The sequence below is a fragment of the Chiloscyllium punctatum genome, chromosome 25 (genome assembly GCF_047496795.1).
Source record: "Chiloscyllium punctatum isolate Juve2018m chromosome 25, sChiPun1.3, whole genome shotgun sequence".
NCBI lineage: Eukaryota > Metazoa > Chordata > Chondrichthyes > Orectolobiformes > Hemiscylliidae > Chiloscyllium > Chiloscyllium punctatum.
Window position 1 is genome coordinate 59,951,865 of NC_092763.1, and position 288,358 is coordinate 60,240,222.

Below are 288,358 nucleotides of genomic sequence, written 5' to 3' on the forward strand. Positions count from 1 at the left end.
TAATGTTGATTGACCGCTGGGCTCCCGCCCCTCCCTCGCGGCTACGTGCCGGACGTGACTCCGCAGCTCCCATGCAGTCGCGAAAGACCACGTGGTTCAGGCTTAGCTGGTGGGCAGGGCCCGAATGATAGGCGGACGAGCTCACCATTCATCAAACGGAGCGGCCCGTCAATCTGCGCCTATCCGTTCGGCAGCAGCCAATCGTGTAGGGAGACCCACCTTGGGGGGCGGGATTTGGTTAAACCGGCTCGTGTCATCTCTGGAAAAAACCGTCCATTTCTCTTGAGGTCATTGAGGTGAAGTTGCTGAGATAGGGTATCCTGATATTTTAAAGCAAGAAAAAGTATATTAGTATTTTTAAAAATAAGGAAAGATGTCTCTGTCTAATAAACTGACCTTGGATAAGGTGGACGTGAAGAATCAGAGAGTAGTGATGAGGTGAGTTTAGTGTAGGAGGCCTCAGTGGCATTTCAGACTTACTGGCCCCACTTTTAATTGTAAAACGCTGCTAATTACATATTATTTATAATTGAGAATCATATTTTTAATGGACAATCGTCACTGCACTATTAGTTGAACGTTTCAGTGTGTGCTAGCTCAAGTTTGTAGTATGATGAAAATGCAAAATTCCATTAATGACGATTGATTTACAACAAGTGTAAAGGTTCAAGTTAATTCGTTCTTGTGAATTTCTAAATGTAATCCAGTCGTCTCCAGCGTTGCTGATGTTTTTAATTTTTAAATTCCGCACATATTGCTTTCCTCTGTGTATGTTACCTGTAAATTATTAATGGAATTGTGTCAAGCAGCCTCACGTTGGGTAACGTGCTGAATTTTATGAATTGCAGCCTTTTTGGGGAGGGCATGATAAATTTCGCATCTTCGTTTTGCTTCTACCTGAGATCAGGATAAAGATAGCTAAAATAATCAAATCATATGTGATATATACAATTTCAATCATTGAGTTGTTGCTAGTGGAACACGCATTTAAGCTCGCGGACCAAGCATACTCCATAATTAGCTGCGTCCGTATTTCGGAAGAGAACACATAAAAGTGATATTTTTGGGAGCTAGTTTTAATTAGTTGCAGTTATGAGATGGTGCATCCTGTTCATCAAATTAATCTAGACCTGTTTCAATTTCATTATTTCTCACTTTTTTTAACTAGTTGCTATAAGAAGCTATCAGAAATTGACATGCTCCCTGTGAAAGTATGAGAGTCTAAAAGTACAAGCCTAAAGATATCACTGCTACTACCGTTTGCTAAATTGAGGAGCAAGAGAATACTTTATCTGGATGACCTTTAATATTCACTGTCAGAGCACAGATGTCAGTGCATTTCCACATTAGAAGTAAATGGTTAAAGGAGAGATCTCCACAAACTAAATTAAGATTATTTCTTCCCTTTTGTGCTCAAGGGTGTTTGGTGAAAATTGCATAATCTTAAAAAAAACTGCTCTGAAAGATGGCTTCTAATATTGTACAGGGTTTAAAGCACATTTTGCAGGCAGTACATAGCTCATTCCAGACTGCATTGCAGTTTTTTCCCTAATTATCCTAGTCTCCTTGTTTGACATTCTGATTTTTTTTTGAAAGAAAATCATACCTAGTTTTGTGTTGTTTGCACAGGATGATGACTTTTGCAATATTTTCTCTTGTTTGATATCAGAGATGTAATGAGGGCTTAATTAAGCAGCTCCTCATCAATATATTGGTTAGAATCCATGCCTGTTGTAGAAGACTGGAGTTCAATTTTCAATGATGTGGAATATTTGAGTTGGACTGTGCACAGGTTAGGATGTACTTTAGGGCCATCTTATGGCAAAGTGGTAGTGTCCCTACTCCTGAACCAGGAGGCCTGGCTTCAAGTCCCACATGCTCCAGAGTTGTGCAATAACGTCTCTGAACAGGTTGATTTGGAATAAGAAAGGTAGAGGTCTTAATTTTGAGCCATATCCTGCCAGTGAAAACAATAGCATGTTGACCTCTCTAATTGTTGATTTGTCTTAATTTGATAGTCCAAGACAGATTAACAGTTATTTTTGACTGAGTCTTTAACTAAAATGTATACCAGATTGCAACTGTAAATCAGAATTACAGCATATTACTCCTTTAAAATTTTCTGGTGCCATTCAACCTGCAGTGTGGCAAATTGAAATGAGGACTTAGGAGCAGGATGTATTCCTGAAGTTATAGCATCTTGCATGTGGCTATCAATAACTGACTGCAGTCAGAGCATGAGTTCTTGGGCTGATCAAGATCTTAAATACGAGCTTCAAAGCATGTTTCTTTTTGGAGGGAAGAAAGATTTGCTATGTTCTTGATTTGTGTAATTGAGAATACCTTTAGAATATTCTGAAAGAATAATTAATTAACCTGTAGATGTTAGGTGAGCCACTGGCATTTTGCCTATGATTTATCTGCAAGTACGACTCTGCCCAGAATTTGTGTGAGCCTTAATTATGGTAACATGGGTTTACATCTTTTGTGGTTTAAGCTAATTCATACATGTTAGTCTTTTAATTTGAAAGACAAATCTGGACATTGCGTGTAGGAACGGCAGAGTGAGTGTGCATGTGAGTGTGTTGGTGTGGGTACTCACACTGGACTCCTTTGTCTGTAAATTCTGTGATCGTGATCTTATTCTTCTCAACTGCTTGATGAAAGCAAGTGCTTCCAAATAAACCTGTTAGACTATAACCTGGTGTTGTCATTTTTAATTTTGTCCACTCCAGTCCAACCCCGGCTCCTCTAGCTCATATCCTTAGATTCTCTTCACTATGAATTGAATTGCCTCAGTTTTAATAACTAATGCCAAAGGAAATTTTAAACCAATAGTCATACTGCAGTCATGTGTACCTTTTATTAATCCTCCTGTTTGAGTCATTTTTGTTGGTTGTTTCCATTATGTTGTACGCTCAGAAGCAGAATGTGTGATGAGTAATCTGAAGACCATGATTAAGTAATGAAATGTGGAGTAGGTGACATTTTACATTGTGAGAGGGGTTTTTCAGGATGAATATTCAAGATCATTCTTTAAAATGGATGGTGATTTAGGCACTGACCCTGCAAGGTTCCTCCAGCAATGCATGTACTAAATTAATATTAAATTTCCATTAAATAATGAACATTCAGATGAAGGGTAATGTGAAATATATTTGTCAGCATGACTTAGTTGGCTGGAGTCTTGTCTCGGAGTCAGAAGATTGTGGAGTTCAAAGCCCACTTTTGGACTTGAGTACTAAAATCAAGGCTGACACTCCATTTTAAAGCTGAAGGAATGCTGCATTACCAGATAGTCATAGAGATGTACAGCATGGAAGCAGATCCTTCGGTCCAACTCTTCCATGCCTACCAGATATCCCAACCTAATCTAATCCCATTTGCCAGCACTTGGTCCGTATCCCTCTAAACCCTTCCTATTCATATACCCATCCTGATGCCTTTTAAATGTTGCAGTTGTACCAGCCTCCACCACTTCCTCTGGCAGCTCATTCCATACACGCGCCACCTTTTGCATGAAAAAGTTGCCCCATATGTGTCTCTTATCTTTTCCCCTCTCACCCTAAACCTATGCCCTCTAGTTCTGGACTCCCCCCACCCCAGGGAATAGACTTTGTCTATTTATCCTATCCATGCCTCTCATGATTTTATAAACCTTTGAGGTCACCTCTCAGCCTTCGCCGCTCCAGGGAAAACAGCCCCAGCCTATTCAGCCTCTTCTATAGCTCAAACCCTCCAACCCTGGAAACATGCTTGTAAATCTTTTCTGAACTCTTCAAAGTTTCGCAACATCCTTCTGACAGGAAGGAGACAGAATTGCATGCAAAATGAATGTATTTCAAGATGTCATCATCTATTTCCTCTCATTCTATATCTTCCATGTCCTTCTCCACAATAATCACTAGTGCAAAATATTCATTGTGATATCTTTCAGAAAAAGTATTCAACTGAGGATTAATCAGCCCTTTAGGTGAGAGTAAATCATCTGTACTATTGTGCTGATGAGCAGGGAGCACTGGTCAATAGTTCTTCTTCACTCAACATTAAAATACAGTTTGGTTATTATTACTTTGCTGTTTGTATGTGTGTGTTGAGTGCACATTGGCTTCCATGGTTTGGTGTATTAAATAGTGATCATGCTTCGATGTTTGTCATTGAGTATAAAGTACTTTGACATTTCTAGTGGTTGTGATAGGTTTCCCGATCATTGCAGTAAATAGTACAGCAATTGAAGAATCAAATTAGAAATTTGATGACAGGAAGATGTCTGGTGACTGTACAGGACTCCCTTAGTTATTGGTGTTCCAGTTTGAAAATCAGTACCTTGCAGTTATTGAAAGACACGTTTGATTGCTGTTGCCACAGGTCAGGTTTGTATCATCCTGGACATAAAAAGACAGTTAGTGTTAAGTAATGAAACTGTTATACCAATTACAATGTTGGAATTTTTTTTGCCTAAAATTATTTAGCAAGGGCACCTCTTAGCCTTGTGTACATAAGCACCTGCAATAGATATTGAAAATCATTGAAAATTACATATAAACTAAGAAAAATATGCTTACATAGTGCTTTTCCATACTTGTATGTTTGGAAAACTCCTAGAATATAAATGCAATACTTTTGAAATGAAAAGACCTTCAGAAATAGGAACAGGAATAGGCTGTTTGGCTCTTTGAGCCTGTTCCACCATTCAGAGGAATGTCAGATCAGCTGTAATCTTTACGTCCATTTTGCTGCCTTTTTGTCTCCTATCAGTCTTAAATGCCAACCCTCTATTTTGAAACTATGCCCTCCTATGTGTTTCAATGAGGTCACTGTTCATCTAAACCCCAGTGAGCAGAGTCCCAACCTGTTTAGCTTTTTGCTCAAGGACATTCCCTCCAAACCATAGATCATAATGAGCATTCTCTGAACTCCCTCTATATCTTCCTTAAATAAGGGAGCCAAAACTCTGTTTTTGAGATGTGGTCTTACTAGCATTGTGTACAATTGCAGTAAGATCTCCCCACAGTCATATTTCAATTCCCTTGAAATAAGGGCTGCCATTCTGTTAGCTTTCATGATTACCTGCTGTGCATGTCTGCTAGGTTTAAATTTTGTGTGCATGTCCCTTTTGTGTTGTGGATTTTGGTTGTTTTTCTCCATTGAAGTAATACTGTGCTGTTTTGTTTTCCCTTCCAAAGTGAACAACTTCACGTTTTCCCACATTATGCTCCATTTGTCAACTTTTTGCCCTTTTACTTAACCTACCAAATCTCTCCATAAACTGTGTGTATTCCTTTTCCAATTTGTGTTTTCATGTAATTTTGTGTTGTCTGCAAGTTTGGCTACAGTACATTTCGCTTCCTTCCTTCAAGTCCTCCATATCTGTTTTAAACAGTTGCACTAATTGCTGTGGAACATCACTGGTTACAAGTTGCCAACCTGAAAACGAATCCTTATCATCACTTGCTGTTTTCTGTCCATGAGCCAATTCTCTATCCATGCCAATACAGTACCTCCAACATCATGGGCTCTTTATCCTATGGCATAGCTTTTTGTGAGGTACCTTGTCAAACACCTTCTGGATATCCAAGTCCACAACATCTCCATGTTTCCCTTTATTCAGTCTGAGACTGAAAAACTTAAAATTGTCAGACTATTTACCTTTCATGAAGCCATAATGTCTTGTTTGATTCAATTATGATTCTCCAGATGTTAGATATTATTATAGGAAACATGGAATTAAGTGTGGAGTGGAATGGAATATCCTTCAGGTTGAAAAGTCATTGGCCATTTTTGACAGATCATTCATTAAGTTGGGCTGAGTTTGTATAGCTGATGGTTTATAGCAGATATTTTCAAATAGAGTTGGGGATCAGACTTACTGATCTTACAAATTGAGATTTTGATATGACTTCCTAGACTCTAGATTTAACAACTGGCATTTGTTCTGATCAGCTGCAGTGTTTTAAAAAAAGTTGTGATTTTGCTTATCTGCTTTCCATCTCACTCTTGATTTCTTTCCTCATCTTTGTATGATAATATACAGTCTTGTTTCATGAATTGTGGGTTACCTCTATTACCTCATTCTCTTTAGGTTGAGTGCTCTTCCAGAGTGTAACATATTCTATAATTGTACAACTAAATAAATCCTTTTGTTCTGGAATTAGGTTTGCTTGTTGAGCTGGAAGGTTCATCTTCAGACATTTCGTCATTGTAGTAGGTGGGTTTCTTTGGGTTGGTGATGTAATTTCCTGTTCTTTTTCTCAGGGCATCATGGTAGCCCACAAGCCCACCAACACACTGAAACAGCAGCTAATGAGCTTGAAAGTCCTATACAGACAACAAGCAAAACTAATGTCATTTACAAAATACTGTGCAAGTACTGTAACAAACTACATTGGACAAACAGGCTTAAAACTAGCCACCAGGATACATGAATATCAATTAGCCACAAAACGACATGACCCCCTCTCACCAGTATCCTTACATACAGATGAGGAGGAACACCACTTCGGGGACAACACATCCGTCCTTGGACAAGCCAAACAGTGACATGCATGAGAATTCCGAGAAGCATGGCATTCCAACTGGAACTCCAATCCACAAACATGTTGACTTGGATCCGATTTACCACCCCCTGAGGAAAAAGAACAGGAAATGATGTCGCCAACCCAAAGAAACTCAAACATATAAATAGAAAACAGTGCTTTGTCCTGAGGCTCGCTACATATGTTTCCTCGTATGATGATGAAACTTCTGAAAATGAAGTTTGCAGCTCAGCGAGCAAACCTACATCCAGAACCTCAACCTGAGCTACAAATCTTCTCAAAACTCGCGCAATCCTTTCATTTCAGAGTTCTTAGATTCACATTTTTTTCCAGTAATTAGGACAATTTTAAAATCCTGTTTTACCAAACGTGCTGCCATCAGTTTATTTGTCTTTAATAACCAGTGATTTAAAGATAAAATAATGTCTAGCATAGATGTTGACTATTTGGAGGCTGTTTGATTGTGCAACCATTTATGGCCCAGACTGATCTAGCCTTTGTCCATAGTCCATGCATGCTTTTGCTAGTAGGGATCACTTGCATTTATTAAATTGAGATGTGGGCATCATTATCAACACTTATTGATTTCATAATTAAAGGGAGAGTGAGGCAAACCTAGGTGACAAGGCAAGTCAGGGACAGCATAAAAGCAGAAGAGAAAGCCTAAAATGTGGCAAAGGGCAGTGGGAAGTCAGAGGTTTGGGAAGCCATAAAGACTAACAGAGGACAATGAGAAAAGAACTAAGGAGGGAGAAGATTAAATATGAGCTTATGCTAGCCAATAATATAAAAGAAGATTATAGAAGTTTATTTAGATGACTAAAGGGAAGCAAATAAGACCGTTGGAAAATGACAGTAGAGCAGTAGTAGTGGGAACAAAGAAATGGCTCAGATTTCATAAGTAATATCCCCAACATTCAATGGGGGTTGTGGGGGCAGAAGGAGTATTGTGGCCATCACCAAGGAGAAGGTGCTAGAAAAACTGAATGGCCTGAAGTTGGGGAAATTACTTGGACCAGATGGACTACGCTGCAGAATTCTGAAGGACATAGCTGAAGAGATAGTGGAGGCATTAGTGATGATCTTTCAGGAATTGCTAGAATCAGGGATGGTCCCAGAGGACTGGAAAATAGCTCATGTAACCACCACCACCACCACCCCCCCCCCCCCCCTCCCCCTCCCCCATTTTAAGGAGGAGGGAGGCAAAAAACAGAAAATTACAGGCCGACTAGCCTGACCCTGATTGTTTGTAAGATTTTGGAGTCTATTGTGAAGGATGAGTTTTCTCAATACTTGGAAGCATATAGGGCAAAGTTAGCATTGTTTCATCAAGGGGAGGTCATGCCTTACAAATCTGCTAGAAGTAACGAGCAGGTTAGACCAAGGAGAGCCAATGGATGTAATCTACTTGGGCTTTCAGAGGCCTTTGACAAAGTGCCGCACAGGAGGCCTCTGAGTAAGACAAGAACTCATGGTGTTAGAGGCAAGTTGCTAGCATGGACAGAAGCTTAGTTGTCTGGCAGAAAGCAGAGACTGGGGATAAAAGGACCCTTCTCAGGATGGCAGCTAGTGACAAGTAGTAGTCCACAAGGGACAATGGGACCTCAGCTTTTCACTTTATACATAAACGATCTAGTTGAAGGAACTGAGGACTTTCTGGCTAAGTTTGCAGATGGTACAGAGATAGAGGGACAGGTAGTATTGAGGAGGCAGGGAGGCTGCTGAAGGATTTAGACATGTTGGGAGAATGGGCAAAGAAGCAGATAGAATACAACATGGGAAATTATGAGGTCATGCACTTTTGTAAGAAGAATAGAGGCATGGACTATTTTCTAAATTGGGAGGAAAATTCAGAAATCTGAAGTGCAAAGGGACTTGGGAGTCCTCGTTCAGGATTCTCTTCAGGAAAAATTGTAGGTTGAGTTGGAAGGCAAATACAACATGATGGCATTTATTTTTGAGAGGACTAGAATATGAAAGCAGGAATGAACTTGTAAGGCTTTGTAGAGCTCTGGTCAGACCACATTTGAAGTATTGTGAGCAATTTTGGGCCCCATACCTCAGGAGGAATGTGTCCCTGGAGCGGGTTCAGAGGTTCACGTGAATAATCCCAGGAATGAAAGGCTTGGCACATGAGGAATGTTTGAGGACTCTGGGTTTATACTCCATGGAGTTTAGAACAATGAGGGGGGATCTAATTGGGCGTACAGAATACTGAATAGTCTGGACAGAGTGGTTGTTGAGAAGAGGTTTCCATAGGTAGGAGAGACAAGGACCTGATGGCACAGCCTAGGAGTAAAGGTAAGACCCTTTAGAACGGAGGGAAGGAGAAACTTCTTCAGCCAGAGAGTGTTGAATCTATGGAATTCATTGCTGTAGAAGGCTGTGGAGGCCAGGTCATTGAGTTTATTTAAGACTGAGATAGATAGATAGGTTCTTCATTGTGGGCGGCACGGTGGCACAGTGGTTAGCACTGCTGCCTCACAGCGCCAGAGACCCGGGTTCAATTCCCGCCTCAGGCGACTGACTGTGTGGAGTTTGCACGTTCTCCCCGTGTCTGCGTGGGTTTCCTCCGGGTGCTCCGGTTTCCTCCCACACTCCAAAAGATGTGCATGTCAGGTGAATTGTCCATGCTAAATTGCCCGTAGTGTTCGGTAAGGGGTAGATGTAGGGGTATGGGTGGGTTACGCTTCGGCGGGGCGGTGTGGACTTGTTGGGCCGAAGGGCCTGTTTCCACACTGTAAGTAATCTAATCTAATCTAATCTAAAGGGGAGAAAGTGGGAGAATGGGTTTGAGAAACTTATCAGCCATGATTGAATGGCAGAGGAGACTTTGGGCCGAATGTATGCTGCTAGAAAAGCACAACAGGTCAGGCAGCATCTGAGGAGCAGGAAATTCTCCTGCTCCTCAGATGTTGCCTGACCTTTTGCTCTTCCAGCACAACACTCTCGACTCTGATGTCCAGCATCTGCTGTCCTCACTTCCTCCTCCTTGATTGGCCGAATGACCTAATTTCTACTCCTATGTCTTATGGACTAATTTTAAATGCTGTTATGTATGTGCACACCACTATGATATACACAGCATTTCACCACACATCTTTACTCTGACCCACCTATTCAAAATGATTAATTCCTTGGTGATATTCCTGAACCTGAAACTTTATTATTTTATTATTACTGTCTTACAGGGTGGACTTCAATGTACCAATGAAGAATAATCAGATCACTAACAATCAAAGGTAATCAGTACTTTGATTCGCAGCTACCTATTTATTTTATATGTGATGTAGCTTAAAACTGAGGTTGGGATGTTCAAATTCAATGTATGGTTAACAAAAATTATTTGGATTGTTATGTTAAAGCCTGTATCAAAAATGAACATACTTTTTTTGTCTCTTGCCTTGATGGTTTCTGAGGAAGGGTCACTGGACTCAAAACGTTAACTCTGATTTCTATTCACAGATACTGCCAGACCTGCTGAGCTTTTCCAGCAACTTCTGTTTTTGTTTCTGATTTACAGCATCCGCAGTTCTTTTGGTTTTTATACATTGGTGCCTCTTTTTTCGCCCCATGAAGGCAGTGACCATTCTCTGAAATCTTCTTTATATGAATGTTTTATATGCACGAGAACAAACGTTGTATTTTGATAGGCTGACCTATTATTAGGAACAGTGGGATGTACCTTGATCCCAATCTCATTTGATACCCGCTTGTGCATCCTTTGAACAGGTGACAAAATGTTGGTAATGATCTTCCAGGAATCAATCGTATATGCCAAAGAAATGTAATGTAGATAAAGGTTGATGCAGAGGTTAGCTGCGACATTGTGGTGTCTTGACGTTGATTGTGGTGGTGTTTTTTTTTCTAGCAGCATGTTATTTGGGAGTATAATTGTGGGCTATATTGTGGTATGTAATACTGATTTATTGAAGCAATGCATAAGATAAGACACGCTTGCGTACTCAACATTTGAAGTTGAGGAAGGTTATGATACATTTGAGATATTTGACTTTTTTTAGGTTATCATCTATCTGGAGATCAAATATTCTTTGAACTTTGCCATGCTTTAACATCTGAAAACAAAATACAATTTATGGCCAACCAATACCTTTTGGAAATATTTTTTGCAGAACCAAGTTTTGGAGGGAGGAGAAACAGAAATGTGATTCTGTGAAGTTAAAAAAAAAAGTTCTAAGATATTTGATTCATTTTACAGGATTAAAGCTGCAATTCCAAGTATTCTGCATTGTTTAAACAGTGGAGCCAAGTCAGTGGTGCTCATGAGCCACTTGGGAAGGCCTGATGGCATCCCTATGCCTGAGAAGTTCTCACTGGCACCAGTTGCAGAGGAATTGAAGAAACTTATGGGAAGGTAAAATTGAAACCAAAAAACTGTATTCAAAGTTTGTGAGAAGATTTGTAGCTCGGGTGCTCGTTGTTGTGGTATTGTTCGCCGAGCTGGGAATATGTGTTGCAGACGCAGTGTTGATGTCCCCTGTCTAGGTGACATCCTCAGTGCTTGGGAACCTCCTGTGAAGCGCTTCTGTGATCTTTCCTCCGGCATTTGAAGTGGTTTGAATCTGCCGCTTCCGGTTGTCAGTTCCAGCTGTCCGCTGCAGTGGTCGGTATATAGGGTCCAGGTCGATGTGCTTATTGATTGAATCTGTGGATGAGTGCCATGCCTCTAGGAAGTCCCTGGCTGTTCTCTGTTTGGCTTTCGTATAATAGTAGTGTTGTCCCAGTCGAATTCATGTTGCTTGTCATCTGCATGGATCTGCATCCATGAACACCAACTAGCCATGAAACCACACAATCAGCTATCCTTAGTAGCCACACACGCAGATGACAAGCAACATGAATTCGACTGGGACAACACTACTATTATACGACAAGCCAAACAGAGAACAGCCAGGGAATTCCTAGAGGCTTGGCACTCATCCACAGATTCAGTCAATAAACACATCGACCTGGACCCAATATACCGACCACTGCAGCGGACAGCTGGAACTGACATTCGGAAGCGGCAGATTCAAACCACTTCAAATGCCGGAGGAAAGATCACAGAAGCGCTTCACAGGAGGTTCCCAAGCACTGAGGATGTCACCTAGACAGGGGATGAAACGTCTGTAACACAAATTCCCAGCACGGCGAACAGAACCACAACAAGAAACTGTATTATCTATATGCGTAACTTGCTTCAAGAAACCCTTTTTTTTTTAAAAAATAAAATATTCAAAGGGATGCAAGGGAGATAAGCTGGTGCTTTCAACAGGTTTACATAGTCTCTGAAAGTTGTGTTTGAGCTGCTTAACATAATGCTTTTTTTTGTTGAGATGAGAATGAGGAAATTTATGAAGTAAGATTTGTTTGAAAAGTGCAATACTATACCTCTAAGATTCTTGAGCACTGTGGTGCAGAATAACTTTTAATGTGTTGTAAATGAAAATTGCTTGTGTGATGTATACTTCTGAAACATAAGGGGTGGGTTGGAGCTGGTAACAAAATTTAAAGCCAAATGCCTTTGGATAAAAAATTGCTTGTGCCATTAAAATAGTTAACGCTTGCAATTCAACTCCACAGAACTTAATTCTTAACTTGGTGATGGTACAGGTGTTCAGTAAGGTAGTTCAGTCTTTTGACCATTTACATTTATGCCTATTATTTAGTAACAATATTTAAAAAACATTTTCAAAAAATGTTAACTTGTGTAGGTTACTTTCAAAATTTTTTATTTTTGATTTACAAATAGGAATATTATCTTCCTGAAAAATTGTGTTGGATCTGAAGTTGAAGAGGCATGCGCTAACCCGGCTAATGGAAGTGTGATTCTTCTGGAAAATCTGCGCTTTCATGTTGAAGAGGAGGGCAAGGGGAAAGATGCGTCTGGGAATAAGGTGAGATTTCATACAGGTAACAAAGATATTTGGAAGTCCCAAGAATTTATGAAGCAGATATAATTCGATTGGAGATAAAAAGTCATTTCAGATGAGTTAGTGATCATCTAATGTTGAAGCCAGCTAACCTGGAAATTTTATAGTTCTAGGAAACAAATATAAACTGGAACTTGTCATTGTTTTCTCTTAGAGTCTTTGCATGTTGTGTGATTTGTGAGTACACTTGTAGCAACAGGATGTTGAAATAGGGGAGATTTCATAGAATTACACTGTACAGAAAAGGCACTTAAGCCTATTGAGTCCTCACTAACAAAACCTACACTAATCGGACTTTCTAGCGCTTGGGTCAGAGGCCAGAATGTTATGATTTTTTTTCAATTAATCATATTTTTTAAAACAGGTTGAGGTTCCCTGTGTCAACTACGCTCCCAAGGTTTTTTAAAAAGTGCAAAAATTAAGAAGTGCTTTCATCCCTTTCCCACCACATCCTCTCCGCAGCTCATATGTTCTTAGTCAAAGCCTTAGTTAAAGTATAGCTTTGAAATAACTTAAAGGAATGATGCAGCTGGATACTAATTTTATTAGGAACAGGCCCAGAATTAGAATCTTTAATACATGGGAAATAATGACAGATTTGCTATTCAAGTTTCATAAATCAAGAACACATAGGTGTGGAGCAGGTTTGACCTGGCATCTAGTGGTATTGAGACTAGGAGCTGAGCACAAGAATATATAGAGATAATGCCATCACTAATACTTCAGTGAAAAATGATAACAAGGATATTAAATGTTCATACTGCATCCACTTCAATTGTGTATGTGGTTTTAAAAGGAATAGGCAGTCTGTGTCTTGATATTGTGTTGAAATACTAGTATTGAACAGTATGACTGGTAGTTGCAGTATTATGAAGTGATGAGTTGAAAGTATTGCTTTACTAATGTATCTTAAAGCACTAATTTCTCTATATTGGTACCAGTATATTTAATGTGCTGCAAGACAATCACAATTTAAATGATTGAACAAAATTGTGTCATTTGTTGAGTTCATGATTTTTTGGGAACTGCATTCATTCAGTTACTTAAAGTCGTAGAGATGGAAATAGACCCTTCAGTCCAACCCATCCATGCCGACCAGATATCCCAACCCAATCTAGTCCCACCGACCAGCACCCGGCCCATATCCCTCCAAACCTTTCCTATTCATTTACCCAAATAAATGTCTCTTAAATGTCGCAATTGTACCAGCCTCCACCACTTCCTCTGGCAGCTCATTCCATACACGTACCATCCTGTGTGTGAAAAGGTTGCCTTGTAGATCTCTCCTTTTTTTTTATATATCTTAACCCCTCTTGCCCTAAACCTATGCCCTCTAGTTCTGCACTCCCTGACCCTCGGGAAAAGACTTTGCCTATTTGCCCTATCCTTATAATTTTGTAAACATCTGTAAGGTCACCCCTCAGCCTCCAACGCTCCAGGGAAAACAGCCCCAGTCTGTTCAGCCTCTCCCTATAGCTCAAATCCTCCAACCCTGGCAACATCCTTGTAAATCTTTTCTGAACCCTTTCAAGTTTCACAACATCCTTCCGATAGGAAGGAGACCAGAATTGCACACGATATTCCATTTCTAACTAATGCCCTATACAGCCACAGCATGACCTCCCAACTCCTGTACTTAATATTCTGACCAATAAAGGAAAGCATACCAAACTCCTCCTTCGCTATCGTATCTACCTGCGACTCCACTTTCAAGGAGCTATGAACCTGCACTCCAAGGTCTCTTTGTTCAGCAGCACTCCCTAGGACCTTACCATTCAGTGTATAAATCCTGCTAAGATTTGCTTTCCCAAAATGCAGCACTTCGCATTTATCTGAATTGAACTCCATCTGCCGCTTCTCGGCCCATTGGCTCATCTGGTCAAGATCCTGTTGGAATGAGGTAACCCTCTTTGCTGTTCAATACACCTCCAATTTTGGTGTCATCTGCAAACTTACTAACTGTACCTCTTATGCTTGCATCCAAATCATTTATGTAAATGACAAAAAGTAGAGGACCCAGCATTGATCCTTGTGGTACTCCACTGGTCACAGGCCTCCAGTCTGAAAAACAACCCTCCACCACTACCGTCTGTCTTCTACCTTTTGAGCCAGTTCTGTATCCAAATGGCTAGTTCTTCTTGTATTCCATGAGATCTAACCTTGCTAATCAGTTTCCCATAGGGAACCTTGTTGAACGCCTTACTGAAGTCCTCATAGATCACATCTACCGCTCTGCCTTCATCAATCCTCTTTGTTACTTCCTCAAAAAACTCCATCAAGTTTGTGAGACATGATTTCCCACGAACAAAGCCATGTTGACTATCCCTAATTAGTCCTTGCCTTTCCAAATACATGTACATCCTGTCCCTCAGGATTCCCTCCAACAACTTGCCCACCACCGACATCAGGCTCACTGGTCTATAGTTCTCTGGCTTGTCCTTACCACCCTTCTTAAACAGTGGTACCACGTTAGCCAGTCTTCTGGCACCTCACCTGTGACTATTGGTGATACAAATATCTCAGCAAGATGGCCAGCAATCACTACTCTAGTTTCCCACAGAGTTCTAGGGTACACCTGATCAGGTCCTGAGGATTTATCCACCTTTACCCGTTTCAAGACATCCAGCACTTCCTCCTCTGTAATATGGACATTTTGCAAGATGTCACCATCTATTTCCCTACAGTCTATATCTTCCATATCCTTTTCCACAGTAAATATTGATGCAAAATACTCATTTAGTATCTCCCCCATTTTCTGCAGCTCCACACACAGGTTGCCTTGCTGATCTTTGAGGGGCACTATTCTCTCCCTGGTTACCCTTTTGTCTTTTAATATATTTGTAAAAACCTTTTGGATTCTCCTTAATTCTATTTGCCAAAGCTATCTCATGTCCCCTTTTTTGCCCTACTGATTTCCCTTTTAAATACTCTTAAATCCTTTTATACTCTTCTAAGGATTCACTTGATCTATCCTGTCTATACCTTACGTATGCTTCCTTTTTCTTAAACAAACCCTCAATTTCTTTAGTCATCCAGTATTCCCTATATCTACCAGCCTTCCCTTTCACCCTGACAGGAATATACTTTCTCTGGATTCTTGTTATCTCATTTCTGAAGGTTTCCCATTTTCCAGCCGTCCTTTTACCTGCGAACATCTGCCCCCAATCAGCTTTTGAAAGTTCTTGCCTAATACTGTCAAAATTGGCCTTTCTTCAATTTAGAACTTCAAATTTTAGACCTGGTCTATCCTTTTCCATCATTATTTTAAATCTAATAGAATTATGGTCGCTGGCCCCAAAATGCTCCCCCGCTGTCACCTCAGTCACTTGCCCTGCCTTATTTCCCAAGAGTAGGTCAAGTTCTGCACCTTCTCTAGTAGGTACATCCATATACGGAATCAGAAAATTGTCTTGTGCACTCTTAACAAATTCCTCTCCATCTAAACCCTTAACACTATGGCAGTCCCAGTCAATGTTTGGAAATCCCCTACCGTAACCACCCTATTATTCTTACAGACAGCTGAGATCTCCTTACAACTTTGTTTCTCAATTTCCCTCTTGACTATTAGTGGGTCTATAATACAATCCCAATAAGGTGATCATCCCTTTTTTTATTTCTCAGTTCCACCCAAATAACTTCCCTGGATGTATTTCCAGGAGTATCCTCCCTCAGCACAGCTGTAATGCTATCCCTTATCAAAAATTTAGGTGCAATCCGTCCTCCTTGTACAGGTCACTTCTACCCAAAAGAGATTCCAATGATCCAAAAATGTGAAACCTTCTCCCATATACCAGCTCCTCAGCCATGCATTCATCTGCTCTATCCTCCTATTCCTGCCCTCACTAGCTCGTGGCACTGGGAGTAATCCAGATATTACTACTCTTGAGGACCTCCTTTTTAAATTCCCGCCTAACACTCTGTAATCTCCCTTCAGAATCTCAATCTTTTCCCTTCCTATGTTGTTGGTTCCAATGTGGACAGTGACCTCTTGCTGGTCCCTTTTCTCCTGTGAGAACATTCTGCACCAGTATCCTTGATCCTGGCACCAGGGAAGCAACACACCGTTCTGCTTTTTCGCTGTTGGCCAGAGAAACGTCTGTACCGCAGACTAGAGAACCGCCTAACACAAATGATCTCTTGGAACCCAACGTACCCCTCATCGCATTAGAGCCAGTCTCAATACCAGAAACTTGGCTGTTTGTGCTATGTTCCCCTGAGAATCCATCACCCCCTACATTTTCCAAAACTGCATACCTGTTTGAAATAGGTATATCCACAAAAGACTCCTGCATTAGCTGCCTTCATCTCTTACCTTTCCTGGAGTTAATCCATCTATGTGACTGTATCTGAGACTTTCTCCCCTTTCTATAACTGCCATCCATCACATATTGTTGCTGTTGCAAATTCCTCATTGCTTCTAACTGTCTGTCCAACAGATCCATTTGATCTGATAAGATTCACATCCAACAGCACTTATGGCAGACATAATCTGCAGTAACCCTTAAACTCTCTTTAAATTCCCACATCTGTCAAGAAGTACATATCACTCTATTAAAGGCCATTTTTGCACCTTCACAATCTACAGACCCAGAAATTAACACAGTCTTATTCCTTTATAAACACTGCCCCAGGTTAAATTAATAGTTATGGCTTATATTTTAAGTTTAATCAAGAGACATTTCTCCAAAAACACATAATCAAGAAAGAACCCACTCTGCTCACTACTGCAGAATCTCTGTAGACCACACTTAAAACAACAATTAACTTGTCTGATTCTGTGCTGTGAACTATTATTAACTCTGCTGTGTACCTTATTGAAAATGTATTTGTCAAGTGTCTTGTTTTTGAAGATTATTCCTATGAAGTTTCATTTTTATTGAAGGGTTTTGTGGCTAGTATTTAAACCTTTGGTTGGCACGGTGGATCGATGGTTAGCACTGCTGCCTCACAGTGCCAGGGACCCAGGTTTGATTGCAGCCTCTAGTGACTGTGCAAACTCCACAGGCATTCACCCTGCGTCTGCGTGGGTTTCCTCTTGGTGTTCCGGCTTCCTCCCATAGTCCAAAGATGTGCGGGTTAGGTGAATTGCTGTGCTAAATTTGGCTATAGTGTTCAGGGATGTGTAGGCTAGGTGCATTAGTCAGCAGAAATGTAGAGTAGTAGGGTAGGACAATGGGTCTGGATGGGATACTCGGTGTGGACTTTTTGGGCCAAATGACCTGTTTCCACACTGTAGGGATTCTATGAATCATAATGTCTGAATGTCAGAAGTCGCAATTACAGAATGATGACTTAATCCTTAAGGTCAAGTTGTATCCTGACTCTTTGTAGCTCAAGAAGGTCACAGCAATCCAAGTTTAATGGGTCTCTTGTACTGAAATCAACCCAGATACAGTAATACTAGTTGCTCTCAGTTATGCTGACCTTTACAGACTGACATTGGAGACTCCTTGAACTCAAGAATATATGGGCTGCAAAGTCAACTGGATTTTGGTGGTGACTTAATTTTAGTACACGTATAGTCTAAGAATAACTATAGTAAATATGGGGTATTCTTTTTGCAGACTCAGCATTATTCCCATCTGTATGTGTGCACAATTCCGTTTATAAGTATTCTGCAATTTAAAAAAAAAAGCTGGGTGTCAAGTTTACGTTAACAGCTTGGGCATCTGGGCATGATTTGGGCCGACTATTAAAAGGAATGGCTACTGTTTAAGATCTTCAATATAATGGTGAACTGCAGTGAATTGAACCCTAGTAGATTTAGTAGAAACATATCTATAAAGGATTAACACAGTTGATTTATTCACTAATGCTGTCATGTAACACCGGTGCCATATGGACTGCTTTTGCTTTTGATCCAATTGGAGCTTTATTCATGTTAGACCATGGTTCCATACAGTTGCTGAATCTCCAATATGTTTTTAATGCTCAAGATTGATTAGATAATTGACTGGAAATGCTACAGCAATATTATAGCTGAGCCTCATTTCCACCAAAAGCTACTAAGTAATGCTTAGGAATGTGAGACCAGGCTAAAATTTTATTCTCTTTGTCTTTTCCCATTCCTAGATCACTGAAGTTAATTGTCACACGCCTATTGCTTCATATTTCTAGTATCTGAGGTATAGCTAAAAGTGAACTTTTAATTAAAAGATAATCATGATCTATTGTCATGATCCAGAAAGTTCATTGGAAAAAAAAAGTCTGACCAGTTATATTGACCTATTAGCACATTCAATAAGTGTTCATTTCTATCAATTACTATCATCATCCTTCATAAATTAAATGATTTTGCTTCAGCCCACACACCTAATTAAAACTTGATATTTTATGTAGATCAACTAGTTTTAGTAATGGACATCAGTGTTGCACTGAGAAGAAAGTAGAACATCTAAGATTTACATTTGAGTGCCAGAAAAATGCACTTTAAATGAATTAGATTTGAGTTTGCCCCAGTGCTGTCCTACTGTGAAATAGCTATTTTCTGGAATTGGTAATGTGAATATTTGTGTAAGGTATTGAAAGCTTGGAGGAACTTTTCACAGGCACTCCAGAAAGATAACGTGCAATGTTTTTTTTTTGTCTTCTCTAAGTAAATAGTTGCATGTTGGTAATTCACCACCTTTATATGTATTTTCACACATTTTATAAATGTTTGGTGTGTGTGTGTGTGTGTGTGTGTGTGTGTGTGTGTGTGTGTGTGTGTGTGTGTGTGTGCGCGCGTGCGCGCACGCACGCACTTGGACACACTTCAGATTTTTCTCACTCTCAACTGGAACTTATAAATTGTAAGCCTGTGATACTTTGTAATCTGAAATACACTCGTCACAAAGGAGCAATTTGTTGGCATTAAATGTAGAAAAATTGATTGCAAAAAATTATTAACTGTAAGTGAGGAACAGTTTACTTCAAATTTGATTTGAAAATGAAGGAAAGTTGTAAAAAATACACTGAACTAGTCTTTTTTCCAAAAATTGTTTATATGTATATGTGTGTAATCCTTTTCAGATAAAAGCGAATGATGAAAAGGTCAAGTCTTTCCGAGCTTCACTGTCCAAGTTGGGTGATGTGTATGTCAATGATGCTTTTGGAACAGCACACAGAGCTCACAGGTGAGTTGTTTTTATCACTTAAATTCATGGCCAAGAGAAGGATTCAGGTGAATATGTTTCAAGTTGTAATTGGCATAGAAACCTAATATATTTTTATGCTGAAGTAGGAACGTGACAAATGTTACCATGCACTGTTAAAAAGCTTCAAGATGTTATGGATAGGTTAGTGGAATGGGCTAATGGGGGGATGTAATTTTTTTGGTTAAGTATAAAATAATACGGTTTGATAAACTGATTGGGAGCATGCATCCAATGGAAGAGTACTTGATAGTATGGATGATTATGAATAAGTAGAAACTCAAGTACATAATTACCTGTAAATGTTGATGAATAAATATATTTTTAAAAAAGCATTGAAATTTTATGTTGAAATACAAGAACAAGTACATCAGAAAGATTTGTAAAATAACCAGAACCCAAGTAATGCTTTTGGTCTAAGTTCTTCATCAGTTGATAGACCCAAACTTAACCTGAAACCTTTGTAAATGAGATGACCAAATATTAATTTATTTGACTTATTCCTCTGATCAAGTACTATTTGTTTTTATATTTTTGTTAGCTCCATGGTTGGTGTAAATTTGTCAAAGAAAGCAGCTGGCTTCTTGATGAAGAAAGAGCTTGAGTATTTTGCCAAAGCTCTAGAAACCCCTGAAAGACCATTCCTTGCCATTCTGGGTGGGTAAGTGTCAAATCATTCAGTGTTTGTTTATTCACTCACGGGATGTGGGCATCTCTGGCTAGGTCAGCATTTATTGCCCAGAGGGCTGTAGAGAGTCAGCGGCATCGTTGTGGGTCTAAAGTAACGTTTTAGCCAGACCAGATAAGGATGGCAAATTTCCTTATATGAGTGAATTTTTTTCAACAATTGACAATGGTTTCATGATCATCATTCAACCCTTACTTCCAGATTCTTTATTGAATTCAAATTCCATCATCTGCCACGGTGGGATTTGAACACAGGTTCTCAGGACATTAGCATCTAGTATGGTATTGCTTGCTTAGTTTTGTAAGAACTATTAGAACTATCCTGTTGCATGTGATTTTTATGGCAAATACGTAATCCTGAAATAAAATTGACAAACTTTGTGTTAGGTTACACTAATCAGAGCCAGACGTCTACACTAATGAGTCCTAAGGAGTACTGCTGAACAAAAAGACCTTGGAGTACAGGTTCATAGTTCCTTGAAAGTAGAGTCGCAGATAGATGCTTTCCTTTATTGGTCAGAGTATTGAGTATAGGAGTTGGGAGGTCTTGTTTTGGCTGTATCATGCAATCCTGGTCTCCTTGCTAACAGAAGGATGTTGTGAAACTTGAAAGGGTTCAGAAAAGAATCAGGTTTGGAGGGTTTCAGCTATAGGGAGAGGCTGAATAGGCTGGGGCTGTTTTCCCTGGAGCGTCAGAGGCTGAGGGGTTACCTTATAGAGGTTTATCAAATCCTGAGAGGCATGGATAGAATAAAGAGACGAGGTTTTAGTTCCTGAGGTGGAAGGGGGGGTGTCCAGAACTAGAGGGCATAGGTTTAGTGTGAGAGGGGTAAGATATAAAAGAGACCTAAGGAGCAACATTTTCAAATAGAGGGTAGTGCATGTATGGAATTAGTTGCCAGAGGAAGTGGTCGAGGCTGGTGCAATTGCAACATTTAAAAGGCATCTGGATGGGTATATGATTAGGAAGGGTTTGGAGGGATATGGGGCGGTACTGGCAGGTGGGACTAGATTAGGTTAGGATATCTGGTCGGCATGGACGAGTTGTACTGAAGGGTCTGTTTCTGTGCTGTACATCTCTATAACTCTCTAGGAGACAGAGATATTTAATGCTATAAGTCATCTTCAGGACAGAGTGAAGCACCAAAGATTGTTGGGATTTGGTTTGTCTGATAAAGTGACCAACTGTCGTGGGCCATTGTAGTTTGAATATCATTGCCATTTCATGCAATTTACATAAGTACTCTATAAGGAACCCCTATAATTTATAGAACTACCTTTATTCAGATTCTGCAATGTTAATTCTGTAACACAATACTTTGAGATTAGAAATACAATACAATGGCTGAGATTAGAAACATTGTGTGGCAAGGAAATAATACAATGTAAAAACAGAAAGCTTGTATAAAAGAGACAAAAACAAACTGCAGAGCTGGAACTCAAAGTAGTTTCAAAAGAGTCTGGAAGAGCACAGCAAGCCAAACAATATCAGGAGGTGGAGTTCTTCAGGAATTGTTTCAAATTTCCTACATAGGATAGTATTTTTACACTAGCTTCATTTGCACCTGTATTAGAAGAAGAATAGTGTCTTTTATCTGAGCAGTTGTTACAATAACTAGCTGAGAGGTTTGTTTTTAACGACCTCTTTCTTTGACCAAACTGTAGTACCCCATAGTCACTGCAGCTGACGGAGTAACTTTAATTACTTCAGAAACTGAATTGTGCTCAATTATTGGACTCTTTAAAGGCTATCTTGTCTGTTTAGCATAATATTGAGAACAATAAAACTGTGTATGTTGAGAATTGAACTTGAGGTTGAGACGTCTTTAACAAAGCCTGCAAGTCAGTTTAATGTGCATTTTATAAAAAAAGGCCATAGTATTAAATTGTACATTCTTGACTCCAATCCATTAAATTTGCCCTGATGGAAGATTTTTTGTTAACAAGATATGAATCAATTGTGGGAGTTTGCTATTCCAGTCTCTTGATCTGCTCCATCATTCTTCTGTCAGCTGGTAATGATCAGTACTTGTTCAATTTGTACAGCAGTTTGATGAAAGACATGAAATTGTGTAGCCTTAAAAGCTGCTTCTTCTGCTGTTCAGGGCTAAAGTTCAAGACAAGATTCAGCTCATCAGTAACTTGCTAGATAAGGTGAATGAAATGATTATCGGAGGTGGCATGGCCTTTACATTCCTGAAAGTCCTCAATAAGATGGAGGTATGTGCATTAACAGAATTGCATCATCATACTTCCCCTTTGCTAAGTTAATCAACAGATTTTATTTTCCTATTGCAATACAGAATTTCTGTTTAAAGCATTGCATAAGAAAACATTGTTGTAGCAATTATTACACCATTTTAAATTTTCAAATTATATTCCCTTGCCAGAATATTTGCTTTTTCTCTAGTAACATTAGAGACAGAGGTACAGTTCGGAACCAGATTCTTTTGGTCTAACTCATCTACACCGACCAGATATCCTAAATTAATCTAGTCCCATTTGCCCACACTTGGCCCATATCCCTCTAAACCTTTTCTATTCGTATACCCAAAGTGATGTCTTTTAAATGTTGTAATTATACCAGCCTCCTCCACTTCCTCTGGCAGCTCATTCCATACATGCACCACCCTTTGTATGAAAAATTTGCCCCTCAGTTTTCTTTCAAATGTTGCCTTAAACTTATGCACTCTTGTTTCTGGACTCCCTCACCCCAGAGAAAAGACCGTGCCTATTTCCCCTATCTATGACCCTCATGATTTTATTAACCTCTAAGGTCACCCCTAAGCCTCTGATGCCTCATGAAAACACCCCTAGCCTATTCAGTCTCTCCCTATAGCTCAAGCCCTTAACCTTGGCAACATCCTTGTAAGTCTTTTCTGAACCGTTTCAAGTTTCACAATATCCTTCCTATAGGAGGGAGACCAGAATCTCTCTCAATATTCTAAAAGTGGCCTAACCAACATCTTGTGCAGCTGCAATAGGAGCTCCCAAATTCCTATACTCACCGCTCTGACCAACCTTTTGAGCCTTTATACATTATATTTGCTCCTTTCTTCAACTTGGTCCTTGCTGCTCAGTCTCTGAATTGTAGTTTTTTTCCCTGCCCTCTGGCTGAGACCCAGGATTGTACTGATACTCTTGAACACTAGAATATATGCATCCATGAGACATAGCATACACCAGACAGAATTTGCACTTTATCCTCTTTCGTGTTCATGTGCAGGTTATTGTCTTGGTTTTTTTTTTAGGGCATTTTCTTTTGTTGTTTTGCCTTTTACTGCTCTATTAATGTAATTGTCTCTATAATATTGATTGTCCAAAACCGGATTTGATTTGAGAGCAGGCACTATGGGGGAGTAGAAGGTTTATGTATGATATGAAATGCATTCCTTCTGTTCTTCTTTGTCACAAATGTAGGATGCACATATATACCAACATTTTCTGACTTTCCAGAGTTTTTTTTCATAAAGCAGTTGTTTTAAGTATAGTCCTGGTATTGCTGCATGAGTTAGGACTCTTGTTTAAAAAAAAAGGACGCTCAATAAAACACAGTTGCTGTACTATGTCAATTCAACATTCTTTCTCAAGGATTTTCCCTCCCTCATTGATGCTCTGTAAAAACGAAAATGAAATAAGAAATCCTTTTATTGAGTTTGAGTCTCCCTAAGGAGGTTTCAGGCCAATTCACTTTCAACAATCTGTTCTGAATAATCTGCTCACATTTTGACTGCTGTAAGTAATTACATCACAACAACAAAGATGATCTACAAAATCTATCTAAATTCCCTCTAATCGGCAGAGATAATAAGTCATAATTTTGAAATTGTGCCAAATATTCTGAGATCTTTGATTTAATTAATCATGATAAATATCTCAATGCCCACAGCGATAAGGGAACATTGTATAATGCTTTCTGGATATTTATAAATATTATATAATTTTTACACTTTCAGATTGGTACTTCCCTCTACGATGAAGAAGGCTCTAAAATAGTCAACGATTTGATGGCCAAGGCTAAGAAGAACGGTGTGATCATCACACTGCCTGAAGATTTTGTGATCGCAGATAAATTTGATGAAAATGCCAATACTGGAGCAGCCACAGTGGCTGCAGGAATTCCAGCAAATTGGATGGTAAGTTAGCGATATGGTTTAATTTTAACACTTTTTTTTTTAGTTTTAATAATGTGTTTTATGTCCTGTAACTTTCAAAGTATCTGAGTCAAAAGGTTTCTTTTTGAACTCTAATCCCTATTATCGTGGAAATTTAGCAGCTAACTTGCCAAGACCAGTCTTAGAAATTGCAAATTTAGTAAGTAAACAAATCTGATCAACTTTAGTTATGTTGCTTAAGACTTTCATGCTAATTGAGACAAGCCATGTGAAGGGGATGGAATATTTTGCCATTTCAAGTGCCCCACCCCATAATTGAGACAGTTGCAGAAGAAAAATACTCTTCTCCATCGTCAAACAGGCCTTTGTTCTAAAAGTATTCATTCTGTACCGGTGACATTTTTATTTCCTGTATCGGTTCATCATTATAGTGTCATAGAGTCCTATAGCACCGAGACAGGCCCTTCGGTCCAAACTGGTCCGTGCTGACAAAAAAACTGCAACAGTGCAATGGCCAGGAAACGAACCCAGGTCAACTGGCAGCTATGCTCACCACTATAACCCCATTATAGTCTCTTACTGGATATTGACTCCAAATTAAAAGCCATTTTGTAATGTGAATCTGTATCCAATAAGAACTGGCTTGAAAACACTTAAGTTCACTTCATATCTGACAACTGCATATAACAGAAAAACACAATTTTGACTCATCAGCCTTTTCAGCATATGAAACCAAATCTCATGTGAGTTAACATGTACAGCTCTAAGAAACAAGTTAGTGTTTTGCAAATTTGTAAATATCAAGATTTGTGTGGAGCAACTTGAATGTTCTAAATATTTCACCTTTACCAAGTTCATATCTGCTACATTTGGTTGTACTCTTTCTTACTATTCTGTATAACAATGACCTTAAGGTATTAAACACCTTTATCAATATCTTATTTGTTAGAAATGTCAAATTTTATTTCCCCAAATCAGATTTTGATGTATGTTTAATTATTTTTATCCTCAAGGGTCTTGATTGTGGTCCTGAGAGTGTTAAGAAGTTTGTTGCTGCTGTGGGCAGGGCCAAGCTGATTGTGTGGAATGGTCCTGTTGGCGTTTTTGAGTGGGACAAGTTTGCCAATGGCACCAAGGCAGTTATGGACAAGGTTGTGGAAGTTACCCAGAAAGGCTGTATCACTATTATTGGTAAGTATGGAGTGACACTTGGAAAATTCCTTTTTTTTAGATGGGAAAAGCCCTGCCAGTTTGTAGTCTTCATGGGTGAAGGTGGGCTTTATTGTTAATCGTAGAACTTGGTGTTGAGGTTTTCATGTAATCCAGTTTCACATTTTTTGTAATTAGAACATAGAACAGTACAGCACAGAACAGGCCCTTCAGCCCATGATGTTGTGCTGACCACTGATCCTCATGTATGCACCCTCAAATTTCTGTGACCATATGCATGTCCAGTAGTCTCTTAAATGTCCCCAGTGACCTTGCTTCCACAACTGCTGCTGGCAACGCATTCCATGCTCTCTCAGCTCTCTGTGTAAAGAACCCACTTCTGACATCCCCTCTATTCTTTCCTCCAACCAGCTTAAAACTATGACCCCTCGTGTTAGTCATTTCTGCCCTGGGAAATAGTCTCTGGCTATCGACTCTATCTATGTCTAATCCATTATCTTGTATACCTCAATTAGGTCCCCTCTCCTCCTCCTTTTCTCCAATGAAAAAAGTCCGAGCTCAGTCAACCTCTCTCTTCATAAGATAAGCCCTTCAGTCCAGGCAGTATCCTGGTAAACCTCCTCTGAACCCTCTCCAAAGCATCCACATCTTTCCTATAATAGGGCAACCAGAACTGGATGCAGTATTCCAAGTGCGGTCTAACCAAAGTTTTAGAGAGCTGCAACAAGATCTCAAGATTCTTAAACTCAATCCCCCTGTTAATGAAAGCCAAAAATATAACTTTTTTTGTTGAAGCTGGACTTCTTAATTCCCTATGAAGTGTAAGTTTAGGGGTACTCTGAAAAAGCTTCTTAAACATTTGCACTGATTTATATAAAGTATTCTCCTTTTAGATGTGGCTCATGGTTTAATGAGTACAAAAATGACTTTGAGGTTGGTCATGAAAATCAATTTGGGTACAAAATGTATTTCAATTTCCCTTCCCTTTTGGAGAGTGTGAGAGAAGCTTTACAATGAAAAGTATCTTTTTTTTAATAGCACCATTGGATGAGGGCATTGCTGGCCAAGCCAGCATTTATTGCCCATCCGTAATTGCCCAAAGGGCAATTAAGAGTCGACCACATTGCTGTGGATATGGAGTCAAATGTACACCAGACGAGGGAAGGATGGTAGTTTCCTTCTGAAAGAACATTAGTGAACAAGATGGGTTTGTCTGACAATTGAAAATGGATTCATGGTCATTATTAGACTCTAAATACCAGATTTTTAAAATTGATTTTTCAAATCCTTTGTCTGCCATTGCAGGATTCAAACCCACGTCCCTAGAACATTACCTGGGTCTCTGCATTAACAGTTCAGTGATAATACCACGAGGTGATCTCCCCTCCTGCCTTGCCATTGAAAGCTATGGGTACTATGTTGTGTGGTCTAGGTCCTAATATTTGCAAGCTATAAATGCAGTTGCACTGCTCTTGTCCTCACTTAACATCCACATATTTGCCTTCCACAGTGGTAATAGGTAACAATTAGCTTTGGAAATAATAATTTTTATTATTCTTTACTTCGCCAAAAACCAAATGTCTAAGGCCGGCGATACACAAACATAAACATGGCCACAGTACCAGAGACACTCAGTGACTAATTCCTCCTTCCCAGCTCCCAAAGCGATCAAAACACGTCCAACACCGCCCCCCAACCTTGTCCAACACTGCCTCCTGCCTGGCCCCTACCCTAACCCCATCTAGCACTGCCCCCGCTCCTTCCTTAGGGCAGCCAGACTGGACACCAACAATAAGACTGCTGCTGCAACTGCCTTTGTGGGATAAGTCTCCAAATAGCACGCGCACACAGATACAGCCATACACACAACTTTTAACTACTGAACAGGACAATGTTGGAGAGATTATCTGGGGATGGGGTTTAGGGTACACCTCTCCGTAGAATTCCAGGGAAAGTGTGGGGGGAGAGAGAGAGAGCGCAGGAGGTCAGTCATTTGGAGACGGTGCCTGTTTAATCACTAAACAAAAGACGCGATGACTGTTGGAAACATGTCTTTGCTGCAATGTTTCTATTGGGACCTCGAGATCTCTTTCAGATAATCTGATTTTCGGATAATCGAGGTTCCTCTGTAACTGTCACCACAATAATTTATTATTGAGGTCGGACATACTTTCTATAAGTGAAGCTGTTTTTCTTTAAAGTTATAAATATACCATGACCAGAGTCAATTGAATACTAAATGTTAGACTACTTTTTCCATGTTTACCTCTGTCCAACAAATTATTATAATTGGGCTCTACCCAAAGTTCTATCAATAGCAAGTGCTCCCTTCCAACCTGGCATCTCCTGTCACAAAGCTAGTCCCTTTTTTTTCTAAAAGCTGCTCTTTGGCTCAAGGAGATTCTTTGTCCTTGATTTTTATCAGAGGGCTAATAAACCGGGCCGGGCTCCGATCAGTCTGGTTTGTTACAGAGATTGAAATGATTTTGAAGCCTTTTGTTTATACGAAAACAGATGAGAATTACTGCCCAAGTGGTCATGTTTTAGAAGTGACCTGGATAAAGAAAGGGGAGTGGTCAGCTCTCTGAGCTGAGTAGTTTTAGTTCAGTCTTGAACTGGTTGGAAGTTCAACAGGGAGCTCTGTGGAAACTCATTCTCTTTTTTCTGTCCTTCAACTTCAATCTATAAGCCTGTGTTCCATTTATACTGGTTTTTAAAGGGAGTTTGCTTATTGGGACTGTTGTGTATATTCGGATTAAGTCTACTTGGATAGGCTGAGTTCTTTGTTCTTTGTGTTTCATTGTGTAATTTTGTGAATAAAGGATTGTCTATTTTAAAATCTAGCTAACTTCAATCTGGGCAATCTTCACTGTACGCTTACCGAAACAAATTGCAAAGTTATGGTTTGTGCTGCCTGCTTAAGAATGTTTTGAGTGGTCTGTCTAGTCCATAACACTCCTTTCACAGCCTCAAACCCTCTTGTCATCCCTTGTTTCTCACCACCTTGACATGAGAACCCAGCATTTCCCTTGTTTTTTGGTAAATACTGTACATGTTTTAATAACTTTTATGCTGGAAAAACAAAGTTACTGAAAGTACATATTTTAATCACAGTAAGCACAGAAGACATAGGAACAGATTTAGGCAATTTTTGCCCATTGAGTCTGCTCCATCATTCAGTTAGATCATGGCTGGTCTGATAATCTTTGAGGCTTATATATTTTTAATGCCTGTACTGATTAAAAATGTGTCTCAGCCATGAATATTCTTGATGACCCAGCTCTTTTTGGTAAAGAATATCATTAATCCACTACCCTCCTAGAAGAAATTTTTCCACATCGCTTTCCTAAATGGCTGACACTTTGTTCTGAGCTTATGCCCTCTGGTCCTAGACTCTCCTGTAAGGGGAAATAACCATTCTACATCTACTTGTAAACCCCCTAAGAATCTTATGTTTCAATAAGGTCTCCTCACATTCCTCTAAACTCCAATGAGTACAGTTCCAACCTACTCCATTCATCCTCATAAGAAAATCACTCCATACCTGGGAATAACCTAGAAACCTTCTCTGGATTGCTTCCAGTACCAGTATATCTTTCCTTAGATAAAGGGGTCTAAACCTTTTTGCAATATTCTAGGTGTGGTCTGACTAATTCCTTGTGTAGTTATAGGATGACTTCAACATGTTTATTCTCTAATCACCCCAAGACATTCTATGCTTGCATGAGGAACAAGTGCCTGGAGTTGGAGGAGGTTGGGGAGGTCCTTATTGAATACTTTGCTTCAGTGAGAGGGACTTTGTCATTTGTGAGGACAGGGTGAAACAGGTTGATATTAAGGAGGATGTGCTGGAAATTTTGAAAACATGAAGATAGGTAAGTTGCCTGGCCCAGATGGGATACACCCAAGGTTACTACAGGAAGTGAGGGAAGGGATTGCTGCATCTCTCCACTGTCCACTGGAGTAGTACCAGATGATTGGCACATGGCAAATGTTATTCCCTTGTTCAAAAAAGGGAATAGGAATAACCCTGGAAATTCTTGCTTTGGTGGTGAGCAAATTTATTGGAGAGGATTCTGAGAGACAGGATATATTTTGGAAAAGCATAGCCTGATTAGAGATTAGTCAGCATGGCTTTTTTGTGGGGCACATCATGCCTCACAAACCTTATTGAATTCTTTGAGGATGTGACAAAACATACACCACATCCATTGCTATACCTTCAGTATGTGCGTATGATAAGGTTCCCTATGGTAGGCTCATTCAGAAAGTAAGGAGGCATGGGATACAGAGAAAATTGGCTGTCTGGATAGAGAATTGGCTGGCCCTTGGAAGGCAGGGTGGTAGCAGATGGAAAATATTTAGCCTGGAGCTCAGTGACCAATGGTGTTCCCCGGGATCTGTTCTGGGACCTCTGCTCTTTGTAATTTTTATAAATGACTTGGATGAGGAAGCGGAAAGGTGGGTTCGTAAGTTTGCCAATGACATGAAGATTGGTGAAGTTGTGGATAGTGTGGAGGGCTGTTGTAGGGTGCAGTGAGATGTTTAAAGGATGCAGAGCTGGTTTGAGAAGTGGCAGATGGAGTTCAATCTGGAAAAGTGTGAAGTGATTGATTTTTGAAAGGTTGAATTTGAATGCAGATTACAGGGTTAAAGGTAGGATTCTTGGCAGTGTGGATGAACAATGCAATCTTTGGGTCCATGTCCATAGATGCCTCAAGTTTCCACCCCGGTTGATAGGGTTGTTAAGAGAGCATGCTGTGTTGGCTTTCATGAACAGGGGAATTGAGTTTTAAGAGCCATGGGGTAATGCTACAGTTCTATAAGGCCCTGGTTAGACCACACTTGGAATATTGTGTCCATTTCTGGTTGCCTCATTAGAGGAACCATGTGGAAACTTTAGAGAGGGTGCTGAGGAAATTTACCAGGATGCTGCTTGGACTGGAGGGCATGTCTTATGAAGAAAGGTTGAGGGAGCTAGGGCTTTTCTCATTGGTGAAAAGGATGAGAGGTGATTTGATAGGGATGTACAAGATGATGAGAGGCATAGAGTGGATAGCCAGAGACTTTTTCCCATGGCGGAAGTGGCTATCATGAGGGGGCATAATTTTAAGGTGATTGGAAGAAGGTTTAGGGGACATGTCAGAGGTTGGTTCTTTATGCAGAATGGTTGGTGCGTGGAATGCACTGCCAGCAGTGGTGGTAGTGTAAAGATAGATTAGGGACATTAAAGTGACTTTTGGATAGATAGACTCATGGGTGATAGTAGAATGAAGAGTATGTAAGTTAGTTTGATCTTAGAGTAGGTTAAAATGTCGGCTCAACATGGAGGGCCAGTCCATTTGCATTCCTTATTACCTGCTGAGCTTGGTTACCAGTATTTTATGTTTTGTGAATAAGGACTCCGAAATCTCTCTGTACTGTAGCTTTTTGCAATCTTTCTCCACTTAAATAGTATTCAGCTTCTTTACTCTTCCAGGAAAAATGCATGATCTCATTTTCCCATATTATATTCCATTTACCAAGTTTTTGCCCTTTCATTCAACCCTTTAATTCTGTTCCAGCCTCATCACATGCCTTCCCACCTTCTTTTGTCATTTGGAGATAGTATATTTATCAAAGTCATTATTGTGACCCAGCAGTGATCATGTGGCACCACACTAGTGTTGTTGTCCTTAAAGTGTCTCCTTTATTCTAACTCTGTTGTCTATTAGTTAACCAGTTTTCTATCTATGGTAATATACAACCTTCAACACCATGGGCTCGTATCTTATTAATTAGCCAAATGTGTGGTACCCTATCAAATGCCTTCTCGAAAATCACATAAATTGCATCCACTGCTTCCCCTTTATCTATTGCTTGTTATCACTTGAAAGAATTCAAATAAGTATGTCAGGCATGATTTCTCCTTTTGTGAAGTCATGCTGACTCTATTTGATTTTTATTATGCATTTTATATATTTTGTTTACAACCTTTAAAATAGAACATTTTCCCAATACACACTTGTTACATTGGCACTTTTTCAATCTTCCAGCACTTTTCCAGAATTTTAAGGGTTCGTTGTTATAGATAATTTGCTTGATTATCATTTGGTTTCTAAAACTTCCCAAATCAGATTGTAAGTTTGCTCGCTGAGCTGGAAGGTTTCTTTTCGGATGTTGCATCACCATGCTAGGTAACATCAATTCACGGAAGGCTCACTGATGCTGATGTTACATCCTGGTTTTCATTTTTGTCTTGGTATCTTAAGGTGTGTGATATCATTCCCGGTTCTTTTTCTAAGAGGTTGGTAAATGAGTGCCAGGTCTCCAGGAATTCCCTTGCGTGTCTGTTTAGCCTGTTACCTAGCATGGTGACGAAACCTCTGAAAACAAACCTTTTAGCTCAGCAAGCAAACGTACAACGTGAACGTCAAATCTACTCAAAAATGGCAAACACTTGCCAAATAGAGTCATAGAGATGTACAGTACGGAAACAGACCTTTCGGCCCAACTTGTCCATGCCGACCAGGTATCCCAATCCAATCTAGTCCTACTTCCCAGCATCCGGCCCATATCCCTCCAAACCCTTCCTGTTTATATACCCCTACAGATTTAAACTTTGCAACTGTACTAGCCTCTACCACTTCCTCTGGCAGCTCATTCCATACACGCACCACTCTGTGTGAAAATGTTGCATATTTGGTCTCACATCTTTCACCCTCTCGCCCTAAACCTATGTCCTCTAGTTCTGGATTCCCCCACCTCCGGAAAAAGACTTTGTCTATTTACCCTATTCATGCCCCTCATGATTTTATAAACCTCAATAAGGTCACCCCTCAGCCTCTGACGCTCCAGGGAAAACAGCCCTAGCTTATTCAACTTTTCCCAATAGCTCAAATCCCCCAACCCTGGAAAACATCCTTTTAAATCTTTTCTGAACCCTTTTGAGTTTCACAATATCATTCTGATATGAAGGAGACCAGAATTGCAAGCAATGTTCCAACAGTGGCCTAACCAATGTCCTGTACAGCCGCAACATGACTTCCCAACTCCTGTATTCAATACTCTGACCAATGAAGGAAAACATACCAAATGCTGCCTTCACGATCCTATCTACCTGCGACTCTACTTTCAAGGAGCTATGAACCTGCACTCCAAGGTCTCTTTGTTCAGTAACATACCCTAGGACCTTACTAGTAAGTGTATAAGTCCTACTAAGATTTGTTTTCCTAAAATGCAGCACTTTGCAACCTCTGGTTTACTCTTCATCTTTATTGCATGTTGCTTTCAATTTGATGCTGGCCTTCACTTCCTTGGTTACCATGTTCAGCTTATCCCTTTCTTAGAATCTTTCTTCCTCACTGGGATATACCTTTGTTTTGAGTCATTTAAATATTTTCTTCAACATCTGTCATTGTTCATCAGCTATTTTTTTTTCTGTTACACTCTTGCCCAGTTTACTTCCCCCAACTCTGCCTTCATTTCTTTCTAATGACCCTTGTTTAAATTTAGTAAGGTTGTTTCAGACCCATTTCTCACTCAAACTGAATGCTAAATTCTACCACGTTATGGTTACTTTATCAGAGGACCTTTTTTACTTTGACATTGCTTATAAAAACCTTCCTAACCGATCCAAAATAACCTGATACCTGGTTAGAACCATAACCTATTGTTTTTGTCATGAATTCTTCCTTGTGACTCCCTCTGCCAATTTAGTTTTTATCAATCTACATGAAGCTTCAAGTCATTGATATATTGGCTTTTCAATATATTTTGACTTATTCTGTCCTACAGTATAGCTCCTGTTAAGGGACCGATAGACAGTTTTCACCAGTATCATCTTTCTATTGTTATTTCATGTCTCCACTTATTTGGATTTTACATTTTCCAATCCAAGATCCATTTCTTGCAATTGTACTTATTCTGTCCCATACTAACAAAGCTACCCCATTATTCTTTCCTTCCTAAATAAAAACAGTACTGGAGAATCTCAACAGGTCTAACAGAGTCTGAAGAAGAGCCGTACTGATCTTAAAATTTTAACTTTTTTTTTAACTACTTTTTTTTAATCATGTTTTAGGTGGTGGAGATACAGCCACTTGCTGTGCCAAGTGGAACACTGAAGACAAAGTCAGCCATGTTAGCACTGGAGGTGGAGCCAGTTTAGAACTGCTTGAAGGTGAGCCTCAGATTTTGGGGTCTTCTACTTTCTTTCGGTGTAACCATTAAGAACTGAGAAAATGTTATTTTGTTTAATGTTCAGTGAAGGAACCTAAGCATAAATGCTGGTTCATGCAATAGTGGGACTGATTTATGAGGAGAGGTTCTCAGTTAGGATTATATTTGCTGGGGTTTGGAAGAATGAGTGGGTGATCTCATTTTAAAAAAAACTACCGAATTCCAGCAGATCTAGATAGGCTGGATACATGAAGGATGTTCCCTACAGGAAGGAATCCATTCCAAGGATACAGGGTAAAGTTTTAGGATTGAGATGAGGAAAAATGTCTTCACCCAGTGAGTGGTGAGCCTGTGGAATTCTGTCACAAAGTGATTGATGCCAAAACATTGAGTGTTTCAAGGAGGGGTTGGAAATAGCACTTTGGGTTAAAGGTGTCAAAGGATATGTGGGCAAACCAAGAACAGGCTATAGAGTTGGATGACCAGCCATGACCATAACTGCATGGTGGAGCAGCTTGAAGGGCTGAATGGCCTACTCTTCTTTTCTATGTTTGTGTTTCATAGGTTTTATTGTGTGGTTATAGTTGGTTAACATTTTCCTTTAAACTCAGCCCCATGTTATTCACAAGGTTAAATTGGGACAAATAGACATATGAACATTTGTTCATTAAATTACAGCCAAATATTCCAGTACTCCCATGCTAGTTACTGAGCTCTCCTCTATCAGTTAAGATCTTGCATTGGTTGATACATGAGCAGCCCCGTGAGACTTATTGATTTTCTGCGATTTTCATGGCTTCTGCTCAGTGCCACATAAACAAATCTTGCAAGGCCCACACTTCCTGTCACATAAAGAAATAAAATGCATTTTTATTTGCTCGTCCTTGCAATTAAAACTCTCAGGTCTCTGAAACCGATCCTTTTCTTGAAATTTTTGTAAAAACTGTGCAATGGGCTTTTGAAACACAAGCTTTACTGAGCCAAAAATCAACACTATTATCAGCATCGGTGTTGAAAGCTTTAAATCTTTTGCAGTTTTGAAAATTTTAATCCATATTAGGTATGTAAAAAGATTCTGTTCATAAATTTACATTTGAATAGTTCTGCAAAACTGAGACATGTGAGGAAGAGCCAAGCCTTCCGCTAACATTCTTTTCCAAGAAATGGAAGATAGTGCTACAGATGACAAAAGGTTGTAAAATATGCTGCTGGCAACCTACCTGACACACTTCCTCATGCAAGCCCCATCCTATTTTTGTTTTCTGTTTCTAGGTAAAGTTCTCCCAGGAGTAGATGCTCTCAGCAACATCTAAGGACAAAACAAGAAGTTGGGTTCCCTTGCACACATGCCTCAAGGATTTCACTCTTATGCTTTAGAATATTCAAAAGTAATTGTTTCAATAATGTAGATCATTGTAAATGATGAAAATTAGCTTGTTGCTGTCTTGTTTTATGTATATGTAATGTAGTCCTAAAGTAGTTTGTTCAGTTTTGTCCAATTTTTATGTAATCAATTGTCCACTTATAATGTTGAAACGGCTTTACAAGCAATTATTGTCTTTCATGGACTGTAGAGCACTGATGCACCAAAGTAAGTTTACAATTCTGTTTTCACTGGAAATGGACTGTAATGACTGCTGAATAAATAAATGTGCACATGTCCTGGCTTTTTATTGAGAAATGGTGATCAGGTGGATTGGAATTTAAGGTTCTGAATTAGGGGGAAAACACCATTGTAATAAGAGAAAATCTGGACAAAATGAATTGGGAGCAGATCCTTGAGGGAAAGTTCACATCAGAGCAGTGAAAGTCATTCTAAAGGGTAATAGTGGGTATGCAGGCCAACATTGCTATAAAAGCAAAGGATGAGATCGCCAAGTGCAGATGATTCTGAATGTCAGGAAATGTATAGGATTGATTGGGAAAGCAAAGGAAGCTTATGGCACATACTGAGGCTTCCAAACAGTGGATGCACTGGAGGAATATGGAAAGTGCAGGATGTTATTTAAAAAAAGAAAATAGGAGAGCTTAGAATGGACATGAAGAATCACTGGCGGATGACATTAAGGATAATTCAAAGGTATTTTATAAGTATATTGGGGTAAGGGAATAACCAGATAGAGAACAATCCTCTTTCGGGACTAAAGTGGCAATCAGTGTGTGGAGCTGAAATTCACAGCGGAGGCTTTACGTGAGTGCTTTGTATCTATATTCACTGTAGAGAAGGATGATGCAGGTGTATAATTCGGGGAAGGGGACTATAATAAATTTGAACAAATTAGCAGAGTCGGAGGAAACATCAGTGGTTTCAGCAGGCTTGAAAATCGATAAATACCAAGGCCCAGATGAGATCTATCCCAGGCTTCTATGTGGGGCAAAGGATGAGGTTGCAGAGTCTTTTTTTAAAATCCTCTCTGGCCATAGGAGGAGTGCCAGAGCTCTGAAGGACAACTAATGAAACATTATTCAAGATGATAGGGATAAACCAGTAAACTATTGACCTTTTGAGTCTAACATCAGTGGTGGGGAAACTTGGAAATAACTCTGAGGGATTGAATTAATCTCCGCTTGGAGAGGCAGAGATTAATCAAGGATAGTCAGCGGGGCTTTGGGAGGATTTTTTCAAGGGGGTAACTAGGTGGAAGATAGTGCAGTTGATGTTATCCATATGGGCTTCAATATGGATTTTGACAAGGTCTCCCATGGCAAACTGGTTAATAGCCCATGGGGCCCAGGGCAATTTGCCAAATTGATTCAAAATTGGCTTAATGGTAGGAAGCAGAGGGTGATGGTTGGGGGTGTTTGTGGCTGGATCTGTTTTGGGGGCTTTGCTGTTTGTAGTATTTATAAATGATTTAGACTTGAAAGTCGGAGGGTTAATTAGTAAGTTTATGATTGATATGAAAATTGGTGGGGTGGTAAATTGGTTAGCCTTAGATTACAAGAGGATACAGATGGGCTAATAAATGGCAGATGGAATTCAATCTAGATAAATGTGAGGTGATGAACTTGAGCAGGACAAATGAGGCAAGGAAATACGTGGTGAATAATAGGATCCTGGGAAACAGAGTTCAGAGATACCTTGGTGTGCATGTTCCCCCAGCCCTTTAAGTTAGCAGGACATGTAGATAAAGTGGTTAAGATTAGATTACTTACAGTGTGGAAACAGGCCACTCAGCCCAACAAGTCCACACCGACCCTCCGAAGAGCAATCCACCCAGACCCATTCCCCTACATCTGACACTACGGGCAATTTAGCATAACCAATTCACCTAACCTGCACATCTTTGGACTGCGGGAGGAAACCGGAACACCCGGAGGAAACCCACGCAGACACGGGGAGAATGTGCAAACTCCACACAGACAGTTGCCCAACACAGGAATTGAACCCACGTCTCCAGCGCTGTGAGGCAGCAGTGCTAACCACTGTGCCATCGACCCAGCTTAAGAAGGCAAATAGAATGCTTGCCTTTATTTGTTGAGATATAGAGTTTAAGATCTGGGAGGTTATGCTGGAACTGCATTAAAATTTGGTTAGGTCACAGCTAGATATTGTGTGCAGTTCTGAGATACACATTCCGAGGGATGTGATTGTACTGGATAGATTGAAGAGTTGCGCGGAGAAATGGCAGATTGAGTTCGATCTGGGCAAACGCAGGGTGATGCATTTTAGAAGATCCAATTCAAGAGCGAACTATACGGTAAATGGAAAAGCCCTGGAGAAAATTGATGTACAGAAAGATCTGGGTGTTCAGGTCCATTGTACCCTGAAGGTGGCAACACACGTCAATAGAGTGGTCAAGGCGGCAATATGGCATGCTTTCCCTCATTGGACGTGGTATTGAGTACAAGAGATGGCAGGTCATTTTACAGATGTATAGCACTTTGGTTCAACCACCTTTGGAATACTATGTACAGTTCTGGTTGCCACATTACCAAAAGGATGCAGATGCTTTGGAGAGAGTGCAGAGGAGATTCACCAGGATGTTTCCTGGGATGCAGGGTGCTAGCTATGAAGAGAGGTTGAGTAGATTAGGATTATTTTCATTAGAAAGACTGAGGTTGAGAGGGGATCTGATGGGGGTCTACAAAATCATGAGAGGTATAGACAATGGATAGCAAGAAGCTTTTTCACAGAGTGGGGGATTTGATTACTAGAGGTCACAAAGTCTAGGTGAGAAGTGATAAGTTTAAGGGAAATATGCATGGAAGGTTCTTTATGTAGAAGGTAGTGGGTGCCTGGAATGCATTGCCAGCAGGAATGGTGGAGGTAGGCATGATAGTGTCATTTAGGATGTATCAAGACAGAGACCTGAATGGGCAGGGAGCAGAGGCATGCAGATCCTTGGAAAATAGTCAACAGGTTTAGATAGAGGATCTGGATTGACGCAGGCGTGGAAGGGCAAAGGACCTGTTCCTGTGCTGTAATTTTCTTTGTTCTGAGAGTGCAAAGGAGATTTATCTGGATGTTATCTGGGTAACGTTTAGTTAAGAATTCAGGTGTGTAGTTTTCCTTGGAGCGGAGGACATTGAGGGGTGTTGTGGTTGAGCTGCTTAACATTGAGGGGAGTGGGCTGGATAGATAAGAAATTTTCCCCTTGGTAGGGGATAGATTTAAGGTTGGGGGTAGGAGGTTTAGAGGGGATAAGAGGAAATGTTTTTTAAAGCTGGGGGGCAAGGATAAATGACTGGAACTTATTACCTGTTTGTGGTAGAGGCAGAAACACTTCACATTTAAGTATTTTATTTGCACACTTGTGATGCCAAGGCATATGAGGCTATGAACCTTGTGCTGGAAAATATTTGTTTTTGACTGGCACAAACTTGATGGGTCAAATAGCCTTTTTCTGATTTGTAGACAAGTAGATAAGGTGGTTAAGAAGGCATGTGGGATACTTGCCTTAATTAGTCAACTTCTGTGCTCTGTACTCAATACCTTATGATGGAACTTATATAATGTTAGGCCACTGTTGGAGTGCTTTGTGCAATTCTAGAATTCAAATTTTTGGGAGGATATGATTGTATTAGAGGGGGTGCAGAGGAGATCACCAGAATGTTCTCTGGGTTGGAGTGTTTCAGTTATGATGAGAGACCAGATAGGCTAGAGTTCTTTTCTTTAGAGCAGAGAAGGCTGAGGGAAGACCTGATTGAAGTCTACAAAGTTTTGAGAGGTATTGATGGGGAGACTCTTAGAGGGGTGAATAATCAGAGACACGGATTTAATCTAAGTAGCAGGATGTTGGGAGATTGGAAAAATGTATTTTTTAAACCCAGTGATTGGTAGGTATCTGGAAATCACTGAAAATATGATCTGACCACTTGAAATATTATAGCATGTAAGGTTATGGGCCAAGTGTTGTAAAATTGGATTAAAATAAGATAGATGCTTGGTGACTGGCTTGGATTTGATGGGCCAAAAGACCTCTTTCCATGTTGTAAAAATTCTATGATGCAGTTGAGTAAGAGAGACAACAAAATCCTGATATGTAATTAATTTCCACAAACACCTGAACCAGACTTCTTTTTTTTGCAAAAATTAGAATTGACGGACAATAAAAAATGAGGTCCATCTAAGTATGACGTTTAATGCAGCGCCGCACATCTGCACCTCAACCCCACTGGAACCATATGATTTCATGAGAGAAGTAGAAAAAAAATTCTTTTCAGACCCAAAAACAGTTTTTCAAAACTAGACCATGGCTAATTGAACGGGGAAGAATTGGAATATTTCTCTCAAGACCCACCTTTAAATGGTCAAAACTAGTTCATTGAACCCATTCTTTTTCTAATTAATGTTGAGATTATCTTGCCCCAAAAACAGATCTAGCTCTAGCTTGAAATGATCTGGTAAATTGCTCATCACTAATGAGCAGGCAGTTCACTATTCTATCAGAAGAGAAAACCTACAAACATTTAACCCTAGTTTTACACTTGTATATCTTGTTAAAATAATCTGTCCTAAATGATTCTGTTAGACAAATATTATGATGTTCAAATAGTTTTTTGGTAATACAGAATTTGAGTACTGCTGGAAAAAAAAGTACTCAAAAGTTTTTTCCTCTTGCATTCATCAGGACATTTTGCAAGAATGCAAATTCAAGTTGAAATCAACATGTTACTGCTAGAGAGGAGAGTTCAGATTGGTTGGCAAATGCACACTAGTTAGAACATTGCCATAGAGAATGCATCCTTTAATGTTAATTGTCAGTTCTGATGCATTCATCATCATTGGTGGTCCTTCGTAGATGAGGATGTCTCTTTTTCCATTCAGGATGAGTCCGTAAGTGGCTGTATAGACGGATGCAGCACTTGGAGCAGGTGGTGAGTGGAGCATTGAGGTGACAGTGGGCTCCTTTCACTGTGTTCGCCTGGCTTCCTTTTTTTCCTGATGGCAGGTGTCCAAGTTCTGGATACCTTCCCACATGCACCTCTACTATGGACGGTCTTGGACCAATGTTTCCCAGGTGTCTGTGGGAGTACTGCACTTCATCAGTGAAGTCTTGAGGGTAACACTGGAGTGCTTTCTTTGTCCACCTGAGGCTCGCCTGTCATTTCAAAGCTGGGAGGAGAGCACCTGCTCGTCTCTTGTTGATCATGCGGATGATGTGCCCAGCCCATCATAACCAATAAAGGATGGTCAGTGCCTCAATGTTGGGGTGTTGGCCTGATTGAGGACACTGGTTCTTTCCATCAGATTTACAAGATCTTGTGCAGGCAGCGTTGATGGTACTGCTCCAGTGCCTTTAGGTGTCTGCAGTAGACAGTCCACGTCTCAGCCATATAGGAGTGCGGGAACTACCACAGGTCTGTAAACTACAGACATATTCACAGTGCATAGGAAAGGGTGCATCCTTGTGACAGATTACTTCTGTAAATTTCCCATTCTATGGTGACTTGGCAACACAGTCAATGTAACTAATGCTGACACAATAACCACCACTATTATTTATTCGGTATCCCAGGGTAGATAGCATCTGATGACAGTTTGCAGTTCACTGGCAAACCATTTAAAGACACGTACTAAGTGGGAAATGACCATATCACATCACCCCACATTCAAATGGTCCAGCAGTATGTGTGGAACTTCCTGTCAAATCAATGATCATCCAAAAAGCAAGGAAACAAGATTTTCACATTGGTGAAGTACACCCAGTAGAACATACGCTTGGAAGGCAAGTACCATGCAACTTTGCCAAGTACCCAATTGTCTAACCATTCCATGATACAATATTTTTCTTCGAAGACAGAGGAGAATGAAAGAGATACATGATGAGTGAACAGGTAGCAAAATACCACAGTTGCACACTATACAGAGAATGAGTTAAAAATACAAATACTTGAATGTAGCAATGGTTTCAATCATGCAGCCAGCCCAGATGATTTGATGTCATTACTGATCATGGTGTTACTTTGAGAAGGACCATATGCCAGCTCAGACCAATGTATAACACTCAAATAATGTATGATGAGAATGAGGAAGAATATTCTGATGATCATGTCTGTGCAGTGATATTGAGTGACAGTAAACAGCAAAATGGCAACCAAGTTGTCAAGCAAGTAAAACAGAGAACAACATGTACATCTCCACATGGATATACGATCACCAGATCAGCATAAATTGTCAAACCTTCAAAGCATTATATTGAATTCTGGATTGTTAATTTTGTAAACATTGTTTCTATCTGTTTGCATAATTATAAAATTGAGAAACATGTCTGTACAACTCTATGTCTTTTTGACATAACCTTTATGTTTGGAAAAAGAGGGGTGTTGTATTAGGTTTTACAGGTAGCATGTTTTAATATACCTTTTAAGAGAAACGATCTTGATTCATCACTGTATCATAGCATGTGAACTGTGGGTATAAATGTCTTGGACTCTACCATAACTCTGGTTTCCAGCATCTGCAGTCCTCACTTTAGTCTACTGTAACTTGGACTACCTGAAGCATAAGGCACTGATGGAAGCATGCTACTCATTGTAACCAGAGTTATAATTAAAGTTTGTTGAATCTTTCACTATCACATTATCTATATACTAGTTTCTAATGTTGTGAAGGATGATATTGCTGTGTCAGGTAAGGATGCTATGCTGGTGGCAAAACAGACATCATTTTGTGCCCCACCAATGCTGGCATTGGCTAACTCCCAATTGTCTCCCTTTGATATTCAATGGTTTTATTCAATAGAATAGCTATCACTGAACCACCAACATTGTCCAAAAACGTAACTAGACCAGCCACATAAATATTTTAAAATGGGTCAGAGACTGGGTACGTTGCAATGAATGGCTCACATTATTCCCCACCATCTGCAATGCACAAATCAGGTTCTCCAGTTGGAGTGTATGTTTAGCACAAATTAGTCCCATTTGATCAAAACATCACCCTCTTGCTTAAATAAAGGAGGGAAGGTGTTGGCCTCGTGGTATTATTGCTGGACAGTTAATTCAGAGAACCAGATAACGTTGACAGGACCTGGGTTTTAATCTGACCATGGCAAATCGTGAAACTTGAATTTGATAAATATCTGGAATTAAGAACCTAATGATGACCATGAATCGGTGGTTTGAAAAACCCACCTGGTTCTCTAATGTCCTTTAGGGAAGGAAGCTGCCATCCTTACCTGGTCGAGCCAACCTGTGGCTCCAGATCCACAGCAATGTGGTTGACTCTTAACTGTACATTGGGCAATTAGAGATGGGCAGTAAATGCTGCTGAGCCAGTGATGCTGTCATTCTGTGAATGAATAAAAGGAAAAAAATCTATCTTCTACATTATTGGTATATCCTGGCTATGATGTGTGCCACTTACTGTATGCACTCCAACCATTCATCCAGACTATTATGGCAAGATTTCCTAAATCAGCTAGAGAGGCAAAGGAAGCTGGTGAAAGAATTCCCTCTCGAGTTTGCCTCTTAAGTTGTACCTCATTTTCAATTGGTCATACAGTCCAGTTCCTTCATTTTTAGGGCAAAATCCTAGAATGCACAGTCTAATTGCATACAGAGAACTCATTCATCACAAAGAACACAGCAATTATATACACATAACCCCCCCCCCCCCCCCCCAGTATCAACAGGAGGTGACCAAGGATGGACAATAAATGTTGGTTTCAGAGGTAACACTAAAGGAATTTAAAGGTGGAATATGTTTTTGCATTATGAATTTATTTGGATCAAACCGAAATAAAACATGTGCTGGAAAAAAATTCAGCATGTCCAACAGCATCTGTACAGATGGAATTCTAGTCCAATATGATTTCTCTTCTGAACCATGTTTGTATTCGACTCCAAATGTTAACTCTGTTTCCACAGATGCTGATAAAACCTCATACCCCACACTCTATTTCAGATCTTTAGCAATAAACAGTATCTTACTTTTCTCTAAAGGGGGGGGGGGGAGTTTAAATTCATGAACGTTGATTTAAAGCGTCAAATAAGCACGTTATTCGAGTCGGTTTGTTTTTAAAGGTGCGTAAAATATTGTTTTTTTTCCCTCAATGTTACCTGTTTGCACACCCCACCCTTCCCCCGCCACCGTTCGCTTAACAAACTCAAGCGCCTCAGCAGGTGCCGCGCGAAGCCTCTTGGAAGTTGTAGTCCGAGTCCGCAGCTCCTGATAGGAGAGCAGGGCAATCTACTGCAATCAGTTGACTACAATTCCCGAGCTGCATCGAGGCCCCAAGCGTATGCGTAGGGAAAACAAGCGGGGCCGGCAGGTGGAAGACGCTGGAGAAAGGTTTCTCTCTTTTTTTTCCTCCTCTCACCTGGTTTTGGAAATGGCAGTGAAAAAGAGCGGAGCATGGAAAGGGTTGCAGCAAATTTTATCTGTAAGTCCTTTAATTTTTGAAAAAGGTTAAATTGCTTCGTAAGATGATTTAAAATGCACCTAACGTTTGGTGAGGAATTGCACCTCTACTGGCCAGATACCCTGTAACAAAGAGCGGACTTCAACTAAATTGCATGTGGACAGAAAACTATTAACTTGCAATACATAAAATATATTTTAAAAATCTTGACAGTGTGTCAGTGTTGTAAACTATAAGTACATTCGGTTTCATGCCTTCTCTCTGATTTCCAAATTAAGTTGTGAAGTAACACTTAAAATTATCCTTTATTTCACTACTACACGTCTGACGTTGCAAGTCACCGCTCCTATTTCTCCCCGTCTGATGCTAAAATATTCACCTTGTCTATTCACCACCTTAAGTGGACTTCAGCTCTTTTAAAGCATAGCAGACTGTGCTGAATTCAGCACCACCGCCCACTCAATTGTCTCCAATTTTTCTTGAGAGTTTTGCACCCGCCTCCAAAGATAACACTAGCAAAATTCAAATTCTTAACCAGGTTTTGACTTTCAAGTTAACATGGCGCAACAAAACCTACACGATTCTTTATAAACTGGATCTTCATCTAATTTGTAAACCTGCATGTGTTTATGGAAAACTGCTACAACGTCAGAAAGTAAACCCTATTACACGTTTGATTTTGAAAATATTGCAGTAGGATGTGCATACAACTACAAAGTTTCATTTTATGATCCCAGAAGAGATCATAAAGTTCTGTTGCCATGTGGTGAGGGATGACTAACTGACACATTTGAGGCAGACAAAGGTGTGCAGTAGGAGACTTAGTGAGGAATGATAGCAGTTCTCATAGTTTTGAACAATAACAATACTAACAATTTAGAGCAGTAATACAATCTGCAATAAACGTACAACTCATTTCAAATTAACGTGGTAAACATGGGTAACATATACTGTGAATACTCACTGTGACCATCAAATACCATCAAGACAGATCCCATGGATTTCTCACTAACTCTTCATGATGCAACTCACACAGTAGATTGTCATCCTTGTGAAGTTTAATAACATTTGACAATGCTTCACTTTGCTGATCTGGACTTGGAGCATCCTTCCAACAGCCACTCCATTTTAAACTGGCTCAATGACTCCTGTTCTGGGTGATTACCATTCTGTCCTGTGTCAAAGTTCCCTTGAATCTGAAAACTCCAACTCCCCATGCAGGGAGTCTACCCTCCAGTACAGCTAAAATTTAGCACTTGGAACATGGAGTCTATTGTTTGTCTCCTTTACGTACTTACTGACGTTTTTCATTTGGAGCAAGAGTTCAGAGGAGACAGTCAATGTTCCTGAGAGGTCCTTTAAGTATCTTGCAATAGGTCCCTTCCATATCGCTGGCCAGGGTTGAATGTTGCCATGTATCTATACTTGGAAGTGACTGTATCATAGATGTTACCAGTCACAGATTGTTGACCTGCTTAATACAAAATAAAGGTTGCAGCGAGAGGATGTCATCACAGCTACCTCTTGGAAGATAGAAACTTTCACCATAATGAGCATTTCTTTGCAATGGTTTTAAAAATATACAAAATTCATAAACTTCTAACAAATAGCTTATTACAGGCTATACAAATAACCCTTTAACTAACATACTTCAACATAGCATAACAACAAAGCATTTTAGATTTCACCTTTTTACTTAAGATAACATTATGTGTGGTGACATACACTTTTCACTGTACTCCTGTACTTCAGTACACGTGACAATAAAATGTAAATCAAGTCGAAAGCAAGAACATGGAACAAATAGGATTAGCAGGATATAACATTGTACAATTAAATTATTTTGCAAGAATATACTTTATTCACAAAAAAACTTCATGTACATACAGTTACTAAAGCAGTTCAAATCTCTACAGTTTTTGCAAATGGTGAGGAAAATAAACATTGGGGTTTGATTTTTTTTTATTATTAGTTACAACTAATCCAAAAGAATTTTTTTAAATACGCAAGGTACTAGGAACTATTTACATGTGTCTGAGGCATCGGGAGAATCCAATAACTGAATGGACCACTGTTGTACTTTGGCACAAGGTATGGTGGTCTTTCCCTACTGTGCCTTGGTGACAGCTGCCCCAAACTTTGGTGCATCTTTCCCCACATAGTCCTGGTGCATCTTTCCCCTGAAATGTGCCAGTCTGCAATATGAGTTGGGGTTGACACTTTGCACAGGAAGATGAGCAAGTTTCGAGCAGACCACAGGCTGTCTTTCACTGAGTTGATGGTCTTACAGGCACAGTTATAGCGTCATAGAGTCACAGAGATGTACAGCATGGAAACAGACCCTTCGGTCCAATCTGTCCATGCCGACCAGATATCCCAATCCAAACTAGTTCCATCTGCCAGCACCCAGCCCATATCCCTCCAAACCCTTCCTATTCATATACCCATCCAAATGCCTCTTAAATGTTACAATTGTGCCAGCTTCCACCACTTCCTCTGGCAGCTCATTCCATACGTACAACCCTCTGTGTGAAAAAGTTGCCCCTTAGGTCTCTTTTATATCTTTCCCCTCTCACCCTAAACCTATGCCCTCTAGCTCTGGACTCCCTGATCCCAGGGAAAAGACTTTGCCTATTTACCCTATCCATGCCTCTCATAATTTTGTAAACCTCTGTAAAGTTGCCCCTCAGCCTCCAACGCTCCAGGGAAAACAGCCCCAGCCTGTCCAGCCTCTCCCTATAGCTCCAATCCTCCAACCCTGGCAACATCCTTGTAAATCTTTTCTGAACCATTTCAAGTTTCACAACATCTTTCTGATAGGAAGGAGACCAGAACTGCATGCAATATTCCAACAGTAGCCTAACAAACGTCCCAGGCAACAGACTGTAGAGCACAGAATCCTGTGTCATGGAACTGTTTGGGACGAACCTCAACAAAAACCACTGTATCTCTCTCCAGACTTTCTTTACATTGGATCATTCCAGAAGGAGATGTGCGACAGCCTCGACCCTCTCGCAGTTGCTTTGAGGGCAGCATGCGGTGGTGCAGAGTTTGGGCATTATTAAGGACCTTTCAGGTAGCTGCCTTCTTACCACCAGCCAAACTCTGTCTTCGTGCTTGTTGGAAAGTTCTGGTGAGGAGACATTCTGCCAAATGGCTTTAACAGTCTGCTGAGGAAACCACCCGACAAGATAAACTTTTGTTGAAGGGTCTTGGGCTGACCACTTCCTGATGGACTTGTGGTCAAAGATATTTGTATCACAACTTTTTCCGTGAGGGTCAGGCCATATGGGATGGGCCAACTACTTGGAGCGTTCTGTGGCAACAAGACCAAACGTATCCTTTGTAACACTGGGAATCTCTGAATGTAGTGACATGAGGTGTTTGCGTACCAAGGATTTATGCTGTCCCTTCAGACCTGGTCCATCTTCAACTTCCAAATGAAGTAGAAGGTGGCTTGAGTGACTGTAGTGCTGCATTTTTGGGGAATAGGCCAGATCTGTACGACATAGAGCAACACTGAGAGGAAGTCGCACCTGATGACCAGGCCTTTACTCGCTGTGGAGAGGCAGTAGTTCTCTCATCTGCCCAGTTTCTGCCTTGTAAGACATTAGAGTTACAATAATTTAGTGTTAATATTATTATGTTGTTGAACTCTGCAAATAAGATTTCAGTTCAGTCCACAGCTTGAGTGTCACTTTTTTTTGTGCAAAGGTGCCATCCCATTCATAAATCAGTTTTCCAAACTTGGTGATAAAATTACATTTTGTGCCAATAAGGTAAAGTTCACTCTTCCAGCAATTCCTCTTTGTCTTGAATAAAGCCCCTTTGGTTTTTCTTTTGAGAATGTTATTGAGATGCTTTTTGTGTTCCCTTGAAAATGTTCTTTTTCAGATCTGATACCTGGACACTTTTGAGATCTTTCACTTTTGCCCATTTCACATCTGCTTTGTTTAATTCTTTCCATGGGTTCCGTTTTCTGAACAGTATAAAAGAAAGTGATATAATTAGAGGATTTCACTATTCTAATTTGTAAATCTGCACCACTTATAATCACTCCTACATACAATGGTTTTCTGGGAATGAATTAAGGAAAGGGAAAAGTGTTTGGCTGAAAGAACCACTTAATTTGTAAAAATGTGATTCTTGAAGAAATCAGTGTTGTAGTGCACTTGATAAAATTCTGAATTGCATATCTGATATTGTGCTTAGTGAAGGTTTTATGGTGAAGTGGGCAGCCTCTGGACCACAACCCTCAGGTTTGAGTCTCGATCCAGGATTTAATGTCTGTGTTCATAACTGGATCAAATGGGTTGACTTTCAAATTCTAAATCTGGTCAAAACAGCAGGTGGAAGAGTGTGTGTGTGTGTGTGTGTGTGTGTGTGTGTGTGTGTGTGTGTGTGTGTGTCTCCTGGTCAATCAGGCTTGATATAGAATGGTGTTCCTTAAGCTGTAGCCTCTGGCAACTTGTTCCAGGCAAAACTAGTCATGCAAACAGACAAAAGCATGTGCTTTCTCTGCCTTGTGCTACCAGACATGGCAGCATTAACTGTTACAACCCTTAAAGTAGTTGGTACTCAATAATCATAAGTTGGCATGTAAGGTTCAATCAAAAAGTGTGACGCTGGAAAAGCACAGCCGATCAGGCAGCATCTGAGGAGCTGGAGAGTCAACGTTTTGAGCATGAGCTCTTCATCAGGAATGTGGGGGTGCCCAAGGGGCCTGAGAGATAAATGGGAGGGGGGTGGGGCTTGGGGGCGGAGGGAACTAGGAATGTGAAAGGTAGATGAAGGTGGGGGGTGATGGTGATAGAGTGGAGTGGATAGGTGGGAAAAAAGATGAACGGGCCAAGAGGATGATGCCGAGTTGGAGGGTTGGATCTGTGATAAGGTGGAGGGGAGATTTGGAAACTAGTGAAGTCGACATTGATGCCATTGGAGGGTCCCAAGACAGAAGATGAGGTGTTCTTCCTCCAGTCATCAGCTGCTTGGATTCAGCGGTGGAGGTGGCTCAGGTGTTGCATGTCCTTGGCAGAGTGGGAGGGGGAGTTGAAGTGGTCGGCCACAGGGTGGCGGGCTTGTTTAGTGTGTGTATCCCAGAGATGTTCTTTGAAACGTTCTGCAAGTTGGCGTCCTATCTCCCCAATGTAGGGGAGAGCACATCAAGAGCCAATGGACACAGTAGATGAGGTGTTTGGATGTGCAGAAAAATCTCAGTTGGATGTTGAAGGATCCTTTGGGGGCCTTGGATGGATGTGAGGGGGCAAGTATGGGTGCAGGTTTTACATCTTTTGCGGTGGCAGGGGAAGGTGTCGAGAGTGGAGGGTGGGGTGGTGGGGTGTGTGGACCTAAGGGAGTCGTGGAGGGAATGGTCGCTGCAGAAAGCTGAAAGGAGTGGCGAGGGAAATTTATTTTTGGTGGCGGGGTCTGATTGTAGGTAGCGGAAATGGCAAAGCATGATGCATTATATCTGGAGATTGGTGAGGTAGAAGGTGAGGACCAGGGAGGATCTATCCTTGTTGTGGTTGGAGGGGTGGGGTATACGGGCAGAGGTGTGGGAAGTGGAGGAGATGCACAGGAGGGCATTATTGACCACGTTGGAGAGGAAATTGTGGTCCATTCAAGTAGGAGACCATCTGGGATGTTCTAGAGTGGAATTGATCTTCCTGACAGCGAATGTGGCAGAGGTGGAGGAATTGGGAGTAAGGGATATTATTTTTACAGAAGGGGGTGGTGGGAAGACGTGTAGTCCAGGTAGCTGTGGGAGTCGCTGGTTTTGAAGTAGATGTCTGTGTTGAGTCAGTCATCAGAAATGGTGATGGAGAAGTCCAAGAAGGGGAAGAAGGTGTTCAAGATGGTCCAGATGATCTTGAGGTTGGTGTTGACCTATTCAACCTTCTCATGGGAGCACAAGCTGGCACCGACACAGTCATTGTAGTGGAGTCAAAAATACAGAATGGTGCTGGTGTAACTGCAGAAGTTGGACTGTTCCATATACCCAATGAAGAGGCAGGTATAACTGGGGCCCATGCGGGTGCCTGTGGCTACCCTTTTGGTGTGAAGGAAATGGGAGGATTCAAAGGAAAAATTGTTGAAGGTGAGGACTACGTTCAGCCAATCGAATGAGTGTCAGTGGAAGGGTACTGGTTGGGTCAGCGGCGAGGAAGAAATGGAGGGCTTTGAGACCTTCGTCATAGCAGATGAACGTGTGCAGGGATTGGATGTCCATGGTGAAGATGAGGCATTGGGGGCCTGTGAATTGAAAGTCACGGTGGAGGTGGAGAGCATGGCTGGTGTATGTGGGGAGATTCTGGACCAAGGAGTATAGGATGGTTTCGAGGTATGTGGCGATACATTTGGTGGGGCAGGAGCAGGCGGAGACAATGGGTTGACCAGGGCTTTCAGGTTTGTAAATTTTGGGTAAGAGGTAAAATCGGGTGGTGCAGCGTTCCCGAACTATGAGGTTGGAGGCTGTTGGTGGGAGATCCCCTGAGGTGATGAGGTTGTGGATGGTCTGAGAGATGATTAGTTTGATAGGAGGTGAGGTCATGGTCAAGGGGGCAGTAGGAGGAGGTATTCATGAGTTGGCGTCAGGCTTCAGTGATGTATAGGTTGGTGCACCAAACTACCACTGCCCCCGCCCCCTTGTCTGCTGGTTTGATAGTGAGGTTAGGATTGGAGTGGAGGAAGTGGAGGGCTGTGCGTTGCGAGGGTTAGGTTGAATACTGAATTCACCAAATAGAATCAAGCATGCTTCATTTGTTGCTATGTGCCATATAATGCTTATTATGCATTCTAATGTTTTACCATTTGAACTACTCTGAAGGTTCCCCAATGGCTGGTGAATTAAAGTTCAGTCCATTGTAGTATGTAGATATCACGGTGTTCTGGCTCAACATCTAGACTATGTTTAGCTCTATGATGTTGGTTGGGTAGTTGTGGGATCTTGACTTGCTTGAAGGGGAGCTAATTTCCACAGTTTCTGTTTCTACTTTGTATCCAGTGAGCTTCTGAAGAAGAGTTACGGGACTCACCATCTCCAATAAGAGACAACTTAATCACCCCCCTTGGCATTACAATGTTAAGTTCTGTTTTCTCTGGAGATGCTGTCAGACCTGCTGAGTTTCTCCAGCAATTTATGTTTTTGTTTCTTTAAGAGCGTTTTTATAAAGTAATCCACTATGATGATAGTAATTGTTAAATTGCACATGCATTTTAATTTTTATTTGCAAATATATATTTGTTTTATTCATGGATCTAGTAGTCCCTTTGCCTTCTATGCTGGATTATTGAAGCTGAAACTATCTAAAGTGGCAGAATTGCAAATCTATTCCATAATGAGATTTCTGCCTCTGAGCAGCCAAATTTTGGAAAAGAGTTAACGTTGATTGTTAAAGATCACTGGTTTTTGTTTCTTCCTTTCAGTGAGGTGAGATGAGTGGATGCTCTTCTTGATGTGAACATGCAATCGTTGATAGAATGGTGTCCCTCTGACGTGGCCAATTGGTTGAATCGAGCTGGCTTTCGACAATATGCACAGAAATTTTTAGGTATTGAGAAACTGTATTCTTTAGAATGTTTATGTAATAGTTGTGCTTCTTAAATAAAATGACTCTGTATTTTCTTTGGAACAAAATTTAAATGAATTTGGGTATGCCTTTGTGGGAGTCAAATTCTTTGGCACCTGCCACCTAGTTTCCTGAATAATCTCATGTTATAAATAGGCCTTTCAAAAAAATCAGTCTCTCTCTCCTTTTGTTTTGTTTGCACGTTATTGCCACTCAGACATAAGGTCAGAAGTGGAGATGTTCACTAATGGTTTCACGATGTTCAGCATCATTTGTAACTCCTCTGATACTAAAACAGCCCATATCCAAATGCAACAAAACCTGGGTAATATCCAAGCTTAGGCTGAACAGGGGCAGGCAACATTCATGCTGCACAAATACCAGGCAATGGCCACCTCCAATAAGACACGACTTAATCACCTCCCTCCCCCCCGGCATTACAATCACTGGATCTCCCACTATCAATGTTCTGGGGCTACCATTGAGCAGAAACTGAACTGGAGTTGCCAGTGGTTACAAGAGCTCATCAAGAGGCTAGGAATATTGCAGTGAGTAACTTTCCTCCTGACTGTCCAAAGCTTGACCACTACCTGTAAGGCAAAAGTCAGAAATATGATGGAATATTCATCACTTATCTGGACAAGTGCAGTTCCAGCAACACTCATGAAGCTTGACACCATCCAGGACACAGCCTGCTTGAATGAAACCATATCCACAAATATTCAGTCACTGCACCACTGACATTCAGTAGCAGCATTGTGTACTACCTAAAATATGCACTGCAGAAATTCACCAAAGATCCTTAGACTGCACCTTCCAAACCAACAACCCATTCCATCTAGAAGGACAAGGTCAGCAGATGCATGGGAACACAACCACCTGTAAGTTCCCTCCAAGCCACTCATCTTCCTGACTTGGAAATATATTGCTGTTCTTTCACTGTTGCTGGGTCAAAATCCTGGAATTCCCTCCCTGATGGTTTACCAACAGCACATGGATGGCAGCAGTTCAAAAAGGCAGGTCACCAATACCTTCTGAAGGGCAGCTAGGGATTGGCAATAGAAATGCTGGCCCAGCCAGTGACACCCACATCCCATAAATGAATGTAAAAAAAGGATTCCAGATAAACAATTCTGCACCATTAACTTGTAAGTCTTCTAGTTGAAACTCTAACCAACTTCTAAAACTCCATTTCTATTTCTTATAAGAACAGACACAAAAAATGGTCACTGTCCACAGGGATTGCTGAAATAAGCCTTTTGCTAATTGGAATGCTGCTTCTAGGTCTCCCTCTCCAGATATGTTCACTTGTTTGCAGGAGTCACAGGGTGACTGGTTCACACTCTTAAAAGGTCCATGACTAATCAGTTAAAAGTCACAGCTAACAGAAGCTGGAAAGGGAAATAAACTGGCTATCTTCAGGCTAGAGATGCTTTTAACAGCAGAGAGAAACACAGCTTCTTCAGAGATTGGATTGTTTCTGACAAAATATTCACGTCAGCAAGCTGTCCAGCTACCTGGGAATCAAACACATAGTTGTTGGCAGAAGATTTCCGGCACGCTATGCCAGTTTGTCATGACAATGATGAATGTCAGGTTACTTGCTTTAAAATGTGCAGCATTCCTTCAGTATTCTTGGGTTTAAAAACATTTCTTTTCCCATTTCAGACTATAATCAAAAATACAGTAAACTAAAAAGATATGTTCTTTACAACATAGTTTAACAAAGTTTACGCAACTGTGAGAATACCACTTTGCTGTACTCACTTCTAATTAACACCAAGGTTTGATGCTGTTAAGGCCTTGGTCATGAAAGATTTGTAACCTCCTGTCAATGTGAAATCCTGGACTTGCTCCCTGCTTTAATTGATTCCCACCTGTATCACCTGCAATGTGCACTGTTACATTTCCATCAGACAGTTTTGTGACGCAGTGATAATGTTACTACCTCCAAGCCAGGAGGCTGGGTTCAAGTACCATCTGTTCTGGAGCTATGTAATAACATTTCTGAGTCGGTCGATTAGAAAATAGGTGCATCTCTATCGTAGTAGTGCCCCTACCCCAGTATATTACCCTCTTGTACGCTTTTGTATTCAACATGTGAAATCAAATTCTTATCAAAGATGGTATTAATACACTTTAATGCTAATTAAGCAATATTCAGATTTATTTTTTAGTTAATTATCAGATTTTGCTATTTGCAAATATACTTGATCATGGTTGATAGATTATGACAAAAAATACTGCTTGACCAGCAGAGGGTGGTACAGATCTTGTGAATCTATATGTGCTGCTGGTGCAACAGTTCTATGCCAATTATCCAAGGTTATTCATTGTATTAAATGGCCATTTGAGGTTTCTGTTGTACAAGAGTGTGAGGAACTTCAAGGGTTGGACTGCAAAGGTACTTTCTCATATAAAAGAAAATTCATTTTTTAAAGATTATCTGCATAGATGTCCTGGTGGAATATTGACAGGTAGAGACTTCTGGGATCAAGTGAATCCCTGCAGGGGTAGAAGGGCAGCAGGAGTATACTTAAGAGGAAAATCAGGAGGGCCAAAAGGGGACATGAAAGCTTTGGCAAATAAAGTTAAGGAGAATCCAAAGAGATTCTTATAAGTACATGAATGGCAAAAGACTAAATAGGAGAGAGAATACATCCTCTTGAGGATCAACATGGCTGTGTTTGGAAACTCTAGAATAATGAGGTACTAAACAGTTATTGTGTCAGTATTTACTGTGGAGAAGGACATGGAAGATAGGGAACTTGGAGAAATAAGTAGTAATATCTTGAAAGAGTTCACATTACAGAAGAGGAGGTTCTGGAGGTCTTAAAATGCATAAAAGTAGATAACTCCCCAGGACTTGAACTGGTAATTGAGTTTTTTTGAAGAGGTGACAAAGAAGGTTGTTGAAGGCAGAACAGTAGATGTTGTAAAATGGTTTTCAGCAAGGTGTTTGACTGATTAGTACAATTAGATCACAATGGTTGTGAGGGAGCCAGCCAATTGGATATAAAATGGACTTGAAGGCAGGAGGCAGAGGATGGTGGTCAAGGATGTTTTTTGGACTGGAGGCCTGTGCCCAGCACTGTGCCAAAGCATTGGTACTTGGGGCACTGCTTTTTGTCATTTATATAAATGATTTGGATTTAAATACAAGAAGTATGAATGGTAAGTTTACAGATGACAACAAAATAGTGGTGCAGCGGACAGTCAAGATTATCTCCGAGTAAAACAGGACCTTGATCAGATAGGCTGAGAAGTGGCAGATGGAATTTAATTTAGATAAATGTGAGGGCAGGACTTATACATTTAATGGTAGGACCCTGGGTAGTGTTGCCAAACAAAGAGACCTATGGGTACAGGTGCATAGTTCCTTGAAAGTGGAATCGCAGGTGGACAGGGTGGAGAAGAAAGCATTTGGCACGCTTGCATTCAGTGGTCTGTGCATTGATGGGATGTCTTGTTGCAGCTATACAGGACATTGGTGAGGCCCCTTTTAGAGTATCATGCACAGTTCTGATTGCCCTTTTATATGAAAGATGTTGTTAAACTTTGAGAGGGTGCCGAAAATATTTACAAGGATGTTGCCAGGACTGGAGGGCTTGAATTATCGGAAGAGCTTGAACAGACAGGGGCTTTTTTCCCCGGAGCATAGAGGCTGAGGGGTGACCTTTGAGAGGTTTATATAATCATGAGGAACATGGATCGGATAAATAGCCAAGATTCCGGAATAGTGATCCTACAGGAAGGATAGAAAGGGAGGCAAGAGAGGAGAGTGAGTAGTGTCCCTAGGATGGGGAGTTCAAAACTAGACAGCATACGATTAATGTGAGGGGGGAAAACTTTAAAAAGGGCCTGAGGGGTAACTTTTACACACAGCGGGGGGTGTGCGAATGGAATGAGCTTCCAGAGGAAGTGGTGGAGGCAAATACAATTACAATGTTTAAAAGGTATCTGGATGGGTATTTGAATAGGAAGAGTTTAGAGGGATATGGGCCAAATGCTGGAAAATAGGAATAGGTCGGATTGGGATGTCTGGTCGGTGTGGATGAATTGGACCAAAGGGTCTGTTTCTGTGTTGTATGACTCTGTGATTCTGTGGATGTGAGTGTTGCTGGCTGGCCTGCATTTATTGCCCTTGAAAGTAATGGTGAGCTGCCTCTTGAACTGCTGCAATCTGTGCTGTTGGTAGACCCTCATTGTAGTTGGAGAGATAATTTCAGGATTTTGACTCAGCGAACTGAAGGAATGGCAATATATTTCCAAGTCAGGATGATGAGTGGCTTGGAGGGTACCTTGCAGGTAGCGGTGTTCCCATGTATCTGCTACCCATGTCACTATGCCAAAGGTGACACGATAGCTAGCACTGCTGCCTCACAGCGCCAGCGACTTGGGTTCGATTCCAGTCTCAGGCGACTGTCTGTGTGGAGTTTGTACATTCTCCAGAGGGTTACTCTTCAGAGGGTCAGTGTGGACTTGATGGGCTGAAGGACCAGTTTCCACACTGTAGAGATTCTATGATTCTTTCTAGATGGAAGGTGTGAAAGGTGTGTCTAGAACCTTTGGTGAACTTCTGTGCATCTTGTACATAATACACACTGCTGCTAAGTATTAGTGAATTAAATTAAATGAATTCAAGGTGTTTTTTTTGGATGAATATGAAATAGTTTAAAAATACTCTATTTTTCTGCATGAATAGTTGTTTTGAAAATTTAAAACTGTCATTGCTGGCTAATGGAGAAATTAGCTCCAGCCTAAATTGTGGAATAGGAGCAATTCTCAGGAGCTGTAACTGATGTTGCAGAGCTCTCAACTAAGAAACTGTCACCGTGCAACCTGAGAACACTGAAGAAAGATATTTGCTTCCTGAAAGAACTGTTCATTTAGTCCCATTCTTAATAGAATTACTATGAATGCAGCATAATAAGAGACGGTATGTACCCATGAGAAAGGATTTGCCTGTTGACTCTTGTAGATTATTGAACAAATCTACACCTGGCCAAGAGAATATATAACAAAATGTTTTGAACTTGCAATATACTGTGCTTTCTCACCATTTCAAATAAGAACTTTAAAATATAAAATGATTATAAATTTCCAGAATACATGATCACTAAACCAACATCAGCAATACTTGAAAATTTAACAGATTGGTGGCTTATTTGTTTCTGCTGGAATCACAACCAGAACACGCAGATCAATATTTCTGGAGAAATTTACCTATTAATTGTTTCTCAACACTCTTATGTATTTTAACAAACATATCATTTGATGAAGAGTAATGAGAAGGACGACTTAATCATAGAATCCCTGGAGTGTGGAAACAGGCCCAAGTCCACACTGTTCCTCTGAAGAGTATCCCACCCAGATCCGTTCCTGTACCCTATTACTCTACATTTCCTGTAACTAATGCACATAACTTACACATCCCTGGCACACTATGGGCAATTTAACATAATCAATTCACTTAACCCGCACATCTTTGGACTGTGGGAAGATACCAAAACACCAGAGGAAACCCACACAGACATGGGGAGAATGTGCAAACTCCACACAGTTGCCCGAGATTGGAATCGAAACTGGGTTCCTGACACTGTGAGGCAGCAGTGCTAACCACTGAGCTACCGTGCCGCCCTCTTCTCTCTTTCTTTCTATGTACTTCCAATTAATGTTTCTGGCCTTTTTCATTTTGTCCACTTAATGTTGGGTCTGTGACATCAATTGATTTATCTTAATCAAAAACCAAATTTGAATGACAAGAAGTTTCCTTAGCTCTCCCTTTGCCCGGGTTCCTCTTTCAAGCAAATGATCTTGGTGATGCAAATGGCATTTCAAGTTTTCATTCAATATGTGAATAAGTCTTTTATTTCCAACAATTCCAATCATATGCTTTTCCTTATCGCCTCAGTTTTTCACCATAACTGGTACTTAACGGTTTAAGATTAATACATAGTGTCTCCTATCCCATTTTCACTGTTTTGCTTTTTCTTACTTCGCTATCAATATCAAACTTAATCAAGTCCAAGGAGTGGTTTAAACACTAACTCACAGAGTGACCTGTTACAGACTCTGGGGTTATTCTGTAGAACAGTAGATTGACCTGTGTCAAAGAGCAAGATGGAAATTATTGACTAACTTATCATTTAGCAAATACTCCTGCAAAGACCTTTTAAATAATTTGTACACTTTTCTGAAGCACCATTCAATGCTGAGTGCTATGGTAATACCAGAGCCTATTTGACTCCAGTCTTAATCTTCTGAAGGAAATATAGACCATTTTCAGACACCAGTTTCTCAAAGCCTCAATAGATTTGGCATGTATAGTTGGCCATGGACTCCATATTTATTTATTTATTTATTTGCTCTTGCAATCAACAAAAACAAAGTACAGTTTCCCTTCCACTTAAAAATAAATAAAAAGAACAACATGTACTCATTCCCACAACTTTCTTGTTTATAACCATGTTATTTCTAATCAAGCCAACTCCTTTTAGTTTTTGCTTCCAACTGTGCATAAGGCACTGGCCTAGCCTGGCACACTGGCTGTTCATTGTCCTTTATCTTGACTTTTTGGTCTTGTGATGCCTAATTTTATCATTGGGTTCTCCTTTCTTAAAGACCACTTTGTGCTCTTTTAACCCTTCCTTGATGTCAGATTTACTGTTTCTGATTCCTGCTGTAAACAACTATATTTTCTGTAACCAATTTGTTCCCACCAGCAAGACTTAGTCCCTCTCACTACCACTATATCCATGCCAAGTAATTACAAGTATCACTATATTCTCCTCTAAAACTAATTTTGGAATAGTTTTTAGAACAATTCTTCAGTTTTACACTAGCTTTACAAAAGGAAATATGACTTGAAGAATTCTAATACTCTCTTTTTGAGGTAACAGACACTTTTATAGCTGGATTTACAGTGAAAGTAAGGTGTGAATCTCTGACTTTTACTTCTGTTTTGGGTGATGTGTTTGTTCTTTTTACTTCATCTTCGATGTATTATTTTTCTTTCACTCTGACTATAACTCTTGATCTTTCTGCTTGGTTAACATCAATTTCTATTTGAGAATTTTCAGGCTCCTGAACCAGCTTTCCTGGGTGAGACTGGAGAATTAGTACAAATGGGAGCATTACTGTTTCCTCAACTCCTGAATGCCGTCCAGATATAATTGACTTTCCCATAGGCATGACATTTTGTTTGTGAATGTGGAAGTTTTAAATACTTAGTGGCTTTCATGCAGTAGTATCCAAATTTCTAACTGACACAGTGAACGTAGACTGGACCTCGTTAAAATTTAGTGGATGTCGTGCAAACTTAGGAATAGGTCTCCTTTGCAATAATGCGACTCTGTCTTCCTTTTTTATGGCTGTTCTCTTAGTACAGGACTCCTCTGCAACAAATCTATCTCTTAAGGTCAATTTCTAAATTTGCTGCATATTCAAAGTGGCAAGCATTCTTCAATTCAGTAACATCACCTATAATAGTCTTTGTTGGCAATGTCTTCCTTTCATGGAATGCAGTTCTCCATGTCATAAGACGAAAGCCAGTGTGAGTCCAGAATCATATCATAGTGTCCCTACTGTGTGAAAACAGGCCATTTAGCCCAACAAGTCCACACCCTTGACATTCAAACCTGTTCTCCTACCTATTACTCTACATTTCTCCTGACTAATACACGTAACCTACACACCTTGGAACACTATGGGCAATTTAGACTAACCAATTCACCTAACCTGCACACCTTTGGACTGTGGGAGGAAACTAGAACACCTGTTGGAAACCCATGCAGACACTGGGAGAATGTGCAAACTCCACACAGTCAATTGTCTGAGGCTGGAATCGAACTTGAGTCCCTGGTGCAGTGAGGCAGCAGTGCTAACCACTGAGCCACCAATCTCAATTAATTTCAGAATCTTCCCTAGTAATGGGGTTTCGCACCACCACAAAATCATTCAGCCTTCGCATAGTAAAGAAAGCATTCCTTTTATCATCAGCTCCTGTTTCATTCGCTTTCAACCAAATGTGTATCATTTGTTTTAAATTATTTGTGTTCTTTTGGTTATGGTTGAATTTCCCATTGTTCCCAAATATACATTCATGAAATACGATTTTTATCAGTTATGTATACAGACTCATTGTGTACCTGAACATGATATGCACATGGAACAATCTTCAAACTTCCTCAAAATCAACTTTAGAAATTCCAAAAATGTGTTACAATGTTATTCCATCTGTAGTTTCCAAAATGGAATGTAAAAAAAATTCTATCCTTGTTGCTACCATTCTCTTGTGTATTACATTGAGAAAGAACTAACATGGACTCTCAGCAGGCAGCCATTATTAAACTAACTTTATTTACACCTCACAGACAGAGCAGGCAGCCGGGTTGGCAGTATAACAGCATGCTCAGATCTTACAATATACTACAAGATGCAAGGTGCAAGCTGTTTCTGTATTGGGTTTATTGAAGTTCAAGAACATTTGGCTCCTAATGTGCAGTTTATAAAAAATAGAATCCTTCTTTAGTCTTGGTGAAATTGGCATGTTACTGTGGGGTTGCCGTTGGCTGTGCAAATTGACATGAGTTGGCAGCTCCAGTAACCCACTAATCCTGATATAATGACCATTTTTATTTGCCTGTTCTTCATTATCGTTGGTAATTAAGAATCGGGGATCATTCCGCAGTATTAAACAGTTTGTTATCTTTGGCACTTAAGTGTACAATACTAAAATAACCTTATGGAAATTCTAGGGAATGTGATTGATTGGTTTGCTGAGTGCAAAACTTGCTGGGAAGTCTTCAAGTTAATCACTTTTAAATTACATTTTATGAACACCCTTTTTTTTTGCCAAACCCTTCCTAACTGTTGGGAGTGGTAAGCATGAGAAATTGAAAAAATATGTTTATGCCATCAACAGTGTTGCTCATTCCGAAAGAACTCCCATCTAAACTTATATTTTAAAAAATGGCATTAGGCTTACTAGTGTTGAGAGTTAAAAATAAACAATTGATGTGGTAGGAAGAGATGACCGTCCTGTTTGTTCCCTAAACCCCCTCTCCAAATTGTTTTAGAATCTTTTAAGAACCCAGCCCCACTGAATGAAAACAGACTTCATAATGCTCCCAAATTGTTTTGCTGCTGATGCCAAATTAGTTAAACAACTTGGCTTAGCTAATATAGCCCATGGAGTACATTTTCTGCCTACTAATAACAATTGTACAACAAATATTTTCCTATCCCTAATGCATTATACCTGATTGGTAGTGCAAAATTGCTGAGGAACTGGCAAGTGTAATCTGTCAGTAATCTGTCTTTAAGGAAACCTCAGTTCAACGTGTCTTTTTTTTTATTCTTGTAAACATTATAATTATGCAATGGCGTAGTTTCAGGAGTATAGGCTACCATTTTATAAATGGTCATATTGTCTGCAAACTGACATGGTGAATGCCAACACGCTGATAAGCTATTGGGAGCATGTGATCTACATGCAATTTCCAATGGAAGAGATGTTAATAGAAAAAGATCATGGGCTGAATCTTACTTGTTTTGGCAAAGTCTAAGTTGCACTGAGTTTTTTTAAGGCATTTCTGCAAGTTTTCTTGTTATATCTTACAAAACTTTCCTCATTAATTACCTTCCCCGTCCGTATGGTGTCTATCCAGTCTGATACTCACCCTAACTTCTGATGTGCTGATCACAGAACAACTCCTGACTGAAATGTAATAGATAAGCATTAACAATTTAATGTTTCTACCCCGGAAACCTCGTGGCATGAGAGCCACAAAGGCACTTTGCCCAAGACATCTAGCCAGTGTGGCTGTCACTGCCTTATACATACAACCCCATTCTCTTAATCTTTGTTGCTGTTTAACCACCACACCACACTTTATCTGTCCACAGCTACATCCAGTCTGAACACCCTCTTTAGGTCAGCACTACCCTGTCCCACTGTGCATTGTTAATCCTGTTTCTCATTTCTTGTCTGTATGCGATGTTCTACCACTGGACAATCAGACAACTGCAAGTGTGAACTTTTATTTATAGACAGAAAAAATGAATATACACAAAACCAGTAGAGGCTGAAGTTCACCCTGACAGTCCAAACCAGATTTTGGCTTCTTGACCAATGAATATTTTATAGTCCATAATGGTCTGCTACACTAAGCTCTCACCTATTGGAAGAAGATGTCCATGAAGTTTTGTTGTTTTTGTTACATGCAGCTGAACTTTGCCATGGTCAATGGCACCTTCCTCCTCCCACTGTCCTTGTCCTCCTCCTCCTCCTCAGAAGACTGTTCCTCAGCATTTAGCACATTCTAATTGTGCAGAATGTTAAGATGACAGAGCACATAGTATCTGACCTGTACAGGAGGGCTCCCTAAGAGTTGTCCAAGTAGAGGAATCCAATCTTCAGTGGCCCTGTACTCTGTTCTATAATAGTCCTGGTCATGAGTGGCAATAAACATACACTCCACATCAGTCAGGATGTTGCCTAATGGTGTTATGAACCATGGTCGTAGTGGGTGGTCCTTGTCCCTCAATTATCAGTTTTGTAAAACACATGGACACTCAAATGCACCACGTACGTGCGAGTGCTTCATGATGTAGACATTGTCACAGTTGCAAGGATGGCGGACATGCAACGTAGGGAAGTGTTATTGGTGATTACAGATTAATCAAATGTAACCCCTTCCTGTTGATAAGTTGCAGTGTTGTGAAATGGCTGTCTCAGAGATATGTGTATGCTGTCGATGGCATCCTGCAACTTGTAGCCCAGCTTCGTTGCAGAATCCTGTTGCCTGGGTTGAAGAATCGGCCGTGTCATGGGGGAGCAAAATGTATAGGTGTGATCTTGCACAGATGACATTGGTCACTGCCCTAAAGCAAGTGTGGGTGCATGACTCAGAGATCCCACACAGAATACCCACACTTCCTGGAAGGAATCACACATAGGAATTCAAAGCAGCAGTCAACTTCACAGCCTTTGGGAGAGGATGACCCTCCATACTAATAACCCTGTGATCTCACACCAGCAGCTGGCAAGATTCTGACATGGTATCCCAGGACATATGAAGCCTGCACTGCACTATGCTTTGCTCATCCCTGGAATCAGCAATGCAACTCTTTAGGCCTCCTGTACACCCTGCACCTCTTGAAGGGCCTGTGGCTGTGACCTCTCCAGAGCTGAGTGTTCCTCATCCTTTGCTCTGGTCTTCTGCTGCTCTACGTTTTGTAGTTGGCTCTAATTTTCCTGCATCTGTCTTCACCTTCTTAGATAGGCAGCCACTGTGATCAACATGCCACCAGTAGGAGGCACAGACTATCAATGGAAATGACTTCAAATGGGAACTGAAGGTCTGAAAGAGTCTCTGGGGTCTCAGAACAGTCATCGGTAGCATACCATGTAGATACATGCTGAGCACACTTCACCATGGAGTCAGGCATGTTGTACCCTTCTAACAAGGGACATATCTCCATCATTCATCCATACTCAAATTCAGCATGTGCAGCAACTTGGTGAAGGCCTGCTCTGGCTGAGGGACTACCACATGTCATCAAGAATGTCACCAAATGGCCATGCCTGCCACCCAGTTTTTGACCAGGGCCGTTTGGTTGAATGAACATGCATCTTTGCCACGCAGAGAGCTCGTTCATTCTGTACAATTGACATCTCCTTGAGTCATTCACTAAGATGTCCCCCACTCCACCCATACATATCAGGACTGATGAGCACTTTGTCCATGTGTCTGCACAAAGGAGCATTTAACTACAGCAGGACTCTTAGCCTTTGGCTTTTGCTAAAGCACCAACGCAGTAACAAGCATGGCATAACAAGGAATGGATGCTGTGAGCATGCAGGTCAAAGGAGTAATTGATCAGTCCTGAGATACAGCCTGGTCTAGTCTATTAGATGGGTGCATGCCCTTGTGTGCAAACTGTTCCTTGCTGCTGCTTGCAGCCTTTCAATACCAATTGCTGGTGCACCATTCAGTGTGAATCTGTACTTCCTAAGCTGCCTCAGTGTACAGGAGAGGTGCATGTGATGGCTGTGAGGAGTTGAACATTAAACAGTCAGCTAACACAACCATCACTTCATAACATGGCATTATTAAACCCATGCATCTACCAGCTCTGTCGGATGACTTTCTTTCTGACAGTTTCTGATGCCTTCTGTTTCTAGAACTCTGCTCTTACTAATGTTTGAATCAACCAGGGCTTCTTCTGCCCTGACTGTTCTAAAGACTGCTTAACTATACTGTTGGTGTTACAGACCTCTTCTCTCTGAAAGACCTTTTCATTGAAAGACGCCTCACTCAGTGATATTCTAGGTGGTTTTGTTTTTGTAAAATAACTTTTCTTACACTCTGTCTCCCTGTGTTCTAGAATACTTTGTTGCATGACAACACCCAAATTTTTTCTCTTTTGTACCCTTCTCTACAGCACTGAATTAGTTACCATAGTGTTTTTTGAAGAACCTCATTGAACTGCATGTAAACAAAATTTCAGAAAGCCTAATGCCACTCATAGAACTCAGAAATATTAAAATTCTGTCCCCCTGAAAGCATACAACATAGAAGAACAAATCTAACATAAAGTTGTACATGGTTCTGTTCATTTTTATTCATAAAGTTTTGAAATAATATTATGATCCCAGCTGATGTCATTCCTTGACAAGTCAGATTCCTGAATATGGTTGGGTATGTAGCATCCTCTTTTTTGACTTGGTGGGCAATCACTGAAACATAGGCATAGAAAATGGCAGATTTTCATTTGAGAATAAGTCAACATAAATCCCAAAGTATGTAAGTCTTGAACACAGGTTGAAAGATCTTATAAAACATGCAAAACAAAGTTTCATCTGTTCTCTAACACCGTCACCTCACTGTGATTCAAATGCAGACAAGTTACACATGTACATTTAAAAAAAAAGGTTTGGCTCAACTAGTTCTCCCCAATTCTGTCCTATTGAATTGTGAAGTAATTTTACATGAATATCCACAAAACTGAAAGTTTAGACTTTGTCACTTGTAATAATCTGTGGATTTCTAACTCCTGCTTTGGAAGTTTCACAAACAAAATTTTTATACAAAAGTAACTGTGTTTTCCTTGAACTTCCTTGTGTCCCTTTCTAGGAGAGAAACTATATTTGTTCCTGACCTTAGACCTCCTACTAAACTGCCCTAAATGCTTTCAAACTCTTCTTTCCTTTCTAAGCTAAAGTTAATCTTTAATTATTTAAATCAAAAGCAATTTAATGCATTTCAATGCCTACTCCCTTTTACAAAGTCAGTAATCATGAGACACCAGGTTATAGTCCTACAGCTTTATTCAAAATGATAAGCTTTTGGAGCCCTTGCTCCTTTTCTGCCTGAGCAAGGAACAGGGGCTCCGAAAGCTTGTGGTTTTGAATAAAGCTGTTGGATATAACCTGGTGTCTCAGGATTTTTGACTTTGTCTATTCCAGTCCAAAACTGGCACCTCCACTGCTTACAAAGCCCACAGTACAATCATCGATGAACACACTGCAGGGTTTGCAGTCACTTGCTGTCTCTCTCCTATTGTTTTAAGTCACAGTTTCAGAAGGGATTTTTGAACTCATTATTTAAACTTTTCCAAAAGTCTTCGACATCCATGTGCCACTGGGTTGATATCCAAACTTAAAAAATGATATTATGAATAAAAATCAGACTACTTTCAATTTATCCACCCCCTAAGAAAATTTGTGTTTTTTTGAGAAGGGTTTTCATTTCTCAACAAAAATTCTTCTGAGCACCATTTCAGTATTATATACGATGAGAAAATTGAGATTAAACACAATGAGTTTTGCTGTAGCCATATTTTACATTAGTCCATGTGAATCACAGCACTCTGTTTCCTTCATATATGCTGTCGTACCACTTATTTTTCCAGGCGCATGGACAGTTTTAGAGTTGGATGGTTGGAGGATTAAACACTTTTCAAAAAAAAAGCCATAAAATTCTTGTCCTGAAATTTGTCAAAATAAAATGAATGGACTATGGTGTATACGTATAGGCAGCTTCTACATTTGTAGGTAATACAAATTTCAAATTGATGTAGAGCCAACCCACAATTCTTTCTCCAACATCAAATATTTTTGTTGCAATCCATTTAGATAATTCAAAAAATAATTGACAGCAATGTTTTTCCCCATTTTGCCACCTTTTAATATGGCACCCACACCAATGTCACTGGCACCAAAAGCTACTTTGATTGGTTTTGCATAATTTGGTGCTGGTGAAACTGATGTGGTTGTTAGCACAATTTTCAATTTGTCAAAGGAGCCACTGCAGTGCTGTGGTTTGGAACAAACCTCTGATAAAATCCACTCTGTCAATGTATTGCAAAATTTAGGTCCATGGAAATCCAAAATGATATGTACTTTCGCTTCTAGAAGTGCTAGTTGGCCTTACACTAGTTTGACTTAAGTAAGTTACTTTTGCTTTGGCAAATTCATTTTTAGCCTGATTTGTGAGCAATTAGCTCTTTTAACTGATCAAACAATTGATTAAGTGGTGTAAATGTTCTCTCCAGGTTTTGCTGAATATAATCAAATCATCGATGTAAACCATGACGCTATGTAGTCCTTCAATTACTTTCAATTGTTGTAATGTTGCTGATGCATTTTCCATTCCAAATGGCATGATTTTGCATTGATAAAGTCCACCTCGTGTTTCAAACACTGATATTTTTCTGGCTCGAACAGACAATAGAACTTGACAACATCCTTTTAGCAAACTGACTTTGTCAATGAATCATGGTGTCCAGTTTTTTTTCAATGCAGTCCTCTAATCTTGGTTTAGGATAGGAATCTGTTTTGTTTCTGCATTGACATTGTAGTAATCAATACAGAATCTTTGTGATGTGTGTGGTTTGGAGCCATCACAGCAGGTGAGTGCTAGCTAGCAAGGCATGGTTCAATTATACCATTGTCAATCATGAACTTAATCCCTTTGCTGATTTCAGCTAATTTTTCTGGATTGAGTCTGTAAGGGTATTGTTTTATAGGTAATGTCCCCTTCCCACATTAACGTCATTAAGTTGGAATTGAGTATTCATTGTTTAGGAAGGACAGAATGTGGAATAGCATTGTTAGTAAAGAAGAAATCAGTGCAAATATTGAGGAGGATATTGGCTCAAAATGTATAATGTGGAATCTATATGAGTGGATGTAAGGAACACCAAGGAGCAGAAACTATTGTACCGTAGTGGAGATGTAAGGGAAGGTATTAAACAAGAAATCAGAGATGCATGCAATAAGAATATGACTATAATTATGGGTGACTTTAATTTGGATTGGAGAAACTAAAGCAGCAATGATATTGTGAAGGAGAATTTCACGGTAAGTGTATGTGAAGTTATGAGAGACTTTCAGAATCAGCCAGAGACAGTCTATTCTAGTCCAGGTACTGTACACTGAGAGAGGATTCTTGTGAAGAATCCCTTGGGGAAGAGTGATCACTAGATGATAGAATTCTTCATTGAGATGGTGAGTAAATATTTCAAATCTGTAACTAGGGTGCTAATCTAAATAAAGGGAAATACAAGGGTATGAGGTGTGGATTGGCAAGGATAGTTTGACAGTGAGTAGGCAATGGGTCATATTTAAAGTACGTGTGCATGTATTACAACAATTATTCATTCCTGTCTTGTGCCAAAATAAAAAGAAAGATGGCTCAAACACGGCATACAAAAAAAATTAAGGATTGTTTTAAATGCAAAGAGATGAATAAAATTGCCGGCAAAGCAGCAAGGCTAAAGATTAGGAGCATTTTTGAACTCAGCAAAAGGGATCAAAAAGTTTGATCAAGAAGGGTAAAATAACAGTATGAGAGTAAGATTGCAGGGAAACTAGTGTAAGGGTGGAATTGAGGGAAAATAACATTAGTAAGAACATGGTGCTGGGGAAATTAATGGAGTCAAAGGCTGACAAGTCAACAGAACCTGATAATTTGCATCTCAGAGCATTAAAGGAAATGGTGCTAAAAATATTGGTTGCATTGGTGGTCATCTTCCAAAATTTTATAGACTCTGGAACAATTCCTACAGATTGGAGGATGGCAAATGTAACCCCACTAATTTAACAGGGGGGAAGAAAACACCAAGAATTACAGACTAGTTAGCCTAATACCAATATTGGGGAAAATGTTGGATCTATTATAATTGATGTGTTAACAATCCTTTGGAAAACATGAGTAGGACTGGCATGGGTTTATGAAGCAAACTTGACAAATCTACTGGACAAGCAAGCTTGACAAATCTACTGACGTTTTTGTTTTGAGGCTGTGACTAGTAGAATGAGTAAGGGATATTTCTTGACACAAGGAGTGGAATTCATGACTGGATACATTCAAGAAAGAGAAGGATGGGTTTTTAGATTTTAAAAGCATCAAGGCATATGGGGAGAAAGTGGGAATATGACATTGAAATAGAGGATCAGTCATAGTCATCTTGAATAATGAAGCAGGCCAAAAATGGCCTCCAGTGTTTTGGAGAGCTAAAAATTTTTTTCCTGACCTATTCATATAAATTGATACAAGTCTGTAATAGCCTCTGGAAATCACTTCAGTAGTTTTCTGGAAGATAAAATATCATACTATCTAAACTATTAAGTAATTCTGCATTATCTAATCTGATATCTAGAGGATCAAGTGTTGAATTTTCAATTTTTCATTCTCTAATTTTTCTGATGTTTTCTGACTTTAGAAGATGAAAGGGAATCTTACTGAAGCACACAAAATTCTCATAGGGCTCAGCAAACTGGTTGCAAGAATGATGTTTCCCTGGCCAGGAGGCCATTGCCTCAGGATAGGGCGTGGTAGGTCATTTCTGACTGCTTGAGAAATTTCTGCACTCATTGTGGTGAACTTGTGGAATTCTCTACTAAAGGCTGTGCAGGCCATGTACTGAATACATTCAAGAAAGAAATTAATTTCTGGAAATTAGTGTTTGGGGGATGGCAAGCGAGCAGGAGTATAGTGCTAAGATATGATTGTGGCTGTTGCACTGCTGAATGGTGGAGCAGTTTTGATGGGCTGATGGCTTACTCCTGCTCCTGTTCTCAATGCTCCTTTGTTTTGTTTCACTCCCTGTTTCTTTCAGTTGGTGAGGCTAGTATTTTTGGATCAGCCGGATAATTTCTCAAATTAAAATCAATTCCATCCGCATCTGCGGCGATTTGTTTCACCAGTCCAATTACAACTTTTAACATTTATTAAGTCACTCTTTAATCCCACGCTGTATAATTGGACTAGTTTGTAACCACAGTGTAAATCTCCATTAATATTCTTTCATTAATCCTTCTGGAAGGCACATGATATCATCAGTTAGCATTTATGACTGGCTTGTTCTAGTCTATGTCTGTATCATTATTGATTTTCCTACTTGATTTAAGACATAAGAAAATCCTTTTGAGATTAAATAATCAGAACCTCCAGTGTCATAGAGATGTACAGCACAGAAAAAGACCCTTTGTCCCAACTTGTCCATGTCGACCAGATATGCCAACTTAATCTAGTCCCACCTGCCAGCACCCTGCCCATGTCCCTCCAAACCCTTCCTGCTCATATACCCATCCAGATGCCTTTTAAATGTTGCAATTGTACTAGCAATATTCAAAGTCATCTTAAATATTCATCCAGTATTAAACTTACCACAGCACTAGTGTGTTATTTTCAGCATCTTATTACATAGAACATTACAGCGCAGTACAGGCCCTTTGGCCTTCGATGTTGCGCTGACCTGTGGAACCAATCTGAAGCCCATCTGCCCTGCGCTATTCCATTCTCACCCATATGCCTGTCCAATGACCATTTAAATGCTCTTAAAGTTGGCGAGTCTACTATTGTTGCAGGCAGTGTATGCCACGCCCCTACTGCTCACTGAGTTAAGAAACTATTTCTGACATCTGTCCTATATCTATCACTCCTCAATTTAAAGCTATGTCCCCTCATTTTAGCCTTCGCCATTGGAGGAAAAAGGCTCTCACTATCCAACTTATCTAACCTTCTGATTGTCTTATTTGTCTCAATTAAGTCACCTCTCAACCATATTCCCTTTATGAAAACAGCCTCCAATCCCTCAGCCTTTCCTTGTAAGACCTTTCCTCCATACCAGGCAGCATCCTAGTAAATCTCCTCTGAACTCTTTCCAAAGCTTCCCCATCCTTCCTATTATGCGGTGACCAGAACTGTACACGATACTCCAAATGTGGCCGCATCAGACTTTTGTACAGCTGCAGCATGATTTCATGGATCCGAAACTCAGTCCCTCTACCAATAAAAGCTAACACACCGCATGCCTTATTAACAAGCCAATCAACTTACGTGGCAACTTTCAAGGATCTATGTACCTGGACACTGAGATCTCTCTGCTCATCTACACTATCAAGAATCTTCCCATTAGCCCAGTACTCTGCATTCCTGTTCCTCCTTCTAAAGTGAATCACCTCTCACTTTTCCGCATTGAACTCCATTTGCCACCTCTCAGCCCAGCTCTACAGCTTATCTATGTTTCTCTGTAATCAACAACGTCCTTCATCACTATCCACAACTCGACTGACCTTCATGTCATCTACAAATTTACTAACCCATCCTTCTATGCCCTCATCCAGGTCATTTATAAAAATAACAAGCAGTAGTGGACTCAAAACAGATCCTTGCGGTACCCCACAAGTAACTGACCACTAGGATAAATATTCCCCATCAACCATCGCCCTCTGTCTTCTTTCAGCTAGCCAATTTCCGATCCAAACTGCTAAATCGCCCTCAATCCCATGCCTCTGTATTTTGTGCGATAGCCTACCGTGGGGAACCCTATCAAATGCCTTATTTATTGTTTCTTCAAAAGAAAAAAAATCCTCTCAATTCAATAACCTGAAATTCTGCAAGAGCCTCTACTTGTTATAATCCTAGCTGATGGTACTACTGAAAAAGTCGGATCCCAGAATGAAATCTAGCTTGATTAAGTATTTCTTAAATGTATTATTATAGTCATTAACTGAAACATAGACATACAAGGCTGAAGATTTTCTACAACAATAAAATAAGACAAAATAAATCAGGCTATCTACATATGGAACACAATTTGTAATATCTTAAATTGCCCAGCAAACAAAGCCTTGGGGAATAGATGAGACTATCATTTAGCAATGATTCAAATCTAGAGGAATTACCCTCCTCTATCAAATCTTTAGGTCTAACTTAATTTTAAATCTGGAATTAAGAGTCTTAAAATGATCATGAATCAGTTGTTGATTGTCAGGAAAACTCTATCTGGGTCACTGGTGGCAGTTTCCTTCACTAAATGACATGTTTGCCTTTTCTGGCCTATATATGACTCCAGACTCTCAGAAATGTGAATACTGTGGACTTGTTGGGCCAAAGGGCCTATTTCCACACTGTAGGGATTCTATGATTCTGTGATTTATAAATTGTCCTCTTGGCAATTAGGGATGGGCAGTAAATGTGGCCGAGCCATTGACACCTTCATCCCATGGATGAAAAAAACGTAACTGTTTTGCACAAATTCTGCCTGTGAAAAACGACAAAACTGAAAGTTTCGACTTTCACAGTCTTGTCATAACCTGCAGATTTTGAACCAAACACTCCTGGTCTGAAAGTTTCACAAGCCAAGCCTTTGAACCACAGTAATTGTGCTTTCCTTGAACTGTCCTGTACTCTTTAGGAGAGAACCTATATTTGTTTTAGTCAGGCCTCCTCCAAAACTGTCTAAAAATGTTTTTTTCCATCATTTAAAGTCAGACCTTGATTGTTCTAAACCAACATCACCCTAATGTCTTTCAGTGCACCTCTGTCTGTTGTGAACCCTGCAGTATAAACAATTTTTCATTAAAATTCCAGAAGATTACAGTTCTCTCTCTTGATACATACTGGATTAGGTCATGGCTCCAGAAGGGCTCTCTGACCTTGATATATTTTTAAAAGCTTCCCCAAATCTAACCAACACCCACTAGTTTGAAATCTAAACTCAAATTGATATTAACATAGATAAAAAATGTGCATCTTTTATCATTGTAATAATTTGTCGTGAGCCACACAGAACATACTAAAAGATAACCCACTCAAGAAACAATCTGGATGATACTGATTTTTTTTTAATCACACTTACCTTAGTATGAGGGTTCTATGGATAATTTTTAATATTGCTGTCCAAGTAGAAGTCTCCTTGTCCTAATTGTCTTGGAATTTTCTTGGGTTGCATAAACGAGAAGATACTTCCAAAATTTTCAGCACGCCTAACTTATTTAATGTGAAACTTCTCAAATGAAAGAAAGAATCTTCATGATTACATGAAAGGTGTTGGGAGATCAAAACCAGCTGAAGAACCCAGCAAAGCGATCAATAAAAATGACTGCCTGGTCTGCAACGGGAGGCCACCATTTAGGGTGGTCCCTGGCAATCAGGGTTGGTGTGAAAGATTGCCATCAAGACGGGTTGAGAAAGAGACCACAGTCAGAGAGAGAGAGAAAAAAGGAGTCTGCAAAGAGTGTTGGGAAAGGCTGTAAAAGGTTCGGGATCCAGCAGACCCCCTTCTTGGCAGGTTCCCTTTCGCTGGAAAACAAACGTGGCTGCAATGAATTTTGTATTGTGTTCATTCACAGTTGCACTGTGGGAACCGTATATTAAACATTATTTAACTGTTTTGCTTCTCCACAGCATGACAGTTTAACAAATGATAACCACTGCTGTAAGCGAAGGGCAGTTTGTAGTGCCTTGTTTGAGTGTTAAAGTCCAGCTTTCCTATTTATTGTGCGTTAGGGGGAGAAATAGTAATGTTGATGCCTTTGAATTATAAATGTGGTCCAATAAAATTTTAATCAGTTTATTCAAGCCTTTTGGGTCACATTTTAATGAGATTTCAATGGAAACTGATGGAGAAGCCTTAGGCTGTCCCTGTTTATACTGCAATAATTTTGAAACACAGTCCTGTTGTGAGAAGACCCAGGTCCCAGCAATAAATCTCTTCAGCTGCTGATCCGTCTCACTGTGCAGATGCTGCATTTGCAACCGAAACAAATTATTATCCTGATTAGTCTGAACATGGGTCTCATGGGAAGGTTTGGGTAGAACTTGTTCCGAAATAAATATTGCATATTGAAATCAGATTGGCACTCAAAATGCCCCAGTGAATTTGTTTTTAAATAAGTAAATGCGCAATACCTGAAAAGTACAAGCTGAGTTAATAGCTTCATCCAAATGTAGATTCAGCACGTTGTCGCGTAATGTCTATGTTAAGCTATTCATGGAGGACATTCTGTATTGAATTGATCAACTTGGATACCTTGGGCACAAAAATAGGCAAGTCATGAGGATGACACCAAGAGTTTGCAGAGGAAAATAGGTTAAGTTAGTGAGAAAATAACTTAGCAGTTGGAATATAATTTAGGGAAATGTGAGGTTATGTATTTTGGCAGGAATGATTGAGGAGCAAAATATTATTCAAACGGAGAAATGCTACATGATGCTTTGGAGCAAAAAAGTATTTGGGAGTCCTCATCCATGAATCATAAAAAGCTAGCATCCAAGTTTGATGTATTAATAGGGAAATGGCAAATAGAATGTTGGCCTTTTGTTTAAAGGGTATAGAATAAATGTAGGGAGATTTTGTTAAAAGTATACAAAACATTAATCAGACCACAGCTGGCATACTGTGAATAATTTTGAGACTGTTCTCTAAGGAAAGATATAGTTGCATTGGATTCCGTCCAGAGAAGGTTTCCTAGGCTGATACCAGATATGGAGGCACTGTCTTATGAGGAGAGGTCGAGGAAATGAGGTCTATACTTGTTGGAATGTGGAAGAATGAGTGCTGACCTTATGAAACATACAAGAATCTTAGGGTACTTGACAGGTTAGATATGGAAGCATTGTTTCCCTTTGTGGGAGAGCTTAGGACTAGACGGCATATTGTCAGAATAAGAGTTACACATTTAAGACCCATGAGGAGGAATTTCTTCACGTGAAAGTTAATGAATCTGTGGAATCCTTTCCTGTTGAGGGCCATTGAGCCTGGTGTCATTAAGTATTCAAGCCTGAGATAGTCAGAATTTTAATCAGTAAGGGAATCGGGTTATGTGGAAAAGGCAATAAATTAGAGTTGAAGATCAATAAATCAACCATTATTCTCATTGAATGGGGGAGCTGGCTTGATGGCACAAATAGCCTACCCCTGCTCCTACATCTTACAGTGGTTCTGAAGGAGAGGCATATCAGACTCAAAACTCTTTCTCTCTCCAAAGATGCCTCCAGACCTCCTGAATGTCTCCAACATTTTCTCTTTTTATTTCAGATTTCCACAGTATTTTGCTTTTTATTAGCTATGGTAGCTAAGGAAATCATTTTCTGAACAAATTACTGTGACTTAATAAAGATTCATTTTAATTGTTTTTTTAGTTTGTACTTTTTAATTAGGACAAGTCAAATCGAATTTTAAGATCTCGTAGGAGTTTCATTTAGCATTACTTGGGAGATCTATGCGTGATATGTATAACTCCCTGACTATGAATATACATGCACTGGATGATAAAGGTTTCCATCTCCCTCTAGACATTGGCTGCACTATTTATGATTTGACTGCTCAATGTAACTCACTGTTGTACCATTTTTATTGCAAATTTGGATATATTTGCAGTGTACAATGGTGTAATTCATGGTATTTGTCACAAACATTATGCTTTCTCTGGGGTAGGGTAAGGCTAGCCAATATGAGGGATTTTTTCTTTAATCTAAACTAACATCTGGAAAAAATAAATTTAGATTTCTTTGTTTTGAATTTTTAATTGATTACTGCAATTTTGTTCCACAGATGCAATGACAGTATTTATTTTAACTTGCCAATTTCACTTTATGCTCTTAAATCTGTGTACATCACACCTCTTTAATGTCTAGCACCAGTTATCACCCTCAATCCTCCTTAATCACCCATCTCAGGACGAAATACTAGCACATGAAACTTAATGCGAATGAGTGTGAAATTGTTCATTTTGGAAGGAAGCAAAATCATGGGCAATATAGAAGTTCCAATTCCAAAAAGGGTGCAGGAATAGTGATGTGCAGGTCAATTTAGACAAATTGTTGAGGGTATCTGGGCAGGTTTAGGAAATGGTTAAAATGATATACTGGATCCTGGGCTTGATGAAAAGAGGTGGCAGTCATCAATCTGGAATGGCACAGTAGTGGAAGATGACAGTGGAGCTGAGAAGTTGCATTATATGATGGCCTTTGTTTTGTTCTAAGACCTCTTCTCAACTAGCTGAGCTTTGGGTTTCTACTCACTTCTTCCAGTGCCCTTCCAAATAGTCTTCAGAGGCCGCAGCTATCAGCAAAATTCTCCCAGTGATCAGTACAATATCCATAATCTTCATATGTCACTTGCAGGTAGGCTTGTAGTGGAGATACAGGCATCCAGTATATTTGTGACCCATTGCCAGTTCACCATACAAGAAGATCTATCAGTAAACAACTGCCATCCATCTGATAAATCAGGCAATGCAGGCATTGTTGGCTTTGCAATGAGTGTATGCTGTAGAGTTGGCTCATTCAGGATCTGTAGGGTGGTAATGATGTCCTGCCACGACATGCCTGGACACACTGACACAGTGAAGGTTGAAGCTGTTCAGACTCTTCACCTGCCTAAATATGTTTTATCCAGCACCTGCTATTGTAGAGGAGTGTACTTGGAATGTATGAATAGTTAACTTGCAATCCTATTCACTCTTACTCAGCTTGACGTAACAGCTACAGCCTTTTCAATATATGTATTAATTCCAGCATCAAATAATAGAATGCTTAGATATATGAAGCTATCAATAATCTCTAGCGGCATATTGTCAGTGCTGATAAATGGTGGCAAAGCAACATCCTGTACCATGATATTTGCCTTCCTGGAGTTCATTTTACAAGCATGAGAGAATTTATTGATTTGCCACTGAAAATGTTGCTTGTTAAAATATTCTATTGTGGCATCATGACATACAGCCACTGTATGGGGAGTACTTGGCGCACCTTTGTCTTGAAGCTTGGCTGAGCAAGCCTGAACAGCTTTCTGCTAACTCTGGTATGTAGGCAGACACCCTTTGACTTGACCTGAAGGCATTTGACAGCAGCAAAGAGAAAACAGGATGCCAAAGAGTGTCTGTGCCAGATTGCAGATATGTTTGTCCTCACTGCAGATCCCAGGGAGTTTTGATATTGCACTGGCAAAGCTGACTTTAACCATCACTTTGCTTTGAAAAGAGATGGTCACATTAAGTAGTTTCTGTAGACAGCCAAACTTCTCAAGTAGTGTGAAATACTGAAAACAACAAATGCTAGAGATCACAGCGAGTCAGACAGCATGCACAGAGAGAGAGCAAGTCCAGATGCCTTTTCTTTGCAGTCTGATGAAAAGTCATATAGACCTGTAGCATTAGCTCGCTTCCTCTCCATGGATGCTGTCTGACTCACTGTGATCACCAGCATTTGTATTTTTCAGTACAACTTACAGCATCTGCAATAATTTGCTGCAAGCTTAAATACACTGCCTCTGTTTACATGGTTCAATGCTTGGAGAAATCAATACTCAATGGAAAGAGAATGGATACAGAGGTCTTCTTTGTTCAAGGCATTTCTCTTGCGGCCATCGAACTGCAAGGTCATGCTAAATAATTTCCTAGCTGGGATTAGGGTAGATATGCTCAGCCAGGATTTGAAGTTTGACAAGGGCTACACTGACAAATACTTCTCCCATGATGCTTGGCGGACAGGTTCCTGAATAGCTGTTGTAATCTCTGCAATGCCCTTGAGCTTGTACAATGTTAGAATTTTTGCTTGCTGTATGTCAGATGGTGCTAATGCCTGATTATTGATGTTTCTAGGCCAGTGGTGAGTTGAGGGGGAGGGGGGGTCGGTGTTGAAGAGTGGAACAAGCTGAGTTGCTCTTGCAGAGACTCAGTTTAGTTTCAAAGGGCTGAATTATATCCTTCTGTGCTATAACTATATATATGATCCACTGTATATGGCTTATGTATGCTATATGGTTCATTGATGTCCTTTTAAGGAAGGAAATCTGCCATCCTCAACTGGTCTGGCCTACATGTGACTTCAGATTCACATCAAATGTAGTTGACAATCAACTGCTGTCTGAAATGACTGTTCCATTCAAGGGCAGCTGGGGGTAGGAAATAAATGCTAGCCACATCCCATGTCCCACAAGTGAATAAAAAATACTTATTCATTTTTATATGCCTGATACTTAAGATGGAAGTTAAGCCATTGGGTTTTGATTTTGAAACTTTGAACCTTTGCAGAGAATTGTATTTAACATTTTTAGTCAACTTTTTTTTCTGTTTATCGTCCAAATTACTTTTATCTATAGTGATTACTGTTAAACTGCATGCTGGTCCTTAATAATTTACAAGCCACAAATGGGAAGGAAGCTGAATGAACAGAAGAGTGAAATGAAAATTGAAGCACTCTGCTCGAAGGACCAGTGGGCGGCACGGTGGCACAGTGGTTAGCACTGCTGCCTAACGGCACCAGAGACCGGGTTCAATTCCCACCTCAGGTAATTGTCTGTGTGGAGTTTGCACATTCTCCCCGTGTCTGCGTGGGTTTCCTCCGGGTGCTCCGGTTTCCTCCCGCAGTCCAAAGATGTGCAGGTTAGGTGAATTGGCCATGCTAAATTGCCCATAGTAAATGAATGGGTTTGGGTAGGTTGCTCTTCAGAAGGTTGGTGTGGACTTGTTGGGCCAAAGGGCCTGTTTCCACACTGTAAGTAATGTAATCTAATCATATCTGCTGATATTCAGGGAGGAAAGTACTATTTTCAAATTAAATTATCCTACCCTCCTGCCCAGCTCACCCACCAAACTCTAGGAGGGAGGGAGGGAGACTTAATTATCTACTACCCAGAAGGCTTGGTAGTATCATTGCTGATTGAGGTGGCGAAAGGACACAGTTGCTTGACTGAGGAAGGTGGTGAGGGAACGTTTGTCTTGACCACACAGTCAACAATCTGCCTGTTGCAGATGTATCATTCCAGGACTATATTCATATGAGTGACAAAGACAACACCATCTTTTTGTATTTGGGATGTCGTCCATTGTGTTTTGTTGCACTATCATCATGTTAAAAGAGGTTGTTTCAAACAGATCTAGCAATTCAAAACTGGACATTCATGAGGCACTGTTGGCTATTAGCAGTTGGAATGTATTAAATTACAGTCCATAATTTCATGATGTGGCATATCCTCCATTCCTCCATTACCATCAACATGGTTCAAAAAGAATGCTTGAGTGCATTAGGCGTGCTTTAAAATGAGGTTTTGACCCAAGGAAGCTACAACAGAGGATAACTTGCATGTCAAGCAGTAGAAGCAGCATGCAATTGACAGAATTAATGTTGGCACAGCAATGGACTAGGTCCAAGTTCTGCAGTCCTGCCACACCCAGGTTAATTAATTAATTAACAAGAAAAAGGTCTGGAGATATCTCCATCTAAAACAATATAGGATCCCAGCACATCAGTGGAAAAGAGAAGGCTGAAGTACTTGTAATCATCTTCAACCAGAACTGCAAATGAATGATCCATCTCCTACTCCTCCTGAGGTCCCAGCATCACAAATGCTAGTTTTTAGCCAATTTTATTCACTTCATGTGCATACGCTGACAGCACTATAAACTGCAAGTACTGAGGACATGCTCCAAAATGAACTATTTTCCTTGCAAAGCTGTTCCATTACAGCAAAACACTGGCATCCATCCAGTGATGTGTAACATTATTCAGGTATGCTCTATCAACAATGGGAAGACAAATCCAACCCAGTCAATGGGCAGTTTATCAGTCTGCTTTCAGTCATCAGCAAAGTGTTAGAAGGGGTCATTTAAGGTGCTAACAACTGACGCAGCTTAACAGTAGTCTAGATTAGAGTGGTGCTGGAAAAGCATAGCAGGTCAGGCAGCATCCGAGGAGTAGGAAAATGGAAGTCTGGGGCAACAGCCTTTCATCAGGAATGAAGGCTGGGAGCCTCCGGGGTGGAGAGATAAATGGGAGGGCTAGTAGCCTGCTCAGTGACACTCCATTTTGTTGCAACGAGGTCCACACGAGCCATATTACAATCTTGGTACATAGACAGACAGAAGAGCTGTACTCTAAGGTGAATTAAGAATGATTGCCATTGACATCAAGGGTTTAGATCAGAGTGGTACTGGAAAAGCACAGCAGGTCAGGCAGCATCCGAGGAGCAGGATACTGCCTGACCTGCTGTACTTTTCCAATACCACTCTGATCTAAACTCTGGTTACCAGCATCTGCAGCCCTCACTTTTGCGTAATTGACATCAAGGCCACAGCCGACTAAGTGTAACACCAAGGATCACTAGAAAAACTTGATCCAGTCAGAATCTGAGGAACATTCTCTGCTGTTTGGAGTATGCGTAGTATAAAGGAAGATGGTTGTGGTTGTTCGAGGTCAGTCATTTCAGCCCCGGATATCTCTGCAAGAGTTCCTTAAGGTGGTAGTATTCTCGATCTAATCATCAGCTGCTTCAGTGAATGAGCATTCTTTAATAATAATGTCATATGTAAGGATGGTAACTGATAATCGCACAATGTTTGTTACCTTTGCAATTCCTCAGATATTGATGCTGCTGTGTCCAAATGCCATAAGACCGGGACAATATTAGTCTTTGGTTGATAAGTGCAAGTAATATGAATGCTACCTAAGTACCAGGAAGTTACATTTTCAAACAAGAGAAGTGTCACCATCTTTCCAAAATGTTCATTGGCATTAGTGTCACTGAATCTCACAGTATGAATATTATTATTGACCAGAAACTTAATTAGACTAGCCATATAAATACTGTGGCTCCAAGAGCGGGCCAGAGACTGGAAACTCTTCATTGAGTACCTCACCTCCTGTCTCATCAAAGCTTGTCCACTATTTGTAGGCATCAATCGGGAGTGTGCTGCAATATAATCAACTTGCCTGCATGAGTGCGGGTCTAAAATCAGTCAAATTGCTCAACGCCATCCAGATCAATGCTGTCAGCTTAATTTACACCTAATCAACCAGCTTCAGCAATCATTTCCTTCAGCACTGATATACAGTAGCAGCAATATATACCAGCTGTAAGATACACTGCAACAAGTCATGGTTGCTTTGACAGTACCTTCCAAATCTGTGACCTCTACCACCCAAAAGGACAAGGGTGTTAGGTGCATAGCAAGACCACCATCTGCAAGCTCACCTCTAATCCACCCTGGAACTACATCACTGTTACTTTGCTGTTCCTGGGTCAAAATTCAGGAACTACTTTCTGGGTGTGCTGCAACAGTTCAGAGGCAGCTCACCTCAACCTTCTTGAGGCCAGTTCACAAATGGGAATAAATATTAGTCCGGCCAGCAAAACTCACACCCTATGAATAGTTAAAAAAAAAATTGGAGTAGGAGTCCTAAAATAGTGATGCCTGTGAGGAGGGCTGAGATGTAGTGATTTACATTCAAAGACGAGCGGAGGACAGATGCTTCACTGTGCCTCTGGCCCATACTACTTGGTGAAAATGGTTGTTATTTATTTGATTTCCTTTCCTATTGGTTGCAGGGTCTGTCACATCTTGTAGCTAGTAACCTGAAAAGCGTGATTTCAAAATAAAATAATTAGGGAAAAATATGCTTGTATTTAAAAACGTAGGACTGTGTTCCTTTGTCAAATGTTTGGCTTGTGAAACTTTCAACCATTTTGATGTTCTGTTTTCAGAAAATGCTGTAAGTGGTCAAATGCTTGCTCAATTGGATGATGCCCTTTTAGGTAAGAAAATACTTGAATTAATATCATGATGAAGTACAAATGTTGTTTGGTGTTACATGATTGCAGACTCTGCAAGGGAATGTGCGAAGTACACAAAACTGAAATAAACATTAGTCATGTTGTTTCTCTTCACAGTCTTTACTACTGTTAAACTGGTGTACATTCACGTTGGGGTAGATATGGATTATCGCGTCCAGTTGAGGAAATTGGTATCGGTTCCCCTCTTTACAACTTCATCATTTGGCTGCAACAAAAATTTAATTATTTTCCCCATGCAGTAATACGTTTCTGCAAATAAAATGTAGCTAACTAACTTACCAGAAATATTAAGGAGCCAATGTGCAAGGTTTTCTTGAGTGAACGAGTAGTTTTATAAATTTCGATCTCCCAAGAAAAATGAAGACAAGGATATCAAGTGTGCATTTGCACAAACAAAAGTGTGATATTAAAAAAGGGGTAGTGTCCAATACAAAAGAGAAGATAAAAAGATATGCAGCTTAAAGTCCTTTGGGTATACTGCAGTGTAAGAGGTAACCTGAGACCAGGTTAGTTAGCTGTATCCTAGAACAGCAGAGTCTGAGAATCTTTGAATTGTCAATGTTCAGATGTTTCTCTAATTTGTTGTCAGTTGCTTTGTGCTTTCGAAGAAAAATCAAAGAGAGAGCTTCTTCCAGTTCTGCTGTTACAAATGCATCTCCGGTGCTCTACCAGAACAGTTCTTTGAAGTACAGATCACTTGTATATTCCAGTGTTTACGGTTACTATTCCAAGCTGGAAAATTGAAGGCATGTCTTTCCTGTCCGATATGTGAGACCTGTTATATAGGTGTTAGTTTAAGATAAGTTCTTCTCACCTGCTTAGTTTCAGGCTGTGTTGTTAAAAAGGATTAATTTTGCTGTAGGCAATTTTAGTTATATCATTTCAGTTTCATGGGGTTTTGCTTGTGTCACAAAGCTAGTCCTTTTTTCCTAAAAGCTAATCCTTGGTTCAAGGATATTCTGTCCTTGATTTTTTTCAGAGGGATAATAAACCAGGCCGGGCTCCGATTAGTCTGGTTTAGTACAGAGATTAAAGGGTATTGAGAGATCTTTTTGTTTATATGTAATGAGATGAGACTTCAGGCTAAAGTGGTCATGTTTTAGAAATAGACAATGTGAGGCTGCAGTTGCTGGAGATCAGAGTTGAGAGTGTGGTGCTGGAAAAGTACAGCAGGTCGGGCAGGTTCCAAGAAGCAGGAGAATCGATGTTCGGGCATAAGCCCTTAATCAGGAATGGAGAAGCCCTTCCTGTTAAAGGGCTTATGCCCGAAATGTCGATTCTCCTGCTCTTCGAATGCTGCCTGACCTGCTGTGGTTTTCCAGCACTGCACCCTCGACCATGTTTTAGAAGTGACCTGCATAAAGGGGAGTGGTCAGCTCTCTAGCTAGCTGAGCAGTTTAGTTCAGTCCAGAACTGGTTGGGAGTGTGGAAACTGTCTCTCCTCCTGCTCTTCTAACTTCAATCTGTAAGCATGTGACCTTTTTTTGTACTGTGTTTTAAAGGGGATTTGCTTGTTGGACTGTTGCATATATTTGGAACAGCATACTTAAGTCTAGTTTTGATAGACTGAGTTCTGTAAGGGTTCTTTATTCTGTTATTTGTGTTTCATTGTGTAATTTCTTTTTTGAATAAATTTTTTGTCTGTTTTAAACTTGGTAGTCAACCTCGCTAACTTAATCCAGGTAATTTTCACTGTACATTTACTGAAACAAATTGCAAAGTTATGGTCTGGGTTGCCTGCTTAAGAATGTTTTGCGTGGTCTGGCTTAGTCCATAACAGATTGGGGGCTCTTTGCGTGATTTTAAACAGCGAGTGGTAGGTGTTAGTGTCTTTATTTCTGGTGTTGGTTTGGTTGGGTAGACAAAGCTTGAGATAATGGCTCTTTCAGGCAAAAGTTTTCTGGATGTGGATGCGGTGACTTTGCAAAACGTGAATAAGACCAAGCTGCAGGAATTAGCAGAGAAGCTGGAATTGGAACTGCCTGCTTCTGTGATGAAAGGAGGGATAATTACAGCAGTAGCTCAGCATTTCAATTGCTGGAGAAACCATCAGAATCTATAGACATGGCAAGAATTTAAGTGTATATGAAATAGCTTGAGTTAGAGACAAGAGATAAGGAAAGGGCAGTGGAGTTGAAACAGTTTGAGTTACAATTTAAAGCAGAAGAGAGAGAAACAGAGAACTGGGAAAGAAAAAGAAAGAGCTTTTGAACTTCAAAAACTGACACTTAAAAAGGGAAGTCAGCTTAAAAGGCAGGAGATAAAGGCTGCAGGTAACCTTAGCGAAGAAATAGTGCAAACTCATGTGGAAGAGCAGCGAGTTAAAGCAGCAAGGTTAGCAGCTGAAGTGGCTGATGATTCTGAGCTGGTCCATAAAACACTGTTTGGCTTCCAGAATCAATTTCAGTCCATGAGGGATAGAAACTGGGGCAAAGAGAAATTCTCAAGTGGAAAGGGAAAGCTAGATCTCACTGATGATCATAAGGAGAATTTACCACAGGGTAAAAAGGAAACCCTTGAGGGAAACTAAGATGTTAAAAAGCTCCAGTATTTTCATTGTAATAAAGTGGGCCACACAAAATCACTGTGTTGGTGGGCTAGGAGAAAGCCAGATGTAGGAAAACCGCACAAGCCTGGGAGTTTTGTTGGACTAGTAACAAAAAGCACAAGGGAAGTTAGACCACTGCCTCAGAGTGTACAAGATGATCAGAGGTTGGTTAAGGAGCAAATGCCAGATCTGCTTAAAAAATATACATGCAAGAGTAAAGTTTATTCACATAGGCCAGGAATAGCAGATAAAGAGGTTAGAATATTAAGGGACACAGGATCCTCTCAGCCTGTGATGCTGAAGGATGAGGAGATATGTACTCCTGAGGGACTATTGCCAAAAAAGGTACTGGTAACAGGAATTCATGGTGAGACAAAAGTGCTCAGTTATGTAAAGTGAGGCTAGAATGTCCAGAGAAGAGTGGAGAACTTGTGGTAGGAGTACTGAACAAACTCTCAGCTCCTGGAAGACAATCTTTCCTTGCAAATGATATAGCTGATTCACCGGTAGATGTGCTGCCTACCCTAGTTGAAAAGCCAGTGGAGACTCGAGCAACTCAATAAATGCTGGGCGTTTATGCAGGGATCTTCACTGATTGTGTGGTCACAAGATCACAGAGGTACAAGCTGAAGCAAGAGAGATCAAAAGGCATAGATAAGGAAGCTGAAATAGCTTTATCAGAGACTTTTTTTTTATCAGATGAGTGGGACAGAGCAGGAGCAAATAGATAAACATGCAAATATCTTTAGCTCTGCCAGGCTGATTGAGTTACAGCAGAAAGATGAGAACTTAAAACAGTTATTTCAAAAGGCACAATCAGAGAAGGAGAGTGAATGCATCCCTGTGTGTTGTTACGTAACAAATGATGTCTTAATGAGAAAATGGAGACCATCAGACATTCAAGCAGATGAGAAATGGGCAGAAGTTCATCAACTTGTTTTGCCAGTAGGGTATAGAAAGGAGGTGCTGCAAGTGGAGCATGAGCTACCACTTGGAGGACATTTAGGGGTGAAGAAAACACAGTCTAAAATATAAAGACATTTTTACTGGGATGGACTACACAAAAGATATGGTTGAATTTTGCCAGATGTGTCACACATTTCAGCTAATCGGAAAACCACAAGCAGTAATAAAGCCTGCACCTTTAATACCTATTACAGCATTTGAGAAACCTTTCACAAGAGTCTTGATTAATTGCGTCGGTCCCCTACCTCAAAAAAAGGTGGCAATGAATATTTATTAACAATAATGGATGTATCGACTAGATTTCCAGAGGCAATCCCATTACACAATATCACAGCTAATAAGTTTACAGAAGAATTACTGAAAGTTTTTTTTTACTAGAAATAGAGATCCAGCCAGATTAAGGATCAAACTTCATATCTAAACTATTCAAAGAGATTATGGATAACTTGGGAATAAAGCAATTCAAATCTACTGCACACCATCCAGAATCACAGGAAGCATGAGAGAGAAGGCATAAAACACTAAAGAGGACTTATGGTCAGGATTATCCAGGTGATTGGGATAAGGGAATTCCATATGTACTTTTTGCGATCAGATGCATCAAATCAATCAACCGATTTCAGTTGATTTGAATTAATTTTTGGGCATTAAGTAAGAGGACCAAATCAAGAGGAAATTGAGTGAGCTGAACCACTCGATAGTGATTCGAAACAGGAAGAAATCTGAGTGTTCCATGTGAATATGCTCAAAAGGTATTTTGATAGGGAAGGAAAGCAAGAGGAGAAGGTGTTACTGATTACAGCACAGAGAGAAGAACCAAGTTCAGAGGATTCTGAATTGGACATTCCTCAAATCAAATTGGACAATGAGGAAGTTGTCAAAAATTGGGATAAATTATTGAGTTACCTTTCACGAGAAAATCAAAATGACCTGAAAGAGTTATTTCTATAACATGGGGAGATCTGCGGAAATAAACTGGGAAGTACCAACCTAATTGTGCATGATGTATACAGGAAATGCTGTTCCGATTAAGCAACATCCTTATAGGCCTAACCCTCTAAGGTTGGCACAGGTTCAGAAGGAGATAGAACGCATGCACCAAGATGGCATAATCAAAGTGAGTTACAGTGACTGGAGCTCACCCATAGTCATGGTTCCAAAGCCAGATGGTACCCAATTATTATGCGTAGACTATTGCACAGTCAGTGCCGTTAAAAAGACTGATGCATATCCATTTCCATTGGTTGAAAAGGTGGGACAAGCAACTTACATTTCTAAGGTGGTCGTGCTCAGAGGCTACTGGCAGGTAACTCTATCAGAGAGAGCAAAGGCAATTTCGGCTTTCGTAACGCCAAATGGATTATATCAGTTCAAAGTCATGACATTTGGTATGAAAAATGCTCCAGCCACATTTCAGAGACTAACTAATAAGGTCATTGTCGATTACCCAACTGTGTTGTTTACATTGATTACCTGGTGATTTTTAGTCACTCATGGAAGGAACATTTACAACATGTATTGGACATGTTCGATTGACTTCGGAAGGCAGGCTTGGTGGTGAACCTAGCTAAAAGTGAATTTGCCAAAGCCAAAGTCACCTTCCTGGGCCATGTTGTTGGACACGGACAAATGGCCCTATGAGATGCAAAAACAAAAGTAATTGGGAAATTTCCCATACCATCAACAAAAAGAGCAGTACTACGGTTCCTGGCACTGAGTAGATTTTATTGGAAATTTGTGCCGAATTTTAGCAGCATGGCTGCTCCATTAACTGAATTGTTAAAAAAAGGGCAAGAAGTTTCAGTGGACAGCAGACTGTCAAAAGGCATTTGACAGCCTAAAAACTGTGTTAACCACTGCCCCAGTATTAGTCACATCTTTTTACATGAAGCCTTTCAAGGTGGCTATCGAGGCCAGTGATGTGGGGGTCAGTGCGGTCCTCCTGCAGGAGTATGATGAGGGAATAGCAAGACCCACCGGGTATTTTTTCAGGAAGTTGAACGTTCATCAACAAAACATTCAATGGTAGAGAAAGAGACTTTGAGCTTGGTGTTGACATTACAACATTTCAGTGTTTATATTATCAGCAACACATCTGAGACAATCGTATACACTAATCATAATCCATTGACATTTGTGGAAAAGTTCAAGGACAAAAATGCCAGACTGTTTAGATTGAGCTTGTTATTGCAGCCGTTCAATTTGACAATTGTGCATGTGAAAGGTTATGAAAATATGTTTGCCAATGCATTATCGAGGCTTGAATGAGATGCAGAGGTGTTCATTGGTGGGTATGCCATGGCCTGAATTCGCATGTGGTTGTGCATGTTTGCATGTGTATAATTTGGTATCTGGTATACGTGTGCTTTAGACGACTAACTAGCTTGTATTTGAAGGGTTTTAAAAATGAAGCCATCTTTTGATATTGAAGGTTCATTTTTTATAAGGCGGGAGGTGTCACAAAGCTGTTTTTTTCCCTAAAAGCTGTTCCTTTTCTCAAGGATACTGTGTCCTTGGATTTTTTTTTAAAGAGGGATTGTAAACAGACCGGGCTCCGAGATGGCTAGTTTGGTACAGAGATGATAAAGGATTTTGAGATGCCGTTTGATAATAATGTAAGCAGATGAGTCTTCAGGCCAAAGTGGTCATGTTTTAGAAGTGAGCTTTATAATGAAAGGGGAGTGACCTGTTCTTGAAACTGAAGTTAAGTTAGAGTCAGTTCAGCAGTGGACTTTGTGAAGAAAAGCTGCTAAACTGTCTCTCCTTCTGCCCTTCTAACTTCAAACTATAGCCTTTGTTTCATTTTTACTGTGTTTCAGGGGGTTTGCTTATTGGGACTGTTATGTATATTTGGAACTGCATAATTAAGTCCAGCTTGATTAGACTGAGTTCTTTAGGGGTTCTTTATTCTGTTCTTCGTGTTTCATTGGGTAATAAATATTGTGAATAAATTTTTGACTGTTTTAAAACCTGGTAGTCAATCTAGCTAACTTACTCCAGGTAATTTTCACTGTACACTTACCGAAACAAGTTGCAAAGTTATGGTCTGGGCTGCCTGCTTAAGAATGTTTTGAGTGATCTGGCCTAGTCCATAACAAAGGGATAGAGAGAGGTTGTGTGATTGGATAAAAAAATTTGGCAAATGGAGTTTAATGTAGGAAAATGGAAAGGTATGCACTTTGATAGAAAGAATCAAAAGGCAAATTATTATTAAATGGAGAAAAGACCGAAAAAAATGTAATGGTCTCGTGCAGGTAACACAAAAAATTAGTGTGCAGATTTAGCAGATAACTTAGAAGCTAAATGGAATTTAGGCCTTTATTGCTAGTTTGAAAATAGCGAAAGCTTGTTACAAGTATATAGGATGTTGATGAGCCTACACATGGAGTACTGTGTACAGTTTTGGTCCACTTATGTGGAGAGTGTGTTGCTGGAAAAGCACAGCAGGTCAGGCAGCATCAGAGGAGCAGGAGAATCAACGTTTTGGGCATAAGCCCTTCATCAGGAAGGGTCCACGTATGTAAGCAAGGATGTACTGACATTGGAGGCAATTCAAAAGAGATTCACTGGGCTATTTCCTGATGGGAGAATTGACCTAAAGGGGCTTGGCAAGGTAGATATTAAAACGATGCTTTCGCTAGTGGCAGCATCTTGAAATCTGGGACAGTGTTACAGATTAAGGGAACGTTCATTCAGAGTTGAGATGCAAAGGAGAATAGTGAATGTCTGGAAGTCTCTATTGCAGAGAAGTGTGGTGGCTAGATTACTGAAAATACTTAAAAAGGAGATAGATGTTTGGAAATATTAAGCTTGAGGGCTCTGAGAAGCTGGCATGAAGGAGCTATTGAGGCCTGGGGCAATTAGCCTTGATCCTATCAAATGGAAGAGTAAGCCTGAGGGGACAAATATCCTGCTCCTGATCCCATTTCTTGTGCTTTTAAATGTGACTGGAGTCTTACATGAACAGAACTCTCAACCATAATTCTCTCTATGCTGCACTTGTGTGATTGCTGCGATGTTCTATGCATGGAATCGACATTGATCATGGCATTGACTTCCAATTCCAGAAGTTGCTGCCATGCATGGGCCTGAATTACTGGTGCAGCTGATTAAAAAAAATTAGAAGGAATGCTATCCGTATAATGGCCTAGCAAGTCATTGGAGAAGATCCACGAACACCTCACAGCAACTAGGAATGTGTGATAAATGTTTGTCTGGCTAGTGTTTTGTGTTACAATCTTGAGTATATCATGACAAGACAAAATAACAAAGATGGGCACTATCTGAAAGACAGGGTTCATACTCATTGAACAGAGGTGCTTTCGTGGCCTAGACACATCCACAGGATTAAAGACTGTATACCAAAGACTTTCTGTACATGTAGGTAGATGAAGCCACACAGCTAACAGGATGCCCAATTCTTCCCATTAAGGATGCATGCATGTGTGACATTAAGACCCGAAGTATTGATCATTACATCTGGTAGTCACTAACTGACGATGGCAGAAACTGGCAACACCTTCTGTTGGTTGGTGTGCACCAATATCAAAAACAAGCAACAGTGGCACTTACAGGTTTCATAGGCAGAATCTGCCTCTCAAGGATTGGCCTCTTTCAGCCATCAGCAGAAGTGTGTCATGTGAAGACTTCTCATCTGAAATGGTTAGTTAGCTGTGTGTTAATAATCTTTTATGGATGGATTCTGGAACCTAGCAATGTTACATCCAAAAACAGAATTAAAAAACATAAGGCTATGGTTGTAACTATGGGAATTAGAATATCTGGAGAATTGCTGAGTAACTTTTATGGATGAACGCCACCACCTTCAAATTCCCCTCCAAGCCCCTCACCATCTTGACTTGGAAGTATATTGCCGTTCCTTCACTGCTGTTGGGTCAACATCCTAGAATTTGTTCCCTGATGGCATTGAGAGTCAACTCACAGGTGGACTGCAGTGTTTTAAGAAGGCAGCTCACCTCCACATTCTCAAGGGCAACTAGGGATGGGCAAAAACACTGGCTATCCAGTAATGCCCAAAAATGAATAAATAAAAATTTAAAATTTTGTTGGCAGGTCATCTATTTTCATACACTAATTCAATGAATTGCTAGTCAGGAAGTTAGTGAATTCAGTTGATGTTAAATTGCTCAAAGTTTGTTCAGGATTTATTTACTGGATGGAAATTACCTGCTTAATTATTCAGCTTTCATTTATAGGCCAGCAACTGATACATTATTTCACAGTGCATTTTCCCAGCCAGGAAGGCTTCGGGTCACTGGCCTTAAATAATTTCTTAAAAATAAAATGAAAGAACGACGGATGCTGGAAATCAGAAACAAAAACAGAAATTGCTGTAAAGTCTAAGCAGGTCTGGCAGTATCTGTGGAGAGAAATCAGAGCTAACGTTGAGGGTCCAGTGACCCTTCTTCAGAAAACCTTTAGGTGACTGGACCCACAATATTAACTCTGCTTTCTCTCCACAACTGCTGCCAGACCTGCTGAGACTTTCTAGAATATTTTTAATGTTTAATTTCTTGTTTGTATGGAGCAAGTTGTGAATATGTAGTTATTTCTGTATTGCTACTGATGCCAGCAATAGAAGCCAAGATACACAAAAACCATTTTCAGTCTGAAGATGTTGTGTATAATATAAATTGTCATCACTAGGAGCTATTCATATGAATTCTCAGGCTTTTTATTTTGCTTGACCTTTTTCAAAGACATGCATTGCAGGGTGTTATGGAAATAAAAAAAATCCTTTACAATGTGGGCAGATAAATAAAATCATCTGTCTCTGAACAGTTGAAAGTCAAAGGAATCGTGAAGGAAGCTGCCTAAGCTGGAAGACTGATTATTACATTATGGTCTGCTTTTCTAACTAATCAGAATGCATCTGCTTCTGTCCAAAATGAGGGTGAATCCAGAATTGATGTGACTCGGTATAAATACCTCCTGGGTATTTATCCATGGGACAGGAAAGTCACCCTTACTGTATGTTGGGGAAAAAAAATTGTAATAATTTCCCCAGGAATAATTCTTGGGTTATCCTAATGCTTTTGTCCATATAATAAGTATTGCAGAGCGCAACCTGCTGCTCTTGGACATTGAGAGATGAGATGGGTCAAGTTTGTACCTCCAAATAGAGCACTTTTTTTAAAAAAAACTAGCCAAACAGATCAGTTTGTTTTTTAAAAAAGTACAAACTGTTGTATCCTCAACACAATTTCTTGCTCTCAAAACACCACGGATCACTTTTTTTATTTTGAAGATGTTTGTACTCTTTTGGGTTGTGTTTACTTGGTCACTGGTGTCAGATGTTGACGATGTAAAAATCTGGCCATGGATTGATCTGATTAACTCTGGTCTTTGTTCTTTCAGACTCCTAATCAGCTAAGTAAACCCTTTGACAGCTTCTGACCAAGCCATTCTCTTTGTTCCATCCAGACAATTGAATGTGGAATGAGGTAGAATTATAAAAGTCGAGTTCCAAATGTAATTTTAGAGTGAAATAAACACAGAGAAGATGAGACCGAAATATAAGGTCAAATTCAAAGTAAAAACTGGAAAAGAAGCATTATAGCAAGACTGGTCTTCCAAGAGTTTTATTTAAAATGTATTTTAATTTTTTTAGATTCAGATTAATAGCTCAGCAAAAAAAACATTCCTGACATTAGAGCAGTGTTATTATTATAATAGTATTTGATTCAGTGAGCTAAAAAGTTATATTGAAAGCACCTGCCCAAGGAGATGAGCATTGCCAGAACTCTGAATAATTTGAAGAATACTATTCTCTCCGGTTTAATACTGATTCAGCCTATATTGCTCGAAATGTCTGCTTCTCCATGTACATATTGCAGTGTTGGCTTGGTTCCAGATGGCATAACTTAACTGCTGCTTGAAGACATGATTTACAAAAAACAATGAGTATTTCAGCTGTGTCTGAAGCACTGCTCAATGTCATACACCAGGGAAAAAAAGAATAACAATGAACAGGAATGTATTTCACAAAAAGGAAATTTACTACATTCAAACATTTTTAAACTTGTTTTCTTGTACTGTATATAGAATGACATTGTGCATGTTTCTTCAACAGATTCCTCTTGTCAACAGCAAAACGTCCAGGGACATTATTTAGTATGGAGAAAGATGCAAATGTCTCACCTAGATGTCTAGTGTAACTCAATTGATACATACTCACTGCTGAGTCAAATACTGGTGGATTTTAGACATGCACTCCAGAACTTGGGCACAAAATCTAAGATGACTTCAGGGCAGTACAGAGAGGTGGATCACAAGGTGTACTATCTGTTGTCTGAACTCCAGAAATTCCCAGAATCATTCATGCACCATACCTCCCTAAACTATTTCCGTTTTAAGATAAGTAAATTTGCCAAAGTCCTAGCCAACTGTGTGCTTATTTCAGAGAGTTGTTTAAACTGAGGGTCATAATACCTCAGGCAAACGTTGAGATTGAGAAGGATAGACGTTCATGGCAACTTCAGACACTTATGGGAATTTAACCCACGCTGCTGGCATCACTTTGTATTGCAAGCATGCTGTCCAGCCAACTAAGCTAACCAACCCCCAACCAGTACAGCTGCAATGTAATATATAAAAAGAGAAAATTGCTCAGGTATGTCCTGTCCATAGAAAGGAGGACAAATTCAATTTGGCTGACTACTACCCAATTGATCTACTTTTACTTCAAGGCAATATGGTGGAAGGCATTGTTTACATTGTGCTGCTTAGCAAAAACCAGCTTCACTCTCATTCTGATATTGTCTAAATATACAAAAACATTGAGCTTGAGCGGCAAGACTAACTAACCTTGAAATCAAGGCAGCGTTTTGTGGAATGTGGTATCAAGCACCCATAGCAAAATTGAAGTCCATAGGAATTGACTGGTGGGGAATGGGTGAAGAAGGAAACACTCCACTGGTTGGAATCATACTAAGCAAATGAAAATAATTGTGCATGTTAGGGACCAATTATTAGATTACTTACAGTGTGGAAACAGGCCCTTCAGCCCAACAAGTCCACACCGACCTGCCAAAGCGCAACCCACCCAGACCCATGCCCTTACATTTACCCCTTCACCTAACACTACAGGCAATTTAGCATAGCCAATTCACCTAACCTGCACATTTTTGGATTGTGGGAGGAAACCCATGCAGACACTGGGACAATGTGCAAACTCCACACAGAGTCGCCTGAGGTGGGAAGTGCTAACCGCTGTGCCACCGTGCCACCCAATTCATCTCAGCTACAGGACATTGCAGGACCTTTCGTGGTTATGTCCTAGACTTAACCATCTCTGGCTGTTTCATCAATGACATTCTTTCCATGTTAAGGCAAGAAGTGAGGCTGTTCTCTGATTGCATAATATTCAATACCATTCTTGAATTCTCAGTTACTGAAGCAGCCTGTGTCCACATTCACCAATACCCTGACAATATTAAGGTATGGATAGCTAAGTGTCAAATAATATTCAGCTGCCTACATGAGTACTCCAGCTCCAGTAATACTTAAAGCCTAACACCATAAAAGAAGCCCATTTGATTGCTGTTGTTTAAAGGTGGTAGATGAGATGTCACTCTCCACAAGTGGTACACTTTTCAAGACTCCTTCAAGAAAACTTTACAAACTGCGGCCTTTTAGAAGAGGGAAGTTTGCTGCCACATGGGAAAACCAGAGTCTGCAAGTTCCTCTCCAAGTCATCCAACAGTCTGACTTGTGAATAGGTTGTGTTCCTTCACTATTGCCAGATCAAAATCATAGAATTCCCTTCCCAAGAGCACCGAGGTTGTATCTGCAGTGGATCAAGAAGGCAGCTCACCATCACCATCATCTTAGGGCAATAGTGACATTCTCATGTTGGTTTTGCTACTGATGCCCAAATCCCATGTATGAATAAATGGAACTCACTTGCCCTCCTTCTCCAAACGTGGAAGCAGGAGGTACTTGTTGGAGTACATTAATATGTACATATGCTGATTAAGAATTTGAGGATTAGTGTTAGAATGCATTTCTCATTTACATTAACCACTTGGATTCAGACAGTTAATGCACAGTGATCCATCTAAGAAAGAGGAGTTTTTAAATTCGGCGCAGCCTGGAAAAGATAGAACGACTTAGACAAAATATGTAAGGAAGAACAGAAACAAATTTTGATCAAGTTTTTTGAAGAAGTAACAAGGAAGATTGATGAGGCCAGAGCAGTAGATGTGATCTATATGGACTTCAGTAAGGCGTTCGACAAGGTTCTCCATGGGAGACTGATTAGCAAGGTTAGATCTCATCAAATAAAGGGAGATGTAGCTATTTTGATACAGAACTGGTTCAAAGGTAGAAGACAGACGGTGGTGGTGGAGGGTTGTTTTTCAGACTGGAGGCCTGTGACCAGTGGAGTGCCACAAGGATCGGTCCTCTACTTTTTATAATTTACATAAATGATTTGAATGCGAGCATAAGAGGTACAGTTAGTAAGTTTGCAGATGACACCAAAATTGGAAGTATAATGGACAGTGAAGAAGGTTACCTCAGATGACAACAGGATCTGGACCAGATGGGCCAATGGGCTGAGAAGTGTCAGATGTAGTTTAATTCAGATAAATGCGAGGTGCTGCGTTTTGGGAAAGCAAATCTTAGCAGGACTTATACAGTTAATGCTAAGGTCCTAGGGAGTGTTGCTGAACAAAGAGACCTTTAAGTGCAGGTTCATAGCTCCTTGAAAGTGGAATCGCAGGTAGATAGGATAGTGAAGAAGGTGTTTGGTATGTTTCCTTTATTGGTCAGAATGTTGAGTACAGGAGTAGGGAGGTCATGTTGCAGCTGTACAGGACATTGGTTAGGCCACTGTTGGAATATTGCTTGCAATTCTGGTCTCCTTCCTATCGGAAAGATGTTGTGAAACTTGAAAGGGTTCAGAAAAGATTTACAAGAATGTTGCCAGGGTTGGAGGATTTGGGAGAGGCTGAACAGGCTGGGGCTGTTTTCGCTGGAGCGTCGGAGACTGAGGGGTGACCTTATAGAGGTTTACAAAATTATAAGGGGCATGGATAGGATAAATAGACAAAGTCTTTTCCCTTGGATCAGGGAGACCAGAACTAGAGGGCATAGGTTTAGGGTGAGAGGGGAAAGATATAAAAGAGACCTAAGGGGCAACTTGTTCACGCAGAGGGTGGTATGTGTATGGAATGAGCTGCCACAGGATGTGGTGGAGGCTGGTACAATTGCAACATTTAAGAGGCGTTTGGATGGGTATATGAATAGGAAGGGTTTGGAGGAATATGGGCCGGGTGCTGGCAGGTGGGACTAGATTGGGTTGGGATATCTGGTTGGCATGGACAGGTTGGACCGCAGGGTCTGTTTCCACACTGTACATCTCTCTGACTCTAAATAAATTTAGTTATGCTAGAGCATCAAGTACTGGATTAGTGGTGCTGGAAGAGCACAGTAGTTCATTCCTGATGAAGGGCTTTTGCCCGAAACGTTGATTTCGCTGCTCGTTGGATGCTGCCTGAACTGCTGTGCTCTTCCAGCACCACTAATCCAGTATTTGATTTTCAGCATCTGCAGTCATTGTTTTTACCTAGAGCATCAAGTAGTCCGTGAATAGTGTGAAAATAGAAGTTGAAAGAGAGCTCGAGGTAATCTTTGCGTCTATTGTTCAATCAATGAGCAGTTGCATCAACATAACAAACAATGTTAACTCTATAGACAGGACGGGTAGAACGAACGCAGCCTGAGTCAAGTTAAAGTTGAAGACCTTGATCTTAAACAGTACCACACAATCTAGTCACAAAGTCCATTTCATGTCTTCTGATTTGAAATTGCACTTCACAGTCAGGACAAGGAGACGTAAGTTCGAACTGGTGAAGGCAGTAATGGCAGGAAGATCTCCACATAAGCGATCCCTGGAATGGCCCTTCGCTTTGAGCTGTGGAGGCAAAGCCCACTGAGACATGCAGGGAACAATTAGAATGGAGGAATCTATAGTGTATGGCGGAATGAACATCCCGCCTGTTACAGGTCCTGTGATTTTGGTGGCTGTCAGTAATTTACCTAGAAGTGCATAGAGTTCCGTGATATTTTCACGTAGTGAACAGTTCAAAATATTGGAGACTAAATTTGTGATCTAACTTCACAATGCTAACTTTTAACAATTTTCACCGAACCGTATATTCACTTCTATGTGTCAATATCGGTTTGCAACCAAGTTTAGCTCAGATTGCTCGCACATTTAAACGCTATTGGACAGCTCTGGATGGAAACAGGGGTTGGGGCGAAGTGGGGGAGGCAGTTTAATTGTTTTACTGGAGAGGGTTCTTTTAAGGCGCGTGTTAGTTCATTGCCGTTTACCAGTTTGGAGTCTGAAAATGTGGAAAGGTTAATCCAGCATTTTATTTGAGTAGGTCGTTTAAAATTGACAGGCAAAATCTTAACTTTTTTTTTACTAACTGGAGACTGCTGATTTGGAAATGATGCCCAAGCGGGCTATCAAAGGGACAATGTATCATTATGGGAAGCGGCTACACTGAGAGCTTTGTTTGATGCCTTGACAGATTGACCTTCTAATAGCGAATCTGATAAACCTTGTGACTGTAGATTGCCAATGGGATGTATGTGGGCGGGATTTCCGTTCCTATCTCCCGCCTTCACCATTCCTTGCAGAAGTATTGCAAATCCGCCCCCTTCCAAACTAAAATCTTGTTCAAAACTAACTTTCTTTGTGCGTCCCAGTAGCTTTGGAGTTTTTGCGAGCTTTATTGGTGGTTGCTGTGGTTTCCATGGGAGGTTCATTTCCTGCATTCCTATCATACTCCCGGAATGAGCAAGAGCAGATTAATAATTATTACCAGCTTGGCTCCGAAAGGAAGAGGAAGGAACTAGATGGGAGGGGGAGGGAGAACGAGAAGAACAAGAAAGAAGTATGATTTGCCTTGTGAGAATTCTTGAAGAGTTTCATGTCTGGCTTCATTTATAGAGCGGACATATACGCCAATTTGAATTTCTACGCGGGGCCAGGAAATAAGGTACTGGATTCTTGTATTTGCAGTTGTTATGTGTAACATTCCGTCTTGTTCAAGAAGAACAAAAAGTGGTGAAAAGGGGGCGGCGGGGAATTATATTGTGGCCAAACTCAGAAGAAACAGCCGGCACCGTGCCTGGCAGGATATGTCTCTACGTGGCGATGTGGGAGGAATGATCGCAAAATCCCAGCCCGATCATTTGCAACGTTGAGAAAGCTCCGAAGTCGGTAAGTTCTTGATCGACACAAGCTTTCCTGTCACCGGGACAGGAATGTGAATGGTTGGTGGTATCGTTAGATCACGCGTCTGAACCAGAAGCTGTGTATCCGACTAACGTATTCCTCAGTCTCCGTACATCCTCCTGATAACTTTTCATTAATATCGACCTTTTCCAAATTATTTTATTCAGTTGTTTCATTTTGCTGCAGCATTTCTATCTAATTATTTTCCAAACTTGCAGTATTAGCCCGGCTGCTTGTGATTGCGCTGGAAATACACTATCTGAATTATGATGTACATAATAAGTATGGAGCAATGGCAATCTATTTTCTAGTACTTTACCAAGCTACGTGAAGGATTGGGAGAGAGGAAAGGAACAACCCTTCCAGAATATTTTCTGTATCAATGAATGCAGTTTGCTTTTTAAGGGGGAAAAAAAAGTTTTGCAAAACTTCTTATACCAAAACCTAATTTGGTAGCACTGTCGATGTGATGAGGGTAATTCACTTCTTTGAGTGTTCTTTGCTCTGGCTTAATTAAAGACAATTCTAAAGGTTGCAGTCTATTCCATACAGGAACTAAGCAGCGAGGCAGGCGATACTATTTGACAATGGAGTTGTCCTCACTAACGTGTGATAGGAAGTGCATGTTGTACTACGTACAACTTAAAATTCCTTTCCAACCATACAAGAATTGAATTTTCTTTGAACTTTGGCAAAAAAAAGTAAATGAGAAGGAGACAGGTAATAATTTTTCACGAATAGTATTTTAAAAGTGGTAAATGAACATCCAGCCCAGGGTGTGTGCAGTGCCACTCCAGTCTTCAAATGCCTTTTGTTAAATGGGAAGTTTTACTTCACTGTCCTTGACAAAGCTGAAAAAAAATTGTCCACGCTAGTATCCAACTGATTTTTTTTCTCACATGTATTGAACTTTTTGTTCAATTTGATTTGAATAGAGTTTGGGTTAATGCAGAAAAAAATCAGGGAAAGATGGGAGCTTTGGGTGAAAATATTTGTAGAGCTCTTGCCTGAGTTTCCATTATTGCTTGGCTTCATTGACATTGACACCTGTCCTGAAATTTGGATGGCTACAGTTAAATTACTGTTAAAACGAAGTTCAGATTCTGATTAAACTGCGAGAGCAAAGTTTAAGCAATTTTAAGTACTCGGTAATACCTGACGTTAGTGTACATTTTTTAATGCATTTTTCATTGGTATTTTGAGTGTATTTCTCTCTCTACTGCTTCATCAGCCTCTGGCCCTCAATGTTCTAGCATTGCCTTTTTCAGTGCTGAAAAATTGTTTCCAGGAAGTGGACATATTACAATGCAATAATGTAATAGGTAGGGGGAACATAACAAAACCCTAACGAAATTGTGATGAGTTCTAATTTCCATGATCTTTCAGTTTATAATGGTATCTGATTAGAAAAAAAAGTTTAACAAAATAAATTAGAGAGGAAACAGCAGGTTAAGTGGTGGTTAAATCAAGGGAATTTTTAAGCAAAAGATTATGCCAATGCAAACTAGAAGTAATCTCACAAGAAATAAAATGCTTCAACAATAGCTGAGTTTTTTTTTGTGTGGGTAGAGCCTTCTCCGCTATGAGAAATCAGAGTCCAATGTTGAAGCAAATTGAGCAAAATATGAAGAATATGACAAAAGAGATGGTTGAAAAATAGACTGAGGGTTTATAAAGAGTTATTGGCAAGTAATAGAAGGAAATAGGAAGGAACGTAAGTCAAAAATAAAATAATCAAAATGATATTTGGCTCAGTTTATTTAGGTGTCTGTCCTCCACTTGATTAGTGGTTCCGATCCATTAGTTTACTTTATGGATACATACCTCATTCCTTGATAGACCTGGATAATTTATTCTTAAATGGTCTCTGCTTTAAACACCAAACTCTGGTAATGCAATCTAGAGCTTCACAGATCTCAAGCAAATGTTTTCTTCTGCTCTGAGTCCTAAATTACTTCAATTTGTTTCCTGAATCTCAGGAAAAAAATTGTTTCAACTCTGTTCCATCTTGGTTCCAACTTGTAGCTCTTCCTAATTGTTGCACATCTATCAATTTACTTCATGTGTTTAATTGGGAAAAAAAAGGTTTTCAATTATTTCCTCAAAATAGTGATTCTGAACTGCATCCTCTCTTTTGAGTCAAGTTCGTTTACTGGTTGGAGTTGAGTGGTGGGGAGAGAGGTGTAGGAAAGGGGAACAAGTCTAAAACTGGATACAGTATACCAGTTGTGGCCAGACCAAGCTTTTGTGTGCATTCACAGCTGCATCTTAACTTTTTTTAGATTCCTTTCCATAAGACCAGTTAGCAAAGGAAATATAGAAATCGTAATATAGAAGATAGGCTTTTGACTCAGCAAGTTATGCATTTAGAAAGGACTCATTAGGGATAGTTAACATGGCTTTGTGTATGGGAAATTGCACCTCATAAACTTGATTAAAGTTTTTTGAAGAGGTGACAAGATTCATGAGGGCAGAGCAGTGGATGTTGTCCATATGGAGTTGAACAAAGCATTCAAAAAGTTTCTGCATGGTAGATTGGTTAGTAAGGTTAGATCACATGGGATCTAGAAGAGCTAGTGAATTGGATGCAAAATTGGCTTCAAGGTAGGAGACAGAGGTTGTGGTAGAAGGTTGTTTTTCAGACTGGAGGCCTGTGACCAGAGGTTTGCCACAAGGATCGGTGCTGGGTCCACTGCTTTTTGTCATTTATATAAACGATTTGCATGTGAATACAAGAGGTATGGTTAGTAAGTTTGCAGATGACACCAAAACAGATGGTGAAGAAGGTTATTTCAAGTACAATGGGACCTTGATCTGATGGGCTGAGGAGTGGCAGATGGAGTTTAATTTAAATAATTGTGAGGTGTTGCATTTTAGTAAGGCAAATCAGAGCAGGACTTATACAGTTAATAGTAAGGTCCTGGGGTGTGTTGCCAAGCAAAGAAACCTAGGGATGCAGGTGCTTAGTTCCTTGAAAGTGGAATTGCAGGAAGACAGGGTGATGAAGAACGTGTTTGGTACACTTGTTTTTCAAGAGTCATAACATTGAGTGTATGCGCTGCAATATTTTGTAGCTGTATAGGACATTGATGTGGCCACTTTTCAAATACTGTGTGCAGTTCTGGTCACGATTCTATGGGAAAGATGTTGTTAAAGTTGAGACAGTGCAGAAAAGATTTACAAGGATTTTGCCAGAACTGGATGGTTTCACTTATAAGGAGAGGCTGAATAGACTGGGAATTTTTTATTCACTGGAGTGTTGGAGGTTACGGGGTGACCTTACGGAAGTTTATAAAATCATGAGGGCATGGATAGAGTAAACAGACAAGGTCTTTTCTCTGGGGTGGGAGGGTGCAAAACTAGAGGAAATGAGTATAAGGTGAGAGGGGGAATAGTTTAAAAATGACTCTGTGGGGGTGGAGTGACTTTTTCATGTTGAGGGTGAAATGAGTTGCCAAAGGAAGTGGTGGAGGTGGGTACAATTACAACATTTAAAAAGCATCCGGAGAAGTATATGAATAGGAAGCATTTGGAGGAAGTGTTTGGGCTAAATGCTAACAAATGGGACTAAATTAGATTGGGATGTCTGGTCAAAAATTCTATTCACACAACGCACTATATTTTGCGGCTTATCCACTTGTGCTGCTGCTTTTAATGCCTTCTGAACCTGAACTTAACTTGCTTTGTTCTTGTATGCAATCCAGTTTTCTCTTATTCAAAATATAGCATTTGCTTTGCAGGGCATGTCTAAATCACTTTGCACATACAACATTATGAAGTAGTTGTATATGTGGCATTAAAATATGAGTTTCCACTGGAAAAAGGCATAAAGTTGTTGCCATAGAATGGCTTCTTTGGCTTGAAGTGGGATTCATCCTTCATGTTCTGTAAATATTTTGCATAAATTCTCAGAAATATTTATATAACCAGATTCACATGTCTCTAATTGCTTGGTTCTAATGATTTAATCAACCTGGATCTTCTGGTATTCTCCTGCCATCTTGTTGGAAAGAGGGTGTAATCCAGGAAGAAAAAGTGAATGTATGACCGATTATGTTATGCTCCTAGACTTCGGTTTTTGCTTTTCATTTTTCAATGTTTTTGGGTCCTGGGTGACACTTGAACCTTTCAGGATGGATTTCACTTCCTTTGAAATCGCTTTACGTTGACTTATTCAGTATTCTTTCCATGCCCTCTTCTGCTCCAAGTCATGCAGTATTATTTAACAGCCATGCTGTTTTAAGTGTGTGCTGGCTTCTATCCCTGGAAAATATTTCTCCTCTGTTCCTCCTCCTCAGTGTTTGACATTCCGCTTTCAAAATCTAGACAGACTGTTAATGGTCTGTTTGCAATGTTGTAAAATATCCTGTTAATGAGGTGTTGCAGTCTAACTATTGCAAAGTGTTAGTAGAAAAAAGATGTCTGTTCTGTAGTGTATGCATGTGTTTCTGGAGGGATGGCGGAGTTCTTTCTGATGGTGGAATTGTGTGCAAAAATATTTAACCTGATTTGGTCACTTGGCAACCAGAATTCTGTTCTGGCACTGCCAGGTTGATATTAATAAGTAACTACATTTGCAAAGGCCAAGAACAAAGTTTTATAGTGATAATTGTTTTAAAAAAATGGCATGTTGTGAAAATTATCTTTTCTTGTCATAAATAAACTATACATTATTTTCCCTTTTTCACTTTTCTCTTTCTTACTGTAGGTCCTAGATCATGTAGTATCCTAGACATCTTTGAGCTTGTTTAAATGGCTATCCTTCAGGTTTGAGCCCAGACAGTACATGTTGAGCATTACTTATTTTTGAAGATATCCCAGCTGAATTTAATTCTGTTTTACTCTGGAACCATATGTGTACATTTTCTACAATATTTACTTGATTATGATCAGAGACTGGTACCTGGGCTGATTTTTGTTTAATATTTTCTAAACCTCTAGATATTTGAGGCCTATCGTGGCTGTATGATACATTAATTGTCAGTTAACTCCACATGGGCACCTAGGATCTAACTCAGCACAGCTCTTTATGACCCAGTCCTCACTGAAGAGCACAGCTGTGCTATTTGTTAATAAAATATGGTGCATTAGTCTTCTGAACAAATATTGTGCTATACATTCAAAGACCATAATCTTAAAAAGTGAAACCACTGAGATAATGAGCAAATTGGGTGTTACCCCTAAAGAAAATTATAATTCAGTTGATATTTCAGGTATCAATCTTTCCTTTGAATCAATCTCTAATTGTTTTTCTTTGAGGAATTAACTCAGTAAAGATTTTAAGATGTTGTAAATGTGAACCTTCGAGAGGTAGTCAAGATTAGAGTGGTGCTGGAAAAGCACAGCAGGTCAGGCAGCATCCGTGGAGCAGGAAAATCAACGTTTTGGGCAAAAGCCCTTCATCAGAAATCCTGATGAAGGGCTTTTGCCCGAAACGTCAATTTTCCTGCTCCTTGGGTGCTGCCTGACCTGCTGTGCTTTTCTAGCACCACTCTAATCTCCAGCATCTGCAGTACCCACTTCCACTTTAGAGAGGTAGGCTATTCAGCTCCTGAGCCTGTTCCAGCATTCTGAGTGATTTATAACTGAGCTGTTTCCACCTGTTTTGGCTCAATATCTCTGTATTTGTTTGTCTAATAAAAATCTATCAGACTCCAATTTAAGTTTATTTATTGATTGTGTGTCTGTTGCTTTATATAGGAATGACCCATTTTTCTGCTGCTTTGATCACATTTTGGTTAATCTGCCCTGTATGCCTTCCAAGGTCACCATACCCTTTGAAGGTTTAGTGCCCAGAATTGTATGCAGTACTCTAGATGTAGTCTAACCAGGACTCTTCATAGCTGGAGCAGAATTTCCTGTCTTTCATATTGTGATATTCCTAACAAAATAATTAACATTCGATTTTCTTGTTTAAAAATCTCACAACACCAGGTTATAGTCCAACAGGTTTATTTGGAAGTACTAGCTTTCAGAGCACTGCTCCTTCATCATGTAACTAGTTTATTCAAAAGAGGGGGAAGGTGTCTGGCCAATGGTTATCCCTTAATTAATTTCCCAAAGCCTTCTCTGGTCATCATCACATGGTTACCATGTTTCCTGCATTACTCAATGCTCAAAACGTCCACCCTGAAGACCAGCAAATGCTCAGGAAAGGTCAGTCACGGGCTGTCTAGAGAAAAGTTGCCCCTACAAATAGTATGGAAGTAAAGGGTTAGAAGCAGCTCCTTGAATTACATGGATATTTTCTTTGTGCTTGCAGCTGATCAAATCACCAGTAAACCTATCAACAACAAATGAAAATGTGCAATTGGAAGGAGAGGTTAGGTAAATCCTGGTGATGGGGGAGGTACTGTCTGAGCTGGGGAGTTGGATGGAGGGGGTTTTTGAGGTCCAGAACCCAGCTGCTGTCTTGCTGAGTGCCTTATTTTTGCTGCGGAACCTTCTATCTGCAACCAGGTTGCAGGGACACCACAAGGAAATTTGGGGAAATGGTAGGGTTGGGAGTAGATGGGTGGCCACAAGAAAGCTGAAAGCACAGGAGAGAGGGAGGTTACAAGGGAAGAGAAGAAAGAGGCTGCAAAGAAGAGAGAAGTGCTTCAAAACTGTTAACAAAGGAACACTCATCCAACTAGCAGCTAGGAAAACTTGAAATCACTGAGATAGGTTGATTGCAAGCAATGTGCTTTCTCCACCTTAAGGCTGCGAATATTCAGGAGCAATTATCTGTAGAAGAATAATGCAAGGCTATGATAATGAATTCTGTCAGTTGTTAAATTTAAATTTGAGATGGAAATCTCACCAGTCTGTGAAAGGTATTTGGTGATAACTTTGTGTTTAGAAGTCAATAGTTTGGGATTCTGTGAACCTCAGGGCATCAGGACTCTGCCATCATGTCCAGTTGCTCACCAAATTGTGTTCATGATGTTTGCTGACTTACTTTGACTCCTGGTTAATCAAACATCTCACTGTTAGTGGCTGTGCCTTTAGTATCTGGACTCAAAGTCTGCAATTCTCTCTCCAAATTTCTTTGCATCTCTACAACTCCTGTATTTTGTGGTGCTTCAAACTGGATTCTTTTGCACGAAGCTTCGTTGAGTTGGTGTCATATTTTGTTTCAGTCCTTCATCAGACATCTTGGAATATTTCCTGTGTTCAAGATGCTTTACATGATTACAAGTTATTGTAAAGCAATTTTAATATGATTTGTGATAGGAGAAAGCAAACGAAAAATGTGTTATTTGTGAAATTGTGCATTTTGCCAAACCAATTATGAAGTTCATTTGTATTTTGTTGGTGTCGTTGTATTCTAAATCTATCGAGAGAAATCACCTCACAACTTAAGATTCACACTAGAGTGAGGGAAAACACCATAAACCCAGGTGTACGTGCGTATTGTTTTCTGCAAACTTTGAAAACTAGGAGAGAGTGTGAAGAAAATAGTGTGTTACTATTGTATAATGAAATACACCTGTGAGTATCATTTCAAAAATACTAAATCAAGGAGCAGAAGAGGAAATAAATACATCAGCTACCAATGGAGAATAAGTAGTGGGGAAACGAATGAGGCTAAACGGATAAGTTCCCTGGACCAGATAGGTTGCATCCTATGATATTAAAGGAAGTAGCTACATATGTGGATGCACTGGTCATAATCTTCCAAGAATCCTTAGATTCTCAAACTGCTAATGTAACACCGAATTCAAAAAGAGAAAGAGACAAAAGAAAGACAATTTTTTTTTTAGATTACTTACAGTGTGGAATTGCAGGAAGATGTTATATTCTATTATTAAGGTTGTAATACACAGCCTTTCAAAATACATAAAGTTATTCAGCTGAGTTCATGTGGCTTCATGAAGGGGAAATCATGCCTGACAAATTGAATAAAATTCTTTGAAGTAATAAGTAGGATCGATAAAGGGGAGGATGTGCATGCAACATACTGTATTTGGATTTCCAAAAGGCGTTTGATAAGTACTGCAAATAGGGCCTCTTAAAATAATAGCCGATGGTTTTGGGGTAGTATGTTGGCATGGATTGAGAATTGGCTAACTAATATATACGACAGTTGGGATGAAGGAAAAATTTCCAGGATGGTAACCTGTGACTAGTGACTAACTGTAACTAGCCACAGGGATCAGTACTGGGGCTGCAATTATTTATAATAGACAGTGTATGAATGAGTTAGATAATGAACGTGAATGCATTATAGTCAAGTTTGTTGATGACACAAAAATAAGTGGGAAGGCACGTAGCAAGGATGACGCAGACTCTCTAGAGAGAGGTAGGTTAAGTAAGTGGGCAAAAACTTGGCAGATAGAATATAATGTGAAAATGTGAGGTTATTCACTTTGATAAAGAATAGAAGAGCTGAACATTATTTAAATGAATAGGTACTGCAGCACAGGGAATTGGGGATGGATCCTTGTGCCTAAATCAAAAACCAGGCATGCAAGTTCAACAGGGAATAGGGAAAGCAAATGAAATGTTGACCTAAGTTTCAAAGGGAATGAAGCATAAAAATCAGCAAGTCTTGCTAAAACTATACAGAGTACTAGTTACACCATAGCTAGAATACTGTGAACAGTTTTGATCCCTTGATCTAAGGAAAGATATACTAGCATTGGAGATAGTTCAAAAAGGTTCATTAGGTTGCCAATGGCTTCATCCAAAATCTTACAAAAATTATGGAGGAATGTTTTAATGAATCAATTAGATCTCAACTTGTGCGGAAGTCAAGGAGGCACACTAATAGTCTTAATACAGTCTTGCTTTGACTTTTTTTTCTGATTCTTGAACTAAATTCTGGTAAGATTGCATGCTTGTTTTAGTAAGTGGTGATATATCAACTAAATAGAGTAGTCCATCAACGTTTTCTGTACAGCCTGGAAAGTCATTGTAATCTTCTTGGGTGGCCTCTTGGGTTGAGGATGACTTGCTACTATCTGGTTTGGTGAACTTTGAGATGACTGATTAGTCCCATGTGTGAGCACCAAACTCTGCCGCGTAGACTGTGAAGGTGATGCTTGAAACATTGGATAGATGGATTGGTTAGAGATCTGTATGTTCCCTCGAATTGAGGAAATTGAAAAAACATTCCTCTAAACATTCATGTCAAAGTCTTTCTGTGCTTGTTGCTTTCTCTATTTTGGTCAGTCACAAGCCATGATCCCCATGGTGTCTGTGAGAGTGTTTGACCTCCTGGAAAAATCTTTGAGCTCTTTCCTGAAACATTTCTGGTGTCTTCATGGGATTCACCTGTTGCAACTGAGTTCCAAGTAGGGTGTCAGGCATAGAAAACAACATGTCCTAAACAGTTAAATTGATTTTGAGTGATTTGTGCCTCAATTTTGGAGTGTTTTCTTTGGCAACAGATTTGAAGGATCTTGCAAAGGACCATTAATGATGATTCACCAATGCATTGAGATCCCTGGTACATGTGCATGTTTTATATAAGAGTATGTGGATCACTATTACAGGTGAAATTGAAATGATTTTAATTTTGCATTGAATGTTGCATAGGTTGATCAGTTCCTCCGTTCTTTTCTTTCGCAAATCTCCTAGAGTTGAGGTCCAGGATTACAATGAGGAAAATAAAGAGGAGAGTGTAATGACATGACCTTGTTTGACAGTTCTCTTCATTGCAGTAGGGTTTACAGTGGTTCTGTTGGTGAGGATCGTAGCTTGCATGCCATCCTGGAGTAAGCAGATGATGGTGGCAGCCAGCCTTTTTAATTCTACCATGTCACGATATGGGTGACACTAGCTGAGTCAGCTACCTATTCCCAGTTACCCTAGAGAAAGTGGTGGTAAACTTCATTTTTTAATGTGCTGCAGACTTTTGGGTGTAGGAGTACACACAATCCTGTTAGGAAGGGGAATCTAAGTTAGGATGGTGTGTGTGCTTGGAGGGGAATTTGCAAGTGTTGGTGTCCCCATTGCATGTGTTACCCTTGGTTTTTAGGTGGTATGGGTCATGAGTTTAGAAGGTGCTGTCAGACATGCATTGATAAATTACTTCAGTGTATCTTGTAGATGATGCATACAGTTGCTTCAATGATAAAGGGAGTGAATGTTGAAGGTGATAGATGGTGTACTATTTAAGTGGGCTGTGTGAAGCTTCTAGAGTGTTGTTGGAGCTGCACCTGTCCAGGCAAGTGGGGAGTATTCCATATCACTCTTGACTGGTAATTGTTGATGGTTTACAGGCACTGGGTGGGGGTTGGTGGTCAAAGTGAGTTACATGCAGATTTCCTAGCGTTGACCTGGTCATTTCACTGCAATATTTGTATGGATGGTTTCTTCAGTTTCTGGTCAATGGTGATAACTAGGAAGTTGATATGGGGAATTCATCAATGATAATGCCATTCAGTGTCAAGGAACAATTGTTTATATTTTCCCTTGTGCCAGGCAATGACCTTCTCCAATTTCTGCAATATGAATTTTACTTGCCACATTGGATATTGTCCAGGTCTTACTACATATGTACTGCTTCAAAATCTGAGGTGTTGTGAATAGCACTGAACATTGCGCAGTCAGCAGCAAATCTTCCCAGCTCTAACTTATTGATTTCGGGAAGATCATTTGAAGCAGCTGAAGGTGGCTGGATGTAGGACACTACCCTGAGGAGCTCCTGCAGAAATGTCTGGGGACTGACCATCAACAATCACAATCAGAATCCTTTGTGCTATGTGTGGCTCCAATAATTGGAGAGATTCCCCCAACTGTCATTGACATAAGCTTTGCTAGGGCTCCTTGATGCCATCCTCTATCAAATGCTCCTTGATACTAAGGACAGTTACTCTTCCCCATCACTAATCCGGTTAATTCTTTGCAAGTGCTGCTTGACAATGCTATTGGTGACCCCTTTCCTCACTTTACTGATGAGTGTGAATAGAGTGACAGGGTGGTAATTGTCTGGGTGGACATGGTCTGCTTTTTGTGGGCAGGATGTGTCTGGGCAATTTTCCACATTGCTGGTGGATGTAAGTGCTATGGCTGTACTGAAACTGCGTGGCTGGGTGTACAGATAGTTCTGGAGCCTAAGTCTTTAGTACTATTGACATTCCACTAATCTTTGAAGAATTGGAACACTTCTTTTTCAACTTGATCCTGTCCTTAATTTCTTTCTTTAGCCACAGACAGCAGGCACACCCATTTCCTGCAGCCTCTTTCTCACTGGATTATATCTTTGTCGAGCATAATGAAATATCTCCTTTAATGTCTGACACTGCATATCTACCAACACTTAATCTAATTTCCTAGATGCAATTATTCAGCCTTGACTTTTGCGCAGATGTGCTATGCGTCCCCACCATTCGGATGGGGATGTTTGTGGAGCGTTCTGTTAGTTACTTAATCATCCATCAGTATTCCTGAAAAGGTGTGGCAGGACTGTGGAGTTTTGATCTAATCATTTGGTTGTGGGATTGCTTATCTAGGTATATTGTATCCTGCCTTTGCTGTTTGGCATGTAAGTAGTCATATGAAACCTCACCAGATTATCACTTCATTTTTAGGTATGCCTGGTGCTACTCCTAGTATTCCCCTTTTGCACTCACTGTTCATTTTAACAGAATTGATCCCGTGGTTTGATTGTAATGGGAGAGTGGGGATTTGCCAGAATATGAGGCTCCAGAATGTGTTTGAGTACAATTTTGCAATCTTTGATGCTCCGTCTTGAGTTGCTATATCTGCTTGAAGTCTGTTTCATTTATCACAGTGGTACTGTCGCAAGGCACTCTGCAGAGGTTACCCCCAATCCGAAAGATAGGACTTTGTCAGTGTAAGCACACTGTGCACGGGTCACTCCTACCATAAGCATGATGGGTGGTTAGGTTGGTGAGAATGAGATCAACTAGGAGAAAGTGAGGACTGCAGGTGCTGGAGGTCAGAGTCGAGAATGCGGTGCTGAGAATGCACAGCAGGTCAGGCAGCATCCATGGAGCAGGAGAATTGATGTTTCGGGCATAAGGCCTTCATCAGGAATGAGCTCATTCCAGCTTTTTCAGCACCACACTCTCGAGAATGAAGTCAAGTAGATTTTTTTTCTCTCTGGTTACCTCATTGCATGCTGCAGGCATAATCTAGCAGCCCTGTTCTTTAGGACTCAGCCAACTTAGTCAGTAATTATTCTACCAAGTGAACTCGTTTGTGATACGGTATCAATGGTACAAGCTTTCAGGAAGCTTTTTGAGGAAGCTGTTTGTGCTCTGCAAAGTGGAAGTCTTATTCTTCCTTTCTCTTTGGTGCAGTAGCCTTCAAGGGAGAGCAAGTCCTTTATCCAGATGGTCCATGGGTGTATGGCAAGTTGCAGTACCTGAGTTGAGATAAGCTAACTCAACATTGGTAACTGAATGTTGAATTGTGTTTTATGATCCTGTTCCACAGCTACCCGATGAAGGAGCAGCGCTCTGAAAGCTAGTACTTCCAAATAAACCTGTTTGACTATAACCTGTTGTTGTGTGATTTTTAACATGGTAATATTGTAATACTGACCATCATAAATTGAGTTATTCCCTGAACTCCAAAGCAGGTTTGTCCCTTTATAGTTCTTGGTTTCCCAGGGGAAAAAAATAGGAATGTTGTTTCCTGGCCAAAACTAACTGGGTCAGTGTGGAAAGCAGTAAAGGAAGCATTGGGAGTGAGAAAGAGAGCCTTGGGAATTGTATCTTTCCCGGACTCCTGAGGAAAATAAAATTGTTTTGGACAAATAAATTCTGGAAACAGTTAAGTCTGTAAATGCTTTAAGTTATTTTTGTGTGATGAAGTACGAACATTGTGCAGCGTAAGTGTGAATTAGGCTCTTTGCTCAGTCAGCTGTGTTTACTAAAGATCACCTGTTTCCTTTAGCCCTGCTGCTGCGAGATTAATGTTTAAAATATTGGCAGTTGGAGTGTTTTCAGCGTATGCTTTTGTCACATTTCAAGAATTTTTGACAAATTTTGCTGAAGAGGATTGTTACTGTTCGAATTTTTTGGCCAGTGTTCCCATATTTAAAAATATTAGCACACACTGGAATTTTATTATAATACTAGTTACCATTCCACTTAAGTTGTTTCCTCTGGTAATTGTAAACAATACGCAATTTGCGAGCCTCTCTGTGATAGGTATCCCTTCACACCCTTTGTGTTGGGTGGTCCTGGATATGGGTCGATCTTATTAGACCTTCACATCAAAATTGTGAATACATACAGAGATAAAAACATTCATTAAACAGTTTTTAAAAAAGGATTACTTCAAGGACAGTCATTTGACAGATCCCGAGGTTAAAATAAAAATAAGCAAGTCAAGATTGATTTTGTTTTCAGTCAAACAAAATGAAACACTTTTATGAAAGAAGCTTTATGGGTTTATCATCATCAGTTATTTCACAAAGACAAGTTATTTGACCAGAGTCCACTCATAATTATTGCTATGTATGTTTACTTACTGTGAAATAAATCTGGCCCAGTCTTATCAAATATTTACACAGCATGCCTTTGAAAAGATTGGAATGGCTCACTTGCGAAAGGCATGATCATTCAGTTGGGATCACAGGAGTATACTTCATATGTTTAAGCTACAAAATAGTTCTGGTCAGTATGTGCTAATACCTAAATTTAAACTACTCCGACCACTTATGGAAATGGCTACCTTTACTGGACCTGATAAAATACCTAAGGCTATATACAAGCAAAGTTTGTAACAGCTTGAGGTACAAAATGAAATATTCTTTCATTCCACTTCTGATCTCACTAGAATGGCTGTCTTAGTCAGTAAACGTTGTAGGTGAAGTAAGAAACATGTACACTTTCTTATAATACTCTACCATGATTCCCAGAAACACTGATGCTGCTTCAAGAATACTCATAATAAGATGGCGAGGCAAGTTCTTTTTGGTAGATTATTGTGGTGTAGAGTGGCATTATACAGTTTAGGTGATTTTATATCGTCCCTTGTTTTAAAATCAACCTCAATTTAGCTGATGTTATGTTCTCGTGAAAGATGAGCTTCTGTCCTGTCACTGCATATCTCATTTCTTCTGTGCAGGCATGGTTCCTTTTGAATCCTAATATGTTGGTCAAATTTAGCTTTCTTTTCCAAATCCTTTCCATTATTAAGGTTATTCTTTCCCACTATCAAATTACTAAATGTCATCGCCAGATTTGTTCCCTATCGCTGTTAAAGTTTTATGCACTGCCCCAGCCACTTTTGCCACTTCTATCCTCCACGAATTGCATGCATTCAGTGCCTATATCTGCACTTGCATAAAGACTTGTACTCCTAGTACTCTTTCCCTACCAAATCACACTGGTTCTTTTTTTTGCTCGAGCAAATTGCTTTCATGATCTTTGTCCTCTCTTTCAAATCTCTCTTTGACACACTGCCTAACTGATCTTCAGTGAACTCCTCACTTATTTGCTCAACTTTCTTTTACTACAATTTTCTCACTCCTCTTTGTTGGCACTTACTCTTATAGTTACAATGTTGTTTCACTCTTGAACTCCTCCTGTGTTCCTTCTGTGACCATTGTTTTTCGGCTTCAGCATTTGCTTCAAGCCTTTTCTTCATGTGCTAGACTTTAAGCTGAACTGGAGGTGAAAGGGCACTACCCTACCCACTGCAGAGCTCATGTTGGTAATCCATGTTTTAAGGAGAAAGTGAGGACTGCAGATGCTGGAGATCAGAGCTGAAAATGTGTTGCTGGAAAAGCGCAGCGGAGCAGGAGAATCGACATTTCGGGCATGAGCCCTTCTTCAGCCCATTCCTGAAGAAGGGCTCATGCCCGAAACGTCGATTCTCCTGCTCCTTGGATGCTGCCTGACCTGCTGCGCTTTTCCAGCAACACATTTTCAATCCATGTTTTAAGTAATGATAGGAAATGGAAATTTAATCCCTCCCCTACAGGGTTGTCATCTACTCCAACTTTGGGCTGGACGGTCTGGTTTGTGAGTGTGCTGTCTGGAAATTTAAAAAATGCAAACTAAACCTCAAAACCTGGCTTTTGACATAGTTTTTTAATTTCATTCTTGCTTGAATATGTGAAGCCATTTGTTCTAAAGTCACCATGTTTTTCAGTATCCTGTCATAAGAAAATTAAATATCATATGAGTAGCAATGATCCTAAGACCCCGTCCTTACCTCTGTACTGACACTAGCCCAGTTTATAAATGTAATTCTTAGCTTGTGGATATCACTGGAATGATTGGCGATTAATGCCCATCCTTTATTACCTTATGCAGGTTGTGCTGGGGCCTTGGTTTTGAACTGTGGTAGTATATGGTGACAATGCTCCCACAGTGTTGTTTCAGACTAGAAGCCTCCAACGGATTTTAACCGAGTGAAAGTGAAGCAAGGAATAGCAGTAAAAACTGAAAGAACTGTGGATGTTATAAATCAGACAAAAATGGAAGTTGTTGAAAAAGCTCATCAGGGCTGGCAGCAGCTGTGAAGAGAAATCAGAGTTGACGTTTCAGGTCAAGTGACCCTTCCTCAGAAGGAATAACCGTGTATGTCCAAAACAGAATAGCATGTTACAAAAAAGATGTTTTGGAAAAAGGTAATGACCTAATACTGTCTCTTTCGTCTTCATTTCCATTTCTAAGTTTCAAAAAAATGATTGTAGATCCACTGGTCTGTCACTGCAGCAGTGGACACAACCCCTTTTTATTTGTCATGATGAACCTGAACTGGATTTAGTAAGCCCATTGGTATAATTTAACCAATGATCCAGGTATTTATTGAGCTTATCCTTCAAAAGTAAAATGTACTTCCATTTATATCATGTTCAGTATGGCATAATATCCATTTCCTCTTGTTAAGGAAGAGTCAGAAATTCTTCACTTGTGTCACTGAATTTAAGTAAATGGTATGAGGTGGTATGATAAATTGGGGATCATTATTCAAAGGAAAGTTGATAAGTAGGCCATGGCAAACATTTAAAGAGTGTATGGATAATTACAAAAGTTATTCATGCTGGTCTGGCAAAAAAAAGAAACAGGGAAACATGCTCAGACCATGAATAACTAGGGAAATTCGGGACAGTATTAAACCCAAGGAAGAGGTGTACAAATTGACTAAGTAAAGCAAAAGACTTGAGGATTAGGAGCAATTTAGAATCCAGCAAAGGGAGAGAAAAAGACGGATAAAGAGAGAGAGAATAGAGTATGAGAATCAACTTTTAGGAAATATACATACTGATAGTAAACACTTCTATAGGTATGTGAAGAGAAAAAAAAGTAAAGATGAATATAAGTACTCTACAGTCAGAAACAGAAATTTATAATGGGAGCAAAGAAATAGCAGATCAATTAAATACATGCTTTGGTTCTGCCTTCACAAAAGAAGACACATTTGACATCCCAAAAAATATGGGGAACACAGGTTCTAATGGGAAGGAGAAATGGACAGAAGTTATAAGTAGAGAAATGGTATTGGGGAAACTAACAAGATTAAAGACAGATAAATCCCCAAGGGCTGATAAGCTTCATCCCATAGTACCAAAAGAAGTTGCCGTAGAAATAGCAGATGCACTAGTGGTCATCTTCCAAAGTCCCATGGACTTTGGAACAGTTCTTGTATCTAATGTAATCCCACTTTTTAAGAAGAAATGCAGAGAGAAAGCAGTGGGTTATAGACCAGTTAGCTTAACACTGGCAGTGAGGAAAAATGCTAGAGTTCATGATAAAAGATGTAATAACAGAGCACTTGGAAGAGAATGAAAGGATCAGACAGTCAGCATGGATTTACAAAGGGGAAGTGAAGCTTGACAAATCTGCTGGAATTTTTGAGAATGTACCTAATAGAGTGAATAAGGGAGCAGCGATAGCCTCATGGTATTATCACTAGACTATTAATCCAGAGACTCAGCTAATGTTCTGGGGACACTGATTCAAATCCTGCTAACAGCAGATAGTGGAATTTGAATTCAACAGAAAATACCTGCAATTAAGGATCTATTGATGACCATGGATGAGTATTGTTGGAAAACCTATCTGGTTCACTAATGTCCTCCAGGGAAAGAAATCTGCCATCCTCACGTGACTCCAGACCCACATATGTGGTTGACTCTTAATTGAAATGACCTAGCAAGCCATTCAGTTGAGCCAATCTCTATAAAATCTCTTCAAGGGCAACTAGGGATAGGCAATAAATGCTGGCCAGCCAGTAATGCCCACATCTCCCAACCGAACAAAAAAAAGGGGAGGCAATGGATGATGTTTACTTGGATTTTTGGGAGGCTTTCAATTAGGTCCTTCAGAAGAGATTAGCATTCAAAATGAAAGTGCATGGGATTGGAGGTCATGCATTGAAATGAACTGAGAACTGGTTGGCAGACAGAAAACAGTAGGATTGAACAGGTTCAACCCATCCCCTCTCCCCCACCCCCACCACCCCACTAGAGTTTCAGGCAGTGACATGGAGTACTGCAGCCATCGGCGCTTGGACGCCAGCTATTCATGTAATAGTTAATGATTTGGATGAGGCAGCCACAGGTCATATCTCTATGTTTGCAGAAGATTCAAAGCTGGGTGGGAGGGACTGCTGTGAGGAGGATACAAAGAAGCTTCAGTGTGATTTGGACAAGTTAAGTAAGCAAATACATAGCAGATGCAGTGTAATGGATTATTGTGAGGGTTTCCACTTTGGTAGCAAAAATAGGCAAATTATTATCTAAATTGTGAAATTTGGGAAGGGATTGGTGTAGTGAGACCTGGGAGTTCTCATGCACCAGTCGCTGAAAGTAAATGTGTAGGTGCAGCAGGCATTGAAGAAGATAAATGGTATCTCGGCCTTCACAGTGAGAGGATTCAAGTACAGGCACAGGTATGTCTCTCTGCAACTGTACAAGGTATTGGTAAGACCACACCTGGAGTATTGTGTGCAGTTTTGTTCTCCTTATCTGGGGAATGATATTCTGGACTAAGGGAGTGTGAAAAAGGTTTACTAATCTAATTCATGGAATGAGAGTGTGACGATGGGCAAGCAAAGCAGGTCAGGCAGTATCCGAGGAGCAGGAGAATTGATGTCCTGATGAAGGGCTTATGCCTGCTCCTTGGATGCTGCCTGACCTGCTGTGCTTTTCTGCGGCCCACACTTTCTCCTGATTCCTGGAATGACACAACTGAGGGGGGAGTCTTATCAAGACCTATAATATCCTAACAGGATTAGACAGGATTGATGGAGGAAGGATGTTCTCAATGAACATGGAGTCCAGAACCAGGGGGTCTCATCTAAGGATAATGATGGGCCTTTGAGGACAGTGATGAGGAAGAATGTCTTCACCTTGAAAGTGGTAAACTTGTGGAACACTGACACTTTTGAGACAAAAATATTGAATGTTTTCAATGAGTTAGATATGGTTCCTAGGACTAAAGGGATCAAAGAATATGGAGAGAATGGGAGCAGGATACAAAGTTGGATGACCAGCCATGTTGCATGGCAGAAGGCTCAAATGGCTGAATGGCCTACTGCTGCTATATGTTTCTTTTTTCTGTGTCTCTCTTACTGTGGCACTGTTATAATTGCAAAAAAAGAACGAATTGCTGTGATAATAAGGTGCTCCTGTTATTCACACAAACCACTCTTTTTGACTTGCCTGTGCCTGCTTTTTGAAATTGTATAAAACCCTTTTTTTTAATTTCTATTTTGATATGTGGTCATTGACCTGAAACTTTAACGTCATTTCTAGGTGCAAAGATGTTGCCCGACCAGCTGAATATTTCTTGCAGCACCTGTAGGACTTCGCTTTTGTATAAAGCTACTATATCACAGCAGCTTTCCTTGTCATAAGGGAGGTTAATCCTTGTTACAGGTTGAAACACTATTAATGACAGAGTTAGATTTTAGAAGACTTGCACATGCAGTACCTTGTGTGGTTCAGTCATCAACAATTTGCCTTTGAGGCAATTTGACCGATTTTTTTTTGGAAGCTGTACCTAGAATGTGATGAGCCAGTTTAAGTATGAAAATAACAGCTTCAGCTCACCTGTTAAGATCTTGTTAGGGATTGTTGACACTTGAAGAAGGAATTCAAACACTCAATAATTAGCCAAATGAACTAAGCCATAAGATCTTTCACTTTTTAACCAGCAACAAACTTTAATTTGTATATAAAGGGGTATTAAACATATGGTACATGCATGACTAACTTAATATAATTTATAAAGATTTCTGATATAAACTGATATATGAGCATTCCTCATTCCTGAAGAAGGGCTTATGCCTGAAACGTCGATTCTCCTGCTCCTCGGATGCTGCCTGGCCTGCTGTGTTTTTCCAGCACCACATTTTTCACTTTGCTTGGAACCAACTCAGTTGATTCACATTCCATCAGAGTCATTAGTTTCTCTTCAGTATTTCAGTTATTCTCCAAGGCATGTTGGGGGTCCATTGGGTTCCTTCTCTTATCTTTCAGTTAGTTGACCCTCTAATTTCTTCACCAACCTAAATTCCAAATTCCACAGTTCAAACATATGATTGCCCCCAGCTCATGTAGTGGTTTAAAACATCAGAAAATATCTTTGATTTCCAATAGCCCACTTTGTAGTTTCCATTTGCAATCAAGCTGATTACTTCAAGAAGCCCTGCTACCTTTTATTGAGGATTACAGTAGATTTCTTTTCCCTTGGCTTACAGCTAAATAAATCTTAGTTCCCTTACCAATTATGATTAATACCGAATATTAGCCCCCGAATTTCAGGCTACATCCTAGATGATAAATCTAGCACTTCCTGTACTTCAGGTTTGTCTTTATCTCTTGACGTCTATGAAACCACAATCTACAGTTAACCCAAATGTGACAAAGACTCTTAGTCGCTTTTCCAAATATCATCCAGTCTTTCCTGATGGCTATGCTCTAACTGAATTCACAGAGAGAAATTCCAACAGAGACATTTACTAAGTCTGATCTACTTCCATTGGCAGTGTGACATCTTGATGTGTGCCTAGGTAAAGATGCAAATGAACTGCACTTTAATTTCAAAGTTTTCCTTAATTTTGGCAGCCACATGGATAACTTATTCTTCAGTGGAAGTACCTGCAAATGTCACATCTCTGGTGCTTTAGCTAAGTAAGCATGCATGATGTTTATGATCTTGCTTTTCTAGCTGTTAAGCTCTTCAGTTACTGTAGCCACAATCTTTTAAGTGTGTTAACCTTTAAGGTTATTTCAATTGAAATTATTTGGGGTTACTTCTTCAGTTCTTCAATTTCTTAATCAGATGCTTCCAATTTCTGCATAAAGTTCAAGAAATGGAAGCTTTGATATATCCTTAAAATGAATAATTACATTCTGAAATATAAGAATTATGATCTAAGTATTCACAGCTCTCTATACAAAAATGTGAATTTCACATATTATTATCCAAAGTACCGAAGAGTCAGCTTCTCTTGATCTCTTTCTCTTATCCATCTGGTTGATTTTTCTTTTAACCAATTTATTTTTGAACTTTGTTGACCTCTTCTGTTAATTGACTCTGCACAGTTACTATGCTTGGTGTTTTAAAAAAAAGCCTTTTCCAATTTAATGCTGATCAGTTAATTTTCAATCTGTGTTCTGTTGAGAGCCACTTTTTGTTCTATGCATTGATGGTATGATCAGTGGCATTCTTTGACAACATGCAAGTACGAGACTGCTTTATTTTCATATTATTGTCACTGCGGATATTTGGGGGAACATAAATCTTCAGAGGCTTTCGGATGTGGACTGAAGTACTTACTGCATTTAAAACTTTACTTGCCAATCTGGAAATGGCTCAGAATGTATTTACTACATTTGGGAAGAGGCGTGATAAAGGATAATGTTACAGTGGATAATATTAAATTGCTTTCTGATTTTGATGTAACTTAATAAAAATTCTTTGTTTAACCCTTTTATAGGTCGGGTACTGTACTCAATAGGAAAATATTTAGGTTTATCAATACATATGTGCATACATGTGTGAGGCTAAGACATTTAGAAGTTTATCCAAATCTTTTTGAATTGTGAAAATTAAATGTAGCTAAACTTTCAACAGACGTCTTCTGGATGGGAATCAGAATGTTCTACCACATTGGTTGCCAATGTCACTGCATGTCCTAGTGCTCTGTGCTGGATCTAACTGGACTCTGCTAAAAGACTCTCCAGGGAGAAAGTGAGGACTGCAGATGCTGGAGATCAGAGCTGAAAATTGTGTTGGTGGAAAAGCGCAGTAGGTCAGGCAGCATCCAAGGAGCAGGAGAATTGACATTTCGGGCATAAGCCCTTCTTCAGGAATGAGGGGGATGTGCCAAGCAGGCTAAGATAAAAGGTAGGGAGGAGGGACTTGGGGGAAGGGCGTTGGGAATGCGATAGATGGAAGGAGGTTAAAGTGAGGGTGATAGGCCGGAGAGGTGGTGGGGGCGGAGAGGTCGGGAAGAAGATTGCAGGTCAAGAAGGCGGTGCTGAGTCCGAGGGTTGGGACTGAGATAAGATGGAGGGAGGGGAAATGAGAAAGCTGAAGAAATCTGAGTTCATCCCTTGTGGTTGGAGGGTTCCTAGGCGGAAGATGAGGCGCTCTTCCTCCAGGCGTCGTGTTGCCATGGTCTGGCGATGGAGGAGGCCAAGGACCTGCATATCCTTGGCGGGTTGGGAGGGGGAGTTAGTGTTCAGCCATGGGGCGGTTGGGTTGGTTGGTGCGGGTGTCCCAGAGGTATTCTCTGAAACGTTCCGCAAGTAGGCAGCCTGTCTCCCCAATGTAGAGGAGGCCACATCGGGTGCAGCAGATGCAGTAGATGATGTGTGTGGAGGTGCAGGTGAGTTTGTGATGGATATGGAAGGATCCCTTGGGACCTTGGAGGGAAGTGAGGGGGGAGGTGTGGGCACAAGTTTTGCATTTCTTGCGGTTGCAGGGGAAGGTGCCGGGAGTGGAGGTTGGGTTGGTGGGGGGTGTGGACCTGACGAGGGAGTCTCTGAGGGAGTGGTCTTTCTGGAACGCTGATAGGGGAGGGGAGGGAAATATATCCTTGGTGGTGGGGTCTGTTTGGAGGTGGTGGAAATGACAAAGGATAAACAGATCATCCTTCGTCATTTCTGCCACCTCCAAACAGACCTCACCACCAAGGATATATTTCCCTCCCCTCCCCTATCAGCGTTCCAGAAAGACCACTCCCTCCACAACTCCCTCATCTTCCGCCTAGGAACCCTCCAACTATTAGGGATGAATGCAGATTTCTCCGGCTTTCCCATTCCTCCCCCACACCTTATGTCAGTCCCAACCCTCGGACTCAGCACCACCTTCTTCATCTGCAATCTTCTTCCCGACCTCTCCGCGCCTATCACCCTCCCCTTAACCTCCTTCCACCTATCACATTCCCAACGCCCCTCCCCCAAGTCCGTCCTCCCTACCTTTTATCTTCGCCTGCTTGGCACACCCTCCTCATTCCTGAAGAAGAGCTTATCCCAAAACGTTGATTCTCCTGCTCCTTGGATGCTGCCTGACCTGCTGCACTTTTCCAGCAACACATTTTTCAGTGTAAAAGACTCTCCAGCATAGTGAATGAAATTAAAGAAATTGAACATTTTGATACTTTCTTCCAAGAGAAAAGGAGACCATAAAACTTTACCACTGAAATCATATGGTCATTGCAAGTTAGGGAAGGAAATCTAAACTTGCAGGGCTGAAATCTCTTTTTGTGATCATGTGTGCACATTATGTTCATGTGTTGAAAACTTTGCAGGCACATTTGCCTTTAAGGGAATTACTCAGGTGCTATTGTTTAAAGATTATCAGAGCAATTCAGGTGATCTCATTTCTCTGGCATGCATTTGATGATATAATTTACATAAGAATTGCAGTTTACAATAGGCTAGTGAAATAAGTTAAGCCTGTCGATTTGCTGATGTTTTATTTTCCTTCTGGTAGAGTCTCTGGGGGTGAGCAATCTCGGTGATCGGTGGTCTATCCTGCAAGGAGTGAAGTGTTTGTTTGAACAAGATGCTGTTTACTTGGAGGAACACAGCCAGTTACTGCACCGGCATGAGCTCTCCACAATAGCTGAGGAGGATATTGAAAAGAGTGAAACAGGTACTTTGTAACCATTACTATAAAAGGCACACCTATGTTACTGCACTGAACAGCAATTCGGGACCGAGGAGCAATTGCCAAAATTTAAAAACAACTTTCCATAAATTAAGACTTGGTTTTCAAAAGCACAAGCTATGTTTGATATGTTGTGAGGCAGACTTTTCTCCATGTACCATGATGGAAGAATGAGTTGTAAATTTGTTGTACTGCTTGCTATTGTTTATTATATGAAAACAATGGGCAATGTAAATGTGCACATGAAGCCAGTTTATCCTTGGGGTAAGGTGAATTTTTCATGTCATCTTTGCTAGTGTTTTATGCAAGACCATACCATAAGTAAAACTCGTTATGAATCTCATGGTATCATTTTACATTTTATGTGCGAAACATATCCAGTAATATATCACAAGTGACTTTAGATTTCTTAAATGAAGAAAAACACTTGCATTAATCATGCATCTTTCACAATCTTAGGATGTCCCAAAAAAAAACTTTACAGTCAATTATGTACTTTTTTCAAGTATAGATAACTTTGTAATGTAGGAATGAATGGTGTCGGGAGTTGGTCCCCAAACAACAATATGATAATCGAAGTGGGCGGGAGATAGAAACATAATCTCCTTACACATTTTAATCGACATTTTTAATCAACCTGCAACTCTGGAGCAGATAGACTCGAACCTGGGCCTTAAGAACCCTGTTGAGCTATGTTATGACATGCGTTTGGCATAGATGGGACCTGATACCAGGCCTCCTGACCACTGTGCCAAAAGGAATTTTGATATTTTTACTATACAGAGACACTTTTACACACCACCTCGAGAGCAGATGAGACTTGAACCTGGGCTTCACTAGGACCCTTCTTATATCTGGAAGTGATATTGTCCACTACCACAGTTGTATTGCAAAACAGAATTGCTTTTCCCATTACCAAATCACCTGAGGCAATTTTTATCTATCAACCACCACTATAAATCACCTGTATTTTCCAGTTAATTAATTTACATGAAAAGCCTGTTAAGGTCAAAACAGATGATCAAAGGAGAGAAATCAGCATTAGTGTTTCACATCGAGTCACCCTTTCTCAGGATTGAGTTTCTGAGGAAAGATGATTCGACTTGAAACGTCAACTCTGATTTCTCTCCACAGATGCTGCCAGACCTGTTGAGCTTTTCCAGCAATTACTGTTTTTGTCTCTGATTTACAGCATCTGTAGTTTTCTCTTTTTTTTAACAAGTATGTTGTCAGGTTTGGAGGTTTTGAGCTATGGGGAGAGGCTGAATAGGCTGTGCCTATTGTCCCTGGAGTGTTGGAGCTGAGGAGTGACCTTATAGAAGTTTATAAAATCATGACGGACATGGATAAGGTAAATAGTCCAAAACTCGAGGGCATAGGTTTAAAGTGAGAGGGGAAAAATTTAAAAGGGACCCAAAGGCAACTTTTTCATGCAGGTGATGGTGCATGCATGGAAAAATTTGCCAGAGGAAATAATTGAGGCTAGTACAGTTACAACATTTAAAATGCACCTGGATGGGTACATAAATAGGAAGTGTTTAGAGGAATATGGGACAAATGGAGCTAGGTTAGTTTAGGATATCTCGTCAGTATGGATGAGTTGGACCGAAGAGTCTGTTTTCAGGCTGTACTTCTCTATCACTCGAATTAAAGTAAATAAAAAGTACAAGGGTATGACCAAAGGGATTCACTTGAACAATTAGGAGAAAATATTGAAAGAGTCACCAAATGATGTAAATTTTCTTGAATATTACCTTGTTCCATGTCTTGTCCTTCTACTGTTATCTCCTCATTCACCACTGAAGCCCTGGAAATTGCTTGAATTTCAGTTGGTGCGTCCTTACTTTGAGTCAGCTTTGCTCATTTTTCTCTCCCTCCTACTGCAAGAAATAAATAATCAATAACTAAAACATATTATGTAATTCATCAATGTCTCGTACGTAGCTGAGAATCTGATACATCTGCAGATACTAACTAATGAATCTGCATGATGTTTTAATGCACGTGTCAATCAGAGTCCCTAGAGTGTGCAAGCAGGCCATTCAACCCATCAAGTCTACACAGACCCTCTGAAGAGCATCCTACCCAGACCTACGCCCCTACACTATCCCTGTAACCTCATGACTAATCCACTTAATCTACACACCCCTGAACATGATGGGGCAAGTCCATATAACCTTTACATTGTTGGAATATCGTGGCAGCCTTTCAATTTTGTTGAATTTGAATAAAGGATAACAGTAGGTATGTACAATATTCATACTGTGTTTACCTGAATTACAAAAATACAGCAATTTTATACATTGCTCTCAATGCTGCTTTGTTGTGCAGAGATGGGAAAATACTGGCAATATAGGGAACAATTTCACCAAAATTCATCAAAAGTATTTGTTCTTGCAGCAAGGTGATTCAACACTGTTGCCTCAATGACAGGGAACTGGGTTCGATTCCACCCTCTGGTGACTGTGTGGAGTTTGCACATTCTCCCTGTGTCTGCGTGGATTTCTTCCAGGTGCTCCAGTGTCCTCCCACAGTTGAAAGATGTGCAAGATAGGTAAATTGGCCATGTTAAATTGTCCATAGTGTCCAAGGATGTGCAGGCTAGGTGGATTAGCCCTGGGAAATGCAGGGTTACGGGGATCGGGTAGAGGGGTGGATCTTGGCAGTATGCTCTTTGGAGGGTTGGTATGGACTCGATGGACCAAATGACCTGCTTCCACACTGTAGGGATTCTCTGATTCTATGAATTTGAAATGATAAGTGAAGGCTGTTGTGCAAGAAACATTTGGTGTAACATTATCGCTCAATGCGAACGTAACTTTATTTTCACTCATCTTGTCATGGTAGTATGTGATAAAACTAAGTTATCCTAGACACTTTGAGCGAACTATTCCCTTTATTGCATAAGTTATACTTGATTCATGTAACAGAGTAGAACTATTTTTGTCTTTAAAAGTGGCAATTCGTGATATTTTAGATGAAAATGGATCATTTCTGATCAGCTGTGTTGGGTATTTTATCAGAGTTTGGAGTCTGAATTCTGAATGATTCTCGTGATGTTTAAAGCACACTTAAACTAATTTTATAATTTGAATGAAGATGTTCTTGTGCAGAAAAAACTTACGATCTTCAGTGTTCAAAACCATTGGATTTGATTAATTAAAGGGGAAAAAACTATAAAATATGGAAATCTGAACAATAAACAGCGTGCAGGAAATGTACAGCAGGTCATACAGAAGCTGTGAAACACAAAGATCAGATAATATGTTGTATGTGGTCATTCATCAGAACATTAAATTTTTTAATTTAGAAGGAAACCACCAAAAATGCTGAATTTTGGGAGAGTTCAGAACCAGAGGGTGAAAATTTCAGAGTTAACGGGTTGCACATTCAAAAGAGATGTGAAGAAATTTCATCTGTGTTGTGAATCTGTGGAATTTTTTTACCACAAAAGAGTTGTTAAGGTAAGGTCATTAAGTATGTTGAAGGCTGAAATAGGTTTTTAATCTGTAAAGAAATCAAGGATTATGGGGAAAAGACAGGAAAGTGGAGTTGAGGCTTATCAGTTTCACCATGATCTCTTTGATCATAGGAGCAGACTCGATGGGATGATTAGCCTACTATGCTCCTGTGTCTTATGCTGTAATTGGTTTTAAGGACTTTTGCTCTTGCTTCAACTGCATTAGAAATGAGATTGGTAGTTTCCATTTTTGAAAAGATATAGCTGTGGTATACAGCAATTGATTTTATAGAAGGTGTAGCCGTCCTTGATAAAATTATGTGTTGGTATATATTACAGAATTAGTTTATAAGAAATCCATAAGGGGTAGAACCACATTCCAAACAGCTTAATCATTGCACATTCACAGTTGAGCTGAATTGTATTATTGATTCATTTCTTTTAAACAGCAGCTGGACAATAGCACTATTTACTTTTACATGCCTCTCTGTCTGAATGGTGAAATGACAGAATAACCTGTCATGTGACAGGCTGTTTATTCTATCCTTGGCAATCCAAGTAATTGTATAGTTGCCAGAGTGAAAAAGAATGATACGTTTGAAAGAACAGAGTTTTGTGTATGAGGAGGATCTTACCTCATTCACTTCCAACACTGATTTTTCTTCCTAGGCCCTTTTTTTTTGGCTGAAGGTTGAAATTAATGCTGAGCTACAGTTTTTGTGAATGCGACCCAGTTGTCACGTTGTCAAGTCGTCATTTCTTCAGAGTCAGCAATTGACCACAGAAGGAAAAAGTCTGCATTTGTATGGTTGTTCATTTCCTGACATTTAGGACATCTCCTAGCACTTGACAATCAATGAAGAGCGGAGGACCTACCTTTTATTATTAGTCCAATTTTGTTCTTGCGAGATGTTCTTGCATTGGCTTCTCATAAGACAGTTAGAAATAGTCATAATCCTGTTTCTTTTTTTCTCCAATTGTCTACAGATACTCAGGCCAACCAAAGAAAATTTCTCCCTCAATCTATGCCTTTCACATTACAGTCATAACCCAGATACATAGGAGCATAGGGGCAAGAGTCCCAATTTAGTCTGATGAGACTGCCCCACCATTCAATGCATTCATGGTTTATTGAACACTTCAATCTTATTAACTCACCCTTTCCCCTAACCCTGTTCTCCACTGATAATCAGAAGTCGAACAATCTCTACTTTTAAGCACATGTAAAGACTGAGCTTCCACAGTTCCCTGGAATCAATGTAGGTTCATCGAGCACAGGATGTTAGGGGACTAGGGCTTGCTGCAAATTGAGAAGTTAATAGAAGAGGTTTTGATGCCCCAAAATTTACAGAGAGTGGAATGTGGGAAATAGTGAGGAAAATTGTTGGAATTGTTGAGCTTGCATCTAAGAAAAGCATGAATGAGAGATTCAGCAGCTGATGAGCTAAGATGATTTTTGAGAGAAATTATGTAGATTTAGAGATGTCATAAGCCTAAATTTGAAAGCCCACCTCAGGATTAAATGTAGCGTCAAGGTGGCAAATAGACCCACTTAATCCCAGACTGTTGCCAGAGAAAGAAACAAATTGTGATGGCTTCAGTCTTCCCAAAAATTAATTGGTAGAAATTTCAGCTCATCTAGTATTGGATGTTGTATAAACAGGTCTGATGATTTAGCAACAGTGGAAGAATTCAGAGAGGTTCTAGTGAAGTAGAGTTGAGAAATATTGGCTAACTCATATATTAATAATTATAATTGAGAGCTACCTAGTTTGTCTAGTTCGTTACAAAACCAAATGTACCAATTATGCACTGAGTCAGTGAGGAAATGAGAAAATAGAAGATTTATTGTTTTTCACAATCAGATGGTTCTTTTAGATCTTCATTATGCATTTGTCTATGGAAAAATGAATAAGGCAAGTATTCGGTTCTGAAAGCATTCTTCTGTGATTCTATTCTGAATCTTCTACAGTTTTTAAAAGTCTTTTATTTGTGCATAAGTACTAAAAAAATGTTAAGCACAATTAGAATTTTATGAATCTCATTGTATATTATCTTTACTCATTGTGCTAATACTTTTTCTTCTTAAAGGAAAAGCTCATTTTGATGTCCAGTATCTGCAAGACATTCACAGAACACACGGGCTTGAAATGAGAAATTCAGAAGAAGGAGCAAGTGGGACAGTTCTACAGCGTTTGTTGCAAGAGCAGCTCAGATATGGAAACCCCACTGAGAATCGAAATCTCCTTGCCTTGCACCAGCAAGCCACAGTAAATGTCATTGCCTACAACAGTAATGGGTCTGTAGTACCTACAAACGATGGTCTGACACAAGATGAGCGTCAAGTGGTCACACATTCTGCACGACAGGAACCCCAAGGCCAGGAGCTGCAAGTTGACAATAGTGTCATGGAGAAGCAGCTGCAGACCAGAGCAGCACAAGCACAAAATAACGAGGAACTGCCAACTTATGAAGAAGCGAAGGTCCAATCACAATTTTTTAGAGGACAGCAACATACAGCAGCAGGAACTGCTTTCTTTGTTACTGGAATAAATAACCAGAAGATGAGAACTGAAGGGCGGTCCACAGTCCAGAGGCTGGGTACTGGAAAGGTTCACCAAGATGATGGGCTTAAAGACTTGAAACAAGGTCATGTTCGTTCTCTCAGTGAGCGGCTTATGCAGCTCTCCTTAGCTACAAGTGGTGTAAAAGCACAATCTTCAATTGCAAGTAGTGTGATTTCGTCCCAACAGGCGAATGAATTCTACACACATGCTGGGCATGTTTTGTCTCAGACATCCATAAAGGGAATAGACCCTAGGGGGCCTCCACCTGAATATCCTTACAAAAATATGTCAACTTTACCTGTTACTTCCAAGGCTCAGGACTATGGCAATTTCTACAGTGACGTTAGACTGGGAATGACAACGGAAGGTTTAAAGCCTTCTCCAACCTCTCAGCAACACATTAAGCCAGATGCTCCTGTTATGAGGTACCAACCACCTCCTGAGTATGGGGCCGTCAGGTACGTAAAGAGGGACCATTCTAAAGTCCTGGTCTCCAGTGCAATTTTATCTTTATGGGAAAAGTAAAGGGCAAAGTCTCAGTTTATGATTTGACATTGAGCACACGGTGCAGAAATAACCCCAATGGAACAGATGTAAGTTATTGTTTATGTTCCACAAAGAATTCCTTCCACCCTAATCTAATCTCCTCAGCATAACTTTATATTTTGTGTCGACCTCCTCTACTTATCCAACTTACCTTAAATTATGCTATTCATCATAACAACTATTTTTGGTATTAAGTAAAACTTTCCTTATAAATTTTAAAGACCTTTTACAATCTTAGAAAACCACAATAGGGTCATCTGTCAGTCATTTATTAGAGGATGACTGATGATGTACTTGATCTTTCCTGTTGGTTATAATCTACAAGTTCAAGTTCATTCTTGTAAATCCTCTCACCAGTGCATGTGTATTCTCCTCATCATATGGGAATTAGAACACTCAAGATTTTTCAAGGAAGGTATAACCAAAGCTCTGTGCAAGTTGTATTCTGTTAGAACAAAAAAGATGAATATGAAAGTAGTTTGTGGTAAGTTACAGGATCTTGCTCTAGTATTCATTTTCCATGTTAGAATTCAGTGATCATCATTCATTCTTTAACTGAATAGGTCTGTTTGAGCCAAGCTCAATCCAGTGCTTGCCTGATGCTCCCACATGCATACTTTCCATTGTGGTTTATTGATTAGCATTTAGATTTTTGCTTCTCTTCCCTTCTGTCTTCCCAGTTCAAGGTGTTGAAGTCAGCTTGACTGCTGCTCTGATAGGGATAACTGACTAGTATAGATAATAGATCAAACCTGGTAACCATCTTGGCCTGTATAGAGCTGTACATGTATGTTCTGGCCTCAAACTTGTGGCCAACTGTTCCATAATAGTCTACAGGAAGGGCTGAGAGATTAAACCACATACCATACCAACATAATAAATGTGTAAGAGGCCAGAGATGGAGAAGGACGTGTTTTGAAGGTTTATAGAACTGGTGGAGGTTACAGTAGTAGGGTAGGCAAAGCCATGGAAGAATTGGATATCTAAGATAAGAAATTGAATCTTGGGGTGTTGCTGAACTGGGAACCATTGCAGCTTGATGTGTTTCATAGCGATTTAGATGAGTTCAGGATTATGGAGGTTGAAAGCAGAAAACTAGCAGAAGGGACTCCGTGTCTGTCTGAATGGCAATGCTAAAATGGCACACACAACTGCTTTTTAATATTTATCCCACAAAATTGCAGTTGAAACCCAATATTTTCAATTTCTGGACATCTATTTGGGTTACATTGAGTGCTGTCCTGTAATGAAAACATTGTTCTGTTGGTTTAACAGTTATAACAGTAGAGAAAATAGACTTCGATAGGGGATCATGGAGTTATCTTATTGGCCCTTGCTTTGATCTTTTTGTTTTACTTCCCCCACGACTTTTCTATGTTTTTGGAGTGGTATGTTCTGTGACTGACTTACTATTACAGAAACAAGTTTGTGTCACGTTCTAAGGCACCAAAACTGACAACTCCATAAAGTGCAAAATTATCTTCATTAAAAAATAGAAACTAATTATCTTCCTTGAAGGATTTGACTCTGATTCCCAGATGCAAGTAATCCTTCAGTTTCTTTGCTCATTGAATGTTCTTCAGGAATAAACCTACGCAACCACAGTCTGGGCTACTTGACCATGCCGGCATTGCAATTATACATGTACGTTGAGCAGAAAGTTTACTTCCAAAAAGATTTTGAACTGAAATTCCTCATATTAATGAGCAGAAACATTTACCAAAGTTCTATGTGATCTTTTACTTTCCCAAATATTCCCTACAGAAATAATGCCAGAAGATTGGAGGATAGCAAATGTTGTGACCTTGTTCAAGAAAGAAGGTAGAGACAACCCTAATAATTATAGACTAGTGAGTCTTACTTCAGTTGTGGGTAAAGTGTTGGAAAAGGTTATAAGAGAGAGGATTTATAACCACCTACAGAGGAATAAGGTGATACGGGATAGTGAACACAGTTTTGTGAAGGGTAGGTCATGCCTCACAAACCTTATTGAGTTCTTTGAGATGGTGACTAAACAGGTGGATGAGGGTAAAATGGTTGATGTAGTATATATGGATTTCAGTAAGGTGTTTGATAAGGTTCCCCATGGTAGGCTATTGCACAAAATATGGAGGCATGGGATTGAGGATGATTTAGCAGAAATTGGCTAGCTGAAAGAAGACTGATTGAACTGAAAGAAGTGGTGGTTTATGGGAAATGTTTATCCTGGAGTTCAGTTACTAGCAGTGTACTATGAGGATCTGTTTTGGGGCCACTGCTGTTTGTCATTTTTATAAATAACCTAAATGAGTCAGAGTAGGATCTGTTAGTAAATTTGCCGATAACGCTAAGGGAGGTGGAGTTGTGGATAGTGCTGAAGGATGTTGCAGGTTACAGTGGAACATAGATAAGCTGTAGAACTGGTCTGAGAGGTGGCAAATGAAGTTTAATGTGGCAAAGTGTGAGATGATTCACTTTGGAAGGAGCAACGGGAATAAAGAGTACTGGGCTAAAGGTAAGATTCTTGGTAGTGTGGATGAGCAGAGAGATCTCTGTGTCCATGTACATAAATCCTTGAAAGTTGCCACCCAGATTGGTTGAGTTGTTAAGAAGGTATATGGTGTGTTAGCTTTTATAGGTAGAGGGATTGAGTTTCAGAGCCACGAGGTCATTCTGCAGCTGTACAAAATTCTGGTGCGGTCGCACTTGGAATATTGTGTGCAGTTTTGGTCACCGCATTATAGGAAGGATGTGGAAGCTTTGGAAATTGTGTAGAGGAGATTTACTCGAATGTTGCCTGGTATGGAGGGAAGGTGTTACAAGGAAAGACTGAGGGACTTGAGGCTGTTTTTGTTAGAGAGAAGGAGGTTTAGAGGTGACTTAATTGAGACACACAAGATGTTCAGAGTATTAGATAGGGTGGACAGTGAGAGCCTTTTTTCCTCGGATGGTGATTGGTAGCACGAGCGGACATAATTTTAAATTGAGGGGTGATAGATATAGGACAGATGCCAGAGGGAGTTTGTTTACTCAATGAGTAGTAGAGGGGTAGAATGTACTGCCTGCAACAGTAGTGAACTCGCCAACTTTAAGGGCATTTAAATGATAATTGGATAAACATATGGATGGAAATGGAATAGTATAGGAGAGATAGACTTCAGGTAGGTGCAACATTGAGGCCCGAAGGGCCTGTACTGAGCTGTAAAGCTGTATTCGAATACAGTTGGTGGAGTAACTGATGAAAACCTTGGCAGAAATGCAGAACTATAATTTGTAGCATTTTCATTTGCCATATGTTAATTACCTTTTGAGTATTTTATGATTGTACAACCCTGAGTGGGAGCAGAGCAGCAGTTCCTATGGGATCTGTGGACAAGATAGAGCATTGGATCCTGATGGTCTTCTTTGACTTGGTCATCTGATAACACGTTACAATATGAAATCGTAGCCTTTCTTGTCCTGTGGTAAGCCCATACTTGTAATTATATCCAGTTTTTACAGTATTCACTTCCAAGAGAAATAAAATCCATTAATCATGTCCACATGTTAGCTGCAAATGGAAGTAAATTTTCATGAGTTGAATTCTCTGTCATGCTGCAGGCTTGAGGGTGTTGGCACGCACTGTTTCCTCTCAGTTCTCTTTGTTGACATTTAAATTCACTCACTGGATGTGAATGCCAGCATTATTGCCCATTCCTAATTATCCTTCAGAAGGCGGTGGCAAGCCACCTTCTTCAACTGCAGTGGTCCATGTGCTGTAGTACATCCGCGGTGCTGTTAGGAAGGAATTGCCATGATTTTGGTTAAATGTTACTTAAGGAACTGCAACTTGGTTCCAAGTCAGGTTGTTGAGTGTCTTGGAGGGAACTTGAGGCAATGTCATGTTTCCATGCATAATTTTTCCATGAAGAAAATGGGAAAATTGGAGAAGTTGTAGTTTTGCTCTTCTGTAATACATACTTCTGCAGTATATCGAGGAGTTGACTGATGACATTTTGAAAATGGAAGCAATTTTTAAAAAAAAGGCTGTGAAGTCTAAATCTGGGGAGTTCCAATCATCCTATTCAAATCTTCCTGACCAACTCCAAATGGTGTTAGCATGCATGACCCCAGTAGTTTGGAGCTTATGCTTGTTGCTTGATCAAGAATTGATATTTTAAATCTTAATATGAATGCAAATATTTAAGAAAAGTGGACAGTTGATTTGCAGCAGGCCTCAAAGGCATAATGTCTTTAGTACATTGAAAAGAATGAGAATGCATTATTCATGCTCCCTTTACTGCACAGAGTGCTGCAAACTGATGTGGAACATTTTTTGCTTTCATCTAATATTCCTGACAGGGTCAACTAGACAACGCTGATCCCAGGCTTTCTACTGTGCTGCTATTGAACGAGTATGTAGAAGTGCAGTAGTGTGCCTGACACAATGTGAATTTTTGTGTCTCTTCTCCTTTCCTTCCTTCCTGTAGGGAAACACCTGGCCTCCACTTTGGGCCTTTCCCTGATGACGCAGCTGGGATCAGGAACTCCGACACAATAACTATTTTTTTCTTGGTATTTAAAGTACCCTTCAACATCCTCTTCAGTTCTATATTGGGATAAGCCAAACTAAAATCCAGCAAGCAGTTGTTTTTCGAAAAGACAAGTTCTAGGGATGGGCTATTCTTTCAAATAGACTTTAGAGACATTAGCAAAGTTACACCGTGAGAAATTTCCAGCCATATATAGTCTCGGTATGCATTGTTGTGTGCTACTGCTACTACATCCTGTTAGCAGTCCTATTAGTTGTTCCTTTGTCGCATCATTTTCTTTGTCTGAAGACCAATAACAAATGCCAAATCAGGAAGAAGGAGGCAAATTATGGCATATCTGAACACAGCCAGTGATTAGCTTTTGAAGTTGGCCAGAGGCATGCCTTACCATGTAGGTGGTTATAGGGTTAGGATTCCAAAGAGTTGATCCTGATGGTTCTACTGACAGTGGGGCTGGAGGAAAGATTACACAACTAATCTATGAGGGATGGAGGGCAATGAAATTACTCTAGACAGTGTACTTTCTGACTTAGTGCACTGCTTCTTTTCTCATCCAGTTGACATCTCCGCAGCCTTTGTCGTCAATCACACTGTTTTCCTCCAATCTCTCCCTTCCATTGTCTATCTCAGTGAAGTTACCTTTCCTGGTAACTTTTACCCATCCATTCATAGCTCGAACAAAATGAGTACTGGATTCTTTTCCCATCTTGTGCCATTATATCTGCAGTCCCCTTCAATCAGCTTTGCTCCACATCCTCTACATGTTTCCCCTTGGTGAGACCATTTTATGGCAGGTCCCAAATGTAATATGCTGAGAATGCCCAGCTCCACAACTCCATTCCTTGCCTCAACTAATTAACTGTCTCTGGTCGTCAGTCTTCTTATCTCGATGAGCTACGACTTCTTCAAACTGAACTTTGGCAAATCTGAGAACAGTACCTAGGCTTCTGACACCAATTCTATACTGTTAGCTCCATCTCCTTCATGGTTAATGTTTGTTTGTATTGGACTGATTTCTAAAACAAACGGCAACTTGTTTAACATCATATCAGTTGCCATCCCAAAGGCTTCAGCTTCTAATATGAATGTAGTATGTTTCACCCAGCTTTCATGCAGTTAAAACCCTCATCTCTGCCTTTGTTTCTCTAGGCTTAACAATTCCATTGATCTCATGACTGATCTAATATTGTTTCCCCTCCATAAACTTCAAAGTCCCAAACTCTGCTATCCTATGAAGTTGTGTTTATCCATTGCATTTTTGCTTCCTGAACTAAGTAAGCTACGGTTATGTGTCTCTGGTTTAAAACTGCCTTCCTCTTGTTTAAATCAGTTCATGGCCTTTTGGTTCCCTGTCTCTTTCACAACCCCATAACTGTCTGAGAATGATTTTTCTGCAGTTCTGCCCTGATGTATAATCCACCTCCACCATTCCTTTTCTCTCAAAATTGGGAGTGCTATCTTATGTCTTGGCCCAGGTGTCTGGAATTCTCTTCCTAAACCTCTGTATTCCATTAATGTTTAGTACTCTTGGACTTGAGTTTTTGATCATCACACTGAATATATCATCCTTTGCTTAGACATTCATCATTGTAAAATCACAGTACAGGTGTGAATTTTACAGGTTATTGTGATGTGGAATGGCCTTGGGTTTAAGGCTTTAGTTGAGATTGAGGAGAACAATGAGATTATGTATCATTATGTGTACTGCTTCAAATAAAAGTTTATCAAGATTGAAATCAATGGATTTTTCTTTTGTGTATTCAGGCACTGGAAGGAAAGATGAGTAAATGGAGTTGTGGTAAAGATTAACTGTAAACTGAGAGATTGGTGTGTTCCTGTCCCTATTTCTTTCCCATCCGTCCAAAGTCTCTTTCCAATGTTTTAACAATATCTTTGGTCCTGCCCCATGTAGTCATTCTTCACCCAGTTCATGTCCTCCAATTAACCTTTGTGTGCAGTCTACCTTGCAAGCATAAATACTCAATAATAGTTCATCAAAGAAATTCTGAAGAATCAGATGTGGAGGCAGAGTGCTTGAAAACTGACAAGTTTGTTTTTCAAACTCGCATACCTGTTTGATTCAGACTTGTCAGCTGATATAATTTTTTTCCAGCCCTGCCTCATCTTGCGATGTGCCCTAAAGTTGTTTCTTTCATTACATTGGTGTTTAAAAAAAAATGCTGTGATTGACAGTAGCTGGAGGGTTGAGGTTATTGCTTAACCAAGCAATGAAAAGAAGCACACAATAATGTTTGGTTGTTTGTCTGCAGTGCACTCATTGGTATGTGTTTATTTTTTTTAAATCCACGAGTAATCAAATATAATGTACTTGTTTTACCAGTCTAGAAGTATTTGGAGAATTCCATTGGACACTGTTTCTCATTTAAGTTGCTCATAAAAGGCAAGTCATGCATTTGGGAGAGGATAGCGAGAAAAACTGACATTTCTTCTGGCAAAACAACTAAAGCTCCTGGATGCACCCTGCAGATTTGCACAAGGAGTCTGTTCCAATCCTCCTTTTCAAATAGTGGCAATTGTTAGAATATATTACAGCAGTGTATTGGGTGGAAGATTACAATTTTTCATTTGAGCAGGAACCTAATCTCATGTGCTGAGAAAAATCGTACCAAAAATGGTGGCAAAACAGCTCCTTTATAGTAACGCAGTGAATTCACAAAATGGTATTTGTATTATGATTATGAATACACAGTCACTGATATTAGCCTTTAATATACTCAGTCCATTTCATGAGATAATTGAGGATAGGAAAACTGAGTTGAGGTCAGTGATTGGCCGGTATCCTGTTACGTGATGGAGCAACAGTGAGGGGCCTTTATGATTTGCATTTCTCCTGTTTTTTATGTTCTTCTCATTACTCTGTGCAAGTAGTAGTCCTTTTTTTTCATATTAACAGGCAAAGTCAAGAAGGCTCGACACATCAGCAGCTGCAGTTACAGCAGCGAACCTATCAACACAGCCCATCGTCATCTCAGACATCAATGGGATCTACGTCAGTGATGCAGCCACCACCCTCACCAAATCTGCTGACTGCTCAACACCAACAGACCCCCCTTACAAGCCACCTGAACCAGCAATTCCAGGGTGACCCATTGGCCATTGTCTTGCGAGCTCAGCAAATGGTAGAAATCTTGTCCGAGGAAAACCGTGCTCTTCGGCAGGAGTTGGAGGGATACTATGACAAAGTAGCTAAATTACAGAAGGTAATACATGTTCCATTAGCAACATTTACAGTACGTGTAGCATGAATGAGTAATTACTTTCTTATGGTATCATAGGCGATTTCCAAGAGGATTTGATGAAGAGGTAAGTCATGGATATTACTCCTTCATCCTTGGGGCTGAATTCAAAGTCATCCCTTAGAGGGAATAAGGTAATAGTTTCTTAGATTCACTTCAATTAAATAGCTTTGGGACAGTGGCAATCGTTGCAGGTGCAGATCCATATCCTGAAACTGCTCTTAAAGTGGCAGTAAATTAAAGAAATCTGCTGAAGTACTTTGCCTGAAAATGGAAATGAAAATATGGCAAGCATGCTTTTCTTGAGGCACATTTTTAAGATAAATTAGAGGTAAACCTTCAACCTCGAATAAATTGAGGGAATGTCAGAAAATGTTTTTCAGTCTAATATTTTGTGACTTTTAGCTGCGGTGTTTGTAAGTACTCTGATTCATTTTGATTGCTTGATATACTGTAGTTTGTAAGTTCACTGATCTCACTGCACCAACATCAAATTCTTCAGATTTGGGGAAATCTAAATTTAGTTCACTTTCAAAAACCAACTTACTGAGACATCTGACACTGTTGAATTTTCTCAATACTTGGCACGGAGTGCATGCTGTTTCCACATAAAATCTTAGAGTCATAGCGATGTACCGCACGGAAACAGACCCTTCGGTCCAACTCGTCCATGCCGACCACATAACCTATATCATCCCATTTGCTAGCACTTGGTCTATACCCCTCTCTCAATCCTTCCTGTTCATACCCCTCCAGATGCCTTTCGAATGTTGCAATTGTACCAGCCTCTACCACTTCTTCTGACAACTCATTCCATACATGCACCACCCTCTGCGTGGAAAAAGTTGCCCTTTTGGTCCCTTTTATATCTTTTCCCCTCTCACCTTAAACCTACGCCCACTTGTTTTGGACTCCACCACCCTGGGGAAAAGACCTTCCCTATCCAAGTCCCTCATGATATGTGTCTGTGTGTAGTCACATAATACTTTTGAGATCCAGAGAGCTTTACTTCAGATTAGTAGTGATGAGGATTAGGCAATTTAGAAGTGTATGAGTAGTTACTGGTTTAACCAGATAAAACTGCATAATTTATTGTTAAAGACTTTCTGACTGCTTGATAAGCTAGGATTAGCAATGTTAGACTGTTAGTTTGGAGCCAGTGGAAAGAATTCCAGTCAGCACTTCCAGTTTCACTTAAAAGCCTGGACAGCTAGCCTGTCATGCTGTGACTTATTACTTCAGATGCTAAATTATAAAGTTGAGGGATTAAACTGCTTCTAAAGTTCCATTGGCAGTCACCATGGAGTCACAAGGACCCAAAAGGAACCTCATCTCTCAATCTTCTCTCCCTCCAAATTGGTTGCTAGGTGACTGAAAAATGTACTTGATTCTCATTAATTGGGCAAGAACAGGATCCTCTTCATAAGAGCATTAAAAACAGTTAAATTAACATTGGCAGACTCTTGATCACTGCATGAATACGCACCATCCTCTATCAAAGTTCCAGTCTTTGGAGACATGGATCTTCAGGAAAAGCTGCCAGCTATTGAAACTGATTGACATGTTAAACTTTGAGTGTAAGACCAAGGTGAAGAGATAGTTAGCCTTTCTGTTTGTGTTCTTTCCTTAGTGGATCTGTTCTTTTGGGTTATGTTTCATTTTTTGGAGTTATTTTTAAACTCTAGAATTAAGGCAGCCATGTCTAAACTAGGCAGGAGGGCCATCTGATTCATGTGTGCTCCCCTGAGAGAGCTGACTTGAGCATAGTAATCCAAGGTGAACACTCAGACTATGACGAGATGCAGAGAGAGTGCAGTTAACACTGAAGCAAATTGAGATGAATTGAGTGCTTAGTTTCATGTACTCCAGCCTCATGACAACTAAATATTTCTTATTTCAGCTTAGATTATAGAGAGAGGATGATGCTCCTGAGCAGAAACCAAGGGAAAAGATAGGGAAATCAATCAACAAGTTAATCAAGGCTGCTGTTTTCTGTCTTTTGCTGCTTTGACGCTTGACATCTAAGATCGCAAATGGCACATAGCATGCATAGTTCAAAACAGAGGATGTTACTGTAACGCATGTGGGATGGGAACACAGCCCACTTCTTCCACAAATTTGAGCCATTCTCTCTATAATGGACTTGATCATTTAATTCTCTACTTCCCAAGTGGTTGTGTTATTGAATAAGCAAGCTAGAGTCAAGAGTTCACATCTGCCAGAATGTGTTATGAAATTGAACTCAGTAATTCTGATACTTTGTGTGGTAACACCAGAGAAAAAAAATCACCTCAGAAAACTGAGATTATTGTCAAAAATTTGACTGCTTCTTTAAGGTCCTTAAAGGACAAAAAAAATCACTCCGCCCTGTTCTGACTTCAGCCCCAAGGTATGTTGTTTACTGCAGCAGCTAGTTTTTATGAAGTCTCTTTAATGTAATAAAATATTCCAAGACATTTCATGATATAGCAAAACTTGGCAGATCCACATGTGGAAGTATTGGACAGGGGAGCGGGGCCATTATAAGGAGTGTGTTGAAGGAGAAAAGAGAGTTAGAAAATTTTGGAGAGGGTGTTCTAAATCTTGGGATCTTGACATTTGAAGGTACAGCTCCTAACAGTGTAGTGATTAATATCAGGGTTGCTCAAGACGCTGCTGGGATTACAGAATCACCGATATCTTGGAATCCTGTAAGGATGGAGGAACGAAAATGGGGGGGGGGGTGGAACCATGGAAGTACTTGAAAATAAAGGTGAGGATTTTAAACTGACCTGTTGCTGAACTTGGATCTACTGTAGACCTTTTGAGCACAAAAGATGATTGGACAAAAGTTGGTGTGGTAAAGAGCATGGGTAACTGAATTTTGGATGACATTGTTTTTAATTAAGGCCATCCAGGAGTGTCAGAACAGTGGTTCTTAGAGTGATCTAGTCCACAGGTTAGTCCAAAATGCAAGTTACTACACATTTTTCATTGCAGTTAAGGTTGACCAGTGAACACCTATTCAAGTAATTCATTTTTAAAAAACTAGTTTCCCATTAGTCTGCTTTAAAATAATTCCCGTAAAATTTTCAGAATCTCTGTGTGTAACTATGTTGATAGGTGCAGTACTGACTGGTCTGACCACTGATCTGAGGTTTTCCATCTGCCTGACTCCCTGCAGATGTTAGTATATTCCTGAGAACCTTTCTGTTATAATGTCTGAAAGAGAGTCTAAGTTACTCAAAGGGAAACAGGGTTATTATTGTAAAAATGTTTTCCAACAGGTTTGGAGTGTTAGTGAGTCACCAAATCCAGAAAGACCAGAAATTTGAAAGCAAGTTAATTGAAATCTGATCTGAGTCCCCTGGGGATTCCATTTCAAAATCTCTGACTTGAGTGTAGTAATTTGCTAATATGAGTTTGATATTCTCAACATATTGCACTTTAGAATTTAGGACAGCTCCAACATTGGCATCAGCCTGCAATCATTGTACTACCTTGAACTGGTCAAAAAATGATGGTTCTTATTTCTGAACCAACTCCAGTACTTGTATCTGTTTTGAGCTCCTAAATGTATTATGCATATTCTGTGAATCTGTTGCTTCAGGCACTGGTGAAGGAGCTGACTGGAAATTTTTCTTTTCATGTAGCTGGAGATGGAAATTGAGAGAGTTTCAGAAGCTTATGAAAATCTGGTGAAATCATCTTCCAAGAAAGAAACCTTGGAAAAAGCTATGCGGAATAAGTTAGAAGGTGAAATCCGCAGACTTTACGACTTCAATCGAGATTTGAGAGGTAAATGTGTCTTAATGCTTCAGTAGTTTTGTATCTGGTGACTTGGTCCATTCCACGATAACAATACTCTTCTCTATTGCTCACCTCGCATAGAATCATAGACAAATGTCTGCTTTCCTGTGTCAAAGAACGATGTATTAATGAACAAAGTTAATTGGCAAGAGGGGAATTGGTTATAAAATAAGTTTAAATTTATGAATGCTAGCTGGCAAAAAATTTTCTCCTGGGTGCATTAACTGGGGATCATTGTGATGGGAGCAAAGGAAAAAGTTAGATTCTATTTAAATAAAAGATTATTGAATTTTGCCATCAGTAGCAGCAAGTAAGGTAGATGCAATGATATCATTTGATAGGGATTAAGTCATGGAGCTGAAGTAGACCATTCAGCCCGTTGAGCCTGCCCACCACTCAATGAGATCATGACTGATCTGAGAGTCCTTGATGCGAGTCTCCTGCCTTTTTCCCCATAATTTTTTTTCCTTATTGATTAACTACAATAAATACTTGAAAAGGGGCAAAGCATTTCGTATAAATGGGGTTGGGTTGGTTACTGTCACTGTAATGGTATTTGGCTAAACAAACATTGTTTCCCTGCTGTACATACTCGGGTTCTTTAGTATTCTGCCTTTTGAAACTGCAAAGAAGTGTTATGGTGGTCAAGGAGATTGACAAAATTCCTATGCCTGTCTTAAATGAAGATATTGATCAGCTACTCTGAAATCTGTTCAATTTATAGCCGCAGTTCTTTAATAACTAACTAATTGAATATTTTCCTAATTTACCTGCCTGCTAAGTTGTTTTGCTGATGTAGCTTACAATGTTGATTCATGTGTGTTTTGGGCAGGTTTCATTTGTTGAAATATCAGCCAATATTTGAGAGTAAATAGTCAGACTTCCAACTCTGGGAAGAATGATGACACATTTTATAAATTGTACCATTTGGGGTTTGTGGCCTTCCTTGTGTGCGAAACATATTTTGTTGTCCTACATTCAAAAGTTCAATGGCAACAATTACATTGTTAAGCTACTATATAAATACAACATCTAGGAGGGTTTTGTAAAGTAATGTGTAACCAGTCCAACTCTGAAAGGGGCCATACCAGATCTGGAATTGGGGAATAAGCTCGCCAAATGATCTAAGTGTCAGTGGGGAGCATTTCAGGAACAGTGACCATAATTCGGCAAGTTTTAAGTTACTTATGGATGAGGATAAGAGGAGTCCTCTGGTGAAAATACTGAATTGGGGGAAGGCTAACTACGACAATATTAGGCAAGAGCAGGGGAATGTAGATTGAGGGCAGCTGTTTGAGGGTAAATCTACATTTGTCCTGAGAGAATTTTTAAAGACCAGTTGATTAGAGTTCAGAACCAGCATGTTCATGTAAAAATGAAGGACAGGGATGGCAAGATTCGGGAACTTTGATAAGAGAAATTGAGTTTAGTCAAAAAGAAAAAAGGCATAATAAAGTTTAGGAAACTGAAGATTAGATTCGATTCCCTGCGGCGTGGAAACAGGCCCTTCGGCCCAACAAATCCGCACCGACCCTCCGAAGAGTAACCCACCCACACCCGTTTCCCTCTGACTAATGCACCTAACACTATGGGCAATTTAGAATGGCCAATTCACCTGGCCTGCACATCTTTGGACTGGGGGAGGAAACCGGAGCACCCGGAGGAAACCCACGCAGACACTGGGAGAATGTGCAAACTCCACACAGACAGTCGCCCAAGGCTGGAATCGAACCTGGGTCTCTGGCGTTGTGAGGCAGTATTGCTAACTACTGAGCCAGCCACCGTGCCACCAAGACAGACAGTGCCATTGCGAAATATAATGAAAGCAGGAAAAAACTTAAAGAAATAGTTAAGGAGGACTAAAAGGAGTCAGGAAATTTCTTTGGCAAATAGGATTAAGGAAAAATCTGAGGTGTTTTATGCGTATAAAAGAGCAAGAGAGTAGCTAAGGAAAGGGTAAATCCACTCAAGGAAAAAGGAGGGAATTAATGAGTGGAGTCAGAGGAAATGGATGAGGTCTTTAATAAATACTTTGCATTGGTATTCAGAAATGCGAAGGATGTGGTTGGTAATGAGCCTAGAGAAGGATATGTTGATATTCTAGGGCATGTCCTTATAAGAAAGGTGATGTTGTGTGTTTTGAAAAGCATTGTGAGACAAGTTTCTGATGGGAGGCAATTACTGGGGTGATGTACCAAGTCTTTGTCTCCTCTTTAGTCACAGGAGAGGTTCCAGAGAATAGTCAGTGGAGAATAGTCAGTGTTGTTCCTTTGTTTAAGAAGAATAAGAGGGATAATCCCAGAAATTACAGGCTGGTGAGCTTTACCTTAGTTGGAGGGAAATTATTGAGAAGATTCTTCGAGAAAGGATTTACTCACATTTGGGAAAATATGTATTAATGATAGGCAACATGGCTCTGTGTGGGGCAGATCATGTCTTTCAAATTTGATTGAGTTCTTTGAGAAAGTGGAACAGACGATTGATTAGGGGAGAACGGTGGATGTAATCTATATGGACTTTAGCAAGGCCTTTGACAAGGTGATGTCACCTAGGGTCTGTGATGAGCTGGCAAGATGGATACAGAACTGGATTTGCCATAGAAGACAGAGCAGCAGTGGAAGGTGTTTTTCTGACTGGAGATCTGTGACCAGTGGTGTTCCACAGGGATCAGTGCTGGGAATACTGTTGTTTAAGACATATATAAATGATTTGGAGGAGAACGTAGACAATCTGGTTAGTAAATTTGTGGAAGACTCAAAGATTAAGGGGACTGCAGATAGTGAAGAGGATTGGCAGAGGAGAGAGCAGGATATAAATAGGTTGGAGCTTTGGGCAGAGAATTGGCAGATGGAATTGTGGGTGATGCATTTTGGAAGGCCTAATACAGGAGGGAACGGTGGCACCCTAAATAACATCGGCAAACATAAGGATATCTGTTTACAGGTCCACAGTTCCCTGAAAGTGGCAACGCAAGTGGCTACATGGTCAAGAAGACATATGGCATGTTTGCTTTCATCTGTTAGTGCATAGAGTATAAAACATGGCAAGTCATGTTGCAGCTGTATAGAACTTTAGTTCAGCTATATTTGGAATTTTGTATGCAGTTCTGGTCACTTCAATACCAGAAGGTTGTGGTGGCTTTGGAGAGAGTATAAAATGGTTTACTAGAATGTTGCCTATTTTGGAGAATATTAGTCATGAGCAGTGATTGGACAAACTTGATTTGTTTTCACTTCAACGTCAAAGGATGAGGGACAGCCTATAGAAGTTTACAAAATTATGAGAGGCATGGATAGTCGGAGTCTTTTTTCCCAGGGTAAAAATGCCAGTACTAGAGCATATAGATTTAAGGTAAAAGGGGGAAAGTTTTCTAAGGAGATGTGAAAGGCAGATTTTCTTTTACAGATAGTAAGTGCCTAGAATGCACTGACAGAAGAGGTGGTTGGAGTAGATGCAATGGCAACATTTAGGTGGCATCGTGAGGCAAATACATGAATAGGCAGGGAATAGAGGGATATGGACCACATAGAGGCACAATGTTTTTAATTTAGAAAGGCATCATGTGTTTCTGTGGGCTTGGTGGGCTGGTCGGCCGTAGGGCCTGTTCCTGTGCTGTACTGTTCTTTGTTTTTTGTCCCAAAGTGCTCTATTAGGCATTATATGAGACTCTACATTGGAACAGATGACTGAAAACTTGTAAAGCAGTAGGTTTTAAGGACAGTCTTGAAGTAGGAAAGCATCATGTAGAGGCAGGAAGGTTAAACAGGGGATTCAGGACTGGGACAACTGAAGGCATAGACTGCAGTAGTTGAAAGCTCCTCTGGGAATCACATCTCCCAATGAAGTTGCACATAGTCTGGGTCAACCTCAGAAAGGTGATTAGAACTGGAGAATTAAGGGTGGATCAGATTATTGTATGACTGGAGAGGATTGTAGATATGGAGAGGCCAGTTTATGGATGATTTGACTGAGTTTTAAAATCAAGATATTACTCAACCAGGAGCCAGTGTAAATCAGAAAGCACAGGAGTGATGGGTAAATGGTGGTTGGTGCAAGTTAAGATCTGTCAGCAGCTTTTGGATGACCTCAAGTTTGCAAAGGATAAAATGTGAGAGGGCATGATACCCTCATCTGTGTCTTTATTGTATCAGCAGAAGAGCTGTGATAAGTGATGGTACAGAGGTAGAAGCAGGGGTCTTGGTGATGGCTCAGATTTGTAGTTGAAAGCTCCTCTGGGAATCACATCTCCCAGTGAAGTTGCACATAGTCTGGGTCAACCTCAGAAAGGTACCATTTGAGGGATGGAATTAATGATGGGTGGATTTTTTATTGGGGATGGAAGACAGTGTTTATGGCCTTCCCAACATTTTGTTGGAGGAAGTTTCTGTTTAGCCTATAATGGCTGTTGGATAAGCAGTCTGACAATTTGAAACAGTGGAGGGATAGAGAGTAGGTCTTGGTGAGTTAGAGCTAGGTATTGTCAATATACGTTGTCAGTGAAATCCAGATTGTGCTTTCAGCTAAAGAAAGGAGAAGACCAGGGATAGATTCCTCAGGAAACCCTAGAAGTAGTTATCGGGGATGCAGCGAATAGTTATTGATGGCCGTGAAGTAGGACAAATGGGCCCCAGGGTTGAATTAGTGAATAGCAAGTTTAAGATGAATGTGAGAAGATTACTGCGTGTAAACCGATCAACAAATGGAGTAGATCCACAGGTAGACTAGTGGAGGCATAAGCTGAAATAAGTTTCAGCAATAGAATACAGTGATGCTTCTTATTGGTTGATGGATGAACAAAGACTGGTGAAATAGCCTAGCTCATTTGCCTGACGAAGTTCCATTTCTCTCCTGTTGCTTTCTTTGCTTTCATCCTCACCCTTATATTATACTTCCATCCAAAGCTTCTGTTCTCCTGAATGTTTTCCTGCCTTGTAGTTTATTTTGCTTTGAACGTTAACAAATTGCATTTACTTCGGTTTTGTGGTATAAAGATATCTCTCAAAGTATGAAGACTGAATTCTGTTGGCTTCAGAGTTTTCAGAAGTTGGTCAAAATACTTGTATATGCATAACAACTTTAAAGACTGTAGAGGAAGGTGGCAAAGTTTGGTAGGAATGTTCCAGATTACGTGACAGACACTGAAGCCTTTGTCAATGAAAGGGGAGGAAAAGAATACTCCAAAGAAAGTCAGTATTAAAGCAATGAGATATGCATGCAAGTATTTAGGGTGGAGGAATTTGTCAAGAAGTTGAGGTGTATAAAAATAAAGAATACTAATTATAAGCTGTGAAGTGCATTCATTTTCTCCTGTTTGTTTCTGTTGTTCTTTCTATTACAAATTTAGTTTTTTGCACTTTATTGCATTTTAGCTGTTTAAAAAATAATGCTTTCTTTCCCAAGTAGTGCTATTACTTTTGAAATCAGTGTGTTGTTTATGTATTGCACATACAAATGACTCATCACTGGATGGATAGGATAGAATTCTAAGTAATATTTGTGAAGAAATGTAAACATGATAGATGCAAAAGATTTGTAACAAAATTCAAAAAAAACAAATGACGTTCTGTAAAGCAGGTGAGAGGGGAAGTGAGAGAGTGCGCAGAGTATGAAAATAGAGTTTCAAATGAGCTCATCAGACTGGTATTCAATAACTTAGACAAGTGAAAACATGTAATAAATTTTCCTAAACCAGCATAAATTTCAATAAACCTGCACTTGTGATATTGCAAAGGAATATAATATTTTTGTTATTTTCTACAGTGGTGGGTACACAATCCTGCTTATGGTCAAATTCTAATATCAAAGCAGTATAAAGAATTTATGTACGGCAACTATTTTCAAAAATGATACCAATTGTCTATTTATAGGGCAGCAACACCATTTTGGTTTAAAAGTTTTAGGAACTTGACATTCATTCTGATGCAGTAACCTGTATTGGATCCGTATGAATTACACATGGATATTCATTACCATATATGCCATCAGAATCTCTTTGTTAGATTCCAGCTTGCAAACTCGCTTCTAGATATCCATTAATCTGCAATTTGAAACGTTCTTTTGAATTTTTCCTAGTTGTACTTCAGTTGTAATTTGAGTGTACTAGGTTGGTTAGTATTTGAATTGACAACTATTGACTTGACACGTTTCATCTCTGTCCAAGATAGAGAGCCAGCGTGAAAGGTGCATTTATACTCGAAAACCGCTTTGGAAGTAATTCTGCCAGTATAGTCGTGGTCCCCCTGTTACTGTACAAACAGCTTGTTTTATTGCAGGGAACCATTAACAGTGGGGAATTTTCATTTTAGACAACTGTACGACATACTAGTACATTTACGGTTGTTTTATATCAATTAGGATTTCACGTAGGATATGTGGCACAGAAACCGGCAATTCAACCCAACCAGTCCATGCCTTTGTTTATGCTTCACTCCGATAAAGTTACTTCAGAAATCCCTGATGGAGTTTTTGGTGTCTGTCTTATAATGATGGCTTCTAGTTCCACTCTTTCCCATAAGCAGGAGTATTCTCTCCATATCCACTTTATCAGAACGTTTCGTAATTCTAAAAACCCTTCTTGGCTAATTTAAACTTTTCCTGATATTTTTACAGCCTTATTTTTGATATCACTTTTTTGTAAATCTTGTGTGCACCTTCTCCAGTTCCACTGTATCTGCGTAGATTTGTAAATTGGTTTTATTGTTATATGTACATGAGTACAGTGAAAAGTTTACAAATCGCCGCTCATGTTACCATCTTAGGTACAATGGTACCTAGGCACAGATTCTTAAGTACAAATTCTTCGGAAAAAAATTAGAGAAATAAAGAAAAAGTCCAACGTTCCAGATCTTCACGCCATCTTAGGTACAAATGTACAAAATCATAGGAATAAATTAGAAGAATAAAGAAATGAAAAGTTAAGAACAGTAGTCCCTCCAACCCAGCTTGCACCAGCCCTTGCCTCCAGACCGTGCCAGGTTTCACCTTGAAGCTCTGTATGCTGGGAATCTGTGCTGAGGCTGGGAGTCCATGATGACTTCAGCCGAGGCTTAATGTCAGGAGATAAGAAGAAAGAAGGGAAAAATAACACAAAAAAAAAGGAAAAAGAAATGGACGGAGGGGCTGGCCTCTGGCTGAGGAGTCCTACTCCACTGTCATCTTAGTGACCAGAACTGCATAAATTACTCTGAGTGTGGTCCAGGCTTGATACAGGCTTAGGATAACTTCCCAACTTTCTAATCCCATCCTTCCACAATTAAAATCTGGTACTTGGTTTGCTTTTTTCTTTTAAAAGGTCTTGCTAACCTGTGGAACAGTTTTTAGTGATTGGTGTATTTGTACTCTGATCTCTTTGTTTTTCTATTCAACGTATTTGTGCTTTCCAAGTAATGGATGATCTCCCTCCCATTCTTTATCAATCATTTGTTCATTATTGAAGCTTAGATATTTTCAAATAACCTGTTCCGTTGTGTTCATGACACACCACTGGAACAGATTGGAATTGAACTGGGGCCTTCTGGCTCAAACGTAGGGACGCTGCCACTCTGATCTGAGCGCTTTCATTCTGGAAATTTGTTGCAGCCTTGCTTAATTCTCTCTTGGTTTTATGTAATTTGCAATTTTATGAAGTATATTTAGATTCCAAAATCCAAAAATCTTTAATGCAAATATTCTAGAGTGGTGATTCAGCACTGATCTGTCTGGATTATCAGTTCCCACTTTCTGCTACTCTGAATAACTGCAATTTACTGACGCTCCCTGTTTCCTGTCTTGAAGCCAGCTCATGATCTATTCTGCCAAGTCTCATTTCACATTGTCTGACATTATTCATTTGTCTGTTATGGGGTATTTTATTAAATTCCTTTTGAAAATCCAGATGAATTGCAACTACTGAAACGCCATTGTATTCTAGTTAACTCTTCAAACAAAAATCAGGAAGGTTGGTCAAGGAATATTTTCCTTTTCAATTTGTAAATTTTTTTTCTATTCTCACTCTAAGCTTGTATTGTTTTTTTTCTAGAGATGATCAGCTAATTGGTTTGTAATTTCCTGGGTATGTTATGTCAGTCGTCTTAAGTATTGGAATTACATTAGTTATTGCTGTCCTCTGCTGCACCCTTTTCTAACAAATGATTATATTTGGGTAGTAATATCTCTACTATCTCCTGAATTCTTCTGATATGTATATTATATGTATGAAAAATGTATCTAATTCATCAAGACCAGGGACTTTGTCCTTTCAAGTTTTAGTTGGTTCAATAAACCATTATTTTAAATGCACTTATCTCATTCTTAAAAGTGTCTCCTAGTTATGGACTCTTCCATGTAGGTGAGCTTTGAATACAAGTGAGACCACCGCAAAGTTACATTTGTAGTAACATTAATGGCAAAGCGGCTACTTGAAAAGGTTGGTTTTAATCAGTGGAGAATGTAATGCTGGAAAAGTACAGCAGGTCAGGCAGCATCCGAGGAGCAGGAGAATCGACATTTCGGGCAAAAGCCCTTCATCAGGAATTCCTGATGAAGGGCTTATGTCGAAACATCAATTTTCCTGCTCGTCGGATGCTGCCTAACCTGCTGTGCTTTTCCAGCATTACAATCTCAATTCTGATCTCCAGCATCTGCAGTCCTCTCTTTCTCCTGGTTTTAACCAGTGGCAACAAACAAACTAGGCTTGTCACAGGAGGTTGAGAGGCCGAGATTTTGCCTATCGATCAGTTGTACTCGACTTCAAGTGAAAACAAGTTTAAAAGAAATGGTTTGCATGATATTCCCTAGAACTGGCAATGGTACAAACATGAGATCATAAATTTTAAAAGTTTACTGATGTGGGAACTTCTTTTGTGTTTGCCAACTGGTATCTGCAGCATTGGCACCAGAGCTAGTTTCTCTGAACTACTTGAAGTATTACTGTACTGAAAAGTTCCATTTTCATAATGCAGCAACTAATCCAGGCTCCTTTGACAACACATTTCAATCTTGTAACCTGTATTCACTAGAACAACGAAGGCAGCAGATTCATGGGGGCACCATAACTTGAAGGTTCCCCTCCAAACCACACATCTTGATTTGGAACTATGTTGCTGTTGCTTCTCTGCCGCTGGGTCAAAATTCAACATCCCCTCTTCCTAACAGCATTAAGTGTCCCTGCATCTCAGCACTGCAGTGGTTCATGAAGGCAGCTCACCACCACCTTCTTGAGCATGATTATAGATAGGCAATATCTGATGGTCTAGTTAGAATGCCCATGTTCCATGAACAAATATTTTTTTAAAAACTGTGTTCCATTCTTCTCAATGTTCACTTGCCTCCAAAATTTTATTGTTTAATTTTCTTGCGTTCTATAAATTGTAGATCGATTGGAAACTGCTAACAAGCAGCTTGCTGTTAAAGAGTGTGAAGGTTCTGAAGACAGCCGAAAAACTATTGCTCAGCTCATTGGGCAAAGTAAGTGGTCTTTTCTTGTTTGGACAGTGTGAGACTGTTAGTTAATTCAATAACCAAGGCTACTGCGAAAGCCTGGAAACTAATCACAATCATTCTGCATCTGAAAAGGATTCTGTTCTGACATTGTCAATGGCTTTTAAAGTTGCAAGTTGAATGTTTTGTTGCAAAGCTAAGTACATACAGTAAAGATTTTTGTGACCATTACTTTGATTGCCTTTGACTCCACTTTAGTGGACACAAGTTCCTGAAATAAAGCTCTACAAAAACATTTCATTGACCAATATCACATAGGCTTCAGGCTGTACAGAACAAAATTATAATTATTGGTATCTTCCAAGGTGCAACCCTGGATGTACTCCAGCTATAATTAAAATCAATTTAATTTTTATGGAAGATATTCAGATAAGTTGTTCCTTTTCCAGTTTTTGTACTTTATTTGTCTCGCTGTCTTGGTGCCTGAAGCTGAGAGGATGGATGTTGAGCTTTCTGGTGGACGGCTGCCATTATTTGATAGTAGTTAACGACATAGCAATGTTGAAGATTGCCCATGGATGGCTGTTCCCTTTGAAATATTCTGCCCTAATTCCCATGAGGAAATACATCACTTAGCATGGATTAGAGTAAAATTGCATTTGTCCCTGTTCTGTATTGCTGCGCACCATAGCTTTTTGGCACAATAGCCAATAATGGAATGGGTTGTTCACATTGTCGTTGATATTCAAACTTCATTTAAAATTCTTTTATTGTACTGATATGGCAGTAGAGAGTCAATGAACATCTTGTCTGCTGATCATGACATAGTTCAATCTCCAATGATTGCTATAGTTTCTGAGAAACTCAATAAAAACGCAAGCAGTATTTTGAATTTCGATTGTAATGATACCTCATTGATTCTATATCAATGCTTCCTGTTTTATTGATCATCACTTGGATTTTGACAAAGTATATTGCAAGTGTGTGAAATTTTAATGCTTCATGACCACTTGAACTGTGAGCAGTATTTATTGTAAATTTGTAAGGAATATCAAGATAGACGTCAAGATCTTATTTTAAATGTATAAAAAGGAAGAGTGAAGCCAAAGTGAACAAAAGCCCCTTAGAGAGTGAGGGTGGGGAAATAATAGTGGGGAAGCTGGAAATGACAGATGAGTTAAATAAATACTTTGCTTCAGTCTGTATAGTATAAGACATTTAATAGCATTCTAAAATTACTAAATAGGCAAAAGGATGAAAGGAAATAAATACCATAACTGTTATTAGAGAGAAAGTGCTGGGAAAACTAATAGGGCTAAAGACTGATAGACACCTGGACCTATGGATGTGTGTTTGGATATTAAAGTCAGCAGCTACAGAGGGAGTAGATGCACTGTTAGTAAACTTCCAGAAATCTTCAATTCTGGAAAAATCCCAGAGGTTTAGAAATCTGCTAATGTAACATCTTTATTAGGAGGCGGACAAAATGGTAACTATAGGCCAGTTAGCTTAATGTCCATTATTAGGAAAATGTTAGAGTCTATTGTAAAGGATATAATAGCAGAGCATTTAGAAATACATAATATAATCAAATAGAGGCAGCATGACTTCATGAAGGGGTAGTCATGTCTGACAAATTTACTCAAGTTCTTTGAGGGAATACTCAGCAGGATAGATAAAGGGGAAGCAGTGGATATAATATGTTTGGATTTTTAGAAGGCATTTTATAAGGTACCGCACATTTAGTTTGTTTAATAAGATGAGAGCCCATGGTATTGGAAATCGTGTACTAATATGGCTAGAGGATTGGTTGACTTACAGAAGACAATTGGGGTAAGGGCATTTTCAGACAACCTGTAACTGGTAGTGTGCCACAGGGATCAGTGCTGGGTCCACAATTATTTGCAATGTATGTTAGCAACTTGGATGGGAAAAGTGAAATGTATTGTAGCCATGTTTGCAAATGACTCAAATATAGGTGGGTAGTGTTTTGCACAGTCCTTGCATGGGATTTTGTACACTACATTGGTTTTGCTCATGCTGGGTATCGGATCCTTCGTTCTGGTGAGTTGTTGTCTGAGAGTGGCTGTTGGTTTGTGTGCTATGAGTCCTAGTGGTCGCAGTAGTCTGGCTGTCAGTTCGGAAATGCTCTTGATGTATGATAGTGTGGCTAGTCCTTTGGGTTGCAAGGACAAACAAGAAGACAGCTAATGATCCGCATCCATGAAAACCAACTAGCCACGAAACGACACGACCAGCTATCCTTAGTAGCCACACACGCAGATGACCAGCAACATGAGTTCGACTGGGACAACACTACTATTGTAGGACAAGCCAAACAGAGAGCAGCCAGGGAATTCCTAGAGGCATGGCACTCACCCACAGATTCAGTCAATAAACACATCGACCTGGACCCAATATACTGACCACTGCAAGGGACAGCTGGAACTGACAACCGGAAGTGGCAGAGACAGGCCACTATAAATGCCAGAGGAAATATCACAGAAGCGCTTCACAGGAGGCTCCCAAACACTGAGGATGTCACCTAGACAGGGGATGAAACGTCCGCACCACAAATTCCCAGCTTGGCGGACAGAATCACAACAACGAGCACCCGAGCTACAAATCTTCTCACAAACTTTGAAGGATATAGACAGCTTAAGTGAGTGGCTGAAAAACTTGGCAAATGTAATGGAACATCATATGGGAAAATGTGAGATTAAGCAATTTGGAGGGAAGAGTAGAGAAGCTGAATCATATTGAAGCGGGGAAAGGCTGCACAAAGCTGTGCAATCAGAGGGATTTGAGAGTCGTTGTCCATGAGTCAGAAAAAGCTACCAACCAACTTCAGGTAATGAGGAACGCAAATGGAATGTTGGCCTTCCTTTCAAAGAAAAGGGGAGTATAAAAGCAAGAAGGTTTTGCTAAAACTGTACAAGGCACTAGTCAAGCCACAGCTGGAATACTGTGAACAGTTGTTCACCCCGTATGTAAGGAAAAATATACTGGCAATGTTGGCAATCCAGAGAAGGTTCAGTAGGCTGATTCAAGAAACTGATGGATTTATGAGGAGAGGTTGAGTTGGTTGGCTTTGATCTTGCTGCAATGTAGAAGAATGAGAAGCAACCTTATTGAAACATATAAGGTTATTTGGAGACTTGATAGGCTAGATGCAGAAGGGTTGGTTCCCCTTATGGGATGGTGTCTAGGGTCAGACGGCATAATCTCAGAATATGGGGGTCACATATTGAAGACAGATGAGGAATTTCTTCTCCGAGGATAGCAAATCTGTGGAATTCTAACCGCACAGGGCTGTTGATTTTATGGTTAGCTACGTTCAAGGTTGAGAAAGAGATTTCCAATCATCGAGGAAATAATGTGTTATGGGGAAAAGGCAGGAAAGTAGATTTGAGAATTATCAAATCAGCCATAACGTCATTGGCAAGGTCAACATGATTAGCTGAATGGCCTACCTTCACTCCTATATCTTATGTCTTAGCATTGCAACAATGAGTTCTGTCCTTATAATTCTGTAGTGTCAGAGTATTCTGTTGAGAATGGTTTCAGGTTATTGACCTAAGTAATATTGTGAGATAAACTTTGTTTTTCCAACAATCATTGTAATATAAGTTCATATTGGGACAAATTTGCTTTTCTAATTTTCTATTACATTAAATAACTAGTAACAACAGTTATCAGTTTTTCAAACATATTCTAACAAATGACTTCATGATCCCAATTCCTGCTCTGGACTCTGCTGCCACTGAATGTTGTTATTTTTAAATGTGTAGTTTTTATTTGAAAGTTATACTCAGGTCTGTAATAAATTTGGCACAACATAATGCGTTGTCTGAAACTGTCTGCTCCATTCTTTAGGGGGACATAATTTGTTCAATTACAACTCCAGCATCCATCATGGCTTAATTTAATCCATCCAACTGCTTTAATCACACACTGACTTCCTTCAAATAAAAGCTCTCATGGCATTTTTTTTGGAAAAAGAATGTTTGAAACCGATGGCTTCATAACTGCATTATTCTAGCAATGTGTTATCGGCCTGAGATTTATCTGTTAAATGTGTAAGTCTTTGAATAATCAATTCCAAGTGTTGCTTTGATTTTCCATATATGAATACAGTCAGAACATCAAGGCATTCCCACACCAACGTGGCTGGCAAGTTTAATCTTTGAATCCCCAAATGCTGTGCACTTTATTTCCAAGAGCACAGTCTCTGGAATGTGCGGTGAGCTTTGATGTGCTGCAGGCACCCTGTTTCTTTGCTAAAAATGGTGTCCCAAGCTTTACTTTATACAAGGGGAGCTATTGAAGTGCACATTTTAGTATAATACAGGCAGCCAAGTAAGGAGGCAGCAGTTGTCAGAATAATTGAAGACCAAAGAATATTTGCATGTGGTTTCCCCCTTTTTATTTGTTTCTCGGTAGAAGCAGATGTGAGTTTTGAATAAGTTTTCAAGAAACAAATCTAAACAAAAAGAAAGTAAATGCCATTTGCTGCTGTTGTTGCAAGTCTTTTCTTTTTGCGAGTCCATGGTATAGGATTGGATATCTTTGTCTTATTGATGATTTTTCAGTTATGTGATGGGATGATATTCTAGCAAAATCATGCCTATGTCCTACTGTGATTTCTTGGCTGTTGAAATTGAGAGCCGGCCCTAATGGACGAAGACTGCTTGGAGCAGAGTAATGAATTTAGTGATTATGTCTTCCGTGGTTTGAATTTCCTTTGGCTCATGAACTTGGAAAGTACCCCTTGCATACCAAGCAGCTAATCAGTAAGTTTCCCACAGAATTCCTAACAAAGGCCTTTTCTTGAACTATTTTCAAAGTGTGGTTTTCACAGCAGCATTTTTAACATAAAGATCATAATTTTGAAGCTGCTAAAATTTTCATTATTCAGAGAAAACAAAACCCTGTATTTGCATGTGTTTCTTTTGGAACGTCAATTTTATTAGCAGGGACTGCACAGTTTAATTTATAAAATCAGATCCACTTTATTGTCCTTACTTTGTTGCTGTGTTGATTTGACTTTAGAGATTTATTAAATGACTAAATTACTTCTTTGTTTATTAGTTTTGTTTTGATAATGCATCCAGCAAAGATAGCGTCATTGAAATTTCCATTAGGATACATTAATCAAGTGTGGTAATCTAATCAGTGGTCTTTCCAGGCTTCCGCCATACTGGAACCTCTTATCTGCTTGTGACGAGCCAAATTACCTTCCTGGAATGTTCGGTCCATGTCGAACATAACTAAATTTGTCAGTTGAGTTGAATTATGACTTGTGATTGTGACTAGACTTTGCATCTGCAGTTTAGATGTCCCACACTGAATGATAGCCTCTTCAGCTGTATTCAGTAAAATGTCAAGTTGAAAAGAACATAAATGACCTTGAAGTTATTGTATAGTAATGTTTTTAAGTGCAGTACGCAGTTGGTATTGTGGAAGGTTGAAACCAAATATTCTGAATGTTAATTATTACCAACCGTTGTCCTTGCGGATTTATGACTTATATTATTAGAAATTTTAGATTGGTCCCACTATCTTGACTGATATGTGATATAGTTCTGATCAGTGAACTTGAGGAAGGACTTTTTGTTCTGTCTTGCGGTTCTTTCAAGTCTGTATAGTGCTTTATCTGCACAGAATCTGGTACATTATTTTCTGTCACAGCTTATCTAATAATCAAATAAATGATTGTCAAATGTATACTGATAATATAATAAGTATGCAGTCAAAAGACTGCAGTTCTAATACTGTTGCAGTGTGAACATTAGTTCATTTATTGCCTAAATTTTTTCACCAGAGGTGGTTACATTAGCAACTGATTTAGACAAGCAAAACGTTTGAAATAATCCTCTACAAATTTTTACATTGCATACAGTGTAAGAGTTAATACTAGAGAGCAGGGCAAACTTGTGTTTAAAATAGTGGAGTTATTATTACTTGTTGGTACATTACTTGAAATGAGAGTAGAAACTATGTGGATCCCAACAAGCTCCTTATGGTGGTGAATTCTACATCTTTGCAACTTGCTGCATTTTAAAATAAACTTCCTCCTTATCTTTGGTCTAGTTCTTTTGACACCTTAGATCTGAACCTGTAAAGTTGCAGACATTGGAAACCATTTCTTCCAATTTACTCTATCAAAACTCTTTTGTAATTTTGAACCGATTTATTAAATTGTCAATAACTGAAGCTCATCATCCATGGTGTCTTTTTGATAAAGTTCCTAGGCTTTCCGAACCCTAGTTGGAGTTTGATCAGTGTTCTCTCTGAAATCTATTAATGGCACTGGGTAGCTTTGCTTTTCATACTGAATGATGTGCATCTCCTCTTCTATTTTCTAAAGGAAGCCAGTTCTCAGTTTTGCATATTTATTTCCCCTTTCCTTGCATCTGTGAATTCTCCAGGTAAAGAAAATTCACGAGAAAAGGAGAAGCTGGAAATGGAGCTCTCTGCCCTCCGTTCTACCAATGAGGATCAGAGAAGACACATTGAAATCCGGGATCAGGCTTTGAACAACACCCAAGGGAAAGTGGTCAAATTGGAGGAGGAGGTAAGAATTGGAATAGGATGATCTTATCTGTAGTAGTCAATGCGATTTTAAAATTTAAAAGAATTGCAATTAACACGAGTAACTATAATTACTTACTAACATCAGTTATTTTAAATTTCTCTTCAGCAATTGAATTTAGGTATAAATGTGTGCAAAATGGTATATGACTCAGCTATTCAGAACAAGCACAACACAGGTTTGATCTCGAAGTCTAATTCTATCTGAATCCTTAAGATAAGGAAAGAGTATTAAGCACAGGTCTCATTCTTTAACAACGTTCAATATCCCTACCCAAACAGGAGTGTGATTCGTGAGGCAAGAGTTGTGGTTCAGCTACAATTACCCAATGGTCACTTCATCTGCCACAATGCATGATGACCGTGGAGGTAGAATGTTCGTTCGTGTGTGAGAGCTCATCCCATAGAACCTCTTACTTTAACTTTGTCTCCACTCCTAACAGTACTAACTATGTGGAGAAAAAAAGTGTGTTGATATTAGAGGAGTGAACTAGCCAGCCCGGCTTCTGAAGTAACTGTCTTGACAACTTTTGGAAGTGAAAATTGGACCAAGAAATGCTTGCTTTTCAATTTTCATTACATAAATGTATATTGTCTGTTTTACATTCATGTATGAGGAAGATGTTTCATGTGCACAAGATCACATTGGCATTCCATTAATGCAAAATTTAATTTTAGTATATTAAATTCCCTTTCCTTACAGGCTGCATTCCAGGGGAAAGATGTGGGCAAAGTAACCAGAGGTTTACTTCTGGGCAGTAGTTCAGCCTTACAGGCATTGATAGAGGACAAGGAGCAATTCCAACCCTTTGAGGGACTTGCTGGAGAATGGGTGGAAGGACAAATTGTGGGCTAATTTTTCTATTTCACTTATCAACATTATAGGTTTTTTCCTCTCTCAATATTTACTTTATTTTAAATATTGTGCCTTTCAAAGACTGAATTTTTGCATCTGGTACAAAAACAGCAACTGTTGGAGAAACCCAGCAGGTCTGGCAGCGTCTAGAGAATCAACATTTCTGGTCCAGTGATCATTTTCAGACCTGACATCTTAACTGTGTTTTCTCTCTGCAGATGTTGCCCGACCTGCTGAGTTTCTCCAGATTTTGTTTTTGTCTTAAATCTCCAGCATCTACAGTTCCTTTTTTTTTTTCAAATTGAATCTGGTAATTTAAGTATTTAGAAAATACAATTACTCTTTTTTTTAAAACCACCTTATTTGCCCTATGTCTTGACTGCTGGTAATTTGTCATCATTTGATTTTGTTCTCTAAATTTTTAAGCCTGATTGAAGTATTGCACTTCCTGAATATAATTTAGTACTCTTCACTGCAGGCTTGGAATTTCTGTCCTGATTGTTCTGGTAAAAGTTTGATGTCTAAATTGGATTAATTAATGAAGAAATCCAGTCACTGTTGTTACAGCAACACTTTAAAAACACAATTACAATTGAGAAACATGTGTATCATGTGGATTTTAAAAAACTTTTCTAGAATTCTATTCAAGCTTTGGACAGTCTCGAGACAAAATAACTTTGTTTATTTCCATATTTCCAGTAAAATGCTTACTAAATGTTAATTCCATTTTATCCTAATTATCCGTGGGTCATAATAATAAATAAGCCTTGTGTAAATGAGGTTTCTTATTTGTCTCATAAATGTACCCATCCATGTTGTGAATACAATGAATTGTACTCCATTCATTGATATGCAGGTGAACGTTGCTACCATTTTGCACACAGCAATACCCTACAAGCAACATCAAATTAAATGATTGATTAAGCTGCTGTTGGCAGTGTAGCTTGAAAGAGACTGTTGGCCACTATGTTTATAGATGTTGTTGCTTGTCAAGTGTGTCATTGGATTTTTGATGTGCACCTGAAAAGAGATTTATAGGAAGGAAAGTCAACTGGGGCTTCCAAGGTCTTCCCTGATTTAATGGTAAGACCTCGTTTAATTTGTCTCTCCTGTTTTTCATTTGGCCACTGGTCAAAGTGACAGTTTGGCTAGCATGTCTGGTGAGAAAACAGTCAGGAGGTCAATGCCCAGGACCTTTGAGGACAGTCCCCAGTGAACGTGAGGCATATTGGGAGTGCCTGGGAGGTAGATCAGGTGTGGAAGAAGGCTGGGGGTCAATTATAGGACCCACTGGGGACAAGGGCAAAGTTTAAAAATCACGCAACACCAGGTTATAGTCCAACAGGTTTATTTTGAAGCACTAGCTTTCATCAGGTCGCTGATGAAGGAGTAGCACTCTGAAAGCTTGTGCTTCGAAATAAACCTGTTGGACTATAACCTGGTGTTGTGTGATTTTTAACTTTGTACACCACAGTCCAACACGAGCTCCTCCACATCATGGAGATCGGGCAGCAGAGGACATGAGGCTACCATTGGCAGCAAAAAAGAGAATCTGGAAGAAATTATTCTGAAGGGTTAATTGAAAGAGAGAGCACTCCTGCTTCTTCTGGTTAACAACAATTGGTATAAAACACCTTTGAACAAATTGAGCTGATAAATTTCATCTCTCTCGCATTGCCAGGTTGCCTAAACTGCAGGAAGCCCAGCTGACAGCTGTTAAATTTACATTAGGTTCAAATTGCTCCATGTAAGCCTGATGTTAAATTTGATAATAAATATCCCAACTCTGTAAAAGGGGCCATATGCATGACTTGCAATTCACCATAATACAAACATGTGCCCAACATTTAGTATTTAATGTTCCCTCTCTCTGTCATGGTGGTGGGGAGGCTGAATTAATATTGACTCCATGGACTCTGTTTATTGTGTTATATGTAGATTATCACTTCTGAAAATATTGTTAGCCTAGATTACATAATTAAGTGCTGGAAAGAGCTTGAAGCCACAAATTTGTGGGAGTGAGAGTGCAACTAAATTGAGCTGTTTGGATACTTATGGCTTACTACTAATCCAAGAGAGAATGCCAGTTTGTACTTGTTGGAAAGAGGCATATGAGAGTGCACTTGGAATGTGCACAGACTGCAATACCTCATGTATTGCTTATGTGTCATACTTCCCAATGGGGATGATTGCAGATTCAGTTTAACTATTGATTTCTGGCTGGTAGCTGAACAGATCTCTTGGCTGTTTAATGGGAAGGGCTAGAGATATTTGTAGAGAAAAGTCCAGCCTCTGCACCACTTTGTTAGACAACACTCACAGTCACCTAGGAATAGACTTGTGCACTTGTCTCCTGATTTTAGGAGGTAGGAGAGAACCAAAGAGATACAGGAAATGATGATATTGAATGAGGAAATGAACTCAAAATAAACGGAATTTCGTAAGTGAACACAATTAGAAAGTTTTTTATGAACTTTTGAAATAGCTTATTAGTAAAGTTAAATTCTATTTTTTTCATTGTCTAGCATAGCATATTTTCAAAAGCCACTTCAGATCTGTTGCACTTGCCAATCAAATTTAAATGATGCACTGTGTGCATATATATTGATATCTTGATCAAAACGTTAGTGTAAAGTTTGAAGTGCTTTTATTCTTAAAAATGTTCAGTGAAAACGTTGCCTATTAAATGAAAGAGTTTCTTCTCTTCCACTTGTTAACAACATGTGCAACACTGTCTATTTACACCAAGCCAATAATTAGTGATAATTGAAGTAGATTCTGCAAATGATAGCGATGACGATATTTTCCAGTCAACCTATTCAGAGATGAGATCTCACGCATCTGAAGCAGAGGAATTGAACCCAGGCCTCTATCCCAGAGGTAGGGACACTACCATTGTGCCTTAAGAGGCCCTATGGTAATGGTACAAAAGAAAGAGGGGAGAGCAAAACACCTGAAGGCAATAAAGTAAAATTGACACCTTAGAAATCTCCAACTTGCTAGCTGGTGGCAAACTTTGTAATTGCAGAAGTGTAAATGAGACTGTGCAATAATTCACTTTACAATGACGTTCTGCTTCATTGTTTGACATTTTCTTCTGTGCTCAGAGTTGTTTATTCTTGGCTCAACAGTGTTAACTTTTGCAAATGGTTACACATCTTGTTTGTGGAGGGTATGGTTATGCTCTATTTTGATTGAGGACTTATCTCAGGACGTCTGTATCACACAAGTGTGGACTTTGCAAGGCAGTACCCATGCTTATGAACATTGATTTTAAACCCCCATCTGTGGGCAGCTACTAATGAAGATTGGAGGACAGATGTTTGAATAAGCAGTTCCAACTTACATGTTAACTACTACTCTTGTGTAGAAACTGCAAAAACCCTGCTTTTCAGCAGCACTGAATCCCAACTCATTCAATATCCCAGTCTATTCAGAGATACCCAGAGTTCGTTAAACTTTTGTCCCTGTAGAGAATCAATTAGAAGAATCATAAAATCCCTACAGAATGGAAGCAGCCCATTTGGCTCATCGTGTTCACACTGATCCTCCTAAGAGCACCCTACTCAGACCCACCCCTTTACCCTATCCCTAACCTTGCATTTCCCATGGCTACACATTTCTGGACGCTATGGGGCAATTTATCATGGCCAATCCAGCTAACCTGCACATCTTTGGACTGTGGGAGGAAACCGGCAGAGAAACAGGGAGAACGTACGAGCTCCGAACAGTCGTCCGAGTCTGGAATCTTAACCCGAGTCCCTAGCACTGTAGGTAGCAGTGTGAACCACTGAGCCACCATGCCATCCAAATGAAGAGTTCTAGGTAGACACCATAGTACAAAGGCTAAGGAAAGGTACTCTGAACATAATGAGTATAGTATGAGATATAATACTGCCGAAATATGATATGCCAGGTTATTCTTGGGCAATTGCTTAATGCAGCTTGAATTTTAAAAAATGATGGGAACTCTCCATAAAGTGAGAGTTTGTAATACTTTTAAGATTTGTTCAAAGCTTTCTGATTTCTATGTAAGCTGTTCGGAAACCCTGCAATATTTTAAATGTTAATAAGTCATAATGATATGCTATCATTGTTTACATTGTGATTCACACTTGCTGTGGTTTATGTGTACATGCATGGCATTGGTGTGCATTCTCTTTACCTGCTGAAATACATTTCTTTGACTCTTGTAGCTGAAGAGGAAGCAGGTGTATGTGGACAAAGTAGAAAGAATGCAGCAAGCTCTGATCCAGCTGCAGGCAGCATGTGAGAAACGGGAGCAGCTTGAGCATCGGCTGCGAACCCGCCTCGAAAGGGAATTGGAATCCCTACGGATGCAGCAGGTAAATTGCAAACTAGTGTCAGTTTTATATTTCATATTTAAATTGTAATTTCTTTATGATCACCTTTTGGAGGGATTAGTGATTTAAGCAGAATGTTTCCCTCTGATGATTGAAATAAAACTCCTGATGAATGGATATTATACAGTATTGGGAAAGTTTGGGCTGAGCCGAAGGACCTTTCGTCATTTGATATTTTTCTAATGGATGTATAAATGAAGTTACAAGAGTCATCGTCTCCTGATCATTATATTGTGAATCATATAGAAATGCATGGATGAGGTTGAATGAGGTCAGAACTTGGTATCACATTTACAAACAATTATTCAGTAACACATCAATACGTTTGACTTGATTCAATTTGAAGAGTGGTTACTGGTGTGCGGCATTGCTTAGAATGGCTATGTTGTCAGGAATTGAATGAAGTAAAGCTCACCTAATACCCAATTTTCTGTTGCATATTCACGAATGACTACAGTGTTCAAATCCTGCTGTTGTGTAGTAGTCACACAAAGAACTCAGTGGTAAAGAGTGGAGAACAGATCGCTAACCTGTCCTTCCAGCAGAGGAAGGGAAGGATGAGCAGTATAGAGAGAAAGAAGATATCACTTTTAAGATTGATTTCTCTTTCTGAACAACATTCTTGAAAAGCCTGTATAACTACAGAAACAAATGCTGACGTTGGAATATGTAAATTGTGATGTCATTTGATTGCCGTTTTCATTTGATCTTGTCCAGCGTCAGGGTACCTCCCAGACCCCCACTGCTCCTGAGTGTAATGCCACTTCCTTAATGGAACTGCTACGTGAGAAGGAAGAGCGAATTCTGGCTTTGGAGGCTGACATGACAAAGTGGGAACAGAAGTATCTTGAAGAAAGTGTGATGCGACAATTTGCATTGGATGCTGCAGCTACAGTGGCAGCTCAAAGGTTGGTCTAACCTCGAAAGTACTTCTGTGCCATAAGTTACATTGTCAGAACCAGACTCATATGTTTCAGATATAGCAAGCCTCATGCATGATTGGAATTTTGCTTCTGCTTTCTAATAATTTATAAATGCCTCTCTGGAGTGAGTAGGATTAATTCCACCTGTGTTTTTCTCTCACTGACCTGAATTTAAGCTTCTCTGACTTGTTTATGAGGAGGAGGAGAAACCCAAAGCAGATGGAGAAGTGTACAATATTCCATTTGTCTCTCAGTGGCTGGACAAGACCGTCTTGGTGATGGCTAGAGAGGCTGACTTCACGTACCCAAACTACTGCCTTCCCCTCTTGCCCCATCCCATCTTTAACGGCAATAGAAAACTTTGATCTTGAAATCACTGAAAAATGGGAATAACTAGGACAAAAGGAGACAAATACTGTTATCAGGATAGAAAGAAATAACTAGGAACAGAGGGCAGGAAATTGAGGTGAAGTGGGATACGAGAGGAGAGGATGGACTGTACAAAGCCAGAAAGGAAAGGTAGCGAGAATGACCTGTCTGCAGCGTAATGCTGGACTTCATGCTCCATCTTTTTGAGTAGGACCGGAGTCTGATTCGACTCAAAGTTTTGCAGCAGCTAATCTAATCTTTGCGCTCTGATCATGCATGAATGTAAGGATAGAAAAAGGGGTCCTTTTTAGGACTGAAGATGAATTACAAATATGAATAGTTATTCATTCCATTTGTTGCCTTTGGGAATTCTGCTTTGAATTTAGTAAAAGAGAAAAATGAAATTAGGCCAAGTTACAGATGCATCTGTAAATTATTTCATACAGCCAACTGCAAGTTGTTAGTGACAAATTGATTTAAGTAATGATAATAGTTTCAGAGAAGTTGTGTAATTTAAGTCATTCCCTTTCTTTATTTAGTCCTTTCTGTTAGATGAGGCATGATTAAAAATCCTCACACATGACTTTGATAAAGTTCATATTGTTGCTAGACCACAAAATGAAGCAAATGTCTTGGCTGTAATAGTAATAGAGGTTCATCTGTATTTTCAAAACAACAACTAATAGCTGCCTCCATATGGAGCCTGTTCTGAACTCACTGAATTAGTCTTTGTCACAGTTGATGAGCACACTGTTGCAGAAAAATAATGTAACAGTTGCATAAATATGTCTCGTAGGTTGCAAATTCAATATAGCCAATTAACAAATTATAGCTCAACCTAGCTCATATTTCATTTAGGACTTCAGGCTAAATAAAAACAGAAGACACTGAACAAAATCTTGCTTTACTTGAAGGTTAGTTTCAAAATGTATGGCTTTTTATGCAGGATTGCATTGGATAGGTGTTGTCTCAAAAAACAGGCTATTTAGCCGAGCCAATTCAGTGCATGGTTTATGCTCTAGTCAAGCCTCCTCTCATTTTTGCTCACTTAGGTCTATCGCCATAACCATTTCCCTTGTCTAGCTTCCATTGGAATGCATCTATGGAATTGACTTCAATCACTGACTGTAGTGGCGAGTTCTAAGGTCTCATCATTCCTTGGACAAAGAAGTTTCTTCTGAACTTGTTCCTGGATTTCCTCGTGATTATCTTATGCTGATAACCTTTTAGTTATGATCCACATTACAATAGCAACATTCCCTCTGTACCTGCTCTGTTAAAAACTTTTGTCATTTGAAGAACAGTGCCTCTATTTGGTTGACCTCAGTCTTTTTCACAAGTGAAAAGAGATTCTTTCTTACTGAAGCTTCTGGACTTTAGTAGACATTACAGCAACTAGACTTAAGTAAAATAATTAAGATTTGTATATCAATCAGAATTGCCAATGTTTGTACTTAAATGAAAATGTACAAGAAAGTAAACATGATTGAGGTTTGATGTGTAACAACTGAATCTTTCAACCAGATGCGTATATAGTATCTTTGCTAATTAGCTTGTGAGGACAGTAACTGATGGTTGAGAGTTTCTTATAGGTTAGGACCCTTTGGTACCTTACCCAAGTGATCATTTTTCTTTACCTGCCATCCCACACAGTATTAGCAGCCTTATAGTTGCACCTTCATGTATTATTACCTAGTGTGCACATACATTTTAAACTTACTGAACAGCAATCATGGTCTAGAACCTAATCCAACAAAGTTAGAGAGATTGTGGCACTTTTATTTCCAAGCAGGCTAAGATCAGTTAATGTAGCGCCGTTTGCAAATTAAGCTCAAGAATCCTTATTTGCTATAACTCAGTAAGACAGTGGTTAGTGGATTTGTTAAATAAAGGCAAACAATATGAGTTTAAGCAGAGTTAACTGCATTACTAATTATAAATGTGTGTCTGTTGTCAGGGATACTACAGTTTTAGGCCATTCCCCAAATGGTAGCTATGAAACATCTTTAGAAGCTCGGATCCAGAAAGAAGAGGAGGAAATTTTGATGGCCAATAGGAGGTGCCTCGACATGGAAAGCCGGTGGGTCAAATACATTTGTATCCTCCTAGAATCTGTTATTGTGTTTTCTTAAATAATCAATCATACATGTGCATTGTAAAATGTTAGAGAGTAGAATTTACTAGCGTAATGCCTAACAGAGATCCTTTATGTAAGTTTTTTAATTTTTTCACTCTCCCTTAAGATATCACACTTTTAAAAACACAAATAAGAATGAATCATTTTTTAAAAGTGTATAGAAAGAAGGCCTATCATTTATTTCTTACATCTATACATACTTTGCAAGGAGCAAAACTGTCCTTCAACTGACAGTCTTACAACAATTTGCCTTTAATTGACTTCACAATTTGGTTTAAATTATGGAGAGTATCTGAGTAGTGATACTAGAAACATGTCTAGTTAGAACATCAGACTCCAAAATCCCCATGACCAATATTATGAGAGATTTGTCATTTCCTAAAAGGCATTACACAGAGCAAATAGTGCATGCTTTCAGTGATTGTTTTTCTTTTTGTCTTCAACCTTTCCTGTCTTGCTGCAGTTTACTTTTGAACTTTAATACTTATACTTACCTCAAAGACTTCTAACTCCTTCTCAAAGTTGGATAGCACTGTTCTCTACAACACTGACGTGCATCAAGCCAGTAGAATTTGATCATCGTCCTGATGTAATTAGCTCCCACTGGATTTCTGGTAGATATAGTCTGAAATCCATCCCACATCCAAGGACTCAATTCCCTGTAGCAAATAAACACTCAGTGATTCTGGTTACTAGTTCTATTGCAAAACCGCTGATGCCACCTTTCAAATTCCATACTGTCAGTACTCCTCTTCATTAAATCTTTCCCTTTTTGTTTCACAAGATTAAGGTTGAATAGTTCCTGCTAATAGGTCATTTTAATTGTTCATGTCTTGTTCCAGGATTAAGACTCTCCACGCTCAAATTATTGAGAAAGATGCTATGATCAAAGTTCTCCAACAGAGGTCACGGAGAGAACAAGTCAAAACAGAACAGCCAGCTGCTTTAAGACCTTCAAAGTCTCTTGCTTCTATTTCCAATGCTACATCTGGACTTTCGTCTTATCCCACATTGCTGTCCAGTAATCCAATCATTGAGGAGAAGAAGGAAGACAAGAGCTGGAAAGGCAGTCTGGGTAAACATCCATTTTTTTTTTAGAAAAAGAAGGAATTGCGGGATTTAATGTGATAGAATTTAGTAATGCTAATGGCCAATAAAGGAGTTCAGATGATTAAACTCTCTCTTGTGGTGCAATGGTAGTGTCTCTACTCCAGGACCAGGGGGCCTAGATTTAAGTTGTACCTGCTCCAGAGGTGTGTAATAATATCTCTGAACAGGTTGATTAGAAAATGGATTAAATAAAAACATTTTTTAAAATGATTTTTTTTTGACTGTGCAGAATTAGTTAAGTGTCCGTCAAAGAAATATAAGTCTAAATATATCGGATTTAATACTGTTTGGAAAAAAGTTGAAAAGAGGTTGTAAAATATTATTTCTTGGTTGTTTCTATGTATCATTGGCAATCACATGGGCATGAGTTCCTCAGCAGAAACCACCACTTTAGTTGGATCGTCAAAAAGTTATATTTTATTAAATTTTTTTTGATATGCCTTCTCTTCCATCAGGTTTTCTGCTCAGCACAGATAGGAATGAATCACATTCTTCCTCCTCTTCACCGGTTCTACCATCCACGCCACTACTTTCAGCGCATTCTAAAACAGGAAGCCGGGATAGCAGCACCCAGACAGAAAGAGGTCCAGAGCATAACAAATTAGGCACTGCCTCACCATCACTAGGAAAGACAGGCAGTACTAGCCCTGCAAGTGTGGAAAAAGCAGGTATTTTGTTTAATGGTGTTTGTCCTGTAGTCCTGCTACTTATAAGTGAATGTGTTAACGTATCTTGCTAGCCTATTGAAGCTACTGCAAGTCGGGTATCCTTTATCTGCATGTCTGAAAACCAATAAGATATAAAAATCAAAGGTCTTTTTGTAAGTGAACCTGAATGGAGCCTGTTGACATGCTGATTTTGGGCCCCTTGAGGAAATAATTTTATTTGGCCTGAATGGATCTAAAAGCGACTTTTTTCTCTTCAAAAGGATTGAAATCTGTGTCTCTTTTGGTGTTCATTTGGGTCCTTTAGAAAGAAACTTCATTTTTAATTTGGTTGGGCTAAGCAAAGTCTTTTTCTAAAGGGCCAGAGTGGAACCTTTGGGGGAGGCATGGGGTTAAATGTATCCAAAAACTGAAAATATCCTTTCTCTAAAAACTATTTGGTCCCATAGATTTCAGTTAAAGGATTCCTGTCTGAACAGTAAAGATTGATCCTTTTGTCAGTCTTTAAGATTCATTGGCTAGAAGGTGCTCAGAAAGCAAAACTATATTAACTTGGGTAATCACCAATTGTGGTCAGTTTTGCACATTTGATCTCTTTCTTCAATGAAGGATATACTTAACATGGAAAGAATGCAATGAAGGTTCACCAAACTGATCCCTGAAATGGCAGGTCGATCTTATGAAGAGAGATTAAGAAGACCATGTGTATTCTCTAGAGTTTAGAAGAATGAGCGGATAAATTTATTATGGGCTTGATGGGATAGATGTTTTTTTCTGTTTGGGCGCAACTTGAACCAGGGGAACAATATCAACAATATGTAGACCATCTAGTATTGAGATGAGAGGGAATTTTTTTCAATGAGGATGTGAACCCTTGGAATTCTCTAACTTAAATTACAGTGGAGGTCAGTAGATTTCTGGTTATCAGAGCTATCAAGAGATATGAGGATAGTGTGGAAAAATGTTAACGCATCAGCCATGATCTGTTTGAATGGCCAACTGCTGCTCCTTTTTCATGTGTTCCATATGGTTACAATTGCAACCTTTTAGGGATTTCTTATCTTTTTAAGAGTGTCCATTTGCTCTTATGTCCCGAAGGCAGTGGCTGGTCTCTAGTTATGGATCAATAGATGCCTCTGACCTTCTGGTATTTTTTCATGTGTTTAGTCATCATTCGCAAGTACACATGATAACTAATTGAACATGAGAGGTGGGTTGCAAAGCGATGTTGTTGTGGGTCACTAACCTCCATGGGTTCACAGTGTAGCGTGGATTGTTTGATGACCATGAGGAATGGAAATCCTGGTTATGGACGAAGATCAGCCTGATAGATGAAAGTCTTCTCTGCCTCTTGGTAGTAAGACTGTAACTTATGCCATATCTGAACTTGTGAATTAAAAAAACCCAAAGAACTGTGGAAATTAGAAATCAGAAACCAAAACAAAAATTGCTGGGAACCTCAGCAGTAGAGAGAAAATTGAGTTAACGTTTCTGATCCAGTGCCTCCCCCTTTAAAAAAAACTCTTCTGAAGAAGAGGCAATGGACCAGAAACATTAACCCTGCTTTCCCTCAACAGAAACTGCCAGATCTCCTGAGTTTTCCCCAGCAATTGCTGTTTTTGTTCCTGACCCGTGACTGTTTATCGCAGGTACTATTGGGCAAAACTGTACAAAAAGAATGTTTGTCAATGCTAATATTTCTCAAAACAATGTGCGGAAAATTCATAAGTAAAACAAATATGCATCTCAGTAGCAATTTTATGATCAGTTAAGAAAAGGCAGTCAGTAATTTCTCCAGCTGTCAAAATCCTCTGTAGGTAAATGGTGAACAACCACTTTGAAACTTACTTTCACTGTGTAATTAAAATGAATTTTGCTCTTGTGAAGTTTTAAGATGAGTCTTGCCCATCAAATGCAAACAGAAAGTTCCAGGATGTCCGTCAAGCATTGTAATACATTAAATAAACCTGACTGGTTACATTCCACAGATAAAATTCTCATTGGTTCCAGTCTTCCTGGAGCAATGGTTGAATTTTGTTGGAAATTGAGATGTCATACAACTGGTTTGAGAGTTGGAGCCAACTGTAGGGCAGCCAAAGCAGGGGCCTGGAGTTGGTGACTTGTACTAGGAGAAAGTGAGGACTGCATATGCTGGAGACCAGAGTTGAAAAGTATGGTGCTGGAAAAGCGCAGCAGTCCAGGCAGCAGCCGAGGAGCAGGAGAATCTATGTTTCGGGCATTATCCCGTCTTCAGGAATGAGGCTGTTGTGCCAAGCGGACTGAGATAAAAGGTGGGGGGGGGGTGAAATTTGGGGGAGGGACACTGGGAATACGATAGGTGGAAGGAGGTGAGGGTGAGGATGATAGGCTGGAGAGGGGGTGGGGGCAGAGAGGTCGGGAAGAAGATTGCAGGTCAAGAGGGCGGTGCTGAATCTGGGGGTTGGGACTGAGATAAGGTGGGGGGGGAGGGGAAATGTGGCTTCAGGGCAGAGGAGATGACCTGTGGGTTGCAGTGAGAGGGGGACTCACTGAGATCCTTGTAGAGGGAGGAGGAGAGCTTCTTCAAGGTAGGCATCCTTGCAAGAGGATTCGCAGTAGGTTAAGATCAACTAAGAGAAAGTGAGGACTGCAGATGCTGGAGACCAGAGTTGAAAAGTGTGGTGCTGGAAAAGCACAGCAGCCAATTTAGCAGGCTGATGCCGCAATCAGTGTTCAGTTGAGGACAGTGGCTTGTTCCTATCAGAGTATCACAACTCTATCAAAGGCTTAGTAATCTCAGCAGTGCCACTTCTAGTGGTGGTCATTGCCAAGCTTGCAGGATAAGGAAGTGGATGACTTTATGCTGAAGTGCCTTTGAAGGGAGTATAGATGTCCGTGAGCAGACCTTGGTGGTGGTGGGAGGTCATAATCTTTGATTATTGGTGCCTTTGCTGGGGACAAGGGATTGGCTTTGTGAGCTATATGGAGACAGTGAGGTCTGCAGATGCTGGAGATCAGAGTTGAGAATGTTTTGCTGGAAAAGCACAACAGGTCAGGCAGCACCTGAGGAGTAGGAAAATCGACGTTTCAGGCCAGAGCCTTTCATCAGGAGTGCCCCGAAATTCCTGATGAAGGCTCCAGCCCAAAAACGTCAATTTTCCTGCTCGGATGCTGCCTGACCTGCGCTTTTCCAGCAGCGCACACCCAACTTTGTGAACTATATAGCTATCTCTAAAGAAGCCTACATGTTGGGAACTTTTTGGAAGGACTCTGGTGATCTTCAAAAGCAGGCAGAATAACAGAGTGGGTAAGAAATTATCTTTAATTGGACCATTGGCTGAACTCCCTGCAAGCAAACACTCTGCTATGGTTCCTGCTGCTGGTAAAATGCTAAAGCCAGAGATGCTAGTTGTGCTCGTAATATCATATATATTGCATTTAATCATTCATGTCTCTGTGCATTTGACCTAAATCCTTTGTGAAATCAAATATTCATTTAGGTTTCTTTTTTGCAGTTTGTTAGCTCTGATAACTTTGTTGGAAGTTTTCCACTAATCTATTCTTCTGAGAGTAAATTATATCAATGATTCCAGTTTGAGTACTCCAGGACACAAAGGTATATTTTGTCAAAGATTTTCATCTCTCACTCATCAGATCAATTTGCAAGAAACACCAAACCAAAGGGAAAGCGACATTTACACTGTATGAGAGGCAAGTGCTGATTGGTTGGCAAGTGAACTCTGACTCATAGCTGCATTGACCTTGGTAGCAACACCAGTTAATCATTGTCAGTTCACTGCCAAGTTTGTTTAAATTTTAAACCAGTTGGGTTGATTCTGATTTGTCAAGGCATTTTTCTGAGAAAGGAACTAGAGAATAGCTGTCACTTGTTTTGTTGAGTTGAAACAGGTGCAGTGTGTGTACATGTTCTTTTGTCTGCAAAGAAGAGACCCCTGTGTAGAGAGAGAGTGAGATCCTGGCACTTTAGATCCTGAAACGTGCCCAGTCCACCTTAGATTATCCATGTTAAAATTATGAATTGAAACTATTGTATTTTTATGCTGAAGTTTTGAGTTCATGTTTGTATCTTCACAGTTGACTTTTAGCATATTAAAGACCTAAGTATTATCTCCAGTGAATACTGGTTTAATTTTAGTACTTCATAACTTTGAACTGATATTGCCTTCTTGCAGAATTCTACTTGATATTTGTGTAAACTTGTGAAGAAAAGGTCATAAGTATTCCAATATTACTACAACACTTGAGATGATTTGTTTCTATGGAGTACCCTTGAAATACATTTAAATCTCTGACCTGAGGCAGATATTGTATTCTGAGATTTAATTGAAGCTCCCACTTATAGATTACTTGGTGTTACTGAAATTGTATACTTTCTTATTTTAATAACTAAATCAATTTCTTGTTTTTGTCTACAGACAATTCTCTTTCAACGAGTACACTTGATAAGAAAGCCCCCCCTTCTCCATTTGGGCAGGACCTTGCTGATAATGAGATGGTAGAAATCCTGATTTGAACTTTTTTCACCTAGGATGCAGTGAGCAGGCAATAAAGGGTGTTGAAAATACAAAATCTGATCGCATTGAGGTCTATTGTGAAAAACGTGCAAAATGGATCTTCTTTTATTCCAGCTGAAGTGTTTATGAAGCCGAAGCACTTCAGGAAGCCACAACAAATGGACTAAGGGATATGTATGCTTTCTCATCACATTCTTTAAAGCAGTGTACGTGGAAAGATCATTTATCCACTCAGCCCTTCATTGATCTGTATCAGTACAAACTGTTTGAGAAGTATCTGCACTGCCTTGTACCATACATTCCAGCTCAATTTATTATGTTAAGCGTTTAACAATGGATGTATTATATACTCAAGCAGAACAGTATAGTGATAGGAGCACAAGCTGTTATGTATTGGAGAACCACTCTTTCACCAATAACATTGTATAAAAGAGAGACAAATAGCCTTTGAGGTGAGGGCCAGAGTTTTACAGAATCTCCAACCCAATAAATCTTGGCAAGTTTCCTCTTGTATTTTTTTTCAGGATTACAAAAAACTGGAACAACATCATTTCAAACATTCTGGATTGTATATGAAATTGTTCATCACCAATTAAAGTTAAATCTTACTTAATAGTTCACTAACTCATATGTACAGAAACTCTCTTAAAAGATCATTAATATTTGTTCCAATCCTCAGCTTAACGATTTTCCCTACAATTTTCTTAGTAAACCCACTGTCTCATACCAATGAGTGGTCTGCGGCACTGACAAAATTCTAACATCTCGGCAAAGTTTACCCTCTTTAAGAATGAGCCAAAACAGTGTAGGAAGGTAATTCAACTACCAGGATCTCATAGCTGAGGTGTTCTGTATCTGGCATCTAGGCATGAGCACTTTCTATACTTGAGTTACTGGGTAATATTCAAATATATTTCTCCTAGCTGATATTTGCTATAGAGGAGGAGAAAATTAAAGAATACCCAAATTAATTGCAAAGCTCCCTGATGTCCTTGCTTTTGCTTTCATGAATACGATTAATATGCTCTCTACGGTCAGCTAATTCTGGTTTCACCAGTCTCAAAAGCCTCATAGACCAGTTTCAGTATTGACAACTGATGGGGTTAAAATGTATATAAACATTTGATATACATTATAGAGATCCAGGTTATGTGATCACCCTTTTCCCTGTCAAAAAAGGAAAACATGTCTGTTCAGAATGCCATTCTACTTTAGCAATTTTCTTTTTAAATATGTATTTGTGGGATAGAAGCATGTGGCATTGTAATCCTAATTTCAGTGTAACTTGACAAACAAATTTCAGATCTGTATCGTCAGGATAAACTGGTATTGTTATAACAACATTTTTGGATCCTGAAAATTTTGCTTTAATATATCATGTAGCTTCAGGTAGATTGTGTTCATGTACATTTCAAACTATTAGTTACGATATGCTTGTTTTAAATGCACCACACATTGTTTTACCCATATGCAAGTTCGCTAATGTCTGTAATAAGCCAGTTGAGTCCCAAGTCTGAGGAATTTTGAATATGCAGTATATTTTTGGTGTACATTTAAATGACAGACATTCACCTCTTTTCCAGTAGGTATAACCAGATTATAAGGCAGCCTTATGCTTTGCTTAATGTATTTGCATTGAAATCTTTTATAATTTGTGGGGCACTATGATAATTCAAGAATCTGGGGAAAGAGAATAACGACATAGCATGCAGTCTTGTAAACCATTTTATTGAGAATACTGCAAACATTATGTCTCAAAACAAAACTGTACTCGGGCGAGATACTGTCACTGCCTTTGTCACTACTGCCATGAGTGTTAGATTTGTACCATAATACTTCACCCTGGTGTTGTTTAACTCATGTTCCTTTGGAAAAGGACAAAAATAGTAATTATGCTACTTGGTATTTTTCAGAGTTTGACTGGACATATAATGAATAATTGTGTTCTGCTAAAGTGTTGCAATGACAGTGTTTCAGACTAAATTTATCTTCTCCCTCCTCTTCCAGTTATTTCACGGCTTCTTCTGTTCAGTGCCATTTTACTAGGTGGAAAAGTAGATAGGAATCCTGAGTCCAGTTCTTTTAAGTGCTGGTTCAGAGCTGGCTTGAAGCAGGGGGCCAGGGAGTTTCAAATGTGTGGACAGAGTAGAGATTGGACTCTTCTTAATTGTCTGCTTATATCATGTAAAAATGTGGACCATTTCTATTTGCCAATATTGTTGATAGTATTGTTGTGATTGTAGTAAGTGACTAGTAGTTTCCTTTTATGTAAAAATGCAATTGATTTAGTTTTGACTAATCATTTCCCAGCCAAGTTCTGCCTTAATTTCAATAATTTTGAATATATTTCTGTTCATAATCGTCTGTGCAAGAAATATTTATACCTAATGTAGATTTATCTAATTTATATTACAGTTGTGACTTGATATCTTTTAGTGCACAGGTTAGTGACTGGTTCAATCGTAATGTTATGCCTGAAATACAACAGAAATGCTGCTATATAACAGATATATCTCTTAAATGCCATAATCCCACAAATGCATGAGCCCTGTTAAAAGAACATAGAATAACACATACCTATGAGAATTTTACAGTTACAAAGCAGAAGTATCTGAGTCTTGATTGATGTTGAGCATTAAATCTAGACTACATTAAGAGGATTACAATAGAAATTCCTCATACAGTGAGCTATAGTGTGTTAATCAGTTGTGGTTGATCTAGTATATATTTATACCCAATTTTTTAGTTTTTACTGATTTCAAGTTGTTGACAATTGCTGAACTGACCTACCAGTGAGATGTGTGAGTCCTTTTTGGTATTAACGTGGTGTCCTCTTACCATAACCCAATTAGTAGAAAAGAATTATGTTCAGCGGTGGTTGACTATATGAAAAGCTCACCTGTAAGCCAATAATCATAATGAGGTCAATGATTTGTGTGCACAATTTATATAAAATAGCATGGCACTTGAGGCGGTTCTAAAACTCTTCTGTGCAAAATAGTAAGCGAGATGCACAGGCTAGAATTGTAATTGACTAATGTCAGAAATTGATGGATAAATGGAAGTTACTACATATGAAAAATAATAGTTGTCAAGCTAACCTTCAGAAGGTAACAATCACTTCATCTACATATTAAGGCACTAGATCGTTTTTTAGAGGGTAAAAGGTATATAATGTACATATATTTAAATAGCTCTGGCTCTAAAGCCTGTAACATTGCACTGTACCACTCTGTCCTGCATATAAAATTATTGTTTTGTTCAAAATGGGAATAACCTAGTTAAAAATACCAAGTCATGACTGTATATAGCATTTCAAAAGTTGATTTTTATTCAAGCTCCAAATTAACCTTACTGTAATTATAAAACAAGATTTTTGTTTAAAAGCCTGGTAAAGATGCCTCCCTTCAAAAATTTGATATGTAGGCATTTAATTACTCAAGTTGTGCACTTAACAATTAGGAAATAAATCTCAGATATTTGGTGCCTTTTTAAAAACAAACATTTTTTACTTTGTTGTATATAATTCAAAACTTCTTGTTAGGATGTTAAAGCTGGCTTTTTGCTCTTAAGTTAAAACCAACTGTATTTTGTATTTTCTCTGTATTGTTTATTGTATATTTAATAGAAACATTTTCTAAATTTTGCTGAAACTGACTGTTGTCTTTCTTGCTAGTTGTATTCCAACATATTGCAACATATACAAAATTGCAAAAACGTTAAAAGATCTAATATTCAAAGCGTTATACGAGCGACATTGAAAGTGTGCTGAATAGTGAGCATTTAGTTTAAAGCCCATTCTGTGGTAACTACATGCCTCATTCAGTAACTGGAGCATGGATCATTCATCCAATTGCATGATGAACAGTTATGGGGTTTGGATAAATCCTTTGCTAAAGGTTAAAATACAGTGGGCTTGATCTTTTGGATGGTCTGGGGCAGGATGTACAACCCAAGATGTGCACTGCGACACGCCAGAAGATCCGATGTACTGACTGTGCAAAATTGCTCAGGAGTTTTTGTTTTAATTTCCAATGGGCAATTACTTTTGCTCCCTGAGTTCCTTTGGAAAATAGACTTTGAAATGGCAGAAAAATCCTGGTCTGACAACTGATGCCTCTCCCCCACCTGTCATTTCACACCCTGCACATTCGCCCATTTATTCATTCACTAATACACTGAGAAGCTTTGGGGCCTATTAAGAAGCTCTCAGGAATACAGTAGATGGTATTGTGAAAAGTAATTTTGGCTCCTGCACAAATTCTCTATACTTTTCCCTCTGGATTCCTGCTGTTGATTGAATTCTTCTGGCTCTCCATGAGAAGTTTGGACTGACAAACTGTATGCAAATAAGTGGGTGCTTTCCTGTCTGACCAACATTGAGCACAAGTTTGGAGACAAGTTGGAGACCTGGGACAGTGTGTTGATCTATAGACCGATGAACATGAAACACTTTTTCAAATAACAAATTGTCTTATTTTCCTCTTCAAGGATTAATTGATATAAGCATCTTGGCTACATTTCTTGACATGACTGTTGAATTTCTATCACTTATTTCCCCTTTAAGTACCACCCATGATGGTTTTCAACCCCCTTAAGCAAGAATCTAAGCACAAAAGATTTTTAAAAATGTTGGGTGTGCTGTTCAAAAAACAAATTTTTAAAATTCTTAAATTCCACATTTAAACCATACTTTTCCCAGCTCTGTAAATACTTTGGTGGTCTTTGATGATGAGCACCCTGCATTTCACCACAACCTTGCATGATCCAGGATGACAGGATGGTTGTATTCGCAAAGTAGGACATTAAGCCAGCAATTGAAGTCCAATTATATTTGATCATAACTGATATGTTTAATAGTTAAGTTTGTTTGTGTAGTTAAGAAGGCTTAATTCATTGCACTTTGATTTAAAACCTATGCTTATAAGTATTTTAAATCTTTATTTCAAACTTAAATGCTGATACGTGGCATGATATTCAATCAGGTTTGGTGCTTCAAATTGAGATTTATTGAAATTGACAGCATGATTCCACACCCTGACTGTTTGGTTTCCGTGGAAACATTGTAAAGGATATTGTAGGATGCTGGTGCCAGCAAGGCATAGTCAGTGTGATCTGACTTTGAAAGTACTTCACTCCAGGGACAAAACTAAAAATGTGTTTGTAATTGACCGAATGTACCATTGAAACTGGAAAAGAGCAACTGATTGCAGCCAGAATCTGGTTGCGCTGACTTCCTCCCTACCCTCTTAAAATGATTGCCTTTCCATGTTAATGGAAGTGGAGTTAGTAGTTTAATCTAAGAACTCTAACACTAGACAAGGAACAGGAAGGCAAACACCAAGAGGTAATGGGCTGCTAGTGAAAAATATTAAATTGGCCTATATGTATCAATAAGGAAGAGAAGACTATCACTGGCACCTGTGACAAGTCTCCTAGCAACAACCATGAACAACATCAGTAGGAACCTTGGCAACAGGCTGTCTTATTGCACTCACATAAGCAGCTGGTGTGTAACTAGCTGTAATGGAGGAATTGATTCTCAGCTGCTTCAGTTTCTGATCCATAAGTGTTATGTACATTAACATATTCATTATTAACGGTCAGTTTATACTGTAAAACAATTGTTTAGCTATGTTGAACATTAATCCGACTACATATATACTCTGTGCTACTTAATCATTGAAGATCTGCCAGGGCAAAATGGCAACCTTAGATGGTCCTGAAGCCAATAAACTTGTTACTGTAATATTTGGCATTCAGTTTGTTTCGAAAGAATATTGTCATTTTGCTATGAGTTTAATAAGTAGGTGAATGTGGAGGGATAGGTTAGGGTTGCAAAATGACCCACATGGAAACTAGATATTTTCTCACTTGAGCAAAACCTTGAAAGTAGATAAACATAAGATTTTTAGTTATATACTGATGATTTCAAAACTGTAGGATCTCTGACAATAATGGGTTTTGGGGTATTTCCATTATTCATGTATTGTTCAAAAATCTCTGAATTGTTTTTGATTTTTTGCCAAGAATCTTCCCTGCTATTTGATATGCAGCTTATTTGATATCCAGTTCTGGATGAACTAAAGCCTCATCCAACTAAATATTGGGAAAGTTATTGTCTTTGGCCTCCGTTGCAAACTTAATTCCTTAGCAACTGACTCAACCACACTGTGGCAACCAGATGGTTTACAACCTTGATATTACATTTGACCTCAAAATAAGCTTGGAACCTCATGTATGATACTTTGCAAAAGATTTCCTCCTTTAAACTCTATAACATAGCAAAGATGCCTCAACTGATTCCCTGAAATTTTCATTCATTATCTTATTATTTTGAGCCTTTCCTATGCCAATGCTGTACTGAGTGGCTTCCCATGTTTCACCCTACACACACATCAGTTCATCCAAAGGTCTCCTGACCAAGTTCCATTTGGCCATTACTTTTATGCTCAATCACACACTTCAGCTCCCAGTCTGGGCAAGTGGAGTAAGTAAAATTAGTAGTGCACAAGAAAATAAAATCAAAGGAGCACAAGGATCTAAAATGAAGTTCATAAGTCTTGTGCAGGTGTAGATAGTGACAAGATCTAGCAGTAACATGAAAACTGGGATCGCATGTTAAAAATAATTGTGGCTGTGACATCCGTTGCCGAGATGCTGAATTCTTAAATTTCTTTGCTAAAACTCTGTACCGTTCTATGATGCCCCCTATTTTAAAATGCTCCTTATAACTTAACTCATTGGCCAGGTGTTTGGTATCTGTTGTAGTATCTTCTCATAGCTTGGTGCTGAATTTGATCTTGCAAAAGCTATGAAGCAAGTTGAGATATTTTGCGACATTAAAGGTACTATATAAATGCAAGATGTTGGTATCTGGATAAGATATGTCAGGTAGGGAATGAAACACTGGCTCAGATCTTCCGGACAGTGGCAATGCTATCACTTGTCTTTCCAGCTGGGTCGTCTTGTATTGGCTCCAAATCCCTGGCTTCTTTATTGCAGCCATACACAAGGAGCACTAATGAAGGTGAGCAGTGGACAGTGAAGGTCTTCTTTTAACATAAGCAACTGCTGTGTTCAAGTAAGTATTGAAAAATCATAAAGATTTTGAGTTGATGAGGGAGTAAGAGGGAAGACTTCAGATATTTGATTATTGGGAATCTCTTCCAGAGCAGATGGGACCAATACAAGATGGACTGGTTGCATTTAAAATGGAGGGGCATCAATATCCCTGCAGGAAGGTTTGCTAGAGCCACTCAAGAAGGTTTAACCTAATGTGACAGCATATTGGGAATCAGTACAGTAGGTCAGTATATGGAGTGATTGAGGAAGAAAGTATAGGTTAAATTAGGTAAACCTAATAACAACAGGCAAGGTCAGGTTAATGAAGACAGCAAGAAATCCTGAAGTTTATCAGCTTGCCTGGTGGGATCTATTACAGTTTACTGAAGGAGGCAAGGGAGGAAATCGGTGAAGCTTTAACAGAGATCTTTGTATCTTCTTTAGCTACAGGCAAGGCTCAGATGACACTGGAATAACCAACATTGTTTCTTTGTTTAAGAAGGGCAACAGAGTTAATTCAGGAAGTCATAGACTTGTGAATCTTATTAGTGGTAGGGAAGCTAGCAGAGAAAATTCTTAGAGACAGGGTTTACCTGCATTTTGGGGGTGTAAAAATTATTTATTCAGGATAGTCAGCGTGGCTTTGTGCCAGGGAGCTCGTGTTTCTCTGAGTTTTTTTTGGACAAAGTAATGAAGATAATTGATGAGGGTAGGGCAATGGATGTTTGTCTACATGGATTTTACTGAAGTATGGTGGGCAGGTCCCAAAGATCATGTCACATATGATCCACAGTAAGTTGGTAAGTTAGCTGCAAAATTGGCTTGATCGTAGAAGACAAAGAGTAGTTGTGGAGGGATGTTTTTCTGACTGCAGGTCTGTGATTAGTGGTATTTCACAAGAATTAGTGCTGTAGCCTCTGTTGTTTGTAATTTATATCAATCATTTGGATGCAAATGTGGGTGGGCTGATTAGTAAGTTTGCAGATGACGTGGAAATCGGTGGAATTTTGGATAGTGAGGAAGGTTGGTCGGATATAGGTCAGTTGGTTGGGCAGGGAAATGACAGATGGAGTTTAACCTGGGCAAGTGTGAGGTGATGCATTTTGGGAGGTCAAATGCAGTAAATAGCAGGACCCCTAGAAACATTGATAGTGGGATCTTGAGGTTCAAGTTTGTATCTCCCAGAAAGTGGCAATACAAGTGGATAAGGTGGTAAAGAAGGCATGTGTCACACCTGCTTTCATCAGTCATGTCACAGCTGTATAAACTTTAGTTAGGTCACTTTAGGAATATTGTGTGCAGTTTTGGTCCACACACTATAGATAGGATGCGGAGGTTTTGGAGTGGGTGCTAAAAAGGTCCACCAGGATGTTGCCTGGATTGGTGTGTATTAGCTGTAAGGAGTGATTGTCCAAGCTTGGATTGTTTTCACTCTCATGTCGGAGGCTGATGGGCAATTTGACAGATGTATGTGTGTGTATATATATATAGGCATGGATAATTGGAGGTTCTTCCCACTGTGGAAATGGCTAATACTAGGGGGTATCAGTTTAAAGTGAGAGGGGGGAAGTTTAAAGGAGATGTGTGATGGAGATTTCTTTTTACATAGGGTGCACTGTGCTTGCAATGTGCTGCCAAGGGAGAAATAGATACAATACAATGTTGGTGAGACATTTGGACAGACACACGCACAGGCAGGAAATAGAGGGATACGGACCACGTTTGGTAGATAGGAATGGTTTAGAATGGCATCATGTTCAGCATGCACGTGGTGATCCGAAGGGCCTGTTTTTGTGCTCTACTGTTCTGTGTTCTATGATATAGCACGTGCCCAATAAAGTGGGCAGGTCCATTTGAAAAGAGAGCATGAGAATTGGAGGGTGTGAGCCAGGGGTCTTTGGCATGGTTAACCAGATAACCCGATCCCCTTACCCAGATAATCTGTTCCTCACCCCAAACATCCAGCATCACCAAGGTTGTCAGTTGAAAAATTGGGTGAGGTGCAAATTAACTGTCCATTGCATTCCACTGGAAATATTAAGTTAAATTCAGGCTGAAACATTACTGAAATTTCCTCATAACTCAGCTATCTGACACTGCAAAATTAGTCTAGTCACTTCACTGCACCACCTAGTTCTTTGATATTTTCCACATGTTTCAAGCTGAGTAGTAATGTCTGTAGGTCAGTGTATTTCCATGAATTGATTCTATAAATCATTCCGAATGAAATTAGCATTCGTGCTGATTCTTAGTAATCTGCCCTTGGAACTAATATACTTTTAGAATATGTTTAGTAGAGGTTTCCTGTGCGTTTCCTCTTTCACTTTATATCTCCCCCCACTATCCCACCCCTTGCTTCATCCTGTAGCCAATTCCCTAACATTCACTTAGGCCATGTTCTTTAAATATGTGTGGCAGGAAAACCTCTCATCTCTTCAGATTACAGCAATAAACAATACGCAGCACGTTTCCTCTGCTTCTAACCACTGTCTCCACCCTTGCATTGTAACAATTTCTGTGAATTTCCTGACAAATTATTAATTTAACACATTCATTACTTGCAGATTTTGTCAGTAACTTCTAAAATCCGCATTCAATCTGCTCATGATACCATTCTGTGAACATGACATTCCCAATAACAGCCCTTACCCTCAACTATTCCATCTTTTTGTTTCCGGATCAGACCCATATTGAAATAATTTAGAACGTTTTCTGTCCAAGGATCGTAGAGGTTTTGCATGAAATGCATTTGGCAGCTCGTGACTTGGCAGAGTCCAGTTACTTGTATGTATGAGTCAATTGTGAAGAATTGCCCTAATTTAACATTAAGGCCTTAAAAGAATTTTCATTGTGGGCATTAGTTACACAGGTGCAGTCAGGGCTGCTTGACTGAGGCTGGCACTGAGACATGTTATGATGAATGTCGTCAAGAGTCTTACTATGCATTTAATTTGTTTGACATCTAACCTAGCAGAGCTCTTGCTGATAATTGAGGGTTAATTTTATGAGTTCCTGTTTCCAGTATGAAACCTCACCACCAGGACTGTATATTGGAAATTTTAATGGACAGAAAATTGGAAACAGGTACTTGAAATTTCTACCTTGTGCTCTGAGTGAATAAGGCACGGTGTCAGAAGTATAAACTTGTAAAAATACAATCAATGCATGCCAAAATTGGAAACAAAAATTCCTTACACTCGTATTGTTATCTTCCCCAAAATGCAGAAACTAGACTCCAAATGTGTAGTGAAAAGGAGGATTCATTTTGTTTGTATATCTTTCATTAGAAAATTAAGTTCTCTTCCTACTGACCTGCATCTACAGTATTACATTTTTCATTTTAATTTGTACAGCATTGGAGCTTTATTTTTAGTAAATTATTCATGGACTTCAGGACAGAAAATACAAATAGAATATGTTACAGGTACGATATTGTATAAAGAAGAAAAAAATCATGATTTGGATTTATATAGCATCTTTCATGACCAGAGAGTGCCCCAAAGAGCCATAGATGTACTTTTGAAATAGCCAATTAGCAGACAGCAAGCTCCTACAAACAACAATTTGTTTATCATCACATGACATCAATATACATTTACAAGAACATCAATATAAAGGGGAGCAGCATTTTTAGTGTTATATGAGAGGAGCACACTGATTGGTTAGCAGGTGGAAGCCGATTGGTAGAAGTGTTGCCATGGACTTCCAGTATGGACAAATTCATCACACTGTGAGCCTGACTGATTTTGAAATGGTTCTCAACATAATTCATAGCACACTCAGGATTGTTAAGTAGACGTTGTCCAATTAATTCTCAACTAATGTTGGACAGTTTTGTGTTTTGCAAGCATGGACTGGTTGGGTATGCTCAGCACCTTGCCTGTTGTGAACTGCAGAAGGACCATGCTGTTTTGGATGAATAGTTGACATTCCTAGTGGTAAGCTACATTACCACTCATTCAGATTAATGATATAGATATTTTCTGGTCCATTCCTCAGGACAATGCCCTGATCATTCTGCCACTGAGTACTATGGATCTTTTGTGCCCACCTCAGAGGGCACACAGTGACGTGGAATTACAATTGTATCCAATTGCCCCAAACGAGCAATATTCCTTTGCTAGAGCACTGGATTGGCAGGCTTGTTGTATGTGCTCAGGATCTGATGCTCGACTTGAACCCACAATCTTATGACTCAAAGGAAAGAGTGCTAGTAACTAGCCAACATCTGTTGTCAAACTTTTAATGATGCCAAACTTTTATTGAGATATGTTATAACGTTTCATGTTTAATTATTTTGCAGACTCAGTTTTGAAGGACTGTGAATGCTTGGATTGAATTGGTAAAGGGATCAATACAAGGTCTGTGGAACATTTTTGACTAACAGGGCATTTCTTGAAAGTCACATGTCTTCTCATAACTGCTCGCTTACTAATAAACCCAGCCTGGGTTTAAGACTATCAGCTTGCATCTTCAGCTTTTAAAATTGTTTGGATTTTCAGATGGTGATTAGCCTCACAAAGGAAATTACTTTCTCAGCCCAGTTCTCCCATTTAAAAGAAAACTCATGTTTTGAGTCTAGCATATGTACCTGGAGTGCTGGCCCAGTCTGAACTCAGATTGTCTTCCTGATTGACATTCAGAAGAGGCCTCAATACTGTTTTTGCCTGACCAAACTATGTTGGCAAAGAAGCTGCTTGAATTTGGTAATACCCATCTTTGTGAACCACAGCATCAGACTGGCTGCCATTTGAGCATTCCACAACATGAACTAAGACTTACTGGCCAAATGAATTGTTTCCCAAAGTGAATTTCTGCAGAGAGAAATCCTTTTTTTTGTATCTTTTCCTGGTGTAAATGTATATGTGTTTTTGTATTAACAAACTCTGCATCTTTCTGTAATAAGGTTTGCTTCATAATGAATTGATATTTTTTATTTATTGAAGAATCTTGATGGATCTTCTGATTTTAAATGTATTGAATACAATTGGCCATATAAATGAGACAGAACAGTCAAATTTATGCTGTGACCTGTGGAGTTGTGAAAAACAGTGCTCATCCTCCCATGACATAATGCATCAATGTCCCAATCTGCTCTTGAGTGAATGTAGAAGATTGAAATAACATGATTTCAAGAACAGTGTCTTGCCCTAGATTTATCCCTTAAGCAATGTCTCTGAAAATCATACATCTGCTCACTGATCATACACATCATTAGTGGGATTTTGCTGTGTGCAAATTGGGTTGCTGTTGACTATATTAATGTAGTGGATGCACACCAAATGTCATTCAATGATTGCAAGACTTTGGAAAAAATAAAGTTATTTCTTATCATTGATTTGAATGCATACAGTGATAGTGAAAATGCCATAGCTGTTGCTTGGACAATTGGTTTTCAGTTGTGGGGGGGATAAACTCACTGTTTTCAGGGTGACTTTGTATCCTGTCAATGACTTGTTTTTCCATGAACAGTTTAGGCTGCTCACATCAAATAATTTCACCAAAAGACACAGTTCAGCATAAATATTTTGTTGATTTTATTACCATAGCTATGGCAAAGGTTGCAGTTTGCATGTTGAGCAAACTAATGTTTTCTTTACATTGGATAAGGAATATGCTGGCTGGACCTTCTGATGTTCTAATGGAAGATAACCCTTTGATGGAACAGTTGAAGATAGGTTAGGGCTTTTGTAACACCCTGAAAAACCTATGGGCCCTTGTGGCATTGTGGTGGTGTCCTTACCTCTGAGTCAGGAGACTGGGTTCAATTTCATCTGTTACAAAGGTGTGTAATAACCAGTCTAAACAGGTTGATCAGAAATTATCCACACTGAGAAACCTGTACAGTGACATTCTTCCAACTATTGCAATCACCTTCATTTGTGTTAGATGTGACTGCAATCTGTGGAGAACTTGTCCTGAATCTTAGCTGTTACAATTTTGGTGGAATTCCTCCATGCCGCATTGAATCTAATGATGTCTTGCTATCAAAGCAGTGACACTCGCCTCATCACTGAAGTTCAGATCTTTTGTCTATGTTTTGAGCAAGATCTGGAGTTATGTGGTCCTGTTAGAACCCAGGCTTGGCATTGGTGGACAGATGGTCTTGAGTAAGTTGATGTCACTGTTGACAAAGCCTTTCATCATGTTGCTGATAAACAAGGCTAGTTTGATGGGGCAGTAATTCAACAGATTGGAATTGGTTCTTTTTTTTGGAACAGGGCATAGCGAGCCAAGATGAATTCACCTGAACTTACTGTAAGTCATACATTACACTGCTGGATGGCGCTCCAGTACAAGGACTAATTCTTCAAATCCAATCCAGCCAGGTTTGTGGGCAGACATTGTTTAATTGTAGCAGTCAAGCTTATTTCACAAAGTCAAATTGGATGATTACTGTATTTTGATTTAAAATGAATAAATATTTCTCACAATATGACTCATCAGTGGTCAGATTCATGTCGTGTACATTACTGGAGATTACTATTAAGTAAGTCTTTCAGAGCAATCCCCAGATTGTGGTTCTCCCTGGTCTCCTTTCCTGTACTGATTGATTGTGCAGACATATAGTGGAGTTCAGTTCCAAAGATTACTTGCACCCTCTATTACCTTGCCTCAGTGACCATTCTTCATTTGTGAATATTGCAGTAAATGTCTTCAAGCTATTAGAGTGGATTGTGTTATTTCCAAGAAAATGTCAACTACCTTCCTACGCTTCTGTGAGGATCTTCAGAGATGATGCTAAAGAATTGGATCTTGCTCAGCCATAAAGAGGAATCAAATAATAATTGTGTGAAATCATTTAATGTCATGATTCAAGTATTGTATGAATGTAACTTAATTTTAGGGAAATTAAATCTCTAAGTATAACATAATTGAAACTCTGGATTTCAGAAGTTAGCAGACAACCTAAGTTAAAACCTTTATAAGGTCACCCTTCAGCCCATGATACTCTGGGGAAAATAGCCCCAGCCTAGTCAGCCTCTTCCTATAGCCCTAACCCTCCAACCCTGGCAACATCCTTGTAAATCTTTCCTGAACCCTTTCAAGTTTCACTACATCTTTCCTGTAGAATGTTTCCAGGGTTGGAGGGTTTGAGCTATAGGGAGAGGCTGAATAGACTGGGACTATTTTCCATGGAGCATCAGAGGGTGAGGGCTGACCTTATTGAGATTTATAACATCATGAGGCACATGGAAAAAGTGAATATACAAGGTCTTTTTCCCCAGGTAGGGGCGTCCGAAACTAGACTGTATAGGCTTAAGGTGAGAGGGGAAAAAATTAAAAGGAACTTATGGGGCAACTTTTTCATGCAGAGGGGAGTGAGTGTATGGAATGAACTGCCAGAGAAGTTGGTGAAGGCTGGTACAGTTAAGACATTAAAAGGCATCTGGATGGATACATGAATAGGAAGGCTTTTGAGCAATATGGGGCAAGTGCTGACAAATGGGACTAGATAAATTTAGGATATCTGGTCGGCATGGACAAGTTGGGCTGAAGGGTCTGTTGCCATGCTGTATAACTCTATGATTCTGCTTCCACATGGAAGACCTTCTATGTGCACTTAGAAGGTCAGGGTTAGAAGTATAAGAGGTGTGAAGCAGCAGGTGGGTTTGTTTAGATGGGGGCTTGAGGATAATAATTCTCCTTAGACTTGGTAAAGTGATACACTTTACTAAAGATGCAAAAGCATAGTACATAAATGTAATCCTAAAAGTATATATATCTGGGACAATAATAAGTGGTGCAGCAGACAGTTTAGAGGTTTATCTGAAATAATGAGACCTTGATCAGATAGGCGAGGGAATTTCAGATGGAGTTTAATTTAGATAAATGTGAGGTGTTGCATTTTGGTAATGCAAATCAGGGCAGGACTTACACCGTTAACAGCAAGTGCATAGTCCCTTGAAAGTGGGGGCGCAGGTGGAATAGCTCCACAGAGGCCAGTATCCCATCACCAAGTCACCCTTTATTTATATGTGGAGAGTCCTTGACACTGATCCAGCTTCCTCAGAACCAGCTCCAAGAATGAACAAGATGTCTAATGCTCCTGTTTTTATCTCAATCAGCCAGGTCTCCCTGATTGGACCAGATAAACAGTCCTGTTCTAGGAGATCCATCTGGTTGTCCTCATTACAATAGCTACAGAAGGTAAACAGGTACGGAAGAAGGCATCTGGCATGCTTGCCTTCATTGGTCAGTGCTTGAGTATAGAAGCTGGTATGTTATATTGCAGCTATACAGGACATTGGTTGGACGACTTTTAAAATACTGCTTTCAATTCTGGTCTGCCTGTTACAGGAAAGATGTTGTTAAACTTGAGAGGGTTCAAAAAAAAGTACAAGGATGTTGCCAGGATTGGAGAGTTTGAGCTATAGGGAAAGGCTGAATATTCTAAGGCTATTTTCACTGGACTGTTGGAAGCTAAGGGGTTACCTCATGGAAGTTTATAAAATCATGAGGGCAATGGATAGGGTGAATAACCAAAGTATTTTTTTCAGGGTAGAGGAGTCCAGAATTAGACAGCAGAGATTTAAAAGGGACATGATTGACAGCTTTTTCATGCAGAAGGTGGTCCAGGTATGGAACAAGCTGCCAAAAGAGAGGCCAGTACAATTACAACATTTTAAAAGGTATCTGGATGGCTATATAAATAGGAAAGGTTTAGAAGGATATGGGCCAAGTGTTGGCAAATGGTACTGGATCAGTTTAGAATATCTGGTTGGTGCGAATGGGTTGCACTGATTGGTCTGTTTCTGTGCTGTATGACTCTATGACACCATCCTAGGTTTGTCAACTATCCTTGGGGCTAGATTTCAGAGAGGTCGTCTTTTATTTTGTGTTTATTTCTGTTTTCTCACAGATGCAGTCATTTTGGAAGACTGAGAGAAAGTAGCTGAGTGTCTGCTGGCAGCTAACACAAGGCCATGAAAAGAGGAATAAAGTATGTTAAATCATAAAACTATTTTAAAAAAAGGAACAGGAGTAGGACATTCAGCCTCTTGAGCTGCTCTGCCATTCAATAAGATGATGGATAATACAAAATTTCTCATGTCCACGTTCCTAACCTTTCCCTATAAACCTGACTCCCCGACTGATCAAAAATCCATCTATCTCAGCCTTAAGTATATACAAGGCCTCTGTGGTGAGGAGTTCCCAAGTGTCTCAACCCTCTGAGAGAAGAAAAAAAATCTCCTTATCTCTGTATTAAACTGAGGCCCTTTTATTCTATTCCTAAGTTTGTGTCACGAAGGAGAAATCGCAAATGAGTTCCATGGTTGAATAAAAATTAAAATTGCCAGATCTGACTGGTAACACTAGTGGAAGACACCAGCAGTGAAGTTCTCCGGAGGCAGGAAGAGCTTTGGTGTCTAAATACCAGATTAAGAAACCGTGAGGAGTCAAAGTGAATTGCTGAGAGCTGGGATGCATCTTGGTTTAGTTCTTGGCGATGTCAAGGTCCTGGAAAGTATAGCCGAGCTCAAGTGGGATTAAAAACAATGGGAAAGGGTCTGTTGAAGTTTTGGTTTTAAACGATACAAATTTATGAGGTGTTAAGTTATGTAGGGTTTATTCCTACCTTCCCTAGTCTGTCGGACATTCGCTGGCTATCACTAACCTAAGGCAGTATCAATGGAATGTACCCAATTGTTCTTTATTGAAGTCAGATAAAACACAAAATATTGCAAGAATAGTCATACATTATAAATGTAACTTTACAGTCAGAAGTGACAAATGTGGATTTGTCCAAGGATCAGACTGAAACAGCAATCAGCCCCCTCTGTATCAACTTCAGTTGCTGATCTGTTGACTCTATCTTTCTAAGGCATGCTTTCTTACACTTCTTTTCAATGCAGGAAGCCTGTGTGATCAAATCTTGACACAGTCCAGTCTTCAGCGACTGATTAGCTTGACCACAAACAAACATCAAAGATTTGTCATTTACTGTGGTCATTTAGATTAGATTCCCTACAGTGTGGAAACAGGCCCTCCAGCCCAACAAGTCCACACCGACCCTCCGAAGACTAACCCACCCAGACCCATTTCCCCCTGACTAATGCGCCTAACACTATGGGCAATTTAGGATGGCCAATTCACCTGCCCTGTACATCTTTGGACTGTGGGAGGAAACCCACACAGACACAGAGAGAATGTGCAAACTCCTCACAGACAGTCGCCCGAGGCTGGAATTGAACCTGGGACCTGGTGAGGCAGCAATGCTAGCCACCGTGCCACCAATCATTCGTTTGTTGAGAAAACTGCTTGTTTTCTTCAGAAAGAGATTTATCTTTTCAGTTTTAATGAACCTTGATTCAGGCCAGCTTGTCCACGCTGCTCACATAAGTTAGATCCTTATAGCTTTTGTGTCATTATATCAATCACCCAATGGTGTTGATGACAAATGGTACGTTGTACATGTAGTGCACTGTATATGTTTTAAATCAGAACTTCAGTCAGACGCTGTATCGTCTGTTACAACACTTAATGCAAACACACACATCCCTTCAGCGAAAACAAAGAACACATAAATCATCATCCAACTGGTTAATCTTTCAATACAGCAAGCTTCGTGTATTTTTCTCATTTTGGCTAACCCAGCAAATTTGAGGAGAAAATGAGGACTGCAGATGCTGGAGATCAGAGTCAAGAGTGTGGTGCTGGAAAAGCACAGCAGGTCAGGCATAATCTGAGGATCCAGCGAATCGACATTTTGGGCATAAGCCCTTCATCAGGAATTGATGAAGGGCTTATACCCGAAACATTGACTCTCCTGCTCCTCTGATGCTGCCTGACCTGCTGTGCTTTTGCATCACCACGCACTCGATGCAGCAAATTTAAGACTTGTTTTGTTGAATTCTTGTGCAGTAAAATATGAAAGCTTGTGGTATGGTTTTTCAGGCAATAACTAGAAAATTTCTTTTTAACAGTTGACTGTCTCCATTTAAATCAGAACATTAAAAAATATTGTTATGGTACAATTAGTTTAGCAAGTTGGTATTGGGGCATAGTTACAATCAGGGAAATTTAATTTACATTTAACCTGACTAATATTTGACGTAGGGATCACTGCTGTGGCAGAGGAGAGGAGGTCATTTGTTTTAGATGTGGTTCATTCATAATGTTCTCCAACACATGCTAATGATGACCTGAGACTGGATGAGACTGAAACTCCAGGCTGTAAAGTGTAAAATTTTTACATTTGTCTGCATTGACATTCTTCACACTGATACCTGCAAACCCCCAGATATGAAACCTCCATTCTTGATACATTGTCCAGTGCTTTGGTGTTTATATTTATTATGTTTGGGAGCAACACCTTTCAAACCTATACGTATCATTCTGTGGTGTTTTATTTTTGCAGAGTGAGCTTCTTGGCCTTCTATGTCATGCCAGTAACTTGTTTCTTTCTTATTAAATTTCATCACAGTCGCCGTCCTCTTTGTGACAATGTCAGCAACATTTTGAATACAGGGAATATGAATGATGGACTCAATCTTGTTCTCAACTATGCATGAAATTTTTTGTATGCAAAACTTCAATGATTTGTTCACCATCTAACTCCAGAGTTTGAAGCCGATCAAAGAATATTGTAGCATGGATGCGATAAATAACTGTAGCTTAAATCAAAATTTGGAACTATGGATTTACCAGTCTGCTTAGCTCGGCACGCATGCATTTACTGACCGGATGAATGGAAAAGTTCAATCATTTCTTTCATTACTGGTAACTTGTCTTTGGTTTTGCTGTAGTCCTTTGGAATCTGCAAAAAGCACATTCCACATCCCACTATTTTATGAGCTGTGGTTTCTAATCCGCATTATTAATGGCTTCTTTGCGAAGTGGGATGAGTTCACCAACTACTTACAGATATGAAGAGTTTAGAAGTCTTGCCCAAAAAGAAAATGACAGACTTGAAATATTTGAATCGACATAAAAAGAGAAGTAAAGAAAACATAGCCATTAGTTAACATTTCTATAAAGATAATATATTATTACATGTTTTATAAGGAAGTGTTGATCCATACCACTCATTGTATTCTATAGCAGAGTGTTAAAGCTGTGTAAATGATAATAGTCTCAGATGACACAGGTTAAAATGTATTATCATGGATCAATGGTTTTGGGGATACCATGACGGATTAGAGCCAAGTCCAACACTTTTATCTGTATCATCTGAATCCTGAGAGTTGTTCTGTTCTTGAAACACAAGAACATCTTATTTACAGTAGTTCTAGTGCATCATATGACTTTCCTGTTGAGATATTGTTTCAATTTAATTTTAACAGCAACAAAACATGTATGTTCTGTATGTTATTATTTTACTAACTTCAAAGTATCTGTTACTCTTTTTGTAATGTATATGCTGTCCTGTTTTTAAAACACTCTAAAGTTTGGTGTACCATGTTTGGAACATTTGCAAGCATCTATTCTTCCTCACTTGTTATGCTTTAAACATTTTCCATACTTGTTATTACGCTGCTTCCAGAGTGTATACCTTGGCATTGAGGTTCAGTAATGTGTATTTAGCACTAAGCGATATGCCAGAAAGTGCTCATCGTGTTCCCCTATGGGATGTATGCCTTACGATCTCACAACTATCTTCAAAAACAGAGTAGTACAACCCCAGACTTGGATTTAATTTTGAAATATCAACCACATTTTACAAAATATGAAGTAAATTTTACAAATGTGACCAAAAAGTTAAATACCTGCTATGAGCCTATCACTCAAGTTCATCCATGGGCAAAGTTACCAAAAGATTACAACTTTCAGAATAAAGCTGCCCCTATATAAATATATCATTAGTGTAATTTTAAATTCCACACCATGGTGGCAATCATTATTGATCATTACTATTTATTGGAAATGCAAGCTCATTTTTCCCCCCTTTTTTTGTTGCCAGAAATTGCAAACTTACTCGTCTGGTTGATACTGTCTTTTATATCAGAGAGCAGGGTTAGTAGGATTTACCAGTATTCAAATTTGAAAAGGATTTATCTAAGTACACAGCACTTTAAAATGGAATTATTGCTATTGAGAGGTTTAGATTGCTTTGCAGGCCTGGAATAATGACAAGAGGTTGATGTCTCTGCTCCTCAATGACATCATCACATGCTTCTACTGACATTCTCTCAAATTGTCCCCATATTGTCCGTGGATGGCTGCCTTTCTTATAAGTTTGAGAGGTGTAGCTGCTTCTTAAGGTACTCTTGAAAACAGAAAATACATTTGTTCAAATGCTGGTCCACAATATCAATAAACAATTCTTGGATAGCAGTCTATTGTGGGGCCTTTTAAATACCATCCTTGTCTTTTAAGGCTTTTGTTCTGAATCTATACACTGGCTATGTGCAAAGCTTGTTATAGCTTAAAATTTTGTTTCATCAAAGAAGCCAAGCCATAATGCAATTATAAGGTATATGCAGATTAATCAAGTGTCTATTCACCGCTCGCACTCCTATATTTGCCTGTTTTTATTTGTTGTATTCTACTTCTTAAAAGGGCATTGCTCTTTTCTTCAATGTCGCTGGACAATTCCATACGTGTAAAGATTTGGGGCAGTGCTCCAGGTGAGCTTTGATGTTTCCCTGTCTACCTGATCATAGCAGTGACACAAGGTGGTCTGTGAAAAGTGTCACAACCACTTCAATGGTCCCGCAGCTATATTTCTGCGTTAAATTCTCTCTCTTTCACTTTCCCTCACACTCTCTCTCTCTCTCTCTCTCAGTTTTGTAGATTGCACGTTCTTCGATATGTGCCTCCTGCTTACAGAGCCTGTCTGCCATCTTTACTTGGATGAAGAACAAGCCCCCTGGGCTCCAAGGATGACTGCTCCCAAAACATTGCAGGTTGATTGCTCTGTTTGACCCTGATTCTGGTATCCTGACTCAAAACCAAAAATCCATTCCTTATCTTGTATCACAAAAGAAGATCTTAATTTGCCCTCTGTTGTGGCTTCCTAAAATAGATATGTTTGTGTCACTGCTACCTATAGATTTATGGTTGTTGAAGAATCAAAGAACTTCCATACATAGTAACCGTATAGATATGCAACTTCAGTTGATATATGAAGGGCTGTAACTGTGGGCTATTCAAAAATCCAAACCAGGACTAGCACACAAATCTAAGGAGCTGAGAAAGATAATTCCTGCATAAATGTACTAATGTTAACACTCACCTTCTGCTCAAAGCAGATGGAAAAGGAAAATGTGTAAAGAAGATGATTGAAATTTGGGGCTTTACAAAGTACCTGCACAACAGTCACATTCTGTGCTACTAGTGCATGATAACAACCAGGAAATGAAAATTGTGCATATTTTGTATAGTAGCTTTCTCATAAAACTTACTACCTTGTCCTCATTAATTCCTAGTTCAAATAATCAAAAGGCATTTCTAATAATATCTTTGATCCCAGCTGTTGATCTCAAAAAAAAGCTTTGTTCTCAATTCATATCCAATTGTTTCAGGGGAAACATTGCTCAAATTACTGAGATTTTATCATTGTAATTGTTCTTTTTTACTTCCATTATCATTTATTAGTTTGAACTAGAGTGAGTTTTATTTAATACAAAGTGAACTTTTGTTGTATCTTGAACAGTAATAAACTCTAAGGGGTAGGTTTCCACAAGAGGTTGCTGATTTTTTTGCCATAACATTGGCAAAGGCTAACATAATAAAGATCAGAAACTGCATCAATCCAGCTTTTTATCACTTCTCTAAGGTTTTCTGGTAACCGTCTTCAAAGTAATAATGGTGAATCAGGGGATTCCTGCAGAAATTCTACCTCTGCTGTCTTAACATCCATGTTTATGTGATTAACTATTTTAAATTTCTCTTAAATTTGGCTTATTTTGTTTGAGTTGAGGTAAAATTCACATTGGCTGAAAATTACTGCTGTGGAGGGAAATATTCGCAGTAAGGTTCACACATAAATGCATTTTAATTGAAAAGCAAGTAAAAATTTTTTAAAGCAGTTTGTTTTCTTTGTCCTTAAAACAATCAATTAGAAGCAAAAAGCTTTGCGCTTAAGTTCAACAATGCCATGTCAGGCCAGGGGCACTTCATGTGGAGCACGAACAGCCAATCCAGATACTTGTGGGAACGAACATGGAGGGGCAGAGTTTCTCACTGCAGGGGATGGTTCATAAGGTCTCTCCACTGGAGAGATTGTTGATAGTATCAAGCTGAGACTGAGGGATATATTTTGGCAGCCCCTGCTACAGTTCATCTTGATTCATCGGCTTGGAGACAAATACTTAAAGTGACATCGTGATGGTTGGAGAAAATGCTCATGTGAAGATTTACACAACTGACACAAGTTCAGTATTGTTAGGAGACTAGCAAAGTATTGTGACTTTGAACTCATTTATGTGGAAAACTATAAGAACTAACCCAATGAGCAGCCTACAGTGACAACATTTATCGTTTAACCATAGGCATTGGTACATTACCAGATCGTGTATTTTAAAGGCACCTGCAGATCTGTAAAAAACAAGGGCTCTTTTCCAAGAATGCTCTTCGCTACTAATCATGAGGGAGATAATGACACGATGGTCCCAATTGGCTGCCTTCTGCACCTTAATACTTCTTTTATTCTGTGAACAACATATCACAATAGCACATTCCATTCACAATCTCTAACGCTGCATTGTCTTAAAATATCTTTAAGCAGACTAAGTTTCCAGGCCTTCCTCCTGGGAACATAGAGTACAGCTAGAAACTTCTCAGGCCATTGTGTCTGTACTAGCTCTTTCAAAGAACAATCTGATTAGTGCTGCTCCACTGTGTTTTTAACCTAAAGCTCAGAAAATTTCTCTTTTTCGAGTGCCAATGTGTATCCAGTTTTCTCTTAAAGTTACAATTGGATCTGCTATTTCCATCCCTTCAGGTTTGAACCTGTGCCATTTTTGTATCTCGTTTCCTCTCTAGATTTATTTTACTAGTTATCTTAAACCTGTGTCATATGGTTTCTGAACATCCTGTAAGAGAAAATAGTTTCTCCTTGTTTACTCTGTCAAAATTCTTCTTCATTTTGTACAACTCGGTTAAATCTCACCTTCTTTAGGGGAAAAGATCCCAGTTTCTCTTGTCTTGTTACGTAACTGAGGTACCTCATCCCTATTATCTTTCTGATAATCTCCTCTGTACGCTTTATGCTACAGCTAGATCCCGAGCATAATTCCACAATTGTTACAGTTCCAGCCGGATACTCCCAAATTGTCAAACTCCCAGGTGAGAAAAAATGAACTGGCTCACCTTCTTTATTCCTCCCCTCTACTCCTTTGGTCACCACAAGGTTAATTCACAAATTATGTACCCCCCTTTCTCCATGACTAAATGAGTTATGATTTAAAAGGAACCAACTTAACCTGTCTTGAATTAATGGAATGGGTTTATTAGTTACTAAATGTGTAGAAGAAATAATAATGCAACACATGTACACAGGATAGATTTGAAGGGTACATCATAAAAAAGACAAAATTTAAAAGATACATGGTTCAGTCTATGGGTTTCTCATGAAGAGTAGATAGCAGAATGTTCATAGTCAAGCAATTGATTTTGAGATTCGGGTTAATTGAAACTCATTCAACCTGTTTATTTTTGACTCGCTGAATGCCCATCAGCATTCCATCAGAGAGGATCTTTTCCCTGCAGTGCAGAGTTAATTAATGGGCAGCTCATCGATTGTGACCTTCATGGCACACTGGTGTTCAAACCCATACTAATAGACGTGGTACCTCTGCCTACTGGCACACTTTATTTGACTAGCACCCACTGACCAGCATTGGAATGGCTTTTAGCCTCCATTCTGGTATATTCTTGAAAAGGGAAGACCCAGAATATGTTTCTCACTGAGACTGCTGCTTTTTTTCACACAACATGTTTATAGTGTGAGACAATTTCCAGAAGATTATAGTTCAGTTTGTAGTGCATTTCACCCCCTTCCCCTTTTAAGTCCATCCCCTTAAGACGTCCTTGGCAACGCGTCATGTGGGACATTCCAGAAACTCTGTTCCCTTCAGGTAACCATTGAATTTACATCTACGGTCATTTTGGCTGCATCTTTAAAATTAAACCACATGTTGGAATTAAAGTTCGCTATATTTATAGGTAATTTGAAGTTATGATCTGTAGTCCTAACGTTGGCAAGGTCGTAACAGTTTTCCTAATTTTTGGTACCCTTTGTGGCATTTTCTCACTGTAAGCTCTGAATGCTTTTTCCATAATCTAAATTGAGGAATAATAGGTGAAAGAAAGTTATTTGTAGTCTGCATTCATTGCCCATCTGCTATGTCTACAGGGATAACTGGGTTATTTTACCTTGACAGATTTTCAGAGTGTAGGAAACTACATCCTTTGCTGCTCCAGGTCCTCTGAAAGTACATTGATTCTGCAATCTCTTTCTACACAGTCTGGGTGATTCTTTGGTTGGGAACACAGGACCTAGAATATACAGCACAGGAACAGGTCCATTGGCCCACGATGTTGTGCTAAAAGTGACACCAAAGTAGTACTAATGAAGAAAAGCACTATTCAATGTTATGGTAGCTGTCCTTTTGCCCCCTTGTGAAATAGTAGTTTCCTAATTCAATCACTAAATACTGGAAGTTTTTTTATGAGCATAATGTCATCATTTGCAAGCTTTGTTGCTAGTGATTATCTTGCAACACAAGAAAATCCCTTCCTTTTGAAGGACATTGCTATCTCTTTAAGACTGCCATCTGCATTTGACCTCTCCTACTCACCCTCCCCCCAATCACTCTTCTTCCTGGCAGGCTTTGAGAAGATTTGTAGCTCAGGTTGAGGTTCTGGATGTAGATTTGCTCGCTGAGCTGGGAGGTTCGTTTTCAGACATTTTGTCACCATACTAAGTAATTTGATCAGTGAGCCTCCAGTGAAGCACTGGTGGCGTAGCCTGCTTTTGATTTATGTGTTTTAGTTTCCTTGGGTTGGTGATGTAATTTATTGTGGTGATGCCATTTTCTGTTCTTTTTCTCAGGGGGTGGTAAATGGAATCCAAGTCAATGTGTTTGTCGGTAAAGTTCCAGTTAGAGTGCCATGCTTCTAGGAATCCTCATGCATGTCTTTGTTTGGCTTGTCCTAGGATGGATGTGTTGTCCCTGTTGAAGTGGTGTCCTTCCTCATCTGTATGTAAAGATACTTGTGAGAATGGATCATGTCTTTTTGTGGTTAGTTGATGTTCATGTATCCTGGTGGGTAGTTTTCTGCCTGTTTGTTCAATGTAGTGTTTGTTACAGTTCTTGCAAGGTATTTTGTAAATGACATTAGTTTTGCTTGTTGTCTGTATAGGGTCTTTCAAGTTCATTAGCTGCTGTGTGAGTGTGTTGGTGGTTTGTGGGCTACCATGATGATGTTACCTAGTATGGTGACAAAACATCTGAAAATGGACCTTCCAGCTCAGTAAGCAAACTTACATTCAGAACTCTTCTTCCTTTAATATGCTCCCATCTGGAAGGTTAATCTAGAATAAGGACTTGAGGACATGCTGTAAATATGTTGTCAGGTCCAAATTTCAAGAGATTTGGCATAATCAAGTATTCATATTCTGCGCAACCTTAATCTTACAATGTCTTGAGTCTTGAGACACAAAAGCATTCTGGAAATTTCAGGCTCAGTTCTAATCTGCCAACGGTGTCCATTGACTAATTGTGTTGACCTCCTTATGTCAGGTATAGTTTTAGAGACTTTTTATGATTTTAGATTTACTTTCTATTTGCGATTTTGGAGAAGATTTGTAGCTCAAGTTGTGGATCAGGTTGTAAATTTGTTCACTGATCTGGTAGATTTGTTCACCGATGTTTCACAAGGTAACATCATCAGTGAGTCTCTGGTGAAGCGTTGGTGTTCTGTCCTGCTTGTTATTTGTGTGTTTTGGTCTGTTGTGGTGGGTGATATCATTTCCAGTTCGGTTTCTGAGAGGTTTGTAAATGGGGTCCAAATCTATATGTTTGTTAATGGAGTTCCAGTTTGAATGCCAGGCCTCTAGGAATTCCTGTGCGTGCCTTTGTTTAGCTCAAACAGCATTGATGAATTTAAAGGATGCTGGACCAACAGCCAGCATAACCATCGTCATATACAAAATATCCTGCAAGGACTGCAGCAAACATTACATTGGACAGACAGGCAAGAAACTAGCCACCAAGCTACATGAGCACAAACTAGCCACATGACTAACTATCACCTGTATCCATACAGACAGACAAAGAGGGTCACCAGTTCGACTGACACAATATATTCATCCTGGGACAGGCTAAACAAAGACAAGCATGGGAATTCCTCGAAGCCTGGCTTTCAGATCAGAACCCATTAACAAACATACCGATTTGGACCCGATTTACCAACCTCTCAGAAACAGAACCAGAAGTGATATCACCCATCACAACAGATCAAGACACAAAACTAGCAAATGTGGCAGAACACCAGCGCTTCACTGGAGGCTCACTGATGATGTTACCTTGCATGGCGATGAAACGTCTGAGAACAAACCTACCAGCTCAGCAAGCTTACTTTCTGTGCTTCGAGACATCTTACTAAACATGGGGATAAAATTTCATTTTGAAGGAGGTGGTTCAGGGTGAAATAAAATCCCCTTCCTAATCAAATATTTCTGATGTACTGTTGCCAGGTAGAAGTGCTTCACATTTTAAAAGTGATTCTGTGCTTAATTAAAACAATATTTTACTGGGAGTCACCTAGTCTCTGCTTACAATCTGTTTCCAATTAGGTTTATTCCTTGATCCCTATCAATAAGTAAAGTGGGTCATGTTTTCACAGGAATTTTCTGTATGGCTCTTAATCATTCCATTTGGAATGTGATGCCTGAAGCCATGTTTTGTAGCTGGAAGGTAATCTGAGCACACTAGAGCATGAATTATTAAAGAAATCTTCCACATTTATTCACTGTTGATGGAACAGTAATAGCACAAGGGGAAAGGACAGCACCACTTTCTCAGAACAATTAAGTAGATAGTACCTGTGATTTTGCTGACATTGTCTACCTCTCAGAAAAAGTGAAACATTTAATTTGGGTGGTATGGTGGCTTAGTGGTTAGCACTGCTGCCTCTCAGTGCCAGGGACCAGGGTTCAATTCCACCCTTGGGTGATTGGCTGTGTAGAGTTTGCACATTCTCCCTGTGTCTGCGTGGGTTTCCTCCGGGTGCTCTGGATTTCTCCCACAGTCCAAAGATGTGCAGGTTAGGTTGATTGTCCATAGTGTCTAGGGATGTGCAGGCTAGGTGAATTTGCCATGGGAAATATGGGATTACAGGGATAGGTTTGGGGGAACCGGTCTGGGTGGGCACAATGGGTTGAATGGCCTTCCTCCATGCTGTACAGATTCTTACAAGCTGATATCTCTGCTTTCAGTTTATGTGCAAGCTTTAGCCACTTCTCGTTTTCTGTCCTCATATTCTGGTGCCATTTCTCACTCAGCTCCCAACTGATCAATAGTTTCAGTGCTGATGGTTTGAATGGCATCTCTGACTCACATTGGACTTTGGAGAACCCCTGTGTAAATCTTAATTTTGTTCCCAAGACTCATGTATTTAATGGAATTTCAACTGATAGTTGAATGGACTGCACTGTAGAGAAACTCTTGGGACCCAGCAAAACCTGTAGAAAAAAATGTGTAAAAAATATTTCTATAGTGGGCATAGAAGAGCAGGGGCAGTCCTTTTAAACCCATAAGGACTGTCTGAGCTTTTGTGATCCCCCTGCTCCCTCTGCCCTCACCCACGATTGCCACCCAATTTCTCCCTTTGCCAGTTGGTGGTCTCTGTGCCACTTCTTATCTATCCTTTCCTCAAACTAGCTACTACTATCCACTGGACAAGGCCAAGCCGTTGTGTAAGAGATCAGAGGTGGGAGACTGTAGGAATTCTGAAAAATACTGATGCTGTCGAAGGTGACAGAAATAGATAGGGTGAAGCCATGGGTTGACTTGAGGACAGGAATTATTATTTTTTAAATCAGGGTATTGATAGACTTGGAATCAATGCAGATCTCCAAGCCAAGGGGTTATGGGTGAATGGAACTTAGTGTTTTGCAAGGCCTCAAGCTGCAGAGTTCAGTTTAGTGATGATGGAAGATGGGACCCGAGCCAGGCGAACTTTGAAAAAGTTGAGTCCAGAAGTAGTGAGGGGATTTAGTTGAAGGTAAGCTGTGGTAATATGAAAGATGTTGCAATGTTGTGGACATGCAAGCAAGTGAACATTGCAGTGGAGAGAGTATAGTGGTCAGAAGTTTCCTCAGGGTTACATAGGATACTGAGCAAGCAGGCTGGCTCCTTTTTATGGTCATTTTTAAAATGTCATCTGTGGGACAACACTTCATGAACATTTCAGTGGATTCACTAAATTATTCATTTTAAACAGCTTCTGCTAATTATTACCAAAGAAGGGATCTTACTGAACATATATTAATTATTAAATGTTACCATCCCCCATTTTAATTTCAAGGTTTGGGTAAGGAAAGGTTAGTGTAGTACTCCAACGAAATACTTGCTATTTCCTAATCCACTACCAAGGTCAGAAATCGGCAGAACTGACTACTTCTTAACTTTCAAACAAAAGCAAAGTACTGCGGATGTGGAGATCTGAAATAGAAAAAACAGCAACAAAAAATGCTGCAGGAATTCAGCAGCCCGAACAAAATCTGTCAAGAGAGAAACAAATTTAATGTTTTGAGTCTGCTATGACTCTTCTTTGGAATGTTAATTTTGTTTCAGTTTTCGAAGTTGCTACCAGACTTGCTGAGTTTCTCCAGGACATTCTGTTTATATTCCTTCCTAATTCAGTTTTGTGGTTTTTGTCCAGCTGTCTTTTTCATGCTCCAAGAACGGACTGCATCTCACTTCTCTCTTTAGTCTTTGGGGCAAGAAGCCAGAACATACAGTTGCTGTAGTGACCCTAAACAGAGAACTTGTTGCTAAGGCAACTGAAAAAAGACTCATGTTACCTCAAAGGATTTAATCTCAGTCCACAAAGTCTGTTCAATTGAAGCAGTTTTGGTTAACTCTTTTAAACCCAGCACCTCTTCCATTCCTGAGTAGAGCTGCTGAAAGGAATTATTTTGGACAAGTGACATTGTTAAATGGCTTGTCCTGATGCTATAAGGCAGAATGCAAAATTGCAACTTTTGAGCAAAATTTGATGTTAGTGGCCCATGTTCCCAGATAACCTAGAGTTGCAGAGTTAATTTCTACAGCCCTCAAAGCCCCAAGCTCAATTCCAATGCAGCAGTTGTATTGTACAATGGTTGATAATTTAGCTGGCCTGCTGCTCCTATATTGTTATTCAATGACCACTAATGAACTATGGATTGAAATAAGTGAGAAAAGGACTGGGTGTGTGATGTATCCTATATCACCAAAATGTACTGTCCAGGCTTTTAGCTGAGAAATCAGGGACTGTAGTCATCCCTCAAACTGCCACCATTTAGTGTTAGCGGATTCAAGAGAGGCGATGAGCAAACTGATCAGAAACAAAAAAAAATTCCTTATCTGGAGTTACGAGGAAAGGGAAAGGAAAAATAATAGGTGCCTTTGCCTTTTTACTTAGTTACAAAGAAACTTATTGTAGATGGAGGGATGTCAATGATGAGAGTGATCATTTGGTCACAGAGTCATAGAGATGTACAGCACGGAAACAGACTCTTTGCTCCAACTTGTCCATGCCAATAGATATCTGCATATATTCTAGTCCCATTTGCCAGCATTTGGTCCATATCCTTCTAAACCCTTCCTATTCATATAGCCATCCAGATGCCTTTTAAATGTTGTTCTAATCGGGGTTTGAAGGAAAGGGAGTAAATACTGTAGGTATAACACTGGTGAAGGAATCAATTTTTTGAGAGGCAAAGAACAAAAGCTTTTTATGAGGGATATTTTAAAGTAATAGAAAGATGGAACCAAGGGTTCAGTCAGTGACTATCTTTCCAAACATTTTTGGAAAGTCTTAATACATTTTGCAGGAATAAATCTGACTCCTAATTGCAAGGAATCTACAACATTTGCATTTTATCTTTCAGAATTATTAGTACCAAAGAACAATGGTGCAGATTTTATCATAATAATACTGATGAGGTTAATAATGATGAAAATCCTGAGGGTGTACTATAGGACTTACTGTTGAAATCACTGTAACTGCATGCACATGGACTCATTTGTTTTTTACTGAAAAGTGACTAAAAAACATTAAAGTTGGTGCATTCAGAATGTAAATGATTTTCTAATGAATAACTAATTTGAAATGACCACTCAGTACCTGAAACTGAGTTTTAGAGTGTTGGGAACTCCTTTTCAGAAGAAGTGTAATAATGGAGATTTTCTTTAAAATAATAGTTTCCTTTGCTTTTTCTGTTTGCTTTTTTGACGTTCCTCCCCTTTAATTCAAATAGTATTTCCCAATTTTAAGTTTTTTTTTGTATATCACTCAGCTGTCATTTATATTTTCTTTAGTTTTTCCTAGTCTGGGTCAGTGAGGGTTTCTCAATCTGGTTTGTTGATAGACCTTACTGTTTCTTACTCTAAACACAGATAGGACAGATCTACTTGAAAAGACACAGGTTAAAGGGAATTTACATTCAGAGGGCCATAGAAATTTGTGTCAACTTTTAGCAAGTGGTTTAAGGTGAGAGGGTAAAGATTTAAAAGGGATCTAAAGGGGCAACTTATTCACAGAGAGATGGTGCATGTATGAAACAAGCTGCCAGAGGAGGTGGTGGAGATGGGTACAAATACAACATTTAAATGGCACCTGCTTGGGTAAGTGAATAGGAAGGGCTTCAGGGATACAGGGCAAATGCTGGAAAATGGGTCTAGATCAGTTTAGAATATCTGATTGGCATAGACAGGTTGGACTGAAGGGTTTGTTTCTGTGCTGAATAACTCCATGATTCTATCCTGCTAAGTGGTATTTCTCCACTGCTGGCAGCCAAATATATTTACAGCTGATTTGCATCTCATTGTTTCCATTGTATCTAGTGTGCAAATATGTTTATTTTTCTTATTTGCTATTTTGATGTCCTGTATCAATATTCACACTTTCTTTGTCTACTTTGTTCACAAACTGCAACAGTATATTTGTATTTGTTTCTGTATTTGCAAATCTGTTCTGTTTATATTTATTCCTGTTTAACTTTCAGGGTTTCTTTGTGCATCTTTAATCTTCCTCGCAGCCGCCTTCTCTCTCTCTCTCTCTTCTTTAAGACTTTCTTGTATCGGCGTGCTTGCATCCTTTTTTTCTCATGCTTCTGTTCTTGGCAGGGGAATGCACTCTGCTAATCTATGTGGAGCAGTGTGTTTCCCTCCCTCTCTTTGTGTGTGTCTCTTTGTTTATAGTGATTGTAATGATGCCAGCCAGGTGCACCTCATAGAATATATGCTAATCTGATCCAATCAGGGATCCCTGGCTGACTGAGATAAACAGGGGTGTCAGAGGTTCTGTTCACTCTGAGCTGGCTCTGAGGGAGCTGGTTCAGTGTCAAGGACTGTTCATGTGTAAATAAAGGGTAACTTGGTGATGGGATACTGAACTTTGTGGAGTTATTTCAGTGTTGTTCCTTCTTCCTGTCTGTCAATGCCTAGGATCGACGCTAAATATTTAGACAAATATATTCAAAGAGTTAGAAACAGAGCATGTCATAACAGTTTATGGTTGATTTTTATAAAGGGTTCCAATGGGAGAAATCCTAATGGTATGCATATTAAAACTTAAAGATAATTTGACCATTTTATGAAAAATATCTTTTTCAAAAACAGCCAAGGATTTCTGTCAATGCTTCTCACTTGTTCAACTGACTGGCTAGTATAAGTGCATTGAACATAATTAAAACCAGATTGAATAGAGGCAAAGTAATTCCCAGACGAAAATTAATATTAGTTTAAAGAGTCCATTTTTTCATGTAGCTATCTTCTTTCACATTCCAAAGTAGTTCTGGTTACTGTCTTATCATACCAACTACTGAACAAATGGAATTCCTGAATAACAATATTCAATTGTATTTTCTAAATGACACCTGTCTTAAGCACATTTTTCTATTTAGTTTCTATCATCTTCATTATTCATTGAGCTTTGGATTTGTTTGTTTCACTTTTTTGAGTGAATATATCATAACTGTGCCCAATCCATCTCACCGTTGATGAGAGGAGCTAGTCTTTCTCCCAACCCTTGTTTCCAATGTATCTGGCCCAGCTTCATTGTTACCCCATTGAAGTCAACTCTCTGCCAGTGGATTGTTCTTGCTCTAGATTCATTGTCATTTTCCATCAACATCCTAAACCTGGTCACATTCCCAAGAATCAGTTTAACAGTGCCTCCTTTCATCTTGCCCTCACTACTCTTTACACTATCATTATTCTCCATTATGATGTTTGCATCTATCTGTAATTCCCTTGCAGGTCTGTTCCTCTACATCCTTCCCACTAGTGGGTGGTCTGTAGATTACACCAGGCAATGCAATTACAATTTACTATCCCTGAGCTACAGCCAAATCGATTCTGTCCTTTAGATCCTTGGTACAATTTATTTCTTCAGCACTGCAATGCCCTCCTTAACAAAAAATGCTACTACCCCCCCTTTGCTTTCCTTTTTCATCTTGTATAATTGTCTAACTCATCTCACAACTTGTTCAGCAAATTACCTGCAAGCATTTGAACATTTGAATTAACAGAATCTAATCTTTGGTTATTTGATAGGTGGGCATCATAGTTAGCTCAACCCTATCCATTGTCTAAAGATTAACTCCTCTAACTAAAGGGCAGATCTATATTAGAAGTCCTGGATAATAATTTCCCTTCCTCGCACAGGGATGCTGAATTTAAATGAAAGGATTGGCTTATTCAATACTGACTTGATTGAATGTCAATCCTGGTCTCTGCCACATCACATAGCACGTTTACTAGCTGAACTTTTGCCAGGAAGACAACATTCTTTCAGAACTATCCTGTCATTGTCCGTCATAACAGAACCCATACAATAATATGATTATTTGCTTTGTAGTTGCTGAGGGCATCAGGTAATTGTTTACATGTCTATGGCTCTATGTCAATGCTCTTTTAAAAGTGGCACTGTTATTGATAAAGTATTTCTCAATATTTTCCAGCTACCTACACCTTAAACACTGTGAGGAGGTAAATAGTACAGTATTATTTCGTACATGTTTCTAAGACGTAGTGGTGATTTTCTGTTCTTTTGTTTATTCTGGTAAATGTTGGTATTTGAAAATGCTATTCTCATTTAGCCACTTGCTGACCAGGGATAGCAGAGTCAGCTGCACAACAAGGTACTCTTTACTGTGCTCCTCTGCAACTACGGGTCATTTACTATGCTGCAATCCCCGCTCTATCACTATTGCACTCAACAAGCTCAACTGATTTTCCATGTTGTTTCCCATTAAACCTCACATGTTCAATTTAACGTCATTTTCCTTACATCCACAAACTTTATTCCTATGTCCCTGCATGTATCCTCTTGTCGTCTGCCAGGCACTTCGCAGTCCCACTTCCTATCCACTTCCATTTTGTCAGCCAACTTCAAGGTCTTTAGACTACCCTGTGGAATACCTAGGAGAAAGTGAGTGCTGAAGATGCTGGAGATCAAAGTCGAAAAGTGTGGTGCTGGAAAAGCACAGCAGGTCAGGCAGCATCCGCAGAGTAGGAACATCGACTCTCTTGCTTCTCGGATGCTGCCTGACTGGCTGTGCTTTTCCAGCACCACACTTTTTGACTGTAGAACAACTTTCCTTACATTCTTGTTTTGTTACCTTCTTCGCTGAATAAACGTCTTTAAAGCCCTTGAGATTTTGGTCTCTCGTCACTCTGTTTTTCTTTGCCCCAACTCTATTTTCTATTGTTGTAAAGTGTCACATATGGCTATTTGTCCATAATGGGCTGGGACGTTACAGATGTATTGACAATGACATTGTCAGTATCCACAGAAGTTGCTGTTCCTTCAAGTATGCATTGTTGGCGTTCTCCGAGATGCAGATCAATTAGGATTTAACCTGAACCCTCACTTTTCAATGCCATGAGCTTCACTGTAAAAACCTTGGAAAATACTAAATCTTGTGAAATTTGACTCAACTCTGCTTTAACTCTGCACCACCACCACCACCACCTTCTTCTCCTCATCAGTGTATTCCAGTTGATGGAAGGTCCCTGTCATATAGTCTCCAGCATATAACTCCATCCTTCTCTCATCTTTTAATTTTCTAATGACTTCAGTTTTCAAACTAGCCAGTATTGCCATCTGTTCTTTCATCTCTTTTGTTTTCTATATTTTTTTCATATGAGATGGACATTGCTGCAAGACCAGCATTTATTGCCCAGCCCTAATTATCCTGAACTGATTGGCTTGTTAAGCCTTTTCAGATGGGAGTTAAGAGCCAACCATGTTGCTGCAGTCTGGAGTCACAGGTGAACTGGGTAAGGTAAGGATGGCAGATTCTTTTCTTTGAAGTAGTGAACTAGGTGGGCTTTTACAACAATTAATGATACTTGATTACTGAAAAAAGTTTATATTACATTATTGAAAGAATACTCATTCTTTTGCTCATTAATATACTCACTAAAAATCATTGTTTTAAATTTTATGAGATTTCATTTTACACTATAATCCCATCTGTATGTCCCTGTCTCTATTTTATTCCCTGTAAAGGGATTAAATGTGAAGAATATTGAATGTTTCTTGCTTCATGGTTTGCTATTTGTGAGAATTTTCAAGATAATTGACTGTTTAGTGAATTGGTGACATCACTGTGCCTGGAGACTGGAGGACCCCTTTGGTTGGAACCAGAATGAAATTAACATTGGGGAAAGTGAAATTCACAACATAGAGTTCACTACAGTCTTTGGACAGTTTTATTCAAGGTTTGCACTATGGTACTGATACTATCCAAAATCTGGGCTATTAGATTGGTATTAAAATGTATGTAGTTGCTGTTATCTTGTCAGTGGTGTTGTCCTTATTATCACTTGGATACTTAGTTGAAAACAGTGGCATAAAAGATGCTTAGAAGTTACATGTGTTAGAATGTTACGCTTTCTGTATCAAATTCGAAGAATTACAACAAAATTCAGCAATTCAGTGCCAAACTTGTCTCCAACACCTCCCCCATGCACAAAAGTAATGAGCAATTTTAGTATCTAACTGTCAACATGTTTTATGGGGTAAGGTTGGGGAGCAAGCTGCCCCATTCTATTAAATCATTCCAGCAAAATTTATCTCTGGAATTCTATAGCTCTGTTAACTTTAAACTGACAGCTTGTGGTAACAGGCTACAAACTGAGAGCACTGAGAGTCCAGAATAAGTAACAGAGGAAAATTCCAGAACTCCCCCATACAGATATTTCTGCTTACTGTCAGAAAGCAATTGAAAGCACATGGATCATCTTATTTTGGGCATAAGTGAAACCAGCTGTTGTTCAGCTCAACGAGAACATTCCTAAAGAACTGTACTTACATTTTACTGCAAATGTACACTCTATGTAGTTTGAAAATATAATAGGCATCAGCTTAGACTCGGCAAAAAAGTGATTATTGCCAGCATGTGTACAGATCCAGGTTTTAGTTGAATGTAAAAATTGAGGTTAGGCCATATGGACTTCATTAGTTTAGGAGAAACATTTCACTTTATCTGATGGTCTAACCCTTTCCCTTCCTCCCCTGATTTCAATGTATTTTGAAAGGATCAGCGAGGGATAAACTGCCCAAGGTGCACAGTGTGCATGGGAGGGTCATGTTCAAGGAGAAATAAGTTTTGGGGAGTAAATTGGATGTTGGTGATTTTAAGTTTTACTTGGACCCAAGAACAAAAGCATTTAAAAAACCCAAAAGAATTGCAGAATCTGGAAATCAGAAACAAAAACAGAAATTGCTGGAGAAATTCTACAGGTTTGGCAACATCTGTGGAGAGAAATCAAAAGTTAACATTTCGGGTCCAGTGACTCTACTTCAGAACTTGAATTTTTGCAGAATAGTAATTTCTGTTTTTGGAACAAAATCAATAAACTTGACACAACATTAATAAACTTGATTGTTATAAACAAACTTGAGATTGGGGGTTGGATTTTACTGGTCTTTGTGGTTCCTGTTTCCCTTCTGTCTTAAATGTCAGGGGTTGGAGCTGAGATGGGGGAATGGCAAACTTCTCCAGCAGGGAGAGTGACTGCCCTACCACATTAGAGATCATTAATAGTTCCCTCAGGGACAGGAAATCCTGCCTCAGAGAGTTTGCTGGCTAAGCAGACATGAGCAGTTCTCCAGTAATGGCGGTGCTAATGAAAGTGTGTGTGGAGTTGAAGAGGTGAGCTGTGCTGCATTAGCACTCGAGAAGTGGGTCTCTTGTGGAGGGGTATGGGGTCTGAGAGGTTGCAGAGTGGGGGGGAGGAGGGAACCTGTGGTGGGAAATGCTCAACGTGTTGAGGGGAGGGTCAGTTAAGGAGCACTCCGCCATTGCACCTGCAGGTAAAGATTTCCTGAAAGGTAATAAAGCAATCCCCTAAGTCTAAAAAACCAAAAGAACTGGGGATGTTGGAAATCAGAAACAAAAACAGGAAATTGTTTGAAAAACTCAGCAGGTCTGGCAGCATCTGTGGAGAGAAATCAGAGTTATTACTTCGCATCCAGTGACCCTTCCTCAGAACAGCATTTTGTTCAGGATAGAGTTCTGAAGAAGGGTCACTGGACCCGAAACGTTAACTTTGATTTCTCTTCAAAGATGCTGCCAGACCTGTTGAGTTCTTCCAGCAAATTGTGTTTTAGTCTCCTAAGTCTACTGAGCTTGTCAATTGGTATTCCGTTTTGGAAATTAATGAAGGCAATGATCCTCAGGGGAGAGCTGCCAGACAATGGCACAAAGTGTGTCCTAGCTGAATGGGAGAGTCGGGAGGAGAAAGAAGAATGGAAAGCAATAGTAATAGAAGATTACACAGCCAGGGATCAGACATACATTTCTGTGGTGTGAAATGTTACTCCAGGATGTGGTGTGTCATCTCCCAGGTGCCAAGATCATGGGTGACAGGGTGGTTAAAAAAGTGTTTAATATGCTTGCCATTATTGTTCAGTCCTTTGAGTGTAAGAGTTGGGACGTCCTGTTGAGGTTGTACAAGGCATTGGTGAGTCCTCTTCTGGAGTACTGTGTCCAGTTCTGGTTGCCCTGTTATAGGTAAAGCTAAAGGTAATTCAGAAGAGATTTACCGGGAGGTTGCTGGGTGTAGAAGGTTTGAGTTATAAAGAAAGGCTGGATAGGTTGGCACTTTTTTCACTGGAGCATAGGAGATTGAGAAATTACCTTATAGAGGTTTACAAAATCATGAGGTGTATAGTCAAGCTGAATGATAAGTGTCTTTTCCCTAGGATTTCAAGACTAGGGGGCAGACTTTTAAGGTGAGAGGCAAGAAATTTAAAAAAGACATGGGGGCAATTTTTTTAGAGTGTGGTTTGTATGTGGAATGATCTTCCTGAGGAAGGGGTGGATTTGGACACAGATATAATGTTTAAAAGTCACTAAGATAAGTACATGAGTAGGAAATGTTTGGAGGGATATGGGCCAGGAACAGGCAGGTGAGATTATGTTTGGCATAGATTGGTTGGTCCGAAGGGTCCCTTACGGGGGTTAACCAGAAGTTGTAGTTGACGTTGGTACCAATGACTTATAGGAAGAAAGAGCAAGTTCTGAAAGTAGAATTCAAGGAGTTAGGAAGAAAATTGAAAAGGAAGGACCTCAAGAGCGGTAATCTTAGCCTTATTCCTAGTGCCATGTAGTAATGAGGATAAGGACATGAGGACTGATCACTTGAACACATGGCTGAAGAACTGGTATGTGAGAGAGGCATCAGATTTCTGAGGAATTAGGATCAGTTCTGGGGCATGTGGAACATATAGAAGATGGAAGGCTTACTTCTTAGGACTTGATCTGATATCCTAGCAGGGAGACTGGCTAGTATAGTTTGGGTTAGTTTCAATTAGAATATCCGGAATTTGGAAACCTGAAGAGTAACACAAATTGGAAGGGAGTTAAGCTCATAAAAAGAAATTGAAAAGCTGTGATGGAGACTAAAAAACAGCAAAAACAAAGCTGAACGCTGAGTATGCCTCAAATGCAGAATGTTGTCAAAACACAAAGTTAAAGACTACTAAATGCATGTTGCATTCACAACAAGGTACATGATTAAAAGGCACAAATAGCAGCAAATTAAAATATAATTGTCATTACAGAAACACAACTGCTTGGTGACAAGGCCTGGGAATTGTATATTCAAGGATATTAGACATATAGGAGAGACAGACAAGAAAGAAAGGAGGTATATAATGCGCTGATGATGTAAGATGGGATCAGGACATTCATAAGGGAGGCTCTCTGAACAGAAGAACAATATGTACAATACATTTGTATAGAACATTTATTGAAGTTATTTATAGATTACCAAATAATAGTAGCATTGTTGGGTATGGGTTTATTAAGGAGATGAGGGAAGCTTTTAGCATGTGTAACACTGTAATCAGGGTTACTTGGATTTGCATATAAACTGGATAAACCAACTGAGCACTAAAGCTAAAATCGAGTTTCTGGGGTGTTTTAGTGATGTACTTCCAGAGCAGCATGTTGAAGAACTGAATGGATGACAGGCTATTTTGGATCCAGAATTATGTGTTGAGAAAGAGGCAATTAATCTTGTAAAAGAACTTCAGGGATGAGTGACCACAATATGACAGAATTTTACGTTACATTTTTCAGTGAGGTAGATACCTCAGGTAGATTTGTCAGGTTTCCAAATTCCAGATATTCTAATTGAAACTAACCCAAACTATACTAGCCAGTCTCCCTGCTAGGATATCAGATTAAGTCCTGCTAAGAAGTAAGCCTTCCATCTTCTATATGTTCCACATGCCCCAGAACTGATCCTAATTCCTCAGAAATCTGATGCCTCTCTCATATACCAGTTCTTCAGCCATGTGTTCAAGTGATCAGTCCTCATGTCCTTATCCTCATTACTACATGGCACTGGGAATAAGGCTAAGATTACCGCTCTTGAGGTCCTTCTTTTCAATTTTCTTCCTAACTCCTTGAATTTTACTCTCAGAACTTTTTCCTTTTTCCTATAAGTCATTGGTACCAACGTCAACTACAACTTCTGAAGGAAGGGAACCTGCATGAAACTTATGAAAGCATGTGGTGCACTTTGGCTGAACTGGATTGGGAAAATACATTGAAAAGCATGACAACATAGGCAATTGGACACTCTAAAACAAACATAAAGCACAAGGTATAGGAGGTAATGAAGATTAATAACTGGTTAACTGAAAACAGAGAGTAGGAATAAATAAGTTATTCTTATGTTGGCAGATTGCGATTATTGTGATTCTGTATTGTTCAGTACTTGGGCCCCAAATGTTTATAACATATATCAATGATTTTGGATGTTGGAACCAAGGGCAATATTTCCAAATTTTCATATGTTACAAAGCTCAGCAGGAATGTATGTTGCGAGGTAGATGTGAATCATTTTCAAGAGAATTTGGACAGGCTAAGCCATTGGCCAAGAACATGGCAGATGGAATTTAATGTGGGAAAATGCGAGGTCCCTGGTCACAATTTGCAGCATATTTCATAAATGGCAAGAAATTGAAAAGTGTAGATATACAAAAGGACTTGGGTATCCTTGTCAGTTAGTCACTAAAACTGATGTGTAGGTGCAACAAGCTATTAGAAAGGCTTATTTTCTCTCTATGGAATGCTGTCAGACCTAGAGAGTTTCTCCAGCAATTCCTGATTTCATATTAGGAAGGTTAATGGAACATTAACATTTATTGCAAGACACTTTGAATACAGGAATAATGAAGTCTAGAAGCAATTGTATAGAGCTTGGTGAGACACACCAGCATACGGTGTGTCTTCTCTCCGATCAGATTTCATTGCCATTGAAAGAACACAATGAAGGTTTATCAGACTTGTTCCCAGGAAAGCAGGACCATCCTATGAAGAGAGATTGGCCAAATTGTGCTTGTATTCTCTCATTTCAAGGAATGAAAGGTGACCTCATTGAAACATACAAAATATTTAAAGGGATAGATATTGTTGATGCAGGTAAGATGTTCCCACTGGTTGTGGAGTCCAGAACCAGGGAGTAGAAATGAGAAATAATGGAGATGCAATTTACAAGTGTGATGAGGAATTTCTTTAATCAGCGCTTGTTCAATCTTTGGAATTCTCTACCCAAAGGTTGTGGAAGCTTAGTTTTTGAGTATATTTAAAGAAGAGTTTGGCAAACTTTTAATGATTAATAACATAAAGAGTTATGGAGACAGTGTGGATAAGATGTATGTGTCAATAACCATGATTGCATTGAATGTTGTGGCAGACATGAAAGGATTAATCCTATTCTTATGCTCTTACATTGAGGTGGAAGTGCTGACGTTGGACTGGAGTGGATTAACTCAAAGGTCACATAACACCAGGTTATAGTCCAACAGACTTATTTAAAATCACAAGGTTTTGGAGCACTGCACCTTCATCAAGTGAAGTGACACTTCACCTGATGAAGAGGCTACGGTCTGAAAGCTTGTGATACAAAATAAATCTGTTGGACTATAACCTGGTGTGTGACGTTTGACTATGCTCCTACATTCCGAGAGATTGGAAGCCTCTTCTCCTAGCATCGGTTTTTTTCTTACATAATGTCAGGTTTATTGCCTGCATTACTCTATCTGGAATCTAATCCCATACATTGATTACTTTATATACAGAAACATTTATTGATTTGTCTGAAAAATCTCTCTACAGTTTGAATCAATATCCCCTAATATTGCTTCTGCTGGCTAATTGTAAGTCCAGCCATGTTCTAGCTTAGTTTTCTCTATATTTAGGTTGATCTTTCAGATGTCTCTTTTTACAAGACTGAAAAGTTAAGGCCCTTTAACCTTTTGAGATAGCTCATACCATGTCTCTGTGGATTAGTCTTGTGACTCTTCTGTGCTGTCTCACGCACTGAAATGTTTCTGCCGCTCCTAGTCGCCAGGAACTGAATTGGCATTAAAGGAAAAGATTGACTAGAGTATTTAAATCTTTTACCATTACCGTTTTTGACTAACATTCTTCTCTTTTGTTAAAGGTCAACATTCTGTGAGCTTCGATGATTGCGACTCTACATTAGTTAGTAGTCTTTAGCATCAAGTTTATTAAACTCCCGGATCTTGTTCAACTTCATTGTTAGCTATTTCAATTACATTCATGAGCTATGGGTTTCATTTTCTTAAATTGTGTTGTGATGCATTAAATTTCATTTGCCATTGTTCTGCCTACTTCTGGACTTCGAACTCATTCTGTAGTTAATGAATTGCCATTCAATTCCACTCTTTTTCTCAGTTTGGTTTCATTCGCAAATCTGACCACTAAAGAATCAATATCATATGTGACAAATGGAAAGATTAGTTGTCTTTGCTCTAAACCTTGAGGTTAGTAACTGTTTTTCCCTGTACCTCCACCACGCCACTCCCCCATCCCACAGTACCCCACAGCTCCATCCACCCTACCCCTCCCCCACCAATCCTTAATTGGCCCTTCAGCAAGAACATGTTCAACTTTGAAAGCAAGAAACAGGAGAAGCTGTTTAAAAAAATGACAAAATGATCTGAGGAGTCTGACCTCAGTTACTTAAGGGTTGAGTTCTGTAACTAGTCCTGCATCAAGAATGCACTAAACTTTAAATGTAGCCAACATTAGAAAAGATACTGCAAAAAGGGCTTTTTAAATAGACATTTTTCAGAAATCAGTCAAATTCTGAATGACTTTTTCAATATTCTTCAGTAGCAGCTAACGAAGCGAACAGATATATGCTAAGAAAGCATATGTGTTTACAAACTGTAGAACTGTAAACAATACCTGTGGATTGGGAATCATTGCAATTTGGGACAACTAAACTAAAGAACTAGCTGGAACACCAGAAGCAACTTTTCAGAAGTAGCATTTGAAGGGTTAATAGTATAAACGCACTTTGAAGTTACAGGAATAGTTGAGCTTTTGTATTATAATGACTTATAATAAAAAGAAGCATGAAGCTGATATTAATAAGTTTAGTCAGTTGGCAGCACAGAAATGGAGTGCTGCTGCAAAGTGAAGTATCTTATTGAAGTTATTCATTTATTGCTCATCAGGACAATTCACAAGAAAGCAACCCGTGGAAAACCAGTACTTATATTGCATGGAAGGAGACTGTTGATTGATTGGCAAAAAGATTCTAATAGATAGGAGAATGCACTGATTTATGATGACTGACCAGTTTAAGTTTTAAATTAGGCAATTTTTTTCTTTATTCATTCACAGGATGGGGGCGTCGCTGGCTAGGCTAGCATTTATTGCCCATCCTAATTGCTCAGAGGGCAGTTAAAAGTCAACTACATTGCTGGGGTCTAGAGTTACATATAGGCCAGACCTTCCCTAAAGGTCATTAGTGAACCAGATGGGTTTTTACTCAACGATTGGCAATGGATTCATGGTCATGATTAGACTCTTAATTCCAATTATTTATTAAATTCAAAATCCACTATCTGCATGGTGGGAATGTTACCTCTGGAGTAACAATCCAGTGAGAACACCATAAGGCCATCTGATTGGTCAAGACAATGCCTTTGAAATTAAGTATCATGTATTTTGTTGAGTTGAAACATGTGCAATGCGTGTACATGTTCTTTCTGTCTGCAAAGAACAGGCCTCTTTCTATTAATATACGTTACTACCAGTACATACAAGTATCCCACACTTTGAGACTGGCTGACGATCCTAAATTAATTGTCATTGCAATTGTTTGCTTGTTTAGGATTATTCAGCAAATGCTGTCCAATTGCAGCATGATATCTAACATTAGATACTGTTATGACATAGCCATGAACCCCTCTGTTAATTTACACTAAGAAAAGCTCACCTTGCGTCGTGATCTGCTAAAATATGAGTGACAGAGAACTCCCAATTTCCACTATTTAAAGAAAATAATATCAATTTATTATTTCACTTTAAAAGTGAACATTGAACAACAACTATTCACAACTCTAAGCCTCTCTTTTTCTTAACTGCTTATTACCTGCCTCCAACTCTATACCAATATATTGTCCAATAAAACACTTATTAAAATTACGTCAACTTAATTTTGAAACCATACAGTGGCTGTAGTCTTTAGAGTCATTCTCCTTTTGGCTGAAGATCTCCCTGGATCATCATCATTCTTTTTACTGTGAATATGTTTCATATAAAAAGGTATTTTTGATAGAGCGTCTTGGGTCTTTCTTGATGGCAGTTACTCTGTCTGACTTTCAAAATGCCTGCCTTTTTTATACCGCCAATATCAGATTGTCTCATTGGTTTGAGGTTGGCAACACAATAAATTCAATCTTGATTGTGTTTTAGTATCCTGAGGCATACTTTAAACGGATTGGTTAAATTCAAATTGTTGGTAAAACAGTAACCAACCCAGGTATCCATTTCACAGCCAAATGTTACATATTTTCAATTTTCCAATACACTCTGAGACTGCTAGCTAGTCATATGACAGATGCTTGTAAGCTCTCAGTGCAGCACAGCATTCACTCTCTCTTAAAGGTAAGGTACATGCCTTCAACTTCATAACAACACTCAGTTGGGAGTTGCCCTTTTTTACGGTGTGAACATTAAACATGATTCTGCCATTGGACAGTATTTGCTGGATAATCTGGAGTGTGTGAAAAATATTGCTGACAACCAACCACAGCCCACATGCGAACAAATCATTGGGCGGCACGGTGGCACAGTGGTTAGCACTGCTGCCTCACAGCGCCGGAGACCCGGGTTCAATTCCCGCCTCAGGCGACTGACTGTGTGGAGTTTGCATGTTCTCCCCGTGTCTGCGTGGGTTTCCTCCGGGTGCTCTGGTTTCCTCCCACAGTCCAAAGATGTGCAGGTCAGGTGAATTGGCCATGCTAAATTGCCCGTAGTGTTAGGTAAGGGGTAGATGTAGATCTCGATGAATATGTCGGGGTATGGGTGGGTTACGCTTCGGCGGGGCGGTGTGGACTTGTTGGGCCGAAGGGCCTGTTTCCACACTGTAGGTAATCTAATCTAATCTAAAAAAAAATCAGCACTCTCCTCTCATGCAGTGCAAACATCAGATTTTCCCCCTGAATTGTATCCTTGGAGATTGTCTGACAAATGCAAAATGGAAAGCTTCGACAAAGTGTGTTTTTAAACATTTACCACTTTCGCCACTCAGAAAGGCTTAGCCTGAACATTTTTCATTAAGAGTATAAGACGGGAGATTTCGATTCACGCCTCCTAATCTCGTCACCACATTGGAAAAACTCTACCAACAAAAACTCATATCCCCTATCGTTTCAATAGTTAATATATTCTTTCTCAGAGTTGACTGTACTGCAGTTCTATTTTTTTTTCTGGGGCTTTTCTGTGAATCTCCTATAAGACTCTCCTGAAACACGTCTTTTTTTCTGTCAAGGTTTCAGTCACCTCTCTTGACACACCGTGTCTGACCCAGGTTGACCATGTTGTTGGGATAGCTTACTGTGTTGAATGTGCTCTGTTAACGTTGTTATGATTCAGTGAGTCAACATCTCCAAACAGCTTCTGCAGTCGCAAAAATCACTCCTTTCAATCTGTGTGCATCCTGTGGATATTCATGTCAAGCATAATTTCAAAATAATTTTAACACAGCTTCTGAATTATTAAATTATTAGTTCTTCATTGGTTCCCATGGTAACCATTGCAGTCTATTGTTCATTGAGTGAATAAAAGAAGTTACTAGCTTCATCAATGTTTTGGCTTAATGAGAAATAATTTGTTGCATTAATAGGAATTTGTATATCCAGGATATATTAGAATAAAACTATAAGCCACATATTACTTTTTTGAACTAGCCTTTGTCGCATACAAATTTTATCTGAGCTCTTCATACGATGTGCAATTGTCAACATATATAAATGGATTCAGTTTTCATCTTCACTGTCTGGTGGAGTGTATCGATTACTTGTTGTAAATCCATCTTACTTTCATTTGCCAGTTTACTGCCCATCTGGTGGAGGTGAAAATTATTCCTCACTCCTGTCAAGATAGACAGCTCAAGGTCCCTCCTGCTTGATAATTTGAAACTGCAATTCTAAATAATTCCAAAAGATGGCACTCTGTGACACAGTTGACGACAGATTGTTGTAAAAGTCTTGTTTTTTATAGAGTATTTTACCATGTTTCGGAAACAATAAAAGCTGCTTCTTTTAAAAAAATAAAGTGCAAGCACTTTATTATGAGGGCAGGCATGGCAGCCCAAAAGGTTTTTACAAATACGTTAAGGACAAAAGGGTAATGAGGGAGCAAATAGGGCCCCTCAAAGATCAGCAAGACGGCCTTTATGTGGAGCCGCAGGAGCTGGAGAAGATTGTAAACAAGTATTTTGCATCAGTGTTTACTGTGGAAAAGGATATGGAAAATATAGAATGTAGGGAAATAGATGGTGACATCTTGAAAAACGTCCACATTACAGAGGAGGAAGTGTTGGATGTCCTGAAATGCATAAAGGTGGATAAATCCCCAGGACCTGATCAGGTGTACCCTAGAACTCTGTGGGAAGCGAGGAAAGTGATTGCTGGGTGTCTTGCTGAGATATTTGAATCATCGATAGTCACAGGTGAGGTGTCAGAAGACTGGAGGTTGGCTAATGTAGTGCCACTGTTTAAGAAAGGTGGTAAGGACAAGCCAGGGAACTATAGACCAGTGAGCCTGACATCGATGGTAGGCAAGTTGTTGGAGGGAATCCTGAGGGACGGGATGTACAGGTAATTGGAAAGGCAAGGACTGCTTAGGGATAGTCAACATGGCTTTATGCGTGGGAAATCATGTCTCACAAACTTGATTGAGTTTTTTGAAAAAGTAACAAAGAGGATTGATGAGGGCAGAGTGGTAGACATGATCTATATGGACTTCAGTAAGGCATTCGACAAGGTTCCCCATGGGAGACTGATCAGCAAGGTTCAATCTCATGGAATACAGGGAGAACTAGCCAATTGGTTACAGAACTGGTTCAAAGGTAGAAGACAGAGAGTGGTGGTGGAGGGAGGTTTTTTAGACTGGAGGCCTGTGACCAGTCGAGTGCTACAAGGTCAGTGCTGGGTCCACTACCTTTTGTCATTTACACAAATGATTTGGACATGAACATGGGAGGTATAGTTAGTAAGTTTGCAGATGAGCCCAAAATTGGAGGTGTAGTGGACAGTGATGAAGGTTACCTCAGATTACTATATGGACCTCAGTAAGGCGTTCGACAAGGTTCCCCATGGGAGACTGATTATCAAGGTTAGATCTCAGGGAATACAAGGAGAACTAGCCATTTGGTTACAGAATCAGATGGCACCAACTTTTGGAGGAGTGGCAGATGGCATTTAATTTAGATAAATGCGGGGCGCTGCATTTTGGGAAAGCAAATCTTAACAGAACTTATTCACTTAATGGTAAGGTCCTAGAGAGTGTTGCTGAACAAAGAGACCTTTAAGTGCAGTTCATAGCTCCTTGAAATTGGAGTCTCAGGTAGGTAAGATAGTGAAGAAGGCATTTGGTATGCTTTCCTTTATTGATCAGAGTATTGAGTACAGGAGTTTGGAGGTCATGTTGCGGCTATACAGGACATTGGTTAGGGCACTTTTGGAGTATTGCATGCAATTCTGGGCTCCTTCCTATTGGAAGGATATTGTGAAACTTGAAAGGGTTCAGAAAAGATTTACAAGGGTGTTGCCAGGGTTGGAGAATTTGAGCTCCAGGGAGAGGGTGAACAGGCTGGGGCTATTTTCCCCGGAGCATCGGAGGCTGAGGAATTACCTCATAGAGGTTTATAAAGGGGCATGGATAGGATATTAAGATAAAGTCTTTTCCCTGGGATGGGGGAGTCCAGAAGTAGAGGTTATAGTTTTAGGGTGAGAATAGAAAGATATAAAAGGCAGCTAAGGGGCAACTCCTGAGGGGGAAGTTTTTTCATGCAGTGGATGGTGCGTATATGGAATGGGCTGCCAGAGGAAATGGTGGAGGCTGGTACAATTGCAAAATTGAAAAGGCACCTGGATGGGTATGTGAATCGGAAGGGTTTAGAGGGATATGGACCAAGTGCTGGCAAATAGGACTAGATTAGGTTGGGACATCTGGTCAGCATGGACAAGTTGGACCGAAGGGTCTGTTTCCGTGCTGTACATTTCTATGACTCTATTTAAAAGTAATTGGAAATAATTTGTTTGTGTTGGCAATGACAGAGGGAGGAATAAACTCATGTTCATTTTCAGGATAGAATGAAGCCATCAGGTCAGTCAAGTTTGTGTTGTTTCTTCTGTGTGTAATTCTAATCCTAATCGCCATGATCTCTTCATGTAGTCCTAAATTTAGCTCAGCTCCAAATGCTGATTCAATTTTGCTGTAAAAGCTAAAACATTCCTCTGCCTCAACTAATTCCTCTGGTAAAGCTACAACAGATCTCTGAAGAAAGACATTTTGTCTAATTAGCCTCTGAAAACAAGCTGGAATTATGTTAACAACTCTGTATATACATTGAATTATAGAGATTTTATATGTTACAAACATTATATAACTCCTTATTGCTTTCGCTGTTCTGGTGAACAAACTGTCAATATCTCAACTAATGTTCACGTAATTGTAGTTCAGATTCCTGGTACGTCCGTGTTGAATCTATAATTTGTATTCTTTGTAGTTTTGTAGCAGGGGTTGGTTAGCTCACTTGGCTGAATGACTGGCTGGTCTGTGATATAGAGAAGATGCCATCAGTGTAAGTTTAATTCCTGCTATTGGCTGACATTACAATGAAGGACTCTCCTTCTCAATCTCATCCCCTTGCCTGAGGCATAGTGACCATCAGGTTAAACCACAATCAGCCATCTCTTCCCAATGAGACGGAAGGCTTGATATGTCTATAGTGACTTTAGCTTTAGAAGCCTTTTCATGTGGAGTGCCACAGTTGTACTTCCTATGCCAACATAACTGTTTCTTTGTAAAATTTTGCATTTATATATTTACTTATAAAACCAAAGATCTAATGGGTTTCTTGAAAAACTTGATTAATCTAAATTGCCACCCACTTGCTTGGGTTAAGCAATTTTTTATTCCAAGTTTTCCCTTTTACTGATCCTTTATTTTTCTTCCTTTTGCATTTGTCATTCAGGAGGCTATGTGCCTACCATGGGAAAGGGTCAGGGTGGGGTAACAGGGTCTGTAGAGAAATGATAGGTATGGAAAGGTATAATCACAATGCTCTGACTATGGAGGTGTGGGAGAGACTTGTTGGAAGCTGGTCTTTTCTTCTTCACCACATTTGTATGCTCCTGGCTACAATGAAGCTTTGCCAGAAGAACTCCATTGCAGAGAGTCCATTAAACTGAAGTCTGTTTTAATTGTTCAGGAGTAAGTAAAGATTTCATAGAATCCTCATAGTGTGAGAGCAGGCCATTCAGCCCATCGACCTGTCCTGAAATAACATTTTGTCTGCGCTATATCTGAAATATAAAACAATCTGATAAAGTAAGCATATTTTGAATGACTAGGCTGATCAATAGAATGACTATCAATGATGTATTTTAATCCTCAGATCAGCACAGAATGTGCTAAACATTGGGTAAAGCTACTAATATAAGTTTAAAAATCACACAACACCAGGTTATAATCCAACAGGTTTATTTGGAAGCACTAGCTTTCGGAGCACTGTTCCTTCAGGAAGTTGTTGAGGTGGACTATAAGACACAGAATTTATAGCAAAAGATTACAGTGTCATGCAACTGAAATGATATATTGAACTAACTTATATTGTTGTTAAGTCTTTTATCTTTTAGAATGGGTTGCAGGTTTCAGTTCATTAATATGTAAATCCTAGAACTTCTTTTAAGTCACATTCTTGATATAACTTAAAGTTTTATAAAAAAAAAAAGGTGACATCTCAGCTCAGACAATGCATTAAAGGTGTGAGGTCAGAGTCTAGCTGTATCCCAATCTTGAATCAGACTGATTCTATTTCCAAGGTGGAATTTACAAAATATTACATGGATTGACTGCCTGCAGATTGTGCATGTTTTGAGCAAAATAGAATGTATCTGAAAATATAATTCTGCAAATATAAATTCACCCCATAGACTTCTATATGGGTGTGCATGCATGAAAGAGAGAGAGAGAGAGAAAGAGTGTGTGGGTATGTAAATGTGCGTGTGAGTATGAGTGCATGTGAGAGTGTGTGTGTGTTTGCGTATGTGCAAGCTTGGCAAAGTGTGTGTGTGAGTGAGAGAGAGAGAGAGTGTTTGTTTGTGTGTGTGAGTATGATGGAGTATAAGCCTGTAAGAGGGTGTGAGTGTGAGTGCAGGGTGTATATGTGTATGTGAAAGGGTCTGCATGAGTGTATAAGTATGTAATTGTGTTTGTGTATGTGTGTGAGAGAGAGAGTGTATAGTGTAGTGGGGTCAGCTATAGTGTGACATGAATCCAAGGTCCCGGTTCAAGCCATCCTCATGGGTATCGAGCTTGGCTATTAGGCTCAGCTTGGCCACTTTGCATTGTTGCCTATCTCTAAGTCAGCTCAGAGGATGATCACCCGAAGATGCGAGGCCGAATGCCCCAGACTGCTGATGTGTTCTCCGAACCCCCCCCCCCCCCCCCCCAACCCCAGCCACCCAACACGGCCCCCCCTCCCCCCCCCCCCCCTCCCCCCCACCCCCTTCCCCCCCGGGTCTGGTGGTTGTTGCACAGTGTCCATTCATTCGTTGTCATAAGGTCTGCTCAGTGTTGCCAATGTACCATGCCTCAGGGCATCCTTGCCTGTAGTGTATGAGATAGACAACGTTGGTTGAATCACATGAGTACCTGCGCTTACATATTAATGAACCGAAACCTGCCACTCATTCTAAAAGATGAAAGACTAAGCAACAGTCTAGGTTTGTTCAATACATCATTTCAGTTGTGTGACACTGTAATCTTTTGCTATAGATTCTGTATCATATGGTCCTCTTCACTAACTATCTGATGAACAAGCAGTGCTCCGAAAGCTAGTGCTTCTAAATAAACCTGTTGGACTATAACCTGGTGTTGTGCAATTTTTAACTTTGTCCACCCCACATCATGGCTACTAATATAAGGTTCTGAGAAAATAACATAATCCCAATCTCAGAGGAGTATGCATTCCTAGTCTAGTGTGGTATTTTTAATTTCTCAGGTTAAAGTTGTGTTGGAGATAGTCTTCCATGTTGAGAGTATGGTGCTAGAAAAGCACAGCAGGTCAGGCAGCATCCGAGGAGCAGGTGAATCAATGTTTTGGACAAAAGCCCTTCATCAGGAATGTTGCACAAAACATCGTTTCTCCTGCTCCTCGGATGCTGCCAGACTTGCTGTGCTTTTCCAGCGCCACACGCGCAACTCTAATCTCCAGTATCTGCAGTCCTCACTTCGCCTCTCATCTTCCATGTGTCAACTATATTCCTGATGAAGGGCTTTTGCCCGAAACGTCGATTTTCCTGCTCCTTGGATGCTGCTTGACCTGCTGTGCTTTTCCAGCACCACTCTAATCCTCAACTATATTCAAGCCTACCAAATATCACTGGCAACACGGGGGAAGTAACACATCCAACAGCTTGTGCTTCATACAGCGTCTGTAAACCTACAGTTGTACCTTTACACTTTGAGTTTGAGAATGCAATGTCCGTGTCCTCAATTGAGATTGTCACTCCTCTGTCCAGGTGCAAGTAATTGAACCTTGCAAGCCATAACAAAAATGCTTCTCAACAATATAAATGACCTATTTTAAGACATTCAATGTAAAAGAGTCAAATTTGTAAACAATACCAACAAGGAGGGATATTGATATCAGAAGAGACAGCTCAGAAATTACAGAATAAACTGGACAAGATTTCAAGTGGACCAAAAAAAACCTTATAAAGTAAACACATGTAAAAAGCTACACAGGGAATGAAAAATACTTCATCATATGTCTTGGTTGGTGTTCAAATAGTTAATGAGGTAAATGAAAGAAACCAATAGTGATTTGAATAGACAACCTTAAAGGTTAATAATTAATGTTGAACAAAATCAAAAAATGCTGGAGAAACTCATCAGGTCCGGCAGCATCTGTGGGGAGAGAAAAATAACATTTTGACCTTTCGTCAGAACTGAAAACATCTGGGAATTGGTATTTGTGCTGATGACAGGGGCCATGGTTGGTAGAGATGGGGGGAGGAATGACATGAATAGATGGCGGAGTACCCAGAGAGAAAGAGAGAATAAAAAGGAAATCCGATAAAGGAATTGCTGCTAATAAGCCAGGAGAGAAGTAAATGCTGAATAGTGACCAAGTGTGACCATTTGAAGATGGGTTGGCTGCGCTGGGAGCAACCCATCCAGGGCAATGAAGGGAGGAGAAAGTGAGGATGCAGATGCTGGAGATTAGAGTTGAGAGTCTGGTGTTGGAAAAGCACAGCAGGTCAGGCAGCATCCGAGGAACAGGAGAATCGACGTTTTGGACATAAGCCCTTCATCAGGAATGAGGCTTGTGGACTGGGTGGGGTGAGAGATAAATGGGAGGAGGGTGGGGTGTTCACCTCCATCCCATTTATCTCTCAGTCCCCCGGCCCACAACCCTCATTCCCGATAAAGGGCGTATGCCCGAAACATCGATTCTCCTGTTCCTCGGATGCTGCTTGACCTGATGTACTTTTCCAGCACCAGACTCAAAGAAGGGAGGAGAGTGCTCATCTTCTGAAACTGTTAAGCTCAATTTTGAATCCTGAAGCCAATAAGGTACTGAAGTAAAATATGTGTTGTCATTCCAGCTTGCTTTGAGCTTCCTTAAAGCACCACAGCAGACCTGAGACAGAAATGTTGACATGGGAACATGGTGCTGTGTTGAATTGGCAAGGAACTGAATGCTTAGGATTATGTTTTCAGATAGAACTGCAGTATTGTGTGTAAATTGGTCACCCAGTCTGCATTTCATCTCCCCAACATGGAGGAGACCTCATTGTGAGCAGTGAATAGAGTAGACTTCTTTGAGTAAAATGCTAGTTCACCTAGAAGATTTGTCTGGGGCCTTGGATAGTGAAGAGGGAGGAGGTAACCAGGTAAGTGTAGCACCTTCTGTGATTGTATGGGAAGTTGCCATGGGGTCTTTGAGAGGTGCTGGGAGTGGAGAAGGTGTGAACCAGGGTGTCCCAGAAGGAACAGTCCCTGTGAAATGCTGACAAGGGCAGGTAGGGGAATATGTGTCTGGTGATGGCATCCCACAAGAGGTGGTGTCAAATAAAATCAAAATATTGTGGGTGATGGCTTTGGATGTGGAGGCTGTGGGGTGAAAATTGAGGATGAGGAGGACCGTATCATTTTTGTGGTTGGGGAGGACAGAACTGCAGGAAATGGTTTGGTCTTGGCTGAGGGCCCTGTTAACCACAGTGGCAGGGAAACCCTGTCTGAGGAAAAAGGTGAATATTTTGGAGGCCCCCTTACAAAGGTGGCATCATTGGAACAAATGCAACAGAGATGGAGAAACTGGGGGAATGGAATGGAGTCCTTACAGGAGACAGAGGGTGAGGATGTATAATCAGTGGGTGAGTGCATATGTAATGGATATTAATGACCAGTCTATCCCTGGAAATGGAAACAGATGTCAAGGAAGGGAAGGGAGGAGTCTGAGATGGACAAACTGAGGGTGAGAGAAAGATGAAAATTGGAAGCAAAATTGATAAATTTTCACAATTCCATATGAGAGAAGAAAGCTACACTAATTATGCCATTGAGGTTTCAGAGAAAGAGTTGAGGATGGGACCTGAAAGCATTGGAACAAGCAATATCCAATGAGCCCCACAGAGAGATAGGCAAATCTGGGCCCATGTGGGTATCCATGGCCACATCTTTGACCTGAAGAAAGTGAGAGGAATTAAAGGAGAAGTTGTTTAAAGTGAGGAAGGACTTTGCCAGATGTAGGAGGGTGGTTGTGGTTGGGGACAGCTCAGACCCTCTTTCAAGGAAGAAGCAGAGATCCCTCTGAGTGTCCTGATGGGGAATGGCCATGTAGAGGTATGGCACATCCATGGTGAAGAGGAAGGGACTGGCTCTAGCATTTGTGAAATTTAAAAACCGACATAATGCATCTGAAGAATCGTGGATTTAAGTGGAAAGCATTTGGCTAAGGGGAGAAAATAATTTAAACAAGATATGAAGAAATAAGTTCTGTGGAGCAGGAACAGGCTTTAAATAACGAGTCTTGCCATGCAGTTCTGTTTGTTGATTTACAAAGCTAGAAGTGGACTGTATGGTGTTGGAGTGGAAGTGGTAGAAGAGATCTCCAGATGAGATAAGGTTAGTGATGGTTGTGGAAACATTAGCTTGATGTTCAATGGTGGGGGTCTTAGTTTGGGAAGTAAGAGAGGTTTGAGAGCCAGGCAATGATGATTTCCCACAAAAAAAATCCAACCATTACCTATTGACATTCAAGACCATTCCTAATGCTGAATATCTCATTATTCAGAAACCAAACTGGAGCAATCATATTAATTACAAGAGTAGGTCAAAGGTTGGGAATTCTGCAGTGAATAAACTGACCTCTTGACACTCCGAAGCTTGTCCACATCTACAAAGCACAATCAGGAGTGTGATGAAATATGCCTCCACTCTCCCAGACTTGTCTGGTCAATGCAGATCCTACAATACAGAAAAGAGTTCAATGCTATCCAGTACAAAGTAGCCCTTTTTGTTGGATGACATTCCATCCACCAACTTTGACTTTTATTCCTAATATAATGACAGCAGAAGATACCATCTGCAACATGCAATTTCCCAAGATTCTTTAGCACCTTGTGAACCTACAACCCCAACAATTTAAAAGGACAAAGAAACAGATATATGGAAAGAAGAACTCCTGCAAGTTCCCCTCTAAGCCAACTCTATCTTGATTTAGAACTGTCAAATAAGATCAAAATATTGTGGGTGATGGAGATCTGAAATTAAAATAGAATATCTTAGAGAAACTGAGCACACTGATATGCTGGACTCTACAGACGCTGCCAGGTCTGCTCAATTTCTCCCTCACATTATTTTTATTGTCTCACTTGGAATTACTATTTTTATAATTTATTCATAAGATGTGGGCATTGCTAGCTGGGCCAGCATCTATTGACCATCCATAGTTACCATCGAGAAGGTGGTGGTGAGCTGTCTTCTTGAACCACTGCAGTCCATGTGCTGTAGGTACATCCACAATGCCATTAGGGAGGGAGCTGCAGGGCATTGTCTCCGTATTATTGAAGGATCAGTGATATATATTCAAGTCAGGATGGTGAATGGCTTTGAGGAGAACTTGCAGGTGGTCCTGTGCATTTGCTGCCCTTGTCCTTCCAGATAGCAGCGGTCAAAGGTTTGAATTATATTGCCACTCTTTCACTGTCACTGAGCCAAAATTCTGAAATTCAATCCCCGCAGTGCTATGGTTGTGCCTGCATTACTGATGTGCAATAAATGAGGCCCAGCCTGGGATACCCACATCCTAAATGTTAGGTCTCATTGCTTTGAGATCCTAAACTGTTCTAAAAGTCCAGATAATGTGTGATGGAATACTCCCCACTTTCCTGGGTGAATGCAGATCCAACAACACTCAAGGAGCTTGACACCATCCAGGACAAAGACCACTTGATTAACACTACATCCACAAGCATCCACTCCCTCCACCACCAGTGCTGAGTAACAGCAGCGTGTACTATTGACAAGATGCGCAGCAGAAATTCACCAAAGATTCTCAGACAACACCTTTCAAGCTCACAACCACTTCCAACTAGAAGGACAAGGCCAACAGATATATGGGAACACAACCATCTTCAACTTTCCCTTCAGGTCACTCACCATCCTGACTTGGGAATATATTGCCATTCCTTCACTGTTGCTGGTCCAAATCCTGGAATTCTCTCCTTAATGGCATTGTGGGTCAACCCACAGCAGGTGGATAGCAGTGGTTCAAGAAGACAGCTCAACACTGCCTTCTCAAGGGCAAATAAGGCTGGGCAATAAATGCTGGCCAGCAGTGATGCCAACATCCAATAAACGAGTAAAAGAAAATCATCATTATGGGAGTTGCAAATGGCATGCTCATTATTTACCTGTTCAGACATGTGTACAGCTAAAGAGTCAAGAGAGATTGAAATGCTGGAGATGGTACACATAAGCCAGCACCAGGTCTCATTTATGAAGATGTTCAGGAGAAGCATTATTTTTCAGCTAGGAAAGGAATTAACTAGGACAGGATTGTTTCAAGGTAAATAAGATTCTTGATGGTATTAAATAAAAGTGAACCTGGAATATTATTTTAAATTACACTGCAGAACCAAAAGTACAGGTTCAATCCCGAGAAGAATGCTGATGGATCAGCTATTAGAAAATGTTTATTCACACACAAATTGTTTCAGATTCATCATTGTGTGCAATACATTTATAAATAGAATGGAGCCACAAACTCTAGAATTATGGTGGTAACAGTTGGATAATACAATGGATGGTTAAATGAATGAACTGAAAGACCTGGCTCATCTCTAATTATAGTGCAAGATGGTTAAATAAGTAACAATCTTGCTGTGTGATTGTATTCCTATTCTACTCCATTATCCAGTTTAACAGTGATATCAAGTTTGGCAAAGAGCCAAGAATAGAATGCAAAGTGGATAACGCGCTGTAAACATCCAGCACAATGTTGTTAGTGATAACTGAGAGAATATTTATTTTATTTGCTTAATTTCAACATATATTATTGAAGAACACAGTCTTTTTAGCAAGTAAATATGTAAGAAAGCATTCATAAAATAATTAAAATCAATTTTATCACATTTAGCAATATGGTGTTTAACAGTTCATCATTTCATGCTTACATTTTAACTAAACATCAGATGAACTGTTTGCTCTCGCTTGATAGGAGCATTAAACTTTACATTTGCACCCGATGATGCAGTTTTCACACCTAAACACATTGATTGCCAAAAGTGCTTCAGCCTAGACATGTGATGACCTGAAAAAGACTCCGGAACATCTTTGAATTTGTTACTTGACAATTTTCACATTTCAAACAATAATTGTACTCACACAACGCCTTCAAAATAGTAAAATTCCCCAAGGCACTTCACAGGAGCATGGTGAAACTAAATTTCACATAAAGCCACTCAGGAAGATGTCAGGCAGATGATCAAAAGATTGGTTGAAGTCAGTGATTTAAAGGAACATCTTAAAGAAGGAAAGAGAGGGAGTGAGTTGGAGAGATATAGGGAAGCAATTTTGTAGTGTAGGAACTGGACAGCTGCAAGACATAGTGTCATGACAACGGATCAGAACCGAGAGTGCTATGGAAAATTTTTAGCATTTAATATCAAAATATATTCTTTTACAAGAGGACTGCTGTAGACAAAATAAAAAGACTGCAAATGTAAATTCAGTTCTGCCTGGCAAAGTCCTCTGTGTGATACAAGGAGCCTCATACCTGTGAAATGGAGGGAGATTTCAAACAGAGAGAAAGAGTGACATCAAGACAAGATCTCCCTACCCCTGGGCAGCAGACCACCTCATGCAGACATTTTTGAATTTTGTCCTTTTGGAAATATGCAACAAAGAGTTAAATCTGACTGTAGTCATGGTCTGTGTGTGCTAGTGGAAGATATGCTAATGAACTGAGGGTCATGTGCACTAACCTGGATTTGAACACTATGAGTGAATGTTTTTTTTTATTGTCGCATACAATTTAAATTGAGAAAAACAGTAAAATACAATGAAAAGCTCTTCCACTGTTGCCACAATCTGGTGCCATTTGAATTGTTTTAAGAATAAGCAAAAAATAGAAAGACATAGCTTAAAGACAGCTCCTCAGTACTGAGCCAGCTCATCATCAACGATGCCTGTGCCCCGCTATGTCTTCTCCGCCACCTCACTGCCGTCCACAACCAACACTGAAGTCATCGGTCTGCAGGCACCAGCATTTGTCGCTGGGCCAATTCTCCACCACCACCAGCACCAGACCCAACCAATGACGAAGTCGCCGATTATCAGGTGCCTACCTCGCTGACATCACATCTGCCGATGTAGCAGCTGCCACTTCTGATTCCGGGTTCCATGCTCGCCCCAGAAAAATGAGTAAGGGCTCACTTGTTTGGTTCTCCAAGCTTCGACAGTTCCAGATGGATACCCTGGAACATTAAATCTTGGTTGAGAAGAGATGAACTGGCTTCCCTTGTTTATTTGTTAGCCCCTCAGTTAGTCACAACAAGATTAATTTAAAAAGGATTCCTCCAACCCCCACCCCTTATGGATGCCTTTCTCATGGATCAAATTAATGTCTGTCTGTTTATGAAGGATTGAACTCTTTTCAAAAGAGTACGGTAAAGATTTATGAACATCATTAGAGGGATGACAGACTTCAGTTACATGGAAGAAGCTGTTTTGTTTTGAGAAAGTGGAAATGTGAGGAAAACCAATTTTATCCAGCCAATGGTTAGGATCCAAAATTACTTACTTGAGAATGTATTGGTGTGGGCAGATACAATTAATGCTTTAAAATGGAAATTGGATAAGCACATGACGAGAAGATAATGCAGGAGTGAGGGACTTCAAAAAGCTGCATTATGCTTGCACAAGACTTAGAAGGGTTCATTGAATTGAATGCAATAGCCTCTTTTTTTTTTGCCAAGGTCCATGCATGGCTGTGACTTCCAAAACCAGAAGTCAATGTATTAGCATATCTATTGATGAATGCAGAACCTGGAGTAGCTATGCATCTGATAGGGAACACTGACTGAATGACCTTTTCTGTGCTTAAATCATCCCATGTTCTTTTGATTCTAACAGCAGCCTTCACCACAAAGGTATTGCTTTATCAACAGCCTGTGCTGCTGTGGTTTGAATATTCAGGTTGCCTAATATTGCCTAATTCCATTTGCAAAACCTTGAATGGCAAGAAAGGTTCAAAGAGACAGATTCTACCTCATCTGATCAAATTGATGTTTTGTGACTATTAAGGGGTGCTTAAGCAATTTGACAGTTTGGGCTTATTCAAATGAGTTCCTTCCATTGAATATTCAGTAATTGTTATGTTGTTCCTATTAATTTCTTAGCAATAAAACGTCTTAGTCGTTTGTTCATCAGTGTACATGCAGCCATGTAACTGGCAATGTTTCACAATATTGTCTGCATAAGTCATTACTTTCTCTCTCTCTCTCTCTCTCTGCTTTGTCTCGTCATCCAGATTATGTGCCCACCAGTTCAGAGGCAAGCATATTTGCATTTCATACATTTAAATGTATTTACCTGCAGAACTGTCAAGTGAGGATTCAACTAACCACTGCCAAACTTACTGCATTAAATGGCTTGGAGATTACCTCTCTGGGATGTATTGCACTCGAGTAACACTATAAAAGCTTACTGTAGTCAACCAGATATTTTCTATTGTTGACACCATGCACCCCTTCATTGATGTTCATGGACTTGTCCTTGATCACCATCCATGGTATTTTCAGGATAACAATGAGGATCACAGACCACAAGGAATGCCATTGTATTTACACTGGGAGAAGACTACCCAACTCTGCAACACATATCATTAGGTTCTATGGCACAATTCAAACTGGATCTGTAAGCCCCTTCTGAATGTACACATTTTATCATACTGCAGAACTAATCTCACCATACAGCCTCACTCAGCTTATTAACCAACTGCTGGAGAATCTAGAGGTCATGGCTCCTGATTTGAACCCTCGTTTTCTTAACAGCTAGGTTATTCTTTTGGGAACAAGTTTAATTCACTCGGAACTATGCAGGGATATTGCCTAGGAACACAATACATCTTGTGAGGACATTTTTTCCCTCTGGATGTTAAACACTAGAGAAGAGCGTTCAATTCTGTCTATGCGGCTAGCTTTGAATGCTGATCCTGGATATGAAAGGAAAGCATTTTATCTTGGTAAAATGCTGCATAATTAAACTCGAGCAATTTTTCCGTTGAAGGGTTAATTGGTATTCTACACAAAGCCTACAACTGGCTTCATTTCATTTCCTCAGAGTCAATAGTTGAGTATGTTAAGTATCCATCAATAGAGAAGCATGAGCAGTGAAATGATGACTGTTATAAATCTTCTCCAGGCACACAGATCTCAGAAGAAACATTTAATTTCACTCCAGTTTTGTCAGAGCTGATGATATTGACATAACAGTATGAGGTTAACATGATTACACATTTACTGTGCAGTAGCTGAATTGTTAATCAGTTTTGAATGTATGTTATTTTAGAATAATTCACTAATTCTCATGTAATTCAGACATGAATTGTAGAAACTGGTATTTCAAAATCAAGTCTATCTATTGAAGATAGAGTAAAATAAAATAATTTGTTAAGTAATAATGACATCAATTAGGAATTGACATCTTGGTGCTTGAAAATGATTTTTTTTTTCATCTTTAGCATGAAGCACTCCCACATCACCTAATAGTCTCAAACTCGGGAGAAGTGGTTTAATTTCATGACGTGGTCAACCTTTAGATCAACCAGATGAGGAGAAAGTGACTTATGAAGGGCATATGCCTGAAACGTCGATTCTCCTGCTCTTCGGATGCTGCCTGACCTGCTGTGCTTTTCCAGCACCACACTCTCAACCCCGACATCAACCAGATAATGTTGTTCAGTGCTTTATCATTCATTAAAAGGGGGTAATGAACAATACTGGAAAGGAGAGTTATTTCTTCTTCATTCCTAATTACTTTCAAGCAGGTGTTTGTAAGCTCCTTTTCGAATACAACTGGATGTATTGCTAGTGTTACGTGTTACTGTAAATATTTTTAATCAACCTATTCAGATAAGGTACAGCAGAGCTATGGAGCTGATGAGATTTGAACTCAGGTCTCCTGGCTTAGAGGTGGTGACACTACCACTGTGCCACAAGAGCCCTTTTATATATTGTTGTATAGTTATATATCAGAGTTAGGAGCTAAAGTGTTATACTGTAACAGTTAATTGCTCTTGCTGCATTTCCTTGCCAATAATGACACAGCCAATCAGCACCTTCCTCTCATAGTATAAATTGGTGCATATTTTCTCAGTTTGTTACTTGTGACATAGCCCTGAGGAGTACAAAATGAAAAGCTCTGGCTTCTTGTTCACTTAAGTTCTGTACCAGCAAGGAATTATTTAAAATGTTTCAGTGGAGGCAGTGGACTTGTGGTATTATCACTAGACTATTAATCCCCAGAAACTCAACCTATGTTCTAAGTTCAAATCCTGACATGGCAGATGGTGGAATTTGAACTCTGGAATTAAAAATCCACTGATGTCCGTGAAACCATTGCCGATTGTTGACATCTGACTGACTTCAGGGAAGGAAATCTGCTCTCCTCACCTGGTCTGGCCTCTTTGTGACTTACCTTTGCAATTTCCTAGCAAGCCACTCAGTTCAATGGCAGTTAGGGATAAAGCAATAAATTCTGGCTGGCCAGCCAGCAATGCCCATGTCTCATGAGTGAATAAAAAAAAGTAGAAAACATTTCACAGTTACATCTAATAAATATGTAATGTGTAAGAACCGGTAAGAACAAGTCTGTGCCAAGTTTCCATTCTTTACAAGCAGCCTGTAGAATTAACTAAGATAGTGTTCTCATTACTTCAAATTTGAGTCATGATTATTCATCACCTGGACTATTTCAACAAACAGTATGAGTTAATCACATTACTATATGTCTGGGGTCACATAAAGAAACATAAGAACATGGTATATGAGTTGACCTTTTTTCCCCCGCAAGGCTCTTTGGTTGCTTTGTGGAGTGATGAAGAGTTGCCAGCCTTTGACTAGCACTCAGTATTGTGTGGCATCCTGAAATAGGGTTCTGGTCAGCTCTCCAACCAACAGTCACTTTAATTACCTTATGTACTAAGTGTTGTGATGATTTAGTTTTGAAGAAATTAAACTTAGAGATGATCTAATTGAAGTCTGTCAAGTTTTGAAATGGGCTTAGTCTGGCTGTTTAGGTTATTCAAGTTGCTTAGAAAGAGGTTAGGCATTTAAAATATATAGTTGAAGAGTAAGGTTATATACTATGGAGTCATCATTTTTATAGGGAATCACTGCCTTCTAGAGCAAAATGCCAAAAACAATGACTAGATTAGGATTTATTAGTTTTTAAAAGTAATTATGACAAATTCCAGAGAGAAGAGGAAGTTTTGAGGGCAAGTTGCCTGTTGGTTCTAATATTAAGGCATTGTGAGCTACCAGAGCTTTTTTAGAGATTGGCCTTTTGTCTTTGGTGTTAAACAGGAAATTCCTAATTTTTTTCTTGATTGTTGCAAATGTTTCAACTTATATTTTTGTCATTTCTATGAGTTGATGTGACAGTTGATGTGATTTAAGAGATTGTATTATTGTTCTGGTGGGGCTGGGTTGATGAGCCTAATACTAGAACATAGAACAGAAAACAGTGCAGCACAGTACAGTACAGGCCCTTCAGCCCTTAATATTGTGCAGAACTTTTACCCTACTCTAACTTAAATACTCTTCATTTTACTATCACCCATGTGCCTATCCAAGAGTTGCATAAATGTCCTGAATGTATCTACTATCAATGAGAAAAGCCCTAGCTCCCTCCCTTTCTTCATAAGACATGCCTTCCAGTCCAGGCAGCATCCAGGTAAATCTCCTCTGCACTCTCTCTAAAGCTTCTACATCCTTCCCATAATGAGGCAATCAGAACTGAACACAATATTCCAAGTGTGGTCTAAGCAGGGCTCTATAGAGCTGCAGCATAACCTCATGGCTCTTAAACTCAATCCCCCTGCTAATGAAAGCCAACACACCATACGTTTTTTTTAACAACATTGTCAACTTGGGCGGTAACTGAGGGTCTATGAATATGGACCCCAAAATCCCTCTGTTCTTCCACACTGCCAAGAATCCTACCTTTAACCCTGTAACCTACATTCAAATTTGACCTTTTAAGATAAATCACTTCACACTTTTCCAAGTTGAACTCCATCTGTCATATCTCAGCCCAGCTCTGCATCCTGTCAATGTCCCGTTACAACCTGCAACAGCCCGCCACACTATCCGCAACTCCACCAACCTTCATGTCATCGGCAAACATACTAACTACCCTTCAACTTCCTCATTCAAGTCATTTATAAAAATTACAAAGAGCAGAGGTTCCAGAACAGATCCCTGTGGAACACCACTGGTCACCCAGCTCCAGGCTGAATACTTTCCATCTACTACCACCCGCTGTCTTCTATGGGCCAACCAATTCTGTATCCAGAAGCCATACTAACTTCTGCTCTTTTCATATTTTGACATTTGTTTAAATTAACGATTTCAGGAGAGGTGCATAACAGTTAATTCTCTGAGACCAACTTTAAGCAGGTGACAAAACAGTAATCAAATTGTTGTATTCGATTAAAAGTTATGCAACAATAAGTGGCCAATGTTGTATTAGGGTTAAGAATCCAATCTCATCCACACTTTATATTGCAGTCTTTTAGTCAGATAGAGAGAAATTTCATTTCCATTTGTCTGAGAAAGACATAAACCATGTCCCTCAAGGTGAACGTTCACTGTTGTAACTCACTGACAAGCCTGTGTTATGTGATTTGTTTTATATTTCCTTTGGGAATACATGAAAAATAAATGCACACACCAGTTTTGTGTTTCCATTCAGAACCAGTTTCTTTATCCTGTTAACTCTGGAAATCTGAAGACACAGTCTGCTGATGTCATATATTTAACAAACAAAATATATTTATTTTGAAAGGAATTGAATGGTAATAAAAAAAATCTACAAGGTGCTTTTATGGTCATGCAAAGAGCTAAAAATCAGATTTAGAGTAAGATATCTATCTAAATCACGCAAGTAGTGGTTTGAAGTAATTACAAGTATTCCCTACAGGCACATAGTAGAAAATTCAATGACTTATCTTTGAACCCTAGGAATGAACTCCTAGGCAGAGTGAGTTAAATATTTATTGCTCTACATATTCACCATTCTTTTTACCTCCATGATGATATGCCCTTCTTCTTCTAGAATAGTGATTTATTCCATTCTAATGAAATGTTTGTCAAAAACAAATACATTGCTGCAAAATACAGACTGCCATGCATGCTAAATCAGTGTGCTATTTTTATTGCTGGTCTGTGGGATAGATTTAAAATATAATACTTACAATCCTACCTTTATAGACTTTGAAGGTTTGAGAATGATTGGCTGATATAATATTCAGGCAAATTATGTGACATTTTAGGCTGTGGATAATGCAAAATCATGGCCATGGTCCTCCTGATATATTGTGTTAGTTTGACACCGATACTGGAAGCAGTTGGTAAAGCAGATTCATGATGCAGTTCTGTGACAGTTTAATGGTGTGACACTGTCACGTGCTGCACATAGTGGATAACATTGATTCGCTACCTTGGAAGGGCACTGTAACTGAGGTTGCTGGGGACTGTTAAGGGATTTGGTTGCTAGTTTATTTTTGCACTGAATTCAAGTGTTTTATTTCATATTTGTAAGTCATATCCTCATAGCAGTTAGCATTAGCATTGACATTGCAGCAATCCTTTTCATTCCTTACTGGATGCGATTGTGATATTTTGAAACCACCATCAGTCACAAACACGTTACCTAAGAAACTACTTCAGCTATGAGGAACCTACAGTTTGACAGATCAAAGGGAAATGTTAGTTTTTAAGAAGAATCACTTTTATTGTGATGGATTTTAATTCTGATCAGTATAACACAAAAGCACATAAAGCCAGCTAAGCTGAAATATTTAAGTTAAAATGTCTTAATTTTCAGAACTGTGCTGATAAACAATGCTGTACTTCTTATATAGCCACTCAGATTATACTGTTTACTATGCTATCACATTAATCTGTTTTCAGAGGTTATTAACTGTTGCATGTATTTAATTAAAGACACAGGCCCTCATGCTCCATCAGTTAGGCTGAAATTGCAAGCATTGTGTTGTGAAGTTCTTCGAGGATGAGATGAATTTTATGGTCATCAGGGAGGATACAACCACAGGGATGGGGATGGGATTGTAAAAACGCACATGATGGCTTCAGCACCATGCGTGTTGCCTATCCATCCTGCCTGTCCCCACAAGTAGAATACCATGGAGGGTGAGACGTGGCCTCTCCATTCATTTATGGGCCAAGTCATGGCCACTTCAAAGACTCTTCCCACCTGTGGAGTTCAGGGAGACATAAATCTACCCTTTGGAAGTTTAAATGTTCACTAAGTACTGTGCATACTGTGGATCAGGACATACTCCAGGTCTCAACACAGAGCAATAGCAAATATCTCAACATTTGTTGATGTTACCCTCAAATAATCTGGGTCATTAAGTTGCTGTTAGATCTAAACTGCAACTGTTGTAAACAGGGGATCAAACTAGAGTGATAACATAACATAACTAGGCTGCACAGTGTTCTGATAATCAAATAATTAACTATAAAGGGAAGGGAATGGTGGACTTCAGTAGAAGTAGCTTTATGTTTCAGAGAATAATTCAGGGCTAGCCAGAAATAGTTAAGAGTGCTAACTTTCTATGATTGCACAAATTGTAAAATTTTATAATTTATATGTGACAGCAATGTGTGTAAAAGTGTCCAAGACAAATAATGTGGATTCCTATTTGACAAAGGCAATTAACAAGGCAGGACTGATGACTGTCATTTGAATGAGTCTGTCTGGTTAGGTCATTCTGATTCTCAAACATTAAAATTAAAGGGATTACAATTAAATATATTCAAGCAAAAATTCCTGAAATAATTAAGGAAGGAAAGTCATTTGGTAGTTGGTCTTTGTCTTTCTGCTATCATCTTACTTCCAAGGCTGTGATGGAAGATCATAGAGCTAATTAAAGGTAAAAGATAAATCTCACTCGTTCTTCAGTTCAGATCCTTGTGTAACAATATTAACTGTCTTCTGAACATTTTTTGAGTGTTTTTTAGCCTTTGTTATTCCATACGGAAAACTATCCCAGTTACTGATCACTCTGTTACACATGCAAGTCTTGCTTTATTTTTGTTAACATATGCTTCCTTAGGGGTGGCATGGTGGCTCAGTGGTTAGCACTACTGCCTCACAGCGCTAGGGACCTTGGCTGGATTTCAGTCTCGGGCAACCGTTTGTGTGGAGTTTGCACATTCTCCCTGTGTCTGTGTGGATTTTCACTGGGTGCTCTGGTTTACTCCCAAAGTCTAAAGAAGTGCAGATTAGGTGAATTGGCCATGCTAACTTGACCATATTGTTCAGGGATGTGTAGGTTAGGTGCGTTAATCATGGGAAAGTTAAGAGTAATAGGGTAAGAGAATGGGTCTGGGTGCGATACTCTTCGGAGGGTTGGTGTGGACTTGTTGGGCTGAAGGGCCTGTTTCCACATTGTAGGGATTCTGTGATGAAGTCATTCACCACTTTGCAACTGTCCTTTATCTTGACATAATGCAGAAACTAACCTTTTCTATGCTTATTATGTACTTCAACAAGATCTTCTTCCTATTATAGACAATAGACAATAGATGCAGGAGTAGGCCATTCTGCCCTTCGAGCCTGCACCACCATTCAATATGATCATGGCTGATCATTCCTAATCAGTATCCTGTTCCAGCCTTATCTCCATACCCCTTGACTCCACTATCTTTAAGAGCTCTATCCAATTCTTTCTTAAAAGAATCCAGAGACTGGGCCTCCACTGCCCTCTGGGGCAGAGCATTCCACACAGCCACCACTCTCTGGGTGAAGTAGTTTCTCCTCATCTCTGTCCTAAATGGTCTACCCCGTATTTTTAAGCTGTGTCCTCTGGTTCGGCACTCCCCCATCAACGGAAATATGTTCCCTCCTGCCAGAGTGTCCAGTCCTTTCATAATCCTATACGTTTCAATCAGATCCCCTCTCAGTCTTCTAAACTCAAGGGTATACAAGCCCAGTCGCTTCAGTCTTTCCGTGTAAGGCAATCCTGCCATTCCAGGAATTGACCTCGTGAACCTACGCTGCACTCCCTCAATAGCCAGAATGTCTTTCCTCAAATTTGGAGACCAGAACTGTACACAGTACTCCAGGTGTGGTCTCACCAGGGCCCTGTACAGCTGCAGAAGCACCTCTTTGCTTCTATACTCAATCCCTCTTGTTATGAAGGCCAGCATGCTATTAGCCTTCTTCACGACCTGCTGTACCTGCATGCTTGCCTTCATTGACTGGTGGACAAGAACACCCAGATCTCTCTGAACAGCCCCTTTACCTAATTTGATACCATTGAGGTAGTAATCTGCCTTCCTGTTCTTGCCACCAAAATGGATAACCAGACATTTATCCACATTAAACTGCATCTGCCATGCATCTGCCCACTCACCTAACTTGTCCAGGTCACCCTGTAATCCCCTAACATCCTCATCACATTTCACCCTACCACCTAGCTTTGTGTCATCAGCAAATTTGCTAATGTTATTGCTGATACCATCTTCTATATCATTTACATATATTGTAAAAAGCTGCGGTCCCAGCACGGATCCCTGCGGTAGCCCACTGGTCACTGCCTGCCATTTCGAAATGGAGCCGTTAATCACTACCCTTTGTTTCGTATTAGCCAACCAATTCTCTATCCAATCTAGTACTTTGCCCCCAATCCCGTGCACCCTAATTTTACTCACTAACCTCTTGTGTGGGACTTTATCAAAAGCTTTCTGAAAGTCCAGGTACACTACATCCACTGGATCTCCCTCGTCCATCTTCCGAGTTACATCCTCAAAAAATTCAAGAAGATTAGTCAAGCATGATTTCCCCTTCATAAATCCATGCTGACTCTGTCCTATCCTGTTACTATTATCCAGATGTGCCGTAATTTCATCCTTTATAATAGACTCCAGCATCTTTCCCACCACTGAGGTCAGACTAACTGGTCTATAATTTCCTGCTTTCTCCCGCCCACCCTTCTTAAAAAGTGGCACAACATTAGCCGCCCTCCAATCCTCAGAAACCAACCCCGATTCTATTGAACTCTGGAAAATAATCACCAGCGCATCCACGATTTCCCGAGCCACCTCCTTCAGTACCCTGGGATGCAGGCCATCAGGTCCCGGAGACTTATCAACCTTCAGACCTAACAGTCTCTCCAACACCAAATCCTGGCAAATAGAAATTCCCTTAAGTTCAGGTCCTTCAGCCACTGTTACCTCAGGGAGATTGCTTGTGTCTTCCCCAGTGAACACCGATCTGAAGTACCCATTTAATTCCTCTGCCATTTCTTCGTTCCCAGTAATATATTCCCCTGCTTCTGTCTTCAAGGGCCCAATTTTTGTCCTAACCATTTTTTTGCCTTGGACATACCTAAAAAAGCTTTTACTATCCTCCTTTATATTCTTGGCCAGTTTACCTTCGTACCTCATTTTTTCTCTGCGTATTTCCTTCTTACTAATCCTCTGTTGTTCTTTAAAAGCTTCCCAGTCCTCCGTTTTCCCGCTTATCTTCGCTAAGTTATACTTTTTCTCTTTTAACCTTATATGTTTCTTTACTTCCCTCGTCAGCCACGGCCGCCCATGTCTCCTCCTGGGATCTTTCTTTCTTTTAGGAATGAACTGATCCTGCATCTTCTGCATTATACACAGAAATATCCGCCATTGTTCCTCCACGGTCTTCCCTGTTAAGGTATTGAACCATTGAACTTTGGCCAGTTGCTCCCTCATAGCTCCATATTTCCCTTTATTCAACTGAAATATTGTGACTCCAGATTGTACCCACTCCCTCTCAAATTGCAGATTGAAGCTTATTGTATTATGGTCACTACTTCCCAATGGCTCCTTCACTTCGAGGTCACTGACCAATTCTGGTTCGTTACACAATACCAGATCCAGAATCGCCTTATCCCTGGTCGGCTCCAGCACCAGCTGCTCTAAAAATCCATCTCTGAGGCACTCCACAAAGTCTCTTTCTTGAGGCCCGATACCATCCTGATTCTCCCAGTCTACCTGCATGTTAAAATCCCCCATAACAACTGTAGTAACATCTTTGCGACAAGCCAATTTCAGCTCCTGATTCAACTTACCTCCAACATCCAGACTACTGTTTGGGGGCCTGTAGATGACTCCCATGAGGGTCTTTTTACCCTTAGTGTTTCGAAGCTCTATCCACACTGACTCTACATCCCCTGACTCTAGGTCCGCCCGCGCAAGGGACTGAATATCCTCCCTTACCAACAAGGCCACCCCACCCCACCCCCTCTGCCCGTCAGTCTATCCTTACGATAGCACGTGTAGCCTTGAATATTCATTTCCCAGGCCCTGTCCCCATGAAGCCACGTCTCAGTTATCCCCACAATATCATATCTGCCAATTTCCAAAAGAGCCTCAAGCTCATCCACCTTGTGTCTAATGCTTCGTGCATTCATACATAGAATTTTTAATTTGTTACTGCTCTCACCCTTCCCCTCAACTTTACAGCATGATGCCTTTTCCAGTTTTCTGCCTCCTTGATACAGTTGTCTTTCTTGACTTCTCTTGTTCTAACTACCCCTTCAATTTCCTTTTTAAACATCCTATTCCTTTTATTCTCTGTAGATATCACTTAGTAATTTCTCTGACCATAAACGCCTTTATTTAGATTAACTTTTATTCTCTTCCAAATGTCAAAGTTTTCATTTTTACCACCCCACATCTGTAACTTACTCCATAAGCTAAACTTTAAAGACTCTCCAGTATTTATCTCCTATAATGTGCATGAACATACCAAGGCATTATGCTGATGCAGTATTATATGGATAAATACAATGTGATAGACTTTGGTGTGAAAAACAGAAAACACACAGCAAAGTAAAATTCCACCTGCTTCCAATACCATCACTTTGCAGTTAATCCAAATCCAGAGTGAATTTCCTTCTCTATGCAATTTGTAGTTTTGACTTAACTGCTGCTTCTTAGAGTTTAGATCAGAGTGGCGCTGGAAAAGCACAGCAGGTCAGGCAGCATCCAAGGAGCAGGAAAATCGATGTTTCAGGCAAAAGCACTTCATCAGGCCTTTTGCCTGAAACGTCGATTTTCCTGCTCCTCGGATGCTGCCTGACCTGCTGTGCTTTTCCAGCATCACTCTGATCTAAACTCTGGTTTCCAGCATCTGTAGTCCTCACTTTTGCCTTGCTGCTTCTTAGATTTTGTCCTATCAGCTGTGAAGCCTTTTCCCTGAATGTTCTCATAACCAAGAACTCAGTCTTTTAATAGTTTTCAGAATTCTAACCATCTCTTCTGGTCTGGAAATTTCACAAACTGATCACTTTTATTGAGGTAAATTATTCTCTTAACTGTTTTGAACAATCTCATTTTCTAGCTTCTCCTTCAAACTAAATTTAGCAAAATTTAAAAAAAATCATCCTAGTCTCCAATGAAACTAATGGCTAAGTGCCTGTTGTTTCTTAACAAACTTCTATTAACATACCAGAGGTCCTGCATTCACTTGCCCTCCTGAAACATGCTGGTTGTAAAATCGTGCCTCTGGAACAACCAATCTAATTAATTTTAAACCAAGACCCATATGCCATTAGTATTCAATCTAAGCTTTCAAATATATCAACCACACCCTTTCATCACATCATAGAGGATAGTAAAGCTTCTGTTCTGAAGAAGGATCACTGGATTCAATGTTTCCGTCCACAGATGCTGCCAGAACTGCTGAGTTTAGCCAGCAATCTCTGTTTTTGTTTCAGTTTTCTAGCGCCCGTGGTTCTTTGTGTTATAGAAGTAAAGTATCTGTTTTTGGTAAAATGCTAAACTTGCAATTTTCAGATTCAGACGTTATACAGTTGCTGTATAATGTGCATATATATGAAGTTATACATTTTGGTGAGAAAAACAGAAAGGCAGAGTAGTACTTAAATGATGATGCATTTGGAAATGTGAATGTACAAAGAGATATGGATGTTACTGTAGATCAGTCAATAAAAGTAAATAGTCAGATGTAGCAAGCAATTGGGAAGACAAATGGTATGTTGGTCTTCATTGCAAGAGGATTTAAGTTCAGAAATAAGGCATTTACTCTTACTGCAATTACATAAGGCCTTGGTAAGACTGCACCTAGAGTATTGTATGCAGTTTTGGTCACCATACCGAGGAGGGAAAAAACTTGCGATAGATAGAATGCAGCGAAAGTTCAGTGCCTGATGCAGGAGATGGGAGAATTATTGTATGAAGAGAAATTGTTTCAAGTGGGCTTGCATTCACTGGAATTTAGAAGGATGAAAGTGGATCTGATGAAAACATACATGCCTCCAACAGGGCTGGACAAACGATATCCATCAAGGATGTTTTTCTTAGTTGGGGAGTTTAGGTCTGTGATGAGAAGAGGTTTCTCACTTAGAAAACAGTCAACCTGTGGAACTTGTCTATCATATGAGGAATGGCTGAGGATACTGGGATTGTATTCATTGGAGTTTAGAAGATTAAGGGGAGACTTAATAGAGACATACAAGATAATACATGGCTTGGAGAGGGTGGACGCTAGGAAATTGTTTCCGTTAGGTGAGGAGACTAGGACCTGTGGACACAGCCTTAGAATCAGAGGGGGTAAATTCAGACCAGAAATGCGAAGACATTTCTTCAGCCAGAGAGTGGTGGGCCTGTGGAATTCATTGCCGCAGAGTGCAGTGGAGGCGGGGACGCTAAATGTCTTCAAGGCAGAGATTGATAGATTCTTGTTGTCTCGAGGAATTAAAGGCTATGGGGAGAATGCGGGTAAGTGGAGTTCAAATGCCCATCAGCCATGATCAAGTAGATTGGATGGGGCGGTGTTTGTGCAGTGTGTCTAGGAAGCTTTTCTAACTCAGTATGTAGATTGTCCAATCAGAGGGGAGGCCATATTGGATTTGGTACTCGGTAATGAACCGGGACAAGTGGTGGGCTTGTTAGTGGGTGAACATTTTGGAGATGGTGACCACAATTCTGTGACTTTCACCTTGGTTATGGAGAGAGATAGGTGTGCACAACAAGGTAGATTTTACAATTGGGGGAAGGGAAATTACGATGCTGTAAGACAGGATTTGAGGAGCATACGTTGGGAGCATAGGCTGTCAGGGAAGGATGTGGTAGAAATGTGGAACTTTTTCAAGGAGCAGATACGACGTGTCCTTGATATGTATGTACCTATCAGGCAGGAAAGAAATGGTCGTGTGAGGGAGCCTTGGTTGACGAGGGAGGTTGAATGTCTAGTAAAGAGGAAGAAGGAGGCTTACATAAGGTTGAGGAAACAGGGTTCAGACAGAGCAGTGGAGGGATACAGGATAGCCAGAAGGGACCTGAAGAAAGGGATTAGGAGAGCTAAGAGAGGGCATGAAAAATCCTTGGCGGATAGGATCAAGGATAACCCCAAGGCATTTTATGCGTATGTGAGAAACTTGAGAATGATGAGAACAAGGGTAGGTCCGATCAAGGACAGTAGTGGGAGACTGTGTATTGAGTCGGAAGAGATAGGAGAGGTCTTGAACAAGTACTTCTCTTCAGTATTTACGAACGGGAGGGACCGTATTGTTGAAGAGGAGAGTGTGAAACGGACTGGTAAGCTAGAAGAGATACTTGTTAGGAAGGAAGATGTGTTGGACATTTTGAACAACTTGAGGATAGACAAGTCCCCTGGGCCTGACGGGATATATCCTAGGATTATGTGGGAAGCAAGAGAGGAAATTGCAGTACCATTGGCAATGATCTTCTCATCTTCACTGTCAACGGGGGTGGTACCAGGGGACTGGAGAGTGGCGAATGTTGTGCCCCTGTTCAAAAAAGGGAATAGGGATAACCCCGGGAATTACAGGCCAGTTAGTCTTACTTCTGTGGTAGGCAAAGTAATGGAAAGGGTACTGAGGGATAGGATTTATGAGTATTTGGAAAGACACTGCTTGATTAGGGACAGCCAGCACGGATTTGTGAAGGGTAGGTCTTGCCTTACAAGTCTTATTGAATTCTTCGAGGAGGTGACCAAGCATGTGGATGAGGGTAGAGCAGTGGATGTAGTGTACATGGATTTTAGTAAGGCATTTGATAAGGTTCCCCATGGTAGGCTTATGTGGAAAGTCAGGAGGCATGGGATAGAGGGATATTTGGCCAATTGGATAGAAAACTGGCTAACCGGTCAAAGTCAGAGAGTGGTGGTAGATGGTAAATATTCAGCCTGGAGCCCAGTTACAAGTGGAGTTCCGCAGGGATCAGTTCTGGGTCCTCTGCTGTTTGTAATTTTTATTAATGACTTGGATGAGGGAGTCGAAGGGTGGGTCAGTAAATTTGCAGATGATACGAAGATAGGTGGAGTTGTGGATAGTGAGGAGGGCATTTGTCGTTTGCAAAGGGACTTAGATATGATGCAGAGCTGGGCTGAGGAGTGGCAGATGGAGTTCAACCCTGCCAAGTGTGAGGTTGTCCATTTTGGAAGAACAAATAAGAATGCGGAATACAGGGTTAATGGTAGGGTTCTTAGTCAGGTGGAGGAACAGAGGGATCTTGGGGTCTATGTACATAGATCTTTGAAAGTTGCCACTCAGGTGGATAGAGTTTGTAAGAAGGCCTATGGTGTATTATCGTTCATTAGCAGAGGGATTGAATTCAAGAGTCGTGAAGTGATGTTGCAGCTGTACAGGACTTTGGTTAGGTCACAGTTGGAGTACTGTGTGCAGTTCTGGTCGCCTCACTTTAGGAAAGATGTGGAAGCTTTGGAGAGGGTGCAAAGAAGATTTACCAGGATGTTGCCTGGAATGGAGAATAGGTCGTACGAGGATAGGTTGAGAGTTCTCGGCCTTTTCTCGTTGGAACGGCGAAGGATGAGGGGTGACTTGATAGAGGTTTATAAGATGATCAGAGGAATAGATAGAGTAGACAGTCAGAAACATTTTCCCCGGGTACAACAGAGTGTTACAAGGGGACATAAATTTAAGGTGAAGGGTGGAAGGTATAGGGGAGATGTCAGGGGTGGGTTCTTTACCCAGAGAGTGGTGGGGGCATGGAATGCGCTGCCCGTGGGAGTGGTAGAGTCAGAATCATTGGCGACCTTTAAGCGGCATTTGGATAGGTACTGGATGGGTGCTTAATCTAGGATAGAAGTTCGGCACAACATCGTGGGCTGAAGGGCCTGTTCTGTGCTGTATTGTTCTATGATCTATGTTCTATGCTCTATGATTAAATGGCGGAGTGGACTCGATTGGCCGAATGGCCTTACTTCTACTCCTATGTCTTATGGTCTTGTGACCACAGGAGGATGTGGAGGCCGGATCACTATATTCAAGAAAGAAATTGATATATGTTTGATATTAAAGGCCTCCAAATGTATGGAGAAAAACTAGGAAAATGGCGTTGATGTAGATAATCAGCCATGATCATATTGAAAGGTGCGACAGGTTTATAGGGCTGAATGGCTTACTCTTGCTTTGAGTTTATATGTATTAATGAATTTGATTGAGGAAACTGTTTCCCATCAAGAAGTCCAGAAGTGTTATTGACCTCTGCAGATTGGAGTGCGGCTAATAAAAAGAGGTTAAATGAAAATGTGCATGTCCCACCTCTCAAAAATTAAAACTACTGATAAAGAATGCAAATCACTAGTAGATTATATTACATCACAATATGATATATGTATTAAATATTCTAAGACACCACCATGTCCAGTTGTAAGTGTTCCTTTATTCCAGAAATTTGAGGTGAAACTGACTGCTCTTGACATCAATTTGACTGCATTTAACTGAGGGCGGCATCAAGGAGCCTTAGCAAAACTGGAGTCAGTTGGAAAATGTTCCACTGGTTGGAGTCATACCTGGTGCAAAAGAAGGTCAGTGTGTTTGCTGGAGGTCAGTGATCTCAGTTGCAAGACATCTCTACAAGATTTCCCGGAGTAGGGTCCGAGGCCCAACCACTTTCAGCTGCTTCATTAAGGAACTTCCTTCCATCTTAAGGTCAGAAGTAGGGATATTCACTGATGATTGCACAATATTGAGCACCATTCTTGGCTCATCAAATACTAAAGAAGTCCATGTCCAAACGCAGGAATATCTAGACAATATCCATGATTGGGCTGAAATGTGGTAAGTAACATTCATGCTACACCAATTCCAGATAATAACCATCTCCAACAAGAGAAAATCTATCCATCATTCCTTGACATTTGATGGTGTTACCTTCACTGGATCTCCGATTATCAATATTCTTGGGGTTCCTATTAACCAGAAGCTGGACTAACCATATTAATACATTGGTTACAAGAGCAGGTCAAGAGGCTAGGTAACTCACCTTCTGACTCTCCAAAACCTGTTCACCATCTGCAAGGCATACATCAGGAGTATGGTGGAAAATCCCCACTTGCCTGATTGACTACAGATCTAAAAACATTCAAGAAGCTTGACATCATCATGGACATCGCAGCCCGCCTGATTGGCACCACATCCACAAACATCCACTCCCTTTACCATTGATGCTCAGCAGCAACATGTGTATTACCTACAAGATGCACTACAGATATTCACAAAGGCACCTCAGACAGCAACTTCCAAATCCACGATCACTTCTATTGCATAATACAAGGGCAGCAGACAGATGGGCACAGTACCACCTACATATCGCCTTCCAAGACACTCACCATCCTGAATTGGAAATGAATTGCCATTTCTTCAGTGTCAATGGGCCAAATCCTCAAATACTCTCCCTAACACCATTGTGGGTCTACGTCCAGCATACGGACTATAGCATTTCAAGAAGGCAGTTCACCAGCATCAACCCAAGGGCAACTAGGAATGGGCAATAAATGCTGGCACAATCAATGATGTCCACATCCCATGAATGAATAAAAATAGTATCAGTGAGAAAGATTTAGCAGCAAATATCATGGTTTTCCCTTGTCCATGGAATCAATGTCAGATAAATGCATTCAGGTCATTCTTATTTCTTTACAGAATCCTGGTGTACATTTTTGTGGGTTTTTATAAATTTTCCTGGGTATTTTATGGCACTGGTGAAGGAGCAGCCACTGTTCTGCTAATCTGTGCCTGGAGGTCTTCTGTTGCTGGAGGAAGACAAAATGTGATACTATTACCAGATGTCAAACATGGCCAGGAAAAGTAGCATGTCCCCACAGAGCAATACTCTGAAGCTTTCCATAGCTATATCCTCAGCATCACTCCTATAAGCAAAGTAAATTTTAGTCTGCTGAACTTGAGCGCAAGGAAAATATTCTTTATTTACCTTTTAAATCCTCCATTATGACTCAGTCTCAACCTAAGTTAATTGGATACATTTTCTGCCTACCTCAGACAGCAGAAGCAGGAGTTTTCACCCAAGGTTAGTGAAACAAAAGCAAAATTGTGCATTAGTTTAAAAAGGATTATTAGAAGAGCGTCCCACTCACAAAGTTGATTATTACCCAGATTAAATTATTCACCTTTTTGTGTTTGTTTTCAGGCCTTTGAGATGGCTTTAAAAATTAAGCTTTTGTTTTAGGCACAAAACATGATTGGTTGTATTTTAAAATATTTCTATTTTTTATATTTACTAAGAAACTCATTGGTAACACAAGTACAGTTAGTTGGCCAGTTATTAAATGTTGGTTTTATCAAAAGGTGAACTAGACATACAAGTTGAAAAGTTTTTTTTTGTGATAAACATATTTCCTGCTCCATTAATAAAGTTGTACCACATTACTACTGCTAAAGATAGCAAGCAATATTTTTTCAAGTATAACTTTAAGAATAAAAAGGTTAAATTGTGTTGGTCCCAGACAGTTTTTATGTTTTTGTATTGGTATACAAATTGGTTTGCAGTGAAATGTAAAATAAAATTCTAAAAACACACACATTTTTGGGTTGATTTTGTGCACAGATTATTGGTCCCCAAAGCAGAGTCTGTATCCTATCATCTTGGACAGTTTTCATGAGGATGGTAATGTTCTCATGCTTCCCTTCAACTCAATTCAATAATTCAAGTCCTTGCTCCATCAAAAGCACACCAATTAAACAGACCTCTTATTGGATGTGATAATTATACGTGACCTCACTAAAACCTAGTGTTATGGCTGAACAGTCTGATTATTATTTTTAATTTTCTTTCCTAGTTTTAGATTATTCTTCTCTGAGAGTATTGACTCATGCTGGATTATAATAGCAATTACACAAAAATGGCAATTCTATCAACTATTGTGTGTGAACCCAGTCGTTTTTGTGGTTCATTATTTCTGGAGGGTGTGATATTACATTTAAACTCCATTTAACCTTGACCATTGACCACAAGCATTTCCAGCTTTACTGTAGAGCAATCATTGGTAAAAATCATGACTGTGCATTTCCCCTTCTGCCTGGATTTGCTGAGGTTGACTATATCAACTCCATTGGCTTAACACAGACCTCAGTTTTACAGGTATGGTTCAGTTCTACAGTGAAGTATTCACCCATTATGTCACTAGGGGAGTTCTCACTGGTCCAGGTTCTACCCTAAGTTTGACAGTACATTATTTTGCAACAGCAGACCTATTGTAGAATGCCTTTGGTCTTTCTTCATTATAATTGAGAGGAGTGATTCTGCAAACTGACACATTTGACAGTGCAAACATGTCAAGGTACTTAATGTTCAAGTAATTTTCTGAGATGTGTTATCTATAAGAATCACTTTTGAACAGGAATAGCTACAGTGTGCAGATGCATGCTTCAGATTTTTATTTTTATAAAATTGCTAAAAGGGTTTGGTCCTTTTGTTACACGGTTCTGAAGAGGCACCATCTTTGTCAGACTGTTTCACAGTTCTACATTTCTTTTGAAATACACAAAAAGATGGCGTAAATGACAATGAAATACATCATCACATTATTAATGTATGATATTATTGGGGCATCCTAATAATGTTCCAAGCATTAATCCATTTCAGAGAGCATTGTGAAGAGCAGCAAGAATGATCCATATATCTTGAACTCTGGCTTTGAGAGGCTATGCTGAAGTGAGTTGATTTTGATTTGAAAAAATGATTGAAGGAAATAATCTAGCTCTTTAAAATGCTGAACAAAAGTTTTTTTATTTGAGAAATTGAATTGTTCGTATAGAAATAAAGCATAAAGCTTTAGATTAACCAGCAAATTATCAAAAACATTTTTCCCTGCGTTGGCTCATAGATTTTGAAAACAACTTTTAGCACTGCTATCATGTTGCCACAATACTATCCATGAAGTAAACATGGAGGTTCAGCAGGCAATGAAGAAAACAAATAGTGTGTTGGCCTTCATAGCGAGAGGATTCAAATACAGGAACAGGGATGGCTTGCTGCAACTGTGCCGGGCATTTGTAAGACTACATTTGGAGTATAATGTGCAGTTTTGGTCTGCTTATCTGAGGAAGGATGTTCTGACTACTGAGACAGTGCAAAGATGGCTTACCAAACTGATTCCTAGGATGTCACATTGTACAGGGAGAGACTGGATCACTTAGGACCATATTCACCAGAATGAAGAAGAATGAGGAGAGATCTTATAGAAACCTATAAAAGCCTAATAGGATTAGGATAGAAGCAACAAGGATGTTTTCAATGACCAGGAAATCCAGACACAGATGTCAAAGTCTAAGGTTAAAGTTAGGCTTTTTAGAACAGAGTTAAGAATAAATTTCTACACACAAGAGAGTGGTGAGTCTGTGAAATTCTCTGGCACAGGAAAATGTGGAGAATAAAGCATTGAAAGTTTTCGAGGAAGATAGAGATACAGTTCTTTGGACAAAAGAGATCAAAGGATATGAGGACAAAGGATTTGGGCAGCTCGGTGGCTCAGTGGTTAGCACTGCTGCCTCACAGCACTTGGGTCCCAGATTAAATTCCAGCCTTGGGCGACTGTCTGTGTGGAGTTTGCACGTTCTCCCTGTGTCTGTGTGGGTTTCCTCCAGGTGTTCCGGTTTCCTCCCACAGTCCAAAGATGTACAGGTCAAGTGAATTGGCCATGCTAAATTGCACATAGTGCTAGGTGCATTAGTCAGAGGGAAATGAGTGTGGGTGGGTTACTCTTCGGAGGGTCAGTGTGGACCATTTGGGCTGAAGGGCCTGTTTCCACATTGTAGGGAATCTAATCAATTCAAAGGATATTCCAATTAAGGATACCCTGGAACAGGGTACTGAACAGGATGACCGGCCGTGATCATATTGAATGGCAGAGCATGAGAGTGTGGTGCTGGAAAAGCACAGCAGGTCAGGCAGCATCTGAGGAGCAGAAGAATTGACGTTTCAGGCATAAGCCCTTCATCAAGAATGATGTCATTCCTAATGAAGGGCTTATGTCCGAAACGTCAATTCTCCTGCTCCTCGGACGCTGCCTGACCTGCTGTGCTTTTCCAGCACCACACTCCCAACTCTGATCTCCAGCATCTGCAGTCCTCACTTCCTCCTCCTTGAATGGTAGAGTAGTGCTAAAGCACCAAAAGGTCTAGGCCTGCTCCTACATTTGATGATTCTACATCTCTGAGTTGATGAATGTTTAGTTATCGTACTCAGGAGAGGTCACAACCAAAGTTGGATGGAAAGTAAAAATGTCACAGTTTTGATGGAGCAGTTCTGTCCAGAGAATGAGGGTAAAATACATTTTTGTGGAAAATAATATTTTATCTTGTGTTTAACATGATATTTTTATGCTGTGAAAGTGCTTACCTTTGAACCAGGGCATAAAAGATTCTGTTCTTTAACTATGAACTCGCTCTTTTGCTCTCCCTTGCTCTCTAAGTATTGCCTCTTGAGATGAAGATTGTAATTGAGCCAGCTGCAAATAAATATATAACCTACAAGTCAATGTGAATGTTGTTTTGAGATTGATCCTACAACATTGCCTCAACATTTTGTATAACATCAATACAGACAACAGAAAAGCTATAGCTTTTCACAAACTGACAGCAAGTTGGCAAAAGATAACAGAGTAAGACAAATTCATAATAAAGAGGCAATAAAAGTAAAGGTTTTAATATTCTGTATGTTCAGCCATTTTCGATTTTATCTCAGATTTCTAGGATTCACTTTTTGTAGTTTGAACAATGGTTAGAAAATAATTCATGGACAAAGAAATATTGCACATTTACAATTTGTTGTCCAATTTCACTCTAGTTATTATTCAAATCAGATTTTTAAAGAATTCATTCATGGGATGTGGACATCACTGGCTGGGCCAGCATTTATTGCTACTCCTTGGTTACCCTTGAGAAGGAGGGAATGAGTTGTATTCTTGAACTGCTGTAAACTATTAGTTGTAAGTAGGCAGACAGTGCTGTTAGGGAGTGTATTCAAAATTTTGATCCATTGACACTGAAGGAATTATAATATGTTTTCACGTCAGGATGATGAGTTACTTGGATGGGAGCTCACATATGTTGGCATTTCTATGTATCTGCTGCCTTTGTCCTTCTAGATGGTATTGAATTGACTTGAATTGTATTGAATTGAATGATTTATTGGCACTTGTATTTACACGAAAATACAGTGAAAAACTTCAACTTCAAACTTTGGCACCACTTTGAATAACTTAGAATTAAAATAACTGAAAGGGAGTCCATCTTTGTTCTTTATCTGATGCTCCTGTTCAGGTTTCACTGCTCAGCCATCCCCTTTCTGCCACCAATGCCAGACCCACTAACATCAGAGTTGCCACTCTTCAGGCGCCATCTCTTGCTGCTGGGTCTATCTTGGCAATGCTGCCAGTTCTGGTGTTGGACCCACACTCGCACCTTCACCAATGAAATCTAAGAAGGAAGGGGAAAATAAGGATGAGGTAAATCCGACAGAAAAGGAACAGACTGTGGATTTGGAAAATGCTGTCTAAAGAGCACTGGTACACTTTTGCTTTGAATTTCTGGATGGTGGCATCACCATACATATATAGAACTCATGGCCTAATGTAATTCCAGAGCTACAGCAATGCAGTTAACTCTCAACTGCTCTCTGAAATGGCCTCGCAGGCTGCTCAGTTTCAGGAAAATTAGGAATTGGCACTAAATGTTGGCCCAGCCATTGATGTGCAGAGCTAATGAATGAATAAAGAAAAAATTCTGGGAAATATGACAATCGTTGTTATGGTTTCAGAAAACCCGATATTCATTAGAAAATAGTTTTTGGAAAGATTTTAAGAGGTGGGGTCTGGAATATGTCTTTTTGTTCTTTTGAGATAATGTGGCAGTATTTCACTCCACAGACCAAGGCAAATGACCCTGAGTGGCTAGCATTTGTAGCCCACCAATGACCATTTTAAAAAGATATTCCAGTTCCAGAACATTCCACATTGAGTGCAGTGTATGTTTTAAAATGTATGAATGTGGCACACCTTCAATGGGCATGAAACAATTTTTATTCCTTACTCAATATCAGAGAAAAGAGACTATCTGACTATTCTCAACTTGCTCTTGTGCGAGTTTGCTGAGCTTGAATTAGATGCTGTGTTTCTGCAAAGCAACTATATCTGGTAGTCATGAAAAGCCTTCATAAATGCAAGACTTTAGTTCATAGACTTGGTATAGTTATTGAAACTGCTGTCTTAGTGATTGCAAACGTGTTAGGAAAATTAATGAATCTCACCATTAAAAGATTTAAAGTTGCAACTCTGTCTGAAGCTTGAAATTACTCAAAATGACTTGGATTTAAAATGAGCATAGAGTTACTTTATGTCAGGAATAAACACATAATGGTTTATTTGAAATAAATGCCAATATGCCTCTCATACTAATAGCTCCAGCTTATATGATTTAGCTTCCTTTGTAAAGTTTCAACAGCTGGGCTTTGAAAGAATCACATAATTTAGGAGGCATTCAACCGCACAATGTTTCACCTAATAATTTTATGCAGGCAACCTAAATAGGAAGCTACAGAATTATGTCAAGACATTTCTAATTGCTAAAGATAACTGAATGTGTTGATGGAAACTTATTTTAATATAACTAAAAATAATGTGGATAATTCCAAATAATGAGTCACCCTGGAGGTGATAAGGATATTCTGCAAATGTTATAAACACTGTAAAGAGGACATTTTGACAAGAATTATGTGAAGACTTTTACAGATAGTCAATATTGGTACTTGCGTGCTAAGAATGATATTGGTGAGCTGTGGGGGCTGTAGATGTTGCAATGATAGAGGCATTAAATCAGCTGGGATGCTGACCAAAAATCCCTGGGTGATTCTAGGAATGGGGAAAGGAGACAAGGGGTAGCCAGTGACAGGCTGTGGTTAAACATTCATTAATCCATGTGGAAACAAAAACCCAAATATCTCGACTCATTTCCTTTGTGATGAAGTCAAGTTTATTTATGTCCTCTAATTACTGACTCAATAGCAAATCAAATACCTTCTGGCAACTCTCCACACTTCAATCAATTGTCATCTTAAGCAGATGTATTCTAATGACAAAGGCCCCAGTTTTATTAAAAATATATATACAACAGCTGCGTCAAAAATTTGGATTACCTAATAGAGACCTCTTTCGATACTTCCAAATTCAAGATTACATACAGAAGAAGACTACGTTATTAGATAGTCTTTATAAATCAGATAGATAACGTAGAGTGTTATGGCCAATGGGGTTATCTTCCGTCAGTACTATTTATCATTTTTTACATGATGAGGTATCGGGAGATATGGACAATCCGCTTAAAACATGGGATCAAGATTTGAGACTGGAAATCTCTATAGAAACGTGGAATGACATTTGGGAAAATGCCAGAAGAATCACCATCTGCAACAGAACTCAGGCCATTCAGTTGAAGGTACTTCATAGGGCCCATATAGCACCAGACCGATTGGCAAAATTTAAGGCAGGTGCATCTCCAATGTGTCCCAAATGTAAAATAGAGGTGGGCACTCTTGTACATTGCTTATGGACCTGTCATAAGATCTGTAGATATTGGACTAAAGTAGCAAGTGCTCTGACAGAAACCTTAGGAACAGAAATTAGAGTGGACCCTGTATCTCTCCTTTTGGGATTTTCGAACTTACCCTCCCTGGATATGCACGGGAAGAGATTATTTTCTATTCTCTCTTTCTGTGCAAGGAAAAATATTTTGGTAAACTGGGTGGCTGAGGGCCCCCCTGGATCTTTGAATTGACACAGATTAATTATGGAATATATTCCACTTGACTTCCGTACAAATATGGTGCACCAAAAGACCGCATTATTCCATAAAATATGGCAGCCCTTCTTGAATTATATAAATACAGATATTTCGGCCATCCTAACAAGGGCTTTTATTTAATTGAGATGGTGAGCCTGGCTGGTCCGGGGTCCCTTGGGAGAGGAATCCCACACGAATACGGGTTTTGTTATGTTTTGATGTTAATACATTCCGAGTATGTATCTCACTACTCAATTTCTGTGTTATCCATCGTTTTTTTTCCTCTTTTTTGAATAATGTAACAGACTTAATTATACACTCTGGTTAGTTGTAGGTTAGATTAGTAGTTAGTTGAGGTTTTTATTCTCTTGGTATCTTTTTTTTCTGTTTGATAAATTTTGGTTATTATTTATTTAAGATTTAATTGTATATTAATGCTTATACTTGGGGTTTTTTCTTATTTGTAAACTTATAAAAATATGTTAAATTTTCAATAAAAGTATCTATAATATATATATATACATGATTGATGATATCTAAAACTAGATTTGGAATAGCTCTAATTTTTGTTTGTGCTTTGCAAGACTAGATTTTCACAAGATGCATGTTGTGATGAAGCTGCTCCTTTAACAAGGTTGTGCTGCCCTTGTTTTTTTTCAGGAGGTCATAAAAACACAGGTTCTGAAAAGTCTGATTTATAGCTAACAAAAACTGCCTCAGACAAAAGGCTTTCAAGTTTTAAATAAAACACTTGTACAATAAAAGGGGAGTGGCCAGTTGTCCCAGCTTAGCTTTTCACTGGTTTGATTTGGTTTTGGCCTGGTTATTCACTGAAAGCAGTCAGGCAGTTGTAAAAGCTGCTGCACCCAAAGAGGCAGGTCCATGCTGATCCTCCTCTTTTTCTGACTTCTCTCCTACAAGATGCTGTGTCTGATTTTACCTTTTGTGCCCAGGGATGTTTATGGGGATTGTTGCAAATATATGGAACAGCATCATTAAATTGGGATAATCTGCTGTGTTTTCGGATAGGTTAAGCTATTTGGTATTCTGTTCTCTTTTGTTTGTGTTTCATTCGTAATCTTGTAAATTAATTCTGTTTTATTTAAAATTGCGTGGTTTGACCAACTGCATCCCTCTTGGAATATTCGTGTTACACCTGCTTAAAACAATTAGCAAAGTTAGGGTCTGGGTTACTTTCTTGAAATGTTTTGATGAGGTTTGGCCTGGACCATAACAATGTCAAATCCCATTGGTCTTAATATACATGTATTATTTGTATGTAAATTAATATATTTAAACTATTTTTGAATTGCTTATTGACAAATAAATTTGCATTTGTACAGTATATTCACAACCAAAGGGCATCTTGAAGTGTATTATAGCTGATGAATTATACTTACTATTGTAATGTGTGAAACATGATGATGTAAAAACAACAGATTTTTTAATTAATAATCACATAATTTGTGTGACAATACTACGGCTTTAAGAGGTTATTTTGTCCTGATTTTGAAGAGAAAGTTTGCATTCAGAAAATATTTACAAGGATGTTGCCAGGTTTGGAGGTTTTGAGCTACAGGGAGAGGCTTAACAGGCTGGGGCTGTTTTCCCTTGAGCCTCAGAGGCTGAGGGTGATCTCATAGAGGTTTATAAAATCATGAGAGGCACGGATAGGGTAAATAGACAAGGTATTTTCCCTTGTCTAGTCCAGACTAGAGGGCATAGGTTTAGGGTGAGAAGGGAAAGATTTAAAAGGGACCTAAGGGGCAACTTCTTCACACAGAGAGTGGTATGTGTATGGAATCAGCTGCCAGAGGAAATGGTGGAGGCTGGGACAATTATAACATTTAAAAGGCATTTGGATGGGTATATAAATAGGAAGGGTTTAGAGGGATATGGGGCAAGTATTGGTAAATGGGACTGGATTAGGTTAGGATATCTGGATGGTATGGATGAGTTGGACTGAAGGGTCTGTTTCTGTTCTGTACATCTCTATGACTCTATGACTAAGGCAGAGGTACCAAGCAATCTACCAGAGCCACTAGAATAAACAGTTTGTGAGGCCTTGGGATGTTTTTGTTTTAAACGTTGGAACAATAAGAGCAACCTGACTGGGTACGTTCAAGCTCCCACAGAACCAGGATCTTTAGTTTTTAGTTTTAAGCAGTCGCTGTTAGGGTCTCGAAGAAGTGGAAGCTATTTCTTCCCTATTTTAATTACAGATAAAAAGTAAAGGTTCCTTTCCTGCTGCAGGAGTTGCATGTGAGACAATCTGTTTTCTAGATGTGCCTTTTGCCAAGGATGTATTTATGGGATGTTTCTATACTGGAACAGTTACTTAACAATAGTTACTGTATCTATTATTTTATTAAGTTTTCCAGTCGAGCTAAGTTATTCCAATTCCTCTCTCTTTTTGTTGAATTTGAAGTATAGTGGATGAATAAAGTGTATTTTGCTTTAAATCCAGTAGTTTGACTAATCAAATTGCACCTGAAACACATCACATTACATTTATCTTTAGTATAAAAAGTAAGGTCCTAGACTATCTTCTGAATATTTTGAAGGAGTTCGGTCAGGTTCATAACATTTGCTTTGATGCTAAAGAACAAGATTCTGTAGAGTGACCAGAATGATTGCTAGAGAAATGTTTGAGCTTGAAGATTGACTTATGGATTTGGAGAATTGTTCCTCGAAACTCCTCGAAAACTGAGTTAGGGAAGTGGAGCTGGAGCTGGATGAACTCCGGATCATCCGGGAGGCTGAGGGGGAAATTGAGAGGTTGTACAGGGAGGTGGTCAATCCCCAGGCACAGGATATCACAGCTGGGTTACTGTAAGGGGGAGGAAAGGGAACTGACGGTCAGAGCAGGGATCCCCTGTGGCCGTTCCCCTCAGCAATAAGTATACCGTTTTGGATACTGCTGGTGGGGATGGCCTACCAGGGGAAAGCCATAGTTGTCAGGTCTCTGGCACTGAGCCTGGCACTGTAGCTCAGAAGGGAAGAGGGGAAAATAGAAAAGCGCTAGTGGTTGGGGACTCAATAGTTAGACGGATTGACAGGAGCTTTTGTGGTCAGGAACGGGACTCCCGGAAGGTATGTTGTCTCCCCGGTGCCAGGGTCTGGGATGTCACCGATCGGGTTTACAGGATTCTGAAGGGAGAGGGTGAGCAGCCAGAAATCGTGGTACATATTGGCACCAATGATATAGCCAGGAAAGGGATTAAGGAAAGGGATTAAAAGTGACTACAGAGAGTTAGGTTGGAAGCTGAAGAGCAGGACGAGTAGAGCAGTGATCTCAGGTTTGCTACCGGTGCCACGAGACAGTGAGATGAGGAACAGTCAGCAAATGCAGCTTAACACGTGGCTGTGAGCCTGGTGCAGGAGGGAGGGCTTCAGACGCCTAGACCATTGGGATACCTTCTGGGGAAGGTGGGATCTGTACATGAAGGACGGGTTGCACCTGCACTGGAGGGGCACAAATGTCCTGGGTTGGAGATTTGCTCGTGTGATTCGGGAGGGTTTAAACTAGTTTAGCAGGGAGGTAGGAATCCGAGCCACATGTCTGAGAGGGGGACAGTTGCAGATAGATTCAATACATCCTGTCACTGCCCTATCAGGAAGGTTTCTCACGCGATGAAACAAAAGGATCGGTTAAAGTGTGTCTGCTTTAACGCAAGGAGTATCTGAAATAAGAGCGACGAACTTAGAGCATGGATCAGTACTTGGTGCTACAATGTTGTGGCCAAAACAGAGACATGGATTTGAGGGGCAGGATTGGTTGCTTGATGTTCCAGGGTTTAGAACTTTTAAAAAGTATAGGGAGGGTGGAAAAAGAAGAAGGGGTGTAACATTGCTAATCAGAGAATGCATCACAGCCACAGAAATGAAGGTTGTTGAATAAGGTTTATCTATTGAGTCGGTATGGATGGAAGTTAGGAACAGTAAGGGAACAGCCACTGCGTTGGGGTTTTTCTACAGACCACCTAATAGCAATAGGGAGATTGACGAACTCATAAGTGGGCAGATTCTGGAAAAATGCAGAAGTAGCAGGGTTGTTGTTATAGGTGATTTCAACTTTCCCAATATCGACTGGAACCTCCTAAATGCAGATGGTTTGGATGGAGCCGTTTTTGTCAGGTGTGTTCAGGAGGGTTTCCTTACTCAGTATGTAGACAGACCGATGAGGGGAGAGGCCATTTTGGATTTGGTGCTTGGCAATGAGCCAGGACAGTTGTTAGATCTCACAGTGGGAGAACACTTTGACAGTAACCACAACTGCCCCACATTTACCATAGCCTTGGAGAGGGAAAGGAGCAGTTACTGAGGGAAGATATTTAATTGGGGAAAAGGAAATTATGATGTTATCAGACAGGGTTGGGAAGTACAGACTGGGAGCAATTGTTCCACAGAAAGGGCAGGGCAGACATGTGGAGACTACTTAAGGAGCAGTTGTTGCAAGTGACGCGCAAATTTGTTCCTTTGAGATAGGTAAGATTAAGGAATCTTGGATGACGAGAACAGAGGAGCTTCTTGTCAAAAGGAAGAAGGCAGCTTAAGTAAAGTGGAGGAAGCAAGGATCTAGTACAGCTTTAGAGCATTACAGGCTTGCTAGAAAAGTGCTCAGAATTGGACTGAGGAGAGCCTGGAGAGGGCATGAAAAAGGCTTGGTAAGAAGGATTAGGGAGAACCCAAAGGAATTTTACTCATTCATGATGAATAAGAGAATGATCAGGGAGAAGGTAGGACCAATCAGGGATAGCGGAGGGAACTTGTGAATGGAATCTGAGCAGATAGGGGAAGCCCTAAATGAGTTTTTTGCTTTGGTTTTCACCAAGGAAAGGGACCTTGTTGTGAATGAAAACTTTGAGGAGCTGGGATACAGTGTTGACCAGATCAAGATTGATGAAGTTGATGTGCTGGAAATTTTGGAAAACATTAAAATAGATAAGTTCCCAGGGCCAGACCAGATTTATCCTAGGCTATGAAATTTAGCCAAAATATGGTGGATAGAGCTCATGTGGGGAAACGTGAGAGTATCAATTTTTGATCAAAGAAAGATAAATCACATTATTTTCTAAATGGTGAGAAATGAGAAACCGTGGAGGAGTCAAGAGATGGAAGAGTCAGTGGACCAATTTTATAAAATACAATCGTAAAGACTAATGAAGTGCTGTGCTTTATTTTAAGTGAGATGCAATACAAATGGGATGAAATTATGCTTCAGTTGTATGGAACCCTACTAAAGACTCCATCTTTAGTCCTAGGCACTGCGCATCATGAGAAATTATATTAAGTATAGGCAGGAGTACAATAAGATTTCACCAGATTTTTAATTGGCTTAAATGGCTAAGTTTTTTGGCAGAATTCATAAACTTGACTTGTATTCCAATAACTGCAGAACACTGAAGAGTACATCCAGTTAAGGTGTTTACTGTGAATAAAGGATTTGATAAGATGGATAGCCTCTGCTTTGGTAATCCAGAAGAGGGTATGTTTAATTTTAATATTAAAACCAAGTAATTGAAGAAGCACTTCTCCCCATGGAGGGTAGTGTGAACCCAAAGCCCTCACCCGAACGATCTGGGATACTGCGTCAATTGAAATTTCCTGAATGAGATTGATAGATGTTTGCTGCCAAAGGATCTAGAGTAAAGACAGATAATTGGAATTGACGTCGAGATCACCTATGATCTAATTGAAATAAAGGGCAAAGATCTACTCATGTTCTTGTGTTCTGACTTGGGACTATCCCTCATGCATCCTAAGTATGCTACTTTTCTCGTTGAGTATGTGGAACATTCTTTGTTGCAGTCCGACTCAGAACCCCTCCCTCGTTTCCTTTTCTGCTATACTGAAGACTGTATGAGTTCTGTTCCATGCTCTTACCTTGAACTGGCAATTTTTTTTACATTTGCTTCTGATATATCCCTTGCCACTTACCTTTATATGGGTCAACTTCAACTTTTTCCTTTCTTTTCTTAATTAATCCGTCTCCATTTCTGGGCATAGGCTTGCAACCAATATTGATATTAAAGCCCACTGACACCCACAACTATCTTGACGAAAATTTGTCATGCTTCACTTCCTGGAAAATGCCAGGAACTAGCAATTTTTGAGAGTTAGGTGCAACTTTGGATTATTAAGAATAAACATAAACAGTGGATAATCTCTGTGGAACTGTCAAACTGCTTATTCCAGATATTAGTTTGGTAAATCTTCTCAGAATTACTTTGAATTCATTAACATCCTTCCATAAATACAGCGACTAGTACCATTCACACACCTTCAGATTCAGTCTCATCAATGTCCTGTATAATTGAAGTATAACCTCCCTACTCTTGCATTCAATTCCCCTCATAATGAAACATAACATTCTATTTCCTGATTATTTGCTGTACCTGCATGGGTAAGAGAAAGGTAAATGCCCCATAGTTTTATCAGACCATGAGAGTGATGACTAGTGGTGGTTTAACCTGAGGGCCACCACACCTCAGGTGAGAAGTTGTGAAGGTGACTCCTTCATGGTAACCTCAGGTGATGCAGGAATTGAATCCACATTATTGGCATCCTTCTGAATTGCAAACCAGCCATGCAGCTAACTGACTCCCTCCCCAAACTTGCTTGCTAACCTTCAGCAATTCCTGTACAATGGTACACAGATCTTGGCATCTCGGAGTTCTGTAATCTCACCATTTGGATAATATGCTTCCTTTCTATTATTTCTGCCAAATGGACAATTTCCCATTTTCCCACATTATACTCCATTTTCCAGATTTTTGACTACTCACTTATCCTATCTGTATCCATTTGGGAAGGTTCCTTGAGATTAGGAAATGGTTAAGTAAGTTCTTTATTCAAAAAGGTGTTGTGGACGGAGAAAGCAAGAAACTAAAGGTAGTTAGCTTAACATCCATCTATGTTCGTATCATCAGCAAATTTAGTTATTATACCTTTGATCCCTTCATCCAAATCTTTATATAATTTATGAAGAGTTGATGCCCAAGTACCCATTCCTGTGGCATCCAACTCATGACGTTCTCCCATCCTGAAAAAGGCCCACTTATTCTTGCCCTTTACTTTTTATTGACCAGCCAATCTTTTATTGTTATCAATATGTTGCTGCCACACTATGAGCTTTTATTTTCTGCACTAATCTTTGATGTGCCACTTTATCAAAAGTTTTCTGGCAATCTATGTACATTATATCCACTGGTTCCCCTTTACCTAAAGCACAAATTACATCTTCAAAGAACCCCAATAACTTATTTAAACATGATTTTCCTTTGGCAAAACTACATTGGCTCTGCCTGATTATCTTGAATTTATCCAAGTGCCCTATTATCAAGTCTTTAACAAACTATTCTAGCATTTTTCAGATGATGCATGTTAGTTTCTTGCTTCCTCCCACCACCACCCCTTTTTGAATAAAGGAGTTACTTAGTCATTTTTTAATCTCAAGGAACCTTCCCTGATTTTAATGATTTAAAAAAAAATAAAATCACTGCATCAGCTAAAATGTTCCATAGAATTTTTCTTATTAGTGAGTTTTGAGAAGATTAGTAGCTCAGGTTGAGGTTCTGGATGTAGGTTTGCTCGCTGATGATTCCTGCTTTCTATTTATATGTTTGGTTTTCTTTGGGTTGGTGATGTCATTTTCTGTGGTGATGTTATTTCCTATGGTGATGCCATTTCCTGCTCTTTTTCTCAGGGTGTAGTAAATGAGGTCCAAGTCAATGTGTTTGTTGATAGAGTTCCGATTGGAATGCCATGCTTCTAGGAATTCTCGTGCGTGTCTCTGTCTGGCTTCTCCTAGGATGGACGTGTTGTCCCAGTTGAAGTGGTGTCCTTTCTCATCTGTATGTAAGGATACTAGTGAGAGAGGGTCATGTCATTTTGTGGCTAGTTGATATTCATGTATCCTGGTGGTTTTATTTTTAGTTTTTTAGAAAGCTAGCCACCAGGATACATGAACATCAACTAGCCATAAAATGACCTGACCCTCTCTCACTAGTATCCTTACATACAAATAAGGAAAGACACGACTTTGACTGGGACAACACATCCATCCTAGGACTTGCCAAACAGAGACATGCACAAGAATTCTTAGAAGCATGGCATTCTAATCAGAATTCTATCAAAAAACACATTGACTTGGACTCCATTTACTACACCCTGAGAAAAAGAGCAGGAAATGACATCACTATAGGAAATGACATCACCAACCCAAAGAAACCCAAACATATAAATTGAAAGCACAAATCATCAGCAGTGCTTCGTCTGGAGGCTCAATGAAAATGTTACCTAGTATAGTGATGAAACGTCTGAAAATGAACCTTCCAGTTCAGTGAGCAAACCTACATCCATTTTTCTTACTTGTAAGAATATACCTATTCTGCGCATTCTTGAATAGCCCCTTACGTATTTGCCACTGTATCTCTATTGACCTATCCCTTAATCTAAATTGCCAGTTCACCTTTGATTGCTCTGCCTTCATGTCCTTATAATTACCCTCTTTATAAATTCAAAATAGTACTTTTGGACTACTATTACATTTCTAATCTTTCTCAGTTTGAATGGAAGGTCATCAATTTGAAATGTTAACTCTATTTTTCTCTCCATGCCTACAGTCAGACTAATTGAGAATTTCCAGTATTTGTTGTTTTCATTTAAGACTATCTTCCTTCTTGATAAGCAGGAGTTAATCATAAAATAATCTGCTTCTAAGTTGCATTGTTCATGACTGTGCAATTCGTTTTGAGACAATGTCAATATCAATTTTTGTAACTGTCTCTCGAGACATTCTGTAGGTTTTTATTAAGTTGTGTAAATATCTGTGTTGTACAAGTGAGTTTATACTTTTGAACTAAATGCACTCTGCACTGTATACAGCTTTCAATTAATTTGTTGTGGGGCACGAACAAACACAGGTAACATTTGAAACAAAAGAATCTCTATGAACTTTAGCCGTGACCTCAAATGTAATTGAGAGAGAAATGTGGAATTCAGTGTTACAGTTAAGACAATTCAACCTTCATTCTTTGTTTCAATAGTGAATATCTCCATGATTACAAATCAAAATGTTCAATTGTGTATTTGATCCTTCACACTTCTGTTTATGATTTATAACACCGGAGAAAACTATTTCGATGATACTTGCAGCAACAAAAATAACAGATGTGAGAACATCATTACAAAGTGAGATGCGTGGAAATACAATCAGAGAAACAATTAATGGCCACAATGAGAACTACTCCTTTTTCCCAGTATTATTGTTAGACATGTTCTTGAAAAAGGTAAAAACAATGACTGCAGATGCTGAAAATCAAATACTGGATCAGTGGTGCTGGAAGAGCACAGCAGTTCAGGCAACATCCAACGAGCAGCGAAATCAACGTTTCGGGCAAAAGCCCTTCATCAGGAATAAGGGCTGATGAAGGGCTTTTGCCCGAAACGTTGATTTCGCTGCTCGTTGGATGCTGCCTGAACTGCTGTGCTCTTCCAGCACCACTAATCCAGTATGTTCTTGAAAAAGACTACAGGGCAAATCAGCTCCTGAACTCATTGAAGTGTAGTTGAGGAAATGTGTTGTTACGCATTCACTAACTGATGATTCTACTTACATTGGAAAGTATTAATATAATTAGTTTTTATTGCCACTATGCTTATTCATTAAAATATTGCATAAAATACAATGTACCAAAAGTGGAATTTCCTGTGTGGCTGTTAAAATGAGAATGAACGACAGTCAAGGCAGAGGTATTTAACTCTTAATAGTCGAAATGCCCATGGATAGAAACAGATTAATAACTCTTGGGATCCTGGGCACAAGATTATTTGGGACTTCTTCACTCACCTGTACAGCCCACTCTTCTTCATCTGTTAAAAGAAATATTAAAAAGAAATTACAGATATAGACTTGAGTAGTATTTACATATTGATCTAAAGATCAAGGCAATCTGAAATAAATCTGCCCTCTTTAATTTTTCTGAATAATGAACAGTTTTATCAGGCCGCCCTAAATTTTCACAGGATCTTGGTTGGGGCCTTGGTTTTGTCTCTGGCATCTAGCATCGGCCCTTTAATGTGGCACATTAATCTGCCCTGCACCTTCAATAAAACATATTATGGAGCTCAACACCATAAGAGAAGTTGAACAAACTGAGGTGAGGGCTATACAGAATAAGCAAAAACCAAGCAGCTGTCGCATGAAATGGAGAGAGCAAACTCCTAATTGCATAGAAAGCTGGCTGGGGATGACTGAAGGAAGGCAGTTCTTGGGTATTTCCTAATATCTGTCTTGTGATGTAATTTAGCATGAGTCCAAAGATACTTCACTATTGTGACTGCTATTTCAACTAAACAAAACGAAGGTGATCGATTAGGAACATAATCCATATTAAGTTCAAGCCAATTCTTTAAAACTACAAATAATTGTTGGAAATTTCTTTAGGTGTTTGTACTTTCAGTGGATAATTGCCACGAAACATAGCTATGCAGTTATCTTTGTGTCAAAGATTTAGCAGCCAGTTGGCAGAACACCAGAGGAAATTCCCGGCAAAGATATATTGAAGTGGGCCTTCCCTTGGATTTTGGGGCTTGGATGTTAAAACTTAATAGGGGTCCTGAGCCAACTCTAGTTTGGTGCATGCCTAGAGGCAGCCTCTGAGATAGTGCAGCTACTTGTCCAGTAGGAAGTTAGCAATTCTGGAGCTTCAGCCAACACACCAGGAGAGATGGGCACTTCTGGAGCAGTTTGGTGAATGAAAATACCCATGGAAATGAAAAAAAAAGAAAAAGTTCAGTGTGGACAGAATGGTGGAGATCTCTGATTGGAAGGCAAATCCCTCCTGAGGAAGCATTTGGGTGATGGGTATGTATTTTCTTCTGGCTCCATGACCTCTCACCTCCCACCGGCCTGTCACAAAGAGACTGCCACTATGGATCTGGGGGCCTCTGTGGTACCTTCTGCAAAGGCAGACATGGTTTGACAATGGTTGTGCAGCATCACCCTAGCTGAGACTTGAATAAAATAATCAAGTAAAGTGTCTGTCCATGTTTATACTATGGGCAGATCCGGAAAACATCTCCAGCAGGGTCAATGCTTCGCAAGGCTGTTTCCCTCCCCATGCCCACTCCCCACTGCTTTCCTTGCCCTCATCACCTCTAAACCAAGAATTACAGAGCCAGGAAAATGTTACCCTTTTCTTCTGGCTCCATGACCTCACACCTCCCACCGGCCTGTCACAAAGAGACTGCCACCATGGATCTGGGGGCCTCTGTGGTACCTTCTGCAAAGGCAGACATGGTTTGACAATGGTTAGTTTATTTTGTCAAAGTGCCAAAATCCAATTGTTTAGTAATATTTTTTAACATCCCAATTTGGAAAAAAATGACAAAAAGACAAAACAAGAACCTCATCAGCAAGAAAGCAATTCCAAGTCTGGTTTCATAAGCAGATCTGTGACTAAATTGCCTTGTTTGTACCTTGCTATGTGAAGATTTGTTTCATATACATTTATTCAAAATTTGCCTTTCATTTAGTTTGAATAATGTATTAAATTATAGAGGAGCAAACTATAGTTTAATCACATCAGTAATTAATTCTTGATCCCCGGCTTTTTAATGGTTCTTTTTTGTAATTTTATTCCACATGCAGGAAGAGACTGTCTTATAATCTCACACAGACCTATTGTGTGTATTATTATGTGGTAACATGTCCAGGAGTTCTTTGAAAACTACATTAGGGAATTGATTTCTCAAAAGGGTTATTACAATCTTAGAAGGAATCTATGAAATGGCTGGATTGCACAAGGACTGAACGTCCTCTTGTTGTTCATCTCCACGCTGACAGTCTCTTAGAAGTGCAAGCTATTTTGAGCTTTATATCAGCTCAAAGCCCTGGTAATTACTGAGTACAGTGCATTGATTGGTTTTATACAAAAGGAACACTTTCATGGATAGACAGTAGAAAAATGCAACAAGCTGTACCTGATCTGTTTAGGATAGATGAATTTATTCTGCGTTATTTAAAGAGATACTGAGTTAAGTTTCCATCTTGCGCAGAGGCACATTTTATTCTGTGAATGGTCGCAGTTAAGACTTTTTTGTTTGGCTTTTCTGAGCCTGTGAGAAATGGTCAACTCCAACCTCTGGGTTTGGGCCGCTCATTTTAAATAGGAGATGAAATTGGATTGACTCCTGCGCAACATGCTCATCTGGTAGGGCAGGGATTTGGAAGTCCCTGGCACACCAGCTTTGCCAGTTCACAAAGTTCACATTGCAAAAATCTGCCAATGAGTCAGGAACTTTGTGAAAAAAATATGTAAAGTGCTTTTGTACTTCCAGATGTCACTGCTAGGTGGTGTGCCGTAATATAGATATACACCTAATACACCTGACTCATCATATGGATCTGTCCTTTAAAGGTGAATTGACCTTACAATAACCAGCTTTGTCTATTTATTTATGTGCATCACAGTACTTGCAAATGGAAAGGACACCACAACACAGTGAAAAACATAACAAAATGTCCTGTCACCTTGTGCTGTCATCCTTTTTACAGTGATCTAAAGGATGTGGTAAACGATCCCAGTTTTGAAACTTGAAAATAACTAACCATCAATTTCCTCACATGGATTACCAAGCAGTCTGCTTTATAATTAAAATGAGCACCTGTTCTTTCCTGCTCAGGCCTGTTGTTTGTATAGCTGTGGCCATTGTCAATGCTTCACTGAGATTGAAGTACTATTGGTTTCTAGCGCAATAGTTATTCAATTAATCTGGTAATAGATTGTTGCACTAATGTTGTTTTGAATCTGTTGCTGATAGAATTTCAAACATCACAGGTTTCTTTATCACATACCAGAATGCCCTCTTCTTCTCTCAATATGAATGATGTGGAGGCTTATATGAGACAGTGAGAGGTTTCATTGTTTTTCCCTGTGGGGTGATCAGTGTTTTTCACTGATGTTGCATGGAATCTGAGAATTGTACCTAGTTAATCTGGGGAACAAAGAAGGAGCTGCACAGAATATGAGTTGTGAGGCCATACAATTAAGTTGCCAGTTTGTCCAATCCAGACTGAACATAAGATCAAAGCAGGTAAAAACAAGGACTGCAGATGCTGGAAACCAGAGTCCAAATTAGAGTGGTGCTGGAAAAGCACAGCAGGTCAGGCAGCATCCGAGGAGCAGGAAAATCGACGTTTCAGGCCACTAGTATGGGAGACTAGGAGCCGAGTCTCAGAGTAAAGGGGTGACCCTTCAGAACTGAGATGAAAAGGAATTTCTTCATCCAGCGGTTAATCTGTGGGGTGCATTGTTGCAGAAGGCTGTGGAGGCCAAATCATTGAGTGTTTCTAAGACAGAGATAGTTATGTTCTTAATTAGTAAAGAGATTAAGGGTTATGGGGAGAATGCAGGAGAATAGGATTGAGAGATATATCAATAATGATGGAATTAGATAGCAGGCTCGATGGGCTGATTGGCCTAATTCTGTTCCTATATCTTATGGTCTAAACTGATAACCGTAAGCCTGAAGATCATGCTTCAATACTGTGTTATATCTTCTGGGAAGGCAAGGTTTTGAGTTTTTCTATCTAATTCTTTCTGTGTATTTTCTAAATCTCCAGCCAAGAATTTCTAAATCCAAATCTGTAAATTATCTGGTTTAAAAGGTAATCCCTGAATCGCTTCAGCCAGCCATTTTCTCCACTCTGACCTAATCCCTCTAATTCACAGCCATTGTTTTCACTCAACAGAGAGTTTTCTTAAACCGTTCTTAAGATATCGTGAATAATGATCACAATATCATTGAATCTGATGCTCATTTTGACAGGGAAGAGGAAAGGTATAAGCTGAAGTTTTAAATGAAAGTAAGGTAAATTTTGAACTGATACAAATCAAGGTATCTACAGTAAAATAAATTGTACTGTTCATCTTGCTGAATCAGCAAGCAGAAAATATTTGACTAAGTACTTGAGACAATACAAAAGGAGTACACAGCTCTAAGAGACAAAAGTTTCACTTGTTTGATTGAATAGTAATGGTCAACAAATGAGGTAAAAAGTAAACTCAAACGAAGAGAAAAGGCTTGCACAAGTGTAAGGAAACTAAAAATTTCATCATGGAATTCCGACAGGCCATTTGGCCCAGCAAGATCACACCAACTCTTTGAAGACCATCCTACACAGAGCCACCTCCCTACCCTATCCCATTTCCCAGGGCTAATCCACCTAGCCTGCACATCTCTGGAACACTATGAACAATTTAGCAAGGCCAATCCATCTAAACTGCATGTCTTTGGACTGTGGGAAGAAACTGAAGCACCTGGAGGAAACCCACACAGACACGGGGAAAATGTCCAAATTCCACACAGTTAGTCAACTGAGACAAAATCAAACCTGGGTCCCTGGCATTGTGAGGCATAGTGCTAACCACTAAGCCACTGTGTTGCCATTCTTCAAAAATCGACAAATCAAAGAAAAGAAAGTAATAAAAGATGAAAATGGTAAGTAGAAAAAGGCTTGAAGGAAATATCAAAGCAGTGAAAGATTTTATATATATGTTAAGAGAAAAACAGTGGTCAACAGCAATGTGGACCCATTACTATGATGGCAGCCATAAGTCTACTTTCATGGTAAAAGGACAAGATATTTATAGTACAAGGGAACCTAACACAGTCAATATATTGTATTGACTTAAATTTAAAAAGTGTAATGAAGAAACAAGTGGAAAATAGATCAAGAAATTTGTAGGGTTTCTACTTCCATTATTTAAAACAAAACGTAGGCAAATTGATTGCAGAAATGCTAGTTATAAACTTCATACTTTTCTTAATTTGGGCTTTTACTGTTAGTTTGGAAATGTTCTATTGTCACTTTACTATGCAATAAGGGTGGAGAGAGAAACTAGCTAATAGTAGGTCTGTCAGTTTAGTGTCAGTTATAGGGAAACTACAAGAATTTGCAATTAGGGATAGAATGAGTGAGCACTTGAACAAACAAAGCTGATCAGAGAAAACTAACGTGACTTTGAGAAGGTTAAAGTATGCTTGATTAATCTAGTTGGAACTCTGGAAACTGTCACCAATAAATAGATAAAGTTCCTTTTATGCGTGTAATTTATATGGAGGCATTTGACAAGGTCTTACCTAAGACAAAAAATGAGAGCACACAGAATGTTGGAGGTATCATTCTGTTTTTGTGTTGGGATTTGAATGAGAAATAGGAGACAATGAGGCTTAATTTTACCTATAGGGCAAAATCCATAGACCCCAGGATAAAAGTGGATGGTGAGCCCTCCTGCACTTGGCCAACTTGCCTACAGCCATTTTGCAGCGGTCTGGCTATGCATTAGGAAGTCCTACCTCTGAGGCCTGTCAGCCAATCAAATGATCAGCAGTTCTCTTGTCTTATCAGTGTCACTTGAGGGGTTCAACTGGTCTATGAGTAGGTGGGATGGCCTGCACTTTCCCTACCACTGATAAAATCACCAATGATTAAATGGTGTTGTGATTAACCTGGCACCACAGTCATTTTTAAACACCCACTCTAAGTGCCAGCTCTCACCTTTGTCCCAATTAGTCACACAATTCAGCGGAGTCTCTGGCCAGACAAGTAGTGTTAACCATGATTCTATACTGATGCCTCAGCTTTTAAGTGTAAGTATCAATGACTTGATCAATAGCCAATTTCATTACCCCATTCTAGGCAAGTTGAGATCAATTAACTTACATTAGAGAGCCAACTTGGATCTTCAGAACTGTGTTTTAATAGAAGGCTTCAACCACAAGTTTTTGTCTCCTTGAAATCTAAAAAGGTCTTTATTATTCTCATGCACTGTGCATCCTTTCAGGGCTACAGTAGCAGATTTTAATTGGCATCATAATTCGGAACAGTGTTGCACAGGTATGAGTTCAAATCATGACATTGTCCCTGCAAAATGTAAGTTCAAATCAGGAAAGAAACGATAGTGATAGTGAACAGGAAACAACTGAATTTTGTAAAAACCCATTTGGTCCACTGATATTCATTGTGCAAGGAAAACTACAGTTCTTATCAGGCCTAAATGTGATTCAAGACCCGCAGCAAAGTGGTTGACTCTTAATTACCATGAGAAATGATTCAGCAAATTACGGAGTTCCACTTGTTAAGACATCTAACTGTCAACTTCTCAAGGACTTATGAGTGACACCCATGTCCCCTGAGTGAATAAGAAGATGTAGGAGCAAAACAGAAGTTGCTGGAAAAGCTCAGTGGGTCTGGCAGCATCTGTGCAGAGAAATCAGAGTTAATATTTTGGGTCCGATGGGGTCACTGAACCCGAATTGTTAACCCTGATTTCTCTTCACAGATGCTGCCAGACCCACTGAGCTTTTCCAGCAACTTCTGTTCTGTTTCTGATTTGCAGTATCCACAGTTCTTTTGGTTTTTAAGAAGATGTAGGATCTTAGATATCAATACATATACAGAATATTGAGATCTTAATTTATTGTTGTGGTTCTGTTCGCCGAGCTGGGAATTTGTGTTGCAGACGTTTCGTCCCCTGTCTAGGTGACATCCTTAGTGCTTGGGAGCCTCCTGTGAAGCGCTTCTGTGATGTTTCCTCCGCCATTTGTAATGGTTTGAATCTGTCGCTTCCGGTTGTCAGTTCCAGTTGTCCGTTGCAGTGGTCGGTATGTTGGGTCCAGGTCAATGTGCTTATTGATTGAATCTGTGGATGAGTGCCATGCCTCTAGGAATTCCCTGGCTGTTCTCTGTTTGGCTTGTCATATAATAGTAGTGTTGTCCCAGTCGAATTCATGTTGCTTGTCATCTGCGTGTGTGCCAACTAAGGATAGCTGGTCGTGTCGTTTCATGGCTAGTTGGTGTTCATGGATGCGGATCGTTAGCCGTCTTCCTGTTTGTCCTATGTAGTGTTTTGTGCAGTCCTTGCATGGGATTTTGTAGATTACATTGGTTTTGCTCATGCTGGGTATCGGGTCCTTCGTTCTGGTGAGTTGTTATCTGAGAGTGGCTGTTGGTTTGTGTGCTGTTATGAGTCCTAGTGATCGCAGTAATCTGGCTGTCAGTTTAGAAATGCTCTTGATGTATGGTAATGTGGCTAGTCCTTTGGGTTGCGGCATGTCCTCGTTCCGTTGTCTTTCCCTTAGGCATCTGTTGATGAAATTGCGAGGGTATCCGTTTTTGGCGAATACATTGTAAAGGTGGTGTTCTTCTTCTTTTTGCAGCTCTGGTGTGCTGCAGTGTGTTGTGGCCCTTTTGAATAGTGTCTTGATGCAACTTCTTTTGTGTGTGTTGGGGTGTTTGCTTTCATAGTTCCAGACTTGGTCTGTGTGTGTGGCTTTCCTGTAAACCTTTGTGGTGAATTCTCTGTTTGGTGTTCTCTGTACCATCACGTCTAGGAATGGGAGTTGGTTGTCCTTTTCTTTTTCTCTAGTGAATCGGATTCCTGTGAGTGTGGCGTTGATGATCTGGTGTGTCCGGTGTGTGTTGTCTACTTAGAAATAGAGGACACACACTGGATCATCAACGCCACACTCACAGGAATCCGATTCACTAGAGAAAAAGAAAAGGACAACCAACTCCCATTCCTAGACGTGATGGTACAGAGAACACCTAACAGAGAATTCACCACAAAGGTATACAGGAAAGCCACACACACAGACCAAGTCTGGAACTACGAATTCCCAGCTCGGTGAACAGAACCACAACAACGAGCACCCGAGCTACAAATCTTCTCACAAACTTTGATCTTAATCTGTATAGATCAATGTTTAGCAAAATCAACTTACAGATTTAACAAGTCCACCCAGATTCCTGTGATTAATTTTGTTTTAGTCAAGGAACAAGCAAAAATTACTAATTTGTTTCAATTTTTATTTGTGACTGCTCAAAACTATGTTGCTTAAAATGTATTAGACTGGATCAATTCAATATTAAATATTAATTAACATGCTACTTTATGTACCTCCCACAACTGCATATGTTTACGGCTGAATGGGAATAACAAGTGAAGTAACATTTTCTCATCTCAATATAATTGCATTCATCTAAAATTCATAGATCATTGTGACATAAAGAAATGGTTTCTGTTTTACAACCCAGATTATCATGCTTGACAGGAAATTACATTTTAAATTTTATGTCAGACCTTCCTGTTCAAGGAGAAGCCTTCCCTGGTATTCTATTTGTGTCATAAGTTCATTGAAGCAACTGTTTTTGAAGATATTCTGTACTCATAAAGATGACAATTATCAAGCTGGTTACTTCAGCATGAACAACTGTCAGGTCAGATATAGATGGGTTCACTCCTCTATTCTATGTTATTGCTAACTTCAGAAAACTACCAAGCAGCAATAATGTTTCTAGTAAAAAAAATAGCCACTCTTAAGGTACTTCTGATTGTAATTTATTTTAATTTGTGCTTTTCATCATTTATATATAAATGAACTGGATGTGAACATAGGCAGTATAGTTCGTAAGTTTACAGATGGCACCAAAATTGGTGGTGTAGTGGATAGCAAAAAAGGTTACCTCAGAGTACAATGGGATCTTGACCAGATGGGCCAATGGGCTGAGGATTGGAAGATGGAGTTTAATTTAGATGAGGTGCTGCATTTTGGAAAGGCAAATCAGGGCAGGACTTATACACTTAATGGAAAGGTCCTGGGGAGTGTTGCTGAACAAAGAGAGTTTGGAATGCAGGTTTATAGTTCCTTGAACGTGGAGTCACAGATAGATAGGATAGTGAAGAAGGCATTTGATGAATTCTGGTCTGCCTGCTATGGGAGGATGTTGTGAAACTTGAAAGGGTTCAGAAAAGATTTACAAGGATATTGCTAGGGTTGGAGAGTTTGAGCTATAGGGGGAGGCTGAATAGGTTGAGGCTATTTTCCCTGGAATGTCAGCGGCTGAGGGGTAACCTTATAGAGGTTTATACAACCATGAAGGACATGGATAGGGTAAGTAGACAAGGTCTTTTTCCCAGGGTGGGGGAGTCCAAAACTTGAGGGTGAAAGGCATAAGATTTAAAAGAGACCCAAGCGGCAATGTTTTCCACACAGAGAGTAGTATATGCATGGAATGAGCTGCCAGAGGAAGTGGGGAGGCTGGTATAATTACAACATTTAAAGGCAAGTGGATGCGTATAATAGGAAGGATTCAGAGGGATATGGACCGAATGCTGGCAAATGAGACTGGATTTATTTAGGATATCTGGTTGGCATAGATGAGTTGACTGAAGGTTCTATTACCCTGCAGTACGACTCTATGCTTCTGTGATTCTGAATTGTTCAGTTTCATGTTGTATTTAAATTGCTAAGCAGCCAATAAGTATTGGGTTGAGTCAATTCATTTAGACATTTCTCTATGACTATGTCTTCACAACCAGGATTGGCCTTTGCTGGCTATAAGCCCATATCCTATTCTTTATTTACCTGTTCATGAAGTATTCCTCTAGCAGAGTCATGAAATACAAACCACTCCACGTGATGTGAAGAAATGGCTGAAGGCATTAGATACAGCAAAGACACTTGTAATATACTAGCATACTATTAAAAACTTGAGTTCCAGGACTATTCACACATCTAGCTCAGCTAGTACAGCCACAACACCAGCATCTTCCCAACAATGTAGAAAAATGACCCTCCCCCCCCAAAAAAAATGTCAAATCACATCTGGCTCTCAATCATCAGCAAACCGATGAATTGTTATCAACTTCTTTAGCAAGTACAATTTATTTGGAAATAACCTGTTTGTCAATGCTCAATTTTGATTTGATCAGGACCACTTGGCTCCAGATACAACTTTGGTAAAAAAAACATGGACAGAAGAATGTGTTCCATGTGTGTGCTGACAGTTTTGGGTCACAGACTGAAATGCACATAGCAGGCCATTTGAATGCTGACCCCATTTCCTTCACTGAACATGTGTGTCTGCTGCTTCGTGAGTTTATTCATATGGAAGATCATGCAACAACATTTTTCTTTAATCCTAACTAAAGCTAAATAACAGTTCATTTCCATATCTCCAATATTTGATTGCTTTCTATAGATGATGTTCATTGGCTGCAGTGGCGCAAGAATTACTATGTTGTATGCAAACTTAAATTATAATATTGAAAACTGTCACAATACATGTAACATGACTTAGTAATTTCTTCTGTGGTCAACTTACATGAAAATTAAGAATATAAGCAGGAATAGGCAATTCAGCCATTTGAGAATGCTCTACCATTCAATACAATCATGCCTGAGCTCATCTTGGACTCACCTCCACTTTCCTGCTCGCTCTGCATCACCCTTTAACCCATTACTAATTAAAAATCTGTCTAAAATCTGTCTTCCTCCTTAAATTTATTCAGTGCCTCACTGTCTGTTGTGACCTCAGGTAGGTAAAACAATAGATGGTCACACAATAGTTTGTATTCTTTTTGAGCCTACAAATAAAACAAGGGATGACTTTCCAACCTTTTCAACCATCTATCACACCTGGAAATCACCACCATAGTAGAGTGTTTTCAACATGGAGATGATCAGTGATGTATATCAACTTCCTCCAAGACTTTGTTCCAGAGCAGGCAGTGCCTTGTTTGTGCCTATGAAGATCAAAATGGATTTCTATACATCAGATCATCATCAAAGGATCACAGGAGACATAACTGCATTAGCCAATTTTTGTAGATTACTCCAAGTTACTGTGCATTAATTGCCAGAACAAGTCAATATAATGTTGGTATCACAGGTGCAGCAAGCCTAAGTTCTCAACTTTTACAGACTTGAAGAGTTTGTTAGCATCCAAGAAATTTTACATAGAACTCAGTGCCTCTACATAAATAAAAAGGGGTGTCTTTCTTTAAGTATGAGCACTGGCAAAAAATATGAAGGGTCATGCCAGGTTATCTGTCAGCTTGCGTACCTTCTTCATGTTGCAATGACTGGTCCCAGTTGGTTTCAACCTGGATAGGAATACCCTGAAAGTTAAGCTCCCCAGTGAGGAGGGATAAGTGGGATCTCTTTGTAAATTCAACACCTCTTTCTGTTAGCCACAACAATGTTAATTTGAAAATGGCCCCTTCCCTCATGAATGCATTTTTTCAATCCAGATGTGTTTTAAATGGACTCAAATTAATCAGGTTTTCTAGTGGGATTAAAAAAAGGTGTTTATTAACTACTAAACTGGTTAAAAAAAAACAAGACACAACACACAAATTAGAAATGTGAATAACATAAAAAGGTAACATTTATAATTCAGACTCTAGGTTCCTTGAAAATGGTGAAATGTCGCAATCATTAAATTGAGTGAAACTAGTTGTTGAAAACTGATGTTGAAACTGATGTTGGCAGTGAAGCAGTTGATTTTGAGATTCTTAATTCTGCAACAGCTGACAAACTCTCTTTCTGTTTCCTTTTTGACAGTGACTTCACTGGATCATCTAGCTCCCAATGCTCAGAACAAGAGGCAGTCTCTCTTTAACTGTAATTCAGGGATGTCTCATGGCTGTCCTTAAGCTATGACCTTTATAGCACTCTAGTCAGCATTAGTACATCAGCCACTAACACTCACAGACCAAGGATTGCAGTTAGCTTTTAACCCTTGTGTTTGTATAATCCTGCAAGAATTAAATACAAACTTGTCTGCAGTTTTAGATAGACCACACAATAGATGGATGTCTGCTGAGAGGAGTAGTTAGCTATTTGTTATCAAAATAGTCATAGAATATCACAGTCTAGTTTGTTTTGAATTGCACATCTTCATTTGGAAGATTGTTTTCTGAAAATTCCCTTGGCATCTTTTCTGGTGAGACATTCATGGTTCCTCTCAGGGTTTTGCCTGTGAATTTTACCCACTTTTTGTTTTGGCCTCTTTTAAAAAAAAACATATTGTAATTGTAAGTTCAAGATACTTGTAAGTATTTGGATGTAGGTTTGCTCGCTGAGCTGAAAGGTTCATTTCCAGATGTTTCATTACCTTACTAGGTAACATCTTCAGTGGACTTTATGCAAAGCAATGCTGAAACTTCCTGCTTTCTATTTATATGTTTGGGTTTCTTTGGGTTGGTGATGTCATTTCCTTTGGTGATGTTATTTTCTGTGATGAAGTCACTTCCTGTTCCTTTTCTCAGGGGGTGGTAGATGGGGTCTAACTCGATGTGGTTGTTGATAGAGTTCTGGTTGGAATGCCATGCTTCTAGGAATTCTTGTGCATGTCTTTGTTTGACTTGTCCTAGGATGGATGTATTGTCCCAGTTGAAGTGGTGTCCTTCCTCATCTGTATGTGAGGATACTAGTGAGAGAGGGTCATGTCTTTTTGTGGCTAGTTGATGTTCATGTATTTTGGTGGCTAGTTTTCTGCCTGTTTGTCCAATGTATTGTTTGTTACAGTCCTTGCACGGTATTTTGTAAATGATGTTAGTTTTGCTCATTGTCTGTATAGGGTCTTTCAGTTCATTAGCTGCTGTTTTAGTGTGTTGGTGGGTTTGTGGGCTACCATGATGCCAAGGGGTCTGAGTAGTCTGACAGTCATTTCCGAGATGTCTTTGATGTAGGGGAGAGTGGCTAGGGTTTCTGGATGTGTTTTGTCTGCTTGTTTGGGTTTGTTGCTGAGAAATCGGTGGACTGTGTTCATTGGGTACCAATTCTTTTTGAACACACGATATAGGTGATTTTCCTCAGCTCTGCGTAGTTCTTTTGTGCTGCAATGCGTGCTGGCTCACTGAAATAATGTTCTGATGCAGCTTCATTTGTGGGTGTTGGGATGATTGCTTCTGTAGTTCAATATTTGGTCTGTATGTGTTGTTTTTCTGTAGATGCTGGTTTGAAGTTCCCCATTGACTGTTCGCTCTACTGTGACATCTAGAAATGGCAGTTTGTTGTTGTTTTCCTCCTCTTTAGTGAATTTTATGCCAGTAAGGGTTTAATTGATGGTCTTGAAGTAAGTAACTGAGAGTTACGATCCATTGTATCCTATCTTATCCTATGGTGAGCAGTTTGGTCTCCTTGTTTAAGGAAAGATTATTTCTCTGGAAGGTTTAGAGAAGGTTTACTGAGATGATCCCTGGATTGGAGCGATTGTCTTATGAGCAAAGGTTAAACAAGTTGGGACTCTACTCATTGAAATTTAGAAGAATGAGAGGTAAACTCATTGAGACGTGTACGATTCTTTTGGGGGTTTGATAGGGTAAATGCTGAGGGGACATTTTCCTTCATGGGAGAGTTGAGGACCAAAGGAACAGTCTCAGAATAAAAGGGCACCAATTTAAGGTTGAGAGGAGGAGGAATTTCTTCTCTCAGAACATTGTGAGTATTTGGAACTCCTTGCCACAGAGTGCTGAGGGCACAGAGTCCTTGTGTAGATTCAAGGCTGAGATAGTTTATGATCTGTAGGGGAATCAAGGATTATAGGGAAAGGGCAAGAACATGGATGTGAGGTCTGTCTTTTCAAGGAAACTGAATGACGACTGCCATTCCTATTTCTTATGGTCTTAAAGGACCAATTTCTCAGGGAGCAGGGGCCTCCAGATAATCACAATGCACTCAGCATACATCAAGAAGATACAGAAATTACAGAAGTTCATTCTAGATAAGTTTCTTCTGAACATTCTTAACAACTCTCTTGAACCTCAGTAAAGAATGTTGCTAGAGGATGTTGTTTTTCAGTACAGAGGCATAGGTTTTTTAAAATATATTTTTATTGAAAAAACAGATTTTAAAAATATTACAACAAATACAAAACAATACAGTTCAAAGCAGTACAAAGAGAGAACACAAAAGAAGTAAACAAAACTCAATCTGTCCTCATGTACAAATGTATAAATATATATAGAAAAATATATTAAAAAAACCCAACTGAATATTTAACTAAATAAATAATAACCAACAACAAACTAATAGATTGTAATAAATCAACTCAGCCAAACAAGACACTCGTACATTCGTAGTTCATCCTCCCTGGATAGTGGACTTGTAAAACATAATTGTTACGACTCTATAAAAGTCCTTATTAGTGTGGCAGATAAAACTGTGCCATATCTTACAGAAATTTTCAGTTTTGTGGTGTACCATACTTGTGAGAAAATCCAAGGGGATATGCTCCATAACAATCTTCCGCAACCTGACAGGCCCGGGGAATTTTCAGACACCCAACCTAACAAGATATTCTTTCTTGCGCAGAAAAGGAGGATATTGAAAAGTAATTTCTTATGCGCATCTGCAGGGAACATACTGGGCAGGCCGAGAAGAAGAGAGATCGGGTCCTTCTCCACTCTTACACCCAAAATCCCCTCCATTGCACCTGCCACAGCACTCCAGTATGTTTGAAACCTACCTCAGGACCAGAGACAATGGCTAAGAGTGCCTGTATAATCTTTGCATTTGGGACATGTTGAAGATACTGCTGGTTTAAATTTTGACAAATGATCCCAGAGCCAAGTGGACCCTGTGGAGAATCTTCAACTGTAAAGCATGGGTCCTATTGCAAATTGATACCTTTCTTGCGTTAGAGTATTCTTTAAAGGCTTAATTTTCCAGTTCCCATTTTGTCATTATAATATTACGATCTATTATGAGGCAAGTGCTAAGCATTCTGAAAAGAAGCAATTATGAAAAAAGAACAAATTGAAATCCTTTTACTAATATTAATAAGTTCATACAACTTCATTCAGTTCTTTAACTACAGTGATAAGAAGCATTGACTGTGTATCTTTGCAATGAAGGATACTGACCCTAATTAACATGAAGGGTTATAATGAAGAATATAATATGAAGAATTATAATGCATTTGATTAGAAATGGGCATCCATGTGTTCTGTTCTTTAACATGGATTTTGAAATATTAGTCCCTTAACTTCAATGCTAGTGACATCCTGACAGTAGACATTAAGTGTCGTATGTCTGTGGTGGTCTGAATTGCTGTGTGGGTTCTCAGTACACTTCCTACTAGCGGTGGCACAGCAGCAGTGGCTGGCGTAATGGAGCAGACTGCCTGCCAACGTTCCCAATTAGCTGGTAAATGGTAAAGAGAATTTAAGGCAGGAAGCTGGGAACAACAGAAAAAAAAGGGACATGGAGCAATTAAATTTACACAGTCAGAGAGTTGTTGCTTGCTCAGATTCTCTTTCTTGTACTCTAACTAATCAACATTACTGGGATGATAGGTCATTTTTCTGTGCCACTTCTGTTCTAAATGGCTTTAGGAAAAAAACACTTTGGACAGCAATGGTTTTTTTTTACAATGGTAGCTTTTAGCAGAAATGTATTGATGTGCTAAAATGTGAAACTTGAGACATATCCTGTTGTTGTCTTTGATTGATCTTCATTCACCATTGTGACAGATAGTAATTGTGTGTGAAAAACTGTCAAAATAACTTTAACTTTACAAAAAAAATTCATTTTACAGTTCTCAAATGCTCAATTCTTTTTTGTTTCTTGAGAACAATTAAATGATGATCTGTTTTCAGACATAAGTACGTGATCTAAAGTATTTGACGTTATTGCATTGCCAAGCGTATTAAAAAAGATTCTCATCCTCCACCTTGTAATTTCTATCTTATGTTTAATACAGATTCACGTAATGTACATATTTTACTGCCATTTAAAAAAAACTCTGCATTTCTCAGCCTTCCTCATCATTCCCTAATCCCCAATATTCTTTACCTGTAAACATTTTGAGGAATTAACAGTATATGCCTTAAAATTTTTTATTGTATTATGCGCTCACAGGACAGGGAACCATTCAACACACTTGTGCAAGGCTGTTCATTACTCAGTATTGTGCCTAATGTTGACTATGGATTCCTTAATGTGTAAATCACTCACATGGTTGCTGTGGCAACTGTTCTGGCTGCTACCATAGTCATCCATCTCCCATTGAATGTGTTAGAATAAAGCATTCTAAAATCAGCTCAGTTTCCTTTATCCCACAAAACAAATAAAAAGCTTTGCACTTCCTGACATAATTTTGTTGAAATAGCTCAACATTCAACAACTGCGACTGCTATAAAAATGTCTCAACGCACTAATTGGAGTTTAAGGAAGAAAATCAACACTAAGCCAATAAAGGAGGAAGTAGAAGGTTTGAATAGAACCTAGTCAAGAGAAAGGTTTTAAAAAAGGCATCGGAGGGAGTGAAAAGATGGTGGGCTTTTTTGTGAGAATTCAGGAATGAAGGGCCTTAAAAGCTGAAGGAGCAGAAAAGCTGGGAGAGGATGCTGGAGTCAGAGAAATACCGAGATCAGGAAGATCGGGATGTAGTATTTGAGTAAAGATAAATTTAAAAAATAGTGTAGGTTGAGTTTGAAAGGTTGGCTGGGAAAACATAAAATAATTGAGTCAAAAAGTATACAAAAATAATATAAAAAATCTAACGACACGTTAGCCCAGAAGACTAGAAGTTTGGAAACCTGTTTCGAACACATTGTTCAGAATTACAAGCATGTTAGAAGTATGAAATTCTCTCCCACAAAAAGTAATGGATGCTAATTTGTTTAATCATTTTAACCTGAGATTGATAGTTTTTTGATTGCTAAAGGTATTAAGGATGTAAATCTGAGATAGGTGAATGGGACTAAGATGTGAGTCAATCATGATCTAATTGAAAAGGGAATTAGGCTTGAGCTGCTGACTTCTACTGCTGTTCATAACTTGCTAAATTCTCCTTAAATACATTAGCTTATAACATTTAAGTGGTGATTTAAGATCACTATCACAAGTCAATATGTTCCGTCAGAATGACAAGTTACAATGTTGGTTGCGATGGGAAATCAGCTTTTTATAACTAAAGCTATAGTTAAGCCCAATTTTACTATAAAACAAGGAATACTTCACCTTCAAATGTTTGATTTGAGTTACATAGCATTCATGTAGAAAACACAGGTCATGGGAATTATCCACAGAACTTTATCAGTTGGCTGCCAGATGCTGAGCTAACATGGGACCCATGTGTTCCCATGACCCGAGCTTCACATAAATCCATATAAGAAACTGAGACATTCTGGGTGACTTACTAGTTTACTAAACACTCTCATTAATAATGGGCTACAAAACGTTTCAGTGACTCAGAACAACTATTTTTTATCTGTCTTCACTGCAGGAGACACAAAATGCATCATTGGAATAGTAGAAAATCAAGACGGAGCCAGTAACTTAAAACAATGCACACTATTAAAGAAAACATCCTAGCAAAACTAATAGGACGAAAATCTGACAAATCCCCTAGCCCCGATGGCCTGAATTCTTGGGTCTTGAAAAAAAAAGTGGTTGTACAGATAATGATGTATTAGTTGTAACCTTGCAAAAATCCCTGGAATCTGGAAAGGCCTCAGAAGATTTGAAAACTGCAAACGTAACACCAGTTTCTGTGTTATATGGATCTATGACTCTATAAAGGGAGGATATAGAAAACAGGAAACTATAAATCAATTAGTCTGACATCTTTCATTGAAGAATGCTATTGATATTAAGGAACTAGTAACATGACATTTAGAAAATCCATAATTCAATCAGGCAGAGTTTTATGAAAGGGAAATTGTGTTTCATGAATTTATTTTTTTCTTCTTTTGAGATTTCTTTTGAGGATGAAGCATGCAATTAGATAGAAGGGAACCAGTGGATGTGGTGTATTTAGATTTCTAAAAGGCAAACAGTAATGTTTCACATGAAAGATTACTATACAAAATAAGAACACATGCTGTTGGTGGTTATATACCAGCATGAATAGAGGATTGACAAAGTGGTAGTTAACAGAAAATTTGGATTGATGGGGTCATTTTTAATTTGATAACTAGCAGTCTGTATATTTGATCTTTCAACTGTTTACAATCTGTTTAATGACTTGAGTGAAAGACCAAACTGCATTACAGCCAAATTTATTGATCATGTACAGATAAGTAAGAATGTACAAATAGCAGGATTTTCACAGAGTTAGGAAGACACCATGGATCTTTAAAATTAGCGAATGGTATGTGGGGATGGAAGTCCTCTCTTCACTTTGGAAAAGATGCAATTTTTGCTGGCAAGGAGATGGAGTAGGTCTGAATCACACAAGGAGAAGACTTGAACTCAAAGGTTCACTTCAATCTGGTGCCGATATTGGCTGTTTCAAGGGCCTTAACCCACAGTACTAGTTTCACAAATTTATGGTGACATAAGAAGATAAAATCTGTTAATGATCTGAAGTCTTTGAGTGGTTATTAACTGGTGATAGAGCAGGAAGGTGGAGTCTGGGCCTTGGAACAGGGATCATCAGTCTTTGGAATTTTCTTCCCCAACAAACAGTCAAACCTGGATCATTGAATATATTGAAGAGTGAATTAGACAAATTCTTGATCTGCATTTAAGGGAGTCATGGATTATGGGGATTGGAATTGGGACTTTTGCTGGGGAGACTGCCAGGTAGCAAGCATGTATTAAGGTAAAATCAGATCAGTGAGCTTATTGATACATGTTCAAGTGGTGAATTGACCTAATCCTGCTCCTATTTTTCTTATCATTGTAATGTATGATTCCATCACAATGATATGATTCATAAAGCATGTTAACTTAAAATGTTAATGTTTACCATTCATGGGAGTGTTATCACATATGGATCATTATTTAACATTAGCTCTTGAACAATCTGTGCAACAGTACTATTGATGGGGTTAAGAACAGAAATATTTATGACCTTTTTAAGCAGCGGTTGATGTATAGAAAACTGCAAGTGATGAGAGTAGTAAGAAGAGAGGTACATCACCTTGCTTTCCTCCCTATGAAACCCTCCTGACAAAAAAGTAATGACTTATAAATAACCTCTGTGCAGGTTTTTAAAAAAATTCTTGCGGACTTCAATGTCCTTGTAAAAATGATTGTTTCTAATGCTCTGTGGGAGCAAAAAATGGTGTTGACTGATGCAAGTAAGAAAGGATATCTTCACATATCAATTATCTTTGCATTATTCTTTGAAACTTTTTATGCAGCAAAGTAATGGAGAGTTGCTGTGCTGTGACAGGAGCACATTTGCTCGCTGGTATATGTTAACCCTCTGTTGTTGATTTATCCCTTTGCACGTTGTCAGTGTGGTGTATCGAAGTCAAACTATCATCGGTAACTGGCTTGGAACACTTCCTTTAATATAAATATATGTGATTGTCATAAATGCTTTCAAAGCTGAGTGGTGATTTAATGAGTACCTACCAGAGTTCAAGCAAAAAATGCAACAAGGCTACAGAAAGTGCAGGCTCAATTTAATACTAAACTCTCCGGATTAATTCTGTATTGTTAACATGCACAATCCAGAATCTATCAAATCAAATCCGCAAGGATTTCCTAAACTGGAAGCACCCTACAGACAAATGAAATTCGACAAAGACGTGTGACCAAAGCATAGATCGTGTTTGGAAAGAATGCAGCAGATGCAGCAACTTCCCATTAGCAAATGCTTCCCAAATGCTGAAGAATACGTTGTGTATTCTTCAGCATAGACAAGACCATCCACATCTTAAACAGTCAAAGACTAACCCACTCAGATCTCAGAAAGGAGGGCACTCATCAATGACAAGAGACAGTGAACATTCATTGGAGGGAGCAGATGGAATCCCTTGTTAAAATTTTGAAGTACAGCAGAGAGAAGCACTTTTGCACTGATATATCTTCCTCAGTTGGAAGTAGCAGAACATGAAATACCATAATTGTGGCCATTTCAAGAGAGGGGATAAGAGTAAATGGGATAAATACAGAGGTGACTTCCAGCTGTCTGCTATGGGGAAAGGCAATGCAAAAATTCTCAATTGCTTTCCCCCAGTAGCTGAAGAGTTCCTCCCAGAATCACAATGTGGAATCTGCCATCAAGTAACACAATGGATATAATCTTCCCAGCCAAATAAATCCAAGAGAATTGCAGAGAATAATGGCAACCTTCTTCAACCTCACAAAGCTCTTTGATTCTGTCAACCAAGGGGAATTCTGGGACATCCTCTTCAAAACTGGCTCTCTGCAGAAAGTTATCACCATTCTCTGGCTGCTATGTAAGAATACACAAGCTGTGAGTTCATAGACCTGATTTGTGAGCAAAACAAGGCTGTGCCTTGTAGCTATTCTCTTCTCCATCTTCCTCACTGTAACATTCTACTCCATATCCATGAAGTTTCCTGCTGGAGTGGACCTTCTCTATGGAACAAGCAGGGAGCTGATCAACCTGCATTGGCTGCCATTTTGAACTCGGACCACTCCAATATTTTGGATAATGCTGTGTATGTGCACACTCAAAGGCTGAGCTCCAAACTATCATTGATGCATTCACGGAGATATATGAGAGAATTGGTCTGAGGCAAAGCATCTACAAAACAAAGGTCCTCTATCAGTACCTGCTCCAGTTGTGAGCACTGCACGCCGACTGTCATAATCCATGGTGAGGTACTGATCAATTCCTGTACCCAGGGATCTTCTTTTCAGTGAGGGCAGGCATTGATGATGAAGTTTAACATTGTCCCCAGGAGCAGAGTGTTTAGATAACAATGACTTTGAACATAGCACCAAACTCAAACAGTAGAATTACCTGCCCTTCTCTCTGTTTCTGAGACATGGGGCTGAATTTTCCAATTTTTTAAACTTTTTTCTGGTGAGAGTCATGGTAGCCAGTTTCCATATGAGGAATCCTACAACAAGGGAGATGCAAGGCTTTAACTGCCAGCTGTGCACCTGTTCAGAAACTGAAGGCCAGGAAGTGCTCCTCACGTACTTCTTCCCTTTTATTACTGAGCACTTGATCCACAAGGTAAAGCTCACATCTCAGTTTGCTGATAGGGTCCTGAAAGGTTCTTTTGGATGGGCTGGTAGAAAGGGGGCCATCCTTTGTCCAACTGACCACCAAAGCAAGGCATGCCACCAGATACAGTGAACCAGAACCGAGTTAGTGGCCTGGGTCAGTGCTGTGACCTGAGTGAAGGGCAATGCTTAGCAGTGTAGGAAGTCAAACTATTGGCTCTGTGAGAGTAAATGCCACTGTTTTCTCTCTGCTACCTCACACACACAAGGCCACCACTCATGCTAACTCTGCAACAGCACATGCCTTTCACCAGGGCTCATGCACTACAATGCCCACAAGATGGCTCTCACCCTCCTGTGTGGTGGCAGCTATTTTGTATCGTTTTTAATTTCAGACTGAAGATGGTAAGGTTCAGTTTGTCTTTTTGGGAGTCACTTGATGCTCCACCTGAGATGTATGATTCTTCCCATCGTCATGTACCCTTTTATTTTGCTGTCCCCGAGTCCCTGTTGACCTCTCTCCATTTCCATTCTTCCGTTTTACATAACCGATAATATCCCCAACTTGCCCCCATGGCTGTGTGACTTGCATCCACAGCAACTGAGGCACTGATTACTGTCAATCAGCTGGATTTGGTGGGCCATATTATCCAAATATTTCACACAGAGTATGGTAGATGTACTAAATAGATACTTTGTTTCTGTCTTTGCCAAATTGGCACATGTTGATGATGAGAAGCCCTGATGAAGGGCTTTTGTCTGAAATTTCAATTTTCCTGCTCCTCGGATGATGCCTGACCTGCTGTGTTTTTCCAGCACCATTCGAATCTAGACTTTGATCTCCAGCATCTGCAGTCCTCACTTTTGCCTAGATGTTGATGATGGCTCACTTGAAAACATGGCAGTATACTATTGGGTGAAGAAGAGGTGCTCTAAATGTTGGCAACACTTAACGATTTGAGAACTCACCAGGCTCAGATAGGATGCTTCCTAAATTGCTGAGACAGGTAAGGGAGCAAATTGCAGAGCCATTGACAGAAATTTTCCAGGTCTTTCTGAATATAGGATTAGTCCCAGGAAACTAGAGGATTGCAAATGTGATGTCATTGTTTAAGAAATGGCCAAAGGATAACCCAGGAAACTACAAGCCCATCAGCCAGACATCAATAATGGGAAAACAGTTGGAGGCCATAGTACAGAATAAGATAAATATGTACTTAGAGAAAAATGACTTAATACTAGATATCAACATGGCTTTGTCAAGGGCAGATCATGTCTGACAAAGTTAATTAAGTTCTTTGACAAGATGACACAGGCAGTTGATGATGGTAATGCAGTGGATATAGTATATTTGCACTTTCAGAAAGCATTTGGTACAGTGCCATATGACATGTTGGTTAGCAAATCAAAAATGTTTGGGATTGATGGATCCTTGGCACATGGATTAGACGTTGGTCAAGAAATAGGAAACAGAGTGTAGGTATAGATGGGCATTTGATGAGTTGAAAGTGGTGTTTCCCAGGGATTGGCATTGGAACCCTTGCCTTTTCTGATTTATATCAATAATTTGGAAATTTGGGTGTTGAGGCAAAATCTCTAAATTTACAAATGATAATAAGTGGGGGAGAATAGTCAATTGTGAGGATGCCACTGATCAGAGAGACATTGTCTTAAAACGCATAAAGGTGGATAAATGCCCAGGACCTGATCAGGTGCACACTAGAACTATGTGGGAAACTAGGGAAGTGATTGCTGGGCCCTTTCTATGATATTTGTATCATCGAGAGCCACAGATGAGGTGCTGAAAGACTGGAGGTTGGCTAACGTGGTGCCACTATTTAAGAAAGGTGGTAAGTAAAATGCCAGGGAACTATAGACCAGTGAGCCTGACATTGGTGGTGGGAAAGTTGTTGGAGGGAATCCTGAGGGACAGGATTTACATGTATTTGGAAAGGCAAGGACTGGTTAGGGATAGTCAACATGGCTTTGTGCATGGGATATCATGTCTCACAAACTTGATTGAGTTTTTTGAAGAAATAATGGAGAGGATTGATAAGGGCAGAGCAGTGGTCTTGATCTATATTGACTTCACGAAGGCGTTTGACAGGGTTTCTTATGGTAGACTGCCAAGCAAAGTTAGATCACACATGCTTGAAGGTAGAAGACAGAGGGTAGTGGTGGAGAGTTGCTTTTCAGACTAGAGTCCTGTGACCAGTGGTGTGCCACAAGGATTTATGCTGGGTCCATTACTTTTCATCATTTATATAAATGATTTGGATGTGAACATAGGAGGTAAAGTTAGTAAATTTGCAGATGACCCCAAAATTGGAGGTGCAGTGGACAGCGAAGGAGGTTACCTCAGAGTACAAACAAACTTGATCAGATAAGCCAATGGTCCGAGGAGTGGCAGTTAGAGTTTAATTTAGATAAATGTGAGGTGCTGCATTTAACTTGAAAGAGTTCAGAAAAGATTTACAAGGATGTTCCCAGGGTTGGAGGATTTGAGCTATAGAGAGAGGCTGAACAGGCTGGAGCTGTTTTCCCTCGAGTGTCGGAGGCTGAGGGGTGAAATTATAGAGGTTTACAAAATTATGAGGGGCATGGATAGGGTAAGTAGGCAAGGTCTTTTCCCTGGGGTAGGGGAGTCCAGAACTAGAGGGCATAGGTTTAAGGTGAGAGGGGAAAAGTATAAAAAAGATCTATGGGGCATGTTTTTCATGCAGAGGGTGGTACGTGTATGGAATCAGCTGCCAGAGGAAGTGGTGGATGCTGGTACAATTGCAACATTTAAGAGGCATTTGGGTATATGAATAGAAAGGGTTTGGAGGGATATGGGCCGGGTGCTGGCAGGTGGGACCAGATTGGGTTGGGATATCTGGTTGGCATGGACGAGTTGGACCGAAGGGTCTGGTTCCATGCTGTACATCTCTATGACTCTATGCTCCATTTTGGAAAGGCAAATCAGAGCAGGACTTATACACTTAATGGTAAGATCCTGGGGTGTGTTGCTGAACAAAGAGACCTTGGAGTGCAGGTTCATAGTTCCTTGGAGAGAGTGCAAAGCCCTGGAAAGAGTGCAAAGGAGATTTATAAGAATAATACCAGGAATGAAGGACTTTAGTTACAAGGAGAGATTGCAGAGATTAGGCTCATTCTTCTTGGAGCAGAGAAGATTAACAGGTGACCTTGTTGAGGTGTTCAAAATTATAAACAAGTTTGACAGGGGAAGGAAGAATATTTTATTTCCAATAGTTGGTATGTCAGTAACTAGGGATCAGAGTTTCAAGATTAATTTCAAGCAAAAGAGCTGGGAGTGAGATGAGAAGAAACTTCTTTACACAGAGAGTTGTCAGGATTTGGAATACACTGTCTGGGAGAGCATTGTAGGCAGATTCCATGTAAGGTTTCTAAAGAGAACTGAATATTTGAAAATGATGAATATAAAGGGCTCCAGAGATATGGCTGGTAAATGAAACCAAATGGGTAGCTCTTTCAGGAGCCGGTACAGACATGATAAGTTGAATGCGCTCCTTCTGTACGGTAAGGTGCTATATGTCAGCTAAACAAAGCTTTCTACACTGAACCCTGTCACAGCAGTCTGTTACTGGTAGGGTGGAGAAAATGCTCCAAGGATGTCCTCAAAGCCTCTCTGTTAAAATGTAATGTCCCCACTGACCCCTTGCCCAAGACCACCCAAATTAGCGAAACAGCATCAGCAAAGGAGCTGACCATTTCCAGTGTTTCTGATTGGCCTAGGTACAGGCCAAGCGCAAACAGTGGAAGGAGGTTTTGAAAACCTGAGTACCCAGCCGTCTTTTCAGGCACCACTTACCCCACCTCTGGCAGGGTGTACAGATCCAGCATTGTGCTTTTAAAAAGGTGATTTACAATTTCGCTGCATCCAGGGCACACAGATAGTTTCCCCACAACTGTCCTTTGAGACAAAGCGACACACCTGATGCCAGAAACACACGTGTAAACATTACTGATGTTGCAGCAGTACAGTGATTAAATCTGCAAATACCACAATCTGTGCAATGGGATATATCCACCTGATCATTCAAAACTCAGAATAGAAATTGTAGATATTTGTCATCGTCTGATTTTTTTTTCATTATTTGTGCAATTTCTTTCATTTGTTCCACTCCTGAGCACACCGCATGCTATTCATTTGATCTTGAAAGTACTCCTGATCTTCAACGTCCTGCTGATCTTTGAGGACCTAAACATATAAAACAGGGACTTATATTGTTGAAAGATGATTTTAAAAAGAATATGACAAATAGGGATCAATCATGTTCACAATAGGGGGACCTGCACTTGGAAAATAAATCAGCAAGATTTTGTTGCATCCATTTCCAGGTGGTGTACTCTGGTATTGTCCTGAGATAATCAGAGAAAATGGTGTAAACAGCTGGAAATGGCTGTGAGAATCCAAATGTAAACTCCAAGCCACCATCTCTTAGCCTATCTCAATCTGTCACAGAATCTCACACTGATTTGTTTTCTACCTCCTTTAGTCTGTTGTCTTTTATTACCTTCTCAATTCTCAATTTATATATCATTAGCTCTCCTACAACTTTCAGTCTTTGGGAGTTTCCTGAAACTCAGAACCATCAGATTTTTCAATTTGAAATAGTACAAGCTGTACAATAGTATCACAATTTATTTTTTAAATTCATTTTTAGCTGCTTTTCTATGTTACCATCTGTCATTGACCCTATCTCCTCAACTTACATTAGACTATTAATGGCTGTGACATTGAAAAGTAAGTATTGGTGCATTCAAATACCCAAGAGCTCAGTCAGAATGACACTTCGATTTTTTTGAACGCTTACCTCATAATAATAAGTTTCAATTATTAGATATTAATCACAATCCATTTCTCTTTCAGAGTACTTTTAAATTATTGCTTAGTAATACTGAATTTAAACACTTTTGACAATACATTTCAAATGGAACTGCTGTACTTGTAGACAACTCTCCAGTAGGCGCAGCAAGTATTTTATATATTATAAAAGCAAAACACAATAAGTGCTGGAAGGCTGAAATAAAAACAGATAACGCTGGAAATAGTCGACATATCTGTCAGCTTGTATGGAGAGCGAAATATAAAAAAAGAGAGTAAATTTTCACAAAAATCAATTAAGTGTCCATTTTGGTGAGTTTTCTGAAGGATGTCTGAGTGTGAACTCCAGTGAATTTTCTCTCAGAATTTTACACTGCTCACTACATATGTGCCACAGCCCAATGGAGATGTTCTTGTAATATCTTATGCTCCCCAGCTGCAAATGTGCTCATTGCTGTTAGGACCTTCCAGGATTCTCCCTTACCCACACCATATTTAAATTCAAACTGTGCACCAGATCCAATGCTGCAAGTTAGGAATTGTCCTCGGTAGTTCCCGTGTGGGAAGAAATGCCCTGGAGATGGCCATAGAAGTAAGTTGACATCCCAGTTTTCTCACAGGGATTTGGAGATCCTGGTGGACTGGATGTGGGAGAGGAGGGTGCTCTTTCCCCTCAGCAGTGCCATGTCAGCACAGGAAGCCAACCTGTTCTGAAGCAGCGTCTGGGGCATTTTTATGGTCTGGAGGAACACTCAGTAATGTCACAGGAGGCTTAATATCTTTCTATGTTCTCCAAATTTGCTCATCACCATCTTCTGTCTGCTACTTCACATTCACTCTATGGGCTGAATCTTGTAACATTTTAGCAGTCTTGATTTCACTGAGATTCACAAAGGGTTTCTCTTGATATTGTTCCAAGCTCACCCTCATTAACTACCTACCAAACTCTGATGCTATTCTGCTTGTACTACCTACCATAACCAGAAGAAATTGCCATTGATAAATTATCCATGTTAGAGAGCACGAGTTGTGCAGCACGTAACGCACCTCCTGACTCCCCAAAGCCTGTCCATCATCAAGGAGAAACTGAGGACTGCAGATGCTGGAGATCAGAGTCTAGAGTATGGTGCTGGAAAAGCACAGCAGGTCAGGCAGCATTTGAGAAGCAGGAGAATCGATGTTTTGGGCATAAGCCTGATGAAGGGCTTATGCCCGAAATGTTAATTCTCCTGCACCTCGGATGCTGCCTGACCTGCTGTGCTTTTTCAGTACTACACTCTAGACCCTGTCTATCATCTACAAGGCACAACTCAGGGGTGTGATGGAATGCTCCCCACTTGCCTGGATTTGTGCAGATCCAACAACATCAAGAAGCTTGACACCATCCAGGACGAAGCAACCTTTTTGATTGGCACCATATCAATAAACATTCCCTCCCTGTGCCCCCCTCTACCCCCCCCCCCCCCACCCCCAACACCCAGTAGCAGTAGTGTGTAGTATCTACAAGATGCATTGCAAAAATTCTCCAATGTTCCTTAGACACCACTTTCCAAACACACAACCACTTCCATCTGGAAGGACAAGGACAACATATACATGGGAACACCAGTACTTGCATTTACCCCTCTAAGCCGTCCACCATTCGGACTTGGAAATATATTGCTGCTCCTTCACTGTTGCTGTGTCAAAATCCTGGAACTATCTCCCAAGCAGCATTGTGAATCTATCTACACTACATGGACAGCAGCAGTTCAAGAAAGCAGCTCCCTACAGCACTTAGGGATGGGCAAGTCCCATCAGAGTATTAAAAACAAAATGGGCTGCGGTTGTACTAGAAGATTGCCCATCATCACCTTCTCAAGGGCATTTAGAGATGGACAATAAATGGTAGCCGTTTAAGACAATATTGAGGAGGAATTTCATCTTTAAGAGGGCAGTGATCCGTGGAAACCTTTACCACAGAGGGATGTTGTTAAGTAAATTCAAGGCTGAGGCAGATGGGTGTTTAATGAGGAGGAGAAAGTGAGGGCTGCAGATTCTGGAATTCAGAGTCAAAAAGTACGGTGCTGGAAAAGCACAGCCGATCAGGCAGCATCTGAGGAACAGGAGAGTTGACATTTCGAGCACAAACTCTTCATCAGGGTGTTTAATCAGTAAGGGTCTAGATCAAAGTGGTGCTGAAAAGGCATAGCAGGTCAGGCAGCATCCGAGGAGCAGGAAAATAGACTTTTCGGGCAAAAGCCCTTCATCAGGAATAGAGGCAGGGTGCCTGCAGAGTGGAGAGATAAATGAGAGGGGGGTGGGGGTGGGGAAAAAGTAGCATAGAGTACAATAGGTGAACGGGGGTGGGGATGGAAGTGATAGGTAGTCTGTTTCAGGATATGGTTGAAGACCTTCAGGGCAGAGGAGATGACCTGGGGTTGCAGTGAGAGAGAAAGACTCACTGAGATTCTTGTAGAGAGAGGAGGAAAGCTTGTTCAAGGCAGGCATCCTTGCAAGAGGATTCGCAGTAGGGTTAAAATCAACGAGGTAAAAACAAGGACTGCAGATGCTGGAAACCAGAATCTAGATTAGAGTGGTGCTGGAAAAGTAAGGGAATCAAGGATTAATGGGATAAGGCAAGAAAGTGAGGTTGCGGAATATGATACCAGTTAAGTAATCTCAAATTGTCAAAAATAATTGATATAAA

General features: G+C 39.7%; 2 protein-coding genes and 1 long non-coding RNA gene across 5 annotated transcripts; 2 read left to right on the forward strand and 1 right to left on the reverse strand.

The window, feature by feature from the left end:
- Positions 1-246: 246 nt before the first annotated feature.
- Positions 247-35,392, forward strand: pgk1 (phosphoglycerate kinase 1). The gene is made up of 11 exons (XM_072595362.1): positions 247-438; positions 9,728-9,778; positions 10,756-10,911; positions 12,289-12,433; positions 19,481-19,584; positions 20,144-20,263; positions 22,395-22,509; positions 24,246-24,425; positions 25,418-25,595; positions 33,637-33,735; positions 35,007-35,392. Exons 1-11 carry the CDS (start codon positions 374-376, stop codon positions 35,045-35,047), a joined length of 1,254 nt encoding a protein of 417 aa, XP_072451463.1. The 5' UTR covers positions 247-373; the 3' UTR covers positions 35,048-35,392.
- An 8,030-nt stretch (positions 35,393-43,422) lies between these two features.
- Positions 43,423-171,541, forward strand: amot (angiomotin). Of its 3 annotated transcripts, XM_072595363.1 has the most exons (15): positions 43,423-43,564; positions 50,969-51,093; positions 79,897-79,947; positions 118,640-118,801; positions 124,368-125,301; positions 132,815-133,121; positions 136,790-136,934; positions 146,298-146,390; positions 152,795-152,940; positions 158,010-158,159; positions 158,895-159,085; positions 161,427-161,549; positions 162,449-162,681; positions 163,172-163,384; positions 167,797-171,541. In XM_072595363.1, exons 2-15 carry the CDS (start codon positions 51,006-51,008, stop codon positions 167,892-167,894), a joined length of 2,934 nt encoding a protein of 977 aa, XP_072451464.1. In that variant the 5' UTR covers positions 43,423-43,564; positions 50,969-51,005; the 3' UTR covers positions 167,895-171,541. The 3 variants fall into 3 exon arrangements, with proteins under 3 accessions (XP_072451464.1, XP_072451465.1, XP_072451467.1); XM_072595364.1 differs by lacking the exons at positions 43,423-43,564; positions 50,969-51,093; positions 79,897-79,947 and adding an exon at positions 95,141-95,759; XM_072595366.1 differs by lacking the exons at positions 43,423-43,564; positions 50,969-51,093; positions 79,897-79,947 and adding an exon at positions 95,141-95,535.
- On the reverse strand, positions 115,791-224,241 carry LOC140495985 (uncharacterized). The gene is made up of 4 exons (XR_011964136.1): positions 224,096-224,241; positions 221,576-221,674; positions 120,571-120,696; positions 115,791-115,991 (listed from the first exon to the last, which is right to left on the reverse strand). It is a non-coding gene; the product is annotated as an uncharacterized lncRNA (long non-coding RNA).
- Between the last annotated feature and the right edge of the window lie 64,117 nt (positions 224,242-288,358).

Excerpts from the sequence above, each read along its gene's own strand:
- pgk1 (XM_072595362.1), top strand. The coding sequence starts at position 374 with ATGTCTCTGTCTAATAAACTGACCTTGGATAAGGTGGACGTGAAGAAT. Across the intron at positions 9,779-10,755 it reads CAGATCACTAACAATCAAAG|GATTAAAGCTGCAATTCCAA; the intron begins GTAATCAGTACT and ends TTCATTTTACAG. Across the intron at positions 22,510-24,245 it reads AAGTCCTCAATAAGATGGAG|ATTGGTACTTCCCTCTACGA; the intron begins GTATGTGCATTA and ends TTACACTTTCAG.
- amot (XM_072595363.1), top strand. The coding sequence starts at position 51,006 with ATGCAATCGTTGATAGAATGGTGTCCCTCTGACGTGGCCAATTGGTTG. Across the intron at positions 118,802-124,367 it reads TATTGAAAAGAGTGAAACAG|GAAAAGCTCATTTTGATGTC; the intron begins GTACTTTGTAAC and ends TTCTTCTTAAAG. Across the intron at positions 158,160-158,894 it reads AATCCCTACGGATGCAGCAG|CGTCAGGGTACCTCCCAGAC; the intron begins GTAAATTGCAAA and ends GATCTTGTCCAG.